This window comes from Arvicola amphibius, chromosome 1, assembly GCF_903992535.2.
Source record: "Arvicola amphibius chromosome 1, mArvAmp1.2, whole genome shotgun sequence".
Taxonomy (NCBI): Eukaryota; Metazoa; Chordata; class Mammalia; order Rodentia; family Cricetidae; genus Arvicola; species Arvicola amphibius.
In genome coordinates this window covers 143355401-143636011 of record NC_052047.1, presented here as the reverse complement: position 1 = coordinate 143636011, position 280611 = coordinate 143355401, and the positions used below count along the sequence as shown (strand labels likewise).

The 280611-nt window shown below is 49.3% G+C and overlaps 13 protein-coding genes, 1 long non-coding RNA gene, 1 other non-coding gene and 1 pseudogene across 33 annotated transcripts in view; 8 read left to right on the top strand and 8 right to left on the bottom strand.

Annotated features, from left to right (window-relative positions):
• The first annotated feature begins 27118 nt into the window (after positions 1 to 27118).
• On the top strand, positions 27119 to 55711 carry Muc6 (mucin 6, oligomeric mucus/gel-forming). The gene is given in 39 exon segments (XM_042054393.1): positions 27119 to 27179; positions 30919 to 30972; positions 31127 to 31367; positions 31437 to 31563; positions 31744 to 31789; positions 31792 to 31923; positions 32002 to 32111; positions 32271 to 32478; positions 32599 to 32721; positions 33058 to 33178; positions 33282 to 33420; positions 33501 to 33605; positions 33715 to 33787; positions 33883 to 34020; positions 34266 to 34427; positions 34515 to 34609; positions 34691 to 34823; positions 35033 to 35282; positions 35369 to 35421; positions 35521 to 35630; positions 36141 to 36292; positions 36481 to 36622; positions 36706 to 36816; positions 37321 to 37506; positions 37609 to 37848; positions 38957 to 39113; positions 39298 to 39441; positions 40219 to 40281; positions 40706 to 40741; positions 41131 to 41310; positions 41858 to 42076; positions 42313 to 42320; positions 42831 to 43240; positions 43721 to 43851; positions 44065 to 52107; positions 52738 to 53271; positions 53539 to 53784; positions 54536 to 54737; positions 55534 to 55711. Coding segments are annotated over 39 exon segments (13863 nt in total).
• Positions 55712 to 58178: 2467 nt separating this feature from the next.
• On the bottom strand, positions 58179 to 124047 carry Ap2a2 (adaptor related protein complex 2 subunit alpha 2). Of its 2 annotated transcripts, none has more exons than XM_038327206.2 (22): positions 123852 to 124047; positions 98453 to 98521; positions 91012 to 91154; positions 89675 to 89868; positions 86010 to 86139; positions 83258 to 83359; positions 79217 to 79325; positions 77356 to 77506; positions 75966 to 76134; positions 74525 to 74662; positions 72556 to 72738; positions 72005 to 72102; positions 71532 to 71763; positions 71265 to 71438; positions 68625 to 68788; positions 64332 to 64414; positions 62328 to 62417; positions 60903 to 61026; positions 59713 to 59829; positions 59537 to 59606; positions 59323 to 59457; positions 58179 to 58595 (listed from the first exon to the last, which is right to left on the bottom strand). In XM_038327206.2, the coding sequence occupies exons 1-22, from the start codon at positions 123916 to 123918 to the stop codon at positions 58518 to 58520; spliced, it is 2820 nt and encodes a 939-aa protein (XP_038183134.1). In that variant the 5' UTR covers positions 123919 to 124047; the 3' UTR covers positions 58179 to 58517. The 2 variants fall into 2 exon arrangements, with proteins under 2 accessions (XP_038183134.1, XP_038183141.1); XM_038327213.2 differs by having other exon boundaries at positions 77356 to 77503.
• Positions 124048 to 150070: 26023 nt separating this feature from the next.
• Positions 150071 to 188423, top strand: Chid1 (chitinase domain containing 1). The gene is made up of 13 exons (XM_038337292.2): positions 150071 to 150210; positions 157553 to 157706; positions 159223 to 159372; positions 160200 to 160332; positions 161528 to 161572; positions 162396 to 162502; positions 163828 to 163889; positions 167696 to 167788; positions 174162 to 174263; positions 175420 to 175575; positions 187738 to 187818; positions 188002 to 188044; positions 188246 to 188423. The coding sequence occupies exons 2-13, from the start codon at positions 157587 to 157589 to the stop codon at positions 188342 to 188344; spliced, it is 1191 nt and encodes a 396-aa protein (XP_038193220.1). The 5' UTR covers positions 150071 to 150210; positions 157553 to 157586; the 3' UTR covers positions 188345 to 188423.
• A 2653-nt stretch (positions 188424 to 191076) lies between these two features.
• Tspan4 (tetraspanin 4) lies at positions 191077 to 211085 on the bottom strand. 3 transcript variants are annotated; one of them, XM_038337311.1, is made up of 8 exons: positions 210848 to 211085; positions 201720 to 201799; positions 194558 to 194749; positions 193387 to 193461; positions 192626 to 192727; positions 192395 to 192526; positions 192237 to 192320; positions 191077 to 191608 (listed from the first exon to the last, which is right to left on the bottom strand). In XM_038337311.1, the coding sequence occupies exons 2-8, from the start codon at positions 201780 to 201782 to the stop codon at positions 191540 to 191542; spliced, it is 717 nt and encodes a 238-aa protein (XP_038193239.1). In that variant the 5' UTR covers positions 201783 to 201799; positions 210848 to 211085; the 3' UTR covers positions 191077 to 191539. The 3 variants fall into 3 exon arrangements, with proteins under 3 accessions (XP_038193239.1, XP_038193245.1, XP_038193231.1); XM_038337317.1 differs by lacking the exon at positions 210848 to 211085 and adding an exon at positions 209854 to 209961; XM_038337303.1 differs by lacking the exon at positions 210848 to 211085 and having other exon boundaries at positions 201720 to 202070.
• Polr2l (RNA polymerase II, I and III subunit L) lies at positions 209863 to 213263 on the top strand. Its single transcript, XM_038337330.2, has 3 exons — positions 209863 to 210654; positions 210793 to 211316; positions 212995 to 213263. Exons 2-3 carry the CDS (start codon positions 211222 to 211224, stop codon positions 213101 to 213103), a joined length of 204 nt encoding a protein of 67 aa, XP_038193258.1. The 5' UTR covers positions 209863 to 210654; positions 210793 to 211221; the 3' UTR covers positions 213104 to 213263.
• Positions 213264 to 214787: 1524 nt separating this feature from the next.
• On the bottom strand, positions 214788 to 219224 carry Cd151 (CD151 molecule (Raph blood group)). 6 transcript variants are annotated; one of them, XM_038333162.1, is made up of 9 exons: positions 219112 to 219224; positions 218081 to 218155; positions 217162 to 217252; positions 216848 to 217039; positions 216451 to 216525; positions 216124 to 216228; positions 215861 to 216019; positions 215649 to 215735; positions 214788 to 215564 (listed from the first exon to the last, which is right to left on the bottom strand). In XM_038333162.1, the coding sequence occupies exons 3-9, from the start codon at positions 217243 to 217245 to the stop codon at positions 215505 to 215507; spliced, it is 762 nt and encodes a 253-aa protein (XP_038189090.1). In that variant the 5' UTR covers positions 217246 to 217252; positions 218081 to 218155; positions 219112 to 219224; the 3' UTR covers positions 214788 to 215504. The 6 variants fall into 6 exon arrangements, with proteins under 6 accessions (XP_038189090.1, XP_038189063.1, XP_038189101.1 ...); XM_038333135.1 differs by having other exon boundaries at positions 218023 to 218155; positions 219112 to 219216; XM_038333173.1 differs by lacking the exon at positions 219112 to 219224 and adding an exon at positions 218789 to 219091.
• Positions 219225 to 219974: 750 nt separating this feature from the next.
• Cracr2b (calcium release activated channel regulator 2B) lies at positions 219975 to 225594 on the bottom strand. 3 transcript variants are annotated; one of them, XM_038332673.1, is made up of 11 exons: positions 225515 to 225594; positions 224632 to 225310; positions 222723 to 222911; positions 222534 to 222645; positions 222016 to 222175; positions 221509 to 221655; positions 221316 to 221406; positions 220988 to 221080; positions 220656 to 220822; positions 220506 to 220577; positions 219975 to 220299 (listed from the first exon to the last, which is right to left on the bottom strand). In XM_038332673.1, the coding sequence occupies exons 3-11, from the start codon at positions 222882 to 222884 to the stop codon at positions 220122 to 220124; spliced, it is 1182 nt and encodes a 393-aa protein (XP_038188601.1). In that variant the 5' UTR covers positions 222885 to 222911; positions 224632 to 225310; positions 225515 to 225594; the 3' UTR covers positions 219975 to 220121. The 3 variants fall into 3 exon arrangements, with proteins under 3 accessions (XP_038188601.1, XP_038188593.1, XP_038188584.1); XM_038332665.1 differs by having other exon boundaries at positions 224793 to 225310; XM_038332656.1 differs by lacking the exons at positions 224632 to 225310; positions 225515 to 225594 and having other exon boundaries at positions 222723 to 223597.
• Positions 225595 to 226605: 1011 nt separating this feature from the next.
• Positions 226606 to 231689, bottom strand: Pnpla2 (patatin like phospholipase domain containing 2). The gene is made up of 9 exons (XM_038332513.2): positions 231408 to 231689; positions 229366 to 229598; positions 229218 to 229283; positions 228479 to 228688; positions 228218 to 228278; positions 227952 to 228119; positions 227713 to 227845; positions 227409 to 227531; positions 226606 to 227310 (listed from the first exon to the last, which is right to left on the bottom strand). Exons 1-9 carry the CDS (start codon positions 231592 to 231594, stop codon positions 227031 to 227033), a joined length of 1461 nt encoding a protein of 486 aa, XP_038188441.1. The 5' UTR covers positions 231595 to 231689; the 3' UTR covers positions 226606 to 227030.
• A 4427-nt stretch (positions 231690 to 236116) lies between these two features.
• Positions 236117 to 239192, bottom strand: Rplp2 (ribosomal protein lateral stalk subunit P2). The gene is made up of 5 exons (XM_038330269.1): positions 239037 to 239192; positions 238716 to 238839; positions 237850 to 237898; positions 236369 to 236467; positions 236117 to 236235 (listed from the first exon to the last, which is right to left on the bottom strand). Exons 2-5 carry the CDS (start codon positions 238836 to 238838, stop codon positions 236159 to 236161), a joined length of 348 nt encoding a protein of 115 aa, XP_038186197.1. The 5' UTR covers position 238839; positions 239037 to 239192; the 3' UTR covers positions 236117 to 236158.
• On the top strand, positions 236623 to 236879 carry LOC119814486 (annotated as a pseudogene).
• LOC119806098 lies at positions 237691 to 237820 on the bottom strand. Its single transcript, XR_005284130.1, has one exon. It is a non-coding gene; the product is annotated as a small nucleolar RNA SNORA52 (small nucleolar RNA).
• Positions 239193 to 244039: 4847 nt separating the features above from the next.
• Positions 244040 to 249601, bottom strand: LOC119802110. The gene is made up of 3 exons (XR_005283358.1): positions 249345 to 249601; positions 248363 to 249038; positions 244040 to 244322 (listed from the first exon to the last, which is right to left on the bottom strand). It is a non-coding gene; the product is annotated as an uncharacterized LOC119802110 (long non-coding RNA).
• Pidd1 (p53-induced death domain protein 1) lies at positions 245064 to 254357 on the top strand. Of its 5 annotated transcripts, none has more exons than XM_038313001.1 (16): positions 245064 to 245126; positions 245721 to 246106; positions 246539 to 246952; positions 247248 to 247457; positions 247540 to 247594; positions 248239 to 248440; positions 248509 to 248634; positions 248745 to 248924; positions 249003 to 249150; positions 249244 to 249379; positions 249457 to 249607; positions 249699 to 249774; positions 249899 to 250017; positions 250460 to 250573; positions 250676 to 250875; positions 253707 to 254357. In XM_038313001.1, the coding sequence occupies exons 2-16, from the start codon at positions 245797 to 245799 to the stop codon at positions 253969 to 253971; spliced, it is 2706 nt and encodes a 901-aa protein (XP_038168929.1). In that variant the 5' UTR covers positions 245064 to 245126; positions 245721 to 245796; the 3' UTR covers positions 253972 to 254357. The 5 variants fall into 5 exon arrangements, with proteins under 5 accessions (XP_038168929.1, XP_038168914.1, XP_038168937.1 ...); XM_038312986.1 differs by having other exon boundaries at positions 249699 to 249822; XM_038312993.1 differs by lacking the exon at positions 245064 to 245126 and adding an exon at positions 245196 to 245220 and having other exon boundaries at positions 249699 to 249822.
• Positions 254358 to 254929: 572 nt separating this feature from the next.
• On the top strand, positions 254930 to 262895 carry Slc25a22 (solute carrier family 25 member 22). Of its 3 annotated transcripts, none has more exons than XM_038347834.1 (10): positions 254930 to 255066; positions 258325 to 258507; positions 258633 to 258758; positions 259011 to 259066; positions 259881 to 259971; positions 260493 to 260611; positions 260719 to 260893; positions 260976 to 261130; positions 261231 to 261306; positions 261387 to 262895. In XM_038347834.1, exons 2-10 carry the CDS (start codon positions 258488 to 258490, stop codon positions 261538 to 261540), a joined length of 972 nt encoding a protein of 323 aa, XP_038203762.1. In that variant the 5' UTR covers positions 254930 to 255066; positions 258325 to 258487; the 3' UTR covers positions 261541 to 262895. The 3 variants fall into 3 exon arrangements, with proteins under 3 accessions (XP_038203762.1, XP_038203777.1, XP_038203768.1); XM_038347849.1 differs by lacking the exon at positions 254930 to 255066 and adding an exon at positions 255087 to 255202; XM_038347840.1 differs by lacking the exon at positions 254930 to 255066 and adding an exon at positions 255568 to 257332.
• A 1894-nt stretch (positions 262896 to 264789) lies between these two features.
• Positions 264790 to 265281, top strand: Cend1 (cell cycle exit and neuronal differentiation 1). Its single transcript, XM_038318589.1, has one exon. It carries the CDS (start codon positions 264832 to 264834, stop codon positions 265279 to 265281), a length of 450 nt encoding a protein of 149 aa, XP_038174517.1. The 5' UTR covers positions 264790 to 264831.
• A 14777-nt stretch (positions 265282 to 280058) lies between these two features.
• Positions 280059 to 280611, top strand: part of Gatd1 (glutamine amidotransferase class 1 domain containing 1) — a 10682-nt gene continuing 10129 nt past the window's right edge. For all 3 annotated transcript variants that reach the window (XM_038327067.1, XM_038327078.1, XM_038327087.1), the window contains exon 1: positions 280059 to 280167. In XM_038327067.1, the coding sequence (XP_038182995.1) occupies positions 280104 to 280167 (64 nt within the window). In that variant the 5' untranslated portion in view covers positions 280059 to 280103. The remainder of the gene's footprint in view (positions 280168 to 280611) is intronic.

Here is a 280611-nt window from a genome sequence, read left to right as displayed (position 1 = left end):
TTAACACTTCATCTGGCATCCAACTTTTGGAGCACAAATCCACAAAATAGCCACTTGCCCACGGCTTTGCAACCACCAGCACCAGACAGAGCTGCATGCAGGAGCCGCACCTGCTAGAATCATGATGCTGCTGGCTCCCCCAGCCCCTTCCCCGCCCCCAGTCCTCTGAGCAAGCCAGGGATTTTCCTATTGCAGCCTCTCCACAGCAATCTCCACAAGCCCCAAACCCCACAGGTTCCTGCACTCCAAATGCCCCCAGAGCTCACCACCAGCCAGCTCTGCCTTCAGGCCGCTCTATGCTTTCACTTCCTGCCAGTCATGCATGCTTCTTGCGTACATTCAGATTGGCTCTTTGGCTCCTTTTCCCATGAGCCGTGGGCTCTCCCTGGACCCCCTTCTTGGGCTGCTGACATGCAATCAGCAGCAGCTGTCCTCAGCCAAGCTGTGCACCATCTGTGCTCTCCGCCCAGACATGCTGCACAGCGACAGCCAGCCTCACGCTTCACCATCGTCATCAGCAGATCTGGGGAGACAGCTTGGAATTCTTAAAGGGGAGACTTAGTTTTCAGAAAAGGAGAGAGTTTTTCCCCACGTTAAAAAATGGAAAACACTGTTATGATGGAAGGAATTGGGTCTTTGTGTGACTCCACAGTGATGGTTTAAAAATGGAACAATTAAATGAGGGGGTAATTAACTTAGCTGGGATTTACATAATGTCAACTATAAGCTATCAGTTTGGTAATTCTTGTTTTATCCCTAAAAAAGTTGGTTGCTATGAGTGCCAAGATACAGGCCTTAGGAAGTGTTACTAAAGAAAATAATGCCATTTTCCTGATAGTTACAAGTCTTAGAAAAACTTACTAAAACAGATAATAGAGATACTGGGACAAAGAGGAATTTAAAGAGAATCAAGCTCACCATTATATTATAAATTTAGAGAGGAACAGCCCAAATTTATAAAAAAAAAAAAAAAACCAACCTTAATTTACCCAGTTACCATACAGGACCAACTGCCAAATGACAGGCACATAAGAGCTGACTGGATTCCTGTGGAAATGTTAGATTTCAGGAGACTTAAGGAAATGAAAGTCTCATATGGTATGCATTCACCTTTTGTGAGGCAGATGTGAAATTCATGGTAAACTGGTAATAGAATTGTCCCATAAGACTGGAAGAACCTAGTTTCAGCAGTATTGGAGCCTGGTCCTTTGTTACATTGGAGGACCTGGTAGAAAGATGGGCTAAGACCATCGGACAGTGAACCAGGGCTAGAGGTATTGAAATTTCCCAACATCGGTTTCTTGGAGAGGGTGATTGCGCTAATGCACAAAGACAGTCTCTATATGGTGAACACACCTTGACTCTATGCCATGCAGAAGCTTTGGATGCTTGTATAGTCTAGATGGACATAAAAAAATAATGGTCCTTTAACCTCTTCAAGATCTGCTGCATATAACATTTAAAATTCTTAAGTCTTCTGCAGAGAACTATGGCCATACCTAACAGTGACCTTTAAAGTCTCCATAAGGATAATGGGGCCCTACAATGACAATTCCACTGGGACTATGCTAATGCCACTGAGCTGACAAACACCACCCAAAGATCAACTTTGGATTACAAACTGCTCAGGGCAGTTTCAAGATGGCTGACTGAGGTGATTCAGCCTCACAGACTACTCTAGCCAGGACTTGAAACAAGCCCTGTATTTTCCCATTACACCGAGATTAGACAACAAATGATAAGTTAGCTCTCCCAGGTCTTGACAGTTATCCCAATTCTTTTCAGGGTTCACTAAAGATGCTATCACCCCCCAGATAGCATAAGAACATGATGCCCACAATCCCAAGAGGTGGGGTGGGTGGGTTTTGGTCCCTCAGTGGGTTACGGATATTTGCCATCATTTGGAGGGTTGGTTACAAGTTATTGGTATGGTCAGTAAAAACACTGAACAAAGGATATTAGCTTCTTCTGAAAAGGGAGGAATATAGAAAAGATAGAATAAAAGGGTAGATTATTAATCTATTTTTAAACCAAAAAAGCAATGACTAGTCTTAAATATTTTACAATGGTATGGATTTTTGTATATTGATACAAATTTGAGATTATTTTGGTTATACTGTATATGTGTTTCTACTCTTGTTTAAGATATTTTTGTATATTGATACAAATTTAAGGTTGTTTTGGTTAGAACATACTGTACATACGTTTCTACTCTTAATCAAAGTACTGTTCTATACAGCTCATGTAACAATGTAATGTAAATTTCTAGTCCTTGAAAGTTATTATTACAAATGATTTAGGATAATAAAAAATGCAAGTCAGTAGTTAGTCACCTATTACAATCAAATTTGTAGTCATGTAAGGTATGTTTTCAAGGTCAAACAGATATATATTTTAGATAGGTAGTCTTCAAACACTTCAGAGGTCTGCGGAATATGGCATTTAAGATGCTTTATTAACATAAGGTTCTTTTTTATGACAATGAGACATGTCTGCTCATGGCAGCAACAATCTACTTCAGAGAAGATGATAGGAATCAAAGAAACTCAGCATAAAGTTTATTTTCTTTGTGGCAAAAGTAAGCCACTGGGCAAGAAAGTGTCCTTGCCTCAACTGCTGACAGTATGCTGTCCAGACACAAAAGAAAGTGAGTGCCAAACATTGTCAAGACAAAGCAGGACAGTTCTTCAAAAATCTTGCTTCACAGACAAGTCTATCAGATACTCTAGGCCTGTAAGCCAAAGACTGGAGCTCAACATTACAGAGGAACCTTGAGTTACTATTCAGGCAGTCAACTGTTTCTGTAATTTATTAATTTTGGAGTTGTTTGTTCTGCACTTCAGTTTACTCAGGTAATTTTATATCCTTATCATGTCTTTAATGAAGTTGAAGACTAGATAGTTACAGTTTTTCTTGTTACCAAATTCAAGGAAAAAAAACTAATAAAAGAGGTGTAAAATGTACAGGTTGAGGGACATAAAAAGATAGTTTGGGGTTGGAAATAGAAGTCAGAATAGAAAGTAAATAAGGGGGTTGAAGAGATGGCTTAGAGGTCAAGAGCACTGGCTGCTCTTCTAGAGGTCCTGAGTTCAGTTCCCAGCAACTACAAGGTGGCTCACAATCATCTAGAATGAGATCTGGGCTCCTCTTCTGGCCTGCAGGCAGAACACTGTATACAAAATAAAAAAAAAAAAAGAAAAGTGAATTAGTACAACACTTTGGACTCAGAAAGATAGAATAGATAATGGAGTATCTTCTCTGAATTTGTCAGATGCGAATGGACTAGAGACACTGTTAATGTACTTCTTGCCTGTATATATTTGTATATAGTTATTTTACTTCTTGTATATAATTTTACTATGTTAGTTCAAACCTTTACTTTTTATTTAGACAAAAAGGGGAATTGTGTTCTGACAAATAAAGCTTGCTTGGAGTGGAAGGGCAGAGCTAGCCACTAGTTGACCATAGAGGTTTGGAGGACTGCAGAGAGAGGAGACAGGAAGCAGAAAGGTGGGACTGAGAGAGGATCTTTACCCTTTTGGACAAAGGAATGGATGAGGTAGGAAGCAACCGGCAGCTGCTTCCCGTTCTCTGATCTTTCAGGTTTTTACCACATATTTGACTGCTGATTTTTTAATGATAAAGATTAATTAGATTAATGTTTCATGTACCAAATAGCTTTTGCTTCTGGATTGGAGCAAGGGGTATAAAGTGTGGATGGGTGGACTGGCGTATGAAGAGATGAATGATTGGTGGGTGGATGGTGGGTAGATGGCTGAATTAATGAGTTAAATAGTAGATGGATAGATGAATGAGTAGGATGGATGGATAGATAGATAGATAGATAGACAGACAGACAGACAGACGGGATGGAATGGGATGGATGGGTTGTATAGATGAGTGGATGGGCCTTTTATGTTTTAAATTGAAAGGGATTTTAATTGAGATTACACGGAACACATAGATCAGTTTGGAAGAAACTGAGACTTCTAGCCTATAACTATGCATGGGTTTCTGTTTAGGTCTTGGGTTCTCTCAGCAATACTTTGTGATTCTCAATGTGCTTGTCTTACACCTTGTCAGATTTTTCCCTCGGTATTTTATATTTTTGATAATTTTTGTGATGCATAATTTTTTATTCCAGTATCAAATTGCTTGGTGATAATCTATAGAGACAGTCAATTTTTATCGACATAGAAAACACGTAACCTAACATTTCCCATCTTCACAGCTCAGCGGTATTGAATATCCTTACCATGCTGTGGGCTGTCACCACCACGCACCTTGAGAACTCTTTCTGTCTTGAGAAAAACTGAATTCTACTCTGGAGAAACAGCTCAGCAGTAAGAGCATGCGCTGTTTTTGCTTAGGATCTGAGTTGGGTTCCCAGACCCACAGCAGGTGACTCACAACCACCCACAATTCCAGTTCTAGGAGATGGGACTCTCTCTCTGGCCTCTCTGGGCACTCACATATGAACACACCCTAACAGATACACACACACACACACATAAACAAAAATAAAAGTAAAATATCTTGCTGGGAGGTGGTGGCGCACGCCTTTAATCCCAGCACTCAGAAGCCAGAGACAGACAGATGTTTGTGTTTGAGGCCAGCCTGGTCTACAGAGTGATTCCAGAATATTCAGGGCTATTTGGAGAAACTCTATAGTTAGACTTTCGTTTACGCTGTCAACTCACAAATAACAACACGGAGACTTATTATTAATTATGAATGCTTGGCCTTAGCTTAGGCTTGTTTCTAACTAGCTTTTATAACTTTTATAACCCATAACTTTTTTTTGTTTTTTGGGGTTTTTTTTGTTTGTTTTTTGTTTTTCGAGACAGGGTTTCTCTGTAGCTTTGGAGCCTGTCCTGGAACTAGCTCTTGTAGACCAGGCTGGTCTCGAACTCACAGAGATCCGCCTGCTTCTGCCTCATAACCCATAACTTTAATTACATTCTTTCACGTGGCTCTGATACCATTACTCTGTTCTGTCCATCCTTCTTCCTCCATGTCTGGCTGGTGACTTTGCCTTTCTTCATCTCCAAGTCCTCTCTGCCCCCAGAAGTCCTGCCTAACCTCCTCCTGCCTAGTTATTAGCCATCCGGCTCTTTACTAACCCAGTCACAGTGACACGTCTTCCCAAGGGCTAGTACTAAAGTGTGTATCACCACTGCTTGGAAGTTTCCATTTATTAACATTTTCGCCAACGCTTGCTGCTTTTCAGTGGGTTTGCTTGCTTGTTTTTATCTCTGTGTGCCCATGTGTCTCTGTGTGTATATGTCAGAGGCCAGAAAAGGGTGTTAGATTCCCTGTCACTGGAGACATCTGTGGTTATGAGCCATCATGTGGGTGCTGGGAACTGAACCTGGATCCTCAGTAGGATCAGCCAGTGCTCTTAATGGCTGAGCCATCTCCCCAGTCCCTGATTTATTTATTTATTTATTTAGTTTTAGTTTTTTTTTTTCTTTTTTCTTTTTTTGGTTTTTCGAGACAGGGTTTCTCTGCAGCTTTTTTAGAGCCTGTCCTGGAACTAGCTCTTGTAGACCAGGCTGGCCTCAAACTCACAGAGATCCGCCTGCCTCTGCCTCCCGAGTGCTGGGATTAAAGGCGTGCGCCACCACCGCCCGGCTTTTAGTTTTTTTTTTTTTTATTTGCATCTGGCATAGCAGATGGCACAGGGACTATTTATTTCCTGCACTTCTTGGCCTGGACATTTACTCTTCACACACTTCTCAGACAATTCATTGTGGAAATGTCTATTCAAGTTCTTTGCCCATCTTCAAGAATCAGTGTTTCTGTATTGATCTGAGGAGTCCTACAACCATGGTGACGTCACCTATTCATTGTATTGGCTTTTTCCAAACTTCAATTGTCCGAGACAGATGATCATGTCATCTGTGACTGTGATGACTTCGGATCCTTTCCAATCAGTTACTTGTATTTATTTCCCTCCGTGGATGCACTGGCTGTGATTTCCTGCACAGTGTTGGTGAGAGGCGAGGAAAGACAATATCCCGGCCTTGCCCTCGATTTCAGAGAAACCACTCAGTCTTCTAATGTGACAGCAGCGCTGGCCTTGCTGATAGCCCTTCCCCGAATAAGGAAGTTCTCTCCTATTTTTAGCTCACGCATTCTTTTTTTACCAGGAACATGCATTGGGTTTCTTCAAGAATGCCTTTCTGTCTTTACTGAGATGGTTGTGTAGCTCTGGCCTGCCATTTGTGGAATCACACTGGTTTTGAGCATTAAGCCACTCTGCCTTCCTGAATAAACTATATCTGATTACATTTTTAAATTTATTTAATTAATTGAACTTGCTTTTAGACCATTTCATACCTGTGCAGTACGTACTGACTGCTCTCTCCCTCCCCTTTCATATTTTTGACAAACTGGATTTGTCAACATTTACAATTTTTGCCTCTGTGCTCATGTGGGAAGATTGGTCCAGCTTTTTCACCTTAATTCTTTTACATTTTATTTACTTTTATATGTGTGTGTGCCCCTTTGTCTGTATGTGCATTATGTGCTTGCAGTACCCATGAAGGCCAGAAGAGAGTTCAGATCCCTTGGAACTAGAGTTACAAGCAGTTGGGAGCTGCCTTATGTGGGTACTAGGAACAGAACTCTGGTCCTCTGCAAGGGCACAAAGCGCTCTCTATCTTTGAGCCATCTCTCATTCAACTCCATTTCTTCTTTCTCTTCTCCTTATTGTTTGAGACAGGGTTTTTCTGTGTGGCCCTGGCTATCCTGAAACTCACTCTGTAGACCAGGCTGGCCTCAAACTCAGAGATCTGCCTGCCTCTGCCTCCCTGGTGCTAGGATTAAAGGCACACACCACCACCTGGCTCATTTTTTTCTTTTTATAACATGTTTGTGTGTTACTTGAATTGGGGTAATACTGGCTTCAGAAAAAGAACTGGAAGGGTTTCTTCCTTTTCAAGTTTTTGACTTTTGTTTGGTGTCTTCCCCAAGTAGAATTTCTCAATGGCACCATCTGAGCCAGGAGTTCTCCTTGTGAGAGAGGTTTTGGTTGTTTTATTTTGCTTTGCTTTGCTTTGCTTTAACCACAGCTGGATTCCTTTGGACTTTAGCTTTATTCTGGTTCATTAATATATTGTGCACACTTGGATACACTGTGTCTTCCCAGAACTCTTCCCTGCCATCTAAGCTGCTAAATTCATTGCCATGTTATTCCTTTAGGGTCTTTCCATGACTGTAGTCTGTAGTGATATCACCATGTCTGTCTTCCCCTTCTCCTAGTGGTCTGACAAGAGGCTTATCAGTTTTGTTAACCTGTCTAAGGAATTTGATTTGGGTTTCACAGATGTTTTTTTCTGTTTTGTTTTGTCAGTTTATCAAGGATTTACCCTTCTCTGCTACTTTGGAGTAGTTTGATACTGTTTTTCTTTACTGGTTTTTAAGGTGGACAGCCACAGGCTGGAGACCTCCTCCTGTTCTAAGGCCACAATTAGTACTGCAGGTTTCCCCTAAATGCTGTGTCACTGGAATTCCACAAGCCACACACAAATGTGTGCACACACTGAGTTTCTCTCTCCTCATCTGTTCTCTGGCATCTCTAACATTGGTACCTTGGCCCAACCCTGAGAACCCACCTGGAGCCCAGTGCTTTCCAGTCAATGAAAGAAAATGTCACCAAAGGGAGCCAATGAATAAAATGACTGCCCAAGTACGTGGCAAGATGAGCAGAAGGAAGCAGCTTCTACTCTCAGGGAAACAAAATGAAAGCCGTGGGGCTGCTGAGACTTAGTAACAAAAGGTGAGGAGGGGCCTCTGCAGGGTTTAACAGGACCGATTCAGGTAGTTTCAAAAAGAAACTTCCTCTCATAGCTAGAGGGACTGCAAAAGAAGTCAAAATACAAGTAAAATTCCTCTCTTCCCATCCCTCAACACTGCTTCTAGGATGCCACACGGCAGGGAGGCTGGCACTTTGTAAAGTCCTAGTCATGTACATCAGTCAGCAACAACTGCAAAACAGAGTTCTCTAAAACCAAAGTTTCAAGCATTTAGAAGTAAATGCTTGAAAAATAGATGGCCAGATGATAGAAGTGTGAGTGTGTGCATGCACACATGCTATGTGCACAAATATATGTGTACATGTGTTTTCTAGTTTCTAGCCATCTCTTGGAGCCAGACTGTCGGTCTAGAAGAGGAACCAGAGCTCTTTAGAGAAGCAGTTGTGTCTCTGGGAAAGAAAAACAACTCTGGAGCATTTCATGGTGCCAGACCATGAAATAATCACACAGAAACTATATTATTTAAATCACTGCTTGGCCAATCACTGAAGCCTTGCTAGCTAGCTGTTATACCTTTGGTTAACCCATTTCTATTAATCTATGTATGGCCACGTGACTGTGGCTTACTGGTAAGGTTCCATGGTCTCTTTCTCTGGCAGTGGCTATATGACTTCTCTTGACTCCGCCCTCTTTCTCACAGCATTCAGTTTAGTTTTCCCCCTCTCCCCGCAACGAGCTCTGCTCTACCCTACCACAGGCCCAAAACAGCTTCTTTATTAACCAACAATAGTCACAGCATACAGAGGGGAATCCACATCAGCCAAGGCTGTTACTGAATTTACAAGAAGCCTGTAAAGCATCTGTGTGGGCTACCAAGTAAGGCCTTACCATCCTGGCTACCCAGGGGAACCAGATGGCTGCACCAAACAATAGAAAGAATGCTGGAGGGATCCAGCTAGGCCCAGAACTAGACCAAATGGGCTGCAAACCCCAAGCAATAAGAGACACATTTTGCAGATTTTCTTTTTTTAAATGTATTTATTTATTTTTAACAGTCTTTTCTCATTTTACATAGCAATCCCAGTTCCCTCTCCCTCCCCTCCTCCCGCTCCCTCCACCATTCTCCCCACCCCATCCCCCATCCTCTCCTCAGAAAGGGTGAGGCTTCCTTCCCATGTGGAGTCAACAAAAGCAGACTTCCTTTTTAAACAGAATCTTTTATTTCCTCTTTGACAATTCCATACATATAAACAATGTATTTCTATCATATACACCCCCACTCCCCTCCCATTTGCTCAGGCACCCCAGCAGAGAGATGCAGAGAGCAAAGTTGTCAGTAGACTAGCCCCATAGCTCTAGACTGTAAGGAAGGAATCTATAGTCCATTTTCAGGGTGAGATGCACTTAGGGCTTACCAGAGAAGCACAGGTGAGCAGGAGGCACTAGGTCCCCATCCCCCCTGATGAAGCTGGAGCCTGCATGTCTAGACATTCTCAGTTCATCCTAGGGTTGAAAAGCCAGCCAGCCGGGTGTGGTGGCACACACCTTTAATCATATAGATCTGGTCTACATTATGATTTCCAGGACAGCCAGAGCTACACAGTCAGACCCTCTCAAAAAAGAAAGGGAGAGGAGGAAAGGGAAGGAGAGGGAAGAGGAGAGGAAAGGGGAGGGAAGAGGAGGGGAGGGAAAGGGAAGGAAGGAAGAAAGTGAGGGGAAGGGAAGGGAAGGAAGGGGAAGAAAAGAAAAATCACAGACAGTCTGCTATGGGATTAAGTCCACAGATCAAAAAGGGGGCTCTTGAGCCCCAGGACTCATCATTATCATTAGATAAGGGGAGGAAACAAAGCTAGATACTAGGAAGACTGTACCTCCCTGAAGGATTCAGCCAGTGAGAAATTCAGGGCCTAGAGAAGTGCAATAGGAATTTTAAAGCTTCTGGCTTGTGCCAGCCCCAGTGTGCACGCCATTTCCGCCTTTAAAAAAAAAAAAAAAAACAGATGTGCAACTCTACAAAGTAGAAAAAAATAAAAAGTTCCACTCTCACTCTCTGAGTCCCCAGGATGTTTATTGTGAAGTGAGGTCCCTGTATCTCACAAGGTAACTCAGAGTCAGGCAGAGGGGAAGCTAGGGGCCCTTCAAGGAAGGAGCCCAGAATGCCACTGAAAATACTGTTATTTTTTTCTCAGGTCTTCCCCAATATGCTAGGATAACTGCGTGTGTTGTCAAAGTTCTTGAAGGCCAGGCCTGGCTCTGGACACCTCACACTGTTGCAGCCCAGGGAACAAGGCATCAGATGGAGCTCAGGGCAGGTTCACATGGCAGTGGCCCATCCCTGGATGTCACCTCTCTCTGCAGAGCAGCCTGGAAGGAGACAATGCATACACAGTCTCCCTAGCTCTTACAATGGCCAGTGGCACTTACCCGAAAAACTAAAGTACATCCCCAAGTTTACAAGACTTGATCAAGAAAATACAAAGCCAAATAAGAGCCTAAGTTTGCCCCTCAATTTTCTGTGGCTTTTTTTTTAAGATGGGAATATCTTACCCTGTAGATTAAGCTAGCTTTAACTCACTGTATGGCCCAGGTTGGTCTCAAACTCATGATAATTCTGCTTCAGACTCCCAAGTGCTGGGCTCACAGGCATGTGTCGTCATGCCTAGATGCAATGATTTAAAGAAGGGGGTTTCCTGAGTGTTCCCATGGGGTAGAAGGAAGCATGGTCTCTGGCACATGACTGTGGAATGGGGGTATGTCCAGTGTCTCTCTAAGGATGTCACACTAGGAAGTGAGCAACCAGAAGTGGCCTCAAGCCTTTTTAATCTGTCGCTGCCCAGCTGTCCAGCCATCTAGCCAAAGGCCCTGGATGAATGAAGGGCCATGCAGCTGTGCCATGGACTATTCCAGAGCCATTAAAATCATGTTTCCAGTGCGTTTACCACTGGGAGGAAAAGGCTATAAAGCAATCTAAAGCAATAATCAGCATGGCTTCCACACTAACGGAGAAAAGATTCACAAAGCCGGATGGTGGTGGTGCACGCCTTTAATCCCAGCACTCGGGAGGCAGAGGCAGGCGAATCTCTTGTCAGTTTGAGGCCAGCCTGGTCTACAAGCGCTAGCTCCAGGACAGGCTCCAAAGCTACAGAAAAACCCTGTCTTGAAAAACCAAAAAAAAAAAGAAAAAAGAAAAAAAAAAGAAAACGAAAAAAAGAAAAGATTCACAAACACAAGTCATTTCTGCCACCAGAGCAGGGGTACCCATCATTAGCCACTACACAGGACAACTGTGCTTCTCCGGGACAAAGCCACATTGCCCAGTTGGTCTGCATGCAGCACCACTAGAACCCAATCCCACTGGACCAGAACAGCATCACCAACACTAGAACCCAGTCCCCTGGACCAGAACAGCATCACCACCAGAGGGGACTCCAGGCTGCTGACTTCAGTGCAGGAGATGCAGCAACCTTCTTAACACTTTGCTGCGCCCCATGCATGGCTCTGATGCATCTGCGATCCTGTAGACTCAGAACGTGATCTTACATATAAAGAGAATCAGGGTGCAGAGCAATCCCTACATTAGCAGAGAAGGCAGCTTCCTTCTTCCACCTGTGCCCTGCGTTGTCCAGCTCCTACAGTGAGTAGCCGTAGCGCTCTCTGGAGCATAGTGCTTTGTCTCTATGTACTCCCGTTCTATGGGTTAACAGCCCCCAAGCACCGCAGCTGTGGACAGGGCACCACAGGCATCGCTCACAAAGGAAGATGGAAAGGTCCAGCCATAAACTCCTAAATCTCACACCTTGGTCCTACTTAATAAAATTAAATAGTACCATAAAGGAAGAAGGCCATAAAGATGGTAAATGCCTGCCTAAAGGCCGGGCATGGCTGGCACATCCCGGCCAGCCCAAAGGCACAGGGTCCGGAAGTCCTGCTTCCTGGGTCCTGGATCCAGCATGAGCTTGAAATGGGAATGAAATAGTGAGACCTCAGCCTGCATTCGTGCCAGAGCACCAGGTTGCATCTAGGACTTGACTCAGAGAGACAGGGCCCAGAGAACCCCTGAGCCCTGGAGAGCTCACAGCAGGCTTTGAGTATCCTCCCAAAGACAAAACAGCAGGTCCCCATGCCTCAGACATGACAGCATCCAGGGACACAGCTCCCTACCAGAATAAAATGGGTGACAAGTGGGTGCAGAAACCTGAGGTGCAGGCCTCCAACTGAGAGAGCAATTGAGGCCTCACTGCATAACCCCTTTGGGGTCCAGGGCATCTAGGCCAAGCCCCAGGGACCCTCCAAGGGTGAACTCCAAGCTAGAAGGCCACAGGTCACACTCTATAATACCAGCCATTAGGGAAAGACCACCTTAAACACCTCTTTGGTCATCAAGGAACCCCGTGACCAGCTCTCAACCTGGGAGCCGTCGCATGATATTCCAAACGTTAACACCACCCACATATTGATTGCTCACAGTTCTCTCCTTAGAAGAGTCTTCAGACTAGGAAGCCACCCTCATGCGGAATTCAGATTTTCTCTAAAAAGCATGCATTTATCGTAGCCGCTAAGGCCATCACTTGTCTTCACTTGGTCCACTGTGAGAAAGATTTCTGCTGAGAAGCTGGGTATGCGCATTCTCCCTACTACAGCAAGAAGCTCTTCCAGCCAGCCCAGTCCCATGAACACCAGGCCACCGCATGCGGTGCTCACACTCCAGGACCCAAAGGAGAATGCAAAATTACTCAATGACATGAGCTGCCAAGACCATCCCACCTTCGTCTGTTCTGTCCCTATAACCATGGGAGGTCAAGGAGTCTGTTCTACGGGGACACACAGGGTCAGTGCAGGTACCAGGCCAGTGGTGTCTCATCTTACTTTGAAAATAATTGGGCTCTCAAGACCTCCCTGAAGACTAATAGACTCTCACAGAGAGCTGCGAGGGTAGTGTATCACTGCGGGGGGGAGGGGGGAATAATTAGTGTCACCAGATGAATGTCTGTCCTCAGGTGGGGATTCAGCCCAGTTGCAGCCAGGAGGGAGCCAGAAAAAAAAATACTGTCATTTCCCCACATTGGCCGCCCCCTTTCAAAACTGAAGCCAATAAGAGTGGCCCTGGGGGGGCCACCCTGTACTTCATCTAAGTTAAGTTAGCCATAAGAGAGACATGCCCAAGATGAGCCACTGGCCCCTGGTCCCACCTTAGAGAGCTGCCCTTTTTGATCTCTGCCCTGTGTGGACTTCAGCCTTCCTGCCCAGTCCCTGGCAGCCTCTCCAGGTCGGTACCCACGTCTAGAAAGAAAAGCAGGCGCAGCCCCTAGCTTTATGAAGAAGCTTGAGGACTGGCATGCAAGAGTACCTGTGCCTTCACGGAACAAACAAGGCCGACAGCTGCAGGCTAGGCCGGGAGGAAAGTCCACCAGGAGGGTCAGTTCTCCACACCAGGGCTTCGCCCCACCCAGCTTTATGGCCAGGTCCTGTTGCGGGCACAGGTCCAGCACCACCACCCTTCCTCTTGTTGGCATCTTCCAGGAAGCACAGGGCATAAGGCACCATGACTTAAGAGCTAGGCCTGGCAGGAAAGGGAATTTATTTCTTGACAGACCTAAGAGCTGGGGCAATGTAGAAGAAAGTGGGACTATAAATTAACCCCCTAGCACGTGCCCCCCCCATGCCAGGATGCTTGGGTGTCTTCTGGACGGGGCAGATGTACCAGGAATGATGAAAGTGGGATGGGACCCACTAATGGCTGTCCACCAGTCCTGAACGTGTAGTCTGCTGTCCTCTCTCCAGCAAGAGAAGGGGAGGATGGAGGTGTGGGAGGATAAGTCTGGGGATTGCCAGGAGACTTTTTTTGAGACAGGGTCTCTCTATTATGTAGCTCTGGCTGTTCTAGAACTCAGTATGTAGACCAGACTGGCCTCTAACTCACAGAGATCCACTGCCTGTGCCTTCCGAGTGCTGGGATTAAAGGTGTGCGCCACCATACCTGGCTTACCAGAGGACTTTAGGCAGGGAAGTAAGGACAAGGTTGTAGGTCAAGGGTCAGGGCCTAAAGTACAGGGTAGACCTTAGGACTAAAATGTGGGGGTCAAGAAGTTCAGGTAGGATGTGTTTTTAAGGCCAGGAGTTGGACTGATCTGTGAGAGTAAGGACTTGGGCTCAGGAATCTAGGGAGATGCTGGAGGCTCAGACACTGAAGATGCAGGACACAGGCCCTGAAGCACAGAGAGAGAACTGGGCAACTGGGTACCCATTCTACACCTGCAGGGCTGTGCCATACCACCGTAAGAAATCTGCCTGTTATCTCCCAGGTCTGAAGGGCAGTGGGCTCAGCCCTTAGTCCTTCTCCCTGGACAGGAGCCACTAGCTGCACCCAGCTGTCCACTCGCTTCACTGGGGGCTACAGGGTCACCAATGGAGACCAGCTACCCTGAAAACACAGCCTGAGCAGGTATTAGGTGTCTGGGTAGTCTCTCTGGCCCTGCCCAGGGGACACCCAATAGGCACTGAAAGCCCTATTAAGACATTACTGCTGAATCTGCCTCTGCCTAGGTAAGGGTACCTGGGAAAGCCTGCATGTCAGCTGCATGAGGGGTGCAGTTTTCACACCCACCACTACCCACAACGCCTCTGTGACTGGACGGGGAAGGGAGTAGACCTGCTGGTGGCTTAGAGCCAACAGGGTCTCAGTGACCCTTCAAGGATCTCTCACCCTCAGCATGCTCTGATCACCTGGCTCCAATGGGCTTGCCCAGAATGCTGACCTAAGGTGAGGGCAGAGGTAACCTGCCCAGGGCACCTCACCTGCCACTCTGATACCCCCTAGATACACCATGGTGTTTGAAAAGTACCCCAGTCTTGAATGGGATACCTGGGAATCTGCATATCTGGCTAGAACCCCAGCCTCTCAGAAACTTCAATGCCCCTGCAGTAGGCCTGAGGGCCCAGCAGGAGTACAGCAGTGTTTCCATACCCTTAATGGAGTAGGTAAATGGCTAATGTGGGGCGTATGGACACAGTTGATAGTTTGAACATTACCGCAAGGGTTGCGATCTGGTCTGAGCCGGGAGATAAGACAGGAAGAGAGCAAACAGACTTGGGTGGAGACTCTGTGTTGGGATGTGGGTAGCAACAACCATGATGTCTTGTGAAGTCCCAGCGATGCTTTGGTCTCCAGGGTGAGCAGGACCACACACTTGGCAAAACCTAAAGCTGTGGAGGGCAGGAACTGTGCACCAGCTTCCTGATGGAGTTTCCAGAGTCAAGGGTCTATGGCCACTTCTGGAATTGACCAGCAGAGACCACTTGGAGAACCTGCCTGGGTCAGATCAGCTGGACTCCCTTTTCCTATGGAGCCCCCAGAAGACCCAGGAGATGATCCTGCCTAGCTCTAAGAAGGCAGGAAGAGCCAGGTTATGGGGTCCTAGGCTTGACAGACTCCTACCCCTGTTTCCTCCCTGTCTAATTCAGGTTTTCCTCTCTGAATCCATTGTTTCCTTGCCCTACCCAAGCCAGCTCCAGACAACCCTGAGGCTGCCTGTATATGAACCATGGAAGATTCCACCGAGTGCCATACCAAGATGACTTCAGCTGCCAGCAGGTGGCACCTGATGTCCACACAATGTCTCAGAGGAAGGCTGGGCCATCAGTGCGGACCAAAGGAGAAATTCTGTCTTATGAGTCTCAGTCACCTCAGGACACACATTCTAGAACAGGCCAAACTAGTTAGGATGAGAGAAATCTGAAGTGTGAGGCTGGCGAGGCATAGCTGGACAGGCAAGGGGGACACAGGTGTGTGAGCATATGCAAATTAACAGAGCTGCATGGGTAAGAGCCATGCTATCCGATTTAAACACATTATACCTTGGATTAGTTTACTTTTTTAAAAAAATCATGGTGACAAAGTACCTGAGACAAACAATTTACAGGAAGAACGATTTGTTTTAGTTCATGACTTCAGAGGACTCAGTTCACAGTCACTTGTCCCACATCATGGTGACAGCACTGTGTGGTAGACAAAGCTCTAACCTGTAGAAGTTAACATGGAACAGAAACAAGAAGTCCAAGCTCAGCTGTGCTGCCAGGGAACCACACACACACACAGAGTGCACCTGGGTCGCTTCCCCCAGCTCTCCTCTGCTTCCCCCAGCTCTCCCCTGCTTCCCCCAGCTCTCCCCTGCTTCCCCCAGCTCTCCCCTGCTTCCCCCAGCACTCCCAAGATTCCCCCAGCTCTCCCAAGATTCCCCCAGCTCTCCCCTGCTTTCCTCAGCTCTCCCAAGCTTCCCCCAGCTCTCCCATGCTTCCCCCAGCTCTCCCCTGCTTCCCCAGCTCTCCCATGCTTCCCCCAGCTCTCCCATGCTTCCCCCAGCTCTCCCCTGCTTCCCCCAGCTCTCCCGGGCTTTCCCCAACTCTCCCAGACTTTCCCCAACTCCCTCCCCAACTCCCCCATGCTTCCTACAGCTATGTCCTATTTCCTGGAGTTTTCTAGCACCTTTCAAATGGCTCTATGAGCCTTTTCAGAAGACACTTTATATTTAAACCATAACAACTTGATAACCAAAAGAAACATGCATGTGTGTATGCATGTACATGAATGTATGTGTGCCCACTATGAGAGGAGCCTATGTGGCCCATGTGTGTAAGGTGCATGAGCATGTGAGTACATGTTCTCATAACCATGAGAACAGCTGCAACTGTCACTACTGTCCTCTCTGAGGTCCTCTTGCCGTGGGAACATGCGCAACAGGCCCCTCAGGCGCTAACCCTGTCCTACTTTGCTTTCTACTGCGGTGATAAACAAATCACCAAAAGCAAGCTGAGGAGGAAAGGGTTTGTTCTGGCTTAGGGGCTACACGCCATCATCAGGAAAGCCAGGGCAGGAGCTCAAGGCAAGAACCTGGAGGTAGGAACTGAAGCAGACAGAGGCCACGAAGCAACATGCAGCCTGGTTTGTTCTCATTGGTTTACTTGTTCCAGTGTTGGTCCTACCCACAGTGGGCTGGACTTCCTCACATCGGTCATCACACGGGCCAATCGGATGGAGGTATTTTCTCTGTTAAGGTTTTCTCATCCCTGGTGACCATAACTTGTGTCAAGTTGTAAAAAACAAAAACCTCTAACCCGCATAACCCCCATCATTCATAACTCCTCTGGGGTCCACCTTGCTGCCGGCCCTCTGGAAACCAGATGTGCAGTTTCATGTTGTCTGGAACCACAAAGGTCAGAGGTCATCTGCTCTTCCATCCCATCTTTGTCTTTCTGACCCTCAGACCCAGACTCCAGATGATTATGATCTGACACAGTCACCAGGACAACAGGGTCTATATCAGCCAATAGAGGCAGAGGACACACAGGATGAGGCCCATGGCCTTGGCTCCTCCACATCCTCCCTTGATGGCCCTGGAAAATCCTCAAAGGCAATGCAGGTATTTTTGGTACATTCCACTGTGACTCTGAACATCACTGGAGTATGAAGCAAAGACCTGTAAGCATAAAGAAAGGATACAGGGCCCACCAAGGGCCAGAAGCACCTAAATGAGGTCCCGTGTAAAAATATGTAAAAGTCCCCTCTTATTTTTTTTTCTTGATCCTGAGGCATGCTAGCTGAATGTTCTGCCACTGAGCCATATCCCTAACCCTTCCATCTGTCACTTTTTTTTATTTTTTAAAAAGGATTTTATTTATTTATTTATTTATTTCTGGTTTTGTAAGAAAGAGTCTCACTATGTAGTATTGGTTGGCATCGAACTTGCTATGGAGACCAGGCTGGTCTCAAACTCACAGAGATCTGCCTGCCTCTCCTCCCAAGAGTTGGGATATGAGTTTAAGATATGCATCACCACATCTGGCCTGTTTTTTATTTTTAATTATGCATGTGTTATGTGTGTCCGTGTATGAGTATGCACTCCTGAGTTGGGATACCCTCAGGGGTCAGAAGAGGGTACTGATCTCCTGGAACTTGAGTCAGCCACAAACAATTGTGAGCCCCCTGAGGTGGTGCTAGGACCTGAACTCCAATCCTCTGCAAGAATCACAAGCCATCCTTCAAGACCCTGTCACTCTTACTCATTTTTGTATATGAGCATCTCACCTGCATGCATGTGTTTATACCCTGTACATGCCCGGCACCCCTGGAAGTCAGAGTGGGCATTGGATGCCCTAGAACTAGAGTTATAGATTGCTGTGAGCTTCCATGTTGGTGCTGGAAGCTAAAACCAGGTCCTCTGGAAGAACAACCAATGCTCTTAACCACAGAGCCATTGCTCCAGCCAGCTCCCTCGCCCCCATCACTTTTCTGTTTTAATTATTTTTCAAATTTATTTTTGCAGTGCTAGGGATCAAACCCAGGGTGTTGTGAGTGCCTGGCAAGCACTATAACTTTTGAGCTACATCTTCAGTTGAAAAAAAAAAAACCTAATTAGGCCAATAACAGTTACAGAAATCTACATAACAAAATGACACAAAATATGGGTGGAAAGAAAAGACCCTGTCAGAGCTTACACCATCTCTGGAAGACAGACTGTGGTGGGAGACATGTGCCGGACCCCTAAGGTTTAGGGACTAGACTTTAGGCAACAGATAAAATAACAACAAAGAATGATAAACTAGATGAGGTGCTGCACATCTGTATTCCCAGCACTGCACACACCTGTACTCCTAGCACCATGCGCACCTGTATTCCCAGCACCGCGCACACCTGTACTCCTAGCACCACGCACACCTGTATTCCCAGCACCGCACACACCTGTACTCCCAGTACCATGCACATCTGTACTCCCAGCACCGTGCACATCTATATTCCCAGCACCATGCACACCTATACTCTCAGCATGGTGCACATATGTATTCCCAGCACCACGCACACCTGTACTCTCAGCATGGTGCACATATGTATTCCCAGCACCACGCACACCTGTACTCTCAGCATGGTGCACACCTGTACTCCCAGCACCGCGCACACCTGTACTCCAGGCACTGGAGACAGAGACTAGAGGTTTGACTCTAGAGCATGTCTGAGGCCACCCTGAGCTATATGAGACACCACCTTTAAAAAGATGCAAGCAAGCCAAGCAGTGGTGGCACAAGCCTTTAATCACAGCACTCCAGAGGCAGAGACAGGAAGATCTCTGAGTTTGAGGCCAGCCTGGTCCACAGAGTGAGTTCCAGGTCAGCCAGGGACACACGGAGGAATCCTGTTTCAAATAAATAAATAAATAATAAAGTGGCATTACAAAAGAGAAAAAAGGTACTTGCCCGTTCTCCCTCCTATTTTTGCTCAGTACCACAGTGGAGGAAAGAAGGAACAGATGGGAAATGAACAGCAGGTGGCAGACTTTGCCCCAGACACATCAATAACACACCAGTCAAAACATGCACGGCTTGTCAGATAGGATCAAAAGGCAGAATTATCCTGTAAGGCATCTAAACTCACTATAGCAGCTAATCACAGTAATGGAGGTCTGGGATCCCAGTACTGTGGAGGCTGAGACAGAAGTTCAAGGCCAGGCTAAGCTATAGAGCAACACCCTGTCTCTAAAAAGAAAAAAAAATTCATTATAAGGAACAAATAAAGTATTTAAAGGATAGAAAAGGATCTACCATGCTAATGGGAGGGCCAGAGTTCAAGGTTATCCCAGACTCAACCAGCTCCTGCCCACCAGGGCTACTTGAGACCCTGCCTCAAATCCATTGTTTTAACAGTGAACCCTCTTTCTTCTAGAAGGCTTGCCAACATTCACATCAGACAGAATAGGTTTTTGAGCAAAAATATTACCAGGTACAAGACTACTAGATAATGAAAAGACCGTCAAAGATGTGTGACCTCCGAAGAGTTCTGGGCTCCAATAATGAAAGCATGATGTTAAAGAAACACTGGCAAATCAGATTCTTTCAAAGGGAAGAACGCCTGCTCTGGGAAAGATATGAGAAACATAACAAAGAGGCCACAACCTTGATAAACTTGCAGATAAAAAAGGACTTGAAAGATGGGGACAAAGCTCAGGTAGTAGAGTGCTTGTCTTGCATGCATGAAGGTTGGGTTCAATCCCCAGCTTGCACACGTGCGTGTACAACACACACAAACACACACACACACACAACTGCAGGACTTCCAAGTGAACCATAGTTAAACAAATAATCCAATCTGAATATGGACCAGGGATTTTAAGTACTTCATTGAAGAAACAGATTAAAAAAATAGTAAATAGGGGAATCCCACTGAAAGCTGCCCTTCCACAGCACTGCACAGTGGGCACCATGGAATGCCATTCTGTAGCACTATGCACAGTGGGCACTATGGACTGTCATTCTGTAGCACTGAGCACAGTGGGCACTGTGGACTGCCATTCTGTAGCACTGAGCACAGTGGGCACTGTGGATGGCCATTCTGTAGCACTGCACACAGTGGGCACTGTGGACTGCCACATAGCATCACTGACCGCATACCTAGAGAGATATGAAGGGCCTAGAAGTTTCTTTTCCCCAATGGGACACAGTTCAAAGACACCAGCTATGTGTCTATGGAAAACCTGATCGTGGCAAAGTGTGAACACCTGAGCCTCTACTCACATATTCCCAACAGCCCACCTGAGGGTAACTCAAGCTGGAAACAAGCCAAGTAACCAACAAAGGACGTGAGCATGTTCCAGGCTCCAAGGGTTTGGACACAAGCACACAGACATTACAGTTATTTTCTTTTTCTTTGTTTTATATTTACACTTTTATTTATTATTGGATAGGAGGGCAAGCAAGGCAGAGCATGTATGTGGAGGTCAGAATACATCTTCTGGGAATCTGTACGCTTCTTCCACCATGCAGTCCAGGACCCAGATCCGGACTGTCAGACTTGCACAAGCACTTTTCCCTGCTGAGTCATTCTGCTGCCCCTGGACATTACAGTTATTTCCTTGGTGCTGAGACACATGCAGTACCACTTAGCTATACTCCCAGCCCTACGCATTTCATTTCTAAGGCCAGTCTCAGCCTTGCTTAATCTGACACTGGGCAGGAGAGGCTAGAGCCCAATTCCCCAGAACCCCAGAAATCCACCTGCTCCCATAGTCTCTGCTTCACCCAACCCTCTCAAGCTACAAACAATGGTCAATGCTACAGCCCTTCTGTGCCCAGACCTTCCCTCTCACCTGCTGCCTGTCTATACTACACCCACCTTCCCCTTCCCACTGCCTGGGATGGTCTTAGAGTTTCTGAGGATTGCACTGTTCTGACTGTGGCCCCGGTGTTTCTCATGGGAGAAGCCACGGCTTTCTAGAAATTCCCTGCAGGATCTGTGGCCTCAGGACTGTGGCCTCTGTGCATGTCTATTTATCATGCTGCTGGCAGAGTCAACACATTGTCCTCAGACTCCACTGAGACACCTTACCCAGACCCCATGTAAGCGCACACCACCCTACTTATTCCCACGGCTAGTTCAAAGCCCCCTCACTGCCATCAGCCCTTAGGTTCAGTTTACCCATTTCTCCCAGCTGACTCTAGGTCCAGAACGCTCTGGAGTACCTACTGCTAGCCAGGCCTGGCCTCCAGTCTGCCCCAGATGGTATGGCAGCCTCCTGTAACTTTGGCTGTTGCTGACCTGATCTGAAATGCACCTGGCTTCAGTGGCCATCTGACTGGTGTTTCTGGGACCCTGATGAATCCCCAACATGATCCATCTGTGATAAAAACTTAAGATGTCTGGGGAGGAATGGCCTTGTGCCCCTCCAGCTCAGCACCTGACCTCTAACTTCCAAAGTCATGCACAGTGTCTAGGACCTTCCTGTACTTCTCAAATCCCCCTCTGCAGCTCCCAAAAGTGGGCAAGTCTTCACTGACGACATACGCTGCAAGCACTTGCAGGATAAATGGCAGCCCAGGAAACCACAGCCTGACAGGTATTGGTCCACAATGTCACCTGGGGCAGCCAGGGGGTTGAGTCCTGTGTCCAAGCCAACGCTATCTGTTTTTCACTCAACATCCGCTGATCGGCACTGCAGGGGGCAGGGCAGCTTGTATGGGGCTCTCTGGCAATCAATCCTGTGCTGTTTCCTGCTTGCCAGGCTGAGGGCACCCTTACATGAGGCCTGGAAGCTGGAACTGTGCTAACATTGGCCAGGGTTGGATGCAGTCCATCCTTCAGGATCCTGACGTCTTCCCAGGGCTAGGCTTGGTAGTGCCTGTGTGATTTTGGAGTGCCTGTTGTGAGCATGACTGAAAGAAGGCTTGTGAGGCATCTAAGCAGTGGGGAAAGTCACATCAGGGGCTTCTGTCTGATGGTCGGTGAGGTCCAGGGCTCACCTCCCTCCTGGAATTAAGGGTATGAGGAAGTCCAGCATGGGACTCAAAGGTGCAGGGTCTCCTCTGACCCAATGGACAGCTGAATCAGAAGACTTCCTGTCAAAAGATGGGTATTTCAGACTGGGGGTGTAGCTCCGTTGGTAAAACATTCACCAACATAGACATAGCCTTGAATTTGATCCTCAGCACCTCCTACATCAAGTCTGGTGGTGGACACTAGTAATCTCAGCTCCTGGGAGGTGGAGGGTGGAGGGGCAGAAGTTCAGGTTATCCTTAGCTACATAGCAAGTCAACACCAGTCTGGGCTACATCAGACCAGATCTCAAGAGGAAAAAAGAAGAAGGTGTGTGCCAGCTACAGCCACCCTCACCTCAGGCTAAGACCTATTGGCTCCCTGGGAGTTCAGGCCCACCGAGCATCCCTTTCTGATGCCATCCCTATTATCTGCACTCCTTCTCTAAGTACCAACACAAGACATCCATGAACAAAAGGAACTACAGGGCTCCAGCTCAAGGAGTATGATAGTGAGCTCTCCATCCATTTCAGAGTACAGTTCCATCCCACCCAGGTAGAACCTACCTTAGGTAGTCACTTCTCTGCCAAGGCCAGAAGTCAGGGCCCTTATCCAGAGGGAGGGGCTGATCACAACCAAATCCAGGCCAAGAGTCAAAGCCAAAGCAAGTGGTGGAGTCTAGGCACTCTGCTAGGTAGAAGCTGAGGGAGGCACAGTCACCGAAGGGGCACATACACCCTCTAGCTGTGGGCAAGATTTGCTAGCTTCCTTGTTACCTTCATCAGAATTGACTTCAGCAGCTCAGGGTAAATTCTACAAAAGCCAGAGAAACAAGAGTTGACTAGAGTAGGGGACCAGAGGCCAGGAGTTAGATAGGATCTTGAAAATTCTGCAGAAGTAGGGAATAGCACGGCATGGCTCCAGGTAGGCATACTAGCCAGTAGGATCCTAGGGCAAGAGTTGCAGGTCCCTGGAGGAAGTGGACCAGGACTACTTTATCTCCTGTGTACTCCCAAGACAACCAGGAGGCCAGGGCATATGAGAATTGGGGGGGAGGCAGACCACTGATACTTGGGACAGAGTGGGAGGATGGCACAGTCCTTTCTGAGACACCTAACGAAGCTCAGGTCCCATTGAGCCACAGAGTACAAGGCTCACAGCCACCTACTACACACAGGACCCAGCAGCATGACTCCCACTCCAAGGCTTGAAATCCCTCAGCCACTTGTGTCCAGGGTCACCAGTTCTCACCTTCTCCCTAAGAGCAGGTGCCTATAGCCAGCCCTGAAGCTCACTGACCACCAAGGTGCAAACGGCCCACCCCCAAGAAACATCAGGCCCATGGCCCACACTCTATACCCAGTTCTTGGGAATTCTGAGCGTCAGCCTCCACCCAGAGTCCATACTGGCTGATCTGTCCTGGCTCACCCTCCTAAAGCAGGGCTCAGCCACAGAGGAGAATTCCTACTTCTGGTGTGGACATCTTTCACAAACACCCCTTAAAGTCTTTCCATCTGATGGTGTATGGCCGCCAAGCCAAAGGAATTAGGAAAACACTGGCTCTTCCCCAAGAGAATGTCACCCCTAACCCAGATGAGCTCAGAAGCCAGGGACAGGTGGTCTGGATGGGCTGACCAATGTGTTAACTCTTGTACCTCTATGAAAGAGACAGAGCAAACCCAGAGTTTGGGGCTTCTTCTCTGTGGCAGGGGTGAGGACCCAAACATAACGGAGGATGCTGGAAGCACCTGCTAGGGACAAGAGCCCTCAACCCCACACGGAGGCCTGCTTTTAGCTGGGCATGATCCTGGGCCACCGCTCTCTAGACCAGTGGTTCTCAATTTGTGGGACATGACCCCTTTGGGGGGGTCTTTTCAAAAGGTTGCCTAAGACCATCAGAAAACATAGATATTTACATTACAATTCATAACAGTAGCAAAATTAAAGTTATGAAGTAGCAATGAAATAATTTTATGGTTAGGGTCACCACAACATGAGGAGCTGTATTAAAGGGCTTCAGTCTTAGAAAGGTTGAGAACCACTGCTCTAGACGCTGGCTTCTAGGACCAAGGCTGGCTTAGGCCATACTTCAAAGCCACGCCTAGGCCCTGGGAGGTCACTGTCCAGGGCCCGAACACACTGATGGATGTGGAAAGCAAGGGTCTGAGCTGGATGCGAGAATGGACAATCATACACTTGTCCTGCTGTAGGTTCCGCTTTCCTAGCCCGCCAGCGGGATCTGGGGCTTATCGCTGTGCTAGCTGAGGGAACAATGGTGCACACACACTTATCTCTCTGTCAGAGCTACCTCAGCCGTCAGAGCTGTTTGCTCAGTGCGTTCGCTCTCCCAAGTCAAAGGACAAAAACCCTATTGAGGCGTGATTTTCCACCAATTAAGTGTGTTGCAGAAGGTGGGCCCTGATGCCCTCCTGGGGCCCCTCCTTGCCAGGATGGAGCCATCGACCCGGGAAAGGCCATGCCGCTCCCTAGAGCTACCTTCTTGCCACAGGTGTATGCAGCCCAAAACAGCCCAGAAGATCCTGGAAAGCACAGCTCTGAGCCACTCATACAAACTCACATGCACACGCCCCTGCAGACTGTTAGACAGGCACATCCAGCCAGCCAAGCAGACACAGGGCTCCTAGCCACACAGGGTCATAAGCCCGTTCTACATGACTGCCCTGTGTCCGGGTCCACCCTGAGTCCCTCCTCACCTGCCCAAGCCCAGCTGCAAGGTTGCATCACTTTGGGTGAAAATGTCACTCTGTTTCCAGTTTCTCACCTGAGTGGGTGCTGCTGAGTGCTAAGAAGCCACCAAGAGGGCAGGAGACACGGCTCTGTGGTTAAGATCACAGCCCAACACTGCCTACAGCTGGGACTCCTCCAGCCTTGCTGGCATCTGCACTCACATGCCCATACACACGTAAGTACCACATACATATAAATCAAAATATGAAAACTAAAAGGGAGAGAAATTGCTAAGAGAAGGTGGAGAAAGAGTTCAGCCATCAGGAGCCCTTGTTGCCATTACTGGACTGTTATCTCAGTGGTTAAGAGCACTGGTTGCTCTTCCAGAGAAACAGGGTTCAAGTCCTGGTACCAATATGGTATCCCACAACCATATATAACTCCAGTCCCAGAAAAGCTGATGCCTTCTGGCCTCTATAGGTACCACTCACACAATTAGTGCACAGACATACATGTAGGCAAAACATTCACACACATTAAATAAAATTAAATAAACCTTTTTAAAAAAAAAAAGAAAAGCACCTATTGCTTTTATCAATAATCCAGGTTTAGTTTCCAGTATCCACACAGCAGCCCATAACTGCCTGTAATGCACTCAGGTTCCAACCCTTTCTGGCCTCTGCAGGCACCTACATGCACATGGTGCACATATACACACTATGACGTTCACACACATGTGCGCATGCATACACACACACACACACACACACACACACACACGCACGACAAATCTATTAGATAAAAAGAAAGATGGGAGGAAGGAAAGAAGAAAGTATAAGAGCAATAACAGGCCACCCAGAAGCGCACACAGCAGTAAGTGAGCACTCCACCCACCGAGGCTGACCTCAGAGTTTCTGTAAAGATCATGTTATTTCTCTGATTCGGTGGAGAGTTGTTGGTTTTTTTGAGGGGTGGTGCTAAGGTCAAAATGAGGGCCTGAAATGTGCTAGACACACACTGTATCATAGTGCCACACCTAAAGGTCAGAACATCCTGATAAAGCTGAGGTTTTATTTACAGCAAACAACATCCGCTGCTTTGTCACAGGATCTGCAGGGTTTGCTCTGAGCCAAGGGAGAACAGAGTCTGAGAGCTACCAGTGTAGAGACGGGTGACCAGAGGAGACAACCTGGGTCCAGGCTATGGGGCTTGTCTTAGCTTGGCTATGAGATACAGGCTCATTTGAGAATCCAGACTCAGTAGGGCTAGAGCCAATACCAAGCCTGCAATGGACACAGCTAAGGGCTGGTCCTCAGTTCCTTCAGGGGTGCAAGTGGCACCCCTCAGTATTTGCTGGAGTGACCAAGACCACCACCAGGAGATCTAAGTTCCATGCCCCTGGCTCCCAATGGGACTGGACAAATTCAGTGGTTTGTTGGACCCCACCTCACATTCTGGCTGACAGATAGTCTCAAGGAAGAACCTGCCCTTTCCTCACCCCAATCTTACCCCCGATTCTGGCCTGCAGCCTAACTTTTGTCCTAACCCTAGCATTAGCTCCTTAAGGGCCTGGCATGCACCCCACCTTTGGCTCCCACCTCTCATATTCCTAGGAGTCCATCTTCCCAGTAGGTTTGGCCAGCTGTCTAAGGGGACCCTACAGCTCACTCAACCCATGGAGATGCTGCAAAGGTAACTTCACCTACCAAGCAAGAACACAGATCACAGCAACCAGTGCTGGGGAACCCCCCAAGTACAGGCAGCAGGACCCCTCCCCAGGTGGTCTTTCTCCTGGAGGGAAAACTCACAATGAATGGAGTAAACCTGGCAAACAAATGTCTCTTGAGGTTCCAGGATCCAGGGTGGAGGCTGGATTACCTGGCAGGATCAGCAGGAGGCCCAGGCTCTCTGATACCCCCCTGGACCAGGCCCATCCCAGGCACCCAGGTGTGTGACTGATGGTGTCCATGGTGATCTGGCAGTTAGGACGGATTGTGACAGGACCCACCATGGCCCCAAGGACAGCCGGATGCAAGAGGTGTTTGTGGGCCCCTGGAGTGCACGTGTAAGGCCCCCCACTGGGAGTAGAAAGATAATGGGGCCACAGCCACTGCAGAATTTTCCAACTAAGTCTTGAGCCCTGATAAAACAGAACCCCATATCCTGTTTGGCCACTGCTGTGCCCAGCAGGCGGTGGCGATCACAGGCATGGAGTATGGGGCACAAGTGGGTGCGGCAGGGGAAGGGCACACCATCCCTATATAAGCTTCGGAGAGCCAGACACTCAAGTCGCAGCAGAGGCAGCAGCAAGACTGCCTAAGCGCCCAGCAGTAGAAGACCGGGGCTGGTGGCCGCCTTCTGCTCCAGGAGTGCCACCATGTTCAGGGGTCAGCAGCTGCTGCTGTTGCTGTTCTTCAGGGGATCCCTAATCAATGCTGGTGAGTGGGTATCTGCCAGGTTATGCCCGGGGGGGCAGGTACCCGATGCCCTCCACAGGACCCTGTGCATGGGGGAGTCTTCAGGTCTTCACGCCTTGTTGACTCTGCCTAAGACGGGCTAGCCACACAGACACTGATGGACAGGAGGCGGAAGGGGCCCGACAAACTACTCAAACCTGTCTACCTCCTGTGAGCTGGGTTTGGTGGTCAGGAAAGGAACACGCTCACCTGAAATAGGGGTGGGGCTCCCTCTTGTACAGTCTCAGCAGTTCTGGTGACAGCAGCACACAATGGTAGCAGCAGGGCAAACCTAACATTCTTCCCCTCTCTCCCGTGGCTCTGGCCCTGAGAGATATTTGAGGAGCCTGGGGTATGTAGGGACAGGGGCATGTGTCACCCTAACAGAGTTGCTTCTTTTGGTGTCCAAGTTTCCAGTCTCCATTACTCCTGACCTCACCCACTAACAGAACTGTATGGTGGGCTCCAGGTCTCAACTTCCCCTTCTGTTAATGTGGGGAGACATCTTGTGCCACTCCAACCCACAGTTCTGCATGCCAACCACCAGCTGTCAGAGACTTCCCCTGAGGGGAAATCATATAGCGCCCAACCTCAAAATACACCCAGCCTGGGGGTAAAGGTGCTAGGAGGGTCTCAGACTTGAAATAACGTGATGCCCCTCCCACCAGGCTGCTCTGCTTCTCTCCAGCAATGGTCTTCCCACTAAATACCAGTTGTCCACAACAGAGGTAGCGCGGAACACCATAAAGCAATGCCTATAGGCCCTACCAGATACCTGGGACCCTGTCTTGCCTCTTACCCAGCATTCCCAGCAGAAAGAGAATGACATGCTGACTAGAACCAGGTCCCTTGGGTCCAGAGCCAGGGATAGAGGATTAAGTCCCAGGAAGACCTGAGGGGGGTTGGGAGGCTAAAGGGACAGAGCTGCTCCAATAGCAGGTTGAGTGCCACCTCTGTGCAGCCTAGAGGGCAGGCAGAGATGGGAGAATATGAGGTTAGACAGGCCAGATGGGACCTGAGGCTATAGAAGCAGGGAAGGAGACACCTGAGGCAGTGGGATTAACCCAAGACAGGTAAGGTCACCAAACAGACTAAAGGAAAATCGTATGAACAAGCCCCCTTGGGCCATGGCAGAGGAGTCAGCGAACACAAGGTGTGGATGGTCTAGTAGAAGGGGCAGCGATGCTGGTAATCCATGAACATCTTCCAAAGGGCCTGCAGCTCAAAGAAAATCCGGGAAGCCAGATTCAAGCTGGGGCCCAGGAAAGGGAAACTTGTCAGGGGAGGGAGCTACCTACATGGGACAGGAGCCCCTTGGGAGCACAATAGACAAAACAGTGAGGCAATGGAGCCGAACCCAGGTCTGGGACCAAGAACGACCAAGACCTGGCCTTTTGCTACTCACACCTCCTAGAATGAGGTGGCCTCCAGCGTTCCCATCATGCCTGAAAGACAGTGAAATCTGAGCTACTGAGGGTGTTGCCCAGGGAACCTAGCCCATTCTCCACACCCTTAAGAATCACTGGACGGGGCAGGTACCGACTTCCTAGCCATTACTTTAAATCTCCCTTTCCCATTGCCTGCTGGATTCTGAGGGGGATCCAGTGATGGGTGGCCATGAACCAGGCTGAGACTGTGTGAGTCCCACTCCTGCCAGACCCCCACGGTATTGCCAGAGAGAGCCGAAGTCCCAAGAAGCACCCAGAAATGCCATGGAAGTTCTTCCTCATTAGCACAAGTTATACAAGACCTCAGCTGGTCCACTCTGCTCTTGGTGTCACTCAGAAGTGCACATATTCTGGAAGGGACTGGCAGTAGTGACAGAGAGAGCATCTTGCCCAGAGCTCCTGAGATAACGTGAGGGCTATCTGGCTGCGAAATCTGTCACATTAATGGAGAAGCTGATTCTTGGATGATCTGGCTAGCTAAGCAAGCATCTCCTTCCTCTCTCATTGCTCCAAGTTCAGACTGCTCCTGAAGTTATTACTTGGTTCAGGAGGATGCCCTTCCTCAATACAGGGGACTGTTCCTTGATCAAGAGTGTGTATATGAGCAGCTGTGCTCCCCAGCTAGAAACAAACGCCCCCAAACACCTCAGGAGAGCTTGGGGTAGGACCCAAAGGATGGAGTGTGGGGGCCAGCTGGTCAGCAGGGAGGAAAGTGTGTCAGATAAGGTCTTACAGCCCATGGGAGCCCCAGAAGAGCCCTCCTTCACATAGTCATCTTGTGGTTGCCTGTCCCTGACTGGCGGTCACCGTGACCAATGTCATTTGGCAATGGTTACCACATTCCAAGGGCCCACTACAGCTGTTATAGAGGCTGCCAAGGAGGACAAAGGGAAGAGAACTAAGCACAGGGCCCCAGATGGGAGAGTAGGTAGCTTCTGGGTAGTTTACAGGATATACCCACAGGGAGATCAGACAGCCAGAGCAGGGACACACTGGGTGTGGCCTGGCAGAGGAGACAGCCAAAATCTGTCTCAGCCCTCTGTCCTCTCCTACGTAGCCACCTCTCAGCACACCCCAGGCCACCCTCTTGTATCTTTCCTTACCAGAGTTTCACGGAGATGAGTCCTGTGCAAAGGAGGTCCCCTCTGAGCCTAGTCCTACATTTAGAGTCTCTGTCTGCAGGGCTCTGCAGCCTGGCTCAATTGAACAGTGAATGGGGAGTGATCCTGGCAGACAGGCATCCATGCCCAGGATATCCCTACCTGACATGGCACTTGCTCCCCAGGGATGTCCTGCTAGCTCTACTCCAGCCACAGGATAGTGCATCTCTCCAGCATGCCCCAGAGTGGCGAGTACCCTAGGCCCTGTTCTCATGTTACGTCCTTAGCGAGGCTGCCCTCCCGTTCCAGAATGCACAGCGGCAGCTGACTACTCTCCCTTGCTTTGTGTGCCCATCCCTCCAAGTCACTTAAGCAGCACGTGTGTGCTGTATGAGTGGGTGCCACCTTCCGGGGACCCTGCAGGAACAAGCCGTGTGCTGTAGACCTATAGCACCTGGCATGGTGACAGGCACCAAACAGGAGCTTCATGCAGCCCAGGCTAAGCCAAAGGTGGAGTATTTGAATGAGTGAACAGGAAGTAATGAGAGCAGGAAAGATGTTACAGCTGGGGAAAACTGAGCTGGGATGCCAGGGCTCGGGCTGGACTCCACCCTCTGTCCTCCCTCAGAGCCTGCTACCTACTCAGTTAAGCATACTGCGGACAACTTGTGCCGTTCACAACAGGCTGCTGCTACAAACGACAGGCAAATGGGGGTATGCACTTGGCCAGACCTGGGTCACAACACTAACTATGGGTCCTGCCTATGCAGGTCTGGACACCACCTCCTTTGCCAGCCTAGGTCCCTGGAAACTAAAGGACTCTCCACAGACAGGTGAGAACCAACAGCATCCACATGGCTGTTGACCAGAGTACCAGAGGTCCAATGGCCCAGTGTGCAGAAAGGAGGGGCCCACACTTCAACACACACACAAACACACACACACACACACACACACACGCACGCACACACGCACGCACGCACGCACTCATGCTTGACTGACCACACCCAAGTACAGCATGCAGGTCTTGGGGTACTGAGGTTTGGGGTTTTCTCAAGAAGGATCCAGCAATGAAAGTCACAGTTCAGGCTCCAGTCAAGAGTTCTCATCAAAGGCACTGTGACTTCTGTGCCTACCCCTGGGGACACTGAGTTGTAGCTTCCTGCCTTACAGGTGCCTGGACTGGAGATGCCACCGATTCCAACACTGAGGATAGCCTGCAAACCTGTAAGGCCTAGATAGAAGGCAGACCCTGGGCTAGAGCTGGGTGGGCATGTGGGATTGGGGCTATGGTGGGCTCTCCAGAGTCCCAGCTTCTGGGTCAGGCTGTCCCTGACTGGTCACTGGACTCAGCACTGGGAGTGTGCCATTTTCTTTGCAGCCTCAGAAAAGGGCTGGTGCTCCACATGGGGAGCTGATCACTTTTCCACCTTTGACCATCATGAGTATGAGTTCAAAGGGATGTGCAATTATATTTTTACGGCCACGTGTGGGGATGCCTTGCCTACCTTCAGCATCCAGTTGCGGAGAGATAGGGATGGGAACATCTCCCGGATCATCATGGAACTGGGGGCCTCTGTGGTCACCGTGAACAAAGCAATCATCTCTGTCAGGGACATTGGGTAAGCTACAGGGCAGGGCAACCAGGGGCAGGGGTAGAAGGGACAGCTGCTAACTTGTCCTACCCACAGGGTTGTTAGCCTGCCCTACACCAGCAATGGCCTCCAGATCACACCATACGGCCAGAGCGTGCAATTGGTGGCCAAGCAGCTGGAGCTGGAGTTAGTTGTCATGTGGGGACCAGATGCCCATCTTATGGTGAGAGCCATGAGCTAACAAACAGCATTCAGGAAGGGCCCTCCTCAGAGTGAGTCCCAGGAGCCCAGACTGGCAGAACAGCACTCACTGTAGGCCAGCAACCCAAGACAACCTGAGCAGCTCAGTTTCCCCATTTGAAAAGGAGGAGGAGTCAGCCGGGAAAGAAACCCCACACCCCAGAAAGGGCAGGGTGGGCAGGTGGGAACACCTGAAATCTGGGTGGGGAACCCCTATACATTCCCACAGGGACCAACAGTGTCACCCCGCAGGTCCTGGTAGAGAAGAAGTACATGGGCAAGCTGTGTGGACTGTGTGGGAACTTCGACGGGAAGACAGATAATGAATTTCAAAGCGAGGACGGTAAGCTGGGTTGGGGCTGAGTGGCTGAGGCCCCTCAGTGGTCTGTTCCTCATGCTGATCTCTGTCCTATGCCCCCAGGCAAACTTCTGAAACCTTACAAGTATGCTGAACTCCAGAAGCTAGATGATCCCAATGAGATCTGTGCCCATGAGGCCATTCCCAGGCCTACCACCCTGAAGACCAGATACGTATGTGAGGTGTCCCAGAACCCAGGGTCAGAATGTGGCTGGCACAGGGGGGCCGTGTAAGGGTCTCTGTTATCCCCACTTTCAGCTTCCCAAGCTCTGGGTATATATGATACAAAAGGTTGACCTCACCCATATGACTTTGAGCGGCTCTCTATTCAGGCCCAGATCTGCACCCAGCTACTGACCCTGGTATCCCCTGGGTGTGATGTGCCTAAGGAGTCACTGGTGCTGAGCTGCCAGGCAGACATGGCTGAGTGTGCCCAGCCAGGTCAGCAGAATTGCAGCTGCGCCACACTGTCTGAGTACTCCCGTCGCTGCAGCATGGCTGGCCAGCCTGTCCGCAACTGGAGGACCCCTGGACTCTGCCGTGAGTCCTAGTCAGGGTCAAAGGGAAAGCAGCCTGGGTGGGGAAAGAGCTAAGCGAAAATGAAGTGGGAACTGTGGATGGTGGGCAGAAATCTTACCAGACCATGCCTGCTGCCCACAGCCGTGGGCCAGTGCCCAGCCAACCAGGTGTACCAGGAGTGCGGTGAGGTCTGCGTCAAGACTTGCTCCAACCCACAGCACAGCTGCTCCAGCTTCTGCAACTTTGGCTGCTTCTGCCCCCATGGTGAGGACATATACCAGCACCCACTTTCTCCCAAACTCACTTGCACACTGGTCCAGCTTGGCTTAGACATTCTGTATCTCAGCCCTGGGTCCAGGCCTTATCCACCCACCCCCAAACTTCCAGTCAACCCAGGACTCCCTGCAGAGTGAGCAGGAGGAAGGAGGACATCAGGGTACTGAGGAGAGGTTGGGCTTGGAGTCATCCAAGGCAACTCCCTAGGGCTGGCAGGGATGGGGAAGGGGCAGAGGTGGGACTGACTGACCAGCCAGCTGGGGAGAAGGCCTCAGTGATAGGCCGCCTAAGGAACATCCATCCAACCTGAGCCCGTGCCCTTAGGTACACTGCTTGACGACATATCCAGAAACCACTCCTGTGTGCCAGTCAGCCAGTGCCCCTGTATGCTCAATGGTGTGATTTACGGCCCTGGGGAGATCACGAGAACAGCCTGCCAAACCTGGTGAGTACAGAGAACAAGTTCTACTGGCATGGAACCTGAGAAGGGGCACTATTTACCTTGGGCCTCACAATCCACCGGGGACTATTCCAATGTCCACCTGTAGCCAGTGTACCATGGGCCGCTGGACGTGCACAGAGCAGCCATGTCCTGGGCACTGCTCCCTAGAAGGTGGTTCCTTTGTCACCACATTCGACGCCAGATCCTACCGCTTCCATGGCACCTGCACCTACACGCTTCTCCAGGTAGGAGGAGCCCCAGGGCTGGGGGGAAGGGAACAGTGTGCCCACTGACTCACCCCTCCCCTACTCACTCACCTCCCCAGAGCCCGCTGCTACCCAACAATGGCACCCTCCTGGCTGTGTATGACAAGTCAGGTTACTCCCATTCAGAGACCTCCCTAGTGTCTGTCATCTACCTGTCCAAGAAGGTAAGGCTACCTGCCCTGAATCAAGAACATGCTGGGGACAATGGCCTGCAGACACAGCATCTGGCTCCTGCTTCTCTTACTCCCTACTCGCATTCCTCTGTCCCTCCAGGACAAAATTGTGATCTCAAAGGATGAAGTGATCACCAACAATGGAGACACCAAGGTGCTGCCATACAAGACACGTAAGTCCTTCTGGGTCTGGCACTGAGAATTTTGTGTTGCTGTGCCTTTGGGGGTTGGCAGCAGGGACAGCCTACTTAGCCCTGAAATCTTGCAGACAACATCACCATCTTCAGGCAGACATCTACCCACCTCCAGATGGCTACAACCTTTGGCCTGGAAGTCGTGGTCCAGCTACAGCCCGTCTTCCAGGCGTACATCACAGTCGGGCCCCAGTTCAAAGGCCAGACCAGAGGTGAGTCACTCACTGTCCCACTGGTTACTCCCAGAGTCAGCCTGGCTGTCTTCTGCTGCAGCTAGATGCAGAGGGGAGCCAGGAGTGCCTTGCACTGACTCCACATCCAGGAAACCCACAGACACAGCCTCCTGAGGACAGTGATGACTAATGAGAGGGGCATAGCTGGATAGAGGAGATAGGGTATACGGAGGAACTGGGTGGGAGGGCCAGGACTCAGTTGCTCTCACATCCTGCCCCTTTAGGGCTCTGCGGCAATTTCAACGGAGACACAACGGATGACTTCACGACCAGCATGGGCCTTGATGAAGGCACCGCCTCACTCTTTGTGGACTCATGGCGCGCAGGGAACTGTCCAGCTGCCCTGGAGCGGGAGACTGACCCCTGTTCCATGAGCCAGCTCAACAGTGAGTCCCCTGCACCCCCACCCTCAGCCACCTAAGCCTGTTGGTGGGAGGGAACAGGATACCCACGGCTGTACCTGTTGTCTCCAGAGGTGTGTGCAGAGACCCACTGCTCCATGCTGCTGAAAAAGGGCAGTGTCTTTGAGAAATGCCACACTGCGGTGAACCCCCAGCCCTTCTACAAGGTGGGTCCAGTGGGCACTGGAGATGGGGAAGTGATAGCAGCATTTGTAGTCCTTAACACCTGGGTTCTGCCCTCCCCATAGAGGTGTGTGTACCAGGCCTGCAACTACGAGGAGACCTTCCCTCACATCTGTTCTGCACTGGGGGCCTATGCCCATGCCTGCTCCTCCCGAGGCGTCCTGCTCTTGGGCTGGAGGAGCAGCGTGGACAATTGCAGTGAGTGCTGGCTGTGGTGAGAGGGTGGAGAGGAGTCAGGAGCAGGGCTGTGGACACAGGACAAATGGGAACCTGGACCCCAACAGAGCCCCTGTGCGCATGCTGAGGAATTAGAGGGCCTTAACCTCTGCTCAGCCATTTCTCATCCCCAAGCCCCAGACCCTCTCCCTACAACTCTGCCCAAGAACCTGACCTCTAGTTCCCCACAGCTGTGCCTTGCACTGGCAACCGCACGTTCAGCTACAATAGCAAGGCCTGCGACCGCACCTGCCTGTCTCTGTCGGACCGTGAGACAGAGTGCCATGCGAGTGCTGTGCCGGTGGATGGCTGCAACTGTCCTGAGGGCACCTACTTGAACCACAAGGCAGAATGCGTGCATAAGGCCCAGTGCCCCTGCCTGCTGGATAGCTCCAAGTTCGTCCAGGCTGATCAGTCAACCATGATCAATGGGGTCATATGGTATGGAGGGCATGGCTGGGCAATGCCTGGTTTGTGAGGGGCCCTGCACACCTGTAAGTTCATGGGTCCCTGCCCCTTTCTTATAGTTACTGCATCAATGGCCGCCTGAGCTGCCCACGGCAGGCAGAGATGTTCTTGGGTAAGTGTATACTAGGAGCTGGCCATGAGGCCATCCCATAGGACCCTACACCACCTGCTGTCCCCCAGTCCACCTGACCCGTGTTCCTCTTCCCTGCAGCAACCTGCCCAGAGCCCAAGACCTTCCAGTCCTGCAGCCAGTCATCAGAGGACAAGTTCGGGGCTGCATGTGCCCCCACATGCCAGATGCTGGCCACAGGCATTGACTGTGTAGGTAGTGAGGAGGGTTTCCACAAATCTTCAGGAGCCCAATGCAGGGCAGGGCCATGCTGCACCTACATCTCTCTAGTCATACCTACAACTCCATAGCCAGTGCTGGTATTGAGTCAGGAGCTGATTGGCAGCAAGGTAGCTGGAGGACAGGGTCTTTGTCTATACAATTATGTGAGGCATGGACTGGCTGCAGCTTGGAAACTATGGCCAACTGTTCCTGTGCATGTGGCAGCCCATTCTGATACACACACACACACACACACACACACACACACACGCAGAGAGAGAGAGAGAGAGAGAGAGAGAGAGAGAGAGAGAGAGAGAGAGAGAGAGAGAGAGAGAGAGAGAGAGAGAGAGAGAATGTTACTGGAAGGGTGGCTTCTCTAGAAGCAAAACTCAGCTGTCCACAGAAGGCTGGACAAAAGGAAAAGACATGGGGAAGAGTCTCAGAAGCTGGGGCTGGCGTAGCAGAGTGCTGAGAAACTAAGAACCCTGCCTCCCCACCAGGTACCCACCAAATGTGAATCTGGCTGTATTTGTCCTAAGGGGCTCTATGAGAACAGCGATGGGCAGTGTGTGCCTGCAGAGGAATGCCCATGTGACTTTGCAGGGGTGTCCTATCCTGGTGGTTCTGAGCTTCATACTGACTGTAAGACCTGGTAGGTCATGCTTAGTCTGAATACACAGAGCCTAAGGGCCATCTGGGCAGGCAAGGACTCCCAAAAGAAAGTTGTTCCAGGTGGGGCTCTCAGAGGTGGGGTATCCTAGGGTCATGGCCCAGGTCTCCAGCCCACCTCCTCGTGTAGAAGGACTGTCTCTAACTACTCCTCCCCCTTCTTCTCCCCAGTACTTGTTCACAGGGAAGGTGGACCTGCCAGCTTAGCACGCAATGCCCATCCACCTGTGTCCTCTATGGCGAAGGCCACGTCATAACTTTTGATGGACAACGCTTTGTGTTTGATGGCAACTGCGAGTACACTCTGGCCACGGTAACCACTGGGCCCAGTGCCAAAGGCTGCAAGAAGCCAGGGTGGGGACCATGAGGGCTTTTCCTCAATACCCTTTCCTGCAGGATGACTGTGGTACCAACAGCTCACAGCCTACCTTCAAGGTCGTGACAGAGAACGTCATCTGTGGGAAGTCAGGGGTCACCTGCTCCCGAGCCATCAAGATCTCCCTGGGCGTAAGTACTGGGCCCCACGGGGTGGGAGTTCCCAGGTCTCACAGCCTCCACCTTCATTGCACAGCCCTTCCGCCATCTCTCATTTGTATCACAGGAAGGGGTGACCGGAGAATGGTGACCGACTGGGCAGTTACATACTCAGAACTAGCGACCACATGGTCTCCACCAGTTTTCCAGGGATGTATAGCATTTGGGGGACAAAAAGTAAAGGTGCTCTCCAGGAAGCTAAGCCTGAACCTTCTATCCGGAACTGGCTCCCAGCAGACACTCCTACACGTTGTTTTATTGTTCTTGTTCTTGTTTTCAGACAGGGTCTCATGTAGCCTAGGTTAGCCTCAAGTTTATCATGCGGTTTAGGCTGGCTTTGAAATCTTGATCTTCACAAAGATGGAAATTTATTATGTTGGATTACACCTCTACCTTCCAGACACTCAAATCACAGACTGCCTGGGTACTGGGGTAGGCAGGAAAAGAAAGCAAATGGTGACAGCCCTCCCCACACAGGGGCTATCCATCACAATGGCAGACAGAAACTACACAGTCAGCGGGGAAGAACCCTTGGTGCACCTTCAGGTGAAGCCCAGCCCCCTGAATCTGGTCCTGGACATAGACATCCCTGGAAGGCTCAACCTGACGCTCCTGTGGAACAAGCACATGAGTGTCTCTATCAAGATCAGCCGCGCCACCCAGGTACGCACCGCATGTCTGCCAGCGAACCACGGGTCCCAGCTGGTCTCAGGGTGAGGGATTCCCCACGAAACCTACATGGTTCCCCATCAACTGCTCCCACAGGATGCCCTCTGTGGCTTGTGTGGCAACTCCAATGGGAACATGAAGGATGACTTTGAGACACGCAGCAAGTACGTGGCATCCAGTGAACTGGAATTTGTGAACTCATGGAAGGAGAATCCACTATGTGGGGATGCAAGTTACGTGGTGGATCCCTGTAGCCTAAATACCTTCCGGCGCTCCTGGGCTGAGCGCAAATGCAACATTATCAACAGCCAGACCTTTGCTGCCTGCCACAGCAAGGTAGGCCCTGTCCTCCAAGATGGAGGCATCAGACATAGTTCTCCTACCACGGGACTCCAGTTTGGCTGGAGGGTATCAGGTGTGGAGAAGGGAATACCCATCACCAGAGGCCAGTGCCATCCACAAGCTAAAGAGATGGATAAAGTGCCCAGACCTCTGTCCACTAGAGGACCATAGCAGACAACAGTGAGTCAAGTGTCACCTCAGGCAGACAGCTGTGTTGTGATGGGAGTGGCAGGCTGCTTCCTGCCACTCAGCTAGCTTTACCCAAAATAATTATACGGAAACTGTATTCTTTTAAACACTGCTTGGCCCATTAGTTTCAGCCTCTTATTGGCTAATTCTCACATCTTGCTTTAACCCATATTTAGTAATCTGTGTAGCACCACGAGGTGGTGGCTTACCAGGAGAGAACTTAACCTGTGTCTGACTCAGAGAGGAGAAGCATGGCGACTGACTATGGCAACTGCTTGAGGCGCCTGCCTCACTCTGCTTTCTTTCTCCCACAATTCTGTTGTCTACTCCGCCTACCTAATTTTCTGTCCTATTAAAGGGCCAAGGCAGTTTCTTTACTAACCAATGAAAGTAACACATAGACAGATGACCCTCCTCCATCAAAGCTGGCTGCTCTGGGATGCATGGTTCAGAGAAGAGATATTCAGTCATAAGGGACCAGCCATGGCCAGGGGTGAGTTTTCATAGACTCAAGAGTTTTTAGTACACCCCCTAATCCTTGGTGCTCAGAAAGAATGACAGGGGGCTACCCCAGGCAGTGCAAAAGCCCTGTATCCAGGAGCCATCTGTATTCAAGAAGGTAAAGAAGGAAGTAGAGAGGATCAGGTATGCATGCAAGAGACACACTGCCTTGGTTTGCCACACCCTGGTCACAATGGGAGTTGTCTCTCACAGACACCACCAGGCAGGGTTGACTGAGCACCAATAGCACCCACTTCTAGAAGGTGGCAGCTACTGACAACAGCAGCTGACACTAGAAGGTGCTTTCTCAGAGTGCCAGGGCATTCCCCAATACCTATAACCCCAAGGCTGCAAAGTCTAACTCCAGCCTGCCACCACTGTAATGCCAACAGGAGACCGCTCCCCTCCACAGGTATACCACCTGCCCTACTATGAGGCCTGCGTGCGTGATACCTGTGGGTGTGACATGGGCGGAGACTGTGAATGTCTGTGCGATGCAGTGGCTGCCTATGCCAAGGCCTGTCTGGACAAGGGTGTCTGTGTGGACTGGAGGGCCCCAGACTTCTGCCGTGAGTGTCTCACCCCATGTCCAAACCTGCTCCACCCAGGGGCCTACTCTCTTCAGGCTGGTACAGGATGCCCTGCAGGGCAACCCTGGGTCACCAGCCGTTCCCCAGGCTCTCCCACAGAACCCGAGCCCTTCACACCAGCACTCGGGCCTTGATGCCAGCTGATGTACATCCTTCCTTTCAGCCGTCTACTGTGACTTCTACAACATTCACACACTGGTGGGTAAGAATGAATACCAGTATGCTCAGGAAGCCAACTGCACGTGGCACTACCAGCCCTGTCTCTGCCCTGGCAGCTTGGGGACCTTTCCGGACACAAACATTGAAGGTATCAGGCATGGGAATGCACATGCCGTGCATGTGGCTTTTGTTCGTGCATGTATTCACATAGGTCTATCTGTTTATTCTCTCATGCAGATATATTCACAGTGCATCCATTCGTTCACACACAGATCACTCTCGTGCATGCATTCACCCACACATTACTTGGCACACATCTGCCCTACAAGTTCACTCATTCACCCACACAATCGTTCACGCACACTCAGCAAGTGTGTCCTGAATTCCAGGCCTTGCTCTTGACTAGGTACATGGCCTCACATTAACTAGCCCTGCTCTCTGGCCTGGGGAAGATCCTTAAAAACCAAAATAAGGAATGAAGCTGCCCAACAACACGCCCCACAGTGGGGTTAAGACAGGCGCACAGATGGCTGCTGCTCTGAGTCTCGGGCAGAGCGGAGGAGAGGAGAGGCCAGGAGCTGGGACAGACAGGAGTCTCCACAGCAAAACAGAGCAACTGGGGAGGGAGGCAGAGGCAGGCAGATCTCCAAGTTCAAAACCATTCTGAGCCACACGGTGAGTTCCAAATCAGCTAGAGCTATACAGCGAGATGTCTCAAAATCAGAAGCATAAAAAGGCAGTTAAGACACAGGCACCAAGAACCCAAACAAGGACACACAGGGCAGAGTTCTGGAGTCCGGAAGGGGGTTTTAGAGCTGGTGTGACGGGAGAGGAAGGAGGTGGTGGCAGGAGCGTGGAGAAGGGAGCAGAGAACAGCAGTGGGTGAGAAAAGGAGGCTGAGTCTGACCTTTTTGTTTTGTCCCAGGCTGCTACAACTGTTCCCAAAATGAGTACTTCGACCACACAGAAGGGACCTGTGTACCCTGTGGTAAGTCTAGCAGGTGTCCTTGCCACCAGGCAGTACAGCCCTTGTGTGGGTCAAATCCATCAAGCCTGTCCAGCCCAGTGACTCCTTCCTAGAGCCTCTCCCTCAGGACACTGACGCACAGGCTCGAACAGTGTCACAGGACACAGCAGAAACAAAACTGCAGCACTGGTCCCCTTGGCCTCAGTGCTATTCCCCATCTCAGCCATTACTTAGCCACAATCTTAGGACAGAGTACTCCAAGCCAGCAAGGTAACTTGGGTACGTGATGGGAATTTTCCTATGAACCCAGCTTCTACACTACCCTGCCATGGCACCCTGGTTGGTCTCACACTCTCCCTGCCAGGCTGACGAGGGAGGGAGGAAGGAGGCAGGAGAGGAATGCGACAGTCAGGCAGCAATTCCTGATGACTCCCTTCTCTTGCAGCACCACCCGCTACCACACTACCGCCAGCCACCACAGGTGATTGCTTACCCACTTGGTACCACAGGATGAAGGCTTCCCGCCTAGGGCTTACCCTAGCTCCAGTGGACAGCCCTCTCTACCCCACCAGCCCAGTCTCTGCATCTGCCGGGTCCTGGGAGGGTGGGTAATGTACCTTGCAGTCCCAGGTCAGAAGGGAAATAGCAAATAGCATAGAAAACTTAGCCCCTGGCCACCTGACTGACTTTATGATGAAGTAGGAAGCAGGGCCTCAACAGATAAGTCTGTCAGGAGCCCATGTTGCCTTCATAGGTCTATGAGCCACTCTGAGCCTTTTGCCTAGCATTCAGTCAGCAGATCAGTCTCTTCCCAAAGAGGCACCAGAGCCAGGTCCTGCCCATTCATGAGAGTACATATGCCCCACACAGGTTCACAGCCTACCACAGCAACCCCCTCCAGCACTGAGTTCCGCAGTTCCAGCTCTGCAGCTACACCTATGGGCCCCTCCGACTTCCCAGGGCTTCCGACCCCACCACCTTCAGCCCCATCCTCCACTGAGGAAGTAACAGAATGGACCACCCCCAAGAAATCTACAGTCTCCTCAGGAGGTAAAAAGGAGGGGACTCAGTAGAAGCTCAGGGTATGGAGTAGGCATTACCACCTTCCCACTGAGATATGCCTGCAGGCAATGTCTCAGCAGAGTTCCCTGGGCATGAAAGGCCGGGTGAAAATTTTTCTGAAGACCTAGCTTACAACTCAAGCTAGCTGGTCACTCTGAGTGGACACTCAAGGTCATCTGAAACTCCCACTAGAATATATGAGGGAACTGCTGGGCCACCATCCTGAAGCCTGCCCCACACACACAGGGCAATCCCAGATTCTGCTGGGGACACCAAGGAGAAAGGAACATCTGTCCAAAAAGCAGAAGTGTAGGATGATCAGTGGCCCATGAAGGCCTGTGGTCACTGGCCTTGAGTTGAGCCCATTCCAGCTAGGTGAGGTTGCAGGCTGGGAAAGAAACAAGACTAGTGTTCATCAAACTATGAAGAGATAATAATAAGTATCCTGAAGGCAGGAGCAAAGAGGAAAGGACTCAAATATGCATCTGGAAAAAGCAGGTGGGAAGAGAGATATTGCCATGACTTTCCTCTACAGAATACTCTCCGACCACTGTGGGTACGACACCACTGACATCACGTTTGCCTCCTACATCCATACCGAAGTCAACACCTACAAGGCTCCCAGTGACACAGGCTACAACTAAGCCCACGGCATCTTCCTCCGGCTCATCCACAATGACCACAGCTCAGTTCACAGAGAGTACCACAGTGACACCACTAAGCTCAGCAAAACCTGGGACGTCCACCAGCCAAGGTGAGTCAAAGCCCATGGGAAGTGAGGGCACCTGAGTCAAATGTTCACCTCTGACCCTCAGTATTGCACATCCAACTCAGAGAGAGGATCTGTACTGCTCAAGGGGTGAGGGAGAAGGGGAGTCAATGGGCAAAAAAGCAGCAGAAGGAAATGGACACAACATGACTCCCAGTCACATCTAAGGCCACTGGACAGTCAAGTACAGGAGAAAGGGCTACATCAGGATACATGTGCAGAAGGGAAAGTAAAACAGCAGAACATTCTCCAAAGAAAGCGAAGTGCCTCACTAAGCAAGGAAACTGGCCTAGAAAACAGAAAGTTAGAACACAGAAAGTCCCAGTCCAGGGACACAGCACAGCATGTATGGAGGACCATGAACACAAACTGAACATGTTCACTGCTGTGATCCACAGTGACATCAGCCCAACAGGAAAGTCACCGTCCAGCAACAATAAGCCGAGCAACTGAGACCACAGAACCACCTCTCTCGGGAAAGACCACCCTGACCACACACCAAACAGGGCAAAGCAATACCCGATCACCACCTACTACAAGCACTGGGACCCAAAACACATTATCACAAGGCAAGCCGACACTTGTGCCCTGGACCACACACTCTCAACCAACCGCGTCTTTCCACAGCACAGAACAGTCCACAAAGGCTCCATCAGAAACACCTATCCAGAAAACAACCACCATTTCACAGACACAGAACTCAGTGTCCTCTGTAAATCCAACACTTTCTACATCACAGGTGACACCAACATCTCAGGCTCTCATGACACCAACTGCATCACATGTACCGCCATCACCATCCACAATAAACCCATCTACCACAATATTTCAAACCACCACAGTCAAGGAAGCAGACACAACTCACACAGTAGCCTCAGGCACATACACAACCAAATACGTGACACAAACTCCAAACTCATTCTCCACAGAAACCACCTCAGCATCATTAACACACCCTTCCAAAACAACACAGCAGCTGTCCATATCAATTCATCCCACTACCGTATGGAAAACGTCCACGATGGGTGTAAATACTAGCCCTGAGGTCCACACGACCTCAGGAACACCAAGTCGTCCCAATACTCCACATACCACACACCGTTCACCCACTGTTCCTGTCTCCGGGACAATACACACGACAGGGCCCCCATTGAGAACATCTCTGCAGACAACTATCACGTTCTCAACCCCTTCAACTCGTCAAACTGCATCCACACGACTGCCAATATCTTCAACTTCCTCTGAGACACCAAATCCAATGACAATTAGCAGCCACACGAGCCAACACACATTATCATTACCCTTAACATCCATGACACCAGAAACTGCTCTTCCAACCACAATGGAAGACACCACAAGACCACGACAAACAACAACACGGTTGTCCAGTGCCACAAGCCAAACGACATACAGGACATCTACTTCCCACATTCCACAAACTTCCACGTTGACCACTTCTCAATCAACATCAGCTCCAGTCTCTTCTATCTTGACCACATCCACTCTGGGTGTAACTAGCACCCCTGTGGTACACACCACCTCAGGTACACATAGCAGCACCAAGACTCCATATACCCCACACTCTGCAACCATAGCTGCTACCTCTACTACAACACACACCTCAAGTACCTCAGGAATTTCCCAACAGACTACTATCACCTTCCCAACACCATCACCTCCTCAGACCTCTTTGACCACACCACAGCCATCACTGTCAACCTCCTCTGTCACAACTTCTGAGGCACTCAACACCCCTACAAGCCAACAGACGACATCATCAGCTCCCACATCAGGGCCACACAGCACCCCTCTACAAACCACAGTGGAGACCACAGGGACCCCACATACACCAACAGCTGTCATTCACGCAACCATTGCCACCACACAGGCTCACAGCTCATTCTCCACAGAAAGGACATCTACTTCCCACAATCCACAAACTTCCACGTTGACCACTTCTCAATCAACATCAGCTCCAGTCTCTTCCATCTTAACCACATCCACTCTGGGTGTAACTAGCGCCCCAGTGGTACACACCACCTCAGGTACACATAGCAGCACCAAGACTCCATATACCCCACACTCTGCACCCATAGCTGCTACCTCTACTACAACACACACCTCAAGTACCTCAGGAATTTCCCAACAGACCACCATCACCTTCCCAACACCATCACCTCCTCAGACCTCTTTGACCACACCACAGCCATCACTGCCAACCTCCTCTGTCACAACTTCTGAGGCACTCAACACCCCTACAAGCCAACAGACGACATCATCAGCTCCCACATCAGGGCCACACAGCACCCCTCTACAAACCACAGTGGAGACCACAGGGACCCCACATACACCAACAGCTGTCATTCACACAACCATTGCCACCACAGAAGCTCAAAGCACATTCTCCACAGCCAGAACCTCTACTTCCCACCTTTCACCCACTTCTTCCTTGACTGCCCATCAGTCCACATCATTTCCCGCTACAACCCTATCAACTGGGACTACCATGGCTGAAACTAGCACTCCCGTGTCCCAAACCACCTCAGTGACACCTAGCAATCCTCAAACGCCACACACCACACACCCTTCGTCCACTGCTGTTTTCTCCAGCACAATACACACCACAGGTCTCCCCTCAGAGACGTCCATACAGACCACCTCCAACATCCCACCCTCATCAGGTCCTCAGACCTCGTTGTCCACACAGCTGCCACCATTATCGACCTCCTCTGCGACACCAACTACCGAGATATTTAAAACCCCAACCAGCCCTCACTCGGCATCACTGGCCTCCACTTCCATGCCACTGAGGACTGTTCTCCCAACCACCCTGGAAGGCACAAGGCCATTGCATACATCAATACCTGTCACTTATACAACCAGTGCCACCACCCCACCCAAAAGCACACTTTCAACAGACAGGACCTCAACTGCCCTCCTCTCACAATCTTCCTCCATCACACCTACTCAGTCGTCATCAATTCTAGCAACTACCAACTCGATGAAGCCCACCATGGGTGTAACTAGCACTGCTGTGTTCACAACCACGTCAGGCATGCCGAGCAGTGCAAACACTGCATACACCACACACTCTCAAACGACAGCGGCTGTCTTCAGCACAACACACGCCACCTCTCACCACTCTGCATCACCTGAGCAGTCCACAACAACCTTCCCAACACCATCAGGGCCTCAGAACTCTGGGGCCACATCACTGCCACCATTATCAACCTCCTCTGTGGCAACTTCTGAGGCACTCAACATACCTACAGGTCAACAGACGACATCATCAGCTCCCACATCCGGGCCACACAGCACCCCTCTACACACCACAGTGGAGACCACAGGGACCCCACATACACCAACAGCTGTCATTCACACAACCATTGCAACCACACAGGCTCACAGCTCATTCTCCACAGAAAGGACTTCTACTTCCCATAATCCACAAACTTCCACGTTGACCACTTCTCAATCAACATCAGCTCCAGTCTCTTCCATCTTGACCACATCCAATCTGGGTGTAACCAGCGCCCCTGTGGTACACACCACCTCAGGTACACATAGCAGCACCAAGACCCCACAAATCACACACTCGGTTCCCACAGCTGCTACCTCTACTACAACACACACCTCAAGTACCTCAGGAATTTCCCAACAGACCACCATCACCTTCCCAACACCATCACCTCCTCAGACCTCTTTGACCACACCACAGCCATCATTGTCAACCTCCTCTGTCACAACTTCTGAGGCACTCAACACCCCTACAAGCCAACAGACGACATCATCAGCTCCCACATCAGGGCCACACAGCACCCCTCTACAAACCACATTGGAGACCACTGGGACCCCACATACACCAACAGCTGTCATTCACACAACCATTGCCACCACACAGGCTCACAGCTCATTCTCCACAGAAAGGACATCTACTTCCCACAATCCACAAACTTCCACGTTGACCACTTCTCAATCAACATCAGCTCCAGTCTCTTCCATCTTGACCACATCCAATCTGGGTATAACTAGCACCCCTGTGGTACACACCACCTCAGGTACACATAGCAGCACCAAGACCCCACAAATCACACACTCGGTTCCCACAGCTGCAACCTCTAATAAAACACACACCTCAAGTACCTCAGGAATTTCCCAACAGACCACCATCACCTTCCCAACACCATCACCTCCTCAGACCTCTTTGACCACACCACAGCCATCACTGCCAACCTCCTCTGTCACAACTTCTGAGGCACTCAACACCCCTACAAGCCAACAGACGACATCATCAGCTCCCACATCAGGGCCACACAGCACCCCTCTACAAACCACAGTGGAGACCACAGGGACCCCACATACACCAACAGCTGTCATTCACACAACCATTGCCACCACACAGGCTCACAGCTCATTCTCCACAGAAAGGACATCTACTTCCCACAATCCACAAACTTCCACGTTGACCACTTCTCAATCAACATCAGCTCCAGTCTCTTCCATCTTGACCACATCCAATCTGGGTGTAACCAGCACCCCTGTGGTACACACCAACTCAGGTACACATAGCAGCACCAAGACCCCACAAATCACACACTCGGTTCCCACAGCTGCTACCTCTACTACAACACACACCTCAAGTACCTCAGGAATTTCCCAACAGACCACCATCACCTTCCCAACACCATCACCTCCTCAGACCTCTTTGACCACACCACAGCCATCATTGTCAACCTCCTCTGTCACAACTTCTGAGGCACTCAACACCCCTACAAGCCAACAGACGACATCATCAGCTCCCACATCAGGGCCACACAGCACCGCTCTACAAACCACATTGGAGACCACAGGGACCCCACATACACCAACAGCTGTCATTCACACAACCATTGCCACCACACAGGATCACAGCTCATTCTCCACAGAAAGGACATCTACTTCCAACAATCCACAAACTTCCACGTTGACCACTTCTCAATCAACATCAGCTCCAGTCTCTTCCATCTTGACCACATCCAATCTGGGTGTAACCAGCGCCCCTGTGGTACACACCACCTCAGGTACACATAGCAGCACCAAGACCACACAAATCACACACTCGGTTCCCACAGCTGCTACCTCTAATACAACACACACCTCAAGTACCTCAGGAATTTCCCAACAGACCACCATCACCTTCCCAACACCATCACCTCCTCAGACCTCTTTGACCACACCACAGCCATCACTGTCAACCTCCTCTGTCACAACTTCTGAGGCACTCAACACCCCTACAAGCCAACAGACGACATCATCAGCTCCCACATCAGGGCCACACAGCACCCCTCTACAAACCACATTGGAGACCACTGGGACCCCACATACACCAACAGCTGTCATTCACACAACCATTGCCACCACACAGGCTCACAGCTCATTCTCCACAGAAAGGACATCTACTTCCCACAATCCACAAACTTCCACGTTGACCACTTCTCAATCAACATCAGCTCCAGTCTCTTCCATCTTGACCACATCCAATCTGGGTATAACTAGCACCCCTGTGGTACACACCACCTCAGGTACACATAGCAGCACCAAGACCCCACAAATCACACACTCGGTTCCCACAGCTGCAACCTCTAATACAACACACACCTCAAGTACCTCAGGAATTTCCCAACAGACCACCATCACCTTCCCAACACCATCACCTCCTCAGACCTCTTTGACCACACCACAGCCATCACTGCCAACCTCCTCTGTCACAACTTCTGAGGCACTCAACACCCCTACAAGCCAACAGACGACATCATCAGCTCCCACATCAGGGCCACACAGCACCCCTCTACAAACCACAGTGGAGACCACAGGGACCCCACATACACCAACAGCTGTCATTCACACAACCATTGCCACCACACAGGCTCACAGCTCATTCTCCACAGAAAGGACATCTACTTCCCACAATCCACAAACTTCCACGTTGACCACTTCTCAATCAACATCAGCTCCAGTCTCTTCCATCTTGACCACATCCAATCTGGGTGTAACCAGCACCCCTGTGGTACACACCACCTCAGGTACACATAGCAGCACCAAGACCCCACAAATCACACACTCGGTTCCCACAGCTGCTACCTCTACTACAACACACACCTCAAGTACCTCAGGAATTTCCCAACAGACCACCATCACCTTCCCAACACCATCACCTCCTCAGACCTCTTTGACCACACCACAGCCATCATTGTCAACCTCCTCTGTCACAACTTCTGAGGCACTCAACACCCCTACAAGCCAACAGACGACATCATCAGCTCCCACATCAGGGCCACACAGCACCCCTCTACAAACCACATTGGAGACCACCGGGACCCCACATACACCAACAGCTGTCATTTACACAACCATTGCCACCACACAGGCTCACAGCTCATTCTCCACAGAAAGGACATCTACTTCCCACAATCCACAAACATCCACGTTGACCACTTCTCAATCAACATCAGCTCCAGTCTCTTCCATCTTGACCACATCCAATCTGGGTATAACTAGCACCCCTGTGGTACACACCACCTCAGGTACACATAGCAGCACCAAGACCCCACAAATCACACACTCGGTTCCCACAGCTGCAACCTCTAATACAACACACACCTCAAGTACCTCAGGAATTTCCCAACAGACCACCATCACCTTCCCAACACCATCACCTCCTCAGACCTCTTTGACCACACCACAGCCATCACTGCCAACCTCCTCTGTCACAACTTCTGAGGCACTCAACACCCCTACAAGCCAACAGACGACATCATCAGCTCCCACATCAGGGCCACACAGCACCCCTCTACAAACCACAGTGGAGACCACAGGGACCCCACATACACCAACAGCTGTCATTCACACAACCATTGCCACCACACAGGCTCACAGCTCATTCTCCACAGAAAGGACATCTACTTCCCACAATCCACAAACTTCCACGTTGACCACTTCTCAATCAACATCAGCTCCAGTCTCTTCCATCTTGACCACATCCAATCTGGGTGTAACCAGCACCCCTGTGGTACACACCACCTCAGGTACACATAGCAGCACCAAGACCCCACAAATCACACACTCGGTTCCCACAGCTGCTACCTCTACTACAACACACACCTCAAGTACCTCAGGAATTTCCCAACAGACCACCATCACCTTCCCAACACCATCACCTCCTCAGACCTCTTTGACCACACCACAGCCATCATTGTCAACCTCCTCTGTCACAACTTCTGAGGCACTCAACACCCCTACAAGCCAACAGACGACATCATCAGCTCCCACATCAGGGCCACACAGCACCCCTCTACAAACCACATTGGAGACCACCGGGACCCCACATACACCAACAGCTGTCATTCACACAACCATTGCCACCACACAGGCTCACAGCTCATTCTCCACAGAAAGGACATCTACTTCCCACAATCCACAAACATCCACGTTGACCACTTCTCAATCAACATCAGCTCCAGTCTCTTCCATCTTGACCACATCCAATCTGGGTATAACTAGCACCCCTGTGGTACACACAACCTCAGGTACACATAGCAGCACCAAGACCCCACAAATCACACACTCGGTTCCCACAGCTGCAACCTCTAATACAACACACACCTCAAGTACCTCAGGAATTTCCCAACAGACCACCATCACCTTCCCAACACCATCACCTCCTCAGACCTCTTTGACCACACCACAGCCATCACTGCCAACCTCCTCTGTCACAACTTCTGAGGCACTCAACACCCCTACAAGCCAACAGACGACATCATCAGCTCCCACATCCGGGCCACACAGCACCCCTCTACAAACCACAGTGGAGACCACAGGGACCCCACATACACCAACAGCTGTCATTCACACAACCATTGCCACCACACAGGCTCACAGCTCATTCTCCACAGAAAGGACATCTACTTCCCACAATCCACAAACTTCCACGTTGACCACTTCTCAATCAACATCAGCTCCAGTCTTTTCCATCTTGACCACATCCAATCTGGGTATAACTAGCACCCCTGTGGTACACACCACCTCAGGTACACATAGCAGCACCAAGACCCCACAAATCACACACTCGGTTCCCACAGCTGCAACCTCTAATACAACACACACCTCAAGTACCTCAGGAATTTCCCAACAGACCACCATCACCTTCCCAACACCATCACCTCCTCAGACCTCTTTGACCACACCACAGCCATCACTGCCAACCTCCTCTGTCACAACTTCTGAGGCACTCAACACCCCTACAAGCCAACAGGCGACATCATCAGCTCCCACATCAGGGCCACACAGCACCCCTCTACAAACCACATTGGAGACCACAGGGACCCCACATACACCAACAGCTGTCATTCACACAACCATTGCCACCACACAGGCTCACAGCTCATTCTCCACAGAAAGGACATCTACTTCCCACAATCCACAAACTTCCACGTTGACCACTTCTCAATCAACATCAGCTCCAGTCTCTTCCATCTTGACCACATCCAATCTGGGTGTAACCAGCACCCCTGTGGTACACACCACCTCAGGTACACATAGCAGCACCAAGACCCCACAAATCACACACTCGGTTCCCACAGCTGCTACCTCTACTACAACACACACCTCAAGTACCTCAGGAATTTCCCAACAGACCACCATCACCTTCCCAACACCATCACCTCCTCAGACCTCTTTGACCACACCACAGCCATCACTGCCAACCTCCTCTGTCACAACTTCTGAGGCACTCAACACCCCTACAAGCCAACAGACGACATCATCAGCTCCCACATCAGGGCCACACAGCACCCCTCTACAAACCACAGTGGAGACCACAGGGACCCCACATACACCAACAGCTGTCATTCACACAACCATTGCCACCACACAGGCTCACAGCTCATTCTCCACAGAAAGGACATCTACTTCCCACAATCCACAAACTTCCACGTTGACCACTTCTCAATCAACATCAGCTCCAGTCTCTTCCATCTTGACCACATCCAATCTGGGTATAACTAGCACCCCTGTGGTACACACCACCTCAGGTACACATAGCAGCACCAAGACCCCACAAATCACACACTCGGTTCCCACAGCTGCTACCTCTAATACAATACACACCTCAAGTACCTCAGGAATTTCCCAACAGACCACCATCACCTTCCCAACACCATCACCTCCTCAGACCTCTTTGACCACACCACAGCCATCATTGTCAACCTCCTCTGTCACAACTTCTGAGGCACTCAACACCCCTACAAGCCAACAGACGACATCATCAGCTCCCACATCAGGGCCACACAGCACCCCTCTACAAACCACAGTGGAGACCACAGGGACCCCACATACACCAACAGCTGTCATTCACACAACCATTGCCACCACACAGGCTCACAGCTCATTCTCCACAGAAAGGACATCTACTTCCCACAATCCACAAACTTCCACGTTGACCACTTCTCAATCAACATCAGCTCCAGTCTCTTCCATCTTGACCACATCCAATCTGGGTGTAACCAGCACCCCTGTGGTACACACCACCTCAGGTACACATAGCAGCACCAAGACCCCACAAATCACACACTCGGTTCCCACAGCTGCTACCTCTAGTACAATACACACCTTAAGTACCTCAGGAATTTCCCAACAGACCACCATCACCTTCCCAACACCATCACCTCCTCAGACCTCTTTGACCACACCACAGCCATCATTGTCAACCTCCTCTGTCACAACTTCTGAGGCACTCAACACCCCTACAAGCCAACAGACGACATCATCAGCTCCCACATCAGGGCCACACAGCACCCCTCTACAAACCACATTGGAGACCACTGGGACCCCACATACACCAACAGCTGTCATTCACACAACCATTGCCACCACAGAAGCTCAAAGCACATTCTCCACGGCCAGAACCTCTACTTCCCACCTTTTACCCACTTCTTCCTTGACTGCCCATCAGTCCACATCAGCTTCCGCTACAACCCTATCAACCGGGACTACCATGGCTGAAACTAGCACTCCCGTGTCCCAAACCACCTCAGTGACACCTAGCAATCCTCAAACGCCACACACCACACACCCTTCGTCCACTGCTGTTTTCTCCAGCACAATACACACCACAGGTCTCCCCTCAGAGACATCCATACAGACCACCTCCAACATCCCATCTTCATCAGGTCCTCAGACCTCATCCACACCACAGTCTTTTTTTTCGACGTCCTCTCTGTCTCCCACTCCCAAGACTCCCAACACCCCAACTCTCCAACACACAGTATCAGTTTCTACCTCTATGCTACTGAGTACAATTTTTCCATCCAACCCTATGACAGTTACACACTCTCCCACCACAGAACCACCTGTCTCTTCTAGTACAGCTGCTACTACCCTAGTTAATTCTGCATTTACAACAGCAAGAACTTCTCCCTCGGAGCTGAGCCCATCCTCAGTTCCCCACAGTTCTGTTTCCCCTTCCACTTCTCTTCTCCCAACCAGCTTCTCATCCACTGTGGTTTCTCTCAGTAGTGTCCCACATTCTCCCTCTGTTCCAGCCCCCACCTCTCTCCTGTCCACATCTTTTCACTCTTCGGCATCCTCCCCATCTTCTTCCATGACGTTCCCTCTCACACCTACTCCCAGCTCAGCGTCACATTCGCCATTGTTCACTATCCCCACCATGGTGTCTCATCCTTCATCTGTTTCTTCCTTTGAGTCCCCAACTGCTGCCTCTACTCCTGTTAATTCCTCTGTTTTCCCTCTTGTCACCTCGTCTATTCCTTCCTCTGCTCTCCCCACCCTCCACACAACTCCCACCCCATCCAGTAGGCCAACAGCCAGCGTTAGCCTTCTATCCACTGCCAAGACTACATCTCAAGTCTCCACCTTTTCTCCGTTCTCCTCAAAGTCCACTACCTCCCAGTTTACCTCCCTCACTACCCAAGCCTCTACATCCGGGCTACTGTCTTCCACCATGGGCATGACAGTCTTCCCAAGTTCCCCAGACACCAACCACACCGCTAGCCCTCCTGGTACCAGCCCACTGCCTACGACTGCGTTTCTGAGCAGCCCTGCTACTACCAGTGGAAGCTCCTCGCCTTCTATGCTAGTGTCACCCTCCAAACCGGACTCTTCGATCTCTCCATCCTCCCAACCTGGTAAGTGGTGCCATTGGGTGACTCCTTGGTCCCAGCCTACTTATGTTCCAACTGTTTACTCCACAGAATTCTTCACAAGAGTAGTCTGCTGTACAGTGTGTTTTTTCCTCCCATTGTCCCTTGGTGCTTCCATGAAGGCCTGATCCTGAAGCTTCTTTTGGGTATTTCTGGACCTAACTGCAAGTTCCTTTCTCTTTGCCTCTCAGGAACACTATTCTGTATTTCCCCCATCTGACTGAATTAAGGACTTGATCCCATACATTTCAGGCCCATTTGACTTCTCTAGCCATCTGTTTCCTGCAAGGAACTCAGCAGTGGCCCACGTGCCTCCCTTGTTCCTAACGTCTCTAAGCAGCGCTCCACACCTGTCCTTTGGGAAGCTAGCATGTGAGATCTGGTTGGGCTCTGAGTTTAGAAATGCAGTCTACCTCAGTGCTAAAGAAAATGATAGCCTAGTCCTGGCACAGCTCATCCGAGGGGACATGCAGGAGGCAAAGGTGGGATGGAGGCCAGGTAAGGCCTGGAAACTAGTGTGTACATTTCTCATTGTCGTGGTTTCCACTGGCTCTCTACCCAACGACAACCAGGGTCTCCACAGGGCAGTGATCCCTACAGGGTCAGCCTGCACAGGAACATGAGTTCAACATTTGAGTGTTCCTCTCAAGACACCCACCTTGGGACCAGGCTCTCCACACATGCTCTAGGCCTGCAGGAAGTCCTCACAGAGCCAGCAATCAGTTCCTGTCTTAGGGTTACAGACTGTCACTTTAAGTTTAGGCTCTTTCCCTAGAAAATGGCCTCGGGAAGTGAGGAGAGTGTCATTTGAACAGAAGAGCACCAGACCCTCTTAAGACAATCAGAGCAGGGAAAAGTGAGCACAGGAGAGAGACAATAAATATATGGAGTATATCTGTCACCCACAAATCATTTTAACTAAACCGTGTTGTGTGGAAACTTGCAGGAGCCAGTTCTCTCATCATGTGACTCTAGGGACCTGTTGGACCATCTTACCAGCCCCCAACTTTTTGTTTCGTTTTTCAAGAAAGGGTTTCTCTGGCTGTCATAGAACTCTCTCTGTAAACCAGGCTGGCCTCGAGATCCACCCACCTCTGCCTCCCAAGGGCTGGGATTAAAGGCATGTGCCACCACCACCCGACCCCAATTTTTAACTTTGTAACCCAAGTACCACTGGGCAGTACCTAACCTGGGCTCTTCTTGAACTCACTGACTTCCTACCTATGCCTCCTGAATGCTGATTCTACAGGTGTCTACCCCCAGACACTGCCCACACTGGCAGTTCCTATGGTCAAGAGAGCTGCCTGCCTGCTGAGACATCACCACCACCATTTGTCACTGGATGTCATAGCCTCTGAAACCCTTCCAGAAGTCCTGAGCAAAAGGCTTTCTCTGCTGTGTCCCTTAACCCAGGTGGCACAATGCTATTCTCAGATACTGCATGTTCTTTTGTGAGGGACCCTCCTTTGGTCCTTAGTATGTCCTACATCCAACAGACCTCAGACACTTTTACTGGGGATTGTGGATGACTGACTCAGATCTACCTGGGCCTGGTTCAATGTCAGATTCTTTAAGGAAGCCCTGAGTACTGAAGGGAAAGCTGCTAAAGAAGAGAGTCGGGTTGGGACCAGGATGTAACTGAGACCTGCTCTTGGGCCTCCATCTCCAGAGACCTGTAGCTTGCAGGAAGAGGAACGAGAGATTACCTACCAAGGCTGCACAGCAAATGTGACTCTAACTCGTTGCCAGGGTTTGTGTGCCTCCTCTGTCAGGTGAGTTTTTGGCAAACAACCTCCTTTTTGCTGGGACCCAAATCCAACCAGGAACTGGGCTCTCAATGTTTCCCACACCTACTCTGACAAACAAGAGTTGTGAGTGGTTCTCAACCTATGGGTCGTGACCCTTGGGAGGGGGGGTCAAATGACCCTTTCACAGTCACCTAAGACAATCAGAAAACACAAATATTTACTTATGATTAATAACTGCAGCAAAATTAGTTATAAAGTAACAATAAAAATAATTTTTATAGTTGAGTATCGCCATAATATAAGGAACTATATTAAAGGGTCACAGCATTAGGAAAGTTGAGAAACACTGCTCTGGGCAGTTCACTCTGGCCACACTTTCCTTGCCCAGGAGCAAGTGCTGACTCCAGAGGGCCTACAAATCAGAGTATCCATTCTACTTTGGGACTGGCCTACAGGGAGGGGGCCAATCCTGACCATGGTGTTCTCTGCTTCTTGGCAGTTTCAATACCGACACCCTGCAGTTGGAGACCCACTGTGGCTGCTGCCAGCCCCTCAATACCTATGAGAAGCAAGTCTCCCTGCCCTGTCCGGATCCCAATGCACCAGGTCAGCAGCTCACACTCACCCTCCAAGTGTTCAGCAGTTGTGCATGTAGCCCCCTGCAATGCAAGGACTAAATAACAACTGGTTTCTTGGGCACAAGGGGATCAAAAACAGACAGACAGACATACACACAAAAGCCATTTCTGATACTTCCCCAACACTGTAACAAGCAATCATCTTACTGGCCAGCGGCATGGCCTCAAAGAGACCTTGGACATGGCTCACCCTGCGGCAGCAGAGAAACAGAGCAACAGCTGTCATGCAAAGCCTCCTACCATCCACCTCCTGCAGACCTTGACCAAGCAAAACAGACCTTCATTGGAAGTGAGCTACTCACATCCCTCAACCTTTGATGCCTTGGGAATTTCCTGTCCACCTATATACACCTTCCAGCTTCTGGCTATAAAGACCAAGAGATCAGAGCACCAAAGAAGGTGCTGGGAAGACTGGGCAGGGTACCTGGGGAGACATTGGGAATAACAGGAGGAAGATGCAGGGGTATGAACCTTGGGTAGGGGCAGGCAGCAAGATAAGCACCAGAGAGGCACAAGGAAAGAAGGTCTCCCTAGAGTCAGGGAGAAGTAAAAGGCATTGGCACCCACTGGACAGGAGGCCATCACCCAACAATGAGCAGATTCCAAATAAACTGGTTCTTTTCAAGGCAGAACCTGGTGTGTGCATGCTGCTGTCTTCTTCCAGGATCCTGAGCAAGATGTCACAAATATCTGCACAGACCAGGTCATCAGGACCTGGGACTGTGCTCGGTGGGGCTAAGACAGAAATGCCCTGGTCTTGGGCTACTTCCATCCAGGATTTTGCTAATTCTGTGATGGAACCCACTATCTTCCAGGCTTCCCAGGCAAGGACCATTTCTCATGTGCAGCCCCAGAGTGGGGCAGGGGAGAGAAGTCCTGAGTGCATGGGTCCTATGTGCTTAGACCAAATCTTCCAGGCACAGACTTCAGTGAACTGTAGCCACAGACTTATGGTAGTGTATGGACCCATGCTAGGCTCAACACACCCAGCACCACACAGACAGAGCTAGGGCAATCACTTCCTGAGGTACCCCTGAATTGAGAGGCAAGTAGCACTTCAGAGTCCTTGGTTCTGAATTGTACTCAATTCCACAGGGCAAGGACTGAGGCTAGTACCGGACATTCCCCATAAAGATCACACACATGTTCCAGTTTCCTGTCCTAGCATTTATTTTTTTTTCCTCTGAGAACAAGCACACTGTACTGACAGAGGCCCAGAAGTCACAAAGAGTGGGCCTGTGCCCCAGCAGCTTCCATGTGCAGGGACATTACTGAGCTAGACACCATCACTGGATAGCACATGGTACATAAGACACAGCCACACAGACTGAGCTCTCCACATGGTCCTTGCAGCAGTGCATGGATTGCATGTAATGGAGAGCCATGATGTCCAGCTACTGGAGCAACAGAACTCCAGAGGCTCACTGTGGCCACAGCTAAATCATCCTCCTGCAACACAAGCCTGTGCCGTGGCAGATATGGATCACAACATATGACAGCCAGACTAAGGGCTTCATGGAACACAAGGGTCAGCATAGCAGGTGTTGGTTGTTCTGAACTAACTGCCCGGGCTGTATGGAGTGGGGCTGCAGGAGCTTAAGTGGGACAGGAACCTTGCCAGTATCCTCAGACCATGGCAGGCTGGCAGCCTGGGGGTGGGGGGGAACCCTCATGCATATGTGACCACACCTAGTGCTCTAAGTGAGCAAGGGGCATCAACACTGCTGTGTAAGTACAGATAAGCCTGTACAGTTGCATCCACAGCAATCCCGGGCATTATCTCAAGACCGAGTGCAGGGTTCCAGCCTGATATCCCAAAGCTTCTGACATGGTCTATGCTCTTCCCCTGATGGGCCGCACATACAGTCCAATGCCCCCAGAAGGGTAACTAACAATTGAGCCGCTAGTACTCAAGCTAGGAAGTTCAGTGCATTCTTAGCACAGCACCTGCCTGGGCTGCCATTTTCACCCCTGCCTCTCACTTCATTATTGCAATTAGACCTCCCTTTTCCACCCAACCACAAGGGCTTCACAGAAGTGAGAGTGCAACACTGGGGCACCAACTAAGACCCTCTGGAGAGAAGCACGCTTTATGAATTATTACTTCACCACCTGACCCATTAACCTTCAAGTCCCCAGAATGTACCACAGGAACAGCACATTCATTTAAAACAAAAGATGGGTGATGTCCATGTTCCCCAAAGTCAATAGGAACCCCTCTCTCTACCCACCATGCTGCAAACCTAAGGTCTCAAATAAGTAGTAAAATGTTTAAACTGTCCCTTTAAGAACACTGGAATGCTAGGCACAGGATCCTGCCATGAATGGGGCATGGAGTTTGCCGATAGTCATAAACACAAGCACTTCGGCACCATCAGGTAGTGCTATAGCAAACCCCAAGAGCTCTGCTCAGCCCATGTGGTCACGCACCTCCAGGCCACTGCTGTTACCATCCAGCATGGCCACACAGCCCTGTGTTAACCTTATAAGCACATGGCGCTATTTCTGGATTCTGAGAATGAGTCAGTGGCATTTTAATAAAATTTGAACAAAATTTCCACTTTCGTTCAAACTTCTAATTTCCCTTTAATTTGTAGTTGAACCACGGGGCTGCCCTGATTTTCCAGGTCCAGGCACCCTTTTCTGATGGAGCAGGCCTGCTGCAGCCCTTCTCAAACTGTCCTGCACCCCTCCACACCCACGGGGCTGGCTGTAGGAGGACGACTGGAGGTGCCTTGAGTGGCAGCTTTTCAGACAAGGGGTGTTTATCTGCAGTGCGGTACAAAGACAAACGGTAGAGACAAGAGGACGCACAAACAAAAAGCCTGCTCTTCTGGCCTGTGGATTAGAACTGTTCCGACAGCAATTCACATAGTCTTTGAGAGACGGTGTCTTTGCTGGTACGCAGCGTGAGTCGGTACATCTGAAATAGAGAGCAGCAGGGTGAGCAGGCACTGAGCTCCAGGCTCTTAGCAGGTATTTTTGTGGCATAGGCCTCATCATTCACAGAAGCCCCTCCCGAACCATCAGTTTTACCAATAAAAATAGAAAAGTCTAATAATAGCAAGTGTTTGCAGCAAAGGGGGATGAATGTTAGTGAGGTGGGAGTCAGCCTTTTGTATTTTGAGACACAGTCTTACTGTGTAGCCCAGGCTGGCAAGCTGTTATGCCTCCTGCCTTTTCATCCTAAGTATTAAGATTATAGGGATGTACCACAATACACAACAAGCTTGAGAGAGTCTCATCAAGTTAACTATTCCCCACCCTTAGAGATGACCATTACACTCCCAAAACCACCCAAGTGTTGTGAAACAAGTTCTCATAATCAATAGAATACATAGACTGGAGTCTCTAGAACACTGCTGAAGCAAGCAGCAATGTATACCACATTCAGGGAGGGAGGAAGAACAAGATAGCACCAGGAAAGCTGGGCAGACACAACTCAGAGCTAGGCTGCTACATGGGCAACGTGGTGGCATGCCAGGCCTTCTGAAGGAGAGGGAAATCTATGTACTCTGATAGCCAGTTGCTGTCTAAGTGTCTGCACTGTCATATGACCAAGACTTAGAATCTGAGTGTCTCCATGAATAAACCTCATCAAAATAAAAAACAATACAATCATATTCATTCTCCTGTTGTGAAGGCCTCACCTGAGCTTGCAGATTTGGCTCCAGGCGCAGCAAGCAGCCGATCTGGGTGGTTTTGGTATGGATTATGCCAGCACCCACAAAATTTGCAGGGTTAGGATCAACTTCCTCAAGGAGTGCAGAACCAAATCCAATAATCTATACAGAATGAAGAGGCAGGTCAGGATGCACTGGTCACAATTCCTGCCTCAGCAACATCGCTTTACCACCCTTTTACCTTTGCTTTAGTGATCTCTGTGTCCATCGGATGCTTTGCTTTGAAGATATTCTGTACTTCTTGCTGTGGACTACAAAAAGCAGCATGTTAGTACTAAAAGCCATGCAGAGACCCATAGATCATCCTGTCCGAGGACAGCCCCACTCCCCTCTCCACCCATAGTACAGCCCTCTCACTTGCTCAACTGCTTCCAACGTTGAAAGAAATCCTGAGAAGCCATTTCTGTGGGCTGGAAAAATTTGTTGAGTGTAATGGGCAGCTTAACAGACACATTCTGGAAGGTACCACCATACCTATAACAACAGAGTCATGTTATGGAGAACAAATACCTGGTCAAAATGTTCCAGTTCATGGGTCTTCAGAACTTAGAGAATGGCCATGTGGCCACCCATCCCAGTAACAGCCACTAAGACTGCATACAAACAGTATTCTTGGAGGAGCTAAGCCACATCTTCCACCCATTACAGTCCATGTCTCTGCCATTCACAGGTGAGCCAGGGACCAAAGTCACTGCTTTGTGCCAAGTGTCAAAGGATCAGTTCCTCTCAGTCCTACTCCTTTGGCAAATTAAGACCCAGGACAGGCCCAAGCAGACTATCAAATCAATTAGCCTTGTAGCACCGCAAACAAGGAACCACTGTGATGACTAAAAGTAAGACTACATGCCATGACCCAGCAGTCTAACTCCACACCAGCTACCATAATTGTCCCTCAAGCTGTCCTTTCAAGCCAGCCTCAGCAGACAGCACTGCTATAGGCTAATGCTACTGTACACTGTAAAGATTTGTCACTCGTATTGGTTTAATAAAATGCTGATTGGCCAGTAGCTAGGCAGGATATATAGGCAGGGCAACTAGACTAGGAGAATTCTGGGAAGAGGAAAGGCAGAGCTGCAGTCACAAGAGACATAGGGGAAGCAAGATGAAAATGCCTACTAAGAAAAGGTTCTAAGCCATGTGGCTAAACATAGATAAGAATTATGAGTTAATTTAAGTTGTAAGAGCTGGTTAATAATAAGTCTGAGCTAATAAGCCAAGCAGTTTATAATTAATATAAACCCCTGTGTGTATTTGGGACTGAATGGCTGCAGGACCAGGCGGGACAGAAACTTCTGTCTACACAGCAAGAGAGCCTGGCTCTCTGCCTCCCGGGAAACAGGCCTTTCCATGTCTCACCACAAAATCACCTGGGTCAGAAATAGCCCAGCCCACAGACCACACAGGAGACTCAAACCCCATGGGTGCCATGTCATGGTCACAGAAGCCTGCTCCCTCTCCACTTGCTCCAGGCCTGGCAGTACTTTGCATACATGCACAGTGGCACAGAAGTAACTAATTAACGACATTGAGAAGCACACACCCCTCACCTGAACTGGATGTTGAGGACAGGTGCCTCTGTGAAATCAGATATACACTCAATGTTGACCACCTGTTGCACCTGTGCGCCCCCATCCACTGTTGGGTCCACAGGCTTGGTCTGCAGGTTCAGATGTGAGCACATTAAGGAGTCCAGGCAGGCAGGGAAAGTGGGGCTAGCATAGCCAGCCCACAACAGAAAGCAGCAGGGGCCCCCTACAAACCACTCTGCCAGCATCATAAATCGAGGCCCAGAACTGTTGCCAGCCTGTCCTTCCACCATTCAACAGGTCCCACTGGCCCAGACCACCCACAGTCATCATGTATCTGACTAGTCCCTTTCTCTAAGAGACCTTGGATGTTGTACACTAGCTGCATACTGGTCTTGGCATTGCAGAAGTGAGCTCTGGAACTCTGTGATGACTCCTGCTGTGCTCAACAGAAGCTATGAGTTAGTAGAAGCTATGCCTGTTAACTCAAAAGGCTTTACAGATCAGTCAGTGTAGCTCTGCACTTCTGCAAGCCAGAGGTTGCAACATGTGAACTGAAGCCTCTAGGCTCACTGGAACACCTTTGTATCCAGGATCCACACAATCATAACAAGACTTGGGCAGTTCCTGCTTCCCTCTGCATTCCGCATAGCAACCTGTGCCCATAGCTCATGATCCTTTGAAGCCCAAGAAAAAGAGACACATAGACAGTAGTTCTATATGCATCAGTCCTTTGTGTGTGTAACAGGGGAATGCTGGAGATAGAACTAGGATTTTGTTTATACTATGTAAGTGTGGCTTCCACCACTGAGCCACATCCCTAAACAGCACCCCAGTGTTTTTTACTTAATTCCAAATAGTTGTATATTTAAATATATCATCTCCAAATGAACACAGATCTGCTACAAAGATGATTCCCACTGTTCTACATACTATGAGTTGAGCCCAAGGTTCGCATCCCTGGCCGTTGTGGATCCTGGTCTGCACACTGCAGCAGACCCCAGCTGTCTATCTCTCATAGCCCCTCACCTGAAGCCATCCAACATTCCTGACCATTCCTGATGGCTACATGGAGTCATCCTCTACGTGAGCAAAGGATGTGCCAAATAACACCTAAGCCCAGCAAGCACAAGACGCTCCATACCGGCTAGTTACCACAGAATCACTCTGCCTTCGGCCATAGCACCTATAGGGGGACTTCACAGAGTAAAGGGCAAATGATATCCACAGGAGAGCAAAACAAGCAGAGAGTGACTCACACAAGATGAAAGGCACAGCTGTGTGGGTGGTGTCAGATGCACCACCAGGACAACTCAAAGGGAAGGCCGTGGTTTGACTGGGATATGGAAAACACTGCCATTTGAACAAAAGCAGCCCACCCTCAAAGCTTCCTCTAACCCTAATTGCTGTCTGTCTGTCCGAGACCCTAGAAATAAACAAGGATATTAGCTTGAAGGTCATCAGCACAGATTAGTGTTGGAGTGAAGTTCAGGAACTGCGTGGAGGTCTTGTTACCATAAAATATGAACATTCGGCCTAGGAAGAAACAGAGATAGTTTGTTTTATAACACATTATGTCACACTTATCATGAATCGTCAGTCAAAAGCGGCCCCAACAATTCCCAGTTAGATATATTATTGTAAGCTAGGACTACTGTTAAAATATAAAAACAACTTTGTGTGTGTGTGTGTGTGTGTGTGTGTGTGTGTGTGTGTGTGTGTGTGTGTAACCAAACAGTTGTTTGGTCTCACTATATAGCTGCCTCTAGCCTAGAACTCTCATTTTATTCCTGGCTGGCCCTGAACTCATGACAACCCTTCTGCCTCAGCCTCCCAAATGCTAGGATTTTGCTAGTATAGGCCATTATACTAAGTTTCTAGTTTAAAAGTAGCATAGCAGGCAGGCAAAGTAGCATTTGCCTGTCATCCCAGTGCTCGAGAAGCAGGAAGATCAGGGGTTCAAGGCCAACTTCATTTACATAGAACATTTGAGGACAGCCTGGGCTACATAAACTGGGCAATGGTAGTTCTTGCCTTTAATCCCAGCAGAGGCAGGCAGATTTCTGTGAATTCAAGGCCACTCTAATCTACAGAGCAAGTTCCAGGACAGCCTCCAAAGCTGTAGGGAAACCCTGCTTTGAAAAAACCAAAAAGAAAAAAAGAAAAAAAGAAAAGAAAAAAGAACCTGTTTCAAACACAAAACAAAAGCCAAATAAAAAAAACAGCATGGCAGATTGGCAGAATTAGAAAAGGGAAATAGGGATGGGAGGGTATCTTCTCTTCTGCCACTCACACCTGCCCTTGGTCCTCCTTCTTATGTAGTTACTCAAGGGTAAAAGTCACATTTCTGTAAATTAGAACCACAACCACAGACACCAGGTCAGGAGGGTCAGCAGCCCAAGCAGGACACCAGAGCCTTCTGAGGAACAGCCTGCCCTGTGTTGAAGGCACCTGGACCCACCCATATATCTTCCACTTTTGTCTACCAGCTGACCCACTCGCCGATACTAACAGCCAGGACTGTCCTTCTAACATGCCATGCCCCTACAGTGACCAACCAGGACATGCTCCCTGTACCAAATGGCCAGATCCTGTTGACACTTACACCCTTGGAGTTCAGAAAGGAAACCAAACACTAAAAGTGCTGAAAAAACAGTTTAGCTTCCCTCCTCTAACAAACCTGGTGAAATCACCATGACAAGGGGCAAAGCTTTGGTCGTACCAGACACAGGGGAGCAGTCTCATCAGTCTGGCATCTCTCAGAGAAATGCTACTGGTCCCCAGCATCCTGCAGGACTGCGGGGCTGCAGGGCTGCAGGGCAGGTCTACTCCCTTTTCACAGACATCGAATCCACCTTAGTAGTAACTTCAACAGTGTGGTGGGCAAAATGTTTTCTTTTAGAACTCAAAAAAATTCCCTTCCTTTTTAATTGTGGTAAAGTGTATATAAGTTAAGTCATACTAAGCACATAGCTTAGTAATGTATAGCTATCCCCAACACCCAATTTTCCATGTTACTAGTCAGTGCACAGATTATAAACATTTCTCATTATATAATTTCCCCTAATTCTTTTTGGTTTTTTAAAGTTACTTTATTTTAGACAGGATCTTACACTATTTCCAAGGTTGGCCTGGAACAAATGACAATCCCCCTGCCTCAGTCTCCCAAGTACTAGAACTAGAGATGTAAGCAACATACCTGCCCTTAAATTTTTGGGTGTTGTTGTTGTTGTTGTTGCTGCTGCTGCTGCTGCTGCTGCTGCTGCTGAGGGAACTCTTGCTATGTAACCTTGACTCGTCTGGAATATGCTATTTAGCCCAGAGTGCCCTCAAACACGCAATTCTATCTCTGCCTCCAAATGCTGGGATTACATTTGTGTGTCACCATGCTTGGCTATTTCTAATCATTTCTTTTTTCTTAAAGAAACTGTCATTAAGTAAAACACATACCTAAATTCTGCCGAAATTCAGACTTAAGTCCAATTTGAAGCAGCTGGTTCTCAAACAACACACCATTATTTTTGCAAACAAACCTAGGAGAAAAGAATAGTGAAGCATCACTCAGAGCCACCCGCAGCAAGCAGAGTTTGTTTTGGAAAGGGTTTACAGTATTTTGGAGCTAAAATATTTCTGTGGAGACAGGAGAGACAAAGTGAAGAGCTTCAAGGATCGTACTAATCCCAGTCTTTAGAGCTGGAGCTAGAGCCAGTGTCTGGTGGCAAGCTTCCTCAGGTGCCACTCAGAAACAGATGGTGTCACCTGTGACTATCACCCAGGGAGATCTGGGGTAAGGAAGCTAGAAATGGGGAATATGCAGAGAGCGCAGTTGGATTTTCAGTGCCTGAGACAGTGACATGTGGCAGCACATCTTAAGGTCTCAATGCACACTTGAATAGGCTCAGGGACCAAGCTGAGTGACCTCTGCCCTAGGTCATACAGCAATCAGCTCAGCCAACATTTCTACAGTTGAGCTGTCCCCTTGTGCCTGGGCACTCAGGGCAGAGGACCTCTACAGCTCCCACTCTGCACTGTGCCACAGGAACAATGGAAACAGAGTACCCTCTGAACATACCATAGGCCCAAATGCCAAGAGCTCTTCCAAGTCATCCAGCCACAACCCAACACTGTCTGCCCAGTTCTGGCAACAGCACAATGTCCCAAAATAAAACACTGTCTATTCTGTATAAGAGATAATTTTTCCAACACTTCTGAGAACATATAACAGCACACATGAGAATGACTGTTCTCTTGTAGGATGTGGCTAGGCTCCAAACACTAGCATAGGGCCCGCTACCCTAGGCCAGCACTCTACTCAGTACTCAGTACTCAGGCCCAGTTTGGATGTTACTCAAGGAGCCTAAGCAGAGGTTATGGGGCTCACACACTTAGATCTGGGTATCAATCTATCATCCAAATGATAAAGAAGCCCTGCCATCCATGAATGTCCAGCTGGCTATTTCCAAAAGGTCACTTCAATTGCACTTGACCTAAGGGAACTCATAGGTAAACAGTCATGTTAAGCTTATGGAGGATGCAACCTCCCTCATGCATGCTGCACTGCCCAAATCAACAGGTCCTTCTACAATGCACCACACAAACATCATGTGGTAACCCTGTGGGGCCACATCAAAGTCAAGACAGGCAAATCCCTGCACAGTATCCTGAAGTATCCTGAAGAAATGTCCCAGAACCTTAAGAGATGGTATCAAGGATCAGGCCAGTAGGCCAGGATAAAGAAAAGTGCATGACCTACTGGAGCTGGACAGCACAAGCCAGAACCTTACACCAACACAGGAAGACTCAAGTCCGCAAACAACTAACACCCATATTCCCTACCCCCATCTTCACAGGAGACCAAGGAGTAGCTAACCCACAGCCCATGGCTGTCACCGAGCTACAGTAACAAAGCAAAGCTAGGGTACTCCTAGATACAGACCCTGTAAAAACTAGGGTACATAGCTGAACCCCATGTTGCCCCTTCAACAAGGGTCTAGGAAGCTGGGTTTTCCACAGCTGTCAAATACCAAGCTCAGCAATTCTCCAGCCATCAGAGGTCTGCTCACAGCCTGCTCCAAACACGCATTTCCTAACAGGAAGGAAGGGTCAAGTGCAAAATGAATACAAGGAAACGAAAACTCTAAAATCTGGTATCTTCTCCAGGCAGGAAACAAAAGTTAGCCTAAGATGCATTCTAACCTCCCCCAGACAAAATCCATTGCCACTGGAGGGTACAAGTGAGGAGCTTCACATCCGCCATGAACCAGGACACAGTGGAGTAAGGAGCAGCAAGAGAAGCTTGCAAAATCAGCCAACAAGAAGGAAAGCTATTCCAAACCTTTGAAAGTGGAAAACAGAGAAAGTGGGTGGACAAGGGCATGTAAGTGAGCATGTAAGGGGCATGACCTAGGGAGTCAGCAAGTGATGTGGGATGTCCTTCTTGTAGATGTGTTGCTTTTATTGGCTAATGAACAAAGCTGTTTCAGCCAGTAGCTTAGCAGAGTAAAGCCAAGTGGGAAATCTGAACAAAGATATAGAGTAGGCAGAGTCAGGTTTGGGAGAGAGAAGAAAAAGCATAAACAGTGTAAAAAAAAAAAGTAAATAGTTATAAAAAATAAAGTTTTAAAGAAACAGTAAAATATAAAGTACAGACAGTTATAGATTAAAGGAGTAAAGAAAAATAAGCCATATAAAGATGGAAAATACACAAAAAAAGATGGATTATGTGTATTGTGTTTTCTTTTAATTTTTTGACTGTGAATGAGCTAAGTACAGAAAGATATTCCATTGTACAGGCTGCTAAGAAAAACCAACATATATATTTTAATGGCATCTTGACTTCAAAATTTGAGTCAAAGGATATGTTACCTTGGAAAAGAGATTCCACATATGTATATTTCTACTCTTGTTTAAGATATTATGCTTAGGCGGCTCATTTAAAATATAATGTATAATTAAGAAATACAGGTTAATAGATAGTCATCTATAGTAATCAAACTTTTGGTCATGTTACCTAGGTTTTCTAGATATATAGAGATATATTTCAGTTAAATATTCTTCAAACCTTTCAAAGATCTACAGAATACAGCATTTAAAATGTTTTAAGAACTTAAGACTTTTCTTGACAGTGAGACATGTCTGCTGCTGGCAGCACTGACTATTTCAGAGGTTTGTGGACATTGAAGACACTCGTTATAGAATTTGCCTTCAATGTGACAAGGCTAGCCATTTGGTTCTTGCTTGGACTGCTTGATTAGGTATGCTGTATAAACTGGACATGCAGGATCCACAGAAAATGGTCCTTCGGGGTTCTTGCTTCACTTCGCAGAGAAAACTGCCTGACATTCTGCAGGACACAGAAGAAAGCAACTGATGAACATTGCCATTACAGAACATATCTTTAAATTTCTTGGTTCATGCAAAATCTGCTAGATACTATGGGCCTGTGGGCTAAAGATGGATGCACCAACAATACAGAAGAACTTTAGGTGACTGACTGTCTAGGCAGTAAGATGTCTCTGTCAATTCTGGAGTTTTGAAAGTTGCTTACTTACAGTGCATTTCCTGTTTACTTAGGTAATATTATATCCTTCTGGAGTCTTTGAAGAGTTGAAGACAGTTATAGTTTACCTTAGTTATGATAAAGGATCAATTATATATAAAGCTTTAGACTCACAAAGATAGAATAGGTAAGAGTATTTTTTTAATTTGTCAAATGCAAATGAACTAAATATTGTAACTATAATTCTTTTTTTAATATTTATTTATTTATTATGTATACAATATTCTGTCTGTGTGTATGCCTGCAGACCAGAAAAGGGCACCAGACCCCATTACAGATGGTTGTGAGCCACCATGTTGTTGCTGCGGATTGAACTCAGGACCTTTGGAAGAGCAGGCAATGCTCTTAACCTCTGAGCCATTTCTCCAGCCCCCTATAATTCTAAATAACTGTTTTGTCTATGTAATTTTACTATGTTAAAGTTAAAACCTTCTTTTTTATTTAGACAAAAAAGGGGAGAGGATATGGGATGTCCTTCTGTATATATGTTGCTTTTATTGGATAATGAATAAAGCTGTTTCGGCCAATGGCTTAGCAGAGTAAAGCCAGGCGGGAAATCTGAACAGAGACACAGAGAGAGAATGGGTAGAGTCAGGGAGACACCATGTAGCTGCCCAAGATGTAAGTGGTAACAAACCACAAGCCTTGTGGTAAAATACAAAAATAACAGAAATGGGTTAATTTAAGATATAAGAGCTAGCTAGAAAAATAACAGTGTTGTAATTAATATAGTTTCTATGTAGTTGTTTGGGTCTGGGCAGCCAGGAAATGACGAGTAGTCAGGGTTCCTGCTTCAGCAAGAAAGAGCCAGGCAAGTGCCTGAGGCTATGGTGAGAAGGCAGCTATCTATGCACAGCCTGAAGGGGATTTAAAAGGGTATCTGTTAGAGATTAATTTAAAAAAAAAAACTGATAGAGAGAAAAGCACAAGGAACATGGGGGGGGATTGGGGGAGAATAAGTGGGAAGAAACAAGCTCAGAGTATTTATCAAATGTCTCAAAGAAAAGAAACAGCAAAGGTATCATCCGACTCCAAAGCAAAGCACAGGCACTCACATGCTCTCTCTCAACAAGAACACCAGCCCCCTCTCTATAGTACTTTAAGTGTTAGGGACTAAGCACAGAATCACCCATGAGGTATAGCTCCCACCATGCCACCCAGGCAGTACTCAGAAACTGGGCTACCTGGCAAAGTTGTCTTCGGAGCCGGGTGCAAGAGGTGCAACTGCAGAAGCTGAGTCTGAGAACACGTCCACTAGCAGCCCACCGCCAGAAGAGGGAGGGGGCCCCGTGGGAGCAGGGGGAGCAGCTCCCAGACCCAGCAGGTCTGCTGATGGAGAAGGTGTAGACTGGAAGATAAGAAAAGGGAACATCAGCATGGATCCTTGGATGCTCAAGACTCACACAGCCCTGTATCCACTCCCAGGTCAAGTAACGAGGAAGTTGGAGAAGGCGGCAGGGAGCAGTCCAGAAACTACAGACCAGCAAGAGAGAGCTGCTGACCACATACAAAATAAGCATACCCGTGAGTTCAGATGAAGACATTCACCTCATAATACCATCATAATTTCATACAACTAGAAAGTCGTCTGCATTTTTCCCACAAATGCTATTTGAGCAAAACAACAAAGTTCTAAAAATGTTTTGCCACCAAAAACGTTGAAATACAGGGGTTAAGAAATAAGTTCGTGCACATTACTGGCAACTGTTCAAGAACAGTAAGGTTTGCATATGGTGGAAACAGGAGAATAGGGAGTTCAAGGTTATTCAATGCTACATAGCAAGTTCTAGGCCAGTTTAGGCTGCACAGTGAATTCCTGGCTACAATATGAAGGCTTAGTTTCAAACAAACAACAAGAGAAAAGTTTTGGTGTGTGATCTACTGAGTTTAACAAGGGCCATCTATATAAGGTTGTGGAGCTCTGTGTTGGAGCCTAGTGGGCTCAGCAGTGAATGCACAAGTGAAGACAATGATTCTACCTCTCTCAGAATCTATCAACAGCCAAAAGCTCATCAGCAAGGATTAGAGCCCTGTGAATCTTTCTCTCATCCACAAATGACTGTTGACAGGAATGAAATAAAGAAACGTGCAGGAAGGAAAGTGGGTGGAAGAGGTGGGAAGAGAGTAATCAGTATATATTATACACATGTGTGTAATTGTCAAAGAACAAATTTAGTTAATAAAAAAAAAAAGATGCAAAGGTAAGCAAACAGATTGCTAGGATGCATTCTCAGCTCAGCATTAAGTCTGGTTCCATTAGGAAAAGAAGCAGATAAACACGCACATACACTTCTTACAAACCCTTGTTTTTCAGTCCAGGCAAAAGCATAAGAAAAGAGCCCCTGAAGCCAGGCAGTGGTGGCGCATGCATTTAAGCTCAGCACTCAGGAGGCAGAGGCATGGGAATCTCTGAGTTCAAGGCTAGCCTGGTCTATAGAGCAAATTCCAGGACTGCCAAGGTTACACAGAGAAACTGTGTCTTAAAAGGAGAGGAGAAGGAAGAGGAGAACAAGGAGAAGGAGTCCTTGAAATCATTACTACATCACACAGGACAAGGGCATAGCTTGTCACCCCACATTCAATACCTAACATTCACAGACCTGACTTACCCAAAGGTGCCCTGCCACACCACAGCCAATTCACACACCTGTGTGCTGTCCACAGAACTCCCCAGGCCAGTCTATAAATGTGGGGTGCTACTGGAATGAGACCCTGTGTTCAAGAGTTACTTTGAATGACTTTCGAACATCCACTGGTCATTCACGAAGGCAAACATCAGGAAACTAGATCCTGAAGCCATTCTAATAGAGCACATCTTGTGCAGAGCGGGTGCCCAGCGGCTGCAAGTACCCTGCACACAGGTGGCAAAGGTCTGTCCCAGCCACAGAAACTCCTTCAAGTAGGAGCAGAACTCAGAGTGGGCCTCAGCAAAGAATGCTAAGTGCAGAAATATAGTAACAGGGAAGCCAAAATGCTTATTCTTTGAAACAGATGGAATATGCTGTGGTTTTATAAGTTCATGTGTAGGCATGGGACAATGTGTATGAATATTATTTCAAATAAATGAGACACCCAGAGTCTTTGTCATGTAAGGGGCAAGGGTATGAGTGACATCCTTGCCAGACCTCAGGCCAGGCAAAGTCTTAATTGCTGTTACTGGTCAGCATAAAGAAGGAAATAAGGAGGCTGGGGACAGAGTAAGCTCCTGGGTCCCCTCATGTGGCTGCATAACTCTTTCAAAAGGGCTACCAAACATAGCAACACATACTCCCCTCCAAAGGGAACAGGGTCACAGAGAGGCTGGCCAAAGAAGAACTAACATCTGATGAACCACATCTACAGCAACCCAGGGCAAAGGTGGTCACAAGACCACATTTCTAGCCCTGCTTTAGTTAAAAGACAGTAACAAAGCCCTCCAAATGGCGTCTCCCACCAATGACCATCAGATGTTGTGTTCTCCCATCCACAGGAACAGCTCCTGTGTCACATCAAGGGGAAGTTTGTTCTACTTCAGTCACTAAGGGAAACCTCCAAGAGGAAAAAGGCAAACAATTCTAAATTTATGAAGAACACACACCTCTTCTTCTCTAGAAGTGTGTAGTCTTGGGTCTAAAATAAGTCCACCACAGAGAGCCACAGGTGCTCACCTGACCCCAAAAGGCCAAAAACTGGTCTCATAGAATAGGTTGCCCTGACCACATGTCCAGCGCTAGATTCTACTGGACTACCCACAATCTTTCTCACAGACACCTGGACTGTCATTCCCAAGCCTAAGATATGATGAGGCCCTGATGGGCACCAGGTACACAGTGGCAGGGACGCACCGCTGCACTGGTGCTGGCTGGAACAGGTTCAGGACCCCCATTCACATCGATGCTTCGCTCACGCTTGCTCTCCTCCAGATCAGTCACTGTGCTTGGGCCCTTCTTCTTCTTCAGCTTGGCCAAGATGGAGGACTCACGCTCAGGGAAGGGTGGCATCTCCTCCAGGACAGTTGCCTATTGGAAGGAATAGAAGTTGGTGTTGCCATTCTGGCACCCATTACCAGCCCAGTGGCCCCAGCACCAAACAGCCCAGCCAGGAGCCCGCACCAGGATGTCGGTGCTGGCAACAGTACTCAGTCGCAGGTACTCCACAGCCCGCTGCTGCAGCTCCACATCTGCATTCTTCAGTTGGCTGTCGCTTCGCAGCACGTCCTGAATGGTAGCCTTTACCTCTGGAAAGAGGTTCACGAACTTGATGTAGGTGGACAGCAGGAGTGCCCGGGTGGGGACGCTGCACAAGTGGAACTTGGAGTGGAGCAGGTTGAACTGGATCAGAGGGCTTGAGAGAGGCAGAGAGCACAGACGGGGAGTCACACTATCTCATCTGTCCCATGTGCTGCCTTGTGTTCAGCCTGCACCTGCAGTGGGGACCCTATGCTAAAGCAGTGCCTCTTTAAGGAGGGCACACTGCCAGCTCCCAGTGTAAGAGTTTCCTCCTCCCTCAGGATGTCAAAGCAGTATAGACAGGGAGCAGGGCAGTCCAGTGCAGTACATACCCCTGGTTCCCTGGGGTCTTTTACCTGGAACGTGGGTCCCCAGCTATCAAGTTTCCAAACTCCCCTAGGATGTAGCCGCCCACTTTGACCAAGTTCTCGTGACATGCTGGAGCCTGCAATGCCTGTGAAACAGGAATACCAGGAGCTAGGCCACAGAAAAGGCAGCTGACATGAAGTGAAGCCACAGCAGACACACAGGCCCTTCCTTGCAAGGTGTATTTTGAAGTCAGTGAGAGCTTCCCCCTGAAGCCCTGGCAAACCCTGGCTTCCTACAGCTGGCTGCAGTGCCCACAGCAGAGGGCCCAACAGCAAGACCAGTGACTGTCCCTAGAGACTCTTGAGATGATGTCCCTCATGCACAGTAGGTCACTCAACAGCCCCAACAGCCCTAATAGGCTTTTGGAGATTAGGATAAGAGGAAACTGCTGCTTGCTGGGGGACATTAGTTCAAGAAGGGCATAACCACCACTGGGACAAAGAAGGGCGAGAAGCAACATCTCTGAAGCCCACCTCTGTCCCCTCAAGCTTAGACACCATTGCCCCTAGTGAGGGTGGGCACCCCTCCCCCACCATACCTCAAACACTGTCTTGGCAGCATAACCCTGCACATCGTCACGGTTGATGACAATCTGGATGACGCGATACCACACCTCCTCACTCACATAGTCGCCTGCAATGCGGATGAGGTTGAGGATGGTGTCCACATACCAAGTGTAGTCCACTGCATACTTCTCAGCTAGGATGGCCACCTTCAGCACCTGCAGAGAAGACAGGGCCCTCAGAGAGATACTACTGAACACACCAAGAACAGACTGGCACACGGCCTATGCTGGGTTGCAGAAGGACCTATCACAGGGTGGACAGAAAGCTTCCAGCAGATCTTAAGAGGGTCAGAGAGTGGAAAATGACTGACTCAGGTGAGGAAAACTGGTCAACTTCAGCGACACAACAGTGCAACTGTGCACAACAGCTGCACCTAGGACAAGGTGCTAATACTCACGACAATCTACTAAGGTCAGCCATACCCCAACCCTGCATTACCTTACCTCCCTGACTCCATAACACTTCCGAAGTTTGGTAGTTTGAATGAGCCTATACATGGTCCCATAAGCTCTTACATTTGAATGCTTGGTCTCCAGTTAGTGGAACTATTTGGGAAGGTCTTGGAGTGGGCGCAGTCTTGTTGGAGGAGGCTTGTTACTAGGGGTGGGCTTTGAGGTTTTAAAAGTCCATGCCAGGTCCAGTCTGCCTACAACTTACAAGCCATGTGAGCCCTCAGTTAGTGTTCCAGAAGCCATGCCTGTCTACTTGCCACCACACTCCCCATTACGCTCACAAACTAACCCTCTGAAACTAAAGGCAAGCCCCCAATTAAATATTATTTTAAAAGTTGCCTTGGTCATGGTGTCACTTCCCAGCTGACAGCATGGACACTAAACCAAGAATAAATGGGGCCTTGTGAAGCCTAAAAGTTTCTGTATGGCAAGGACACCTCCATTCCAGCAATCTACAGAATGGAAAAGGTCTTTACCAATAACACAGCTGATAGAGTGCATCTAAAATACATGAAAAACAAAAAACGAACATTAAAAAAAACTACTCAACTTAAAAATGGGATACAGAACTAAACAGTTCACAAAAGATGAAATATAAATGGCTAGAAAATATTTGAAGACATGTTCAATATCTTTAGCCATCCAGGAAATGCAAATTAAAATTACTTTGGGATTTCACCTTAACCAAGTCAGAACGTCCAAGATCAATAAAACATATGACAGTGAATGCTGGCAAGGATTCAGGGAAAGGGGAGAACTTGTTCATTGCTGGTGGGAGTGTAAACTTATACTGCTACTAAGGAAATCAGTGTGGCAGTTCCTCAGAACCTCAGGAAACTAGGAATAAATCTACCTCAAGATCCAGCTATAAAACCAGGCGTGGTGGTACAAACCTTTAATCCCAGAACTCGTACAGCACATAGGCAGATCTCTGTGAGTTCAAGGGCAGTCTGGTTTACATAGAATTTCAGGATAGCCGGGATACGTAAAGAAGGAATGTCTCAAAAAAAAAAAAAAAAAAAAAAAAGATCCAGCTATACCATTCTTGGGTATGCATCCAAAGGATTCTATATCCTACTCCTAGAGATACTTGCTCATCCATGGTCATTGCTGCTCTATTCATAACAGTCAGGAATTAGAAACAACCAAGATGCCCATCAACTGATGAATGAATAATGATTTTCTTTCTAGCTCCATCTATTTACCTGTGGATTTCATAATTTTAATTTTCTTAACTGCTTTGGAGAATTTTTCCATCATGAAATCAGCTCACGTTTGCTTGGCACAGATGACTACACCCTGCACTAACAGACATCCACCCAGGAAAGTCAGGGAGACAGGAAGCTGATGCCAAGGAATCTTTTATGTAGTGTCTCATAGACACTCATGTAAGCCTGCTGGACACTGAAAAATCATCCAAAAATTATCCACTGGAACTCATGTCCACAGTAGGGAGCAGCTTGGACAGCTCTCAGGCTGCAGGACTCACAATTTCCTCTCGGATGGAATAGTCAGCCGTCTCTAGGTAGCTCAGCATCTCAGCCACAATCTGCTGGGCGTTGCTGCGGTCACACATGGCATAGAGCAGATCCACTGCCCGCTGCCGTACACTCACGTCTCGTTCCGTCTGGGAAATAAGGCAGAGTCAAAGTCACTCCTACAAAGCACAGGTTGGGGGAGAGTGCCTATCCACTGCTATATGAGAGTCCATAAGGTAGCATCTATTTATTCCATAGGAGCTGTCTTGTGGCACCCTATAGCACTATTCCCATCAGGCTGGGTGCTCCCCTACTCAAAGTCCCTTAATGGGCCCCTTACTATCAATATATGGGACTCAACAACTTAGGCCACTTGGAACCCACAAACAACTCACTGCCAGTCCCCTCAGACTTAATCCAGTCAGGATAAACTCCTCCCTGACCAGCTCCTCTAAGGCTACACTCAGGCCTAATGAGCAGATGACCACTCAGGCCTCTCCATTGTGTGGGCACAGATCAGCACCTTCCATGTTGCCTGGGAGCTGGTTCCGAGGCAGGTTCTTGGGCCCCTCTCCAGGTGGCATGGGAAAGAAACCCTACTGCACACAATGCTTGAGAATCATGATACAAGTATCTGTAGCCCCCTGCAGTGGTCGACAACAGTTGCAGGATGACCCAGGGCAGGACAGATGAACCTAACAAGAGTTAGCGCAGCCTGAGTTGAGAGCTGTCTTTACGACCAAAGGGAATGATGAGAAAAGACATCAATCAGAACTAGGAAGAACACAACTTCAAGTTCAAGACAGGTACCAAATGCCTATTGAGTTACACAAAACACAGATCAGGGCCAGACCTGCTCCCCTACAGCTGAAGACTCACCAAGATGAAGAGTGTGAATCCACAGTTCTCTGATGAACTAGCCTAACAAGCAGGTACAGTGTATAGTGTGAGCCGTGCCAGAGAACTCACACCCAGAAGCAGATATGAGAACAGGTAACCTCAGCTAGGCTCTTTAAATTCTGGAATTCGAATTCTTAAAAAAAAAAAAAACTAAAATCCTTGACAAGGAATTTTGCTTTGTAAAAGGTGAAGCTTCCTGGAGATAAGAACAAAATATTTCCTCTTTCTACCAAAGAAAACTACTTATGTGTACTGAACTATACTATCTTGGACTCCAGACAAGTGTCACATGAATTCATCCCATGGGACAGGACTGTCACAATAGAGACAAACTCAGGTAAATGCTACATCCATGGGAATGGCAGGACTTCACTGCAGGAATATAGACAGATTTCTCACCCAATTGCTGCATCCACCCCATATGTCTGCAAGTGACAGGAGCCAGGTAAACACCCTGGGATCTAAACCAAACAGCTTGAAGGAACTCATCTATGCCTAGAGGAGGCACCTCCCAATTTTCTGGCATCCACACATGACCAACAAGGAGCACACCTTCAAGGCATTGATGACAGTCTCAATATGGGTCTTTACAGCCTCATGGGAGAACTCAGAGCTGGCCAGCGTGCACATGCTCTCCAGAGCCAGGTAGCGCAGGTTTGTCTCACGGTGCTGCAGGAATTGGCCCAGCTGGTTGCAGGCACGGACGAGCAAATTAGGCTCGCTGCAAGGAACAAGGGACATGGTGAGATTCAGGCAGGGAGGGCTGGGAGCTACAAGAAGAAGACACAGGAGAGGAGATGCAGTGAGGAGGGGCACCATAAGGAGGGAGTAAGAAGTGCAGTGAGAAGTGAGAGAGAAGGGGTGCTGTAAGGAAGGAGCACAATGAAGGATTGTTGTAAAAAGGGTTACAATGAGGAAGAGCTGCAGTGAAGAGGGGTGACTTCCCAGTGAGTCTGCAGGATCTCCTCTACTCCAGAGTGGACTCTAGAAAGCTCTGGAAGACCAAGGGCTTCACTTTCTCCAAGTTGCGTCCAGAAAAGTGACTAGGACAGCAGCCAGCCTGGAGCAGGGCTATGCAGGAAACTGGACCAGACTAGGGTGAGTGGTGAAGGCTAATGGGGAACTCAGGATAACATCACAATTCCTCCTTATATAAGTTTCTTTTTTTAAAAAAAAAAAAAAAAAAAAAGATTTATTTATTATATACAACATTTCTTCCACGTATGCTTGCATGCCAGAAGAGGGCACCAGATCTCATTATAGATGGCTGTGAGCCACCATGTGGTTGCTGGGAATTGAACTCAGGACCTCTGGAAGAGCAGTCAGTGCTCTTAACCTCTGAGCCATCTCTCCAGCCCCTTATATAAGTTTCTTAAGGACAAATAAAACTTTCCTCACATTGCAAGATTTGTTTCTAACAGTTCATTCTCAACCCTGCTCCAGTCTGACAGACTGTTTCTGTCACAGTAACATTTATCTAAATGATGTAGCAAAAACAGCTGAGCCCAAGTCTCATGCCTCTGGCATAGACCCAGAGCACAGAGCCACAGGCATACACAAGAGCATACCACCAGGACTGAGCATAAGAAAACCAGAAGCAAGCCTGTTCTGTATAAGACAACCACAGCCTGTGACCCATCCATGGCCCTCTACAGGAGCTGGGAGTCATCACTATCATCGTCCCAGGAGACCCCTGAATACTGGACTGTGCCTTCCTGAGCAGCAAAGCTAATAGCACACAGGTGTCCCTTCCTTTCAGAGAAGCCTCTTCATGACAGGGACACAGCAGTTCTAGGGACGCTGCCACAGCCAAAGTATCTAAAAGGCATGTGAGCTGGAGAAGTGTGAGGAGTCACCTGTCACCATCTGCACAACAATAAACACCAAGTACCAGCCTCCATCTGCTATCTCTGAGAGTGAAGTGTTGCTGATAGTGGCTCACCTGTCATGGTGGATGATCAGGCTGATGGCCTCAAACAGCACAGCATTCTTGGCATTTGAGTGTTGGACCTTCTTAGACTTGGGTGGCTCCTGAGCCTTGTTCAGGATGGTCTCCAAGCACTCAGTCAGACGGCCACGCACCGCAGGGTCTTCTGGGCAAGACACAACTGTCGGCTGGGCTCCTAGGCATTCATCCCACCAGCCCAACCCACACCTTAGCAAAAGGCCTCTGACACACTGTCCTGTGGGTGCCTTTGACGGTTATTCCCAGCTGCAGATATGACAGGGAGCATTTGTAAATTGCCATGGGACAGCTCCCTGTTCCAGTGTCATAAACGTAAGGTGGAGATAGAGCAGCTATGGTAGCCACATCTGCTTCTGATTCAGATGGCAGAAAGTACTTCCGCTCAGACAAGAATATGTTAGTCATAAAACCCAAGGATTATGAACGAAACAGCTAAGAAGCTTCAGGGGCAAGGAGACTAGTTTTTATTATTACCCACAAAAATAGAGAAAATATACAGAAACATAAATAGAAATTTTTAAATTTGGTTCAAAGCAGAAGGAAAAATTGTGCAAAAACTAAAGCCAGCCATGGTGGTACGTACCCATCTCATAGTACTTAGAAGGTAGAGGCAGGAGGATTAGGAGTTTAAGACTACATAGTAAGTTCAAGACCCTATCTCAGTAAGAACAAAACTAGGGTCAGTGAGACTGCCCTGTGAGTAAAGGCGTTTGTCATTAGACCTAATGAGCTCAATCCTCAGAACCCACATGTGGAGAGAGAACCAACCCCCACAAACTGCCCTCTGACCTCCGTATACATGCTGTAGTACATGCACTCCCACTACAGACGCGTACACACAAAGTAAATGTAAAAACTAGTAAAAGAAAAACTTATAAAGAGCAAATTCAAGTCACAGTGGTAAGAGGCTGCTATCCAGCACCTGGGAGGCTGAAGTAGGAAGATTACAGGGAATCCCAGGACAGTCTAGGCTGTGTAATAAAAACCTATTGCAGCTGGGTGGTGGTGCACACTTTAATCCCAGCACTAGAGAGGCAGATGCAAGTAAGTGAGTTCGAGCCAGCCTGGTCTACACAGTAAGTTCCAGGATACCGCCAGAGCTGTTACAGAGAAACCCTGTCTCAAAAAAATCAAAACCAAAACAAACACAAACAAACAAAAACTATTACAAAAAAGAAGAGGAGGAGAAAGAGATCAGCAGAATCAAGGCTCTCAATAAATTTTATGTGTGGTACTCAAGTAGTTGTGTGTGGATATATGCACATGTGGGAGGGGGGTCAGCGTCAGGTTCCATCCACATCACATTTTTGAGATAGGGACACTCACTGGGACATGAGTCTTGCCAGTAGCTTATACTAGATCCTCCTGCCTCTGTCTCCCTGCTACTAGGATTACAAGTATGCACCACTGAGCCTGGCTTTTCAGATTGAACTCAAGTCTTCTGTCTACGTGCCAACACTCCACTAACCTGACCTCGCGCTGAAGCGCCTCCTAATAAACTTTCAAATCTAATAAACAAGATATTTGGCCAGACAGTGGTGGCGCACACCTTTAATCCCACTACTCGGGAAGCAGAGGCAGGCAGATCTGTTTGAGTTCGAGGTCAGCTTGGTCAACAGCTAGGGCTGTTACACAGAGAAACCCTGAATGGGGGTGGGGATTTAGTAAACAAGATTTTGATCAACTGAAGAATTAAATTTTCCCTCATGAAGAATCTGGAGTGGATTGTCATGGAGTAGGGACTGGAGGGAGCACCAAGGAAGGGGTATGGAGAATGCTACTTGGGGGGCAGTGCTGAAAAAAAAAAACCACCTAGAAGGACTGCAGGGAACATTACCTGGGGGTGGGTAGCACTGCAGCAGTCTCAGAAGTTTGACTGACAGCCAAGGAGCTGGGACAAAGTAGTAAGTATAATCCTGAAGATCTGTTGATGCCGACGTCACAATCTGTAAAACAGGTGAGTGGATAAAAGGCACCGTCCTCAGGAGCCTCTGTGGGACCCTAAAAGAGCCACACTGGTTCCCTGGCCCATGCCTTCTGAGAAATTTACAGTGTCAGCTATTTTCAATACCGTTTCCTGTCTCCCCTTAAAGAGAAGATGGCATGGCCAAATCAGTTCACACTGAATGAGATGGTACACCCCTTCTAGAGAACAGCTCCAAATGCTTTCTCCACAAGGGCTGTGGTGCCCCGAGACACAGATGACCAAGGCTGCTTCCAAGCAACAGCCAAGCAGAAACCATCCCTTAGTACTAAACACTGACACCTGAAGAAGAAAATCTGTCTTTTGTAGGCTGGAAAATGAACAAAACTCTAAAAGTGCCTCAGGCTCACTCAGAAGGGACAACCCTAAGCGCTAATGTTCTGACCCCCACCCCACAGCCCCCGGCCTGAGCCAGGCTGTGAGTTTGCAGAGCCAGGCAGCACTTGCTCTACTTACAATCTCCACCTCATAAAGCAATGTGGCCCCTGGCCTAGCTGTGACAACAGCTGTCTCTACAGACAGTTCTGCGTCCTGTCCACTTCTTATACCTTTTATTGTTGACAATGTTTTTGAGACAGGGTTTCTCTGTGCAACAGCCTTGGATGTCCTGGAACTTGGATGTCCTGTAGACCAGGCTGGCCTTGAACTCACAGAGGCCCACCTACCTCTGCTCCCAAATGCTGGGATTAAAGGCATGCACCACCACTGCCAGGCTGTTACCTCTCATTCTAGGGACCCAGAATTGCTCCCTCCCTAAAAGTGCACCTGTGTGACCCTTTAGCCACGTGAGCACATTCTAGAAAGCTCATCCTGATGATACTAGCCTGGAGAGCCAGGAAAGGACTAAACAGGGCAAGAAATCAACAGCAAGCAGCCAAGCCAGGCAAAAACAAGCCCCAAACTACCTCTGGGAAATGCAGAAACAGGCCCAACACAATTTGTCTTCCAACATGTACCTTCCAGCTACAGAATAGTCAGAGAGAAATCTGAAGCTTTAATTGTATTCAATTACAAAAGAAAGGCAAGAATAACATTTATTCTCTTGGACATTTAGGAAGAAATAAAACAACAATAATACAAACAATAACAAAATAGTGTTGGGGAATATTTTCAGGTGTGTGGCTTTTGTGAAGCTTCTGTGAAGCTGTATTACTGTGCCTATCTAACACCTAATGGTCCTAATAAAGAGACGAAGGGCCAATAGTGAGGCAGAAGCAAGGATAGGTGGGGCTGGCAGGCAGAGAAGGAGCAACAAGGAAAAGGCGCAGCAAGAGAACAAGGAAAAGAGGACATCAGGGCCCAGCCACCCAGCTATATAGCAAGCCATGAAGAAAAAAAGTAAAAAAAGGTATACAGAAATAGAGAAAGATATAAGCCCAGAGGCAAAGTTAGTTGGGATAAATTTGGTTAAGAAAAGCAAGCAAGAAACAAGCCAGGCTAAGGCCAGGCATTCATAACTAAGACTAAGCCTCTGTGTGTGCTTTATTTGGGAGCTGGGTGGTGAGCCCCCCAAAAGAGTTCAAAGAGTAAAAAACATCACACAACAAAATAGGAAAACACAATAGAAGATCAAGAAAAAGAAAATGACTACTTTCAGAGGAATTAGTACAGTCAATGGAGCACACCTCAGATATGGTCCATAAAGCTACAATAGAGAGGGGCTAGAGACGTAGCTCGGTGATAGAAAAACTGCATAGATTCAGGCCCTAGGTGCAATCCCAACACTGCCTTCCAGGAGGAAAAAAAGGAACAAAAAACCCAAGATTTGCCACTTCTGCAGATGAGATAAGCACATGGCCAATAAGCACACTATATCTATTTTTTGAGACAGAATCTCACTATGTAGCCCCGGCTGGCCTTGAACTCACAGAGATCGACCTGCACCTGCCTCCCAAGGCAGGTGCTACCAAGCCTGACCCCTCAAAAAAAAAATTTAAGCAGTTGCATAAGATGATGTTATATAATAGTTAAAATACAAATTCAAGATTGGTGATACAGTTCAGCAGTGGAGTGTTTACCTAGCATACACAAGGTACTAGATTCAATCCCCTGAACATAAAAATAAATAAATGAATAAATAAATAAATTAGTAAGTAAGAATATTAGGTAATCACTGAGAAGAGCATTTTAAACATAAAACAGAGCTGTCAATCTACTATAAGGCGGGGGGGGGGGGGGAGTGTAACTGATGATGGAATGGCTGTGGCAACAAGGTCCTGGAACAGCTTCCTCAAAACCTTAAACTAAGGCCAGTAGCAGGTGGGTGTCATAGCAACTGAAACACCATTCCAACTCTGAAGGATCAGACATCCTTCCTATCAGCATACTAACATGGACACCCACCCTCCCCTCAGAACTTCAAAAGGGCAATCTTTCTCTTCCACTTACTGATAAGACCAAGAGCACAATTCCCATTAAGAGGAGGGTGGCTGTGCTGCAAACTAAAACTGTGCTTTACTTCCAGGGTCATTGTCTGTTTTATGTTTTGTTTGTTTTTTATCTTTTTTTTAAATCTCGGGTGAATTCTAAAAGGAAATACTACAATAACCAGAAGGTTAAAAAAAAAAAAGACAACCTTTTAAATTTTGTATTGCATCATAAAAAATTTTAAAAAGCTACAAAGGTTACAGAGACACCTTGTTTGCAAAGGCAAGTGACACCACAGGACTTGGGGGTAGGAACCAGGTACACAGATGATTTGTGAGATCGCAGACTGACTGGGAAAGCTCCAGAGAGCAGTGTAGGCAGAGCAGGAAGTAGAGCTCTCAGAGTAGAAGGTTCTCCAGTATGGTCCAGGATATTGGGTCCCTCACATCTGTACAGTGCCAGCTGTACCACCTAGGTGTGGCCTCACAGCAGATGACGTCACAAGCAGGATTTACCATGCTGACGAGAGGAGGTTCAGCAACTTAAAGTCTCTAACCAGAGGACTGCAGAACGATGACACGGTAATGTATCTGGCCATGAAGGGAGGACATGTTAGTTCAAGGCCAGTCTGGACTACACAATAAGAGCCTATCTCCACGCAACAAGAAACCCAAATAGCATGTCACACCAACTTCTACAAATAGAGCAGAGAAGGCCATATACACCCACTACCTTTGAAGAATAACAAAGGGTAAGTGATGGCAAGTTGTATGTTCCAATTCAATGCAGCCAACGGTGCCAACAAAATCCACATGAATGATTCCCAGCCTCAATGACTAACAGGCCCTATCACAACAAAATACAAGTCCAAGAGGCCAGTGTGAGCAACCTCAGGAGTACCAAAGCAGAGGAGCCAGCCACATTACTGAAGATAACACAGCAAGTACTGCAGAAGCTACTGAACACCCCACAGCCTGGACAATGCCATGGAACTGGGCTGCTCATGGTCAGCCACTAACGATTGTCTCCAAGCAGAAAGTAACAAAAGACTTGAGAGACCAGGGATGACTACACTGCAGTCCACTGAACTGTCACTTCTCTGCAGGATCAGAAAGTAATAACAGCTACTCCAAACATAAGTGAGGGGTTTACACCCAAGGCTTCCAGACAGACACATGTAAAATAAACAAGCCACAGACCCACTGACAAAACCAGAGACACAAAGTCAGAGCCAGTCCTAGCTACAGTGAAGGTGGGTAGGGAGTATACCAGCTAATGGGCTCTCCCCTTTAGGAAAGGAGACAGGAAAATGCTTCTCACTGGCAGCTGCCTCTCAACATGCACAATGGATAGAGCAGGGTACTTCTCAACCAACAGAAAAAGAAACGTCAAGGACTGGAAGAGGCAATTTTCACTCTGAAATTTACAAAGTGGGCCAAATATCCTGCATTCTAAAATGTAAAAATTACTTTAGTCAAGCAAAGAAGATCAAAACCACCCTGCTGTCTGTGCCCACCATGGACTTACTCTGCTCAGTCGAGAGACGGCTAGAGAGACAGAAGTCTTGAACTCCTCGGGATTCTTCTGGGCCAGGGTGGTGATGAGGCTAGTTGCAGCAGTCACTACACCCTGAAAGACAAAGACTCCAATCAGGAGGCCCACAGGAACCACAGGTCACAGGTGACAGGACATATAAAATGCAATCTATAGTACACAGAGTTCCAGGCCCGCCCTAACCAACTCATGAGGTTTGCAAAACTGAGACAGGGAATGCCAGCCTCTTCTGTTTCCACCTTCTCTATGGAAACTGGAAATCTAGTCCAGCTTGGTCAAGATACTTGCAGGTGAAGCAGGGTTGGAGCTGGAAAGTGTGTGAGCCTTATTCTGTCCCCATCTGCTCTAGTTGCTTTCAATTTAAATCACCGTGCCTACTGTAGTGGGAGACAGAACCTTACAGCTCATTTGAATTTTCACAATCCTGTTGTATCTGAACTTGGATGGTCCCAGGCCCAGGGCTCCCTTGCAGAGACTCCACACACTACCTGGGCTCAGATTGGAGCAGCTGAAACCCCAGTGCAGCATGGCAATTACCCATAAGGCCTCAAGTCTACCACTGTACCAGGAAAACAAACAACTGTGTCCAGCACATTATCTCTTGAAAGACTTTGGTTAAGAAATTCCTAGCCAGGCAGTATAGCACACCTGTAATCAAAGTACTTCAGAGGAAGAGGAAGAAATGTTCCTTCAAGGCCAGCCCAAGCTATATAGCAAGACACTAATTCAAAACCAAAAGTAAATTCTGTCAGAAGTCAGGCACTTGTGGGTTCCCAGCATTTGGAATAGGCCAAATCCACATGAAATGTAGCTACTCAAGCTATGTGCAAACACCTGACTATTGGCCACCAACTCAGTCTCTCTCCATGTCATGGTTTGCGCTTGTATGGTCTCACAGTAAGCTAACAACAAGCACACTGCTATTTGGTAACACACGGCCCTCGAATATCCCCTGGCCTCAGGTGACTATAGAGCAACACTGGCCTTTTGCTCCCTTTCCAAATCTCTTCCCCAGATGGCAGGTTCAGAACTCATACCTCTGAGTCATCTGTTCCACCTCGCCACCCCTATGGATCATCAGGGCTGATCCCTGCCTCTCCACCAGTGGATCCCTCTTCTAACGGCCTCTGTGTGTTCCTGATCTCACCTGCAGATCCTTGGCCTTGAGATTATACACTGTTCTCAGAAGAGGCCACCAAGCTCACTATAAGCAGGCATCTGACATCTTAACCAGAGTCCCCGAGCTTGAGGCTAGGACAGCAGTGTCTCGGGCCTTCTCCAGTGGCAAAGCTGGACATGGGTTTGGAGCAGCTGAAAGAACAGCATGCCATGCAGCTGAGGAAGGCTGAGCATATGGATATAATACCCCATCCTTTTTGACTCTGAACTGAGTTCCTACCACTAGCCAAGATGCTAGGGAAATAGTATGCATGCGAAAAACCAAAAGCAACCAAGAAATTAGAGTCAAATAATCAGTATCCAGAGAGGTGATGTCCTGGCACCAAAGAGCCAGCCTTTCTACCTGGAAATGACTGGATGGCCATGGCAACGTGACTGTAGGAAGCAAGAAGTAACTTCTGCCAGAATTCTACAGACAAAACTACCCACAGAAGCTGCTGAACGAGAGCAAATGCTGCTCAATGCTCCTCACAGCTGGCTCACCCGCACACCTCCATGACACGTGGCTTTCACGGCCTCTGAAAACCTGGTTGAAGTTTGAACACTATAGTTTGACAATGAGAATCTTCATCTTTCTGAGCCTTGGTTTCTTCAGCTGTAAAACTGGGAAATCCCTAAATGGTGGTGGTGTACACCTTTAATCCTAACACCCAGGAGGCTGAGGCAGGTGGATCTCTGCGAGTTTGAGGACAGTCTGAAAGAGTTCCAAGACAGCCAAGACTATACAGAGAAACCCTGTCTCCAAAAACAAAAACAAAAACCTGGGAAATTCCCATCGTTTACAATTTACAAAGTCTACTGATGGTGAACTACCATTTCTCTAGCACAGCTGATGGCCTCCAGCAACACCTTCTGACTCCCAAGTGGTCAAACCTGCAAGGGCTCAGCTATGTGCACCAGTGCTCAGGACCAACTCACAAACCAGCATTACTGGATCACCTCCAGGGCCCTCCGCCTTCTCTGCACTCCCTGCAAGATCAACTCCTATCTCAACAAGCACAAGAAGTCACAACACAGGGACAGTGTGAATGGCTGCCATTCCAGAATAAAATGTCCACTGCAAGCCCTATGTACTGTCCTCTGAATGTTCATATAACAATCTCTAACTTCCACAGCAGATTCTCCTGGGGTGGGGAGATAACTAGCAAACACACTTGCCTGACTCCAGGTCATTAGACTCACTTGCTCAGCAGTCCAAGCAGAGGCCATGGCCCACAGCCAGAATCACCATTACAGTCTTCTTCTACAAAATGGGCAGCTTAGTAAGACTTGCACACTGAAGCTTAACCAAGAGGTGGAACACACCCATCACAGCCCCCACACAAGCAGCTTATAAGGACATAGGTGCTGAGTAGGAATCGCCCTGCATAGAGGGAATCCCTGGAGAATGTCTTGCTGCAGGGAGATGGGGGCAGTCTGTGTGCCTGGCTGCAGAGGAGACAGTACATCACCCTCATCCTCCTGAGAACCTCAAAGGGCCACTTTTACAACACTCTCTGAAAAGCTTATTGAGTGGTTAAGAGTGGAATGAAACACAGACACTTACCAAGTGCTGGTCATTGAGGAGGTGTACCACTCGGGATGTCCAGTCACCCATGGGAACTAGGTCAGGTGATGTCCTATATAGACGTAACAAGCACAGGGCTGCACTTTGCTTCACACTATCCATGGTGTCTCTGGAAAACAGATATCATCAGTCAGTCAGGAGAATGGTGGCCTCTCAAGGTACCATAGGTTAAGCCAATCAGAGCAGGGCATGGATCTGCATAGAGAGCACATCAGGTTCACCAGGAGACCAGTGGGTCAAGAAAGCCTGCACAGTTCAACAAGTCAGCCCTGCACAGGTCATTCTTAAGGACAAAGATGAAGCAGCAATCCAGCCCACAGGTAAAAGCCTACATGTTTGCTCTCTGGCCTCCAAAGGCTTCCACTCTCATCCCTTCCAGGGCATTGAATATGCAAGATGGGCTACAGAGGTCAGGCATGTCTATGACACTCCTCTCTGAACCGTAGGACTCTTCCCCCTCTGCACCCAATTTATCACAGCAAGAATAGATTGGAGGCCTGAAATACCAGAGAGGTTTCTACACAATATGTCCTGCCCCACTACTCTGAGGAAGCAGGTTCAAGTTGTCTTGTCCAGGTGAAGAAATGCGGTCTCTTTTTCTTTTGCTTTAGATTTTGTCATTGTTTGATGCAGAGTGTTGTCATGTATCCTACACGCACCTCAAACTTAAGATTTTCTTGTCTCAACCTCCTGAATGCTAAGATTACAAGGATATGTCAATATGCCCTTAAGAGGAAGCATGCTTGTGTCCTGGCGCAGCCTGCAGCCTCACATCAGCACCTGCTGCAGCTGTGTGTCAGCTGTTGTGCTCCCTTCCTCACCTGACACGCACGCAGCTGCTGGCGTCCAGTCACACTGTGCATGAGAGAGCCTGAGGCAAGCAGCCTCTGGGATCAGGGAGTGCTGTCTGTCCCCTCTCCGCTCACTCCAAGGCCAAAAGTTGTAAGTGGGTGCAGACACCAAGCAAGAAGGCAACTGTTTTCTAATCTGTTGAAGACAGGCGCTCTGGGGGCTCCCCTTCACCATACCAGCCCTTGCTAAAAAGTAGGAAAGATGCCAGGTGTAGACCTAGCACTCAGGAGGCAGAGACAGAAGGATCCCTGTGAGTTCCAAGCCAAACAGGACTACATATTGAGACCCTGTCTCAAAAACAGTCAAATAAAGCCAGGTGGTAGTGGTGCATGCCTTTAATGGTGCACTCGGGAGGCAGAGGCAGGTGGATCTCTGTGAGTTCAAGGCTATCCTGGTCTACAAGAGCTAGTTCCAGGACAGCTAGGGCTGTAACACAGAGGAATCCTGTCTCAACACCCCCCCAAAAAAGTCAAACAAACAAACAAGCAGTGGGAAAACAAAACAGATTGGCCAAGTTAGCTGAGGAGCAAGCATCCCCAGAAGAACCAGAACCCGCCAGAGTCCTTAGGGCCGAGACAGGGGCTGTGGCTGTGATGAAAAGGAAAAGATGGGCTGGTTATTGAATTTTTATTTCCAAATAAAACAAAAATCAAGAGGAAAACCTTCTAAAACTCCCCCAGGAGTATTCCAATGAAGAAAATTACTACTCTGAATAACTTTGGCTTATGTGTAGTGCTGGGGATGGAAACCAGGGTTTCACACATATTAGATAAATGCTCTACCACTAAGCTGCAGTCTAGCCTAAAAGTCCTTTTAGATACTCATCCCATGAGGAGAAGATCAGGCCCATGCCTCATTCTGGCTTTCTATCAACCCCATGGGAGCCACTGGCAGGTGCCCTCACTGTAGGCTACAACTGCAGGGTCTGTGCAACAAGAACCATGCTTTGTTTCTACACACTCAATCAGGATGCTGAACCAGGAGACCATCTCCCCTTGTCCCCAGAAACATCAAAAGAAAAGAGCAAGCACCTGCCAGCTCAGAGGTAAGAACACAGAGCACCCTCTTACACCTGCTGAGCCTAGAGCAGCTCCCACCTCTTGTATTCTTTCTGATCCTCTACTGTATCCTAGGGGACCAATGCCACCTCCCACCTCAGCACCACATCCCAATTGCTGCGGAACTACTCCATCATGATGTCATCTACATTCACTGGCCTCCCATCCCCAGGCGCCACACTAATCAGAACTGTGCACAACAGTGCACAAACACTATTCACAGAATCATCTAGTGTTCACTAGGATTCGCCTCTTGCTTACAGGGTATCATGGTAAGCTTTGCCTACAAACTGGCCTTACAGCCCAACATTCTCCAACTGGGAGGTATCACCTGTCTTCTGCTAAAGAACCTTTACTCAGCACTGGGCCTTGGGGTCATCGTGCGTGTGTGCTTGCAGATTTCAGAAAATATGCCTGTTCAATGTTTTTCAGGATTACCCTGTCTGCATACTCTCCATTGGACCAGCCCTGCAGCAATGCCAGAAGGCAGCAATATTAACGGAGACATCCAAGCCAGAAACCCCCATGGAGCACAGCAGGCAACACAGAGGACTCCATGGACTACTAGGGAGGAAGGCCAGGGAGGCCTTACTAGCAGCTCACACTTGCATTCTGCCCAACTTCCTTTCTCTCTGGTCTCAGCTCTAGCCTTTCCTCTACCCCAACACCCACTGTGGTCTCCTACCTCAGGTACCCTGCTGTTCTCTATGATTTATGCTTACAGTCTACAGTAATAAAGCCTTCGAGTTCCCACTGCTGCTCAGCTCTGTAATGCTCCTTGTCATCAATCTCCCATGGTCCACACCTACATTTCCACAGGACAGTTCTTTCCAGCTTGGCTCTTCTACCTACCTGTGCTTCACATCACTCAGAGTTGAGGTGCGAAGGCTAACGTAAAGCTCCTACACCACAGCACAGCAACAGAGGCCTGCATTGTTCTCTATTTTGTGTCTGTGCCACGTGTAGGACATTTAGTAGCATCTTTGGCCTCTGACTACTAGTAACAGAAGTAGGCTCTCCACTATGAAAATGGTAAATGCTGAGTCTTTGTTCAGTGCCAGACCTATCCATTTCCCCAGATAGCTGACTAAGTAGAGAATGTGGGTTAGCTCTGACCTATGGGACCCCCCTACCTCTACTCTAGCTTCATAGGCAGCAGAGGGCTGTGGTGACAGCTCTAAGAGCCTTGACACACCATTCAACTCACTAACAACTATCCTATCCTGTCTCCTAGACTATGAAGAATGTAACCACTATGTCTGCAGACTGGCTGGACAACAGCATAAAGCACATGACCAGGCAGAGGCTAGCCTTGCCTCTGCCAACCCTGAGACCTGACACAGCCCAGGGCTGCTTCAAACTCTTCCAGAGCAGCCCTTTGGCACCACTTGACAGTTCTCCAAATGAACTGAGGGGAGAGATGATGCAGAATTCTCAAGATACAAGGGTTTGGCCTTTGCCCCAATGCTTCTGGGAAGGGATGAGACTCTGAGCTATGCCAAACAACTTTGTTTCTTTCTCCTTTGTGTTCATGCAAGGCTGGAGTTCTTTCTGGGCTGTCAGGCTAAGAAGGGTTTTCTTCTATGATCTGTTCTAAGTGTCAATGATCTCAGGAAGAGAATATGACAGTGCCTCTGGGCTCTATACTAGGGCTTTGTGATGTCTCACACTATACATAGTGGAGCGTATTCAGACGGAGAGCATGCTGTCTGTCAACAGTACACAGATACATACCCTGCCACGAGGATCTTGGGGATCTCTCCAGCGAAGGCCTCCGCCATCTCACGGCTACCCACATTGGCAATGCAGTGCAGGGCCAGGCCCATAAATGTGGGGTTGCGGCTGGCCAGGTCATTCTTGATGGCATTGTTAATTAAGCGGATCAGTTCGCTGTTCGAGTTCACCAATACAGAGATGAAAAGGTAGCCCTGTATTCCCAGAAGGCAGGGACAAAAAGCTTATGACAAGACACCTAATACACAGTGCACAAATAAGCAAACCTGGAAGGTCTCAAGCACCATCCCAATGGGTGCCACAGAGAATTGTCGCTGAAGACAGTCCACATTCAGACAATGTGCCAGTGAACGATATTTTTGCTACCATCCAGCCTGATGCAACATTCCCATTAAAATGTGTGCATAGTCAGAGGCTCAAGGAAATCAGACCACTTAGTCCTTCCCCAAGCCTCACTTCCTTCTCAATAGTTCATGTCTGTGTCCAGAAACCACGGTATCCTCAGGTCAGGATAGGAGGGAGCTGTCACTGCAAGAACCAAACCTGGCACCATTCACTAATAAATATACATATACATGTCTGCCCAGAAACCTAGTTTACTGCTATTCCCTCCTCTCTCAAGTTTATGCCCACTGTTACCTCAATACCTGTTCAAACCCAGTCTCGTATCACCATTCTGTCACAAGATGGGAATGTGGAGCCTGAAAACACAGAAGGCTAATTTTCTTAAAGAAAATCCTAAAATATTGTCTTACTATTTTGATTTCTGTAAGTTAAATTTTTAACAAAAAGAGAAAGCTGTTAATTAAAACACAAACAGCCTTACTACAAAAGAAATCAGAGCTCAAACACCAAGCCTGAGCAAGTCTGAGCAGACTGCATAGCAGGGACCCTCAACTCTAGTGCAGAGGAGGAGAGGACGGGGACAGCACCTGCTATGGCTTTATTTCTTGTCCCTGTGGGTGCAGATCCCATTTCAGACAGTCATGCAAAAGGTCAGGGAGTAAAGTCATGACTGGTACTGTATTCTCTAACAAAGGCCCTTGAAAAGAAGGCAATAAGGCCTGTGGGTAGCAGATACAGGGGTGCAAACACAGAGAATCTACCAGTCTAAGCCAACAGAGCAGTGGGAAGAAGGCCACCCCATCAAAGTCTATCCTTGGCTCCCTAGAAGCAAAGAACTAAGTTGGAATGGACATGACTCCTAGGTACCAGCACCAGGCAGAAATATGGGCCAGCTGCACATGTGGTTAGTATCCAATATGGAACAAAGTAGAAGGAAGAGATTCTACAAACTGCACACAGGGTACAAGGCCCTGCCCCTCAACCATACTCACAATCTGCTTTTCCGTGTATCTGTTTGAGCTCAGAAGATTCACAGCTTCCATGTGTCCAAAGTCAATGTCATGACCAAGGAGAAAGATGAAGAGCAACTTGCAGACATACTTTTTTTTACTGTAGCCATCAAGAGCCTTGTCACCTACAGAAAAGGTGAAGAAAGGTTTATATCCAGTGGGCAAGGTGAGGAAGGCAGAGAACTCTGTAGCAGTAAAGGTCTCAAAGAGGGCACAGACCTCCAGCCAGACATGCAGCTACAGACGCAGGTAAAGCAGCTATCTCACCTGATAATCATGGTGCACACCAAAAACCAGAATACCTTGCAGTTAGTGTTCTGTTATACCCAATAAGACCTGCTAGTGCCTGTCAGTGGAACCTTGACCTCCTTCAACCTGCCTTGGCCCCCAAAAGCCCTGAGGGATCTATCTGCAAGCCCTGTAGAAGTCATCAAGATAATCCTTTAACCAGGCTTACTGCCTTAGGCAGATACACTTACTATAAATTATCTTCCATTTCACAACAATTATGGGGCAAATCACCTAGCCATAAAACCACACAGACACAGTCCAGGAACACGTGGCATGGCTGAACTCCCTCCTAATCGCAGCAATCAGGTTCAACAGGAGACTTACTAGAACACAAAAGCTCCACATGTAACCAAGCGCCATCAGCACTACTGCTCACTTCATCTAAGCACAGGAATATTCCTAAACTGACCTGCAGTAGTAAGGAAGGGATGCTGCCATATGCTCTTCTCACTGGGCTGGGCCTTCCAATGACACTGAGTCAGTATAAAGTACGTATGGTCTAAACTCTGTGAGTTCTAGGCCATACTAACTCCTCATCCAGACTCTTCAAATCTCATTCCTTTTTCGTAGTTGTGAAGAGTGGGAGGCTACAATAAGAAATTCTTTCCAGAATTATGTTTTAATGATTTCACAGTTCCTGTAACTCACCCTCAAGGTTCAACAGCTTTAGACTACTACTGTGAATCCCTGGCTTGCTCATGCACAGATGTGGTTTGCAACATCAAATTTCTACCCGTTAGTGACGGTTTCACATGCGCAACTTTGTGAGGGGTGATGAGTGAGACAAAGCCTCATTCTATAAATCAGGCTGGTCTGGAACTCACTATGTAGCCCAGGCTGGCCTTAAACTTACAACAATTTTCCTGTAGTATAGCACCATGTATCTATAATTCCAGCACTTGGCAAGAGGTGAGAAGATCTAAAGTTCAAAGTCAGCCTTGGATGCACAGCAAGTATGAGACTATCCTAGACTATATGAGCCCATGTCTCATTTTAAAAAAATTAATACTGTATCTGAGAATCACTGTATTGAACCGACCAACACACTGCTGTAACTATTTGTATCTGGGAATCACTGTATTGAACCGACCGACACAATGCTGTAACTATTTGTATCTGGGAATCACTGTATTGAACCGACCGACACAATGCTGTAACTAGTTGTATCTGGGAATCACTGTATTGAACCGACCGACACAATGCTGTAACTAGTTGTATCTGATAATCACTAAATTAAACCGACCGACACACTGCTGTAACTATTTGTATCTGGGAATCACTGTATTGAACCGACCGACACACTGCTGTAACTAGTTGAGGTGGCCGAGTGAGACTAAAAGGGCTGGGAGCGTAGCTCACTGATAGAATGTCAACATGCAGGAAGACCTGGGCTTGATCCCCCCAGATCTGCCCCAGAAACCAGGTAGCAAACACCTATAATCTCAGAACTAGGGTGGTGCAGGTAGGAGAATCAGAAGTTCAAAGTCAACCTTCATGACATCACACTTTCTAGGCCAGCCTGGTCCTTCTAAGTTTCTAAGTCTAAATTAAAGTAGTGCCCTTTTGTATAACTCGGCATCAATCATTCAGTAAGTTTAGACTACCATAAAAATAAAGAGATATAGATTCAACTCTCCAATGTTCACTGCTCACGTTTTATCTGCTTGCTATCAAGGACTTAATGTCTACATAGACTTTAAACTCAGGACATCATTACCACACATAATCACCTTTTAAATTTACCCAACATCCTCTGCTTTATCATTCCTTTCTGTGTAACTGACCTTGTACCTGGAATCATGAATCTGTAAAAGTTCTTCTATTAGAGAGGCCTGCCATTAAGAAATTCTATTTTGTATTTAAGACATTTTTAAGCTTTATTATTATTATTTTAGGGTTTTGGAGGGGTTGGTATTTGGGTTTGTTTTGAAATGAGGTCTCACTATGTGTTATTGGCTGGTCTGGAACTTGCTTCCATGTAGACAAGGCTGGCCTCGAACTCACGAAATTTACCTACCTGCCTATGCATCCCAAGTGCTGGGATTAAAGGTATGTGCCACCATGCCTAGACTTATTATTTGGCTTATTTTGTTTTATGAGTATGGGTATTTTGCCTGCATGTATCATCATGTGCATTCAATCCCAGAAGAGGATACTGGATCCCCTAAAACGGGAGTCACAGATGGTGGTGAACAACCATGTGGGTGCTAGGTATCAAATTAAACCCAGGTCCTCTGGAAGAGCAAGACTCTTCACCTCTGAGCCACCTCTTCAGTCCTTATTTCGTTTTTTTTGACACAAGGTCTCACTATAACAACCACACTGACTGACTCAGCCTCCTGAGTTTTATAAGAGTTTGTATATGTAAGCTTGCACTCACTTGTGTCTTCTCCTTCCCCCTCCCTTCCTCCCTCTCCTTCCCACCCCTTTTCCTTTCCTCTTCCTCCCCTACTTACCACTGTTTTAATTCTCTTTTCCTTCAGCTTTGGTTTTGTTTTTTAATAAGACACTTTTCCCAGAGTCACCCCTAGAATGGACTTTCTCAATGTCTGGACTTGGCATCCTTCTTGCTCCTCCTGCTGTTCCTGCTCAAAAGCTGCCAGCCTTGAACAGCTGCTATGGAGACAGGACTCTGCCCCTCACTGCTCAGAGCATCTGTCTTTGAACTCATACATTGTATACTAACATATTCAGTGGAGATTTCCTTTCATTTATTCTGTTTGTTTCAGAGATGCTGAGTTTTCTAAAGCCCATCAGATCTGGCCACCCCAACCCCGTTTCTCTAAGACGCCAAGTAATGTTCCAGCATCAATTCTAGTCTGTACCTCCCACCATCCGTCCACTACCTTTTCCTCCCTCTGACTAACCTTCCAGAACACCAAGGTTTTCTTACATCACCCCTGACACCAGAGCCATCCACTGTATCTTCATTTAAGTTACTGTAACTGGTCTTATTTCAAAGTCTGCCCTCACTTCTGACACTTTCTAAGTTTCCTACCTTCTGTCTTTTAAACCTTTAAAATGCTGTAAACCTAGTTCACTGTAACACAAACCTGACTGTAAAATCTTCATGATTCCATCTCCTGGGCCTCTGTAGGCCCCAGTTCACAGGATCTTGTTTCTCTGAGCACCCTTGTTCTCTCTGACTCACTAAAGTGTATTTAAACCAAATGCATTCAAGGTCAGGGAGATAACACTTTCCTAACAAAGGGACTGGTACTCCTCACCTCAACCCATGGCTAAGTGTAAGGCTGTATGCAGTGCCACGTGCCCAGCTGCAGTCTGAGAGAGGCCAGTGGACCCAGTTCCCAGAGCTCTGGGTGATTTTGGTTTGATGTAGAAGAGGGTCTCCAATCTGGTGGGCTCCAGACTTTGGATTTTATCCCTCTACACAGGGAATTCTGAAAGGATTATGAGTGTCCAAAGCATCTAGCCTCTGCAACCTGGATATCAGCCATATCCTACCCCTAGCTGACAACCAAAAATGCATTTCTTGGAAGAAAGACAAGATCATTCCAACCAATGGTCAGGGCTCTGAAGTTCTTAAGGCCACCAAAACAGCTCTGTCTGGACTCCCTTTCTCAGGTTAGTAAGGACAAAGGCACAAAAAGTGCTAGTCCTAGACTCACAAGCCACAGCCACTTCCTGGGTGACCTGGGAATGTTTCTTTTTTCACTTCACTCTGATGCTCTCAGGAGGTCTCAGAACACTGTCTGCTTGCTATCCAGCTGACTTACAACGGCAAGACAGGTCTCCTGTGGTACTCAGTAGAGGAGGCATGTGCCACCTAGGCTGCCAGACACCTGGAGATGCAGCAGGTCCAAATGGAGATCAGTTCCAAATGTGAAAGAAACACAAGAGGTGTCAAAGAATTACATGAAAAAAAAGAGTACACCTCTGAACCTCTGCTACCAATAACATGTTGCAGCAATATTTTAGAAGCCTGAGCTACACAGAGTACACTATCAAAACTAGCTTCATCTATGTCTATTTACTTCTTTCTGTGAGCCATTTGGTGCCAGGTGTGGTAGCACATACCTTTAATTCCAGCACTTGGGAGGCAAGGACAGGCAGACATCTGAGTACAAGGCAGCCTGGTCTATACTGTGAGTGAGTTCTAGGACAGCCAGGGCTACATAGAGAGACCCTATTTAAAAGAAAAAAAAAAAAATCAAGACAAAAAGGAAGGAAACTTGGACTCAGGAGGTACCATCTACTTCAGTCTTTCAAGTAATGCAGACCTAAGTCAGCTGGACTACTCTAACCAGAGGACACCTGAGCCACAGGCTCACCAAGGACAGATAACAGACTTTCTGTCTGGCCAGTGCTCAGGAAGGCCTTCCTTCCTGCACAAAACAGCTCACTTTCCCAAGACTTCCTGGTTCCACAACACTCAGACAATGTTTGTAGAATGGATAATTTAACACCGCTCCTTGATTTTTTTTCTTGGGGGTGGGGAGTGTCTGGAAATCAAATGTAGGGCTTTGTACGTGTCAGGGGACTACTTTACCAGTACACTATAGTCCCAGCCAAAGTCCTTAACCTCTTTCTGGGTTGTTTTTTTTTTTAAACACTTGTTAATTTTCGGGGGGGAGGGGTAATGTGTGCAAGTGCATGGGGGAGCACACATGCCAGAGTGCAGATCAGAAACAATTTACAGAACTCAGATCTCTCCCCTGCAGTGTGAATTCTGAGGATGTTGTCAGGATGATGTCATAATCAATGAGCCCTATCTCTCAGGCCCCAAAGTCTTTAATCTTTAGCTTATACATGAACAAATTAGATTATTAATATTAAAACTGACAAAAATATCAACATTTAGGGCCGGAGAGATGGCTCAGTGGTTAAGAGAACTAGCTGCTCTCCCAGAGAGTTCAATTCCCCACATCTCCCTGGCAGTTCACAACTATTTGTAACTCCAGTGTCAGGGGATCTGATGCCCTCTTCTTGCCTCTGTGGGCAGCAGGCACATACATGGTGCACAAACATACCTGCAGGCAAAACACCCATATACACAGGATAAAATAATTTTTCAGCTGGGCAGACATAGAATAAAATAATTTTTCAGCTAGCAGTGGTGGCTCTGCCTTTAATTCCAGAACTTGGGAAGCAGAGGCAGATGGATCTTTGTGAACTCAAGTCCAGCCTGGTCTACAAAGTGAGTTCTAAGACAACCAAAACTGTTACAAAGAGAAACCCTGTCTTGAAAAACAAATAAAATAATATTAATGTTAAATTTTTATTTCAACATTCAAATTTAATCCTTCCTGTTCTGAAAGTCACAAACTCTGTATTAATCATACAGATTAAAAATGTATTAGGTGCTTATCTTTTATCAAATAAGCAAGTAATATGCATTTTCTCATATAACACAGAATAGCAGACACAAGCACTTCACAGTGAGGGCCCAGAGCTGCCAGCATGAGAGCTGGAGGGGTAGTCTGTCCAACTCTGCTCACTTTTGCCTGAGCCTGAGCAGGGGTGACTGAAGGCCCCAGAGGAAGACGACTTCTCAGCTCCCCAGTAGGTTACAGGTGACTATCAGTACCCCTGCCCAGGGCTTCCCTCCACATTATAGTATACTGTGTGTCCTCTGTAAATCTTCAGCATCACAACCCCATCATGGGGTCTGCATTGGCAGAGCCAACCATTAGCATTCCCAATCTGCAGAGAAGCAAATGGGCAGCTCCACCCCTCCCAAAGCAATGAGTGACAGACTCCGAAAAACACAAGACAGTCACTACATGTATAGTATAGGGCTTTCGGATCTGTTTTAAAATACTCACATTTAATACTTTCTGCCAGCTCAAGAGCAAATACTCTGAGAAGTAGTAATTTAAATTCTACTACTTTCACCCTGCCTGACCAACCAGGAAATTCACTTTCCAGGCTCTTGGGGACGCCCATTCTGTGAGTCTAGGAGATCACAAGGTTAACACTGACCCTGCACCTCTTTGGGATACAATCCAAGCTTCTCCTCTACTCATTATTTCTGGGAAATTACAGCTGTTTTCATGGTAAAAGCATACTCGGCTTAAAGGGTTATCTGGGCTTTCCCAAAGGTCTTGCAGACAGGAGTCTAGGCCTGTGCTATGTTGTGTGCAGTGTTTCAAGGTAAGAGTGCTCACTGGAGCACATACCTTTTTAGCAGAAGCAACATGGTAAAGACAGGTTTCTATCTTCAACTGACAGGGCAGATACACTGGGGTTATTCATCACACTTCAGATAAACAATAGCAAGAGCCTTCAGTGTGTTTAACAGACAGAGGCACCCAGGGGTCCCTGGCCTGTCAAGACAGCTCCACCTCGGCATAGTGCTGAGCAGCACTTTCCAGACAAGACACAAGGTCAGTATTATTTCCAACATCCAGAAAAGAACGGGGCCACAGCAATTCAACACATGCTGTTCTCACTACCTGGATCCCTCAATGAATGGATTCAGTGTACTAAGAACCTGATGTGTTTTAGGAGTTTTAAAGAAATGTTAAAAGCTGGGTGGTTGGTGGTGCACACCTTTAACCTCAGCACTCAGGAGGCAAAAGCAAGTGGATCTCTGTGAGTTCGAGGCCAGCCTGGTCTACAGAGCGAGTTCCAGGACAGCTAGAGCTATACAGAGAAACCCTGTCTTGAAAAAAAAATGTTAAAAGATTGTTTCTGTGTTTATTACTCTTCTGATAGTTGTGACAGAAATACCTAAGAAAACAACTTAAGGGAGGGTTTTTTTTTTGATTCATAGTTCAAGGGTATGTCCGACATGATGAAGAAGCAGCTTCAGGAACTTGAGGTGGCTGGTCACACAGCATCCAGTCAGTATGACCAAATAAGATGAATCCACTGACAGGCCTCAGGATCATCCTGTGCATACTTGCTTAGATGAGCAGGTATCACTGGGGCTGAACTGGGAACACTCCTGAGGCTGGAGGGATATAGTCAACTCACATTCTTCTTTTAATTCAGTCTAGAACTCCAACCCATGGTACTACACACATTTAGGGTATCTTCCTTCTTCAGTGACCCTAACCTAGATATCCCTCACGGGCATGCCAAGATGGATCCCGGATCATCAGGTTGACAAAGGACATTAACAATCATCACAAGGCCCTTACTACATTTAGGAAAGGGTAGCACTTACCTTTAAATTTTGATCTAATATTTGCCAGTTCCTTGTTTATCCTCTTTATTTCAGCTTCTTTACTTTTACCTTGGAAAAAAGAATAAAAATACATTTTTTTCACTGCCTCTAAAGAAGCACTCATTCCTTCTAGGACCCACATTGAGAACTGATGCAAGAATCAAGGTTTTCAGTGGTGCTGGGGTAGGGAAGGGCTGTGAGCCACATGGATGTCCAACTACATAGAACATGATCACAGACAAAGCCCTAGGGTCATCATCACTCAGCCTCGTAACTTGAAGACAGGAAGCAAGACCAAGGAACAAAATAAAGGCCAGCAGCAGAACCCAAGACCCTAGTTGACTGGCCTAGCGTGGTGACTGCAAGGCGAGCACCCCGTCAAAACCAGATGAACTAGACTCACAGCCCCTCACAAGGGAGCACCACACCACACCACTGTGTACCCCTGTGCCATAGCTCTGAGGCTAGGAAGCACCCACAACACCCACTGAGAGCTTCCCCAAGTAAGTCATCAGCTATAGCTCATGGAAGCTGACTGCCATGGGCAAAGATGCAATAACAGTTTAATCCCGCAGGTTTCCAACCGTCTTCTCTAGGAAAACCCACAAACCTGTGAAGCCTAGGAAGTCTGCCCCCAAGGCAAAATGAAGAAGAAAAGAAATGGAAGAACAGCTACTTTGAAACAGTCAAACTTCTACTACATGTAATATCCACTACTGGGCATCACCCTTCCTTCCAGGAACACTAGCTTGTTACATGTCTGTCTTTTAACTTTACCAGGACTAATCAAATCACAGTCCAGAGAGTCCAGTGGTAAGGATAACTGTGTGTACAAACAAGTCGCTGTGTGTTTAAATCACTTTTTGAAACAGGAAGAAAATAATTAAAGGGACCAGAAGGCAGCACCGTTGGTAGGACACTTGCTGCTCAAGCCTGGCAGTCTGGGACTGGTCCCCAGAAACCCAGACAAAGGTGGGAGGTGAGACCTGACTCCACAGAGTTGTCCTCTGGCCTCCACATGCACATCATACTCCCCACGCACATGCAATATTAATAAATAAGATTAAAACTTTAAAAATAGCTTTGCCAGGCATGGTGGAGCAAACTTTTAACCCCAGCACTCAGGAAGCAGAGGTAAGGCCAGTCTAATCTATTAGTGAAATCATGTCTTAAAAAAAAAAAAAAAATCACTTCAACAACTGATAGTTGCTCCAAGAGGGAGACAACTCCTTCTTCTGTGCGAGTGTGGGTGTCACTGGCAGATTTCCCAAGCCCCACATCTGTGCAGATGAGCAACATTAATTGAACCTAGTGAGGTATCGGACAGAAACAAAACAGAAGACGACATGAAATTCAGAGAGAGATATGTTGGGGAGGAAATACAGGGGATATTGAAGGAGGGAAATGAGATATGGATATGACAGAAATTTCATTGTGAACATGTATAAAATTCTCAAAAGGATAAAAAAGCAAAAGAAAAATGTAAGTTTCATGCATAAACACATTATAGACAATGCACACACAGTACCACACATGGAACCCAACTAATATTATGATTTTTGTGTTTTTTATGGACAACTTAAAAATAAATTTGAATTTTAGGGTTCTTTTTAAATAAAATTAAAATGGTTTCAAGTAAAAAATAAAACAGATTCAAGGCCAGAGAGAAGGTTACAAGCATTTGCTCCTGCTGCAGAGAGAGGACTCAAGCTGAGCTCCTAGGACCTACCTACGTCATGCAGCTTACAACTCCTCCAAGTTCAGCTCAGAGGGACCTGATGCCCTATTCTGGTCTATGAGAACTGTAAGCACATAATGTGTATACACAGCATACATACAGCAAACACTCATATAAATAAAAGTAAATCTTTTTTTTTTTTGGTTTTTCAAGACAGGGATTCCCTGTAGTTTCTAGAGCCTGTCCTGGAGCTAGCTCTTGTAGACCAGGCTGGCCTCGAACTCAGAGATCCGCCTGCCTCTGCCTCCCGAGTGCTGGGATTAAAGGCGTGCGCCACCACCGCCCGGCCAATAAAAGTAAATCTTAAATTGGAGTTGGGGGGAGACTGGAGAGATGGCTCAGCAGCTACAAGCATTGTCTGCTCTTCCAGAGGACCAAGATTTGACTCCCAGCATCCACATGGCATCTCACAACTGCCTGTAACTTCAGTCCTAGGGATCTGAAGTCCTCCCGTGCACAGACATACGTGCTGGCAGAACACCTGTACACATGAAATAAATCTAAGTTTTAAAGAAAAAGTTAAAGAAGCCTCCCCATGACAGTGAGAAATGCAAGTGCTGGGGTTGAGGAGGGTGGATATGACTGAGATACACTGCATTTGTGTACAAAGTTAAAATAAAAGATATAAACGAAAGATAAAAATAAGCCAGGTGTGGAGGTGGACATCTTTAGTCCCAGCATTCAGGAGGCAAAGGCAGGTGGATCTCTGGGAGTTCCAGGACAACCAGCGCTACACAGAGAAACCCTGTCTCAAAAAATTAAAAAACAACAACAAAAGATTTAAAAAAAAAAATTAAGGACCCTCTCAGGTTCATCCTGATTTTACGGTTGATCTTCCAGAAGGAACAACCCATCTGTAACACCAAACCACAATATAGGCCAACCCAGACCCAAGGTTGTCAGAGCCCCAACACTGACTTAGCCACATAAAACCTTGCAGGGACTGGCTTCACACTGCTGCTGTCCAGCTTATCTGCTTCCCAACAAGGCAGACCCACGTATCACTTATCTCCTGCGCATACTTGCCCATGAACAGAGCTCACTGTGGCTGAACTGAGAGCATGTCTGAGTCCAGCTCTGCCCTAGCAAGCTCAAGATGCACAGGTGAACAGGACAGGCAAACAGGATTCTATGCAGCTGGGGCACAGAGCAGCAAAGCCTGGAGCCCAACATCCCCTCCTCACTGTCACCAGCATTGATGGAGCAGGCCTTAGGACCCGGGCTCCCATGAACGGCTGAAGGCTCCATCAGGGTGGGCACAGGCTTAGCACCGGTGCTTCATAAATTGCGAGGGGCAAGGTAAGAAGAAGTCTTTTTATCTAAAGTTTTTATTAATACTGTCTTTAACCAGGTATAGTTCAAATTTATAATCCCAGTATTGAGGAGACTGAGGAGTTGGAGGCTAACCTGGGCTAATAGTATAAAGAAAAAAAAAGCCGGGCGGTGGTGGCGCACGCCTTTAATCCCAGCACTCGGGAGGCAGAGGCGAGGCCAGCCTGGTCTACAAGAGCTAGCTCCAGGACAGGCTCTAGAAACTACAGGGAAACCCTGTCTCGAAAAACCAAAAAAAAAAAAAAAAAAAAAGAAAAGAAAAAAAAAGAAAGTAAAAGTTAAGAATAAAAAGCCAGGCTTGGTGGGACACACCCACCCTACCCTAGCATAGGCCTCATCATCTCCACATCACCTTTGAGCATCAGGCCCCACCACATCCTGCTCTAAAGAGATATCGGGGTATCCCCTGCAAGAGGCCTAGCCTTAGAAGAAAGGCTCTTGGAGCACACGGTTGTCACCTGAGGTCCCAAAAACACTTGGACTGTAGCTGTACAGTTCCTCTGGTGACACAGGACCACCTGCGTAGAAAGGCCTCTCCTCCTTCCAGAACTGTGGCTATGAACTGGATCACAGACAACATTTACAGAGAAAACAGGGCTGTAGAGTTTCATTTCAGCAAAGAAATGTTTGAAGTAAAAAGGGCAACTCATTTTTGAAGCTACTTGTTATCCAGAGCAGTTTGCCTGTGATAGTGAAGAAAGGGTTGTAGGGGCTTCAGTCATTCTAGAGAGAACTAAGATTTAGGCCATGAATAAGAAATGAAAAAAAATCTTAAAAATGAAAGGATTCGCCTACATTGTTTTGTGTTTAACATAAACTATAACAGCTTTAACTTGTAAAATATTTCATAATCTTTTTTTTGCCCTCCCCCTACACTTTGAAAGAGGGTCTAACAAAGAATGTGGTGGCCTCAACTAGCCTGGAACTCACGGCAAGCCTTTCCACCTTGGCATCAGTCACCACACCTGGATCTCGTTTTCTTATAATAAAGGAAAGGGGACCTCTAGTAGGAAACATATAAACTCTGATATTATCTGTAAGCGATCACTCCATGAAAATCTGCTTTGCGGAGATGTAATACAAACACCCTTTAAAGCCGGGTGGTGGTGCACACACCTTTAATCCCAGCACTCAGGAGGCAGAGGCAGGCGGATCTCTGTGAGTTCGAGGCCAGCCTGGTCTACAAAAGCTAATTCCAGGACAGGCTTCAAAGCTACAGAGAAACCTTGTCTCGAAAAAAAAATAAATAAATAAATAAAAGAAAAAATCATAAACAAACACCCTTTAAATTAGGTATATAATTACAGATTCTAAATACAGTATTTAAATTAAAAAAGACACTCTTACAGAAAAAAACTTAAAAACGGAAGATATTGGCTACCAAGAAGATGGTAAGAAACAATCTTCTGAAAAAGAATGCAACTGAAGAGGTATAGACGCCTGCCTGGCGTGACAAGGCTCAGGCTCAATTCCAAGCACCACACACATTTTTAAAAAGTAGAACAGTATGGCTGCCATGTGTTCAAAGGCGGCTGGAGGAGAGCGAGGCTTTCAAACAGGCTGCTGAGACAGTGGCGAGTAGAGACGTCTACCACACACGGAAGACCTAAATCCAACCCCGCACGCTGTCCCAGCACCTCCACCAGCACAGCGACACTTCACCCCATGTATACAAAATAAAGCTTCAGATAAAAGTCTACTGCACATGGCAGCTTCTGTTTTGTGTGTGGGTGTTGTATGTGTAAGTTGTTTGTTCTTTAGTTTCTTTAGGCTGGATTTCATGTAATGAAAGCAGGGGAAATGCCTCAAAAATAAAAAAAAGCTACCTATGGTAACTTTCTGTGAGTTCAAGAATAGCCTGGTCTACATAGCAAGTCCCTAACCTGGTCTATACAGCAAGTTCCAGGACCATGCCTCAAAAATTAATAAATAAATAAATAAGGGACTGAATGGTCAATAGCTAGGCAGGAAGAGGTTAGACCGGACTTCTGGGGACAAAAAGAACTCAGAAAGGAAGAAGTGGGGGGAGGGGATCATCAGCTGGGTGCAGAGGCGACAGGACATATCGGAAGAAAGGTAAAAGTCACAAGCCATGTGGCAGCATGTTGACTAGTAGAAATGAACTAATTTAAGTTAGAGCTAGTTAAAACTAAGGCCAAGCTTTCATAATTAATAAAAAGTCTCTCTGTGTCATTCTGTGGGAATTGGCTAGCAGTACAGAAAAAAACTCGTAACACTAGACCACCCTGCTCTCCAAATTCTTTGTGGGCCATGGACTTCAGACATCCAGAGTCATGTGAAGAACCACAAAAAATATCAGCGTATGCATATGACTGTGTGAGGAGCATGAGTTGGGGGTGAGTGCAAGAGTGGACATAGGTATTTGGGGGACAGTCTAAATGTACAGGATGGGTGAGTGTGCAAGGGGAGGGCATACATGAGTGTGCAAAGGGAAGTAAGTACAGAACCATTATGTCCAGGCAATGAAAAAAATGGGCAACTGTCACACACACCTCCCACGGGAACACAGCGGGACAAGGAGGTGGCAGTAGCTCAGCCTTCACCCAGGTAGCAGTACCTACCTGGAGGAGAGTCATCACTCAGAAAACTTAAGTTTCCCCACTCAGTGGTCCCCAGTGAGAAGGAAGACCTGTCCACCCGCAACCCAGAAGCAGCGCCGTCCTGAAAGCTCGGTCAGTCCTGGCTCTCTCCAAGTGGAGATCCCAGGTTCACTCTTAGTAGCCCTGGCCTTTCCAGTGTTTCTGACCTACCCTGTCTCTGCTCCTGGGTCCTTCAATCCATCTGACCATGGTTTCCCCTACAGAAAACTCAAGTCTTCCAAGAACAAAGAATGACCCTATTCCTTTAAAGAACTTCCATTTGCCACCAGCACAGTCCTAAGCCATCTCACCTTCTCCTGAATTGATGCCCTCAGTCCTTCTCCTGGACCAGAGCCCTGTGTCTGCTACCTCCCAGCACTGCAGACTGAGGAACAGCAGGGGATAGAAAGGAGAGCAGGTCAAAACCTTCTCCGTGAAGAATAACCATGAGCTGAGCATGTAACACACAGACTCTGGTACTGCTGCCCAAGATGGGCAAACGTTTCCCAGCTCTGTCATGGCTCTAGGCCTGCTCCGATACGGAAGACAGCATCACAGAACCGGATGTTACTGTGAGGATTAGGTAGCATGAGTGACACAGGTCATAAACACGGCCCTCTTCAAGGTGTTACTTTCACTCAGTTGAGCACAGTGGTCACCAAATGTTGAACTCTGGAAATGTCATAGATATGCAGGATCTAGAGAACAAGGGATACTAGCAGACCTCCCTCATACGCCCAGATGTTTTGCAGGACACATCTACATTACATGTATGCCTTGTGTCACACTTCTAACCCTCAGGCAGAGGGCCTCATCTTGCTAAAAACAGATCTAGGGAGGGGAAAAAACCCACACTTTGTGGCAAAGCATTAGCTTGGGGTCACATGAAGTGGTGTATGCCTTTAATCCCAGTATTCAGAATCACTGAGTATTGTGATCTTTGGGGTCAGCCTGGTCTACATAGAGAGTTCTAAGCCAGTCAGGGTTATAAAGTGACATTACAAAGTGTCCAAAAAATAAATAAAAATAAATTAAAATTGGATATAAGCAAGGACAGGGGTTACTGACTTATTCTGACTTTAGAAATCAATTTTGAAAGGGTAACACCAGTCTGAGTAACTAACAGGCCTGTGTCAACAAGCCTGCCAGACAATCTGAGCTGTGAGATTCTGGTCTTAGCCACCTTGACTCTCTGAAATGCAGCAGCAATTTCAGCATGGACTTCGGAGCACCCCTGGCTAATAAGTGACCCAGACTAGCTGCAGACATTGGCCAGGAGCAAGCTGTAATTTGCCTCAGTGAGTCTCAAAGAATGCACAGAATGGGGACAGGCTGGGATTGAGCACCTAGGAGAAAGCTCATTCCTCAGCAACAAGCTAGTTAATCATTTCTTCTCCACAGACCAAACTCATCCCTGATGATACTGGGAATGGCCTATATTACAAAATACCTGCCTAGGCTGAGCATGTTGGCAGACACCTCTAATCCTAGTATTCAAGAGGCTAAAGCAAGAGGATCACAAGTTTGCGGCCAGCCTGGACAGAGCAGTAAGATCTTACAGAAAGAGAGACAAACAGAGAGATATCAAAACTGTGAGCTTTGACATGTACAATAAAACTCTGTCTAAGACAAAGTAAAGAGTTTCAGTCAATTGTATGCACAGGCTGAAACTCTTCATTCTAGACTGTCCACATTAATGAAGAGAAGCACTGAAGATGGTCACCACAGTAGCCACTCACAACCCAGCCACAAGCTGCAAGACCCAGGCTGCTGGACTTTACCACCTCAGATCTTCTACTGACAAGACTACCATCAATCAGCATGCTCTGAAGAACACAACTTCAGATAATGGGCAGAAGACAGTGAGTGGCCATGGGTTTGACATAGTTATAGTTAGGGATGCCTCTGTGGTCTGTGTTAATGTGGAGGGGGAAGGGGGTGTGATCAAAATCCACACAAACAAACACAAGTGAAGGAGTGCACAGACAGCCTGGTGGTGCATGCCTGTGATCCTGAGCATGTGAGCCTAAAGCAAGGTTGACAGCAGGGATACGGAATGAGGAAGGGAAGGAGGAAGGAAAGGGGGAAGGAGGAAGGAAAGAAGAAGGGAGGAAGGGAAAACTAATTCATGGAACATTAAAAAACATTCTGTTGATAAACCCCAGAAGATAACCCCATGTGGCTTTAACACACTAGCTGGCCCATCTTTTTGGGATATGATTCCCAAACCACACGGTTCACTCACATAAAGCATGTACGTCATTGGCTTCCCACATACTCAGCTCTGTCTGTCCTCTAGTTCCCCAAAGGAAACTAGCAGTCACTCACCAACCAGCCTGGGCCCCAGTCCTGGCAACCTCATTAGCTCTTAATAGGCTTGCCTCTTCTCAGCCCTTCATCCAAGTGGGAAAGCACAGGCTGCTTTCCCTCAGCATAATGCTGTCGAGCAGCAGTTAATTTTATTAGTGATGTGCCTCTGTGCTCCATACTTTGTTACCTAGTAGGTTCTGGGGTTCTTTCTACTTTTAGGCTATCAAGAATAACATCCTGGGGACTGGAAAGATGGCTGAGTGGTAAATAGCACTTGTTCTTGCAGAGGACCTAAATTCAGTTCCCACACTCACAGGGCAGTTCACAGCCATTCACTAACACCAGCTCTAAGGTAACGAACACCCTCTCCTGACCTCCATGGGCACCAAGCATGCACAGGGTGCAGATATATGCATGCAGGCTAAACAGTCATAGACATAAAATTAATAAACAAATCTTTAAAAAACTTATGCTAGAGGAATGGCTCAGCAGTTAAGAGCATTTATTCTTGCAGAGGACCTAGGTTCCATTCCCAGCATCCACATGGTGGTTCACGACTGTCTGTAACTCCAGTTTTGGGAAATCCAACGCCCTTTTCTGGACTCCTTAGGCATAGTGCATATGAGATACACAGAAACACACAGGCAAAACGCCCATACACATAAAATAAAAATAAATAATATTAAAAAAAACTTGCCAGGCAATGGTAGCACATGCCCTTAATCTCAGTACTTGGGAGACAAAGGCAGGTAGATCTCTGTGAGTTCAAGGCCAGCGCCTGATCTACAGAGCTGAGTTCCAAGACAACAAGGACTACACAAAAAAAACTCTGCCTTGAGAAACCTTAATAAATTACCATCCCACAGGGTCAGCCAAAGCTACAATAAGACCCTGTCTCAAAAAAAGAAGAGGAGGAGGAGGAGGAGGAGGAGGAGGAGGAGGAGGAGGAGGAGGAGGAGGAGGAAGAAGAAGAAGAAGAAGAAGAAGAAGAAGAAGAAGAAGAAGAAGAAGAAGAAGAAGAAGAAGAAGAAGATCAAGATCATCACTAGGAATATTTACATGCAGGTTATTGTACACACATTTCCTTATTCTTAAACCATGCCTCCCAGAGGAATTCCTTCCTGCTCTATGGTAACATATTTTACACGGAGCCACCAACCCCACTGTATTTGCCCACCCTAGACTAGCAGCCAGTCAAGGAGGGGACTTAAGCTCTCCCATGGGAACCACACTCAGCACATAGTTTGCAAGTAAAAAAGAGAATTTACCCCAGATCCGTTTCAGACACCAGAAAAATCTGAAACCCACTCAAGTAAGTTGTGAGCCACAGTGACTAGGGTTCATTCCTTCCTTCTTTCTCTTTCATGTGTACGTATGTACACATATGTCTGTGGATGAACCTGCCTGTGTGTGCGCAAGTAGAAGCCAGAGATAACTCAGATATCATTCCTCAGGTACCATCTATACCTGGGATTGTTTTGTTTTTTTGTTAGTTGGTTTAGGTTTTTCAGGACAAGGTTTCTCTGTGTAGCCCTGGAACTCAAACCTATAGACCAGGCCAGCCCTGAACTTAGAGGTCCACCTGCCTCTGCTGGGATTAAAGGCCACCACCACCTGGTTGGTCCACTTTGGCTTTTTTGTTTGTTTTGTTTTGTAGGGTTTGTTTTGCCATTGAACCTAGAATTCACCAAGTAGGTTAGACTGGCTGGTCAGCCAGCCCCAGAAATTCCCTGTCTTCTCCTTCCCAGTGTTGTTTTAAAAATGTATACCATGGTCAGGCATGGTGGTGCATGCCCTTTAATCCCAGGCCTCAGAGAGCAGGGGTAGGCAGATTTCTGTGAGTCTGAGGCAACGCTAACCTGGTCTACACATTGACACCTTGCCTGGCCCCCAAAAGGACAACGCCACATGCAATTTTTTATTTGGTAGGTTGGGGAGAGGTGTTGAGACAGTCTCCCTATGCAGCTGTAGTATAGACTAAACTGGCCTCAAACTCAGATTTGCCTACCTTTGCTTCTCCAGTGTTGGGATTAAAGGCCGATGCCACCTATACCACGCCTACACAGTTTTTTACTCAGGTTCTAGGGGTTGAACTAAGACTTTCACACTTACATGACAAGAACTTTAATAAGTGAGCTATCTCAAGCCCCAATGGTGCTTGGGTGTGCCATGGTTTTAAGTGAACCTGTCATGAAGTAACAGAAGCCACACACCCACTGCCTCACCACCCATCCTCACTGTTCACACAGCAAAACTTTTGGAAGAGTTAAGCCAGCTATGATTGTCCCTTGAGCCACTCCACCAGACTTTTCTAAATTTTCTTCCTTACTGGTCTATGATGCTCTCCACTCCAATACACCTAGGACATCCTCAAAAGAAGGTTTGCACTGTAGTCTGTAGTATCCATAGCCTGAATCTGGGCCCCAGCACTCAGCAGCAGCAGTAATCACAGCAGCTGCCTCACTTGCTCAGCCAGAGTAGGGAAATGCACAAAACCTGCAGTCAGCTATAAACTAGGGTGGCCAGAGTGATGATTCCATTTCTCCTCCTGGGCTTGTACCTTTCTGCCCTCACCCAGTACACCCTCCACTCCAGCTCTAAATGTAACAGTACCCTGTATTTCTACCTCTAGCCCGAATCTCTTCTCTAAACTCCATGTTCTTTCATAACAAGTCTCCCTACTCTCCTAAAGATCTAAGACACCCAAGAGCCAGGCAGTGGTAGTGCACGCCTGTAATCCCAGCACTCAGGAAGCAGAGACAGGCAGATCTCTGAGTTCTAGCCAAGCTGGTCTACAGAATGAGTTCCAGGAATGCCAGGGCTACAAAGAAACCCCCGTCTCAAGAAACAAATAAACAAACAAAATAAAAAAGCCAAAGCTAAGCTTTGGCTCCAGCCTCCTCCTGCCAAAGAGAGGGGATCCAGGCCTGCTGTCTCACTTAAGCAGGAGAGGGACTCTGTGGGAAGTGACTTGACAAGCACTGACCTGGTTAAAAGGAAACCACTCAGAGAGCCCAATGTGGCCAGCTTCTGGAGAAAGACCCTGCCTTATTAAACGAGGGAATGAGAGCCAGGTATTGTGGTTCACACCTGTAATTCCAGTACTCAGTAAGTGGAGACAGGAAAACCATGAGTTCAAGTCCAGTGTCCACTACACAATAAGTACACAGTAAGATGGAGGTCAACAAGCCTACAAGACTCTGAGAGAGAGAGACAGACAGAGAGAGACGAGTGAAATTAGCCCTGGGCCTAAGGCCACTCTGGTCCTTCCTTGACAGATTCAAACTGTCTCCAAATGACAGGGCTTCAGGCCAGAACAAAGCTCTGTAGTACTTATAGACAAGAGGATGATTCAAAACCAAGGTGGGACTCACATTGTCTAAATCCTAGAAAAATGTCACCTGTGGGCAACAAAAAAAAAAAAAAAAAAAAAAAAGGAAGCAACATAAAAGGAACAAGAAGCCAACTAACAGGCAGAGGCTGTGAATGGCAGAAGGGTAGAACCGGTGGGGCAGCACAGGGCATTCAGAAGAGATGAGTGAGGCACGTGGTGTCCAGCATGTCAACCAGACCTAACACTGCGGGTCAGCAGCCAGGAGGGCAGCCCAAGGACTTAAGGAAGTGGAGCAAAAAGAAAGACTACTGGTGAGGGCTGACAAGCAACTGAAGTGCGGGCCAGAGTGCAGACGGGTTTCGAAACTGCCGAGAACTACAGCTGACATTCCAGAACCTGGAATGTCCCCCAAAGTCAATGTGTTAAAGGCTTGTTCCCCAGCTTGAACATGACCTCCCAGAACTGGCCATGGGTGGAAGCAACCTATAAGAAGTGGGACACAGCACTTAACCCTAGGTACCAGCAGTATCACAGCTACCCCTGTGCTCAGACTGGAGTCTACAGGATGGCTCAAGCTCTTTGCACAAGGCCACCAGGGGAGCCATACCAGCTCTCCAAGTGTGACCAGCTCATTGGAGCTAATAGGTTTACTTTGGTGGTGTTTTTTAAAAAAAAGGAAGAAAATATATTTTTGTGAAGAAAGGCCTGCCTATCCCAGCCTTTCCCTGGGCAGGAACCTATTGCTGTTTTAATTAAAAAACAAACAAACAAAAAAAAGAAGTGGGACACTGGGCAGGTCTTTTGAGTCATGGGGGCTTTGCTCTCCTAAGGCGCTGTGGGCCCCACCCTCTTCTACCCTTCACTTCCTGATGCTTAGTTAAGTGACTTTGCTCCATGTGTTCCTTCCAAGAAGTCCTGCCACAGGCCCACAAACAATAGGACCAATCACTCAAGAACTGAAAACACCAAAGCTGTGAGACAAAAATCAACTTTTTCTCTGTTTAAGTAGATTATCTCATCTATCTTTCAAACTTCGAAACTATAAACTCACTGGCCTAAAATAAACTCAAATCCCAAGGATAAGAAACATTAACTAACATCAGCCAAGCAATGGCGGCACACTAACTATGAGTTCTAGGAACTGAACTCTGGTCCTCTGCAAGAGCAGAAAATGTTTATATCCACTGATCAATCTCTTCAGTACCTATTTCAAACAATTTTAAAATCTGGGGCACTCAGGCCAAGAAATCAGGCAGTTGACAAGGGCCTCCTTCCAGACGATCCATTCAGGATGGAAGGTGACAGGGTAGAACAACATCACGGTAGATCTAAGCCAGGTACAGGGCTCAAGCCTTTAATCAAAGTACTAAGAAGGTAAAGCAAGCTACCTCTGTGTAAGTCTAACCTAGTCTACATAGAATTCCAGGCCAGTAGGGGCTACATAGTGCAACCTGTGTCAAAATATTAATTTCAGATGGGTGTGGTGGCACATGCCTTTAATCCTAGCCCTCAGGAGGCAGAGACAAGCAGATCTGTGTTTGAGGCCAGTCTGATCTATACAGCATAATCCAGAACATCCAGAGATATGTAAAAAAAAACTCTCAAAATCCAAAATAATAATAATAATTTTATGTATTTATTTAGTGAAGTGGTATTATAAGTGTGTGTCACCATCCCTGACCAGTTAATTTAAAAAAATGTGCTCCAGTGCCCATGCATACACACAAGCTAGAAAAAAATAAAGGAAATTTGAAATATACAACCTCAGAATAGCCTTCAAGAATGGTGCTGCATCAAAATCATAGCAAAAATCCTTATCCCAGCACTCAGCAGAGAGAAGCAGGTGATCTCTGAGTTCAAGACCAACCTGGTCTACACAGTGAGACCTTGTCTAAAAACAAAACAAACAAACAAGCAAACAAAAACCCGTAGCAACACAAGTGTGATAGCACCTGGAATCCCAGCACCAGAAAGGCTGGGGGTTGGGGGGGGGGGGGATATCAAAGATCAAGGCCAAAGTGAGACCTTGGTTAGAAAGAAAAATCACCTGCAATTTACTATATAGTACAGAGAGCACGTGCCTAGGGATCCCACAGCCCCAGCTTCTACCCCTAGCAAGGCTAAAAGAAAATAAGAATAAAAGTATAGCAAAGGAACAAGAACATAACACAAAGATCTGTGGTTTTTCTTTTTTGTCTCTCTAGTCTCACCTCAAACCCACTATCCTCCTGCCTCGGCCTCCAAAGTGTGTCGATTCTAACGGTGCACCTTCACATCCAGCTTGTTTTCTAGGTTACATGTTTAAAAAAAGACAAAGAAGCACATTTAAATTAGGTCTGCTGCAGCAAATGTCACAGAGGATATCAAGGATACAGCACTTCACAGAACTGGATCCACACCCTCCCACCAAAAGGAAAACAATGACAAGAATGTCAGCTTCAAAAGGCAGGGATGGTGGTGCACGCCTTTAATTCCAGAGGATCCCAGGCCAGCCTGGTCTAAGAAGTGAGTTCCAAAACAACCAGAGCTACCTAGTAAGACCTGATCTAAAAACAAACAAACAAACAAAGAATGCCAGCTGAACCAGTCCCAGCAGTAGAAGGACATGCCTTACTCTTACTTCCTAGGAGAGTGATTTGCTACTCTATGAAGGGACAGTTCAGTTAAATACAGCAACAAAGGTTTAACAGGGAGAATTGACTGAATGCAGCCAAATGAGTGCACACCAGTCTTCCCAGCTACTCCTGAAGCTGAGGCAGGAAAATGACTGAACCCAGGAGATGGAGGCCAGCCTAAGTGATGTAGCCATCACCACAGTGTGTGTGTGTGTGTGTGTGTGTGTGTGTGTGTGTGTGTGCGTGCTAATAGTGGTGAGGAAAGAGAACATACTTTAAATTCCTTGTAAATAGACTCACAACAGCCCACAATACCAATAAGCTTAGAACTGGTCAAAGATTTTCTAATTTCTATAGGCACAATGGGGTTAAAAACAAGGCTTTGATCTGTTGGTAATGTGACCAGCAATAACCACCTCCACCAAAAATGAAAAAAGCCAATGATCTGGTTTTTGTTGTTTGTGGGTGGTTTGGTGTTTTGGTTATGGTTCGGTTTGGTGTCTTTCAGAAAGGTTCAAGTCGTCTAAGGCTAGCCTCAAACTTGCTATGTAGTCAAAGGTAGCCTGATCCTCCTGCCTGCCTCTGCTTCCCAAGTGCTGGAGTTCCAGGCACGCACAGGCTGGGCTTCGGTCAGAAGGGCTTCTGTAGGAGGAGCCACAGGATACAAAGCTGGGCTGCTTGCTTGCTTGTTTTTTGGTTTGGTTTTTGTTTGTTTGTTGTTGTTTGTTTGTTTGAGATAGGATAGCTCTGGCTGTCCTGGACTGTGTAAACCAGACTGAACTCAGACTCACAGAGATTCACCTCTCTCTGCTCCCAAGTGCAAGGATTAAAGACATGAGCAACACCCAGCCTCAGAACTATATTTTGAAGTATAAAAAACACAGAGAACTTTTCCAAAATACTCAACTTGTATTTCCATCATTTAAAAAGATTTCACCATAATCTAGTGCTTTTGAAACTGCAACTAGAACACAGACTTCCTCTCCACCACCTCACAGAAGGAGGCATAGCCTGCCCTCAGGCAGCTGTCTGGGAACCCAGGGAGCCAGCAGCCTAGGCCCCAGGGCAACCTGAGGTTTCACCACACCTACCTTACCACCAACACACTTGACCTTCATCAGAAGACAATCCAATGTGAATCTGGCCTTCTGTCTTTCAGCTATCCTCGAGGCCAGTGCCAACCAAGGAAGGTAAACGGGAGAGGGGTAAATGCCAAGCCACCGTGGTTCTCATAGGTTGAAGTTTCAGGCTCCAGATATGCACAGGGCAGAGGAACCAGACTGACACGAAACCCTGGCTACAGGTTTTTCCACATGAGCACACATGTAGGAAGAGAGGCACTGGCTCAAAGCTTTGGTGGCCATGTGAACTGCACACTACAACACCTGACAACAGAGAATTTGGCCTCCACAGCAGGACCCCTCTTCTACTGGGGCACAGGCAGATGTGGACACATCCCTGACCACCCCCCTCTGAAAATCCCACTACCACCAGCCCAACTTTGTACCCTGTGGCTCCTCCCACAGAAGCCCTTCTTCATTCCTACCTCTAATCCCCAACCCTTCTTCTCTAACAATACTGAAGAGAAATGGGTGAGGTTGGTGATGGAATTCTTGGCTGCAGGGGCCACAGGGTGGCCAGAAGTAACACCCTTTTCCACCCAGTTCCCTGGAGGGTTATGGAAACACTGACTTTGTAACCTCAGGCTCCACACTCTAGGTCTTTAGCAGTTCTGTGTACAGGATACTATTTCCCAGTGAAGCCTCTGTCTACTCACAAGCTATCTATTTTATACATCTTGGCCAAGCCTAGCAACGCCACATCCACCCCAGGGCTGCTTATGAAACACTGCCATCCATGGCCCTCATCTCAGCACAGCGGCACCCAGGTAACCCTAGACACCCGAAACTCTCCCAGAGTAAAACTGCACATGTGGCACTGTGTTTTCAGGACCCCAGTGTCACCCTTGTTGACCTTCACACGGAAGTCAGGAAAGTATAAAAAGCAAACCCTTATTATATATTTTTGCAATCTGAGTGTAAGGCAGAATACAACTTAGTAAAAACCACCCGTTTTTGATCTCTGGTTTGGGTTTGTTTGGGTTTTTTTTTCTTTTTTGTTTTTTTGAGACAGGGTTTCTCTGCGTAGCCCTGGATGTTCTGGAACTCACTCTGTAGACCAGACCTTGAACTCACAGATCCGCCTGCCTCTGCCTCCCAAGTGCTGGGATTAAAGGTGTGCGCCACCACCACCACCCCATCTGGAGTTTGTTATTGCAGTTTTCAAACAGGGTCTTCCTCTGAAGCCCAGAATGATCTGGAATTCATGATCCTACTGCTTCACTCAGCCTCAGCAGTGCTGGGATTACAAGCATGCAGAACACCTAGCTTATTCATTTTGGTTTTAAGTGAATGCTATTCAATCTGCATTTCTGTCTAACTAGGGAGATTTTTATTTAGTGTCTACATACATAAGTTGAAAGACGCCATCCAACTTTGTACCTCCCATAGCTTCCATATCAGGCCACATCGGGCCACATGCCATTCACTGTGGACCAGATGGGAGGGTGGAAGCGGAACATTCCAGTATTTTATTAACCTGCAGTCAGGTGGGGACCACACCACACACTTCCATTCCACCTGAAAAGAATGCTTGCTAGGCAAGGCCGCACCCAAGCACACAATCCTCCAAAGTTACCCTGCAATTGCAGATTTGTAGTATCCAAATTCCTTATATAGCTCTATTATTTCTCTATGGCCCCTGTAGGATCACCCGCCTCCAATCAGAGAAGTCCATCAAGAAAGGTGTCCATCCCACTCCACGTCCAGATCTGAGCAATCTATCGGGCAAGAGCCCTCCATGTCCATCCTAATGGCAGTGCTGCTTCACTGCTTTTTTTTTTAAGTTTTCTGATTTAAGAGTTTTTTTTCTTTGTGATGGCAGTTCACTGAGAAACCCAGGCTGACATCAAATGTAGTCTTGCCTCTGGAATTAAAGGTTTACACTACCATGCATAGCTTCAGCATAGTTTTTTGGTTTTTTATTTCTTTTTAAATTACATTTACTTATTTGTATATATGTGAACATGCACATGTGCCATCGTACACATGTGTGTTGAAGTCAAAGACAACTTGAGGAAGTCAGTTCTTTCCTTCCATCATGTGGGTCCTACGGATCAAACTCTGGTTGTCAGTCTTAACCCTCTGAGCTATCTTGGCAATCTAGGCCAACCAACACTTTTGGCAAATTTATTACAGATTAACAAAAATACTTTCGTTTTTGGAACCTTATAAATCCTAAAGTTTGAGCTCAGGGGTTGGCCTCATGCTCAAGAATCTGCCACAGATGAGATCCACCAGCACTCAACCCTTCTGCTCAAGAGTTCACACTATATATTTCAACTCTTTTCATACTATGTAAACTCTCTTCAAAATACTATTTTCGGGGATGGGAAGATGGTTAAGTGGCTAAGAGCACTTGTTTTCTTGCAAAGGCTGAGGGCACGTTTCCCAGCACCCACACAGCATGCACATCCATCCAGAACTCCAGTTGCAGGGAATCCAACACCTTCGGACCTCAGGCACCAGGCATGCATTCAGTACTCATACATGCAAACAAAACTCATACACATAAAATCAAACTGATTTTTTTTTAAAAAAAATAACCATTTTCTACAGCAGATGCTCATCTGCCCTTCTAGTCTGACTCATTTGTTTTTTAAAGAGCCAAGGAAATGCCATTTAATCCCACAGAGACAGCCTTTCTAAGAACCCTGCTGCAAGCAGTTGCCAAAGCAGCAGAGAGAATCACTCTAAGAGAAAAGAGGTACCAAGTGTGGTGCCACACCCTGCAATCCTAGCACTAAAAAGGCTAACCTGGACTACACGTGAATTCAAGGCTGGGAGCAGAAAGGGCCATGTGATCGCTGCTAAGTTCTGACATGGAAGATGCTATGGGATATGCAATGGACAGCCAACTTGTCATAAAAGAAACAAGTGACACCACCCTTCAGTGAAGAGGGAGAGAAATTGCTATGAAGATGGCACTATGGTGCTATGAAGTGGGCATTGCCTGTAAGCCCTGACCAAACTACAGTGCAGCACAGGAGCCCTTCCTGTAGCAGAGACTTCCTTCCTCATCCCTCTTCATACTGTCACAAGCTTACAAAATGGGTTTCTAAGGAATATGAATTATGCAGAAGATTGCAAAAGAAAATGTGCAAGACAAACATTCTTCTCAAAAAGTCAGCACTTTCAATGGGACAGTCAGGAAAGAAGACAAAGTGAACTGCATAGACTTTAATTTTGAAGGTTCTTTTTAAAATTCAACAAAAAGTTAGGCATGGTGATACATGACTATAATCTCAGCACTGCAGAGGCAGCCTGGACTACCTAAGAAGACCTTATTTCCAAATTAATTAATTAGTCAATTAATAAATATGACAAGTGTGATAGCTCACACGGTGCTCAGAGGGCTAAGACAATGGAACTACACAGTTAGTTCCAGGTCAGCCTGGACTACGGTATGAGGCCCTGTCTCACAAAAGTAAAAATTTGTTTAAACTAAAACAAAGGCTGGAGAGATGGCTCAGCAGTTAAGAGAGTTTGCTGCCCTTACAGTGGACCTGAGTCCAGTCCCAGCACCCACATCAGGCGGCTCACAATCACCTTCAGCTCCAGCTCTGGAGTATCTGATGCCCCACAGGCACCTGTACTCATGTGCACATAACCACATAAAATACAATTAAAAACAAAGCAAGTCAGTCGGGCACTGGTGGCACACGCCTTTAATGCCAGCATCAAGAGGCAGAGACAGAGGCAGGTGGATCTATGTGAGTTCAAGTTTGAGGCCAGCCTGGTCTACAGAGTAAGCTCCAGGAAAGGCTCCAAAGCTACACAGAGAAACCCTGTTTCAAAAAAAAATAATAATAAAAATTTAAAAAATAAAGTAAAATAGAGCAAGTCAAACAAAGAAAACAAAAATTTAAAAAGGGAAACCCTGTCCCAAAGAAAACCAGCCAGGGGTCTGGAGAGATGGCTCAGAGGATAAGAGCACTGGCTGCTATTCCAGAGGTCCTGAGTTTAATTCCCAGCAACCACATGGTAGGTCATAACCATCTGTAATGAGATCTGGTACTCTCTTCTGGCCCAGAGGGATACATGCACACAGAATATTGTATATATAATAAATAAAAAAATTAAAAAAAAACAGCAAGGCAATGGTGATGCATGCCTTTAATCTCAGCACTCAAGAGGCAGAGATGGGCAGATCTCTGTGAGTTCGAGGCCAGCCTGGTCTACAAGAGCTAATTCCAGGACAGCCAGGGCTATTACACAAAGAAACCCTATCTTGGAAACCAAAAAAAATAAATGAATGAATGAACAAATAAATAAATAAAAATATTCAACAGACCAAGTTTAATTTCTTTACCATTATGCAGGAAAACTAAGTAACAACTTTATATTTAATGTTAATATGGAACTTAAGCAGAATTTGAATTGTTATGCTCCATTTCTCCATGTCCAACTTATAGCTAATAACTGAGGTTCTATGAATAAATAAATATTTGAGACTTTAGTAATGCTAAAGTACAATTCAAAGGGGCATCCACAACAGCAGACCCTGACAGCTACGCACAACAAACTACATTCTTCTCTTAGGAACATTCAAGAGATTGGCCACCCTTGTCTTCCTTCACTTGAGCCCTAAGGAGTCACCTAACCTACATTGTCTCCAAGCCCCAGTCCCAGCCCCAGCCCCCACACAGGGATAAATGGTAATTTTTGCAATTTCCTGCCCATGGCAACATGACTGCTCTCACAAAGACCTTCTGTCTTTTCGTTGTAGTCCTGCCTGTTCTGCATTAATTCTCAGAATATGCCGTGTTTAGCATGGTCATAGAAAGATGCTCTTCAACTTGTGATGAAGTTGTGCCCCAGTAATCCACAGTAAGGTGAAAATAGTGCAGCAGAAAAGGCACTGAACACACTTAGCCCAGAGCCGCAAGCTCAGCAGCACACTGCTGAACCATACTATACTAGTGGCCCGAGACTGAGGGGATGGGGATACGGCACTCACTGCCACTGCTCCGTGTCATGAAAGGATCATGCCACAAGCAGCCCAGGAGAAGATACAAACTCAAAGCCAGATTTTCATGGACTGTGCATTGCTTTCATGCACATTAACAAGAACAAAAACCCCATTGGGGCCAAAGCACCTTAGTTGGGGATCACTGCTGTTCCCAATCATACTGGATTGTTGGTATGTCAACAGAAGTAGACAAGTTCCATTTGACTGCGCTGTGGCCCAGTGACAGTCCTCTCACCTAACATGAGTCAGGCCGGGGTTCCATCCTCAGCACTGCAAAAGCTAAAGAGGAAGGGATGCTTATTTAAGTGATATATGGTTCTGCCTGATGGACATACATCACTCATGGAAAAGCAAGTGAAATTCCAAACCCCTAATGTCAGAAGGGTTGTAGTTTCCTTGGAACACTATCAATACAACAGGCTATATAGGTGTCAGGGACCATGCTGAGTGAAAAAGCCAACCTCCAAAGGTCACACGCTGTACAATTCCATTTATGTGACATCTTGAGATCACAAAATTACAGAGCTGGTGAGCAGATTAGCGGTTGCCATAGTGGGAGGCGGTAGGTGTGGTTATGAGAGCTGATGCCACTGAGCTTCATGGTAACAGAGCAGAGCAGTCTCTCACAGAGGTGGAAGTCACACAAAGCTACTCAAACTAAAACCACACAGAACCACACAGCACCACACACACACACACACACACGCTCAGATACATGTTAAGTACAGGTAAAACTACTGACATCTAGGGGCAGAAATACTCAAGGCCTCAATTCAAAATCTAGCACCAAAATAAATAAATAAATAAATAAATAAACAAACAAACAAAGAAAATAATGAAATCTATATAGCTCAGTGGTTTGTACTGTTTTCCAGTGTTGAAAATATCCTATTTACAAAAGATGTCCACATCAGGAAAGGTGGGGTAAAGGATGCCAAGGACTTTCCTGTCAATTTCTTCACAACTTCTGTATTGGCTGGTTTTGTGTGTCAACTAGACACAAACTAAAGTCATCAAAGAGGAAGGAGCCGCAGTTGAGGAAATGCCTGAGACCCAACTGTAAGGCATTTTCTCATTTAGTGATCAATGGGGGAAGGTCCAGCCCATGCTCAGTGGTGCCATCCCTGATGCTGCTGGTCCTGGGATCTATAAGAAGATGGGCTGAACAAGTCACACGAAGCAAGCCACTAAGCAGCTCCCCTCCATGGCCTCTGCATCAGCTCTGCATCAGCTCTGCATCAGCTCCTGCCCTATTTGAGCTCCTGTCCTAACTTCCTTCAGTGACGAACAGCAATACTGAAGTGTAAGCCCAATAAACCCTTTCCTCCCCAACTTACTTTTTAGTCATGGTGTTTCATCACAGCAACAGAAACCCTAACTAAGACAACTTCCTATGAATCTATAAATATTTCAAAATAAATTATAGCTGGGCAGTGGTGTCACATGCCTTTAATCCCAGCACTTGGGAGACACAGCAGGCGGATCTCTGTGAGTTCGAGGCCAGCATGGTTTGCAGAGCTAGTTCCAGGACAGTCAGGGCTACACAAAGAAACTCTGTCCTGAAAAGCCAAAAGATTAAAAAGAGAAGAAGAAATTATTTTAAAACTTGGACTTTAAAAAAAAAAAAACAACTAGAATTTTACTTTAAAAAAAAAACTTTATTTAACTTTATTTCATGCACATTGGTATAATGATGTCAGATTCTCTTGAATTGGAGCTACAGACAGCTGTAAGCTGCTATGTGGGTGCTGGGAATTGAACCCGGGTCCTCTGGAGGAGCAGTCAGTGCTCTTAACCACTGAGCCATCTCACCAGCCCCTAGAATTTTACTTTTTTAACATCTGGTAGGGCAAATGTGCCAAAGCAAACACGCCACGGTGTGCATGGAGATGCTAAAGAACACTGCTGGGAGTCAGTTCTCTCCTTCTACCACAGGGGTCCAGGGATCGAGCTATGGTCATGGGCTTGGCAGCTAGTGCCCTTACCAGTTGATCTATCTTACCAGCTCAAAATTTTTCTTCATGACAGCTTAAGAGAGAAACAGCAATGGCTCCACAGTTAAGAACACTGGGTATGCCAGGCATGGTGACACACACATTTAATCCCAGCACTCGGGAGGCAGAGGCAGGGGTGTCTCTGTGAGTTTGAGCCTGGTCTACAGAGCGAGTTCCAGAAAAGTCAAGACTACACAGAGAATCCCTGTCTCGAGGGAGGAAGGGAGGGAGGGAGGGAGGGAGGGAGGGAAGAAGGAAGGAAGGAAGGAAAAAAAGAAAAGAATACCGGCTGTTCTTGCAAATACTGGTTCAATTCCTAACCTTCATATGGCTGCTATCAACTACCTATAACTACAGTTCCAAAGGGTCTGATATCCTCTTCTGACCTCCACAGGCAATAGGCACACATGTGGCATACATACATACAGTCAGACATGCAGGCAAAATATTCATTTTATATATGTACATAAAATGTATATGTGCATATATATACATATATATATAATACTAGATGCATACATATATTGTATGTGTACGTTGTTAAAAGAAGTAAAAATCAAGCTGAGGTGGCCCAGCAGTAAAGAATACGTGCTGCTCTTGCAAAGGACACAGGTTCAGTTCCTAGCACCCACCAACCACATGGGTAGATCACAACCACCTGTAACTCCTGTTCCAGCGAATCCAACAGCTGGCCTCTTCTGGAACCTGCAGGCACATGATACACATATAAACAAGCAGGCACACACATATACATAAATAAAAATAAATAAAGGCAAGAGAAACAGAAGCAATTTACACGACTCTGACACACTGAAATAACATTACTGAATTTATAGCCCTGGCTGAAGTAAATCAGGAAAGAGCAAGTTAGTCTTATGAGACAGAATTTGTCTGTTACCTGAGCTGCAAAGCTACAGGTCTAAGTGACATGGGGGCAGGGTGGTAGCCGCCTATGCTAAGAGGGTAAACTAGTAACCCAAGTGCAAACATATGTAGAAACTCCCCACTCACATCCCTTTTTCCCCCTTGATCCTTCCCTTTCTCTCAATGTTCAACACAGGCCTTCAAAGAGAGAAGCATCAGGTTAAAAAGCTGCTGAAACAGACTCCGACGACACTGCGGCCTACAGGTAACTCTTGAGAACCAAGGCTCACTGGCAGGTGGCTTCCAGTTACAGGGCTGGTTGCAGAGCCAGGGGATCCAGCATTGTGCCTTGGGGGCTGACCTGGGAGCGCCTCTCCACAGAGTCACCACTCACTCTCAGCATGAGTAAACAACAGTGGCCCCTTCCCCATGGCCTAGGGATCAAGTTCGCACCAACTCTGGTCCCTGCTCCCTCGTGAGAGCTTCTGTGTCTTACTTGTAGCTGACTCACTGACAGAGGACATATTGTGTGCCAGACACTGAGGGGCACGGAAGGGGTGAAGTAAAGAGCGAGGACAGAGGGCCCTTACTTTGGTGCTTCCTGTACAGCAGGACACAGACTCCACTGGAAAAGACAACATCACAACAGAGGACACAGCTCCTTAGAGGAGGGCCATAGTGTCGATGGAGGACAGACAGTAGGAAAGCCAGACAGAGACCTTGATCCCAGATAGGCCCAGGTACTCCCTCTTTCTATGGTTCCTCTGGGAATGATCTTGTACGCTTCCTACACTTTTGAGGAACAATTTACCACTATTACAACTGAGGCACCTGGTTATGCCAAACATACTCCAAGACACAGAATGCCCCCCCACAACAAATGCCAATCATTCCCAAAGATCAGCTGCTCCAACACAGGGAAGGCTTGCTCTACAGTCAGCCAATAAGTCATTTACCAAGTTCTCACTATGTGCCACCTCTGATCAAACACTTGGGTGAGAAACTGGCTTTCACTTTCAATGTCCTGATCAGCTGAACTCTCCTCAGAGAACACAAGGACAGGACTGGGAAGATGGCAGGGGCGGCAGGCCAGGCTGCCATGCCATACCTGAAGACCCACATGATGGAAGAAGAAAAGGGATTTCTCAGAGAGATGTCCTCTGACCACCACCTCACGGGCACCGTGGCTTGTAGATAAATACACCTACACACACGCACCTATAAATGTAGTTTTTTAACAAAAATTTTAGAAAAAAATGCATCATGACTATGAATGCTATTGTCTACAATTTTGGTAAGCCCTAGTCCAAGGATGCTTGTATCTTTGCAGAGGACAGCAATCTACTCCTCCAGAATCCTGCAGACGCAGGCAAGGTGGGGTCCTGCACCCAGTCTTAGGGAATACAGTATTAAAGTTAGTATGATGACAGCACTGGACAAAGTTCCTCAGGACACACATTAATCTCTAAAGTAACAAAAGTCATGGAGTCAGCTATTTGCTGGATACGGGGGTGGGGAGAATTTTAATAACCAACTGACAGGAAAATAGCTTTTCTTCTCTTCAATAAGGGGCCGTCTGATAACCCTCCGAAGTTTCTGTAAGCCAAAGTCCTGGCACCCGCCCTACCTGACCTTTAACCTTCCGACCCATTTCACTTTGGGCGGATTTTTTTTTCTACCCAGGGGACACGGTCTACAGAACTGCAGCTTCCAGCATCCACACCCGGCTGCTGCCGGTTCCCTGGGGGAATGAGTCACTTTAATCGCAGTGGGTGAGATCTAATCATCGCCCAACACTCCGCCTGAATCAGGTCCGAGACGTACGGTGTCCAGATCCCCGCCCAAAGAGAAAATCCACGCTGTTTTGGAAAAGGCTGGGTTAAAAGCTCCATTACTAGAAAGACCAAGATGACATCATGCTGGGGAGGGGCGTCTTGGGCCGGAAGCCCCTCGACGGTGCCACAAAACCCCACAGACACCCCACCCCGCCCCACATTCCCATCGCTACCCCTAGATCTCAAAACACCTAAACCCCGCATCTCAGTCTGAACACCCACAGGCAATCCCCAGCCGTCCAAACCGATACACGCACCCACTCCACCCGGGGTCCGCACCCCCTAATCTCTGCCTAGGACCTCTGCTTCTTACCCCCACCACACTGCCAGATTAGCACGTCCAGGACCCAGCCCCGCACGCTGGCCTGAACCTCCACTCCACACCCCCACTGTCTGTCCAGCACCAGGGAAACAACCACCCCCGCCCCAGCCTGGGTCCCCGCAGCAGGCAACCAACTCCCGCCAGATGTGCATCCAGGACGCGCGCTCTGTACCCTAAGTGCCCGCGCGGGACCCCCGCCCCAACGCGCGATCTGCACCCCGCAGCCCTCATTCCCAGGCCTCCGCCGACCCGCGCGCCCGCTCACATAGCCCTCCCTATCGGGGCCGCACCCCCAGGCCCGGGGCCGCACCTGCGGACCCCCCAGCCGCGCCCCCACTCAGGCCCTCCCGGTGCCTAGCACTCACAGTTGCGGATGTCGGAGATGAAGACCGCTAGGCCCCGCATCCCGTCCCCCTTGGATACGGCCGGCATCTTCGCGCCCCGGGAGCGGCCTCGGCGGCGGGCTGGAACAGCGCGGGCGCGGCCGTCACGCCGAGGAGCCCTGGAGCGCGGAGCCGCCTAGCCACAGCCGACTCGGGCCCCCGAGCGCCGCTCGCTGGGCCGCGCGCGCGAGCACGCACGACGCACGCGCCAACGCGCACGCTGAGCCCTCGCGCCCGGCGATGGGCGGTACGAGAGGGCGTGCGCGTTCCCGCGGTGCAGGGCTCGGGGGCGGGGATAAGGGGGCGTGGCGCTGGATGGGGCCGAGTCGCGGCCCGGAGAAGCCGAGCTGTGCGGAGCGCGCAGGCGCCGCGCCTCCTGTTTTCTCCGCCAGGCAAAGAAAGGATCCCTTCTAATGTAAACTTGACTAGCCCCCGGATCTCGTTGTCATGAGTGCGCCCGGCTTCACGTAGACAAGGACACCGACACCAGGGCCGACCAACCCTGTGTCACGCAGAAGACGAGGGAGGGGAGGAAGTGCGGTGCTGTGCTGTTACACTAGCACCTGCAGCGGTCAACCTTCGCCTGTCAAACCCGCCTCAGCATAGCTCTCTCGCAGTGGGACTGACCTCTTTCCCCTACCACCTGTTTGGAGCCGGAGCCGGAGGCGCTTGCGAGCCTCTAAACTGGGACAAAAGGAAGCGCTGCTCCAGGACCCCACTTCCTTTACAAAAGGGGAAACGGAGGCCTGAAGATATACTGACCACCCTTGCCGAGGTGACTGTTGTTTGGAGTAGAACCTCTCAGGACCCATTCAGGCCCCTTTGCTTCTTACTTCTGCTCCCCTGTTCCACCTCTAGCCAAGTGGACTCAATGAATCCTTCCTGTGATCCCATTTTGCAGAGGACCTGGCTGGGCCCCACACTTCGGGCAATGGAAAGTATGATGGCCTTCCCCAGCTCTTTTCTGTGAAACCAGGTGGTTTTGAAGAGGAAACTCCCCACCTCATCCACCAGGCAGACTTTTGTCCCTTCCCATGCCTTTTTGCAGAGTCCATGTGGAGTCTAGCCAGGAGATGGAAGAGACAGGAGGGCCCTCACAGGAATCAGCCACCCCACTAAGGCCCCTGGCAACTCTCTGCCAACTCTCTGGCAAGGCTGCTGAGTTAGTGCTTAAGTTTGTTTTTGTTTTGTCTTGGATTTTTTTGTTTTTGTTTTGTTTTTTTGTTTGTTTTTGTTTTTTTGTTTCCATGACAGGGTTTCTCTGTAGCGTTTGGAGCCTGTCCTGGAACTAGCTCTTATAGACCAGGCTGGCCTCGAACTCACGGAGATCTACCTTCCTCTGCCTCCCGAGCACTGGGGTTAAAGGCGTGGGCCACCACCGCCCAGCTGCCTAAGTTTTCTAAGGCAAAGAGCCAGCACCAGAGAATAAACTTCCCACAGTCACCTCTTGGCAGAGGTATTGACTCTTCAGCTTGTCCTCCCCATCAAAAGGATGCTTCTGGACCATATGAGGAGTGCTAGGCAGGGAGCAATATGAACCCCCAATGCCTACGCCCAGAGAGGGACGCAGCTGAAGGAGGGGCTCAGACTCCTCCATTGCACTGACTCTGAGAGTCACCACAACTGTCTGTGATGGTTAATAGTTAAATAAAATTTTATCATAATTTATTCATTGAGGGGTTATGCAATGTGGAGACCAGAAGACACCTCATGAGAGTTGGTTCTCTCTTTCCATCTTGTGAGTCCCAGGAAGCACCCTTACCTGTTGAGCCATCTCAAAAGATGGTTAATCTTGATTGTCAGTTTGAGGGATTTATAATCACCATGAGAACAAACATCTGGGCAAGCCTGTGAGGAAGTTTCTAGATTAGTTAAATTGAGTTGGGAAGACCCACCATAAATATAGGCAGCGCGGGTCCTGTGCTGACTAAAAAGAACGAATGATGTAGGAGGTTCTTCTGTCTTTGTGTTGCTTTCATTGGGTAATAAAGAAACTTCTTTGGGTCCTTGATAGGGCAAAACTTAGGTAGGCAAAAAAGACAAAACTAAATTCTAAAAAAAAAAAATAAATATAAATATAAATAAAAAACTGCCATAGAGTCGCCAGAGTCAGACATGCTAAATCTTTCCCAGTAAGCAACTTTTCACGTGGCAATACACAAATTAATAAAAAATGGGTTAAATCAAAATATGAGAGTTAGCCAATAAGAGACTAGAGCTAATGGACCAAACAGTAATGCCTTGGCCTAGTTGATAGGGCAAAATTTAGGTAGGCAAAAAAACCAAAACTAGCTGGGTGGTGGTGGCGCACACCTTTAATCCCAGCATTCAGGAGGCAGAGACAGGCAGATCTCTGTGAGTCCGAGGCCAGTCTGGTCTACAAGAGCTAGTTCCAGGACAGGCTCCAAAGCTACAGAGAAACCCTGTCTCGGAAAACCAAAAAAAAAAAAAAAGTAGAAAAAAAGCCATAAATCCTCCACCTGAGACAGATGCTGGTTAAAATCTTTCCCAATGAGCCACTGCCACGTGACAATACACAAATTAATAGAGATGGGTTAAACTGAGATGGAAGAGTTAGCCAATACAAAGTTAGAGCTAATGGGCCACACAGTGTTTCAATTAATACAGTTTCTGTGTGTTATTTCGGGTGTAAGCTAGCCTGGCGGCCTCGACAAACAAGCAGGCCCTCACTCTACGACAGAACAGGAACGGAATTCATCTCTGTTTCCTGACTGTGGTCAGAATGTGAGCAGCCACCATGGCGTCCCCTCTGTGATGGACTATATCCCCCAACCGTGCGCTTCAACAAGGCCTCCTTTTCTTAACTTGCTTTTATCAAAAAAAAAAAAAAAAGTAAACAAGTACCCAGATCACATTCACCACCCAAGCCTGGAAGCTGAGTACATGGTCCTTCAAGGCCGCTCCTCATTAGAAGAGAGGCTGCTGATATGCAATCCTGAGGAATGAGAGCCCACCTTTCACCAGAACCACTAGGCAGTAAGGGCTCTGCAGGCTCCAGCTGGGGTTGTTCAGAGAAACTAGCAAAGCATCCCAAACGGACAGCTTCTGCAGCACCGCCTGGCCTTGTCTCGGTTCCTGTGCTCACCTGGGTCTGCTCACACCTTCTGTCGGTTTTATAAATGGCCCAGTTTTCCTATAATTTCTTCATTAGGTTACAGATAATGAACCTTGTGGAATGCTTGGGGGGGGGCGGTTCTCTGTCTAGCACAGGTGTGCCTAGATCCTGAGCTTATTGAAGAATAGAGATGTAGAAGTCCTCAGACCCAGTGGCTATCTCTGGGATTAGATGACCTGTGGTCATCAGAAGTAACAAAAAGCCAGGGAAGGCCGGGCAGCGGTGGCGCACGCCTTTAATCCCAGCACTCGGGAGGCAGAGGCAGGCGGATCTCTGTGAGTTCGAGACCAGCTTGGTCTACAAGAGCTAGTTCCAGGACAGGCTCCAAAGCTACAGAGAAACCCTGTCTCGAAAGCAGAGTAACCCATACCCAAAAACAATGTGTACATATGGAAGGATTAAAAAATTCTGAAGTGGTTGTGGGTGTGGCTCAGTGGGGGAACATTTTCTTGAATGTATGAGAACATGCCTGAGGTCTCCAGGACCATAGAAAAATAAAAACAAATGTCATTGAGCATGGTAGTCCATAGTTTGTAATCCCAGCTGATTCAGATGCTAAGGAAAGAGAATTGGAGGTATAAGATCAGATAGGCAAGCTAATGAGACACTGTCTTAAAACTAATTTTTGTTTAGACAGGGTCTCATGTGGCTCAGGCTGGCCTCAAGCTTGTTCTGTAGCTGATACTAGTCTTCAAATAATCTGTTCAAAGGCTAGTGATGTAGCTTAGTGGCCAAAGGCTAACCTAGTGTAGAGATCAGGCTGTACCCTGCTCTAAGTTACTACATTTTATGTGAAACCACAGCTTTCAGGCTGTGCCTTGCCTTGGGTGACTCCATTTTACGAGCAGCGTTTGACTGTATTCTGAGTGCAGAAGTAGAGGCAGGGCAACTCTGTATCTCATTCAAGCACATAGGCACCACCACCGTTCCAGCACCACCCATGAGGCACAGACTGATAATTGACATTACTAAGAAATTGCAAAGTTACCACCTACGAGCTTATCAAAGTATATTGGAACACAGGGACACATGGGTGCATATGGTCTCAGAAAAGCCAGGCCTTTCTGGGTAGTGGTGGTGCACACCTTTGATCCCAGCCCTTCCAAGACAGAGGCAGGCGGTTGTTTGAGTTCAAGGCCAGCCTGGTCCAGGGCTACACAGAGAAACCCTGTCTCTAAAAAGAAAAAAAGAAATTGAATGTATTGAATACACCAGACACTTAAAAGGAGAGACAACTAACACTCCTGTGGCAGCAGTGGTGGCAGAGATAGTCCCATAAAGGGACATCTGACCATCACATGCAGGATGTGCCTCGAGGGTTGTATAGACAGAAAAAAAAAAAAAAAGCTCCTTATTGTTTTCTGGGGCAGGATGTCTGACTACTTGTCACTGTCCACTCAAATTTCAGTCTGTCTACTTTTCCATCGGGACGCAGTCCTGCCATGGCCCTACTCCTGCACGTCTCCAACAGCTCTCCCTTGTCATTAGTTAATTAATATCTAACCACATGCATATAAGCTCTCTGCCTCTGTCCTCAGTGAAACCTCTCTGAATTCAGAGGCCTCTTTACCTCTGTCTTTGTTAGCGTTACTATTGCTGTGATGAAACACCATGACCAAAAACAGCAATTTAAGGAAGAAAAGGTTTGTTTGGTTTACACTTCTGAAGTCACAATCTGTTAAGGGAAGCCAAGGCAGGAAACTTAAACCCAGCTTGCTCATCATAGCTTGTTTAAGACTATCTGTCTGTCTGTCTGTCTATCTATCTATCTATCTATCTATCTATCTATCTACCTATCTACCTACCTATCTCCCACCCTCCCTCCTCCCCCCCACTTCAGTTTTTCAAGACAGGGTTTCTCTATGCAGCCCTGGCTGTCCTGGAACTCTCTCTGTAAATTAGGCTGGCCTCTTGTTTTCTGAGTGCTGGAATTAAATGCAAGCAACACTAAATTCAAGTCAACCTGCTTTCTTGTAGAATCTATGACTACCAGCTGAGAGGTGTCCTCCACCCACAATGTGCTGTGCCTTCCCTTATCAATCACTAATTAAGGAAATGTCATACAGGCCTGCTTACAACCCAATCTTACAGAGGCATTTTCTCCAGTGATGTCCCCTCCTTTCTGATGACTCTGGCTTTTATCAATTTGGCATAAAATTAGCCGGCTCAACCTTTTCATTGTTATTGTTTCTTTTTAAAAAAGATTTACTTTTAGTTTATGGGTATAAGTGCTTACCTACATGTATGTACATGTATGTATATGCACTATATGGGTGCCTGGTGCCTGCAGATGACTGAAAGTGACATGGGATCCCCTGGAAATGGAGTTACAGACGGGAACTGATCTTCGGTCCTCTGCAAAAGAAGCCAGTTCTCATCACTGAGCCAAATCTCTAGCTTCTTTGTTTTATGTACACTTGCTTTTGCGTGTTTTGGGTTTGGGGATTTGGGGAATGTTTGTTGTTGTTGGGGTTTTGTTGTTTTTTGTTTTGTTTTGTTTTGTTTTTGTTTTGAGACAGAGGCTCCTGTAGTCCAGGCAGATCTCAAACTCACTATGGAACCAAAAATGAACTTCAACTCTGTTTTTCTACCTTCACTTCCCAAATGCTACCTACCCATCCCTTTAACTCTTTACTAGCCATTCTGTAACCAACATTCTGATGCTGTGGAAAGACATACACATATATGTTTCTCTCTCTCTCTCTCTCTCTCTCTCTCTCTCCTCTCTCCTCTCCTCTCTCCTCTCTCTCTCTCTCTCTGTGTGTGTGTGTGTGTGTGTGTGTATGTGACATATAATGTGTGATCTGTGAGTTAATATTAGTAATTAATACTAAAACAAAAAAAAACAAACAACAAAAGACTGGGGATAAAGCTCAGTTGGTAGAGTATTTGCCTAACATGCACAAAACCCTGGGTTTAATGATTAGCAGGACATAAAACATGGTGTGATGGTGCATGCCTATAAGTCCAGCACTGGAAAAATGGAGGCGAGAAGATCAGGAAGTGCAGAGTCATATTCTGCTCCTTAGCAAGTTCAAGGACAGCCTAGGCTATGTAATATCCTGTTTCCATAAATAAAAGATTCATATAGAAGAACCTGTGGGGCCTGGACAGATGGTTCAGTAGTTAACATCATTGACTGTTCTTGCAGAGGACCTGGGTTTGGTTCCCAGCACCTACATGGTGGCTCACAACCATCCATAACTCCTGTTCCAGGGGACCTGATTGCTCTTCTTACTTCCAAGAGCACCAGGCACATATGTGATATACATACATACATGAAACCAAACAGAGAGATAAATAAATCCTTTTTTAAGTGGGGAAAAAAACAAAAAAAAACTGTACTTGCTAATTACTCTCAAGAGAAACAAGAACTGCTTAGTAAATTACAGGCAGCAAAACTGATGTGACTTGTGAATTTACTGTTACTCAATAAAGGCTAACGCAGTGGGAAAACTGTCCAGTTTGGGCAGTCCCTCATCCCTACCATTTTTGCTGTTGTCAAATACAATTAAGATTCCAGAAATTCCTAGAATTAATGCATAAAAAGGAATTCACAGATGTCAGTGCTTGAACCTGCCTGGCCCCTCCTTTGACTTTGGAACTGTATAAGCCACAGAAAGTCGGCATCTTCTCAGGCTCTTGGAGATTACCCCCTTAGATTGGCAGAAATGGTGGCAAACGTGAGCTCCTTGCTTTAAAAAGCAGTTGGTCAAGATGATCATGGCCCAAAGAACAGAATATCCTGATGGCTACAGAGTCTATGACATCATTGAATGATCTGCTTAGCAATGGCACTGGAGGGGGCCTGCACAATGGACCCTTTAATCAACAAATTATCAACTCTCTAGCCCCTGCCTAGTCATGAAAATTCCAGATTTGGTGAATCATGACTAATATAAGTCATTAACTCCTCCCTGATATCCAAAGACAGGCCAGAATCCAGACCCGAGAGCATCCCAGAAGAGGAGATAGGTGCTGCTGAGAAGAAGCAAAGCCTACAGTAACATCTCAACTCTGCCCTCCCTTCCTGGTGGACGATCAACAAAACAGGGGAAAGAGACACCTGAGGGTCAGAGTTAGCAGACAAAGCATTGGACTCTACGGTAGAAACTCTCCTTTGGCCTTCTGGCTGAGAGAGTAAAAAATGACCACTGGGTAGGACTAGGGTAGGATAGCTGGGTGAAGACCTTCAGAGGGAACACCCCTACTGCTCACTGATGCCAGGCCCACTTTCAGAAGTTCTGATGAAATGGCCTAGTGAACTAAATATGTAGCTAGGGATAATCTTGAACTCTTGATCCCCCTTCCTCCATTTCCAAAGTACTAGGATTATAGTTGTAGGAAGGCGTTTCTGTTTTGTGTGTGTGTGTGTGTGTTATAGGGGGCTGAACCTCACACATACCAAACAAGTGCTCTACAACTCAGCTATATTCCCAGCTCTATAGTGCTGGAAGTTTTTCAAATATTCTCAGTACCAGACTGAGACTGGAGTGTGGTCTGTAGCAGTTAACTGCTCTACCCAGCCGCTTAAAGGAGTAAGATTCAGGAAGTATTCTGGATTGTCAGGTATATAGCTGCAATGGTGATGGTATCTCAGTTTTATTATTCACAGCATCTAAAAGAAAAACTAGTCAACTTGTAAATACACAGACCCTGTCTCAAAAAAAAAAAAAAAAAACAGCCAGGCGGTGATGGCACACACCTTTAATCCCAGCACTTGGGAAGAAGAGGCAGGCGGATCTCTGTGAGTTCGAGGCCAACCTGGTCTACAAGAGCTAGTTCCAGGACAGGCACCAAAGCTACAAAGAAAGCTTGTCTGGGGGGCAGGGAGAAGCTAGCTAAGCAGGAGGCTGTGAGCAAGCCAGAGAGTGAGCCAACAGCTTTCTTTTATGGTTTCTGCCTCCAGGTTTGTGCCTTGAGTTCCTGCCATACCTTCCCTTGGTGATGGACATGACCTGGACATGTAAGCCAAATAAACCCTGACCTCTTCATGTTAAAGTTATTGTTTTATCAGAGCAACAGAATGAAAATAGAACACTGACTAACATGTATGAGGCCTTGGGTTCAATTTTCAACACTGGTGAGAAAAACAGTCAGCATTTACCATGCATGGTGTCAACATCTATATTCCCAGCACTTGGGAGATGAAGGTAGGACATTCAGGGTTTTAGTGTCAAACTTAGTTAAGTAGTAAGTTCAAGGCCAGACTGAGTTACCTCAAACCCTGTCTCAGAAAACATACAAGGTTGGAAATGTTTGCTGTGCAAGCATCTAAGTTTCAAACCCTAGAAACCAGGTGAAAAAGCAGGTCATGGTGACATCCTGAATCCCAGTACTAAATGGCTTGTCTTAGTTTCTATTGCTGTGATGACATACTGTAACCAAATCCAACTTGTGGAGGAGAGGCTTACACTTCCATATCAGTTCATCACAGAAGGGAGTCAAGACAAGAACTCAAGCAGGACAAAAAACTGGAGTCAGGAGCTGATGCAGAGGCCATAGAGGAGTGCTGCTTGCTCCTCATGCTGCTTGCTCCTCATGGTTTGCTCAACCTGCTTTCTTATAGAACCTGGAGATGACCCCACCCACAATGGGCTGGGCCTTTCTACATTAATCACTGCTTAAGAAAATACCCAATAAGCTTGCCTTCAGCCAAATCTTATAGAGCCACTTTCTCAGTTGAAGTTCCTTCCTCTTAGATCACTCTTGCTCATGTCAACTTGACATAAAACAAGCCAGGAGAAGCTGGAAGGTGCTGGTGCACGCCTTTAATCCCAGCACTTGGGAGGCAGAGGCAGATGGATCTCTGTGAGTTCGTGGTCAACCTGATCTACAGAGTGGGTTCTAGGACAGTCAAAGCTACACAGAGACCCTGTCTCAAAACACAAAACAAAACAAACTAACTAACCAGGAGAATGGATGACCCTTTGGGGTCACTGGAGAACAAGTCTAGCCTAGTTAGTGAGCTGTGAGCTGATGGGACCCTTCCTTAAAGAAAGTGGCTTGAGTTTCTGAGGGTGACACTCAAGGTTGTCACCTGACCTCTACACACACACACACACACACACACACACACACACACACACGGAAAATATACAAAATACAAATAAATAAAAACTGAGAGACCAAAACTTGGAAGGACATGGGATTGATTGCAAGTTGGTCAAACCTGAACTAGAAAACAATAAAATCCATCTTAATTTCTCTCCACTTCTCCTGTGGTACTCATAAATTTTTAATTATGTATGTGTGTATGCCTGGTGTCTGCCTGCCTGTCTGTCTGTCTGTGTGCATGTGAAGGCCTAAGGAAAACCTTGGGTATCATCCTCAGGAATTCCATCCACCTTCTTTAAGACAGAGTCTGGCAATGGCCCAGAGCTCATTAATTATTCTAGACAACCAGGCTACTTAGCACAGGCCATCCTCCTGTCTCTACTTCCTCAGTGCTGATTTTACAGGCATGCCTTTATACAGGAACCTGTATCATTCATGTCTTCAAGACAAGCCCTTTGCTGGCTGAGCTATAGCCCCAGAACCTCAGTCTTACAGTTTACAGAACAGATGAAACCACAGAGATGAGTAAATCCAGCCATGAGACCAATCAGTGCCCTTTCCAGGCAAAGGCAGCTCCTCCTGTGCTTGTGCCCAGGCTATCCCACTCTCAACAGGGCCTTAGATCACTGTTAGATTCTTTCTGGGAAGACAGAGGCAGGCAGATCTCTGAGTTTGAGGCCAGCTTGGTCTACAAGGCTAGTTCCAGGAGAGTCAAGAAACCCTGTCTCAAAAAGAAAAAAAAAATTCTTTCTGGTTCAGCATTAACTTCCTTGCTGAGGATTCCAAGGGAAATATTTTCTCCTCCTTATGCAACAAATCCCGTCAGCTCAGGCCCACACCCATAGCTATTGACCTGGCTAAAAGCTCTTTGTTTTCTCAAATGCATGAGGACAGAGGCCAAGCTGATTAGAACTTCAGATATAGTGACTTAAAGAAGAAGAATGTTATTGTTCCTTTATGGAATATCTATGGGTCCACACTGCAGGGCTGGCAGAGGGCTCTGTGTTCCCCAGCACACATCATTTGTCTTTGGCTTCTGAATTATTGTTTTGCCTGTCATTCTCATGTAGTAGAAAAGGAAAGGGTAGAGCCAGGGGTTCCATATAGTGCCGGGGGCTCTGAGTTTATCCTTAGCACTATATACACAAAGCAGGGCCTGGTGGTTTAAGTCTGCAATCCCAGCAGTTGAGAAGTTAAGGCAGGAAGACTGTCACAAATTCAGAGCTAGTCTGTAGTGATATTTTGTTTATGTTTTAACAAATAAAGCTTTCCTGAAGATCAGAGTGCAGAGCTAAGCCACTAGGGGCCGGAGAGTGGTGGCACACACCTTTAATACCAAGACTGGGGAGACAGAGGCAGAGGGATCTCTGTGAGTTCAAGACTACCCTAGCCCAGGCAAAATTGGATCTGTCTAAAAGAGAAACAAAGATGATCCCAGCACTAGAGGATTGGGGATAAATAATATGGTTGGGCGGAGAGAAGAATATAAGGTGGAAGGAGACAGGAGCTCAGTGCAGTCTGAGGATGCGGTCTGAGAAGAGAGTCTAAGGACAGGATTGCCCCTTCAGTCTGAGCAATGGTATGGTAAAAAAGGAATTAAAGGCGTGCACCACCATCACCACCTGGCAATAAACTGTTTTGGGACAGGGTTTCTCTTCATAGCCCTGACTGTCCTGGAACTTGCTCTGTAGACCAGGCTGGCTTCGAACTCAAAGATATAACGGCCCCTGCCTCTCAAGTTATGGGATTAAAGATGTGAGCGACCACCACCGGCTAAAATAAATATTTTTTCTTGAAAAGAAAAGTCCCCAGAGAGCCACAAAAGAACTCCTCCTGAGGTCTCTCTGTAGAGTTGAGCTTCTAAGATCTTTGTTCGTTGCGTCATCCCACGACTATTACACAAAGAGGACCTGCTGAGCAGGAAGTAGCGGTGGGGAGACTTGCGTGCCAATGGTGGAGATTCCAGCTGATTCCTCACACTAAATCTTCCTCCTTTTACACTCAGTGAACTCCTGAGCCTAACCCTAAATAGACATGTGTCCACCCAGAATAAAGACTATATTCCCCAGTCTTCTCGGCATCTAGACATTGCCAGGTGATAACAGAACATGAAGGCGAATATTAATTCCTTGCACCTTCCATAACCAGCACCACAGTAGGGCTAGATTGGATATAGCAAGCACATGCTCTCACACAGTCCTGGAGTTCTTTAAACCATTAAAATTCCAAGATCATCGCTGAGGTAGAAGGTCCCAGCCAGAGACCTCTGGGGAATCTGGTGCAAATCAGCGACCTCCAAGGGAGCAGACCTGAGCCAGCAACCTCTGCCAGAGCAGGCCCAAGGCAGCAACCTCAGTGGGAGCAGCCCCAAGCAAGCAACCTCTGTAGGAGCAGGCACAAACGACCTCAAGGATTGCAGAGCCACCCCTAGGAGTGCTGAGTGACCTCCAGGAATGCCCAGTGGCCTCAAGGGTGACTGGAACTGTGGTCCTGTTTGCCCCACAATGAGCAACGATCTGAGCCTTGAATCCACTGGCACTTGGAAAATTGATCACCAGATACATATCCCCAAATACACCAATCATAGGAAAAGATGGGTAGACAAGTAAGAACAGACTCAACACCACAAAGAGCAACATGATACCAACAAAAACTAATGACCCTACAACAGCAAGACTTGAACACCCAAATATAGATGAAGCAGAAGAAAATGACCTAAAAAATAACTTTAGGAGAATCTTTGAGGCCCTTAAAGAGGAAATGAAAAATTCCCTCAAAGAAATAGAGGAAAAGACAAACAAAAAAAAGAGAATTACAGACCAATCTCACTCATGAATATTGATGCAAAAATACTCAATAAAATACTGGCAAACCAAATCCATGAAAACAACAACAAAAAAAATCATTCATCATGATTAAGTCAGCTTCACCCCAGAGATGCAGGGATGGTTCAACATACAAAAATCTGTCAATGTAATCCACCTCATAAACAAACTGAAAAAAAAAAACCATGATCATCATATTAGATGCTGAAAATACCTTTGACAAAATACAACATCCCTTCATGATAAAGGTCTTGGAGAGATCAGGGATACACAGAACATACCTAAACATAATAAAGGTAATATACAGCAAGCAAACAGCCAACATCAAACTAAATGGAGAGAAACTCAAAGCGATACCACTGAAATCAGGAACAAGATAAGGTTGTCCTCTCTCTCCATATCTATACAATATAGTTCTTGAGGTTCTAGCTAGAGCAATAAGAAACCAAAGGGAGATCGAGGGGATACAAATTGGAAAAGAAGAAGTCAAACTCTCACTGTTTGCTGATAATATGATAATTTACATAAACGATCTCAAAAATTCTACCAAGGAACTTCTACAACTCATAAACATTTTCAGCAATGTAGCAAAATACAAGATTAACTCGAAAAAAAATCAGTAGCCCTCCTTTACACAGATGATAAATGGGCTGAGAAAGAAATCAGAGAAATATCACTCTTCGCAAAAGCCACAAGTAGTATAAAATATCTTGGAGTAACTCTAACCAAACAAGTGGAAGACCTGTATGATAAGAACTTTAAATCTGGGGCTGGAGTGATGGCTCAGAGGTTAAGAGCACTGATTATTCTTCCAGAGGTCCTGAGTTCAATTCCCAGCAACCACATGGTGGCTCACAACCATCTGTAATGAAATCTGGTGCCCTCTTCTGGCCTGCAGGCATACATGCAAACAGAACACTGTATACAAAATAAATAAATCTTTAAAAATAAAAGAACTTTAAATCTTTGAAGAAAGAACTTGAAGAAGACACAAGAAAATGGAAAGATCTCCATCTCAAGGTAGAATTAACATAGTAAAAATGGCAATTTTACCAAAAGCAACCTACAGATTCAATGCAATGCCCAGCAAAACCCAACAAAATTCTTCACAGACATCGGAAAAAAAATACTCAACTTATTGGAGAAGAAAAAAAACCCAGGTTAGCCAAAACAATCCTGTACAATAAAGGAATCTCTGGAGGCATCGCAGTCCCTGACTTCAAACTCTACTACAGAGCTACAGTACTAAAAGCAGCCTGGTATTGGCATAAAAACAGACAGGCATACCAAAAAGATCTGAAACCAATGACCCAGATATCAGTCCACACACCTACATACACCTGATATTGACAAAGAAGCAAAAAATATAAAATGAAAAAAAAGCATATTCAACAAATGGTACTGGAATAACTGGATATCAATATGTAGAAGAATGAAAATAGATCTATATCTATCACAATGCACAAAACACAAGTCCAAATGGATCAAATAAAACCAACCACACTGAACATCATAGAAGAGAACACATTGGCACAGGAGACCATTTCCTACATATAACCCCAGTAGCACAGACATTGAGAGAAACAATTAATAAATGGGACCTCTTAGAACTGGGAAGCTTCTGTAAAGCAAAGGACACGGTCAACAAAACAAAACGTCAGCCTACAGAATGGGAAAAGATCTTCACTAACCCCACATCTCCAAAATATATAAAGAACTCAAGAAACTGGTCATCAGAGCTTGGGGGAATAGGATGGTTGGGATATATGAAGGGTGGATATGGGAACAAGGAATTATATATCTTAGTTAAGGGAGCCATTCTAGGGTTGGCAGAGACTTGACTCTAGAGGGGTTCCCAGGTGTCCAGGAAGACGCCCCCAGCTAGGTCCTTGGGCAGCTGAGGAGAGGGTGCCAGAAATGTCCAGATTCTATTGCCATACTCATGAATATCTTGCATATCACCATAGAAACTTCACCTAGCATTGGATGGAGAAAATGACAGAGCCCCACATAGGAGCACCGGACTGAGCTCCCAAGGTCCTGATGAGGAGCAAAAGGAGGGAGATCATGAGCAAGGAAGTCAGGACCGTGAGGAGTGCGTTTACCCATAGAGACGGTGGGACAGATCTAACGGGAGACCACCAAGTCCAGTTGGAATGGGACTGATGGAACAGGGGACCAAACCGGACTCTCTGAATGTGGCTGACGGTGGAGGAGGACTGAGAAACCAAGGACAACGGCGATGAGCATGAACTCTACAGCATGGACGGGCTCACTGTGAGCCTTGTCAGTTTGGTTGCTCACCTTCCTGGACTTAGGGGGAGCTGGGAGGACCTTGGACTTAACATAGTGAAGGGAACCCTGATGGCTCTTTGTCTTGGAGAGGGGCGGAGTGGGGGTATGGGTGAAAGGGAGGGGAGGAAAGGGGGAGGAGGACGGGAGGAGATGGAAATTTTTAATAAAAAAATGAGAAAAAAAAAGAAACTGGTCATCAAAAGAACAAATAATCCAATAAAAAATGGGGTACAGACCTAAACAGAGAACTCTTAGCAAGTAATCTAAAACGGCTGAAAAACACTTAAAGAAATGTTCAAGCCGGGCGGTGGTGGCGCGCGCCTTTAATCCCAGCACTCGGGAGGCAGAGGCAGGCGGATCTCTGTGAGTTCGAGACCAGCCTGGTCTACAAGAGCTAGTTCCAGGACAGGCTCCAAAGCCACAGAGAAACCCTGTCTCGAAAAACCAAAAAAAAAAAAAAAAAAAAAAAAAAAAAAAAAAAAAAAGAAATGTTCAACATCCTTGGTCATCAGAGAAATGTAAATCAAAACAGCTCTGAGATTCCATCTTACACCTGTGAGAATGCCCAAGATCGGGCAGGAGAGATGGCTCAGTGGTTAAGAACACTGACTGCTCCTCCAGAGGTCCTGAGCTCAATTCTCAGCAACCACATGGTGGCTCACAACCATCTGCAATGAGATCTAGTGCCCTCTTCTGTCCTATAGGCATACGTGCAGACATAACACTGTATACTTAACAAATAAATAAATAAATCATTTAAAAAAAAGAATGGCCAAGATCAAAAACACTGATGACAACTTATGTTGGAGAGGTTGTTGGGTAAAGGAAACACGCCTGCATTGCTGGTAGGAGTGCAAACTGGTACAGCTGCTTTGGAAATCACTATGGTGATTTCTCAGAAAACTAGGAAACAACCTACCTCAAAGCCCAGCAATACCACTTTTGGGTATATACCGCAATTATACCACAAGGACATGTGCTCAGCTATGTTCATAGCAGCATTGTTTGTCATAGCCAGAACCTGGAAACCACCTAAATGCTCCTCAACCAAAGAATGGATAAGGAAAATGTGATACATTTACACAATGGAGCACTACACAACAGAAAAAAATAATGATATCTTGAAATTTGCGGGCAAATGGATGGATCTGGAAAACATCATATTGAGTAAGGTAACCCATATCCAGAAAGACAAATATCATATGTACTCACTCAGAAGTGGCTTTTAGACATAAAGCAAAGAAAAACCAGCCTACAATTCACAATCCCAGAGAACCTAGACAACAAAGAGGACCCTAAGAAAAACATACATGGATCTAATCTACATGGAAAATAGAAAAGGACAAGATCTCATGAGTAAATTGGGAGCATGGAGACCATGGGAAAGGGGAGGGGGGGAGAGGAAGGCAGGTGAGTGGAGAAAAATATATAGCACAATAAAAACAATAAAAAATTAAGTATAAAGAAGTAATAAAATATAACTGCCCCTTCCCAAGGCCTCTCTCCTTGGCTTGTCAGTAGCATCCTCTCCAGGTGTCCTCACATGATGGTGCTTGGTTTGTTTGTGTTCCATTCCCTCTTCTTATCAGAATTCTACCAGGACTGGTGAGATGGCTCAGTGCTTAAGAGCATATGATGCTCTTGCCAAGGACCAGGATTTAGTTCCCAACACCCACATAACAGCTCACACCTCCAACTCCAGTTTTATGAGATCTGACACCCTCTTCTGGCCTCCACAGGTACCAAGCATGCATGTGAAGCACATACATACACATAGGAAGTACTCACCTACATAAAAATAAGTAAATCTTAATTCTACCATATATGATTAGGAGCCATCTTCCCTCGTCACTTCATCTGAAATAATCACACCTGCCCTTAGCCTCTCTATTCATTCTGAAGTACTAAGTCGGGACTTCACCACATGAACTGTAAAAGATACAATTCAGGTCATAATAGAGGTTTTGTGTGCACATTTGCAGACACGGTTTGTGTTCCTATCCTCTCTCCTAGTCCTGGAAACCTGGTGTTTTAAAGTTTACTTATTTGTTTTTAACATTTAATTAACTAATTCATTATTTCGTGTGGTTGGACATGTTTGTGTGAGGTGTGGGGATGCCACAACACATGTGTGGAGGTCAGTGGACGACTTTCAGGAGTCTCTCCTTCTACCGTGTGGTGTTGGGGATTAAACAAGGTCCTTAGGCTTGGCAACAAGTGCCCTTACCTATAAAATCATCTAACCTAATCTCCTTCACTTTTAATAAAATATATTATTTATTTTTATTTATGTGTGTGGGTGTTTTGTCTGCATGTATGTCTATGCACCATGTCCATGCAGTGCCCTGGGAGGTCGAAGAGAGCAGCAGATCCCTGTTTACTCTGGAAGGGTAGGCAGTCACTCATCTTGACCATTGAGCCAGACCTCCAGCCCCCAGGTTGGTTGGGTTTTTGAAACAAGGTCTTTTTTTGTATCCCAGATTTCCCTAGAACTCACTATGTAGATCAGGCTGACCTCAAATTTATGGTAATCTCCTGTCTGGGGTAGACTGAACTTGAACTCCTGATCCTTCTGTCTCTACCTCCACCAAAGTGCTGGGTGTATGTGAGATAGTTAAGACCTTTCTTTTTTCCTTGCATGTTTGTTTGTTTGTTTTCAAGACAAAGTTTCTCAGTAGCTTTGGAGCCTGTCCTGGAACTCACTCTGTAGACCAGGCTGGCCTCAGACTCACAGAGATCTGCCTGCCTCTGCCTCCCAGGTACTGGGATTAAAAGCATGCACCACCACAACCCAGAAAAAAAACTTTTTCTTAATGGACTCCCACTTTGTTGAAAGAGAGAGAGACGACAGAGACAGAAACAGAGATACTGAGACATGACAGAGACAGAGATGAGACAGAGACAAAATGAGACAAGACAGAGAGACCCATCAGGCCTCCTCGTTTCCAAAGACTAAAGACTTGGGCCTCCAGGATCCCAGAGAAATCTGTCTAGAAATATTCCCCTTGACCTGAAAGGCAGGTCCCTATGTCTAGAACTCGTTCTGTAGACCAAGCTGGCCTCAAACTTACAAAGGCCCATCTGCTTCTGCCTCCCAAGTACTAGAATTAAAGCCACCATGCCAGACTTAGTTAAGGTTTTTTTTTTCTATTGCTGTGATAAAAACACCATGTCCAAAGCAACTTAGGGAGTAAAGGGTATATTTCATCTTACAATTTATAGGTAACCATGGAAGGAAGTCAGGGCAGGAACTCAAAGCAGGAATCTGGAGGCAAATACTGAAGCAAAGGACATGGAAGAATGCTGCTTATTGGCTTGCTTTCTATGGCTTACTCAGTCAGCTTTCTTATAAACCCCAGAACCACCTGCCCAGGGAAGGAGTGGCATCACCCACAATGGGCTGGACCCTCTCACATCAGTCACTAATTAATTAAGAAAACGCCCTACAGGTCAGAGGTATTTTCTTAATTGTGGTTCCTTCTCAGATAATTCTAACTTGTGTCAAATTTACACATTTAAAAATTGCAATCATAACAACAACAGAAACCCAGGACACTGGGAATAGTGCTTTGGACCACTCAACATTACTGAATGATTTTCTTGAAGCTCTTGAGATATTGTCATCAAATTGGATGTGTAGTGGTTTGAATGAGAATGCCCGCATAGGCTTATATGTTTGACTACTTGGTCCGCAGCTGATGGAACCCTTTGGGAAGGATTAAGAGGTGTGGTGTTATTGAAGGAAGTGTGTCACTGGGAGTGAGCTTTGAAGTTTAAAAAGACTTGTGGGACTGGGCAGTGGTGGCACACGCCTTTAATCCCAGCACTTGGGAGGTAGAAGTGAGAGGATCTCTGTGAGTTCGAGGCCAGCTCTGGTCTACAGAGTGAATTCCAGGATATCCAAGGCTACACTGAAAAACCCTGTCTCAAAAAAACCAGAAAAAAGAAAAAAGAAAGGAAGGGAGAGGGGAAGGAAAGAAAGACTTGTGGATTCCCAATGCTTTCTCTCTGCCTTGTGGCTGTGAACCAAGACATGAACTCATAGCTGTTTCTTCACTCCACCATCATGGACTCTCACCCTCTGAAACTGTAAGCCAAATCAAAAACTTTCTTCTATAAACTGCTTTGTCATGGTATTTTATCACAACAGTAGAAAAGTAGCTAGACAGAGGTTAGTACTAGGAGTGGGGTATTGCTGTGACAGACACGACCCTGTGGGTTTTGCTGTTGTTACTGTTTGTTTTGTTTTTTTAAGTTTTTTTTTTTTTTTGATTAATTTGGAAGACTTTTGGACTTTGGATTAGAAAAGCAGCTGAATACTGTAAAATCACTGTTTGTTTGTTTTTTCAAGACAGGGTTTCTCTATATAGGCCTGGCTGTCTTGGAACTCACTCTGTATATCAGGCTGACTTCGAACTCAGAGATCTACCTGCCTCTGCCTCCTGAGTGCTGAGATTAAAGGTGTGCACCCGCCACTGCCTGACTTTGTATGCAGATCCATTTTTGATGGTGGTGGTGGGGTGAGACAGGGTTTCTGTTGACAGAAGTTTCTGTCCCACCCAGTACCACAGCAGTTAAGTCCCAAATAAACACACAGAGGTCTACATTAATTATAAACTGGTTGACCTATTAGCTGAGGCTTCTTATTAACTAATTCTTACATCCTACATCTTAACCCATTACTCTTGTCTGTATTAGCCATGTGGCTTGGTACCTTTCATCAGTGAGGCATTATCATCTTGCTTCCTCTCTGTCTGGGTGATGACTGCAGACTGAGCTTTCCTCTTCCTCGAATTCTCCTTTTCTTGTTGCCTCACCTCTATTTCCTCCCTGGTCACTCCACCTCTACTTCCTGCCTGGCTACTGGCCAAGCAGCATTTTATTAAAAAATAGTACAAGTGACAGGATAAAAGTCCATTGTCCCACAACACTTCTCCCCACTTCTTTAAAAAAAAAAAAAGAACTCTGACTCTAATATTCTTTGTTTAGCTTTTTGTCCAGATCATTATCCATATCATCTTGTAACCAACACTCTAAACAAAGATAGATGACCCATTTTTGGAGAATGTGGGCATAGTTTTCCAGGCTACTTCCTATTGATTGGGGGCCTAAAGAAAATCTTATGGGGGCCTAAAGAAAATTTAGAATTATGGTCAAGTCCTGGCTGGAATATTCTGTGAGGCTTGATCATCTCAGCCAGCAGTCTTGAGGCTGTTCTGGATATAGAACTCAGACAACTAGGCCATCTGTTCTTATCAGAGATTTCTCAGGGGGTCTTCCTTGATCAAACCTTATTTTTCTTTTTTTCTTTTTGGTTTTTCAAGACAGGGTTTCCCTGTAGTTTCTAGAGCCTGTCCTGGAACTAGCTCTTGTAGTCCAGGCTGGCCTCGAACTCAGAGATCCGCCTGCCTCTGCCTCCCGAGTGCTGGGATTAAAGGCATGCCTGGCTAAACCTTATTTTTCTTAGCCCAGAATGAATCCACAGCCTCTCATTTCCTGTGGAAACAAAAGTAAAACCTCTTCTCCAAAGTAACATACTTTTTGACTTAAATTTTGAAGTCAAGGCATTTTCAAGATACATATGTTAGATTAATCCAGCAACATTTATAATCAAATGTCTTTTAGCAGCTGTTGCTCCTTCCTCAGCAATCATACAATTCAAAAACAACACAATAATATACAGTATCCAGGCTCTCTGTGTATTTTCCATCTTTATCTGGCTTTATTTTAAACTCTTTTTCTTTTATTTTTAATTTTTGGCTTTTTGAGACAGGATTTCTCTGTGTATCTTTGGCTGTCCTGGAACTCACTCTGTAGACCAAGCTGTCCTTGAACTCACAGAGATCTGCCTGCCTCTGCCTCCCAAGTGCTGGGATTAAAGGCCTGCACAACCCACCACCTAGTTTTTATAAGTAGATCTTACTGGGCTATCCTATTAGGCTTGAAAGACAACAGTGCTAAGAGTTAATATGAACTATGGAGGCCCAGCTGGAGGGGTTTCAGAGAACAGTATTAGCAATGGGTCAGGAGAAATTCTTGTGATATTTTGACCCAAAATGTGGCTGCCTTTTTCCATTGTCCTAATAATTTTTCTGAAGCTAAATTAGAAAGTAATGGGCTAATTTCTTTGGAGGAGATTTTGAAACAATGTAGTATTATTGACTCTGTTGTATAGTTACTAGTAATCCCCCTTATGTAGTTCTACCATAAAAAAGAGCAAGTGGGGTAAAAAGGAATACAAAATGTACAATTTAAAGAGAAAAATAGCACCAGGAAATTTAATGTTGAAACCAAGGTTTGTGATGAAAGAGATTAAGAGATCAAAGAGTGGCCTGACCCATAATGGAATAGAGGGAGTGGTGTTCTCAGGACAAGACCCCACCCAGATAGTCCTGCAACTTGAGAAAGGAAAAAGACATAAATTTATGTCCCTAAAAATCAAAAACAAATCAAAGCTGTTGCAAATGTGGTTCAAGGGGTCCCGAGTTCACTCCAAGGTGGTCATCAAACTTGGCAGTGTCTTCTAAGTGGTTCAGGCTTCAGAGTCATGAAGAATACATGAGTAAAGGGGTTGTGGAATCCTCCTTCATAGTTAAGCAGAACCACTGAGGCCAGGTGGATGGCAGGGTAGGCCTGCATGGAGGCCCTAGAAGGCCATTGTGTGAAGCTCTAAAAGTGAAGCCTAGATTGTGTTGTAAATCCAGTGTGTTAAAAGTTGCCAGAGCCATAGAATATCTGCAATTAGAGCTACACACAGGGAGTAGAACCAGCTGGAAAGAGAAATATATCTTGCACAGACCAAAGCTAGAAAGGCAGAGCTATCCAAGCCTTTGACATTGAACATGGAGCTACGGTTACAGTAATAGATTTTGCCTTGCTATGTTCAGTCTTACTTAGGTCCAGAATTATCTCATTAGGCCTCAGTTTCTTCCTTTTAGAATAGTAATGTATAGTCTGTGCCATTGTAGGTTGGAAGTACATAATTTGCATTTAGGTTTTACATAGGGTTACAATTAAAAGATTTCTTTCTATGTCAAAAGAGACTTGGATTTTGAACATTAATATGGTATTGAGACTGTGAAGGAATTTGGGGACAGGATGTGGACTGTGGTGGTTTGAATGAGAATGCTCCTCTTAGGCATATATGTTTAGATACTTGGTCCCCAGTTGGTAGAACTGTTATGGGATAATCTTTTTGTACATTGTAGAGGTGTGTCTCTGCCTAAGGTGCTTTCTGATTGGTTCAATAAAGAGCTGGATGGCCAGTAGCTAGGCAGGAGAGAATAGGTGGGACTTCTGGGGAGAGAGAGGATTCTGGGAAGAAGAGAGGTGGAGATGCCAATAAAATATGGAGGGAGTAGGACATACAGAATTAAGGAGAGGTAAAAAGCCATATAACAGAATGTAGATTAATAGAAACAGGTTCATTTAAGTTATAAGGGCTAGTGGGGCAAGTTTAAGCTAAAGGTCAAGCTTTCATAATTAATAATAAGTCTCAGTGTCATCATTTGTGAGTTAGTGGGCCAAGGAAAGTCTGAGTACATAGAAGTGGTTGGGAAGGATTAGAAGGTGTAGTCTTGTTGGAGGAGGTATGTCACTGGGGGAGGCCTTTGAGGTTTCAGAAACCTTATGTGAGTCCCAGTGCTCACTCTTTGCCTCACTGGTAGGGATCAACATGTGAGCTCTCAGCTGTTCCTTCACTCTGCTATTATGGACTCTAACCCTCTGAAATTGTAATCCAAATTAAACAAGCACTTTATAATTTGTATTGGTCACAGTGTTTTATCACAGCAACAAAAAAGTAACTAAGATAGGATGCTTACAAAAACAGGAGTTTATTTCTTCACAGTTCTAGAGGACAGAAGTCAAAAATAAAGGTAGCATGTGGACGGGGTTCTTCTGGAAGCCTTGAGGCAGCTGCAGGTAGCTGTGGGCATTCCTGGCTTCAGAGCTGAGTTTCTCCCTTCTGTCCTCACCCTCTCGTGGCTTTCCTACCTGTGTCTGTCTCAAATCTCTCTCTCATCCTCTTAAGGACACCCTCTCCTCACATCACTGGATTTAGTATCTACCCTAATCCTTAATCTAAGATTCTTAATTTAATTATATGTACATAGTTATTATTGACAAATAAGGTCACATTGAAAAGTAGTAGAAGTTAGGACTTGCACAGTGCTTTGAGGAGGGGGCACCATTCAACATAATCATCCAATAAAAAGTAGTGCCCTTTGACTATCATTGCCACCTACCCAGTCACTTCCCTTTAGTTTTGGGTTTTAGGTTAGTTTCAGAATACTAAGAAGCATTAAAAAAAAATCCCCTGCAGACACCTTGAGGCATTGGGTCTTTTCGAAGTTCAAATGCTATAGCTATAGGGCCACATGCCATCACAGATGTTTGCCCAGCTGCTGACCAGACATCTATACACAGCAATCATCACGGCCAAGGTCAGCCAGGCCAGCCTTGTGGAACACAAACAATTTGCTGTGCTGGTCCGGGAGCTCTTTCCAGAAACTTCCTCCTTCCTTCTTTCCTGGAATTTCTTATTCCAGCACTGAGAGAGGATGTCTCTATCCACAATGGGGGAAGGATCTGCAGCAGGGACTGCTGGGATGCATCCGTCCTTCTGGACTTGTACCCTTTGCACTCAGGTGTCTCTAATTTAGGAGTGGCATGAAACAGACAACTCCAGACGACCCAGGCCAAAGCTTTGGTTAAAACAGAGTAGAGACATGGGTCTTTACTGTCAGGCAGGGCCTTGTTGGTGCTGACTTGGCAAATGAGGCCTGGCACAGAGCTGCCTTCAAGACTCTACTTTCACCCCACCTAGGGGCATTGTTGAGGTGATGATCACATGCTGGGCTGCTTTCAGTAACTCAGGGACACCTCTTAGGTTGTCCCCATAAGATAGCCTTAGGCTGAAGATCCTTAACTGACCATGTGCATGAGGGTAGTGTGTTCCCAGAACAAAAGCAAGGATCCCATTGGCAGCAGAAAGGCCACTGGATAAACAGTAACTGCCCTGCTCTTGTCTACTTTCCAGTGCCAACTGCAGATGGTGGTACAAGCTGAAGAGTCTCCGAACACCAGCCGGGGGCCCACAGCTCAGAGGTGGAACGTGAACCTTGGCTGGGACATTCCAACATTGCTGTGGTAGCAAAGGTCGAGAAACTGACTGAGGTCTGCCTTAGTGCTCTGGCCAGGGGAGTTATACTCAGCTTCACACTAAAGTTAAATAATTAGGATTTAGTGTTTTCTCATTTAGCCCAGGCTGCCTTTGAACTCACCGAATATCAGATTTCAGTTATGAGCCACTGTGCCTGCCTTTTTACAGTCACTGATTAGATGCCTTTGCATCATACTTTGTTCCACTTCAAACACAGTTAAATATAAAAAAACATTTTCAACATTTTAAATTGAATATATATGTATGCATATAGATATAGGTATAGATATAGATATAGATATAGATATATAACCCAGGCTTTCCTTGTACTTGTGGCTCTCCTTCTGTATCTGCTTCCTAAGTGCTGATATTATAGAGGTGGTTAACACCATATCTGGTCTAAATTTCAAAAATAAACATTTTTTTTTCTTGTTCTTTGGGGGTTTTTTTTGTACTTTGTTTAAATGAGCAACAAGATCTCAGGAATCTCAAGAACTTGAATTTTAAAAAAAAGTTAATTCCTTGGGCCAAGGAGCTGGTTTAGGGTAAAGGCACTTGATTAGATACCGGCTAGCCTGAGCTTGATCCCCAGAAACCACATGGGGGAAGGAGTCAGTTCCCAAAAGTCCTTTGACCTCCTCACACCTCCTGCTGTTGCATGCTGTGTGTGTGTGCACGCGCGCAAGCACGAGAGCGCGCACACACACACACACACACACACAAACCCCAAATAAATAAATGTAAATGGAAGGCATCTTTTCCAAATAGAAAAGTAAATGCAGTAAATCTGAAGTTACCTTAAATATTCCAGAAACGTTAAAAATGGGATGGATTCATTATGACAGCAGTGCTGATGCTTTGGTTCTGATTCTCTTAGACTTTTCTATCCACCTTTTTGTATTTTCTGTGTGACTAAAAAGCTACTTGAAATCAAGTTGGAGCTGGGGATGTAGCTCAGTGATTGAGCGCTTACCTAGTAGGTGTTTGGCCCTGGGTTCAATCCCAGCATGGAGGGGGGAAAGCCAGTGTTCACCCACACACACCAGGGATCTTGCACCTTGGTCCAGCTGTGTAGCGGGGCTGGGGGTGGAAGGGGTGGGGGGCATATTTTTTTTGTGCTAGCTTCTCAACAGGCTCCTGAGCATCTATCCAATGGAGCCCTGCAGAGGGGCTGGTCTTGGGCTCTTTGCTTTCTGTTCTTATCAACACAGATCAGGAATTGAATCCTTAGTGGACTTTGCAAGTTTTTAGCTCAGAGACCTCTGACCTCAATTGGGTGGCCAAAACGTCTTTGCTGGCTTAAGACAATGTTGGTCTCAGTCGGGCAGTGGTGATGCACACCTTTAATCCCAGCACTCAGGAGGCAGAGGCAGACAGATCTCCAAGAGTTTGAGGCCAGTCTGGTGTTAGTTCCAGGACAGCCAGGGCTACCCAGAGAAACCCTGTCTCAAAAAACAAACAAACCAAAAAAAAAAAAAAAAAAAAAAAAAAAAAAAAAAAAAAAAAAAAAAAGAGCGTTGGGCTTATTAGTATTTCTAGGACCGCACAATTCTCAGGACATCCAATGTAGCTCTGCCGCACTTGGGAGTTACCATTTTGGGCAGCAGGGTGCTGAGCTGGATGCCAGGAAAGCAGATGGTGATGCACAGCATGCCTTAGCACACACACCCAGCCCCGCTGGCAAGAATATGGGGAAGAGAAAGGAGGAAACGTGATTAGGAAGGAAGAACACCAAGCTCAGCTCAGTAAGAAACCTCTGCAGCAGCAGGAATGGGGAAACAGCCGCACTGCGAATTCTGCAACAGGCCCTGGTGGATCGGGCAGAGGGTTTAACTGGGTGTGTACAGGCCAAATATGGTTTTCTGCAGGAAACTGCTGGGAACAGCGAGGGATGGGGGTGGGGACCAGTCAGCTTGATGAAAAAATAAAAAATGCTGGTCACGTGTGCATTCAACCCACACTCGTAGAATTGTCTGGCCTTCCCCTTGCTAAGGCTGAAATGTGGGTGGAGAGAGAGTTGTCTGCTTCCGTGGGTTCTGGCTCCTACAATTTGCAAGACCAAAACGAAGACAGAGACAGCGCTGGGATGCAGACAGGCAGAATGTTCGCTGTGCGAGGCCATCCGTGGAAGGATGTTACATCTCCTGACGTAGTGTCCCTGCTGGAGACCGTGCAATGGGCACTGCAGACCTGTGGATGGTGACAGAAATGTGGCAGCAGGGGTAATGCAGAGAGAGGGCCAAGGAAGGCCTAGCGCACAGAGTGCATGAAACAGGGTCGGTCCTGACACACCTGGGAGACCATGGAATTGACCACGCGCGTAGGCGCCAGTGCTACCCAGGCTTGGCAGGGATAGGTTCCCAAGACCCTCAGGCTGGACGCCTAGATGGTCTCAAATGTGGACGTGACGTAGACTTCAGCGCGGGCACTAAGCCAGACAGCTAGCAAGCCCGCAGCCGGCGACGCTCAGCAACACCAGCAGGAGCTCCGCGAGGATCTCAGGATCTGACTGCGCGATTCTACTGCAGGCCAGGCCCTAAGCAAGCAGGAGACTGGCTGCACGAGCGGAAACAGATCCACGGCCACGCAGTACCCAGTCCGCGCTCGCGGCACTGTCCCCACCCAACTGCCGAGTCCCGGCCCACCCTCCGCCCTTCTCCGCCTACCGGCTTCTATGAGGCTCCACCTCTAACCCCGCCCTCCAGCCATCTTGGCCCCGCCTCATCCCAGCGTGCCGTGCGCATGGCATATAGGAAGCTGGCGTGGCGCAGCGATAGCGCGCGGCGACCTGTGGGCGGGACTTCCGGCGCGATGAATCGTCTTCCGGCCGTGCTTGATGGGTCTGGCCGGTCTTCTGACATGAAGGTGAGCCCGGCAGCGGCAGCGAGGCCTGCTCCTTCTTGGACTGCCTCTGCGTCCGCGTCACGATGCGGGAACGCCGGGCAGCGAGGCTCTCTCCGGACAGAACGGGCAGAGTGTGAGCGGGAAGGAGAGCGCGTGGATGAGAGCGAATGAGGGAGCTGAGAGTGTGAGGGTGAGGGAGTGTGTGAGAATGAGCGGTGTGAGGGTGAGAACGATGTGTCAGTGTGAGAATGAGCTGGTGTGAGGAGGATAAACAGATGTGAGTGTGAGCCAGTGTGAGAATGAGCAGGTGTGAGAATGAGCAGGTGTGCGGGTGAGTGTGAGCTGGTGTGAGAATGAGCAGGTGTGAGCTAGTGTGAGAATGAGCAGGTGTGAGGGTGAGTGTGAACTAGTGTGAGAATGAGCGGTGTGAGGGTGAATGTGAACTAGTGTGAGAATGACCAGATGTGAGCTAGTGTGAGAATGAGCGGTGTGAGGGTGAATGTGAACTAGTGTGAGAATGACCAGATGTGAGCTAGTGTGAGAATGAGTGGTGTGAGGGTGAGTGTGAACTAGTGTGAGAATGAGTGGTGTGAGGGTGAGTGTGAACTAGTGTGAGAATGACCAGATGTGAGCTAGTGTGAGAATGAGCAGGTGTGAGGGTGAGTGTGAACTAGTGTGAGAATGAGCGGTGTGAGGGTGAGTGTGAGCTAGTGTGAGAATGAGCAGGTGTGAGGGTGAGTGTGAGCTAGTGTGAGAATGAGTAGATGTGACAGAAAACAAGTGTGTCAGTGTGTGAGAAAGTGAGCTGATAACGGGGGTGAGCGGCAGTGTGAGGGCCCGAATGTGTATGTGTGAGGTGAGAACAGGTGTGAAGATGAATGGATTTGCTAGGGTGAGAATGAGTGTGAGGGCAGGAGCAACTGTGTTAGTTAGTGGGAACAAGGGTGAAAGAGTAAGTGTCAGGATGAGAGAAAGTCTGGAAGAGAATGTAACCTTGTCCTTGTGTAGGAGTGCCAGGACAAGCGTGTTAACGTGAGGGTGCTTTCGAGCAAACAGTAATATGAGACCATGAGCTTGCACAAGTCATTATATAGACAGGAGAGAACCGGAAGCGAAGGCACAGGACTTTAATCCTAGCACGTGGGAGGCAAAGGCAGGCAGGTGGATCTCTGTGAGTTCTAAGCCAGCCTGGTCTACACAGTGAGTTCAGGACAGCGAGCTACATAATGAGACCTTGTCTAGGAAAAAAGGGGAACAGGGTAGGAGGAGAAGTGGCAGGAAGTGCGTGTGTGCACGTCGGTAGTAATGAGTGTGAGCATGTGCCAGTGTGGCTGCGTGTGGAGAAGCACGGGTCAGAGGTTGTCAGTTGTGTGAGTTAGTGTACATAACTTGTGGAGTCACGAGTGTGCAAACAAGCTAGTGGGGCCATAGTGGAGGCATGAGCTCAGTGTGGCAGAGTAGCTGGCAAGCCCAGCCTGAGGTAGGAGGGTATACAGCAAGTCGTGTGGGTTCCTTCAGGTTTGCTGGGTGCATGAGGCCGCGTCTTACCCTCAGCACACCCTCAAACCTTGAAGACTATCCTGGAACATTTCCAAAGGACTTTCCACAGGTCTCTAGACTGGAGCCCAGGGAGGCCAAGAGACAGTGTGCTCTTGACGGAGCTGGAACTTGAGCCATCTTTTAGCGGTCATGTTTGCATTGCCTTGTGCACGTGGTCATGGTGTGGTAGCCACAGCACCGAGGCTTAGTGAGCTGCCCCCTGCATTGCTCTCCTCGTCTGTGAATGGGAACAACACTGATACCTGGGTCCTGAGCTGTGGAGAACGTGTGGGTAACTCACCAGGTTTGGCATGCAGCATATGGTCAATAAATATCACCTGGGGCTGTGATCATCCTGTTTCTTATGTCACCTTCATTTCCAGCCATGCACTCACCTACCTTTCATATGAACAGTTTGCTCCTAAATTTGTCCTCAAAAGTAAAAATGTAGGGTGACTGTCATATTTGCTGTAAGAGCAGGGAGTCTATTACAAGAACTCAGAGGGATGAAAATGTGGCCCAGTGCTTGCTTAGTATGTGGGGAGCCATGAACTTGATTCCTGGCACTAAGACACTAATGGGTGGTAGTTAACAGTCAGGCACATCAGTCAGCATCCCTCAAAAGCCTTTCAACACCAAAGCAGGAGGTCAGTCTGAGGGCCAAAGGCCATCTTTTTGTTGTTATTGATATAGGATCTCTTAGCCCAGCCTGGCCTTGAACTCAACTGTGTAGGTACAGCTGACCTTGTACTCTTGTTTTGTTTTTTAAGACCTTATACTCTAATTTTCTGCTTCCATCTTCCTAATGGTGGCATCACAGATATGACCCACTATGCCCAATCTAAAGCTAGTTATTTCCTTTTTTACTTTTAAAAACTGGTTTATTTATCTTTATTTAATGTGTACTAGTGTTTTTGCTGGTATGTATGTCTGTGTGAAAGTGTCAGAGCCCCTGGAATTTGAGTTACACACAGTTGTGAGCTGCCATGTGGGTGCTGGGAATTGAACCCAGATCCTCTGGAAAAGTAGCCAATGCTCTTAACTGCTGAGCCGTCTCTCCAGCCTACCCCACTTTTAGTGTTCTCACCAACTTTATTTTTATATGCTTGTGAGTTTTGCCTGCATGTTTGTCTGTGCTCCGTATGTTTGCAGTGCCTGAAGAGGCCAGAAGAGGTCATTAGATCCCCTGAGACTGGAGTTTAGGCAGCTGTGAGCTGGCATGTAGATGCCGGGAATCAAGCCCAGGTCCTCTGGAAAAGCAACCACTGCTCTTAACTGCTGAGCCATCTCTCCAGCCCCTGAAAGCTAGTTCTTAAAAGAACTGAAGTTGACTCTGATTAACTTCTCTAATTCTGCACACACACAGCAGATATATACATACAAATTTGCACACATTAATGCATTTCTTTGTAGGAAGCACCTGACATCTTGAGGAAGATTTGAAAGCTTCTGCTGTAACTCTTTGTCAGCCTCACTAAGACAGTCCTTCCAGTGCTATGGGATCTGTAGCCCCAGAGTTTCTGGGCCTGTAGCATGTTCTCCATTGTTAGCTTGGTATAAAGCAGGAGCCAAAACTCAAGTAGGCCAAATTCATAACATTCCACACTACATGCAGAATATTTTGCCCAAAGGATGGTTATTAATGCTTGGGGACAAAACACATTTTGATGTGAGAATACTGAAAGACCCTAGGAGTCTGCTATATAAAGATCATGATGGAGAGTTTGCCCTAGTGATGATCAGAGACGATAATTGGGCATTGGGAGCCACGGCAGGTGCAGTAGCTTGGGCACCCTTCACATCCTAGCACATGCCTCACCCATCCACACCCTGGTAGTCTAGAAAGTTGGAGACCAATGTTTATGAGCAGTTAGGTACATGGTGGTAGTATTGTAGTGATTCTAGTTCTGCCTTGCTGCCAGACACAAGCTAATGGACCTGTTTTCTTTTTCTATGTGTCCAGATAGACCCCTGTCTTTTAAAAAAAAAATTTTTTTAAGATTTATTATGTGTAGAGTGTTCTGCTGGTAGGTATGCTTGCGTACCAGAAGAGGGCACCAGATCTCGTTATACGTGGTTGTAAGCCACCATGTGGATGCTGAGACTTGAACTCAGGTTCTTTGAAAGGGCAGCTGGTGCTCTTAACCACTGAGCCATCTCTCCAGCCCTTAAAAAGTTGTTTGGTTTTTTTTATAAGTACACATAGATGTTTGTGTCTGTGTGTGAGCATGTGAGTGCAGATGTTTGCAGAAATCAGAGAGGGGTGTCATCCCCTGGAGCTGGGGTTACAGGTGATTGTGAGCATCTGCTGTGAATGCTGGGAATCTAACTCAGGTCTTCTGCAGGCACAGAGCATCCTTTGAGTTGCTGAGCCATCTCTTCAGCGCATCCCATCTCCCTTATTTTTTGGCAAGTGGGCATTTGGAGTTGAATGCAAGGCCTCGTGCATTCTAGAAAAGTGCCAAATTACCCAGCTACATCCTCAGCCTTTCCTCCTCATTTTGAGAAAGGTCTTGATGAGTGATCTAAACTGGCTTAGAAGTCTGTGGTACAGACAGGTCTTAAACTTTAGATCCTTGTACTTCAAGTCCCAAGTAGTGGGGTTCTAGGCCTGGGCCCCCAGGCTAGGCTTCTTTCACCCTTTCTTCCTATAGGTATAAGGTCTCAGGCCAGGGGATAAGGAGGTGGTAGGCCAAGGGCCTTTTGACAAGGTGAACAGAGGCTCAGCTGCAGGTCTAGTTAACAGATATTAGTAGAGACTCGAGATCACAGGGAACCTGGACGTACGCTCAGCCCTGGACTACTTACCCCTGGTTTCTTATTACTTTCCTTCTGTGACCCAGTTCTTCACCCAGGGGAGAGAAGCCTTGCTTATGTAGGTGCAGAGGCTAAAGACATCCTTGGGAACTAGGGTAGTCACAGGCTCAAACTGGCCAAGCAAGCTGTATGTTTTTCTGGGCCACTGGTGCCAAGCCTATATTATGGTCAGGATTTCCCATTCCCTGGGGCTATGGACCTGGGAGTTGAAGCTTCACAATTGTGAAGACAGGGTGGCGAGCTGGGTAACGTGAGATACAGAATTATCTCCTCTTAATTCTCATTTTGTCCTGGAGGAAAAACTGATGGGATGGGAGACCAGGGTGAGAGAGTCATAGAGTTTACCCCTCTAAACAGCCAGTTTTTAGAGCAAACAGTGCCTTTGCTGGAGGCTTCAAGCATCCGGTATTATTTTATATACTCTCCAGTTTTTTCCTAAGTCCTCAGAGCCTGTGGTCTAGATTTTCTGCTGGACTTTTAGTCATGAAATCTTCCTGGTTTGCCTTACTCAAAGACCACTTGTTAGTCATAGATCACACAAGTGTGTTGGTTGGTGTCAAGCTTGGAGGCTTAAGGCCACAATCTTAGCTTTCCACAGGTCACTCCAGGAGCAGTCTCAGGGAAGTGACAGCAACAGGAAGTAGAAGGGAAACAAGCAGCCAGCCCAGGAGGTCTTGGGAATGGGTGGGCAGGCATTAGAGTGGGCCTGCCTCTAAGGTACTGTTAATGGCTCATACTCTGCCTGGCTGCTTTATCTGGAGCCTTTCAGCCTAGGATTCTGGCATCTTTAGGTGCTCTTGACCACAGAGGAAAACTGTATGCTCACCTGTTGGGCTGCTTCAGTCTCCACAGAACCCTCCTGGGGTTATATGAGTCTCTTTAGCTTGCTCTAGTAAACTGTGTTGCCAGAGGCATACAACTAGATTGATACACTTCTGCACACCTTGTCTTGAAGTCCCATGAAGGACTGATAACCCAGATGTTTATCCAGAATCTCCTAGAACCTAAAAGTGAATTATACAACTAATGAAAATTTGGTGCAGAAGATAGAGGTCAAAGGAAATGACCCATAGATTCCTATCAGCTTCTACTTTTGCTCCTTATATACTTTCTTAGGTGAGCACTATGCACATAAAAACAAGACAGCTGGGCTGGGATAAAGGTGTATGCCTGTAGTCCTGTCACTGGGAGGCTGAAGCAGGAGGATCTTGAGTTGGAGACCAGCTGGGATGTTCCTAATAAGATCCTGCCTCTATCAAGTGACAACAGACTGTGCTGCATAAATGCAGTTTGTGGTGTTTTTGCATTGATCATCATCATAGGCACCGCCTTGCTCGTTTGTGTTCTTGGTTCCTGTGCTGGGGACATCTTTGAAGTGGAACTTGTGAAAGGAAGGTGGGCAGTGTAATGTTTATGGCCACGTTGTCATTCCTGCGGAGCCCAAGAATGGGTTGTTTTCCTAGGAAGCATTCTTCGTAACCCTTCACATACGGAGTGGAGGGTTTCATCTTATGTTTCATCTGTGTTTTGTTTCTTAAAAGTATTTGAAACCTCTTCTTGTATTTGTAGTGGGACGCTGTTTACTGGAATGTCTTTTAGGTTCATTTGTTTGCTTGTTTATTTTTGAGACAGAGTTTCATGTAACAGACTGGCTTTCATATCCATACCTGACCTTGGAACTCCTGATCCTGCTGCCTCTACCTCTCCAAGTTCTGGGTTACAGGCACGTGCTACCACACCAGGATTTTTTTTATTTGTAAAATTTCCTCGGCTGGTGTTTGATCCCAGCACTCGGAAGGCAGAGGCAGGTAGATCTCTAGTTCAAAGCCAGCCTAGTCTACAGAATGAGTTCCAGGCCAATCAGGGTTACTACACAGAGAAACCCTGTCTGGAAAAACCAAAAAAATTACTGATAGTTATGGGTAGAAATTTGTCAAATGTGTCCCAAATAAGTTTTTCTGACTAACTTGTCTTTAAATTTGCTTTTTATTTTCTAAATGAAAGTTTTACTTATCTTTTTTAAAAATCTGAGGCAGGGTCTTGCTGTGTTGCCCACACGAGCCATGAACTCCTTGGGCTCAAGCAAGCTTTTTGTTTCAGCCTCCCCAGTAGCTGAAACTATAGGCACTTGACACAGTGCCCAGCTTTGAAAGTTAGACATTTTAAAAACTTTATTTTTATTTCACGTGCATTGGTGGTTTTGCCAGCATGTATGTCTGTGTAAGGGTCTCAGATCCCCTGGAAATTGTGAGCTGCCATGTAAATGCTAAGAATTGAACCTGGGTCCTTTGGATAAGAAGTCAGTGCTCTTAACTGCTGAGCCATCTCTCCAGCCCTGAAAGTTATACATTTTTAAATATTGAACTCTGGTGATTCTTCTTCTTCTTCTTCTTCTTCTTCTTCTTCTTCTTCTTCTTCTTCTTCTTCTTCTTCTCCTCCTCCTCCTCCTCCTTCTCCTCTTCCTCCTCCTCTTCTTCTTTCTTCTTCTTCTTCTTTCTTCTTTGGCTGGAGAGACAGCCATGGGTTCTGGGAACCGAACTCTTATATTTTTGGTTGTGAGCATAGCCCTTAATGGCTGAGCCATCTCTCCAGCCCTCTTTTGTATTCTTTCTCCTTATTGATATACTTGAAAATGGCTTCTCTGCCCTGGGATTATATAAGTAGTTGTCCATAGTTTGTTCTAGCACCGTCTATGACTTCGTTATTTCATACTTCAGCCTCATTGCTGCTGAAATCTCTTTAGATTTGTGGGGAATATGGGAGTCAGTTTTCCTAGTTGGCTGGCTGGTTTGTGTTGGGAAGACATCTTTGGACAGCTTGTAATTGTCTGAGGGGACCTGGTGATCTAGGCAGGGAAATCTAGAAGTTCTAGAGGCTTAACTATAGTAGGAAGGGCTGGCCTAAGGGCCCCGAGGACTTAAGCCCTATTAGAATCAATACACTTGTCTAGTTCATGCTGTATTTCTGTTCTGGTCATCTGCCTTCATGTACTCCTTTCTTTCTGCAGCCCCCTGGACCTAGAAATTGGTTCCTTCTGTGACATGCCCACCATGTGGCCACTTCTTCATGTCCTCTGGCTTGCTCTGGCCTGTGGCTCTGTTCACACCACCCTGTCAAAGTCAGATGCCAAAAAAGCTGCCTCAAAGATGCTGCTGGAAAAGGTAGGGAACTTGAGGTGACCACAGTGGCTAAGAGCTAACACATCCTACCTGGCTGGGACCTTTGTGAATCAGGAGTGTCTTGGCTCCTAGCTCCTTACACGGCCTTCTGACAAGCTAGTAGTGTGCCAGGAGGCAGCCTGTGTGACTCTGGGAATGACTCTAGCTGAGGCTGTGAGTTTACAGCCTCTGGAACTGGAGGCAACAGGCCCTTTGGTATCATTATCCTCCTTGCTCAGACTCTGTATGCTGTGACATTTTCTGTCTTCTGTCTGCTGTCACTATTCCATGGTTGTTGAATTCTCTCATCTTTACAGTCCCAAACTGTATTTCTGTCATGACCCTTGTGCTGTTCTTTTGGGATATTTCTTGGGATTGCAAACCTAAACGTCATCCCCCATCCAGATCACTGCTTAACCCCAATAGTCCCCATGCTGCTGACCAGGCTGCTGACATAGGACCATACCTATGACCCAGGCCTGGACTGATAGATGCTCTGTATTTTGGGGCAGAGAACCCATACAGTGGGCATCTCTATCTGTGCTGGATGGTTTTATGTCAACTTGATACAAGCTAAAGTCATCTGAGAGGAGGGAACCTCAATTAAGAGATTGCCTCCATAAGATTGGATTGTAAGCAAACCTGTAAGGCATTTTCTTAATTAGTGATCGATGGAGGAGGGCCCAGCCTATTGTGGTACCATTCCTGGGCTGGTGGTCCTGGGTTCTATAAAAAAGCAGACTACACACAAGCCATGATGAGCAACCCAGTTAGCAGCACCCATTCATGGCCTTTGCATCAGTTCCTGCCTCCTACCTTCAGGTTCCTGCCCTATTTGAGTTTCTGTTCTGACTTCATTCAGGGATGAACAGTGATATGGAAGTGTGAAACAATAAAATCCTTCCTCCCCAATTTTCTCAATTCATGGTGTTTCATCACAGCAATAGAAACTCTGTCTCTCACAGGAAGACCAGGGAGTCAAACACTGGGAAATCAGGGAAGACTGCAATGGACCCCCAAAGTGTGGCAGAACTGGCTAGCTGAGAACCTGATGGAAGACTTCTAGGAGCAGCGGTGGGGTAGAGGCAGGCATATTAGCATCCTGGTTGGGAGATTCAGGGAGGGCTTGGCCAGTGGGATAGCATATGTTTGACACATCCTCGGTGTATGGACCTATGATGCCTAGATGCCCAGTGATCTTAAGTAAATGTCAATCTTCATATATAGAAGGAGCCCCTGAAGCCTCCTGCCAGATCTCCAGCTAAGATTAAGGGTTGAATAGCCCCTGGCAAATGCTGCTTTGCTCACTGAGTGCTAGAGCCCTTCCGAATAGGTCATCTACTGTGGCATTAGTCCTCTACCTCATAAGGTCTTTAGATGAGCAGTACCGTGTTAATCCAGAGACATGGTCTGCGGCTGAACAGAAAGAACAGACTTGCTGCTGCTCCGCTGCTTCTAATGCCACATTTCATGGTGAGAACAGATACCAGACAGCTTTCTTCTCTCCCTTTTGTTTCAGACTCAGTTTTCAGATAAACCTGTCCAAGATCGGGGTCTGGTGGTGACAGACATCAAAGCTGAGGATGTGGTTCTTGAACATCGTAGCTACTGCTCAGCAAGGGCTCGGGAGAGAAACTTTGCCGGAGAGGTCCTAGGCTATGTCACTCCGGTAAGTCAGAGTTCTGTGGTGCTGAACCGGGCTGTCCTCCTGGCTGGTGTTTTCTCCCTGGCTGCTGCTCCTGTGAGACTGTAGGAGAGATGCTAGCATAGAGATGTTAGAGGGAAGGGTACCATGCTCTTCTTTGGGCTTGCTCCTTGTGGCTTCAGGTGACCCCCCCACCCCCAGCAATTCCTCCTGAGTGTAGAGAGGACTCTAGGGCTGTCTAGTCAGAGTGGGGGCTTGTAGAGCCCCAGTGAAGGGACATCAGCCTAGATCCCAGGCAGTGAGTTACAATCCCAGGAGTTTTGTAAAGGGAGAGAAGGAAGCCCAGGCAGGGAACTGATGGCAGCTCAAGTCCTGCACTGTTGATAATGATGTCTTCATTATCAACAGTAGGAGGCCACTTGTTTGTTTTCGACTGCTCAGCCCCGAAATAGTCACACAAGAACCCAGATTATATGCAGTACTGTTTGGCCAATAGCTTAAGTGTATTTCTGGCTAACTCATATCTTAAATTAACCCATCTCCATTAATCTGTGTATTGCCTCGAGGCTGTGAGTTACAAGGTAAAGTTCCAGTGTCTGTCTCCAGTGAGGCTACATGTCTTCTCCTGACTCTGCCTTCTTTCTCCCAGAATTCAATTTAGTTTTCCCTGCCTAGCTAAGTTCTGCCTTGCTACAGGCTAAAGCAGTTTCTTTATTCATTAACCAATAAAAGCAATACATAGACAGAAGGCCCTCCCACACCACTGATGGCTGCCCTAGGCATGTCCAAAGCATCAAGTGACAGCAGCATGGCAACACTGTTCTTTTTCTCCCCTCTCTTTCCTCTACCAGTGGAATAGCCATGGCTATGATGTTGCCAAAGTCTTTGGGAGCAAGTTCACACAGATCTCACCAGTCTGGCTGCAGCTGAAGAGACGTGGTCGTGAGATGTTTGAAATCACAGGCCTCCATGATGTGGACCAAGGTTTTCCCACTTCTTTTTATCTGTGCTTGCCCTGAGGGCTAAGAAGAGTATGGTAGTGTGCACATGTGTCTGTGTGAGTATAAAAGTGTATTATGTGTGGGAGTGGATGTGTTTGTGTGTATCTGAGAGTATGTGACTGGTTATGTACTTGTTTTGTTTTGTTTTGTTTTGTTTTTGAGACAGAGTCTCACTATGTAGCCCTGGCTAGCCTTAAAATCACAAAGATCCACCTGTCTCTTCCTCCCAAGTGCTACCACACCCAGCTAGGTATCATGACTAGCGAGTATTAGTGTGACTATGTATTGATATATTGATTGTGACTCTGCTGTTATAGGCCTGTAATCCCTGCTACTCAGGAAGTTGAAGCAGGAGAATTACAAGTTCAAGGCCTATCTGGGTATGACTCTGGATGTGATTGTAGAAGTGTGACCATGAGAGATGTCAAGTGTGACTAGGTATGTACCTGGGTGTGAGTGTGAGAGACATGTAGTTTGCCGTCTCACACCGCATGGCTGGGCCATTGTGTGAGGCACGGTCTTCCAGGTAAAGATAGTCACTGAGATGGTCACCACTGTAAGGTCCTCTGTGTGGTCAACTGTAGGAGGTGAGAGACTGTCCAGTAGATGACAGACTGAAGAGCACTGGGAATTTGTGCCCCTTTCCTTTCCTTTCCTTTCCTTTCCTTTCCTTTCCTTTCCTTTCCTTTCCTTTCCTTTCCGACTCTAATCCCAGGAGCTGTTTGTTGTTCCTTCTCATGAATGTCAGGGCTGCATGTGAGCGTAAGGAAGGCAAGTTGTACAGCTAAGCAGTGAAGTGATTGGCTCCCCCTTGTCGGTGACTTCCTTAGTGCTCTGTCTTTGGTGTCCAAAGAGGAGCGTAGGCTAGAGGAGGACAGCTCACTGCTGACACATGCTCTTGAGGGGCCTGATCCACACAGCTGAACCACGGAATTGATAGGAGAGGGCTGGCTGGTTTTGGAGTTCTGAGACCAAGAATGGCTTTCTCCAATGCAGTGAAGACCTGGGAAGGATGATGGGAGGAAGGGACTGGGTGCAGGAAGAGGGAGTGGTGTAAAGGAGATAGAGGATAGGAGTAACTGTAAGGCTGCCCCTGGTCTGGGACAGGAGTGGGTAGTGGTCTGGATCTTTGGACTGGACATATACTGTATACTGACTGTCCCTTTCATCTCTAACAGGGTGGATGCGAGCTGTCAAGAAGCATGCCAAAGGTTTGCGCATAGGTGAGTCCAGCAGGCCTGGGCTTGGTCAGGAGAGCAGCCTCAGCCATGCTCTGTAGATGGCACAACCTTCCAAGGGTCGACCCAGGGCCCTTTCACATTCCTTCCCATCTAGGCTATGCCACTTGAGGGTAAATCTCTCTCCCCTGAATGCTCTGAGCAGTCAGCTGAGCTTGACCACCAAGTCAAGCACCTCCTTCTTTGGCTGGTGATTTTCCTGCATAGTTCTTTTTTCCTTCTTTCTTCCTGTCCAGCAAGCGTTACTGAGTTTCCTGGAGCCAGACCCTAGGCTGGGCCTGCCTGAGGGTGACTTTGTCCCTACCTTTCCTATGCCTCTGAAGCTTACAGCTGGTATGGGGAGGAAAATTTTCCCAAAGAAAAGCATGAACCTGAGGACAGCAGAGGAAGCCTGTGGGGCTCAGGCTTAGGGGAAACTACTGGAGGCTCAGAAGCAAACAGGAAAGGGCCTGGCATTCCCCTCCTGTGGTACAGGAGTGGAAGCTACCAGGTCAGATTGAGGTAGACAGGATAGCAGCAGCAAGGATCTAGATGAACTGGGGTCTGGCCCAGCCAGTTTCTTGAAAGGTGGAGCCCTAGGAGTATTTGATATGTTAGCATCTCCTTGTCCCCCTCCTTCCTCCTGCTAGGCTGTGTGTGTATAGGATATCTGCACTGGATAGATCCATAATTGCCTTGGATAGCCTCCCTGCTTATCACTGGTCTGGGAGCCAAGGGGGTACTTTTTTGCACACAAGTAGCAGAAGGTAATAAGGTAATTCAGTGTTTCATAGCCACAATCTTTCTGGGTGTTCTCTCCTGCTACCAGTGCCCCGGCTTCTCTTTGAAGACTGGACTTACGATGATTTCCAGAATGTCTTAGACAGTGAGGATGAAATAGAAGAACTCGGCAAGACCGTGGTACAGGTGGCAAAGGTGAGACCTGTGCACTCCTCAGGACCTGCAAGCTCCCTTAAAGCTTGGAGCCCAGCCACCAGGCCCCACTTCTCCAACAGGCTGTACCTCCCACTCCCCACTCTCCTACTTATTTGCTTCCCTCTCTGACTGAGGCTCCCAAAGGGCCCACACCTGGCGCCTCTTTTTTTTTTTTCTTTTTTCTTTTTTTTTTGGGGTTTTTCAAGACAGAGTTTCCCTGTAGCTTTAGAGTCTGTTCTAGAACTCTCTGTAGACCAGGCTGGCCTTGAACTCAGAGAGATCTACCTGTCTCTGTCTCCCGAGTGCTAGGATTAAATATGTAAACTGCTACCGTCCGGCTTTTTGGTTTTTTTGACAGGGTTTCTCCATGTAACAGCCCTAGCTAGCCTGGAACTCCCTCTGTAGACAGGTTGACCTCAAATTTACAGAGATCCACCTGCCTCTGCTTCCCAAGTGGTGGGATTAAAGACCTGCGCCACCATGCCCAGTGCCTCTTTTAGAAGAAGAGGAGGAGGAGGAGGAGGAGGAGAAGGAGAAGAACATAATTATTTATTTTTGTGTGCACATGTATAGAGGGTAAATGGCACAATTTATTTGTAGAGGGCAGAGAGACAACTTGCTGAGTTATTCTTTCCCGCCTTGTGAATTCCAGACATCAAACTCAGGTTTTCAGGCCTGGCAGAAAGCATCCTTACCTGCTAAACAATCTTAGTGGCCTTTTTTTATTTAAATTTTTTGGGACAGTATCTCACATAGCCCAAACTGACCTTTGAATTCACTATGTAGAGCTGAGGCTGGCTTTGAACTTCTGATCCACCAGTCTCTACGTCCAGGACTGAGATTACAGGTGATATGATTTGTCTCCTCTTGCCTGACTTTTTTCATGGATATCTTCTTTGAAACCTGTGTCATCCAGGGTGGATAACATAAGCCCCACTCAGACTCTACCCCCTTGTGCTCATAGCCTCGGGAGTCCCAAAGGTGGGATAGTTTTTGTCTCTAGGCCCAGAAAGCTTCCTTTGGCTAAAACCCCATAACTCTCCCTGGGGTGGGGCCATCCCTGCTGGCCATCAGTATGCCTGGGCTACAGCAAGAGTGGAGAAGTGTGGGCAACTGAGCACCTTTGCCTTTCTGGCTGTTGTGTGGTACCTTCTCCCCGTGCTGCTTGCTTCAGAGGATTTAATGAATGTGTAATGCAGACTTAGGTCTTGCCTTGTGAATAAGTGACTGGGCTACTTTGCCAGGTGGGCAGAGCCAGTGGCTTCTTCCTGTCTTCCCTTATCCTCCTAGCTTCCCATTTCTCCTCACCTGCCCCTTTCTTTCAGAACCAGCATTTTGATGGTTTTGTGGTGGAGGTCTGGAGCCAGTTGCTGAGCCAGAAGCATGTGTGAGTGGGAATATGGGCCCCTATGTTTGGAGGAGCCTAGGGGAAGACCAAGGGAGAGGGAATAGGCCTGGGAGGGCCTTCCTTCCTCAGCTTCTGGGCTCTGGGTTGGGGATGAGACCCTGCAAAAGGTGGAGGCCTACTCAGAAGCCAGGAATAGCCATGAAGCAGGCAGATTGTCCTGACCACATCACTGTGCTAGTCTGGAGGCCCCTCCTGAATGGCTAAAGGAAATGGGGGACCATCACCCAAGAGGACTCAGTGAGAGAGGTCTATGCTACAAATGTCCAGCTGAACCCAAGTAGAGATTTCCTCACTGAGCACAAAGGAGACTCCCAGGAACATTGAAAAGAGGCTGATTGTGGCCAAGACCTGGGGTGTGATGATCGGTGTCTACTGGGGAAAGAATGTCCAAGCTTGGGAGTTGTCTGCTGGGAAGAGGCTACAGACGGCCTCATGTCTCCTTGCTCCCATGGTACCCGCCAGCAGACAGTGCATCTGAAACTCACTTTGCCAGTGAGACCAGGAAAGGAGGGAATCGTGGAAAGTGCCCGCAGCTCCAGTATAGCTTGAGACTGACCATAGCACTGAGGAAAGGCCCTCCTTGATCCTTAGCTCAGGCTCTTTGGCTAACCTAAAACAGATACCTTTTCTAGCTCTGCCAAGTTGGGAGTTCTGCCCTATAGAAGATGACATAAGAACATTTGCCCTGTTTAGGGCTGGTGCTGTCCGGGAACACCCTCAGTAGAGGTTTGTGCAGCCCGTAGCTGCAGAGCCCAGGTGTTTGGGCAGTAGAGGAGTCAGCTCCACTTCTCTTCTGTGTAAGGGAGTCCACTTAAGCTTCCTAAGCCATAGCTTGTCCTTTACTGTCTCACAAGGTTCTGGGCTCCCTCCCTTGTGTTACTCTTAGAGGCTTTGCTGTATACAAAAGACTGTAAGTCTCAACTCTGCCCACTTGGAGGCAGCATCCCCACACGATTCTCCTGTGGTCTGAAAGGGAAGCACTGTAGGGGCGGGGATGATGAAGGGATGTCCAGGCCCTCCATTCTGAGAGTCCCGAGGAAGGTATTCCTAAAGCTAGGTGTGCCTGGCCCTTGCCCTTGATGAAAGACCCCAACCAGGGAATACCACAGGAGGAGAAGTGTGTTCCTGAGTTAGTGGGGAACTTTCTGCCTGCAGTGCCCCTAAAGGACCCCAGTTCTGACCTGAGGGTTAGGTGCCCCAGACTTTCAGCCATGTGACATCTCCAGGCCCAGCTTTGTGTCTTTGCTGGGCATAGAGCCCCATGAGTGCTGACTCTGCTGCCAACCATCCCTTCTTTTAATTCTGGAGACCACAGGTCTATTAATCAGAGATAGCGATAATTCATTTGTGTTTCAGCACATTAAGTAGGCAGCGAGTCACAGCTGCACTGTGTCTGGGCTCCCAATGGATCATTAATATTAGATAGGGAGGTCTAGGGGTGGGAGTCTCAGCATCCACAGTAGGAGGGGTGGAGGTAGGAGCAGCCTGCGTGGGCTCAGAACAATGGATAGCTGTTTGCAGGGCAGTCATGGGGCTGAGGCATAGGTAGTGGCCAGGGTCCTGAGCAGCAAAAGCCATCTGGTTTGTGATTCCTTTGGACACTGTCCCAGGATGGACATGGCTGTGGTAAGACACCGTGGGAATGGTTAGGGGGACTACTACTCTGACTGCCATTTCCTGGCTTTCACTATGACAGGCATCTGGTTCAGATTTGAAGAGCTAAGTCAGCCTGTTTGGTACATATGTGCCTGCCCTTCATCCAAGGTGATGGTAGGGCCCATGACTCTTTGTCTCAGGAGACAGCCCAACTTTCCCAGAGCATAGTGGATATGTCAGGGAACTGTGTGACTCATCTCTGGGGTCTTTCCTTCAGATTGCCATCTGTCACAGTCATCTGCTCTTAGGCAGACGCTGTAGGCGTGGCAGGAGTGGCTAGAAGCCCTTCAGGAAACCTAATTTCAGATTTCAGGTACCTATGAGAGCAGGTCCTGCTAGGTTCCTGTCCTGCTTAGGTTCCCCACCAAAGACTCTTCAGGGAAGGAACCAAACCCCCGAGCCCCATGAAGTATCAGTTTGCCCCTGAAGTAGGTAATGTTATGGGCAGCAGTCTGACGTTAGCCAGCCCTAATCAGGAATTAATTCCACTTACAGGGCTCATCTCAGTAAACACCACGGGTCTTATAGTAGTGACCTCCCCCAAAATGTGGATGGCAACAGTGGCAGGGGAAGTGATGGCTATTGAAGGCAGCAGTAGGTTTTTGGGTTTGTGAGCTCTGTGGTAACCTTGTCTCTGGAAGATGCTGGTCCCTTGGTAAGGTTGGAGAGAAACTGCTAACCAAGTGCCCCTCAACTGGTTTCATCCCAGTGTACCAGCCCAAAAGCTGGGCTCAGTGGCTTCTGATCACATGCATTGGCTACTACTAGGCACAGGCTCAGAGCCAGGCTGCCCCCAGGATCTGTTGACTGGGTCTTTTATGGGGACACTACTACTTCCAGGCCCACTAGAACTCTGTGGGGTACGCTTATAGAGTCCCTGCATCCAGAATGGCTGTAGTGTGGGCCCTTGAGAGGGATGAGGTAGGCTCATACTTGTCTTCTGCAAACCCTTGGAGCAGTCTTAGCCCCTCTTAGTCCTTAGTCCTTGAAAAAGATCATCCTGCTGTTTGTCCTACAGTTAGGCAGAAGGGTCCTCTTTGGTGGGGTTGACTTTCCATATTCCTGGGTTTCTGACAGCATGGACAGCATTCACCTGGCCCACCTGCATAAGTGGTGTGCAGGAAGTGTGAGGATGGGCTGCCCCAAAACTCTGTGTCATACTTATATTGTCACCTGCAACCTGCAAAATCTATACCAGACCAAAGAAGGACAGACAACTAGGACTTGAGTGCCCTTAGCCCGTCGTGGCTAGATTTGTCACACTAGAATCACTGATACGTTGAGAACTTACAGCTCAATTTAGGCCACATCAGAGAGACTGAAGCCATTGCTGTCCAGTAGTTGGCCACAGAGAGGACTCCAGACTGTTTGCAGAGATGTACTAGGGGCAGGTCTCACGGCCAGTAGGGCACTTCAGCTTTGACCCTGCAAATGTAGAACTTGTCAACCTGTATGCCATTGGAGCTGTTCCTGAGGGTACAGCTGTACAAGAGGGAGGGAAGACCTCCTTCACATAGGAACAGTAGAACCTTCTGAGTTGCATTGGGCCAACTCCTGTAAGATGGCCACCTTGAGGGAAGCAGCTGGTGTTGAGCATGTCACGGGCCGTCCATTAGAGGCGTAAGGAGTGGGTTCCCAGAACATGCACGGAGAGAAGCTGACATTTGTCCTTGAGGTCCACCACCAGCTGCCTCCTCCACCTTCTCGTCTGGGTCCCCCCATCTCTTGCCTCCTGTTTTTCTGTGTCTAGTCCAAGGATTCTACCCCATCTTCCTTCCCAGGGCCCCTACCTGGTATGTTGCTCAAAGTATTTTGTGCTGTTTCTCAGCCTGAAGGTAACTAGGATTCCTCTGGGTCAGTGTTCTAGGCCCTTAAGTGACCCCCAAACACCCCTTCTCTTGGGATACCCAAGTATGAGGAAAGGCTAGCTCAACTGGAGTATGGTCTCTTTTTCGTCAGTCCACTTGAGGGGTTCCCACTGAAGGGTGCTATGGGGGGAACCCTGTGAAGGGACTTGGAGTTCTTCATTAGAGCCTAAGGCTAGGATTTTATCTGTTATGTTCTTGAAGCAGTGGGTGCCAGGGAGCCCCACAGTACTCTGGGCTAATCTTGATTCTCGGTTCTTGCAGAGGCCTCATCCACATGCTTACTCACTTGGCTGAGGCGCTGCACCAGGCCAGGCTGTTGGTCATTCTGGTCATCCCACCTGCTGTCACCCCTGGGTAAGTGTACTCTAGTGGAAAACAGTTGGTCAAGGGTCCACCTCTCATCAGCATGAGCTCCCCTCTCAAAAAAAAAAAAAAAAAATCTCTGGATGCTAATTACCTTCTGCTTGGGTTGTGGGGTGGGATGAACCGACTTTCAGTTCTAACCTGTTTTGTCCCTCAATATAGGCATACTATTGAGAAACTCATCAACATGAGAATCTACATGTTTAGATTCATTATCTGTCTCTGGGACTATGCTTATAGCATAGTACACTATAGCTGGGCAAGCTGCTGCCAGCTGGGGCTACTGAATGGACCTGGGTGGGCCTTTGTTCCCAGCCCTCTGAGACAGCTCCTTTGGAACCTTTGGGACAAGATGTAGTGAGTGACCTGGGTACTTAGAGTGGAGCCAAGGCAGCTGGATTCCCATGTCCACCCTGCCTAGAACATCTCAGAGACGTCACCAGTATTTGGCTTAAAAATAACAAGACTGGGAAATAGGAGACTCAGAATTACCTGGGGGTAGACCTCGGGCACAGCAGGCAGAAGCAGGAATGGAACAGAGAAAAGAGGTAGAACTATTGTGTGGGAGTCCTGGGAATCTCTGTGGTATCCACTAGCTTCTGGCAGCCCTATCTATTTGGCCCTTAACCCCTGAGATGGAAGCTGAGCTCCCTGACCTACACATTGAAAGAAAACACCCTTCTCTCTTTGAGCCTTCAGCTGTCTGAAGTACAGTAGCTGGATGTGGTTGGATATGCCTCCAGGGCCTGTGTTCTGTCATTGGCAGGCTGATGGATGCTGCTTGTAAAAGAAATGACTTGTGCCTTGCATGTTGGCAGGTCCCTTTATTCCAAGTACTTGGGAGTTGGAAGCAGGCAGAGCTCTGAGAGTTCAGAGGCCAGCCTGGTCTACACAATGAGATGTCTAAAAAAAGACTTGAGTTAATGTAGCATCTGCAAGATGCTTGGGCAGCTGATACAGACACTAGTTGCTGGAAACCTACCCTGTGTCACCTAGTGCCACCCATTAACTACAGATGATACTACTCAAGCAGACCCACCAGCCCAGGGTGGTTTCCCCATCCCAGCCTTGAGGGTGCCAAGGCCCTTTGTATGGCATGGATTTTTGCCTCTTGTCTGACTTTTCTCCCTAAACCTTTCTCGGCTCTCAGCCCATTAAGGGGGGACAGTTGAACACAGCTGCAGTCTCTCCACATTGGTTCCAGGCTCATCCCAGAAGTGCTGGTGCAGAGTGCAGTGGGCTCTGGTGCCTCTAGGTGGGAACCTGGGAAGTGGAAAGCATGAGGGCTGTCTACCACTGTGCCCAGGAGTGGGTGCTCATAGCGTTGGGTCAGCTGCCTAAACATGGTGCGGGTGCTGCATTAGCTCATCACTGTGTAGCCCTGGCTGGCCTGGAACTCACCATGTAGACAAGGCTGTGTCTTTTTGTGTGGGACATGTTTGTGTGGTGGGGCTCTGATTTTTTTTCATCCTTTTTTGAGCCTGGGACTCAGCTCTGAGGATCCCTCCCTACTAACACCTCCCTTTACTGTATCTGCTGAGCTGACCACGAGATGCTAAGTGAGGAGGTATCCATCTCTGCCTTGGTGGATCCCAGGTCAGGTCTGCACCTGTAGCTCAGTGATCCCATCCTTGCCAGTGTGAGGAACGCAAGTCAGGGGTTTGTCCAGGGACTGGAGCCAGAGTTACTCTCCTAGCTGCATCTTTGTGTGGAGCACTTAGACTGTCTGACACCCTGATCCTTGAGCTTGCCTAGAACTGGTAAAGATGGAGCAGAGTGGACATTTTCTTCCTCAACTGAACAAGCAGTCTTTCAGACCTAGGGGAGAAGAGGCAGCCTCCCAGCAGGGTCTCCAGAACTGTGGTCTCTCTGCCAGGTGCCATTTTTTGGACCTCTTGATGTAATGTTGGCTGGGATGCCATAACTGGGTGGAAACTTGGAGTGGACAGCTCAGCAGCCTGGGCAGTTATGAGGCTCTGGAAGCTGCCCTCAGATTCTGGTCAGGGTTAGGGTGTCAGATTTTGAGGAGGATCTCTCAACTCAAGCATCTTCACCCAAGCTCCCTTTGCTGGAAGTGGGTCCTGTCCTGGAAGCCGAGGCTGACTCCACCACTCACTTTGCAGTGACTGAGGCACATAGTTCACCCCATGTAGCCATGGGGAGAGGGATTCTGGAGGGCTCCCAGAGGGAGGGGGACATCTGTAGCAGCTGGAAGAAGGACCAAGAGGCGGTAAGAATCTGAGGGGAAGCAGGGCCCTGGACTGATTGAGGCCCTGTGGGTTTGGGGATCAACCCTTCTGCCTTGAGTGTAGTGGGATCCTAGAACCCTCCGTTTCTGTGGAGGCTCTGCTGATACTACTACTCCAGGGCATGGGAGTGCTTCTGTTCTTCCCCCACCCCTTGCTAGAGAGCCACCTCTGCAGGGGAGCCCAGTCAGCAACTGTGCCCTGCATCTTCAGCAGGACACGGTCATGTTATAATTCAACTCACAAAGGCTAAAACACAGCTTTTGGGGGTGGGGGGGAGGGCAGAGAATTGCTTCTCGACATCAAATGAAAATTCACTTATATCCTTTGTCACCAAAGGCAGGTTAGGTCAGAGCTGCTAGGGCTGGCCTCCAGCTGTGCTACCACAGCACTGAAGAGTCATGGAACTTGCCCTAGAATTAGATAGCTCTGTAGCCATGCTGACCTTGAACATTTCTTCCAAGGTCATCTGGGTGCTGTTAGCAATATAGAAACCAGGGCAGAGTGGCAGCCTTGAAGACCTGGTTTAATTAGATCCTCAAACCTGCAGGGGCCAGCAACACACCATCCTTGGGACATAGGAAATATCAAGTCTGCTTCTAGCCAGCTTCTGGGGTTTCTCAGGGACCAGTAACATACTATCCAGAGCGGTGGTGAGGGGTATGACAAAGTAAATGCCAGGTCAATCTCCAACATTTCCTTGGCTTCTTTACCTACCGGGGCTTTTTAGGTTGATTACAGAAACCATAGGAACAACAAGGCCAGGCAATATGGGCAACAGGGACTGGTGACTGTAGGGTAAACCTGCGCTAAACCCATGTAGTTGTCCTAGAAGTTGGACGGAGTTGATTCACCACCCAGGGGCATGGAGACAGGAGTCAGAGGTGGCTAGGGTCCCGGGGGTAAGGGCAGGAGGGTTCAGAGGAAAGTTGTGGGACAGCTCCGGGAGGGGTTGTCCTTAAGTCTGTGTGGCTCCAATGTGGAGCTGCCAATATAGATGGTATTAATGGGCCACTGAAAGAGGAAGGAGCACACCCTGTGGGCTGAGGGACAGCAGACAGAGGTTTGTATGTTGGGCTCTCCAGAGTAGGAAAGGGTGCCACATTGCTAAGATAAAGTGGCCTTGGGGAATGATTAAGAGTTGACAGCCCCTGACTCCCCTGAGGTTGCAGGTGGTCATGAGTGAGGCCGTGGGTTCATAGCTGCATGCCTAACTCTCACAGTGTTCATGAGTACCTTATTTTTTTTATTTTTTTGAGACAGGGTTTCTTTGTGTAGTTCTGGCTGTCCTAGAACTAGCTCTGTAGACCAGACTGGCCTTAATCTTACAGAGATCCACCTGCCTCTACCTCCCAAGTGCAGAGATTAAAGGTGTGTCCCCTACAGCTGACTTATCATGAGTAACTTCTGCAGGCTGCAGCTGCACTGTGTGCCGCAGCACCATTTGGGCTTTTTCCCTAGAGTGTCTGGATAAAGGACCACATGGCTGGAGAGGCCTAGCTCAGTGTCATTACAATCCTGCTCTCTGGAGAAGAGAGGCACTCATTACTGGAAAGAAAAGGTAGCTTGGGTATTACCCCCATCTTAAGCCCTTGGTGGGCACTTAAAAGTGTCTCTCTGCTAGGGCTGAATTCCTTCTTTGTTATCCCCTGCATAGGGCTGACAGTGATGTGTTTTGTTATATTGTTTTCCTCCCTTAGAAATTAATTCAGAACATGAGGTTTTAAGCAAGAGTAGTAATTTCTGTTTATTGGAAGTCATGCTGTGTGGCTTCTTGACAGGCTATTCTAAACATGTATGTCCCCCTTTTGTCCTGGTGTTGTGGATCAAAGAGAAACAGCTCAGTGGCCAGGCTTCCCAGGGTTCTGGGACAGGAACAGGACAGGCTGGGGAGGGTTGGCTCTAGTAACAGCCTCTGCATAGCCTTTCTTCCTCAAAGGCGGAAGGGAGTGATGCATTCCTAGAGAGCACCCAATGACATAGCTGGAAGGGTGGGAGAGGGACGGTAGGAAGAAGAAGCCTAGTGGCATCTCTTCTTTCCTGTTGATGGCCACCACCCTGGGGTTGTCCATTTCAGGTCAGTGTTGGCTGTGTTCCTGTTTGTCTTGTCTTGTCATGACTACTTAAGAACATGGCCATTCTGACATGCAGGTGGTCCTTGTTGCCCCAGCCTATGGAGTAGGGCAATAATGTGTGTCCCAGGAAAGTAGTCCCCACAGGGTCCCATGGTCTTTGCAGCATCCCCACCCACTCCTGTCCCCTGTGTTCTATCTCGCCTTGCAGCTGGGTTTGCCTGCCCACCCCTGTTCTTCAGGTGCTCCTCATGCCCCTGCTCTCAGCCATCCTTGCCTTCCCATCCATTCCTGCCCTGCTCAGTGAGTGTCCCAGTGACACAATGAGGGCAGATGCTGTGGCAGCCCTGCCTGGGGAAGCTAAAGGTGACCACTGGGTCTGTTCCTAGAGACAGTGAACCCAAAGGTCAGATGACCGCAAGCTACACTGCACTGGAACCATCTGTGCCTGGGCAGAGCGTGTGGTGATCAGACCTTTGTAATCTACCTTGAACGAGCAGAGTGCCCTCTGGCCTGGCCTTCACCTCTGGGTGAGGTCTGACTTAGGTCAGCTGCTCCAAGAAGCACAACCAGTAGTGGGTACCATTCTAGGTCTCAGGAGCCCAGACAGTGGGCAGGGCTGTTACCTAGTAGATGTTTGACTAGTCCTTGTCTACAGTTCCTTCTGAGCTTCTGACCTGGGGTCCGAGAATACTTGCAGCCTGACCAGTGTGATTTAGCAGGGGACGAGGTTCTTGTTGCTTCAGACTGGATCCGTGTCCCCCTCCCTGTATAAGGAATAAATGTCTATGCAGATCTATCCTCCCATTGATAGAGGCCTGCTTTTCTTCATGGTGACTGGTGGGACTGCTGTAAGACTTCAGGGATAAGTGTTCTTTCCCAGCATTCAGTGAGGCTACAGATCCGTGTGTGGGACTTTGCCAGGTGTGGCTACTCTGCTTTGAACCTTATAGGCCCCAACAGCCTCTCGCTCAAAGGCTTCAACCACACCCATCTGAGCCTTCCTTGTCTCAAGATAGGACTAGGGAAGGCTGCTCCTCCGCCAGCCTCTAGCTACAGCCACTCAGATCTAGAAACAGCAGAGCCTGACATACTAGGAGCCTGGAAACATTGGAGGGTTCTTGGATGAGGGTCCCACATAGAAGAAGGCAAGCTTTTTCCATGCTGAAGACTGTCTTAGTTACTATTGTATTGCTCTGAAGAGAGCATGACCAAGGCAACTCTCATAAAAGAAAGTATTTAATTGGTGCCTTGGTTACAGTTTTAGGCTAGTCTATAATCATCATGGCAGGAAGCTGATAGGTATGGAACTGGAACAGTAGCTGAGGTCTTTACGTCCTGAACCTGAACTGCAGGCAGAGAGAGAGAGAGAAAAAGAGAGAGAGAACCTAGCCAGGCTTTTGAAACCTCAAAGTTCCCCTCTCAGTGACACACCTCCTCCAGCAAGACCACACTTCCTAATTTTTCTAAACAGTTCAAATAACTGATGACTAAATATTCAAATATATGAAGGAGCCCTTCTCATTCTAATCATTACAGAGCCCTTAACATGTTTCTGGATTGAATGTTTGGGCCCCATTTGGTTGGGAGCAGAAGTAAGAGCAACTGTTTTACTACAAGGCTAAGATAATGTGTTTGCAGAGGCCCAGGCCTGGGGGCATGGGGAAATTGCTTATCCATGTCTGAGCAACAGAGACCTCCATGAGTCTGTGCTGTCCCATATGTTCCCACTATGGATTGGTTCTGGCACAGGGCTGAGTTCCAGATATGTTGTGCAGCTCTTGCCTCTTTTTCCCTCAGAACTTTCTAGGGGCAAGGAAAGAGGGATATCTCTGTTTGACTTCAGCCCTTATCCTAGCACCTGGAGTATGGATGGCTCCGGCCAAATAGCACTTTGCCCCCATCCCTGAGGGAAAGTAGTCGAAGGTCCTCGTAGAGGGAAGAGAATGTGTTCAGGCTGGAATCCCAGACAGCGTGTTTGATCTGACTCTGACTGGGCAAGGCCATACCTAGTAACCCGAGGTGGGTATGCTTGTCTTGTCACAGGACCGACCAGCTGGGAATGTTTACACACAAGGAGTTTGAAAAACTGGCCCCTGTACTAGATGGCTTCAGCCTCATGACATACGACTACTCCACATCACAACAGTGAGTATGCACTGGTAGGGTTCTGTAGGTACAAGGAGTCTTCAGGAAGACACAGACCTGCACCTTGGTCTCTCAAGCAGACATCTGCCTATGGACTCTGTGGCTCTGGACAGTCACTTTCTCTGCACCTGAATGCTGCCAGATGGAAGCAGATGGTGTTGGGCCTCATTCTCAGGAGAGGTGATTCTTTGGGCAGTCTCTCCCTAGGAGGTGCTTCCTTACCAGTAACATAGGCATAGTATGTCTGCTGCTTCTGTTTTCCTTGGGCCTTGGCCCCATCTGCATGTCTACTGACCCTTCCTTGCCCAGTATTCCAGACCTGTTCCTACTGCTCTGGGGATGGGGAGGTTATACATTAGTACTCTGTCCCATTCAAGGCCCCTGTGGGTCCCATCAAAAAGTGCTGGGGCCACTTTGCCTGTGGTACTTCAATGATATGTTTATGGTTTAAAAAATTTGTAACGTGCCGGGCGGTGGTGGCGCACACCTTTAATCCCAGCACTCGGGAGGCAGAGGCAGGTGGATCTCTGTGAGTTCGAGACCAGCCTGGTCTACAAGAGCTAGTTCCAGGACAGGCTCCAAAGCTACAGAGAAACCCTGTCTCGAAAAAAAAAAATTGTAACGTGTTCAGAGTCTCATTTTTCTAAGATTTATTTTGTTATTTTTAATTATACATATGTGTGTGTGTGTTTGGGGGTATAAGCATGTGTGTGGGTTCTCAAGGAGGCCAGAGGTGTCAGATCCCCTGGAGCTGGAGTTACAGGCACTTATGAGCCTCTGGATGTGGGTGCTGGAAACTGAACTCAGATTCTCTGCAAGAGCAGTGTAAACTCTTAACTGCTGAGCTAGCTCTCCAGCCCTGTTTTTTGTTTTTTGTTTTTTAAAGACAGGGTTTCTCTGTGTAGCGCTGGCTGTCCTGGAGCTCACCATGTAGACCAGGCTGGCCTTGATCTCACAGAGATTGCCTGCTTCTGCCTCTTAAATGCTGGGGTTAGAGGTGTGCACCACTATCCCTGGCATCCCCATTCTAGAGAGGCATTTGCTATAACACAGAAGGAAATGGGCCCAAGTGGATAACCTAGAGGACTGACTCTAGTCAGACACAGGGCTTCTTGCGGGCTGCTAAGAATGGCCCCATTCTCCCTTTAACTTGCAGGCCTGGCCCTAATGCTCCATTGTCATGGATTCGAGCCTGTGTCCAAGTCCTAGACCCCAAGTCACAGTGGCGAAGCAAGATCCTCCTGGGGCTGAACTTCTACGGCATGGATTATGCAGCCTCCAAGGATGCCCGTGAGCCTGTCATTGGGGCCAGGTGAGCCCAGGGCCCTCTGGGTCACATTCCAGGTGTGGTTAGTCATAGAGGTGTGGGTTTCAATCCCTGGGAAAAGGGAGAAAAGTTGAGACACCCCAGGCCTGTGAGGGCAGCAGCTTCCCCAGTGCTGGTGTCGTCGCCAAGGTCTGCATCTGCGGTGCAGTGGTCCTGCCATTGGGAACAAGGTTGGATGTGACATGGCTTTGTGCGTGGTTCGTCTGGGCTGCGCCTGTGTCATGGGGCATGGCCAAGACTAGCTCCTTTCTCGTCCCATCATTTATTCCAGCTAGGGTCTCTTCCAACGTCTTGGCTCTGTAGTTCTAATAGTGTGACCCCAGGCATCTGTGTTTTAAAAGATTGCTTCCACTTTTTTCCTGTGCTTTTCCTGTGTGCTCATCTCCCCACTGCTCCAAGCTGCTGTTGGGTCTCAGCAGTCTGGTCAGCTCCATCTGTGTCACCTGTGCTCAGTGTCCGTTGAGCTCTCTGTGGACTGTGCACACATGCTTTTTATTCTTTTTCGAGACAGGGTTTCTCTGTGTAGCCCTGGCTACCCTGGAACTTGATTTGTAGACCAGGCTGGCCTTAAATTCAAGAGATCCGCCTGCCTCTGCCTCCTGAGTGCTGGATTAAAGGTGTGCGCCAGCACCGCCCGGCCACACTCAAGCTTTTTACCAGGTTTGGAAAGCATTTGTTAATTTCCTCTACTTTTCCTCCCTCTGCTCCCTCAGACAAGATTGTGTGTGGTACATGCTAGCCTGATTAGCTTGCCCTTTGGCTCCTGAGGTGTGTTAGACTTCTAATGGTTTTATTTTAATTTTGGTTGCTTTCTATTGCTGTCTCTGAAGCTGATTTTTTTTTCTTTAAAATATTTATTTAGTATGATACTGTGTTCTGCCTGCAGATCAGAAGAAGGCACCAGATCTCATTACAGGTAGTTGTGAGCCACCTTGTGGTTACTGAACTCAGGACCTCTGGGAGAACAGCCAGTGCTCTTAACCTCTGAGCCATCTCTCCAGCCCCTGAAGCTGGTTTCTTTTGCCATTCCCTCTGCTGTTAACTCTACCCCAGTCCTTTTTGTCTCACATCCGTGATGTTTCCTAGTTCTTTTTTGTTTGGTTTGGTTTTGGTTTTGGTTTTGGTTTTGGTTTTTTGAGACAGGGTTTCTCTGTAGCTTTGGAGCCTGTCCTGGAACTAGCTCTTGTAGATCAGGCTGGCCCTGACCTCACAGAGATCCGCTTGCCTCTGCCTCCTGACTGCTGGGATTAAAGGCATGCACCACCACTGCCCAGCTTCTAATTTTTATTTTACATCTGTGTGGATTCATTTGTGATAATGCTTAAAGGTCACTTTCTGAGAATTTCTTTTTAAGACTGTTTCTCTGTAGCTTTGGAGCCTGTCCTGTAACTAGCTCTTGTAGACCAAACTGGCCTCGAATTTACAGAGATCCGCCTGCCTCTGCCTCCCGAGTGCTGGGATTAAAGGTGTGTGCCGCCACCACCCAGCTACCTTTTGAGAATTCTGACTTCTGGGTCAGAATTGGCCTCCACTGGTGACTTCTCTCCCAATGGAGGGGGGTGGTGAAGGGGTGGAGACTGTTGTGTAGCCCCCTCTGAGGTGTCAGATATGCTGAATTTTACTACTGAATGATAGATATTTTAGCATTCTTACTAATCTGGGGCCTTTGTTCAGGGTTCAGCTAGTTGCTTCGAAACCTAACTAGCCTTGATGGTGCACACCTTTAATTCCAGTACTTAGAAGGCTGAGACAGGTAGATTTCTGTGAGTTTTGGGACAGTCTGATCTATGTAGCAAGTTCCAGGCCAGCCAGGGATAAGTACTGAGACCCTATTTCAAACAAAAATAAGCCATTTAAACTACCCACTTTCCGCCGGGCAGTGGGTGGCACACACTTTTAATCCCAGCACTCAGAGGCAGAGGCAGGCAGATCTCTGTAAATTCAAGGCCAGCCTGGTCTACAAGAGCTAGTTCCAGGAAAGGCTCCAAAGCTACACAGAGAAACCCTGTCCCAAGAAACCAAAAATAAAATTTAAAAGTTAATAATAAATAAACTACCTACTTTCCTAGTGATTTTCCATAGAGAATGCTGTCCAGAAACTGAGATTTGGTTGTCGTTGCCCCCTGGGTGCAGCTTTCCTGGCGGTTTCTGTGGGGGGTGCAGTGCACATCACCAAGGACAAGTGAGCAGAAGTCAGGCTACCTGCCTTGTGCTGAGTGCTGATACTCTATTCAGTCTCTGCTCCAAGGTTTCTCTCCATCTTAGCTCCAGGACAAAGACAGAGGTGAATTCAGAGGTGACTTGGTTGGCCTTTGACTGAGCTGGCAGTAGTGGAAAAGTTGGAACACTTCTCTGCAGCCCCTGGTTGTCTGTATTTTGTGGAAGTACACTCATCAAAACTAAGACCGTCTCTCATCCAACCACTCTTCCATTGGTCTCTCCATGGTGGAGTATTAGGGTGAGCAGCGCTTCAAAGCCATGGGTGGGAGTCCTGTCTTCCCTACACATCTGTGCTCCTCTATACCCACACAAGTGTTCCCGGCAACAGCAGTTCATCACAGACTTGAGTTCTCCTGGCCTTGCTGTATCATGAGCTGAGGTCTAATAGCAGACAAGGTAGGGCAGAGTTGCTGTCTGAGAAGGGCCTTGCACATGGGGCAGTCAGGGTGGGAAGTTGGTCCAGGCCTTGGTGGCTGGCCACCTGCTGTTTTTCAGTAGCCTCGCAGCTATGTCCTGTGCCTGAAGATGTGTGTGACAGGAACTAGATATGAGTTGCCACACAGGTGACGACTTCTCCTGCTCTCCTTGGGAACACACATATCTACACACACTGTTCTTAGCCTCCTGATCTACCAGGATTTGCTCAGCTGGGGAAGGAAGGTACTACCTCTCATTCCTCATCTCGCTAATGGCTCCTGTGAGGCAGGATGATTGTCCAACCTGGACATGGGCCTTCCCAAGGGAAACAATTAGGCAAAGAAAGTGGTTCCCCTGAGCTAGGCCTGGCCAGCTGATTGCTTTTGCCAACCCGCTTGTGGAGAAAGATGCTGCCTGCCTAGCCTCACCTTGTCAGTGCTGCAGTATAGATGCCCACTCCGCAGGGCCACTTCCCCCAAGGCTGGAATAAATAGCCAGCCAGACTTACACAGACATCCTCATGGCTGCAGAACCAGCCAGAGCACTGACCCTGCTCAGCTAACTTCTGCCTCAAGGGTACTTATCAGGAAACATGTGCCCCTCACCTTGGTTCTGGTCTATGGGGCTGACCTGCAGGGAGAGAGACCTAGGAAGACACAGCAAGAATGCCCCATAGGCCCTGCTGCCTGCAGGTAGTTTTATGCTTGGTGTCTGCTAGATCCTTTTCTTGGGAGATCTCTGGCTCAGGACTGCTGATGTTCCCTGAGTGGGAACTCAGTTGTTGCCAGGCTTTCAAATCCACAGAATACCCTTCCTGATGTCACCTCGCCCCCAGTGACATCTGACCCTTCCTACAGACAAGCTTCCCATGTTTACTCCTTTTTTTTTTTTCTTTTTGAGACAGGGTTTCTCTGTAGCTTTGGAGCCTGTCCTGGAACTAGCTCTTGTAGACCAGGCTGGCCTCGAACTCACAAAGATCCACCTGCCTCTGCCTCCTGAGTGCTGGGATTAAAGGCGTGCGCCACCACCACCCGGCCCCATGCTTACTCCTTATAGCACCCCTTAGAACCTGTCCCTTTACACTCCATGGTCATGCCTCAGCTGTGTGGTGTCCACTCTTGACTCGGAATTCAGCTTCTAAGAGCACAAGGTGAGATAGGCTTCCTTTTTGGGGGTGCCCTGTGGGGTCTTCTCCTTCCAGTGCCTGAACTGGGGTTACTCATTCTTATTTCCGGAAATGCTGTGCTTTCAGCTCAGAGCCTTCACTCACCCTCTGCCCTCACCTTCTGCTGTTGGCACCAACTTTTTTTCTTTCTGATGTCACTGTCAACTGCAGTTGGACCTGTGCCTTGGGTAAAGCAAATTGCTGCCCATTCACACTTGTGTACTTATGCCCAGTGCCATTGTTCACAGGGTCCCCTCCCAGGCCATGTTGTTCCAGAGTGAAGAGCTCTCATCCTTTCATCCTGTGTCTCTTCTGCTGAGATGTGTGCAAGGCAAGGTGGCAAGACAGGATGAATCCAGTACTGTGACTCTTCTGTGTCCCTGCTGTCACAGAAGCTATGTGTTCTCTTCCTTATCTCATTCTCTTTGTTCTTGTTTCCTTTTGTTTTGGAGATAATCGTGCTCTGTAGCCCAGGCTGTCCCAGAACTTACTCTGTAGCTCAGGCTAACTTAAGTCTAAGGACAGTCCTCATGTTTCAAACCTTTGAGCTAGCTCCAGTTCCCAGATCTTATTTTCTATTTAGTTTGTTCTCCCAAATTCCAAGCATTATCTAACAACCAGTGCTGGGGTGAAGGATTCCTTCCCCTTGAGATCCCCAGGCTGTGATGTAGGCACCCTGGCTTTAAGTGGCTTTCACTGACCAGGTTTAGGCCTCAGACATGAGCTCCTCTGCCAAGACAGGCCACTCAGCAGTTCTTGTCTCCATAGAAGAGACAGTGCTCATGGTGGGGTGGGGGGCATTCCACAGACATGAGGAACCCCCAGAGGGGACTGTGTATCTGCTGAGAAGCCAGTGGAGATTCGCCTTGAAACGTGAAACCTTTAAACCTATGAAGCCATGAATGTCTGACTCAAAGTTTTGCTGTCACAGGGAAGGTTTGGGGGTGGCTCTGCCATCAGCTGCCATCTCCTCCCGAGAGATGTGGGTGCTGGGAAGGGGAGAGTCTCACCAGTGCCCTTCCTGTGGCAGCAGCCCTTTGACACTGAGTGTCAACCTCATTCTTCTTTCTGTCTAGGGCCCAACCCTGGCTGCTGCTCACCTACCAAATTCTCAGATTTGTGTGTGAGGTCAAGGGGCCTGTCATAGACAGGGCCTCTACAAGGGTTTTCATTGACTTTTCTTCCCAAAGCAGAATTTCTTTCAGATTGATGGCCCAAGGGATCTTGGGGCCATAGATCACAGTCTCTTCCCTTTTGTGGCCCAACCCCTGTGGTGGAGCTGAATCCAGATGAGCGAGGTAGCCGAGAGGCAAACAGACCTGTGTTGTTCCCACCCCCCCAAGGCCCAGCTGCAATCCCCTAGGCCCCCAGGCCAGGGACAGTGCCTAGGCCCTAGATTCTGGGGGAAGGTGTTGGGGACAGACTGACTGGGGTCTAGCTGCTCCTCAAGAACACAGCTTAGCAGGATGCACCCTTTCATGTCAGTCACCTGGATTACCTCTACTAATGCCCCCATTAGGGCAGATAATGACAGGGTGAGATGCAGGTGAGCTTCTTCAGTTCTTTGGGATTCAGTTGCTCTTTTTGTGAGAATCCAAGCAGGGTCTCAGGACGATCTGCCAGCCTACTTTAGCCTCCATCACAGAGCCCTAGTCCTCTCCAAGGGAGATATGGTTCAGCCTCCTACCATCTGCTCAGCTGTAGATGGAGCCAAGGCTCTGAGATGGGGTGATTAGTCACCTCTCTCAAGCCAGTGCCTGTGGTATGTTTGTCTCTACCAACCAGGCAGACATCTGTGCCCGATGGTGGGATCTACAGAGTAGTGTCCCTTTTCTATATGACCAGGACTCCTAAGGAAGCTCTGGGATGGCCTGCTCATAGCCTGTCTCTAGAGTTATGGCACCCCTCACAGTCACAGTAGCAGAAACTGAGGTTTAGGGTCCCTATCCTGGTCCCCACACTTGGCTAACTCAGCATTAAGTAAGCTGGCTAAGCATTACAGCCACTGCACATACACTTATTGGACAGCTTTCTTCTCCCTTCTACCCCATGTAAGCTGAACTCTCTTGGACTGTGTTCCTCCCTGGCTCCACCCTGCCTCCAGGCCATAGAATCATCAGAGTGACAGCCATAGTTTACTGACTGATGAATCAAGGCCAGCTGGCCAGGAAGTATGTGGGCTCCTCCCAGCATGGGCTGTGGATGCTCCTAACATGGTGATGCTGTAATTATCCGGTGATACGTTTGGAAGCCATCATGGTCCAGGCAGCCTGTCAAATGGAGAACCAGCCTTGGTGCTAATGATTATCTCTACCCTGTGATGCCAAGGCGAGTTCCATTGTCAACATATCTGATAACGTTATGTCCTGTGGTGAGAAGACCTAACTATGGCAAAGCTAGAAGCCAGATGAAGATGAGGCCTGGCAGCATGGTCCTCATTCCTACCCACCCTGCACATGCATCTCTCACACTAGATGACCCAAGAGAGATCCTGGGCCATCTCTCTGAGTTCCTCCTTGCTCGGCCCCAGCTGACTTTTGCATATCAATGTGTCCAGAACATTCTGGCCAAACCCGCTTATACAGCCCTGCTTTTTGTTGTGTTTATGAAATTATTTTGGGGATGGGAAAGCACACATAGGGTCATCTGGCTTGGTGGCAAGTACCTTTACCCGTGAGCCATCTCACTGGCCCTGTTTTTTTCTTTTTGGGGGGAGATTAGGGGGTGTCGAGACAGGGTTTCTCTGTGTAACAGTACTGACTGCTGGAACTTGCTTTTGTAGACAGGCTGGCCTCAAACTCACAGAGAACCACCTAGCTCTGCCTCCCAAGTGCTGGGATTAAAGACGTGTGCCACTGTCTCCTGGCCCTGATTTTTTCTGAAATTAATTTTATTTATCTTTTTATTTTATGTGCATTGATGTTTTGCCAGCATGTCTGTGTGAGAGTGTCACTTTTTGGAATTACAGACAGTTGAAAGCTGCCATGTGGGTGCTGGGATTGAAACCAGGTCCTCTAGAACAGCAGTTAGTGCTCTTAACCACTGAGCCATCTCTCCACCACCCCTTAAATTAATGTTTGATTTGCTCTTATTTTTGATTATGTATATTGTGGTGGGGGTGTATGAAAATAAGTGTCAGAGGTATCAGATGTCCCTGGAGCTGTGGTTAGGGGTGGGTGCGTGGGTTTTGGAAACTGAATTTGGGTTCTTAATTGCCGAGCCACCATTCCAGCCTCTATCTTTTGTTTGTTTGTTTCTGTTTTTTGAGACAGGGTTTCTCTGTGCAGCCCTGGCTGCCCTGAAACTCACTCTGTAGACCACATTGGCTTCAAACTCAGAGACCCACTTGCCTCTATATCCTGAGTACTGGGGTTAAAGGAGTGTGCCACTACTGCCTGCTTTCCAGTCCCTGTTTTTTTCTTTTTTAAGTGAATTTTAAAAAGTTTTCTTAAATGTATATATTGTATGTTGAGCGTTTTCCACTTCTTGTCCTTATTCTCCTTTTCCTCACCCCTTCTACCTGTTTTTAGTCTCTCCTACCCGCTAGACAGTTGGACTTGAGCTTTTGTGTGTGTGTGATTTTATATAGCTACATAAAATTTAGGGATCACAAATAAGAGAAAACAATACTTCTCTGAGAGTGACTTAATTCACTAACATGATTATCTCTGATTGCATTCATTTTCCTGTAAATAATGTGGTTTCATTTTCTGTTTGACGGTCCTGGTTTTTAGACCTCTTGAGCAGACCCAAGAAAAAGGCTTTTGTCACCTGCTAACTCTGCATGGTCAGCCATGACACTGGCCTCGCTCAAGGCTTTTCTGCAGTTGGCCCTCAGCTCAGGTGCCATATGAGGGATACCCTAGGGAAATGATAGGTCTCCCTCTGGACTGAGCCTGTAGGACTGGGCCCTGGGCAGGTCAGTGGGGTGGAAATGCCAGACCTACTGTCCTGTGACTACATCCTAGCTTTAAAAAATTTACTTTTGGGTTAAGAGTACTCACTGTTCTTCCAGAGGACCCTGGTTCAATTCCCAGCACCCACATGGCAGCTCACAACTGTCTGGGCTCTGACACCCTTACATGGATATACATGCAGGCAAAACACCAATGAACATAAAATTAAAAAATAAAAATAAATAAATCATAAGTAAAAGTAGGGCAGTCAGCAGGTAGATCCCTGTGAGTTTGAAGCTAGTCTAGTCTACAGAGCTAGTCCCAGACAGCCAAGGCTACACAGAGAAACCGATCTTGAAAAAACAAAACAAAGATTGACTTATTTATATATTTTTAAAAATTACTTTATGTGTATGGGTGTATGTATGCATGTATGCCTGGGCACCACATGCATTCCTGGTGCCCATGGAGGCCAGAAGAGAGTACTGGATCTCCTGTAACTGGAGTTACAGACAGTTGTGAGTTGACATGTGGGTACTAGGATTTGAATCCTGGTTGGTCCTCTGGAAAAACAGCCAGTGCTCATAACTGCTCAGCCATCTCTCCAGGCCCTGTTTATTTATCCATATGTATATGAGTGTTCTGTCTGCATGTGTGTATGTGTACTGTGTTCATGTCTAATGTTCACAGACATAAGAAAAGAAATCCAAAACGAACTAGAATTATGGACAGCTGTGAGCTACTATGTGGGTACCAGGAACCAATCTTGGGTCCTCTGCAAGAGCAGTAATGTTGACAGAGGTTTCTATCCCGCCCAGACCCGCAGCTGTTCAGTCTCAAAGAAGACACACAGAGGCTTACATTAATCATAAACTGGTTGGCCTATTAGCTCAGGCTTCTTATTAACTCTTATAACTTACATTAACCCATAATTCTTATCTGTTAGCCATGTGGCTTGGTACCTTTTATCAGTGAGGCATTCTCATCTTACTTCCTCTATGGCTGAGTGACAACTACAGACTCAGCCTTTCCTTTTCCCAGAATTCTACTGTTCTCGTCACCCCACCTATAATTCCTGCCTGGCTACTGGCCAATCAGCGTTTTATTAAAGCAATACAATATAAGTGACAGGGTACAAGACCATTGTCCCACAACACAGTAAGTGCTCTTAACTGCTGAACCCTCTCTAGCCTGCTCCAACATAGCTTTTGTTGGTACTGACCTGGCAGCGTGTCTAGCTGTAGTCAGTTCTTCATGGAGCTATCAGAGATCCATGTACAGAAAAGACCAGTGTCACAGTATGAGTTGCGTGTGGTTGAACCTTGTTCTGAGTTATCACTCTAGGCCGTACCATGGAGTCTGAGGGTCCCACTGTCAATTTGGTCTGAGACTGGGAGCTCCTTCCCGGTCTCGGAGCAGTCTTGTCCTCTGGCCCTGTGCACTCATTAGGCTCTGGGCCAGGAAGACCTGAGAACGTTTTCTACTGGAAACATCCTGTGTCCCTGTGCTCTGAGCTCCTCTGGGAAGTGTCTAGGTAGATTTTCACACGTGCTTCCATCAGCATGCTGACCCTTTCATCTGAGGCCTTGTGTCATATATTATACCCCCATTTCAGAGTATGCAGATAATATATTCATAAAAGTGTATGACTCAATCCAATTCCAGAACATTTCATTACCCCCCAAAGAAGCCTTTTACCCCTTACTAGTCATGCCTCAATCTCCTCAGTTCCTGTTGACCTCTACCCTGGGTCATGTCCCTGAAGATTTGCCTGTCGTGTTACATGAAAATGGAATCATTCACTATGTAGTTGAGGCTTTTCTTAGCCTATTGAAATGCCTAGTCCTTAATTCTCCTTCCTTGAAGTGGCTGTTGTGTCTCTGAGCTGGTTCCAACCCTTAGGCTCAGGTGTAATCTTCCTGACTACAGGCATTCTAGCTTCTTCTGTCTTCAATATTTACTGTACCTCCTGTAGACTTCAGGCGGTGCCCATGACCAGCACTCCATGCCATCCTCTGTTTACCTTTTCCATATCTCTCTTCTCACAGCATGCTTCCTGTCATCCTGCTTGCTTCTTTCTGCTTGAGTTCAGAGAGGTGTGTGTGATCCTTGCTGTTGTGCCTACAAACCTGGCCCCCAGATGAGTCTCATAAGCCCTACAGGTCTTTGTTTCTGCTGTACTTGGGAATTGGAGTAAAATTCTGAGTGTCCTGCACCCACCCCCAGCATCTCTGTCCATCCTGCAGACATCTGTAGACTGACTGCTGTTACAAGGTTATCATGGGTGGTCTAGAAAGCAGGCATGCACAGGAGGCCATTGGATATTGCTTTTGTCCTTGACAAATTGTCGGCTACACCTGGTTCCCAGAGCAGTCGCACTTCTTACACCTTCACCTGACTCTGAATTCTTTGTCCTCAGAGCCTGCTTAGAGAAGCAGTTCCTGGGGTTCATGCTGAAGGGTCCTTCGGTTCTGATCACATCTGCTCCTATAGGGCCAGCATACACACATATACTAGCTGAGAAGGAAGGGCCCAGTTCTCGAAAGTATATTGACAGAGACTCAGGAGGCTGCAGGTCTTATGAGGGTGACCACAAAAGCAGGAGTTGCAGTGTATGTGGCCACAGGCTCTAAAACCCCAGCCCTATGACCTCTGCTGCAAGCTCTGCACAACTCTGGCTCTTCTAGAGAATATCTCAGCTTAGCTTGGGTGGAAAGCCACAAACTATGTTATTAATTTCATTGGCATTTGAGTCAGGTGGCCAAGTAGTATTTGGTCCTCTTCAGGGAGCTGACCTCCACAAACCCCTTAATATTTCCTGAGTGATATCCCTCCTGAATAAGCACCTGCCTTTAAATTTTTAGGAGGGACCAGTGAAGACCAGAAAGGCATATTGAACAAGCTAAGCAGAATGTGTCCACAAAGCCTGCATGGAAACACAGGCCTGTGATCTTAGCACTCAGCAGGTGGATTGTGAGCTTGAGTCCAGCCTGGACTACATAATGAGACTGTCTCCAAAACTAAGTGCCCACAGAATCATAGTGCAAGGTGGTTCTTGCCACACTGTGTAGGGAAGACTGCAGCTACTCAGGTTACCAGGTTGCTGCCGTGGACATTGAAGAGGGCACCTCAGTGTCCTGCATCCATTCCCTGAGCGGTGGCTACACCTTTCCCAGTACTGCCTCTGCCTTCATTTGCTGCGGTCTGCATGCCACTGAGGGACCAGTTCATATCAGAGTTGGGGTGTTGTCTCAGGAGCAGAGAGGACAACAGTGCTTTCCCAAGCCTGGGGAGGTGGAACTGTGACCACAAGCTCGCTACAAGAGTTTAGCTTGGGTTGAGGTGGCTGTGAGCCAGGCTGTTTAGAGCTATTTGTTCCTTACTCACCTTGGTCCCTGTGTCTTACTTGGTGTCTAGGAGACCCTAATACCTGCACGGTAGCTCCCATTCCATGTGCCATGAAGCCAAGGCCATTCTCCAGGGACAGCCTCTGGAGCACAGCTGGATAAGATGACAGCTGTTCAAGTCTCCAAGATGCCTTGGTGCTGCTGGGGCTCTACCCTGACCAGCACAATAGCCTGCTTTTGTCAGAAGCCTAAGACAACCATAGCTCAGATCTAGAAGGCAACTCCTCTGCTACTCTTATTCCCCTAACCCCCACATACTAGAGGCTTCCATGCCTAACAGATCAGCCTAGAGTCTCTGCTACCCACTGTGCTTCTGTCAGAATGCAGGCTAATAGCCCCAAAGAACCCCTCCCACCTCAGGCTACAACAGGCACGTACACTGTGACCACGCTCCTCGTTGATTGTGCCTGCTGGACCAGGGAGAACTCCCAGCTGTAGAGAGGAGACTCTCCAAGGCCATCTATTAACATGCTTGTGGCCAAGGCCTATAGCTGGTAGGGATGCTGCTCTGGTCTCAGATGTACAGCATGTGATGGACAAACCATGTGCCCTGGGTCCTCCTTGCTTTGGTCCTCCTGACCCTAGCAGTTGAGAACAAACCTTTCTTCAGGAGGGGCTGCACAATTTCAGCTCTGGAAATGAAGCAGTCCCTGCCCCCACAACCATGGGAAGTGAAAGCCTGGGAGACGTAGCCTGTAAAAGCCAATGTTTCTGCCCACTGTCCAGGAGAAAAGCCCTGTCCTTTAATCCTTAGCTCACACCGGTGGAGCAGTTGAAATCCAGACACTGGGTAGCTTGTTATCTGGACTCACAAACAGTGCTGTTTTGTGGTGCAAGACTTGTGTGCAGTGGGACCTTGAGGTTTGACCACCCGAGCTTACTGGCTGAAAATAAAGCTGAGTGCTGTTGGCTATCTGTGGACCTTTAGGGACAATGTATCCCTGACCCTTTCTGTGACAGCCACAGCCACATAGAAGCTGGGGTTTAGGAATGGGCTAGGGTTATATGACCAGCTCTCACACCCATAACCCGATCTCTCCAGGTACATACAGACGCTGAAGGACCACAGGCCCCGAGTGGTATGGGACAACCAGGCTGCGGAGCACTTCTTTGAGTACAAGAAGTGAGTGACTTGTGGCCAGCCATTTGTAGGCAGGAAGCCTTGTGGGAAGGACACTGATGAGGGAGCAGTGGGGGATGGGGAACATTAAGGGGCCAGGACTGGTGACCCTAACCCTGGTGGTAGGAGACTGTAGCCCTCTGGTTTAGCCAGAAGGCAGGGTATATGGTCCTATTTCTCCTGCAGGAATCGCGGCGGCAGGCATGTTGTCTTCTACCCAACTCTGAAGGTATGTGCCATGTGCTTTGGCTGTCAACCATAATGCTGTGGTGGGGGGTGACAGTTTTGGCCAGATGACATTAATGGTACCAGTACTTGCCATCTGCTTTGGAGGTCTGTCCTGTGGTCTTGTTGAGGATGATTCTGGGTACATTGTGGGGCTAGTGAGAAAGTGGGTGGAGCAGGTGCCTACACCTCTGTCTCCCCACAGTCTCTGCAGGTGCGGCTGGAGCTAGCCAGGGAGCTGGGCGTCGGGGTCTCCATCTGGGAGCTGGGCCAAGGCCTGGATTACTTCTATGACCTGCTGTAGGCTGGACAGCAACACCCAAGAGACTACGGACTTTTCTAAGCCATGGAGTGACTGGTGAAATACAGGCCTCTTCTCTGTTTCCCGTGAGCCATCTGTCCTCAGCAGGGCCCACGTGAGTGAGTGATTCTTGGCCTGGGCTAAGAATTGGGGCTCCTCCTACTCGCTACTCATCGCTGCTTCCTGTGGGCCAGCTGAAAACAGTTCCCATCCCCGGGGACAGTCTGGCTCAGGACTCAGGCCTCCTGAGTGCTTTGCAAGGCCTGTGTTGGATGTGGGTTTAGAAGATGCAAACAATCAGACTCTTCTAGTCCTGGCAAAAACAGCCATTCCTAACACACCCTAAAGCCTGAAAAGGGCGGTGCAGAGGGCCCTGCCCTCACACTACAGTCACCTGCCTGCCACAGACAGGTATGTGTCCCCACTGAGCTTGGTGTGACCAGCTTGTGGGGCCATATTGGAAACTGGCCCATAACCCATAATCCACCAGATGGCACAGGGAAAGGGCATGCCTAGGGGTCAGCAGTAGGACTTGTGGGCTGAATGGGACCAGAGGGGTCTGTCTACTCTAGTGAACTGAGCCAATGCTGGGGAAATGTCTAAGAATCCTGAGGCACCAACAGGTGAAGAGTAGCTGACCCTTATCACCTCACCCCTTTATCCCTTTATTCCAAGTTCCTTTGTCCATCACTTGTGTCTGTGCCCCCTCCCATCCCTGCTGGGTATGATCTTCAGGTACTGATCCCTGGTCCTACAGGCCCTTGGGGGAAGCCTTCTAATCCACTAGCCAAGGCCCAAGTCATGGAGGCCAGAAACGCTGACCAGAACTCTGCCCTGTGAATTTCTGATATGTAGCTCGGGATCCTGAGGGTTAGGAATGAAGAAGACACTAAGGCAACAGGTCTAGGCCTAACTCATAAGAAATATGACCAGCCCTGTGCCTCTTGGTGTTGTTTTGGAGTGGGTAAAATCCTACCTGGCCATCAGTTGGGCTACCTACTGTATCCTGCCAGAGTAGGAGTGGTCAGGTCAGGTCAGGTCAGGTCAGTGTAGCCAGGACTGAGAACCTGGGGTGCTGGATCAGGGGATCATAAGGCGGACAGACTCTGCCAGCTGATGCTTACAGAGGCCTTGGGGGCTGCCCTAACCCCCCTGGCTCTGAGAAAGAAACCTAGCCAGACCAGGACAAGGTCAGTGTGAGGGGACAGAGGCATCTTGGCCTCCCATTCTATAAGAAGTGGTCATCAGTGTGCTCATGTGCTATGTTGTGTTACAGGTGTGGTAGGAGTTGGGACTGGCTGGCCCGTGCCTGGCTGGCCCGTGCCTGGCTGGCCCTGGGTCTCTCCAGCCTTGACTCAGGGTTTAGTAGATGGGAATATCTGAATATAAGGAGTGAGTGACAGCCGGGCATGGTGGCACACACCTTTAATCCCAGTAGTCTGGAAGCAGATGCAGGCGGATCTCTGTGAGTTTGAGGCCACCCTAGTCTACAAAAACAAAGTGAGTGGCATGGAGCTTACCTGGTAGCTGGCAGACACTGGAGAAGTAACAACAGCAGGCTGGGGCATAGCCTGCTGTGAGCAGATGGAGTGACCAAGGTGGTATAGGGACAAGGCAGTAGAGGTCAGAGTGCCACAGGCAAGGGTCCTGATTGGAATGGGGTGACGATATCAAATGACGGGAGTAGATAGAAACTTAGGTGAGTTCTCTAGGGCTACAGAAAAGTGGGCAGCCCAGTTCATGTCTCGATTTCTTTTTCCTCATTGGTGCTGAAGATTGACCCCAGAGCCATTCGGGGCAACCCCACTAAGCAGTGAACTTCAGGTTCTGGGTTTGGGTCAGCAAAGTTGGGGTGTACAGAGGTGTTGTTCAAGAACTGACCGACTGGTGGATAGAAATTCAGTCAGTAAGGGGCAAAGCACTGTGGGCTGTTAGTGGCTATGGTGGTCTGGTGACCATGAGCCATCTCTGAGAGCTGCTTAGCTTGGGGATGGGAAGGGCATCCTGGGACCTGAGTGAAGCTCAAGAGGGCCAAGGCTTTGAGCAGAGTCAGCACACCATGTATTCTGAATGCAGCTTTCTCTGTTTAGCAACCTTTAAGTAAAAGAGCCTTTTGCTAATTTAGCAGCTTGTCTGGAGCAGCTGACTCCATAGTAATTCTCAGATTCTTCAGGTCCTATGGCTTCCACTAGAGAGAGGACAGTGGGAAGCAAGGATTCAGCCCAGAGCCAGAGAATGGGAAGGGTAGCAGCAACTCCACAGATATCTGGTCAGATTCTCTCCAGTGCATGTCACTCTCAGGTGTGGGAGTCACAAGGATGACCCTAATGAGAACTGTGTCGCAGAGTAGGTCTCTCAGACAGCAGGATGTAGGGACTGGGAGTCAGGTGCCTTTCCTAGGACGAGCTCACCTAAACACCAAGGGTACTAGCCCTATAGCCAGAGGCCCTCACCTAAGGTTCTTCTTTATCCCCTGGTTAAGAAGACACAACTTTGATGCTTTAACTCTGGCCAGTAGCAAGGGCTCGTCTCCTAGAGTTGCTGTTTGCAGTCTATCTGCACAATCCAAGGGCAGAGCTCCTAGGACATAGATACAATAGTGTCTGTGACATCCCAGGAGAGACAGGAATGGACAGAGGCCATCTCTTCCCCCAACCTGCAATGGGTCAGCAGTGCTCCCGACTCTGCTGACCCTTGGCTAATGAAAGAACTTCCTCAGTTGGAGGCTGTGGATGTACAATTTTTGTGTGTCCAGCTAGACACAGGGGCTGCTCATACTTTATTAAGATGCACCTGGTCCCGCGCCACCATCATGGAATGTGAATCAATGGAACCTGGCCCTGCCTGGAGCACCAGGACCATCGTGGGCCTTGAGCAGACTGGGCCTGCCCCCAACCTGGCATCCATGCGAGGCTGGGGACCCTATCCTGTGCGAATACTGGAAGATATGTGGGTATAAAAAATGTCAGAGTTCCCTGGGCTCTTAGCCCTGGGTGCCAGGCTTGGCACCAACCCTATAATCTGGTGACTCTGCAGCCACCCAAGCAGAGGCCCCTTGGGTGCAGGGGTAGATCCTGGGTGCTTTGGCCTCAAGCTCTTCCCCCTGCATTCAGCAGAGCACCGAGTCCTGCATGGGAAGCGGGTTTGGACATCTCCCCACAGGCGGGGTCCTTTGGCAGAGAGCGGAGGCTGTGAGACCTATGCGCAGTAGGTGTCCGCCTTTACCACCTGGCAGTACATGGTCATGGCGAAGGTGAGGCCCAGAATCTGTGGAGACAAGAGGTCACAGGCCTTTGCGCATAGGCAGAAGGGCCTGGGCTTCCGGGGTAGCCTGGTATCACCCCCTCCCGCAGCTCATCCCCGGGGAAAGTTGTGTTTTGCACTTTAGGTCACACTCCTCTCCAACCTGGCCTGAGCCAGGCCATCTGCCTTACTGTGCCCCTTGTTCCAGCTGGAGCCAACTGGTATCTGTTTGCCAGATGAATTATGGCTGCCCTGTAAGTCGGTCCCACTTAGCCTGGAGCGTCCCACTGCCAACTCTCAGCACTTCCATGGATAGCTGTGAACCCAGGAGGAGAGCAGGGCCTGGAAGCAGTAGGGTCTCAAGTGCCACCCTCATTCTGCATTGGGAAGTCCTGTCACTACCAACCAGTATGGCTGCCTGGCTGTGTTGACCCACTAGGTGACCATAGACTCTGCACAGTCAGGGAGCACTGGGCAGCACTTAGTCCTTGAGAAACTAAAGGTCACCTCCCCTAGTGAACTTGCTCTGAGGCACCAGCTTCTTACAGTATGCACTGTTACCTCCCTGCCCAGGTCACAGGCTCCTGAGGGCAAACCCTCTGCCATTGTGCTCCCTGGTCAAGATTCCCAGGCCCTGCCCTGCCCTGCTCACCTGCACCAGCGCCGTGCACAGTCCAAAGATGCCCACAGCTAGCAGGTTCTCCTGGAGCCAGGCCTTCACTGTCTCATAACAGGGCTGCAGGAGAGCCAGGATCAGCTGGGGAAACACCACCTCTGCAGCCACCCAAAAGAGGAGGGAAAAGCCCTTACCGATTTCCACCAGGTACCAGGTGCATGTAACCCACAACTGTCACTGAACTCCAGACAGCAGGAGTCAGGCACACGAGTGGCGTTGTATACCTCAAACCAATCAGTGTAATTGGAGACTCCACAGCAACGGAACTAGGAGCAGGAGGAAGCAAAGGACTGGTGGAGAGGCAGCCACAACACCCACCCCTGCTAGCCTGTCCCGCCATACCAAGAAGGCTGCCCAAGCCTCACATCAGTCTGGATGATGCTCCAGGCGTTGGTGAGGCCCACGTTGCCCTGTGTGCCATACAGATGCAGGCCCTTCTTCAGGTCTTGCTGGGCATAACTGTCGATCTGTTAACAGGCCACCAGTGAATACCCTCCACTTCAGTCCAAGACAGACACCATCCCTCAGCAATACCACATGCCCCTCCCACTTGAACCTCTTACCTGTTTCCTGGGACTACCCACTACCCTACCACCCGATCACACCCAGGTTCGTGTCCTCCCAGAACTGCAAGAATCCTGGTGCAGGCCTTTGTCCTCTCATCTCTGTAGGTTTCCTCTTGTTGGCTAGGGGAGGACTACTGTCTACTTGCTCTACCGCTGACGGGATGGGCATCATTCCTAGATCTCCAGTAAAGGAACTAGGGCACTGAAGAAGGCAGCTCCCAGCCTGTACATGGAGCTTCCTGTAGTCCTTTACAGAAAGTCAGGGACACAGGAGCTTGGAACATAGCGCTAGCTATAACTCAAGATCCCAGATTTTCAGTAAACCCATCCAACTGTGTGACCAGACAGATAGGTAAGGGAAACAACACATGGCACACAGTAAGTTGCAGTTGCAGGTTGGGGTGGCTGGGACAGTGTACACTTAGCAGCCTGCACTTACTAGAGGAATTAAGAGTGCTGTTGTGCCACCCATACAACCAGAGCCACAGACAGATCCCTGGGTACTGTGTCTACACTGACTCTCCCAGCACCCCGTGTGCTGTCCATTCACAGCAACATACCTTGTCACTGTAGGCAAAGAAGAGCACAGCAATGGTGGCTTCCAGGAGGAACACCAGCAGCAGCAGCACAAAGAACTGTAGAGAGGATGTCCTTAGTCACATCCTGCTCCTGGAGAGCCCCATGCATGATCTAAACATCCCCATGTGGGTATATGTCCCTATTTCCTGGCCTGACACCTCTGTCTGGGTCTCCCTCTACACGCTCCTCTTCCCAGGATATGTTAGGCAAGTACTCTACTGTTGAGCTCCATTCCCAGTGGTGGCACACGTCTTTAATCCCAGCACTCGAGAGGCAGAAGCAGGTGGATCTCCGTGAGTTCAAGCCCAGCCTGGTCTACAGGAGCTAGTTCCAGGACAGCTAGGGCTGTAACACAGAGAAACCCTGTCTCGAAAAACCAAAAAATAAAAATAAAAGAGATCCCAAGCATCGCCTATTAGTGGCCTGTAAACATTCTGCAGTACCCCCTTTAGGGGCGGAAGAGGGAATAGATTGCCTCTACAAGAGACTGAGGCCCTGAGCAAAACCCACAGGTAGAGGAAAGGAACCATTTAAAGCCTCTTGATATGGAGCTTCAGTCCACTGCCCTGCCGCTTGAGGCCTGTCAGGAACATTAATTTATAAGAGCCTCCAGGAGCCCTTTCCTAATTACCTGTGATTAACTTTGTAAACTGTGGAGGAGGAAATAGCTTCCTTGCCATAAATATATTGCCAAGGCCAAATGGTGCTGTGAGATTTCCACAGAGGTTAGGGCCAGGGGCAAGTTGGGGCCACAAGGATGAGTCTCAGTCCGGTAAAGGCCACATGTGGGCACACCTAAGTTCTTGGATCTGTGCCTTGTCCCTCCAAGCTGTGGTACACTTTTATGTATGTGTGGTGCTAGGACTCAAACCTAGAACCTCATGCATATCATGCAAGCATTCTTCTAGACTAGTGCCCTCCCCCTTTAAACTTTATTTAAGACAGGGTCTTACTCTGGACCTCAGACTAGCCTGGACCTCATGATTGCCCAGCCTCAGCCCCCAACCCCAGCTATAATGTATTCTCTTGAGCGACCCCTCCAGCCCCAGCTGGCCTGGAAGACCCCACAGAGCCCCCTGGTGCTGGACAGGCCCCAGAAGTGAAGCTGATGGCACCGAGAGCCAGCCACAAAGAGGGGCCCAACACACTCACAGTGAGCAGTAGGCACTTGTTCTCCTTGAGGGCCCCAATGCAGCCCACGAAGCCGATGGCCATGACGAAGGTACCAGTGACGATGAGTAGATTGGCAGCCGACAAGGATGGGAATGAGGATGATAGGGTGGCAAAGTTTCCCTGTGTGGCAGCCAACCAGATGCCAACGCCTAGGACACCACAGCCACCCAGCTAGGACCGCGGCAATGCAGAGAGAGAGAGAGAGAGAGAGAGAGAGAGAAAGGGTGAGGTGACTGGCAGGGCTCCTGACCCCAGGGCAGGGCTCCATTGTCAACATTGTCAGCTCAGGACAACATTGTCAGCCTGGGAACCACTAGAAACATCTTAATTCCTGTGGCAGGGTACCATGCCTCAAGTCCCTTCCGTTCCCTTCCCTTCCCCGCAATGACAGTGACCTGTGACAGAGTACACCTCCTCACACAACCCCAGTGAGACTGTGCCTTCAGATTCCCTGCAGGATGCATCCACCAACCCAATGCCTACCCGGAAGGGACTGAATCTCCTTGGGCCCTCTGATCCTGCAACCTTCCTTCCCTACACCCTATAGAGGCCATGGCAGTTGAGCAACCCACCCAGCCATGTGGCCCCCTTGCCCTGGGCTACTCATAACCCTGAGCAGGGAAAGCCCTGGCTCGGCACACTTCACCAGAGCACCTGCTGCTGCCCAGTCCTCCACCCCCTCCGAGCCTCCCGGGGCTTCATCACTCTTTTTCAGTTTTATTTTGGCACAGGATTTCTCTGTGCAATCCCAACTGTCCTGGAACTCAGAGATCCACATGCTTCTGCCTCCCAAGTGCTGGGATTAAAGGTGCATTCCACCCACCGGACTCTCATCATTCATTTTTATAAAAATCCAAATAAGAGAAAGCAGGAAAGAAAGGCATATGGTAGCTGACTCTACAGAGGGCTGGCTCATCATGGCATGATGACAGGGACATCTAGTCTGTCTCGGTATGGGGCTGCCATGGTGGTAGGGGAGCTACAGCTCCACCTCACCTGAGGCCTTGGACTCTGTATCATTTGGAGAGGAGAGAAGATGTATTCCTGGAGGCTAGGGATGGACCACCAGCTGACGGGCTCTGGGAAAAGGCCTCACAACCCAACAAAGAACTGGACAGGGCATGGCACAGGAGCCCATGATGTGGGCTCTGACCCAAGGTTCTCAGTTCCAGGTAGCTCCTGGAGACACTGCTATGGAGTCAGCAGGAAGCAAAGGGGCCTGGGAAAGCTGGCCATATGGGAAGCTCTGCATCCAGGAGAAGGATCAGGAAACCTGCCTGGTGGGGGAAGAGGGTGTACATATGCCTTGGGTGACTTCTTAAGAGATACATGCTCACAGCCACAAGGAAGCTCTGGCAAGCCAGTCTACAGAGATGCCCCCTTTATGGTTGGGACCTCTGCAGGACTGCCAGTGGTTGAGAGGTGGTGTTGTCTACGGTGTTGATCAAGTAAAGCAGCTGGATGGGCCAGGCTTCCCCAATTCAACATGTGAGAAGTGTCCCTAATGGAGATCTTGCCATGTTATGGTCACTGCAGGCACAATATCATTCCACAAACACACAAAGCTGCTAGATCTGGAAGGCTTCTCCAGGGCCATAGCAAACAAGGTCTCTCCTGTCTCCATGGCTTTATCCCATGACCTTCAGAAGGTCCCAAGCATCACGAGGTCTTCCAGGACCCAGTAGTGTGTCTTACGGGTTATGGAGGGACCTCCAGGGCCCCACACTGCTAAGCAGAAGTTAATACCCTACCTGCTGCCTTGGACTGGATCAGAATTACCAAGGCTATGAAGTTGTAAGAGCAGGACAGCCCTCGGTCACTCTACATTGTACCTGCCCTAGAAGAGCTACAAGTCAAAAGTAGCAAGAGGCCTCAAGAGACACCAATCCATAGGGCTGACCTCAAGCATAACACTGCCCCCGAGGAGCCATGACCCCTCATGAGTCACATCTGGGAGGGCCACATCGAGGCTGAGCACTCATGACGGCAGGTCCTTGAGCAGAGGGGAGGGGAGATGCTGGTAAAACACAAGTGTCATTAAGACCCAAGCTGTCTGCACCATCCGCCTCTGCCTTCCAAAGACAGCAGACGGCGTGTGTCAGCAGGAAAGTGAGCTGTTGGAGTGGCCCTGCCCCAGGGGACCGAGAAGGGCATAGGAAGGACACCGCTGTGCAAAGCAACTGGCACCACTGGGGGTGGGCGAGATGCCCCATTCCAGGAGGCCAGGAGGGGGCAATCTCCAAGAGTGGAATGGCAAGAACCCCGAACCCCACACCCAGAAGAGAACCATTCTCCTTCACTGACACGGTGCGACATGGTCCCCTCCACCCAGAGACAGCAGGAAAAATATCCATTAACTACTACATAGCCTGTCACCCTCGCTGAGAAAAAGACAAACACCAGCCCAGATGCTCCTCACTGCCACCCAGAGGTGTCACATGCATTGTCACACATGAGCAGCACACGCAGAGCCACCACCATTTCATGGGGCCACCCCTTTCACAGCCGGAGCCAATGCCACATGCATGGGTGCACTAATGAAAACGTGCATGTGCTAAGAGTACTGACCTGTAGTTTAAAAATGCTTTAGTGCACGCAGATTTTAAAACATTTTGGCAGGAAAATTACAGCTTCAAAGATCAAAAGAAAAAGGGCCTGTGAGACTCTCAGAAGATAAGAAAAGCAGGACTTAGGGCTGAGCCCTGGGGCTCTGGAGCAAGGTCTCTGCTGAATCAAAACTGGGGATGGAGCTAAAACCCCTACCCCAAATCTATAATGCCCCCCCCCCAGCTTCCTGTGCCCCACTTCTAAGGCAGACGACCTCCTATTGCTGGCTCACTCCTCTGCAGCTGTACCTCCAGGCTATAGAGGAGCCCTGGTGGGAGGCAAAGCCCACCCCCCACAACAATCTAGGGAAGCTAGGGTCCTGAAGGGATAGTAGCTGGGAACATCACCCAGGGGCAGGACCTCCTGCCACCACGGTCCTGCATCCTAACCTCCTGGCTCATCGTCATGCAGCGTGCCTGGCCCCAAGTACAACATATCTCAGCCACCTGCTAGGCACTCTGCTATGATGCCTGTGGCAGTCCGAGAGGTGTAGTGAGCTGGTACCACCCAAACCTGTGCACAGCAGTTACCTGTGCCTCCAGCACCTTGGACCAGCTTCAGGCTGAGTGCCACATGGCACTGGGTGCCCACCAAATGTGCCTGTCCAGATCCAGAGAGGTGAGTGCTAACAAGTCTCTGCCCACCACCCCTCCAGCCATACAACTCAATGTGGCAGATGGCCGGGCAGCTAGCCATATCTTTGGTGGAGGTGGAAGGGCCGGGCCCCCTGTATAAACCAAGGCTATGTCCAAAAGCCCCTCTCCTGCAGTCTGGCAGGAACCTTCCCCATCTTGGCTAGGACGAGTGAGTTGGCTAGGAGTCAGTGGGGTGAGTTTGTGCACTTAAAATTGAAGGCACGCCTAGGGATGTACCTGAGTTAGTAGTTTTTGCCAAGTGTGCGCTGGGTTAGACACCCAGTACCACATAAACCATGTGTATGTAGTAGCGCACACCAGTATTCCTGGCACTTTAAAGGTAGAAGCAGCAAGGTCAGGAGTTCCGTGTAATCATAAGTAAGGAAAGATTGGGCTAAGTGAGACTGTCTCAAAATACTTTAAAAACATAACTTTGTTTCTTCCAACTCAGGACATTGCTGGAGCCACCAACATCCCAAAGAACAGACTAGTCTGTGACTTTCTGTATGGGCAGTTCCCTGCCACCCCCATCACAAATATAGGCCGTTACAGGAAGCAGAGAGGTCCTCCAGTCCCTGGTCCCAGTCCTGACCCCCTCACCAGCCAGACTAAAAGTGTCAGCGGCCAACAACAGGACCACTGTCCATCAGATGCCACCTCAGCTCGTCATGGCAACAGACGACCAAGGGCCTAGCAAGGCATGTGCCCTGCAACTTGCTGCCAGATCCCTGTGCCTGGCAGGACCTTCCCTGGGGACTGCATAAGGCAGGTACTGAGGCTGAAATGGTGATAGCTCAGGCAGAGCAGGGCCACGGTAGGGCTCCAGTACCCTCCCTTAAAGAGAGGAAAGTGGAGATTGACTCCTATGCCTCCTCCAGCTCAGGTCATTACAGGCCACCTGGGTGGGAGCCGAAGGACCCTGATCCACACACCTTTGGGTCACTTTGCATGATCAAGATGGAGAATCTGAAATGCCAAGAATACAGGATTTTCGCCAGGCGGTGGTGGCGCACGCCTTTAATCCCAGCACTTGGGAGGCAGAGGCAGGCGGATCTCTGTGAGTTCGAGGCCAGCCTGGTCCACAAAGCGAGTTCCAAGACAGCTAGGGCTGTTACACAGAGAAACCCTGTCTCAAAAAAGCAAACAAACAAATACAGGATCTTCTCGGGTCACAGAGTGTCTGGGTAACAGGCATGACTCTAACCTCCATCTTGTCCGCCCAAATAGACACTGACCATACCATGCAGGGGACAGCTGTACCTTGTGCTAGACTAAGGACTGGGGAGGGTCACCTGCCTGGAAGCACTACAGGAAGGGCCTCCGACTGGTCAGCGCATTATGGGAGGAACCAACCGCAGCCAAGGCCTGGCCAGCAGCGACTCTGGCACCTAGATACAGAAGAGCCATGGAAACGCTCTGGCCTTGCTGAGGAGCTCAGCCCCATTCAGACTAGCCCTTACACCACAGTAGCTGCCCAGGAAGGTGGATGGGTCCCTGCGCCCAGGGCAGGGGAGGGGAGGGCAAAGGAGAAAGGAGACAGGAAGAACCAGGCTTCACTGACTCCCTTCAATCCCAGGGGACCTCAACTTCCATTACAGGAAGAGCTTTGCTGGCAGAGGCCCAGCTAACAGTGCAGCCTCAGAGGCTTGAGATGGGGGTCCCAGGGGCTGCTCAGCCCCCACTCCCTTACCGCCAGTGACCAGCACCCAACACCACCTACCCACTCAACTGTTCAAGGGCCGTGTACTCAGCCCACTTCCCTGAGGCACCCCCAACCCTAACCAGCTAGTCCTTACCCTGTGCGCACCTCAAAAGCAGGTTAGCCAAGTAGAGTTGAGCATCACTGCCCAGCGAGAGCCTATCTGCTGAAGGAGGGAATGGGCGTCTCAGGTCCCCACACAGGTTTAGGGGTCAGTGCCGCTCTGACTCTGGTTGCCTGGTTAACTCTAATGGAGAAACTGAGGCAGGACACACAGCAGAGGCTGGGTTCCTGTCTGCTGGTCATACATTTTAGGTGGCAAGTGGGAGTCAAAGCCTGTCTTGCAAGAGTCATCAGGAGCTCAGATAGGGAGTGTCCTGGCCCTCCCACCCACAGCCTGTCACCAGCAGGAGGGGGATTGAGTTCACAGATACCAGGGACAATGTGGACTGACATCATACTGACCAGGCCAGATGGACGGACTCTCACACTTGCTAGCCCAGATGGACTCTGCCAAGCCCAGCACAGGTACATCCAGGCAAAGCCATGCTGTTCATAGCATCTTCAGTGGCTGCCTCTAACCCCTCACTGGAGGGGAAGCAAGCTGGAGGGAAAAGCCATGATGGTGTTGAGACATGCATGCCTGTCTGCAAGGCTGAAGGTACATGTGGGGAAGAGGACGGAACTGGGTTTCTCAGCACAGGAATTGTGCCGGGAAGGGTTCTGATTGTTCCTTTCGCTGGTGTAGAGGATATTATCCACTGGTCAGTAGAATGTGCCTGCTCAGTAGCAACCTCCCCAAACCCAGCCCCACACTCCTGCTTCCTAACCCTCCTGCCACCTCCACTGCCTACTGCCATCATAGTGAGTGACTACAGCTGTCAGGTCTAGTCACAGTGCTACACCCATCCACTTGTCACGTTGTCATTTGCAGTTCTCGAGCCTTGTCCACCTGTCATACTGTTGCCTATAGTCACCCCCTCCCCATTGTCACAGTCTCAGAGACACCCTGGTGCCCACTGAGGTCCCTCAAACAGAAGCATTGCCCTTACACAGGCTGCTTACAGCTTCAGCCCACACCTACTGCTCATACCCACCTGCTACGTGAGCACTCCCAGACCTGGCCCATCCCTTGGGAGCCTCTGGCAGAGACCTCTTGGTGGGGGTGGGGGAAGATGGGATAGGTGGGGCAGCAGCCTCCCTGGGCTATTGCCCAGAGGCAGCCCAGAGTCCCAGCAAATCCCAGCTCTATAAGAAAAGGGAGGTCAGGAAGGTGGACCTAGGTTTCTGCACATATGACTTGAATTGGACTGCATGCAAATGAACAGCAAGTGGGGATCCCAGTGATGCCCCTTACCCTCCCACTCCCACACTCCCTCGCTCCCAACCACACCCCTCAACCTCAGTCACACCCACTCTCAGAAAGTTGGCTCAGGAACCAAGGTAGAGAGTATGGAATGACCTTGGGTACCATTCTCCAAGCTTCCTAGCTAGTAAATGAAGCACCAGGCTATGCTCAGGTAATAAAGGGTCACCTCTAATCAAATCCAGCATCCTCTGCTCAGGCTCCAGGCTCCGCCAAGCCCCAACACCAGGTGGTAATCAGATGTGACACTTACTGTGGAGTAAGGGGTGAGGGTGTGCAAACTGTCCTCTATCCAGACTGGAGGGGGCCATCTCCTGCTCTACCATAATGCAAGCCCCAACTGAACGTTACCCAGTGTCTGAGCAACCTCAACATACCCCAGCAAAAGTTGGAGTCTCTGCTGAGGTGGCAGGGAGCCAGATGTCACCCATGTCCGTGAAGAGTCCGTGGCCAGTGTCTGTGATACATTCCTAGGCCCTAATCAGTCGGGCAGTACACATACCCTTGATCTTCTGGATCCAGGGGGACCAGCTGGGGACCAGGACCTGGTGGGTCAATCTCCCAGAGGGGCAGTGTGTGAAAGGGGCGAGGGAAGGACGTAGGCTAAAGAGAAAAGACCAGGAAGAGACTGAGGAAGGCACCCATGGCTCAGTGGCTCAGAAACGGTGATCAGTTCTATGCCTGGAGGCCAGGAGAGGCAAGGCTGGGTACCAACCGGTCCTGTAAGCACGTGCGCACACACCCTGTCTCCACAGCAGAGGAAAAGAGAGGAGAGGGCTTCTGGCAGCCACTGGTATAACAGCGAACCCCGGTCCTTCAGACCCCCACACTCACCCAGAAGAGTAGGTTGAAGGCGAACATGAGGTACTTGACGCCCTGGAGGCAGCCGCGCGCCATGCTGCAGCGCTTCAGCTCTAGAAGGAAGATGAAGGAGAGGTCTAGGTAGAAGACCACATACTTGTTGCCCTTGGGAGTCGTATAGCGCGCCTGGGCCGCCTTAGGGCCGGGGTTCGTGTGCAGGCCGAAGAAGCCGCCGCCCGCATCCCCGGCGTCCCCGGCGGCGCCCGCGCGCCCGTACAAGCTGCTGCAGCGCCGAAAGGGGCCGCCGCGCGCGAAGCCCGGCTCCTTGCTCTCCGGAGAAGGGCTGCGCCGGTATGTGGACTCATCAGTGCTGGAGCGGCGCATCGCACTGGGGAGGCTGGGCCCCCGCCGCCAGGCTCACTGGCTGCGGCCGTTGTCAGCGATCCGCGCCCGCTGCCCCCGGACACCCCATCCGCACCACACCGGCGGGCTCCCACCCCTCCCGGGTCCGCGGCAGCAGCGGGCGCGCAGCTCGGCTCCCACCCCTCGGCCAGACACCTGCGGGCCGGCCCGCTGCGCCCCGAGCGCGCCCGGCCAATCCAGCACGGCCCCGCCCCTCGAGGACCCCGCCCCACCGGCCAATCGCAGCGACCCCGAGCTCCCGCCTCCTTGTCACCCTCCCGGGGTCTCCGAGGAAGATGCAGCTGAAGGACAGGGGGAGTGTTTGAGGAGGCAGGGCCGGGATGAGATCGTAGCAGTTCTCGGCCCCGAACCTACACCCCAGACCACCCCCAACAGGCACCCCAACTGCCCATTCTGCAGCAGTTCTCCAACCATAAGAAGGATGTGCAAAGCCCCGAGCAAATGAAGAGGTGACCCAATTCTTGTTGGTGGCATTTGGGCGGCTCTAGCTTTCAAGCGCCTTAGGGAGCTCGTGGTGCCTGGGAGGGTGCGGTGTCCATGAGATTTCCTAACTTAAAAAGAGAATTCAAGAACCAAAGTAGCAGAGGAGAGACGCCAAAGAACCCCAGGCGGCCCCCTGCTGGCCCAGAGTGCTCACTGAATCAGCTAAGCCTCTGGTCCAGCCCATCCTCCTAGGGGCAGTGGGAGCAAAGCCAGATTCCATTGGAGCCATGTGCCATTCTGAGAGTCCCACTGGTGCCGTTCTATAACTGCATAACCAGGGGCCTGGAGTTTCACTCTGACCAGCTCAGGGAGAATCAGCCTATGACGAATTAACACCATCCCAGGCAGACAAGCACATGGTAACTGGCACCAATGCCCCTTGCAAGTATGCCCAGATACACACTAGCCCATCAAAGATGGAGAGATAATGGCCCCTTGCTGGGTCCCATCCTCCAATCTCTGAGCTCCAACCCAATCAAAAGATGCAGATCATAAGAGCCCCCTAGTGTGGGCCAGGTACTAAACATGGGGCCAAGGTTTCCCATCTCATCTGCAGCCCAGAGGACATGAGGGAAGGCAAAACAAGGAAACCTTTTCGTTGAAGGTCTCTGAGTGAGGAGGCAGAAGAGGGAGCGGGAAGAATGAGGAAAAGAGAAAAACAAAGGATGTCCATAGGCAGCTCTTAAAGGGGCTGCGTCTTAGTGGAAACCCCAGGTGCCTAAATGAGGTCTGCAGCTCCCAGCCCAGCACCTAGGCTCACTGCACCAGCCTACTGCTGCCCCCAAGAGGTCACAATGGAGAACTGCGACCCCGGCCCGCAAGGCTGCATGTTCAGGGTCCCAGTTCTTGGGATTTGAGTCTATGGGAGCCCCCAGAGTGCCAGATGCGTGCCTGGAAGTGCCTACTCAACCTGGGGTTTACCTCAGCCCTCTACCTTTCAATTCCTCTTAAGTTTTCTTTGATGTCTGAACCCCGGGAAAGGGACAGAGCTGGGTGGGACCACATCCACAGACCACCAGAGACCACACACAGCCTGCAGGCTCTGCCTAGAGAGCAGGAGGCTGCTGGTGACTCCTAAAAACCCTTGTGCCCTGTGGCTCCTGGCCCTCTTCCCTTGGCTTCTTGATTCAGTCAGATATACACCAGTCGGGGCTGGGGGGTGCCTATATAATGGTATATTGTGCATGTAGGAGGCCATGCACACACACGCATACACACACACACACACACACACACAAGTATCTAGACACCAGTGGAGAGTGGTGGAGCCACAGGGCCCAGGAAAGATCCAAAAATGACCAGAAAAAGCTATACCCTCACCTCTGACCAACCATCACCCATCCTGACATCACCCAAATGGGATTAGCGACCAGACCACTCCTCTGGAGGAGAGCCTGAAGCCCTGGATCAGAAACACAGCTGAGCTCCCAGCAGTCTATAAATAAGCTGACTGTCTGTCTACTTGGTCATCTTTATCCCCTGGATCTGGGGCTGGCGTTGCAATTCCCCATGGTACAACATGGGAGCATCAGCTAGGGCCGTGAGGAGAGCAGGAGGCAGAATTGCAGCCTGAGGGATATATGCAAGAGAATCCAGGTGCGTCATCCTGGACCCCAATTCTCTTCCCCCAGGGGTAGCTGTGCTGTTAGTTGTTTTTTTTTTTTTTTTTTTTTTTTTTTTTTTTTTTTTTTTTTTTTTTTTTTTTTTTTTTTTTTGTCAACTTGACACAAGCTAAAGTTACCTGAGAAGAGGGAACCTCCACTGAGAAAATGCCTCCATCAGATTGGGCTTTAAACTGGGTATGGTGGCTCATGCCTTTAATCCCAACACTCAGGAAGCAGAGGCAGGGGGATCTTGGTAAATTCAAGGCCAATCTGGTCTACGCAGCAAGCTCCAGGACAGCTAGGGACACAGAGAGACCTTACTTATTTCAAAACTAAAAAAACTGGGTGGTGGCGGCACACGCCTTTAATCCCAACACTTGGGAGGCAGAGGCTGGCGAATCTCTTGAGTTCGCGGCCAGCCTGGTCTACAAGAGCTAGTTCCAGACAAAGACCTCTAAAGAACGGTACTCAACTTCGGGTGGCGGTGGCGCACGCCTTTAATCCCAGCACTCGGGAGGCAGAGGCAGGCGGATCTCTGTGAGTTCGAGGCCAGCCTGGTCTACAAGAGCTAGTTCCAGGACAGGCTCTAGAAACTACAGGGAAACCCTGTCTCGAAAAACCAAAAAAAAAAAAAAAAAAACAGGATAGCCAAAACAATCCTGTACAATAAAAGAAATTCTGGAGGCATCACAATCCGTGACTTCAAACTCTACTACAAAGCTACTGTACTGAAAACAGCCTGGTATTGGCATAAGAACAGACAGGAGGACCAATGGAACCGAATAGAAAATCCGGGTATCAATCCACACATCTTCGAACACCTGATCTTTGATAAAGAAGCAAAAAATATCAAATGGAAAAAAGAAAGCACATTTAACAAGTGGTGCTGGCATAACTGGATATCAACATGTAGAAGAATGAAAATAGACCCGTATCTATCACCATGCACGAAACTCAAGTCCAAATGCATCGAAGACCTCAACATAAAGCCAGCCACACTGAACCTTATAGAAGAAAAAGTGGGAAGTACACTTAAACGCATTGGCACAGGGAACCACTTCCTAAATATAACCCCAGCAGCACAGACACTGAAAGAAACAATTAATAAATGGGACCTCCTGAAACTGAAAAGCTTCTGTAAAGCAAAGGACACGGTCAACAAGACAAAACGACAGCCTACAGAATGGGAAAAGATCTTCACTAACCCCATATCAGACAGAAGTCTGATCTCCAAAATATACAAAGAACTCAAGGAATTGGACACCAAAAGATCACATACTCCAATAAGAAAAAAAATGGAGTACAGACCTAAACAGAGAACTCTTAGCAGAGGAATCTAAAATGGCTGAAAGACACTTAAGGAAATGTTCAACATCCTTAGTCATCAGAGAAATGCAAATCAAAACAACTCTGAGATTCCATCTTACACCTGAAAGAATGGCCAAGATTAAAAACACTAATGACAACTCATGCTGGAGAGGTGGTGGGGTAAAGGAAACACTTCTGCACTGCTGGTGGGACTGCAAGCTGGTACAACCCCTTTGGATGTCAGTGTGGTGATTTCTCAGAAAATTAGGAAATAACCTACCTCAAGACCCAGTAATACCACTTTTGAGTATATATCCAAAGGATGCTCAATTGTGCCACAAGGACATGTACTCAACTATGTTCATAGCAGCTTTGTTTATCATAGCCAGAACCTGGAAACAACCTAAATGCCCCTCGACCAAAGAATGGATAAGAGAAATATGGTACGGCCAGGTGGTGGTGGCGCACACCTTTAATCCCAGCACTCGGGAGGCAGAGGCAGGTGGATCTCTCTGTGAGTTCGAGACCAGCCTGGTCTACAAGAGCTAGACCCAGGGAAGGCTCCGAAGCTACAGAGAAACCCTCTCTCTATATATTTATATGAGAGATTTACACAATGGTACATTTACACAATGGAGTACTACACAGCAGAAAAAAATAACAGCTTGAATTTTGCAGGAAAATGGATGGAACTAGAAAACATTTTTTTTTTTTTTTTTTTTTTTTTTTTTTTTTTTTGGTTTTTCGAGACAGGGTTTCTCTGTGGCTTTGGAGCCTGTCCTGGAACTAGCTCTTGTAGACCAGGCTGGTCTCGAACTCACAGAGATCCGCCTGCCTCTGCCTCCCGAGTGCTGGGATTAAAGGCGTGCGCCACCACCGCCCGGCTTAGAAAACATTATTTTGAGTGAGATAACCCAGACACAGAAAGACAATTTATCACATGTACTCACTCATAGGTGGTTTTTAAACTTAAAACAAAGAAAGCCAGCCTACAAACCACAATCCCAGAGAACTTAGACAACAATGAGGACACTAAGAGAGACTTACATAGATCTATCTAATCTACACGGGAAGTAGAAAGTAGAAAAAGATAAGATCTCCAGAGTAAATTGGGAGCATGGGGACCTTGGGGGAGGATTGAAGCGGGGAGGGGAGAGGCAGGGAGGGGAGCAGAGAAAAATGTAGAGCTCAATAAATATCAATTTAAAAAAAGAGCTAGTTCCAGGACAGCCAGTGCTGTTAGTTAAACAGGGAAACCCTGTCTCGAACAAAACAAAACAAACACTAGCTCTTAATTGAGAACCTAGGTTCGATTCCAAACACCCTCACAGCAGCTTACAATCCTCTACAACTCCAATTCCAGGGGATCTGATACCCTCTTCTGGCCCCTGTGGGCACCAGGCACTCACGTGGTGTACGGGTATACATGCAGACACACACCTATATACATAAAATCTTCTGTAGGGCATTTTCTTGATTAATAATGAATGTGAAAGGCCCCAGTCCCCTTGTGGGTGGTGTTACCCTAAGCAGATGGTTCTGGGGTGTATAAGAAAGCAAACTGTGAGTTTGAGGCCAGCCTGGTCTACAGAGCAAGTTCTGGGGCTATTACACAGAGAAACTCCGTCTCAAAAAAAACAAAACAACAAAAACAAACAAAGAAAACAACAAGCTAAGTGAGCCATGAAGAGCAAGTCAATAACCATCATTCCTCCTTGGTCTCTCTCTCCCAGCACTCGGGAGGCAGAGGCAGGTGGATCTCTGTGAGTTTGAGGCTAGTCTGGTCTACAGAGTGAGTTCCAGAACAACGAGGGCTACATAGAGTAACGCTGTCTCGAGAAATCAAAAAAGAAGAAAGTAACTAACACAGCCAAAACTGGAACGGGATAAGAAGGGCTCCCCTAGAGGTGCCAAAAGTTCTTGGGACAAAGGAGAGCCATTTTGGTTTTTGCACTGAGCTCAGCATTTGCACGCTGTCCTCTGAACCATGTGCCATTCTCCTGTTTAGAAGGTTCTGTCTATAAAACCCACATGAGCAGGGTTCATGAAGTCTAGCAGACTTCAGGACAGTCACATGAGGTCCATTTCTGCTGCCAAGTACAAAATTCCCAGGGCATGGTGTGCAGTCTGATCAATAACAACAAAGGGCCAAAGCAAGGCCACCCCATCTGAACCAGGAGGGGGTGCCTTCCTCAACACTCTGGCCTAATGCCCAACCACCCTGATCTGGACATAGGGGCCACCTGCCAGCAAGGCTCCCAGCTAAGGTCCCTCTCAGTCATGAGCAGGTACAGATGGGAAACCTGGGGGGTAGGCCAAGGAAACCACGGACTCCCACATAACCAGACCAGGTTCCCACTCAGAAAGAGACCTGCCCAAATTCTAGACAAAGTTTGACCATTGTCGCCTGGGGCCAGTAGTTGTCAGCAAGCAAAGCAAACCACCTTTGACCTCTCAGGAGGTTAGCGGCATGAAATGACTCAGAAGCTTGTTTGGACCCCTGAGTAAGCAACCACTCCAAGCCCAGCTAGCTCAGGAAGGAGAGCAGAGCGCCCCCCCCCCACCCCCACTCCCACCCCCACTCCCTTCCCTGCCCTAGGCTGAGAGGCTCTACAGCTTCTTTGAGGAGGCAGGGAGAGTTGTGCCAATCCAAACAGGCTGTGGTGTCTGCCTTCCTGCTGTGGCTTCAGCCCCTGCAGGGCCTCCGTGCCTGCCCTAGACCCCCACCCTGGGCAGGAGCACCACGAATTCCTGGTCCAGTAGGCTGACAACTCCCACCATGATGCAAGGACTGAGGGCCACACACAGCCTAACAAGAGCTCCCAGACACCTCGAGCCTCCCACCTCTTCAGGGACAGAGCCAGGGCTGGGGGGTGCAGGTCTCTCTGGTGCAGCCAGCAAAAGGGTCCAGTCTTCCTCCCTGGGCTCTCTGGCCACCACAAAAAGCACCGTTCCTGAACTTTCTGCCTTCCCCCCTCAGATATTTCTGTTAGAGCTCCTGTGGCAGTGGAAATAGAAGGGACCTAATTGAGACCCGGGGGATGCTTACGGTGCGACAAAGCATACCTGCCCCCAAATGCTGGGAACCACCAAGCATTGAGATGGCTCAGGTGTGGGTCCCATGTACCCCAGCCTCGACAGCCCAAAAGAATCTTAGGTTACTCACTTCAGTTTCGAGCCACAGGCTCCAAGAGCTATTTAGACAGCACGTGCAGGACACATTTAGTGTGTGTGCCGCAGCTATGGCCTGGGAGTGAGGTATAAGAGGATGTGTGTTCACCATGGGTGACAGAGAAGAGCAAGCCAGAGGGCATACGGCTGGAGTTCCTGGGGAGAAGTCCCTTCCACCCACTTCCCCTAGTTCATGGTCACCCTTAAGTGGAGGAACTGAGACCTTCCCTGTGTGTGCTTCTGGTCCCACCAGAACTTCACAAATGGAGAAACTGAGGTTGTGATCTAGGTCCGGGCAATAAGGCAGCTGAAAGCCAGCTCTGTGCTCCAGACCACACAGTATGGCACCCTCTTTTGGCTGGCTGTTTGCAGGGCAACACCCAGGGTGGGAGGGGCTGGGCAGCCAAAACTTCAATCATGGGTTTCCTCCTTGTCCCCTGCCCTGAAGTGACCCCTCCTCTGGCAGGAACTGTGGCAGATGGGTTAGAAACTGCTTGTGAGCGAGACATCTAGCTCGATGCGCCCTCTCCCGCTACAGAAGAAGGCACCTATTCTCACGCAGCTACTGCCAGTCCAAAGACCAGTCAGTCGGTTTGTATTGGCGAACACTAGCCCAGCTGGCAGGTACAAGTGACCCCCATCTGTCTCCCAGCACAGTATCAGATGGGAACTCCACAACGCTCAGGAAAAGGTAGCGGTAGAAGCTGAGCCTGGGATCCTGGCCAGGGCTCTGGAGAGACGTGACCCACAGCATCCCCCCACTCCTTACTGTCCCCCCCACACCCCTCAGGGGTAATAAGCAAAGGCTGGGCAGATAAAGCAACAGCCTGGAGTTCTCTAGCCTGGGTAATTTCTGGGAATCCAGGGAGCTGGAACGGGAACTAGGGAAGGAGAGGATGCCACCACCCACAACAGGCACTGGAAGCTAGTGGGCTTTACACACACACACACACACACACACACACACACACACACACACACACACACACACACACACACGAGGAATTCTAGGAATGTCAGCTTGGCACAGGCTTCCCTCTCCAACTCTCCCTAAGTAAACAAGTCTTCCAGGGGCAGGACCGAACTGGGCCCCTCCTTCAAGAAGTCTTTGGCCTCCACCCCATCCTTAGGGTCCACCCTACAGACCATCTCTTACCCCACTCCCCTGCCACCCTCACCTCTGGCCGCGGGCAGTCTTCAGTCCTGATCCTGAGCCTGATCCCCGTGACTCACAGGCCCCCACTGCCCCTCTGGCCAGGGCAGGATGTTGGGGGAGGGGACTGGACCGGACCGGGAAGTCGCCTAGCTCGTGGCTCTGCACGTGGCTTCATGGGGGATGTCAAACGTTGCTAGAGGGACTGTCTAGGGTGACAGTGGAGGCATAGCCACCAAGTTGGGCAGTGGCTCTGACCAGCCACACTCAAGACCCAGGAGACCCTTCTTGACCTCCCCTGCAACGAAGGGGAGTACAGCTTTTGTTCCCTCAGGAGACTAGAGGCGTCTCTCTAACCAGACCCCAAACTTCCCAAGCTCTACGGACCTTTCCAGCTTCTCACTACATGCCGCCTCGTCCTCCCAAGGGCAGCCCCCGGCACAACAAGAAGGCGCTGCGGTCAGGGTGATACAGTCCCCAAGACACCAGCAGTCGTCCATTCCCTTAAGTCCTTACTTAGGTCAACTCCAGGTGAGGCAGACCTGTGGCCCCTAGCGGTCCCGCGGGCAATCTCCGCGTCCGAGCCAAGTTTCCCGGGAGAAAGATGTTAGAAAGCCTGCTCATAGGGTGCCTCCTACACGACGCCTTCCCGGACCACCACCCTGATCCTCTCCGCGGGAAAAGCCTTTTCTATTCCCTTCTCAGAGAAGAAGTGGACTGCTGAGCGCGGGAGGACGCCGTCGGGACCCGGGGCACCGTACGGCCGACGGTTCTGCAGCGGCAGAAGAGAGGGGACGCCCCAAACTCCACGGCTCGGACTCCTCGGGTAAGGCTGGCACCTCGGGTAAGGGCTCCAGACCGAGACCCCTCAGAGTCCGGGCCAGGAGGCGGGAAGACCGCCTTGAACGCACTCTCGGCAGTCCGCGTCCTGGCCGCGCCACCACCACTTGTTGCCATCTCTTAGCTCAAGTCTGGATGCTATCCAGCCGACGGGACCCCAGCCCGCGGACCCGCCGTACCTGCGCGCGCCGCCGCTCAGCGAAGCAGCTGTCTGTCAAGCAGACACGAGAAACGCGAACCGCCGGCGCCGCGAACCTTTCGGCCTCGCTCGGACACCGTAGCTCCGGGACGTACCACCACGGCGGGAGGGGGCTCCCGGGATGCTGCCACGGGCACGCAGGCTCTAGGAGTCCCGGGTGGGCGCGGGCAGAGAACACCGCCGCTGCAGGGTGATCGCGGGAGCGGGGCGGGGCCCTGGCAGGATTCAAGGAGATGCGAGGCGGGGCTCAGGATCGCGCGGGGCGGAGCTCGGGCGCAATGGGCCCCGCACTATAGACGCGCCTGGGCGGGCCTTGAAATACCGCTGCCGGCAGCCTGCGCGCCAGACGCCGCCATGATCATCCCGGTGCGCTGCTTCACCTGCGGGAAGATCGTCGGCAACAAATGGGAAGCCTATCTGGGTCTGCTGCAGGCCGAGTACACCGAGGGGTGAGGCGGCGGGCCTGCGGGGGAGGAGGCGGGAAGGTAGGGGTGAGAGTTCTGCGGCGGATCCGCAGATAAGGCTGAGATATCCTGGGCCAGGGATAGATGAAACTTTGGGGTAGAGAATTGACTGGAATCCAGTCTGCAGAAGCAAGCCAGGGGTCGGGTGAGGAGGGCCTGCGGCAGCGAGAGTAGAGAACTCTGCGTTGGGAATTTCAAACCCTTGTTATCCTCCAGCCCAGTCCTGTGATGTATTCCCGGAAGAATGAGTCTCCCTTTAGTTTGTTTTCCAGGCAGGAACTCACTGTGTTGCCCTGGCTGGCCTGGAACTCTGTATGTAAATCAGGCTGGTCTTGAACTCCCAGAGATCCTCCTGTCTCCTGGGATTGAAGGCGTGTGCTACCACGCCCAGCCTCTCTGAAGTTGGGAAGGTGGATTCAAACTGCTGTCCTGGGAACTTCTGAGCATCCTTCCCATGGGTGACAGGCACCTCTTTATCCACAACAGAGCACTCAGGCCTCTTCCCTGTCCACCTACTCCCTGACCTGTGTCTGCTTTCAGGCCTCCTTCTACGTACTTAGAACCCCATGGACCCTTTAAAATGCAGGACAAAGCCAGGCCGTGGTGGCGCACGCCTTTAATCCCAGCACCCAGGAGGCAGAGGCAAGCAGATCTCTGAGTTCGAGGTCAGCCTGGTCTACAGAGTGAATTCTGGGACAGTCAGGGCTGTTAACACAGAGGAACCTTGTCTCAAAAAACCAAAATAATAATAATAATAATAATAATATATTTTTTAAATGCAAGACAAACTCTGATATTCCAGCCTTGTGGGCATCTGCTCGTGCTGTCCCTTCCCCCTGCAGTCACTACCATGACTGTTCCCATAGTAGTTGACCTCCATGGCAATACCAAGGGGTTCCCTCTCACAGGCTATAAGTCAGTAGGGCTGAATGGTCAGCTACAATGAGCAGTGTGGGTGAGTAGCTGAGACCCTCTTTACCTGGGCAGGAACTTCTCAAGCTGACTGGGTTCCAGAGAAATTAAACCTAGCTGGTTTGCAAACTCTCCTGGATTTGGGGGTACAAGCCAAGGAGGGAGACAACAGCCAGTTCACATTGTTCGCTCAGCGTCCACTCGTGGGGCCTGGAATTCAGCTCCATGACGAGGGGGTATTGGCCTCCTAAGATACCCCAAATAATTTTAGAAGCCCATAAAGCTACCTCAACCCCGGATAAAAGAGCCAGAAGCAGAAGTAGGGGGCTAGAGAGATGGATCCGCTGTTAAGAGCACTAACTGTTTTCCTAGAGGGCCCAGATTCAATTCATAGAATCCTCGTGGTGGCTCAATGTCTATAACTCGTTTGGGCTTCGGCAGGCACCAGGCATACATGTACAAAACACCCATGACACATAAGGGTATAGGACACTGAAGATTGGCCTGTGGGCATGTAAATGGGATAGGTGTAACCTGGGGAATCAAAGGGACTCGCCAGCATCCGGGTGCTTATTTCAGAAATGTCTAGGTCATCTCCCTGTGGTCTGCTGTCAGGGTTTGGTCCCCATTTATGTAGATGTGTCTGGTAACCCCTGTCCACAGTAGTGCACAGAGGCAAGTTGGAGGTGGGGGCCGCAGACCTATGCGAGCTGTAGGGACCGCATCCAGCCTCACTCCTCTCTCCTTACAGGGATGCCCTGGACGCTCTGGGCCTGAAGCGCTACTGCTGCCGCCGCATGCTGCTAGCACACGTGGACCTGATTGAAAAACTGCTAAACTACGCTCCGCTGGAGAAATGACTGCCAGAGCTCACCCTCCTCCTCTCCTGGCCCTGGGCAGTCTGTCATGCTGAATTCAAACTGAGGTGCCTGGCCGTGGCCCTGTGGCTAGGTCCCCTCACCCTCGAAGGAAGGGGTCAATAAAGATCTTTGCAGACCCACCAGCAGGTCTGTCTAACTTGTAAGACTGTCAACATCATGTCTGTGCTGTCTTTGAGGTTGCCTGGCCTGGCTCCAGTCTTTCCCCCGGGACTGGTCTCTTTCCCCTCACCTGACTTGGGAGTGTCCAGTCTTGTGGGGAATCCCTTGCTTGTTTCTCTGGTCCCAGACCACTACCAGGTGGTCAAAACAAAGACTAGACCTTGACCTTTTGATCCACTAGGTGGCTCTAGGGCCTCTCCTTTTCCTTCCAGTGTTCAGGGTGGGCAGGGAGGTGTGGCCACACCATCCACAAGGCAGGGCCCATGCTGGGATGATATGCCTTTGGAATGGTGAGTGCTTAGAGGCCTGCCCATATGTTCTACCACTGTGCTATAGGGATTCTTTTTATTTGGTGTTTTGTCTGTTTGTGTGTCTTTGTACCACTTGTGTACCCACAGAGGCCTAAAGTTACAGATGGTATGAGCTGCTCTGTATTCTTTTTTCTTTTTGGTATTTAAGACAAGGTTTCTGTGTGTAGCCCTGACTGTCCTGGAACTCAGTTTGTAGACCAGGCTGCCTCTGCCTCCTCAGTGTTGGGATTAAAGGCATGTGCCACTAATCATACTGCCAAACCCAGATATTCTAGAAGAGTAGCCAGTACTGTTAATCTCAGCCATTTCCAACAAGGCCACAGATTTATGTCCTGTCTTCTAGAATCCAAAGAACCAAGTTGCCTGGATCTAAAAGAACATTAGCTGTGAGCCCATCTGCTACTCATGTCTGAGGATCTTGTTCCCAAAATCTTCCCAGACCCAGCAGCTAGGCGTGTCTTGCCCTTTAACCCAATCCCCACAGGAGTGGAAAAGTACCCAGCCCTAAGAAACCTCCCAAAGGCTGTCCATTTAAGGCTCTGGCTCCTAGGTAGGTGCATTAAATGTGCCAGGGTTCTTTTTAGCACATTGATCCCTCTGAAACTTTGTTGTTTTGGGTTTTGTTTGAAGTAGAGTCTCACTATGTAGCCTTGGCTGGTCTGAAACTGACATCACCTCTCTTTTTTTTTTTTTTTTTTTGTTTTTGTTTTTGTTTTTTTTTTTTTCGAGACAGGGTTTCTCTGCAGCTTTAGAGCCTGTCCTGGAGCTAGCTCTTGTAGACCAGGCTGGTCTCGAACTCACAGAGATCCGCCTGCCTCTGCCTCCCGAGTGCTGGGATTAAAGGCATGCGCCACCACTGCCCGGCACAGCAACTCTCTTGAGCACTGGGATTAGGTGGGTGGGGCATATACACACATACACACTAGTTTTTAAAGAGGAGAAAACTTTGCCTTGGGCTGGACTCCAGAGGGCTGCTAGGACCCTGCTCCTCCAGCTGGCACAGAACAGCATAGGAATCGACTCTATTCTCTAATTCATATACTCTCATTCCCGTGCCGTTATGTATGGGCAATCCTTTACCTGGCTCTCAATCCAGGCCACGGTGAGCTGGCGTCTCCAGCTAGCAGAGGTCAGCCTAACCGCCCCTGCCACTGGGCTTCCCCATCCTTGCCTCATCCCGTCAGCAAGCTGACTCGACTGTTATACATTTTATTGAGCACCTGTTACATAGCAGGAGCATGTGTGGGCATGTGGGATACAGCAGTGGATGAAAAACAGCCATGCTCGTGTAGAGATGTTCCAAAAGGAGACAGTGTACAGGAACATGGGACATTTGTATGATGTTCTCAGAAGTGGGGAAAAGCCAGGGCCAAGTGTTGGGAGCAAGAGAGGCCTGGGTGGAGAGGACAGGGCATATACAGTGGGGTTGGATGGAGTTCCCCTCAACTTGCCCCATTGGTTTGGGGTAAGCACATCTAAGGGTTCCCAGCAGCAGACATGAAAGGTACCTAGCTTACCCAGAAAGGCCCCTTCCCATCCGCTTCTAATCCCCTTGCAGGTGGTATACCTAAGTTCTCCCCAAACTTACTGTAAATCACAGCTACCCGCAGGAAAGTAGCCTGTGGGCAAGAGGCACTTCTGTCAAATAATCTAAAACCTATTCCACCAGCGAGGCCTAGCCCAACACTGGCATACCTGCCCTCTTACGCTGGGGCAAGTCTACGGCCTCAAGCCTTGGGACTTTAGTATGCAGTGAAAGGCACTTGAAGCCACCCCTAAGGTGGGGTCACCAGGGGTCGCAGTGATGGCATGAGGACAGCTACCTCTCTGGCGGTCAGCGGTCTAACTCAGTAGTACTTCGTAGTGGGGTAGGACATAGGGCAAGGCTGGCAGCCTGCCTGGCACCGTGGTCAGTAGTGCTCCAGCTTGAGGCTTCTGTACAAGCAGCAGGTGAAGATCATACCAAAGACCTGCAGAGGGCCAGGCTGGTGTGAACAGGGCTGCGGACCACCAGCCACCCCAGCGTTCCCACCTCTTCATCCGTGTTTCCTCACCTGCACACAGGCAATGCCAATGCCCACAGCCCCGATGACGCGCAGGTGCTCCTGGATAAAGGTCTCCAGCTTACTGATACAGCCACCCTAGCGGGGGAAGAGAGCGGTGGTGGACCTTGTTAGCTCTCACATACAGCCCTTGTGGGCCAGGCTACCCTAAGATGTAGCCAGCCACCCACATCAGTCTAGCCCCTTGCTGAGTGCCCACCTACCTCTACTTTATAGATGTTGGAGGCGTGGTCCCGCCTACCACATTCGGGTACCACAGTCTTACAGCAGCTATCAGGAACCACACGGTTGTTAGCCTTCTCAGAGCGGATCCACTCACTGTCTCGCCAGTCTTGAGAATTGTTGCTGCCACAACAGTGGAACTGCAAGCGACATGTGGCTGAGCCCTGCAGCCTGCCAGCACAAGGCACCATGCTGGGAAACTGGAGAGTTACGGGGGGGGGGGGGGGGGGGGAGAAAGACCCACCTCCTGCTGCAGCTTGTCTACAGCATTGGTCACACCCTCGTGGCCTGGCTGTTGGTATTTCTTGATCATGGTGTCCTTCAGATTCTCCTTGAGCTCTGTGTTCAGCTGTGGGTAGGATCAAAGTCTAAGACCCCAAAGGGCAAAGCTGGAGGCAGGACCCCCACCCCCACCCCAGTGGGACAGACAGAACTAGAAGAGTCACCAGGCAGGCAAGCGCAAGGCGAGCCTGGAATGAATGACACTCTACACCCTATGTATACCTTGGGACCCACCTGCCCATGTGCACACCTGTTTTGGATATACCCTATGGCCAGTGCAGGCCCTTACCTGCTGGTAATAGACATAGGCCAGGATGCCAGCAATGATCTCCAGCAGGAAGATGATGAGGAGCAGGATGAAGTACTAGGAAGCAGGGACCCAGTAAATTGGGGTTCCGTAGTGCCAGAGCACCACAAAGTAAGTCCCAACCCAAGAGACCAAGCAGGAGGAATCCAATTAGCTACAGGCTGGGGCCACCTGGATTCTGATACTCCTCTGGACCTGGTGTATGTCCTCAGCTGGTCCAGCTAGGCGATGCCCCAGTGAGTTCAATAGGGACAGCCTGCAGTAACATACTTAACCAGAATCAAGTCCCAGAACAGTACCATGGGCCCCTGCGAAACCCATGCCAGACATCCCCAGTCCCACCGCTCCCACCATGTGCCTGCCACCAGGCCCTGCTGACCAAGCGTAACAGGTTCCGTCGCTCCTTGAAAGTGGCACAGCAGCCCAGGACTCCAGTCACCATGACAACAACACCGGCCACCACTAAGATGTAGGCTGTGGCTAGGTAGGTGTTTGAAGCCAGCAGACTAATGTAGTCGCTCTTGAGGGCCAGTGTCCAAATGCCCACTGCCATGACAGCCAGGCCGGCCAGCTGTAGGAAATGTGTACAGGTCACCACATTTGGCCTGGGTCTGGCAGCTGGGACCAAGCCCCTAGGCCAGGACTCCAGGAGGAGGAAGAACAGGGATGCAGGGAGAATATAGCACATCTCACCCAGAAGCAGCAGTTGTAGGTGAACAGCAGATACTTGAGGCAGACCGTGCCGCATGTTGCCTTCTTCTCATTGAATTCACCCATCCTGGGCCTGCAGAAATGTGGAGGTCAGACGGCCGGAAGCACCAGGCATCCAATTAGGAAGAAAGCTCGAAACCAATGGGACAGGAGGGGATGCAGCCATCCCTAGATACTTCCAGAGTTTGGAGCTCAGCCAGCTATCTGCCTTGAGAGGAGCCTTCCCCGGAAACATATGAGTCACTTCCTGGACAACTGGTCCAGTCTAACACTCCTCCTCACAGCCAGATACCCATACTGAATTGTCATGGAAGACCCTCAAATATCTGGTGACTCAGTCCTGCAATCCTGCTGGCAACGGGGGGGGGGGGCAGCACAGGACGGGGACCCAGCAGACCATCATTCCTGTGGATGCATTCCTGTGGACTGCCACCCCCACAGCATTCCCTGAGCCCCACATCAGGATTATTGTTTAGCACTAATACCCCAGATGTGGCAGAGAAGCAGAGAGCACAGACGGACCTCAGGTAGACAGTGAGGCCTCAAGGAGCAACCTCTCTACTCTCAGCCAGGGCAGGGACAATAGAGGTGCCGGTAGGTGGAGCCTACACAGTCAGCTCCCCTCCAGACAGTAGGAAGGGGCCCTCAGTTCCATAGATGTGGATGTGCCATTCCCCAAAAGGTCCCCTAGGCACATCCTGCCCTAGACATAGCAGTTTCTACACTGGGGACCATATGCAGTACAGACCTCAGCTGAGCACCCCAGGCCAGGTTTCTGGACAGGTACTATGCAGGACTTTTCCCCTGCTACCTGCAGGCACTGCTCAAGCACTCAGCACCCACCTGTGTAAGTCAGAAAGACCAACCGGTACAGGTCAAAAGTCAGTGGTCTGCCCTTCACCTGGCAGGTGGAATCGTGCCACTCCTCCTCTGGCGGCTGACGCAGTGGTCAGAATGAGTTCCAGCGCCACCGGATCTGAAAGCAGGCATAACAGTCAGGCCTACTATTTTCTTCTGGACCAGGGTGGGGCAGAGGATATTGCTGGCCAGCCTGATCTAGGGAGGAACCAAATGCCTTCTCCAGGTGCTCCACCCTCCAGATCCATCCACCACTGTCCCTCCCCCACCAAACAGCACCGACTGCAGACTGGAGGGGGCGGGGGGGGGGGGATCAACTGTCCACCACTGGGGATGGGAGAGATTACAGACCTTCATTTGGAAATGGGACCCAAATACACGCTGTCTCACTGAAGGAAGGGCATGAGACAAAGAATCCTGACCACAATACATGCCCCCGGGGTTAGTCTCTAAAAGCTCAGAATCTACGGGGTGCTGCTTCTGAACACACCCAGCAACCTAAGGCACAGTCAGCAGACTGAATGTTAATTTCCTGAGAAAGGGCCGGCGTGGGAGCCGCGATCAGCCAGAAATAGCTCCTGGGCCTGGACACAACCGCCCTACACTCAGCTCCTGAACTTCTCCTGTGCCCTCCATGGCACTCAGCACCCGCCTCACCAAGGGACTGAAGGCGGCTAGGCGAGGAATCCCCGCGTCACCGAAATGAAGTCACCACCGCCCCTCCCCGTCTCCCCACTCCCCCACCCCATACCAATGGGCGGATCTGCGGTCTCAGGGGGAGGGAACCGGTGTCCAGGGACAATGAATCGGGTGCTCAGATTTTGACTCTCTGGGTTTCTTCATGAAAGGGACCGCCAGGCCTGTCCAAGAAGCCTGGAGGCCCTTTCCCTTCCCCCTCCGCTTCTACTCTCCCGCCCCGGCGTCGATCTTCCGGAAAGGAGCCTGCAGCGCTTCCTACCGGCGCTGCCTCCTGGGCGTCCCTGAGGCCAGCGGTGAGGACTAGAGACAGCGGTGCGCGAGGCACTCGGGACGCTGATCCCCACACCCTACGACCTGGCTCCGTGGAGCACTCACCAACCACACTTCGGAGTATCGGCGGCTGTAGGAGTGTTCGCTAGGAGTGCTCAGAATGCTCAGCCCGGGGCCTGCGAGGACACGCCCCGCGAGCGACCCCGCCCCGGGCGCAGCCCCGCCTACGGTCGGCCTGGGTTGGGCAAGTCCCAACCAGTTTGGTGCAACGGCGCGCGGGAGACCTCACAGCACGGCGAGACCTGGAACCTGCCCCGTCTGTGCGGCCGGAAAGTTAACTTGAGAGCGCCGGTGGTCACCAAGACCCCCTACTCATTCAGAGACAGAAGAGCTAGGCGGGAGGCAGAACCCGGATGGGGAGTGGAGCGATGGAGAAGGTAGCACTTAGACCACCAGTGCCCAGAACTGAGACCAAATCCTCCTCCAGCCAAAGCCAGGGAACCACTCTGAGGCTGCAGGTTCTAGCGGCTGAGGAAATGCCAGAGGGGAAGCTCCAGGTACAGTGTGGTGATGAGTGCCGGGAAACCCACGGACTCGTAAGGGCCCTGCAAGAAGTACCAAGTAAGGAGGGCATATGGCCTGTCTAGGGCCAGAGTATATATGGGCCTGGACCAGAGTAGCTGACCACGGAAGTGAGGGGCAAGACTCCCTTTCCACATAAGGACTATCATGGGAGTGGACGCTTGTTGAAACCTGAGTCCTTGGAGCCTCAGCAGAGATGGATGGTGAGGAAGAGCTTAGCAAATGAGCAGACTCACAGAACATACACAAGCACACAGGAACCCACAGCCACGGGAATGGCAGGTTAGTGTGAACCTGTGAATCTCTCCATGTCCCCTTGTGCAACAGATGCCAAGCATGAACCACAAATGTGCTGTGCTTTCAAGACACACAAAAGGCAAGAAGCGCACAGTGGTCAGTGGCCTTTATTGGTCCGCTAAACAGAGATGAAGACAGGATGGAGACGGAAGGCCTTGACCACTCAGAGGTTAGCTCCTTCAGGCAGGTGATGCCTTCTGGTCAAAAGAAAGTCCCAGTGAGTCATTTGGGGCTGGTCATCGCGCACTGGGAAGATGGCCAGAACCTCTTCTGGGGGGCCGAGCCCAGCCACAGCAGCAGCAGCAGTAGGTGGGCCCAGGCTTGTGGGCAATAGCTAGAGCCTTCCTGTGACTGCTGCCCAGCAGCTTAGTCTCACTGGCATCTCTCTCATCCCGAAGCCGCACGTTCAGCTCCCTAGAGAAGAAGAGTTTGAGACGGAGGGGGTTAAGACCTAGAGGAGGCAGCGGGTGGGAAACGTGGGTTGGTCCCCCTGAGTCCAGAGAACTGCAGCATGAAGCCTATAGGGCAGACATAAAGACTTCTAGCAAGATGGGTAGGTGGCAAGAATATTTGAGAACTTGAAACCACTTCTGCACACAGCCTAGGTAGGCCTGACCCACCTCAGCAGCTCCAGCTGTCTTAGGAGGCTGAGTTTCTCCTTCTGCATGTTCCTGGAGACAGCAACCACATCTCTGTGGGTAGAAGGTGGTGATCTAGATGAGAGGCGGGAGAAGGGACCCTCTACCCTCACCAAAGGCACCTCATCGCACCTTTGGGTTTGCTCCTGACGACCCTGCGCTTCGCCCTCCAGTCGGCTGAGCTGCTCTTGCGCCTGATCCAGCTGTGCTCGCACGGCCTCATAGGCCCTACGCAGCTGGGTGTGCTGGGCCTGTGCCTCTAGCTGCTCCGCAGTCCGAGCCTGAAGCTGCTGTTCCAGCTGGGGAATGGTGGAAGGCTGCTGGAGACCCACGCTCCTCCAAGCCCCCAATGCCAAGCTGTCCTTTTGCCCCTGAGGCTCCTTAGCCGAGGATCCCGAGGCACAAGGAACCCCCCCAAGAAGTTGAGTCTGTGCGAGGATGCAGGCGTGAATTGACTACGGTACCTCCCGCTGCCGCAGGCCTGCGCGCTCCAGCTCCTGCTCGCGGGTCTGCAGCTCCAGTTCCAGGTGGCCCCTCTGTTCCTCCTGGGCTAGTTTCTGGGATGTACAGCCGCACTAGAGCCTCTGCTCCCGGCTCAGAGGAGGCAGGCGGAGAGGCAAGGGTGGGGAGCGAAGGGGTGGAGAGCGCGGGAGGGGGCACTTGCGGAGGCAGAGTTCCCCGGACTTGGGGCAGCTTGGACTCCCGGGAGGTGAGTCCTCCGAGGAGGGACCAGTTCGGGGAAGGCGGAGCCAGAGAAGCCAGCGAGGCTGGGCGTGGCATACGCGGGCCCACCTGGCTCCGGCCGCGGTGTCGCTGCTCCCCGAGCTGCTGCTCCAGCTCTTCGTAGAGTCCGCGCACCTCCCTCTCGTGCTCACTCTCCCGCCTTCGAGGAACCGGGATATCACAGGCATGATCAGATCATTTGCCAGCTTCGTCTCTGTCCCCTCGTGAGACCCCCCCCAAACCTCGCCAGGCCAGCCCTCACCGCCGCAGCGCCTGCTCCAAACCGTCGCGCTCCCGGGCCGCCGCCTCCAGGCAGGCCGACGCTCGCATCAGAACTTCCTCCAGGGAGCCCAGCAGCTCGGGTCGCTCGCGCTGCAGCCCGACCCAGAGTGTCCTCACCGCCCATTGCCTAGAGGGCGTGAACGGAGACTGGAGCTGGCAAGTGCTGGGGGAGAGTGTCCCCTTTGCGGATGGTGAACCCCATGGAGAACCCAGCGGCCCAGAACTGGCAACACTTAGCCTGCAAGGTGGCCTGTGTACCGAGAGCTATGCCAGTGGGTTACTAGGTGTCTGGTGGCGCTATAGCCTCCTGAAATGCAAATCCTGAGGAAAATCACGCCAGGCCACTCTCCCAGACAGCCACACCTAACAAAGGATGGACTAGCCCGGCCTAGGGGTTCCGTGGCAACAGACAGGCAGGCAAGATGGACAGAACATGCTGAGGATAAGGAACAAGCGAGAAAAGGGAGTGGGCCCTTCGTCAACTCACTCGCCCAGAACCCGGGCCACTCCCAGCTTCTCTAAAGAAGTGCAGAATGTCTCAACATCGTCGTCCTCTTCCAGAGAGCCCCCTGTGCTTGACTCAAAGGTTTCCTCAGGCGTCCTCAAGGAGGACCCACTTTGGGCCCACTCCACCCCCACAAACTTCCCTGCAGACATGGGGGGAAAGATGACCAGGACTGTGTGTTAACACCCAGGACCTCCCCAACTCCCCCGGTCACACACAACACATCCTGCTCTCTCTCAAGGCCCAGTTTCCTGTTTTTCTTCCTTGTTCTGGTTCTATTGGCCTGGGAATGGGAAATGACAGCCAGCTCCCCCGCCCCACCTGGGTTGGCAGAGAAGAGATTGGGGGAGGGCAAACCATATACACGGCAGAGTAGCTGGGGGTGGTGCAGCTCACAAGGTGACTGTAGACAGGAATGCTTGGGGAATTGTGAAAGGCACAGGCTAGGTAGAATCTCACAGGGCCTCAGTACGGTTTCCAGGTGGCTGGGACCTGCTCACCCAGGCCTAGGCAGAACTCCCGGGCTGTGAGGAAGCCAGTGTGGGCCTGGTCCAGACTTTCAAACACAGCCTCCAACTGCTCAGGCGTAAGGGGCAGATCACTCTGTAGGCCCTAGCCAGGCAAGAAAGACCGGGGTGAGCAGCCAAGGTCAGCCTTGGGCATGGCAGCCTCTGGGAGCTGTGGCTCACCTGTAAGTCCCGCCTAGTGATGAAGCCCTTAGCGTCCTTGTCACACAGCAGGAAGAGCTCCTGGGCCTGCCGCAGCACCTCTGCACGATGCCCTGCTGAGACTCCCTCTGTCTCCTCTTCCTGCTGGCCCTCCCCAGGCGCAGGCTGCCCGGGGCTGGCCATAGGAGCAAATCTTGGCTCTAGTGGGTGCTGTGAAGCCAAGGGAAGGTTAGAAGACATGGCGGGGGGGGGGGGGCGATGAAGGTGTGGCAGAGGGTACAGACAGAGCGAGGGCTTGGGACCTGCCTGCTCCAGGTAGGAAAATGAACAGAAGGCAAAGTATTGTGACGGGGTGCTCTGTGTCACTGGGATGGGCTGAAGCAGACTTGGTACCAGAGCTGCTGCCCAGGACCCGCCATCTCACGAAGTTGAGATTTGGGGGGAAGGCTGAATCCCAGGACAGAGCCGGTTTGAGAAAGTGAGGGTGAGTCTGCTATGGTGGCATATACTTTGTTTGTTTTTGGTTTAGGAGACGGGGTTTGTCTGTGGCATAGGGGTGCCATACACTTTTATTTTATTATTTTATTTTATTTTCAGAGACAGGGTGTCTCTGTGTAGCTTTGGAGCCTGTCCGGGAACTCACTCTGTAGACCAGACTGACCTTGAACTCAGAGAGATCCATCTGCCTCTGCCTCCCAAGTGCTGGGATTAAAACTGCCTGCCAGCACCATCCAGCAGCACGCACTCTGAATCCCAGCACTCTGGAGGCAAAATTAGGTAGAGTTCAAGGTCAGGCTGCTCTACACAGCAATTTCCAAGACGTCCAAAGCTATGTAGTGTGATCCTATCTCAAAAAGAAAGAAAGAAAAAAAGAAAGAAAGAAAGAAAGAAAGAAAGACAGACAGACAGACAGACAGACAGATACATAGATAGATAGATAGATAGAAAGAAGGGGGGAATGAGAAACCAAGAATAATGGCACAAGCCTGTAGCCCCAGCACTCAGGAGGCAGAGGAAGACAGATCTCTGTGACTTCGAGGCCAGCCTGATCTACCAAGTGAGTTTCAGGACAGCCAGGACTGTTACACAAAGAAGCCTTGTCTCCAAGAATCAAAAAAGGAGGAAGAGGAGAAAAGTGAGAGGGTGGAGTTGCTACAGAAGAGTTGTAGAAACAGGTGGCCAGCTCTTGGCAGCCAGGAGAGAGATTTTGCAGTGACAGAGGGCCAGAGGGTGAAGATCAGACACAGCCTGGCCTCGGGAGAGCCCAATCTGGGGCTGCCTAAGGAAGAGGACCGAATCACTCCTGACCAAGTCCTTAGCCTCAGGCCCGTGCCTCTGATACCCTGGCCTCCTGACAGCTGGCAAGCAGAGAGTAAACTCCATTAGCCACTCCCACCTGCCAATGAGGCCTTAAGGGTGCAGGTGCAAGGTCCCAGCCCCAGGCACTGGACAGCTTTCCTAAGAAACACCCCCACATCTTGGTTTAAGACAGCCTCAGATCCCTTTCTCTTCCCCTGGGGCCTCCCTCTTACCTCCTGGAACGAACATCCCATCTCTAATCAGGACCACCTGTGTGTCCCACAGTGCCCTAACCTCAGATTTCCCAAAGCTACAGCCCAGTGACACCAACTCAGACCGACTATCTCACTTCTCAGTCCCCCTACCCATATTCCAGGAGGAGAGGGGTGATAATCCAATAAGCAAACACGAGGAAGCAGCAGGAAAGGACAATCTGGAGTCATTGCCCCTTGACGGCTACTCTCACTTCAACCAGATACGGTCAGCAACCGCTCCAGGACTCCACAGGACCGGAGGTCCATCCCAGCCGGAAGCTGAGCTGCAGCCATGCTCCGGGGAGTCCAGAGGAAAGGCAGCGGGTGGGCTCACAGGCAAACCTCATCCACATACGTCTAGGCTAGCTGTGGTGTACCTCGGGAACACAGCCGTCCCAGACAGACGCGTGCGGTCGCCACTCCACACAACAGCCCGAAGGTGCGACCACCGGGGCGGAGATCCCGGGGTTGGGGTTAGGGAAGCCCGGCAGGTGCGGCGCTGGAACCCCAGCCGCGGGACCTGCGAACCAATACCTACCTGCGAGCCGCACCGCCGCACCTGCCGCAGACGGGCCGCTCCTCCCGGAAACGCAACGCGCGGCGCGCCCCGCCCCTGCCCGAACCCCGACAGCCTGCGAGGGGCCCGGACCCACAGCGACCTTGCGGCCTTACAGGCGGGGAGACCCCGGGATAGTACGTCCGGGTGAATCCACCGGAGCGCTGCTGTTGCTTTGTCCCGCCTCTCCTATCTAGATGGCCCGACCCAGGGTGGCTAACTCTCCCGGGAGAGCCACAGGGGGCAGCAATGTTGACGTCGTGTCCTTCACCCCCACCCCAAGACCCTTCCAGGACAAGATACCAGCGGAGATACGCGAAGGTGCAGATACCAGCCCCCACTCGGCCCGGAATATCCAGACTTAGGGTGCCAAGAAGTGTGTGTAGGAAAATGCCGAGCAGGAAATAGACCAAATACTTTCAGTGGCTGTATCCAGGGCTGGGGAGACTAGACTTTTCGTCTCTATACTTTTTCAGTTTGGAGTCTTCTAAGTTTGAATGCTAGTGAAAGACACGAGCGTTAGCGGCACTCCCGTGTGAGTGAAGTAAGGGTGAATCTGCTCCCAGCGCTCCTTTTGGGGCACAGTCCTGATTAGGGTCCCCCTAGGCCTAGGAGAACTCTAGGAGATGGTGCCAAAGTTCTACTTCGGAGGAAATCCATCCACTTCCAAGGGTATGCTCCCCCCATCAAGCTCCCAAACTGACCTGAAAAGCTGGCCTGGGTGTCACAGGCTGCAGAGGCGCTGGGGGGCCCTGTGCTTCTCAAGTAGAACCACAACAGGCTGGCCCTATAGGACAGGACCTGGAGACAAGAGGAGGGGCGGCCCCTGGCACCTAGGCCAGGGACCTGCCTGGCCGGCTCGCCCAGTCCTGCTGTCCCAGGTCCCATAACCAGACCAACCGTTATTGTTGGCTAGGGGCTGCAACCGCAGTCTCTGTGCACCTTTTGGGAGGGGCCAAACGGGTGCTGAGCACGGAGGACTAAGCCAAGTCCTGCAGATTGACAGCTAAACTCACCCCTCCCAGTTCTCCTTCCTCAGAGACTGCACACCACCACACACATCCCAGCAGGGGATACTTTCAGGAAACCATGGTGAGCTGCTCCCTTGAGTTAGGACCTCACTACCTTGCTTCGGTACTCCAGACCACTCCCAAGGTTCTGGGAGGAAACAGGTATGGTCACAGGACAAAAAAAGGCACATGCACACACGCACCTGGCAATGAGGAGTGTGACAACCGAGAAAGAAGAGCCAAACACCAAGTTCTGAGCAAGGCACCCAGTCTGGGCCAGGGACTGAGCTTCCCTGGTCCCCAGGCCTCGGTTCCACAAGCTTCACCCTTCACGGGGACCCAGCCCTGAAGTCAGCCCTGATCCACACCCTCACTGTGTCACTGCGTGGAGCGGATGTGCGGGTGACACCTTTTGTAAACATCTTCCCCCTAGTGCTTGAGATGGAATCCGGCCTGGTGCCTGCTGGACAAGGGCTCGACCACTGAGTTACTCCAACCCAACATTTTAGTTTTTATTATACTGAGGTTCTCAGTCCTAAACATATCAGCGGGCACTTGACGCACTGCCCAAGAGACAGTCAGGAGGCCTCCGGGGAAAACAGAGCGGCATCCATGAGTCCTTGCCAGAGGGCTGACCCTAGGAGAGGGTCGCCAGCTGCCAGGTCTCAAAGCAACTCTGTGAGGCCCAACTGTTAGCTATGAGACACTGGTCATCGGGAGAGATGGCTCTGTCCGCCGACCTCAGTCAGAGGCCAGAGTAACATGTGGAGGTGAGGACGACATAAGCTGAGCTATGGTTTTTATTATATCTACTTTGGCAAAAATAAATAATTCTTGACACACTTTGCAAGGAAACTTGAAGAACGGGGAGCAGCAGCAGCAGCTGTGGAGTTCTCAAGACTGACCCTGCACTGAGAAGGTGGTGGTGGGCAGGGGAGAGGAAGGCACAGGTGAGAGGGAAGGGCTCTGTGGGCTCCCAGAGAGGATGCGCCTCAGCCCTCCCCACCAGGAGCAGCATGGTGAGTGGCTGGTAAAATGTTTCACATCAAACCCCCCCTTTTGCAGCTGTGCAGGGTCCTGTGTCCTCATTCCACAGCATGTAAGGGAGAGAGCCAAGGGACAGGGGCTTGGTCTACCCCAGGGCTCCTCAAAGTGAGGCAGGGCGACTCAGAGCTTGGCTGGTAGCAGAGGAAACTGGGAATGATGGTTCTCAGCAAGGTGGGAGGCCAGGTGGATGCTGTGGGGTGGCAGGGTCTGTGGAGGCAGGGCTGGCCGGTGTGCGCATTCGCAAGGCATCCGGAGGGAAGGCCACATTGGTGCAGAAGAGACCCAGCAGCAGCTGACGCTGGCATTCCTCCCACTTGGCCAGCGCGTCCCCCAGTGAGAGGTTGTTTCGTACCCAGTTGGGCAGTGCCTCGCTGTAGGTGGCGCAAGACAGTGGCACAGAGGGCAGAGACTGGGCTCGACGCAGTTCCACCTGCTCAGACAGCCTGCAGGGTGGGAGGGGCATGAAGGAAAAGAAGACTTTAGTGGGGGTCCGAGGTCACAGGCCCAGGCTCCAGGTGGATAGGCAGCCACAGCAGCTCACCTGGAAGGTAGGTGGTCACCCAGTTTCCTCTTGGCCCTCATCACCAGGTACTGGCAGATGCTGCCTGTCTGTTCTTTCATCCACCGGATATCCTCAGGAACATCGGGCAGCCACTCCAACAAGCTAGCAAGGGAGCACCAAGTATGACCTCAGAAACCGCACTCTGATGGCCACCCGCCAGATACTGACATCTACCCTCCCCACATCTCCCAAGCAGCTTATGGCTCATGGATGATTCTAGACTTCTGTCTCTTATGTATGATATGTTGACGTGGTCTCCCCAGACTCCCCTTCCCACCCTCACCGGATGGTGAAGGACACCGCACTCTCCAGTGGCAGAGTATAGGGCACCATCATGGCAGTGGCCAGGCGCACTGGCAGCATGTTGGAAAGGGTGGTCATCAGGTCCTTAGGCTCCACACAGGCCTCCAGAAGGGCTGCAGGTGGGAAGGTGGTAGCCAGTTAGGGCAGTGGAAGCCTCCCAGACCTCCTGGCCAAGCTTCTCCAAAGGACCCCGTTCCAACCTCCCTCCCCATGGCACACCCTCATTGAGTCTGGCAGGCAGGTGCTCTAGAATTCGATCTTGTCTATGGAGCTGCAATTGGTCCTCTTCCCCAGTCCTCTCCTCAGACACAGCAGCTTCCTCTGCATCCTTTTCCTGGGGGGCAACTGGGGGCAGCGCCAGCAAGGGGTTGGGCTGGTTCAATAGGCCTGGGTTGGGGGTGGAGTGACAGAGATGCCATCAGAGTTTATGGTCAGCAGGGGGCATTGCAGAGCCAGCTTCTCCCAACCCAGGGCTGCCCACAAACCATTCCTCCTAAGAAATCGAAGTCCGTCTCTGTAGCCCTGCTTGCACATCTCCCGGAGGACCTGTGAGAGGAATGGATACATCAGTCCAGACCGGCGCAGTTGCACCCTGCCGTAACAGGTAAGTCCCTGACACAGCCACTTCCACCGACAACCTGGCCTGGCTTAGAAAAGCATACAAGAGTCCCAGAGCTGTCCCAGCGCTGAGAAGGCGCCAGAGGCTCTCTCCCCTGGCACAGTCAGGACTAGCTGTGCTGGCTCACCATGGGCTCGGGTGGGAAGAGAGCCTTTGAGAGGCGGTAGAGATTGCGTAGGTTGAACTGGATGCTGGTGTTGGTGACGCGAAGCTCATGGATATTGGTCGAGCTGTCCTGTGGGCAGATGTCACTCTCTCCTGAGAACGGGGACACTGTAATGGTATTCTTCAGCTCATAGAGTGGCAAGTTGTCTGAAATGCCGCCATCCACGTAGCGCTTTGCAAAAACACACATTCATAGCCACATGGTTAGGGGCCCACTGGGTGTTCTGGAAGGTCTATCTGGTAGCTATTCCATTTGAGCCTTTTTCCCACTGGGCATTGGCCCCTAGGGACTCAGCAAATGGGCAAACAGATGGAACTGGGATGGGCACCAGCCACAGGAAGTGTGCATCTCCCCAGGGCTGCCCTGCATCTTGAGTCATGGGAAGTGAGGCAACAGGCAGTGAGGGACTGGAGAGGAGCTAGGTGCCCTGCTGGCCTTTCTCCTCCACCCCCCTTTTTTTTTTCTTTTTTTTGGTTTTTCGAGACAGGGTTTCCCTGTAGTTTCTAGAGCCTGTCCTGGAGCTAGCTCTTGTAGACCAGGCTGGCCTCGAACTCAGAGATCCGCCTGCCTTTGCCTCCCGAGTGCTGGGATTAAAGGCGTGCGCCACCACCGCCCAGCCTCTCCTCCACCCCTTTATCCTACGGCCCAGACAGTAGATGATGCTTGTCATTCCAGGGCAGGGCTAAGCAGGGATACTTACCACTCCTTGGAGGGTAGGCGGGATGAGGCCACAGTATACTGGGATAAAAGTGCTGCAGACATTGGCCTGAAGGACAAGATACAGGACAGGAGTAGCACCGGCCTTGAGTTAATCCCATACGCCCCAGCACCATTTCTTCAGGGCCTACCTGGATGAGCTCATCTTTGGAGCTAAAGTGGGATATAATGACATTCTCTCCATCTGAAACACGAGTCAGGGAGATGCCCAGGCGTCCACTGGCACGTTCATGGCAATCAGCAGGCAGGGTCTTCAGTAGACAGCCACGGATGGTCTTCACCAGGTTGAAGGAAGGGTGCAAAGGGCCCAGAAACCGCTTCCGCGCCTCCTTGGACACCTCAATAATGTTGGCACCTGCTTCACCTGGGACAGCAGGACCAGGATTAGGGATGACTCTCCCAGCTTAGTAACCATGTTTCCCCCAGGACTCCACACCCACGAGGTACTCAGATGTGCGACAGTCTGTTGATCTTTAAGACGCCCATGTCCACACTGGGGACTGGCTCACAGTTGGGACTTTGCCACCACCCTGGGGATGGCAAGCTGGGATTGGAACCTGCCCTATGCCTGGTATTTCCCAACTGTCTGTCCCCATGAGTCACTGTGCCTAACATGGTATGGCACGTGGCCCAGAGAGTGGGGAAGATAGGGTCAACTCTGACCTGCTTCAGCCTTTACCTATTTGACCAGATATGGTGGGTGGGCAGTTCCACAAAGCCCAGTTCAGCCCAGGAGGTACAACCTTGAGAATATCAAGCTAAAATGGTGATCCCACCTCTTGGGAGGATACGATGGCCAATAGCAAGCACTCCAACACTCTTAGGAGCCCATGGGTGCTGGCCCAGAAGTAGAGTCACCACAGAGAGAAAAGTATAGTGCTTTTCCCTGGCCATCTATGCCCTCCTCTAAGACTCCCTCACAGCAGACATGGAATATGCATAGACCAAGGGCTCACAGCTGCCACCTGCCACAGTGTCATGGTTCTAGCTGCTCAGGATCACCTGTGAGATGTATTGGCAGTAAGTAGTTCTGTGAGACTGGTATCCCTAATTCATTTCCAACTCAGGTGGAGTCTTGATGTATGTCTGAGATGAGCTGGCCACTATACCCACTCTTCTGAAGGCCTCCATGAGAGCCAGTGGGCAAGATCACAGAGTGAACCCCCAAGGTACCAGGAACTTCTCCTTTTCCCTCCTTAGGGCAAAGGTGATGGGAGAAAGACAGCAGAGAACCCTAGAGAGGCCCCAGCTGAGCTGGACTCCCTGGTCACCTTGGCTGACCTATGGGACGGGGGATGGGCAGCAGTTCCCAGGACTCTTAAGGAGGAAGAACGTTGTGTGCTGTAAACAACAACCCACGTGGTGGTAGCCGGAAGTACCATGGCAGTAGCTGGAGACCCAGCCCCCCCTTTCCATTCCTGTACTCTTGAAACCCGTCAGAGCACAGAAGTATGGCCACCCCCTCCCTCCGAAGTGGGTCAGCTGGTCACAGCTGGGGAGTCAGGCTGTCAACACACCATGGTCAGCAGAAGCACTTATGCCCAGCCCTGACTCCAGCTGGACTTTGCCTTCAGGGGTCCCTTTAAGGACTGTACCACAGTGTCCAGGTGCCCATTCCAGGTACCCTTGTACTAGGCCTCAGAAGCACAGCAGTTTGCAGCAGCAGAGCCTCAGGACGCAGTGACCGCTGGCAGCCTGTTCGGGTAAAGTATGCCCCCACTCTCTCTCTCTCTCTCTCTCTCTCTCTCTCTCTCTCTCTCTCTCTCTCTCTCTCTCTCTCTCTCTCTCTCTCTCTCTCTCTGTCCCGCCCACTATTTACTTTCTCTTTCCAATAACACAGTCTGGCAGCACCTGCCTGTCCCCAGCTTTTGTGCCCCTTGAGGTGGGTTACACGGGCACCGGAGAGAATGCCACCAGCCAGGGCCATGCTCCAACCCAACCCCCTAGACACTCTTTGTACAAAACAAACCAGAACCCGCCCCGACCAGGACTCAGAACTGGACCTTCAGTAGTAGTTCCGGGATACAGGCAGAGACGCCCCCTCCACCGCGTCTACTGTACTAGCTGCTGGATCAGCTTCCCTACGCGGGTTGGGCGTGGGACGCTAGAGCATCTACCCGGGCCCGCGCGGTACCCACCACACCCTGCCCAACTTCCGCGCAACCCGGCTCACCCAGGCAGGCCCCAGTGACCAGCGCCGTGGCGGTGAGCGCCCCTGCCGAGGCGCCGTAGATGTGCGTGGCGTTGGCCACCAGGAAGGGCGCGTGCTCTCGGAGGCAGGAGGCCACGCCAATGTGGTAGACGCCGAGGAAGCCACAGCCAGCGAATGAGATATTCCACTTGGTCTCCCTCGGGAACATCGTGGCTGAGTGTCCTGCGGGCTGTGGGTCCCGCAGTCGCGGTAGCTTGGGGTCCCCGCCGGCGGAGGCGGAGACGCTGTGCCGGCAGGCGGAGGAGGAGGTGTTTTAGTGCGGGACGAGGGCGGAGCCCGGTCGGCAGGGGGCAGGACCTGGGCGCGCGACCCAACTGGATCGCGCCGGGAACGGCCGCGCCCCCCGAGGCCCCGCCCCCTCCATGACACCTGCTGAGCCAAGCTGGCTGAGGGATCCGGAGGGCCTCCTAACTCCTTGGCCTCCTTCCTTCGACCCCACAGCTTGGGCAGCCGCTGGGCTTGGTGTGACTTGAGAAAGTAGAGAGGTGAGAGTTCCACACAGATTTGGGTACTGGGGCTAAGAAGAGCTCTGGTTTGCGAACAGGCGCCTCCCCCCTCTCCAGGGACACCCACCCAGACACAAAAGTACTGGGACCTGGGTGAAAACACAGAGACCTGAAAACCTGAGCCATTCAGACTTCAGCTCCCAAGACCCATGGGCCCAACAGCAGACTCGCACTGGCCCAACAAACAAACGCTGCCACAGACAATTCCCGCTCACCCTAAGGAGGTCCCTAGATACCCTGGCTCTTGGGCCTATAGCTATCTGATCCTGACTCCTAATTTATGAGGTCTACCTGGTCTCAGACTGAGGCCTCACCCTAACTAGTTGTCCCAGGAGGCGGTGAACTCCTGGATATTGTCACCCTCCCGCCCTTTTTCCATTGTTCCCTCAGCTGTGGGACAGGCTAGGCTAGCTTAGACCCAGGAACAGCTCTCATCGTGCCCTACAACAAGGAGTACGCCCAGGTTGAGGTGATGGGTGACAGTGTCTTTGTGCCCAGAAATTCTCACTCCCAGAAGCTCAGCTTTAGGCCTGTCACAACAGCAGAAGTACAAATGAGTTACCAACAACTCAACCAGAAGATCTCTGAGCCACAGTGACTCTTACTCAGGTGACCCAGGTCCTTGACATGCACCACAAAGAATTCCAAAACCTGTACGAATGGAGTTAGTTTATTAAGCATACAAATGAGAGGCAGGCACTCAAGAGCCAAGCACCGGCCATAGTAACGTGCCTACCTGCTTGAGCAATAGCTATGTGTGCAACTTGGAGGGATTTTGAAGCTGTTTAATCTACAAAGAAACTAATTTTAGATATAAGCTAAAGGATGTGCTGATACACTTTTTTTCCCTTATCTATGGACTTCAGTCCTTGAAGTCTTGCACCTGCCTCCACCTCTCAAGTGCTGGGATTAGAGCCTTTAAAAGGTACATTACACAGGCTTGCAGCTGGAGAAGGAAGTGTATAGGGAGTAAACACTCAAAGGGATCCTACACATGTCACGAGGAGGATGGGATTGAGGCACTTGAGTTTGTTAGTCACTTTGTTTGTGAGGTTTTCCCAGAAAAGGGAGTACAGTTCTTTGGCAGGTGGTCTGGTCAATAATGTTGAAAACCCCTGGATGTCAGCCATCAAGAGAAGGAAATGTGCACCAGCAGAGGGCTGGGTGAATGGGTGCCAGGGCTGGTTTTAAAAATCCCTCTGGTGGTCTCCAGGGCATGAAGCCAGGAGACACGGTGGTAGATGGTGGGAAAGAAGTGAAGACAGAGAGGGATCCCAGCATCTGGAATGGAGAGCTGTGTGGCTGCAGGGCACAGGAGACATTTCTCTGTTCATCCTGATTGTGATGGAGCCATTTCACACTCAGCACAACTAGTGCAGGCATGGGTATAGGAACAGGCTAACAAGGTGAGGTCAACAGTGCCCCAGCACACTGTGGAGTCAAAATGGGTGAGGTATCCTGGGATTACTGAGTCAAGCTCTGGCAAACAATCAGATAAACAGATGTAATAGAACTTTTGGTTTTGTTATTTTTGAGACAGGGTTTCTCTGTGTAACAACTCTAGCTCTTGTAGACCAGGCTGCCTTGAACTCACAGAGATCCGCCTGCCTCTGCTTCCTGAGTGCTGGGATTTAAGGCGTGTGTTGCCCCCCCCTGATTTTTTTTTTTTTTTTTTTTTTTTTTTTTTTTTTGGTTTTTCAAGACAGGGTTTCTCTGCAGCTTTTTTTTTAGAGCCTGTCCTGGACCTAGCTCTTGTAGACCAAGCTGGCCTCGAACTCACAGAGATCCGCCTGCCTCTGCCTCCCGAGTGCTGGGATTAAAGGCGTGCGCCACCTGAATTTTTTTTTTTTAATAAGATATATACATTGGGGCTGGAGAGATGGCTCAGAGGTTAAGAGCATTGCCTGCTCTTCCAAAGGTCCTGAGTTCAATTCCCAGCAACCACATGGTGGCTCACAACCATCTGTAATCCGGTCTGGTGCCCTCTTCTGGCCTGCAGGCATACACACAGACAGAATATTGTATACATAATAAATATTTTTAAAAAGATATATACATTGGTGTGAAGGTATGAGATTCCCTGGAACTGGAGTTAGAGACAGTTATGAGCTGTCATGTGGGTGCTGGGAACTGAACCCTGGTCTTCTGGGAAAGTAGCCAGTGCTCCTAACCACTGAGCCATCTCTCCAACCCCTTATTTTGTTTTTGAGTGTTTGCAACCCTGGTTGTCCTGGCTTTCTTGGAACTCATATATACTCATTTCTACCTCTCAAGTGCACCTCGACACACGGCTTATGTTTACTTTTTGAATTATGCATATGTAGAAGGGGTATGTGCACCTGAGTTCAGGTGTCCAGAGTCTGGAGAAGTCAGGTCCCTTTGAACTACAGTTGTGATTACCAAACCACCCAGTGTGGATACTGGGAACAGAACTCAGGTTGTTAGAACAGTGCTGTTAGCAGGGCGGTGGTGGGGGACACCTTTAATCCCAGCACTCAAGGAGGCAGAGGCAGGAGAATCTCTAAGTTCAAGGCCAGCCAGAGATCAGAGATACAGAGAAACACTGTGTGTGTGGGGGTGCTTTTAACCACTATGCCATCTCTTTAGTCCCTTATTTTTAAAAATTTATGTGTGTAGATAACCAGAGGTCAAAGGGTTACATGTAAAGCTCTGGATTTGGAGTTACAGATTATTCGTCAGCCACCTGAGTGCTGCCATCTTAACTTCAGTCCTGTTAGAGCACTCAATATCCTTACAACATTTTAGTAGAGATTCTGGAGTCTAAACCCAGGGGGTCCTGGGTGTTAGGCAAGTACTCTGCCACTATACTACCCCTTGGCCCAGAACTTTTGAGACAGGGTTTCTCTGTGTAACCACCCTGGCCAGCCTCGACTTGAACTCCACTGGGATTAAAGGCATGCACCACCACCACCTGGCTCACTTGACTTTTAAAGATCCTTCACACGAGGCAAATCTGTCCCATACTGCCTGGGCCACATAGTGAATTTGAGATCAAATGCTCTCAAGGTGGGAGTATATGGGTATGTCCTAATTAATATGAGAGGCATGATACAGTATAGGAACAAGTCCTCAGAGTCAGCAAGCCTAGGGCTTACCACCATGGTGGTCACAAGATTTAAGATCCTCCCTACATTTATTTTTTCCAGTAACAGGCCCAAGGGACAGTGCCTCCCCAGCTCAGTAGGACCTCTGCTCTTATTTCCACAGTGCATCAGGCTGTTTGGGTCTGCATGCTTTCAGGCCCCTGGGAGATGCTGGTGCCAAGAACATGGTTAGCCTTTCTCAGAATGCTGAAACCGGGTAACTCCCACTACCAGTCTTATGAGGACAGGCCCCTTTGTTCAGGATATAGACCCTCTTGTCCCTAGACACAGCTTTACCTGCTTGCTCCCTTGTAGCTAGCTCACTCCAGTTATGAAGCTATGGCTTCTGACCTTTTCTATACCCATCTTTCCTGGCTTCATGCTGTCCCTATTTTTGTTTTTCAAGACAAGAGTTTCTCTGTGTAACAGCCCTAATGGTCCAGAAACTAGCTATGGTAGACCAGACTGCCTCTGCATCCCAAGTGCTGGGATTAAAGGCATGTGTCTTGACAGCCTGGCTGCCACAGGAGTGGGACCAGAGTGACTGCCTCCAGCCCATCAAATGTCCCCTAAAAGTAAAACAGACCATTTACATTACGATTTGGCATAGCAAACCCTTGTTGATCAGCTTGTGGAGGGAGTGTCATCGAGTCAAAAGGCCTGGGCTTCATATTCCAGAGCAGCCTGTGAGACAGACTCGGTCCACCCCAGGATTAAGTTTATAGCCAGCACAAAACCCTTTACCCACATTTCCACATATGCCCAATTTAGATGGGTCACTAGCTAGAACACAATGAAAAGCTTAATGAAGCCATCTACCTCACACCACAATCCTTACAAGGAAACTGGTGGTTCATTTTCAGCCTCAAGCTTGAGTTAAGTGAAATCTTTATCTATTCGCTCACAGGGCTTGCTTGACAGTTCTTCCAAGTCATGGCCCTACTAAGATAAGTAAAGGACACATAGGAGGTTTAGTTCCTCCCTATCCAGCTCTCTGGGTGGATCCTGGCTTAAGGACACAGCATCGATGCCACATGTTGATAATACACGTAAAGGCCACTCAAGATACATAAAAAGGTTTTATTTGCAGGGGAGCACAGATTTAATCAAACAAGCCAAATCCCATGTCATCATCCGACTCTTCGGACTCCTCCTTCTTCTCTTCTTTCTTCTCCTCTGCTGTAGAGGAACACCATAGTAAGTAAGCACTGCTCCAAGAAGTCATTCAGGCTGCTCTGCCCTGGGAGCCCCACCAAGCCTTATGTACCAATCCCTTTTTATCACCACCCACCCATCAGACCTCTATACTTACCTGCAGCGGGGGCAGAACCAGCAGCAGGAGCTGCAGAGCCAGGGGCAGCAGAAACAGCCACAGCTCCACCAGCAGGTACACTGGCAAGTTTCCCAACACCTACATAAACAACATGAGAACAGAACAGCGCGGTCCAGCCAAGAAAGCTCTTCCACAAAGGTAGAGACCAACCAAGGCACCCACATGGCAGCTCACGACTGTCTCAAACTCCAGCTCTAGGGAATCTGACAACTTCATACCGGCGGTGACGACTTCCCTATGAGAACATGCCTCTTGCAAAGGATTTCCTTCATCCCTCTCCCGAGGAGGAAAATAGGAAAGACAAGAAAAAGCGCCTGGTGCAGAGCCCCAATTCCTACTTCATGGATGTGAAGTGCCCAGGATGCCATAAACACCAGTCTTTAGTCATGCACAGACTGTAGTCTTGTGTGTCGGCTGCTCCACTGTCCTGTCAGCCTACGGGAAAGCAAGACTGACAGAAGGATGCTCCTTCAGGAGGAAGCAGCACTGAAAAGCAACTGATTCGAAATGAGTGGGAACCATCCCAATAAACACTTTGGATAAAAAACAAAAACCAAAAAAAAAAAGGCTTTAACCACAGCAAAATCTTAAGTTCAAGACCAGCTGCAGCTATATAGAGAAACTTTGTCTTAAAAAAAAAAAAAAAAAGTCGCCAGGAGGCGGCAGCATAAGCTTTCAATCCCAGCACAAGGGAGGCAGGTGGATCTCTCAGAGTTCGAGGCCAGCCTGGTCTAGGTCTACAAGAGCTAGTTCCAGGACAGGCTCCAAAAGTTATAGAGAAATGCTGTCACGAAAAACAAAAAAACAAACAAAAAAAGACCAGGGCTTTTATACAGAGAAGCCTTAGCTCAAAACAAAAACCACCGTAAACAAACACAAACAAGCTAGGAGTGAGAAAGATGCCCAGGACTCAAGAGCACTTACTGCTCTTCTGGAGGACCCAGGTACAATTCATCGCACTTAATGGCAGTTCATCAAATTCCAGTTTCAAGGGATCTGACATTCTCACCAATGAACATAAGAACAAATTTCACAGACAGTGATACATTATAAACCCGTAGTCAGGTGGATCTGAGCCTAGCCTACACAGGGAGTCCCAGGACAGCAGGGCTACTCAGAACTTAAAAAATTTTAAGACTGGCCGGGCGGTGGTGGTGCACGCCTTTAATCCCAGCACTCGGGAGGCAAAGAGGCAAGCCTATACACCTGTACCAATGTTTAGGGTCCCCAGCCCCTGCTCACAGAAAAGGCTTTTGACGTCCTGGAAAGAGTAGAAGAGTGTTCCCACTGCTAGCTCCTGAATGTGTTCAGAAGTGCCACTGGCACAAGCCTAAAAAGGCCTCGCTTAACTGGCAGGGCTTCTAGGATGCTCTGGTCCACAAGCGAAGCCTGGCAGATCACTGACTGATCAGCAGGGATTAGGATGGACCATAAACATATATACATATACGTGAACTCACCCTGGGCGATGACATCCTCAATGTTTTTCCCATTCAGCTCACTGATGACCTGTGGTAGAAACCACACCTAATGGTCAGTATCAACACATCCCTAGCCACAACTGGTGGTACAACATAAGGGCAAGTGTTCTGAAGGTTCTAGACCTGCACTATTGTCACAGCAGCTGGCCAAGAGCCACAGGACTGAATCCTCTGAACAATAATGCTGGCAGTGGTTAAGTTTCAGGTGCTAGCATTCAAAGGCTCATGACGGAGTTTGGGTTCCATCCCTGCAGCCTAAAGAGGGTAAAATACTTCTCTAGAACATTTTTAGGGGCAAAGAGTAGCTCTACTGATAACACCATGTACTACAGTTTTGTTTTTGTCTTTTCTTTCCAGACAGGATCTCACTCTGTGGCTTGGGTGGCTACACTTCCATCTGTCAGATAACCTTAATCCCAGCTCCAGAGAAATCTAGATACCCCTGACCTCTGAAGCAACTACACTCATGTGCATGTACCATCTACTGCACACCGTAATTAATAAGAACCATTAATAAAGTTACTTGGTCTATGTAGCGAGTTCCGGGTTAGAACTACACAGTAAGACATTGTCTCCAAAATTAGAACTACACAAATAAGTCGTATTAAACTTCCACAAAGGCAGGATAACCAGGCTTTTGTCTTACACTCATTTCTTGGTCCGAACAAGACCCTTAAAAGAAAAGAGTATTTAAAAAGAAACCACCACGAAGTCCGGCTTAGGCCTCCTCCCGCCCTCCATTTCCAACAAGTCATTCACATTTTAGCTAAGACCCTGATCTAATAAGATGAGGGCCGCCATTTGTACCCGCACCAATGAGTCCAGGGAAGCAAGCAGCCAGCTACCTTGTTGAGCCGGTCATCGTCCGCCTCGATGCCCACGCTGTCTAGTATCTTCTTAATGTCTTTGGCGCTAGGAGAGGAGTTGCCCCCAAGGGCGGCAAGCAAATAGGAGGCGACGTAGCGCATGCTGAACGGGACAGAGAGGAAACAGCGGCGGCGTTACCAGAGAGGCCTACTGCTTACCCCTCCATTTTAGCCAACAAGTGAGGCCACGTGCGGCCCGAAACTTCCAACCATGGGAGGCCGCGCACCTCTAGAATCCCCGCCGCCACCCACCCTTCAGTCTGAACCCCTGCTGGCGGCCCGACAGGCAAGCCTACTCACTCGGCTGCTGCGGACCGGCCTCACGCGTGCGACCTCGGCGGCGTCAGGCAGCGAAAGGAAGACGCTGACGCAGTGGGCGGGGGTAAACCGCTACCCAGAAGCCCCCGGGACGCGCACGGCGCCGCACGGGGGCGCCTCCCAGTGACGAAATGGGCGACCGGAAGGAAGCCATTGCCCTGACTGAAGTCAGGTGTTCATCCCAGCAAGGACAACAGGTTGTTCGGGGGCCAGGTGCTCACGTAATGTGGGCGAGAGTCCCCCGAGACCCATGAGCGCACGGAGGAAGGACCTCCAGGAGTTTTCAAACCCCTTTAACGCCTTGCGTTCCCAGCATGCCACGCGGCGCTACAGCTCCCAACATGCAGTGCTGAGGCCCCACCCGAGCCGAAACTTTCAAGGCGAACTGCAAGTCCCATGATGCATCATTGCCAGGGTGGAGCTAGCCACCGGAAGTGCGCCCCCTTTGGCCTTCTCTTGTTGCACGTGGGCTAGATGTAGGGCTGGAGGTTCAAATTGTGACCTTAGGCACCAGAGGTCCGAAGTCTGACAGGGATTAATGGATCCAATGTTCAGCTGGCCTGGTGGTGATGGTGGGCTATCTGTCTGGGGGGTTAGTGTCTGCAGCCATATCTGGTGACATCTTCCCCCCCCCCAGACAGGATTTCTCCATATAATCCTTACTGTCCTGGGCATCTCTACGTAAACTAGGCTGGCCTCGAACTCACTGAGATCCGTCTGCCTTCTACCCTAGTGTGCGGGCCATAGTGGAGCACATCTTTAATCTCAGCCCTTGGGAGGCAGAGGCAGGTGGATCACTGTGAGCTCCAGGACAGCCAGGACAAAGAATGTCTCGAAAAAAACAAAAAACAAAACAAAAAAGGTTGCCTCTCTGGGCGACGGTGGTGCATGCCTTTAATCTCAGCATTTGTGATGCAGAGGCAGAAGATCTCTGAGTTTGAGGCCTGCCTGGTCTACAGAGCAAGTTCCAGGAGAGTGAGGGTTACACAGAGAAACCCTGTCTAGAAAAACAACAACAAAACTGTCTCTACATTTGCCTCTGAGAGCCTACCTTTCTTCCCGGCTAGGCCAGAAGAGTCTGGCCCTAGAGACCAGTGCTTCAATGCTGTTGGAACAGGTACCCATGCCCGTGAGTAATGATGAAGCCTGAGTTAGCAGTCTTATTTTGCCCCTATTTTCCCAGGACAGACCAGCAAGACAGTTTAGCGTGTAAAAGGTACATGCGACCAAGCATGACAGTCTGAGCTCCATCCCAGGATTCACATGATGGAAAGAAGTTATTCCCACAAGTTGTCCTCCAACCCACAGGCATGAATACATAAATAAATGCAGAAACAAGAAAGAAAAAAGTCTTTGTTTTAGCTGGATGGTGGTGGCACACGCCTTTAATCCCAGCACTCCTGAGGCAGAGGCAGATGGATCTCTGTAAGTTAGAGACCAGCCTGGTCTACAAGAGCTAGTTCCAGGACAGGCTCCAAAGCTGCAAGAGAAACTGTTTTGAAAAACCAAACCAAACAAACAAACAAACAAAAAAAAACCCACAAAAATTGTCTTATAAGACCAGTAAATCTTCACAAGTAGTAACTTTGAGCTGAGAAATGAGAAGCCTGCTCTAACCCTGCCAAGACTACAGTACAAGTTGGCCGGAAATAGGTTATGCTGGCAGAAGCCAACTGTGGGGGACAACCTCCAGGACAGTGTCACCTTACTTTGTGTGTAGTGCCTCGCATTACTAGAATGAGTCCAGACTAGGTATTGCTGTTGGAAGAATTATTTATGGATGAGTGCTGTCTTCCTCCATGTCTGCATGACAGAAGACATCAGATCCCATTAAAGACAGTCCTGAGCCGCCATGTGACTCAGGTCCTCTGAAAGAACAACTAGTGCTCTTAAACACGGAGCCATTTCTCTAGCCCCTGGTTGATTTTTCTTTTAATGGGAATGTGTTTATGTCTGCTTGTTTGTATGTGCACCATGTGTGTGCAGTGCCTTCATAAGCCAGAACTTGGCATCAGTTCCCCGGAACTGGACATACAGGGAGTTGTAAGATGCCTGATATGAGCCGGGCAGTGGTGGCACACGCCTATAATCCCAGCACTCAGGAGGCAGAGGTAGGCGGATCTCTGTGAGTTTGAGGCCAGCCTGGTCTACAAGAGCTAGTTCCAGGACAGGTTCCAAAGGTACAGAGAAACTCTGTCTCAAAAAAAAAAAAAAAAAAAAAAAAAAAAAAAAAAAAAAAAAAGGCAACAAAAAGATGCCTGAAGAGGATGCTGAGGCCTTTCTCCAGACTTCTATTTTATTTTATGAGACAGTGACTTATGTAACTCTGGCTTGCCTGGAACTCACAGAGATCCACTTGCTTCTACTTTCAGAGCGCTGGGATTAAACACATGCACACCATACCTGGCATGATTTTTTTTATGTTGTGATTTAAAAAAACAAAACAAAACAAAACTCTAATACATAACAGGGCTGGCGAGATTGCTCTGTGGTGAAGAACACTTTTGCACCTTATATTCCATGTACCACCATACCAAGCTCAGTAGTATAAAGTTACATAGCAGTCCTACAATTATTGCTTTTGAGACAGGTCTTGCTGTACAATCCTCCCATCTTAGGGAGGTACTAGGCTTGCAGGTGAGCACAATTATACTAAACTTCTGGGACTGGTATTTAATTAATTAATCCATTTATTTATTTACTTTTGTTTTCTTGAGATAGGGTTTCTCTATGTAACAATCCTAGCTGTCCTGGAACTTGCTTTGTAGACCAGGATGGTCTCAAACTCACAAGAGATCTGCCTGCCTCTGCCTTCCGAGTGCTGGAATTAAAGGTGTGTGCCATCACTGTCCGGCTGGGACTGGTTTGGTTTTTTCTTTTCTTTTCTTTAATTGATTTTAATTGAGCTCTACATTTTTCTCTACTCCCCTCCTGCCTCTCCTCTCCCCACATTAGCCCTCCCCCCAAGGTTCCCATGCTCCCAATTTACTCAGGAGAGCTTGTCTTTTTCTACTTTCTACTTCCCATGTAGATTAGATCTATGTAAATCTCTCTTAGGGTCCTCATTGTTGTCTAAGTTCTCTGGGATTGTGGTTTGTAGGCTGGTTTTCTTTGCTTTATGTTAAAAACCACCTATGAGTGAGTGCATGTGATAATTGTCTTTCTGTGTCTGGGTTATCTCATTCAAAATAATGTTTTCTAGCTCCATCCATTTGTCTGCAAAATTCAAGATGTCGTTATTTTTTCTGCTGTGTAGTACTCCATTGTGTAAATGTACCACATTTTCCTTATCCATTCTTTGGTCGAGGGGCATTTAGGTTGTTTCCAGGTTCTGGCTATGACAAACAAAGCTGCTATGAACATAGTTGAGCACATGTCCTTGTGGCACGATTGAGCATCCTTTGGATATATACCCAAAAGTGGTATTATTGGGTCTTGAGGAAAGTTGTTTCCTAATTTTCTGACAAATCGTCACACTGACCTCCAAAGGGGTTGTACCAGCTTACACTCCCACCAGCAATGCAGAAGTGTTCCCTTTTCCCCACAACCTCTCCAGCATAAGTTGTCATCAGTGATTTTGATCTTGGCCATTCTTACAGGTGTAAGATGGAATATCAGAGTTGTTTTGATTTGCATTTCTCTGATGACTAAGGATGTTGAACATTTCCTTAAGTGTCTTTCAGCCATTTTAGATTCCTCTGTTGAGAGTTCTCTGTTTAGGTCTGTATTCCATTTTTTAAAATTGGATTTTTGTATTCTTTTGGTGTCCAATTTCTTGAGTTCTTTGTATATTTTGGAGATCAGATCTCTGTCTGATGTGGGGTTAGTGAAGATTTTCCTATTCTGTAGGCTGTCGTTTTGTCTTGTTGACCATGTCCTTTGCTTTATAGAAGCTTTTCAGTTTCAGGAGGTCCTGTTTATTAATTGTTTCTCTCAGTGTCTGTGATGCTGGGTTATATTTAGGAAGTGGTTCCCTGTGCCAATACGTTTAAGTGTACTTCCCACTTTTTCTTCTATAAGGTTCAATGTGGCTGGCTTTATGTTGAGGTCTTTGATCCATTTGGATCTGAGTTTTGTGCATGGTGATAGATATGGGTGTTAGGAATATTTCTTTCTTTTTTTTTTTTTAAAGATTTATTTATTATGTATATAACATTCTGTCTCCATGTATGCCCACACGCCAGAAGAGGGCACCAGATCTCATTATAGATGGTTGTGAGCCACCCTGTGGTTGCTGGGAATTGAATTCAGGACCTCTGGAAGAGCAGTCAGTGCTCTTAACCACTGAGCCATCTCTCTAGCCCAGGAATATTTCTTAATATTAGCTCCCTGCCAACGCAAAAATTCCCAATCAAGCCAAATTAAGAAATATCCAGGTTTAATGGGAGATCTGTGCTCTCAGGTGGCCCCGAGGGAGAAACCTAGAAGCCATGGGAACGCGACACCCAGGAGGAAGAAAGAGAGACCACATATTCCTCTTTCGGGGGATCACTTAAATACCCTGGGGAGGGCTAGAGAGATGGCTCAGAGGTTAAGAGCATTGCCTGCTCCTCCAAAGGTCCTGCGTTCAATTCCTAGCAACCACATGGTGGCTCACAACCATATGTAATGGGGTCTGGTGCCCTCTTCTGGCCTGCAGGAATACACACAGACAGAATATTGTATACTAAATAAATAAATATTTAAAAAAATACTCTGGGTAGTGGTCCTGACCCCACCCCCAGCTGGGATTTGGAGTCCAGCTAGCCAGCTGGGATTTGGAGTCCAGACCAGGCCTGGGGGCTGGGATAGATGCGAGGGACTGGGGCCTATGCTCCCAACTTGACAATCTGTCTATTTTCATTCTTCTACATGTTGATATCCAGTTATGCCAGTACCACTTGTTAAATATGCTTTCTTTTTTTCATTTGATATTTTTTTGCTTCTTTGTCAAAAATCAGGTGTTCAATGATGTGTGGATTGATATCTAGGTCTTCTATTCAGTTCCATTGGTCCTCCTGTCTGTTCTTGTGCCAATACCAGGCTGTTTTCAGTACTGTAGCTCTGTAGGAGAGTTTGAAGTCAGGGGTTGTGATGCCTCCAGAAGTTCTCGTGTGGTACAATGGGACTGGCTTTTGTAAGGATCCTTCTGGCAGCTTTGTGGAAACAGTGAAAAAGAAACAGGTACTAGGAAGAATGGAAGCTGGGAGGCCACAGGAAGCTTGCCCGTTGCATAGAGGCACGGGCTGTAGATTGATGGTCCTCTTGTTCATTTCCAGTTCACCAGCTCTGTTGAGAATGTGGAGTGTTAACTTTGCTATTCATCAGTTAAAGGGCTTGGACAAGATATCATATCTCAACTTTTTTGTGTTTTTTATGTTTTTGATTTTTCTTGTGAGATCCACGGGATTCAAAGAGGCATAGCCAGGAAGACCATTCTCAGGGCAGCTGGTCCTGACGTTCAGTGAGGACATCCAGGCTCCAACAAGCTGGAGTTCACTGTAGAGCCTGAGAAGGAGGCCCTAGACTCAGTGGTTCTCAACCTTCCTAATGCCGCCACCCTTTAATACAGTTCACGTTTTAAGTGACCTCCTAACCATAAGATTATTTTTATTGCTACTTCATAATTGTACTTTTACTAGTGTTATAAATCAAAATGTAAATATTTTTGAAGAAAGAGGTTTCGCGAAGGGGTTACGACGACTCATAAGTCGAGAACTGCTGTCCTACAGGGTTCCCACAGGAAGCCCTTGGTGCTAGCTGCACATTGGGCATTCAGAGTTTGAGCTTCTAACAAGGAGTGCGACAATACCCTAAAGTTCTACCCGAAATTTCTGCGTCAGAATGCACTTGGTGCCCAGACTATGCAGTGCCACAGCAGGTCTGCGGTTGTGGAAGGCTGAAAGTGTGAGTTTCCATGCGCGACGCCTGCCTCCCCAGGGCGGGCAACCAAACAGGAGGTGGGAGTCAGCGTCCCAGGAGCTCCTAGTGGCTAACGGGGAAGGGCGGAGCCCAAACGCCCGCCCGGAAGCGCGCCGGCGGGAAGCCGGCGTGGAGCGCGCCTATACTGGCTGGGGGGGATCGTCGCTGCAGGTACTCAGTGGGTGGTGGGAAGTTTGCTGCAGAGGCGGTACCAAAGCGACTCCACGCCAACGGAACCCCTCTATACATTTTCCATATGACGGAGGTGTGAATTGGGTTTTGTGGCTCGAGAGCCTCTCCAAGGGTCCGTGATGTGAGATTCAAGCCCTGGAAACCCAAAGTCCTCTTGGCTCCCTTTTGCACTGTTTGCTGACCCTTTCTTGCAGAGACGCCTGTAGTGGAAGAGGGTCCTGGGTCCTCCCCAAGCTGATGAGTGTGAAGGTTAGGGGTGGGCCCTTTTACAAGAGTCCTGTATGTGGGGTCTGGGTCACGTGGCCAGATTACCCTTGTCCTTGATCTAGCAGAGTTCCCCTGACTTGGTTCACAAAGTCTCCCTGCCGGGTGGCCCTCAGGACGAGAGGATCTAGTTCTCATTAGCAGCACAGACGTAGGTCCTTGGGCTGCAGTGACCACTCGGTACCCCTCAGGCCTTGAATTCTTGGACCAGTGGTTTCAAGCACTCCCTCTTCCAGACCGAGCTATTGTTACTCTGATCGGGAGGAGGAACTGGCCCCCTAAAGCTCACTCCTCCCCCTGCTTCTGCAGCTTTCCTCAGCCTTGCCTGAGCAGGCTTGCTTGGCAAGCTGGGACATGTCTGGTCCCCGAGGACCTTCCATGGGTGATGGCTGCAGTGTTGGAGGGGCTGGAGCCGAAGGAAACTGCAGCTGCTGCGGAGGATGCTGCAAGATCCGCCGTGGAGGCTGTGGAATCCAGGCCCGGGGCACCTTTTCTCCTGGCTGGGAACCAGCTGAACTTAGACGTGCACCCAGGGGGCTGCCATCGGCTGCAGTACCTGTGTTCCCAGCAGCCCCCAGAGCTGCTGCAGGTGGAGTTCTTGCGACTCAGTACCCACGAGGACCCTCGACTGCTAGATGACACCCTAGCCCAGGTTCCGTGGAGTCTGTTGCGCCTTCGCTCCCTGGTCCTCAAAGGTGAGTACCCTTATTCTGACCCTGACCCTGTCGTGCTTTGCCTCGGCTTCTTGGTCCACAAAGGCCATCTTATCCCAACCCTAGCTCCAGATCTCTCTTCTCCCTGCACCTAGGTGTGAACACCTACCCCACCGCTTGCTTTCCCTGTGCTCAGCCCTATCACCTTCCTCCTCACAGTGAGGCTGGCTGGGCTCTGTCTCCTGAGCGAGGATGCTCAAGGTGCCCAGTTGGGTGTCTGCAGATGCCAGTTGTTGTTAGGTGATGCTGTCATCTGATAGGCACTGGTGGTCTTCTCTGTCTGCTTTTCTGTCTTTCTCTATCCCAATGGCCGGCTTCACAGGGAAGCTTCTTCCTCCCTACTATTTCCTCTGGCAGTCAGGGCTGAACCAAGACTCCAACTCTGAAGGCCACAGCTGTCTCCCCCACTTCCAGGCGGCCAGAGCCGGGGCGCCCTGGGTGCCTGCCTCCATGGTACCCTGACCACTCTGCCTGCTGGCCTGAGTGACTTGGCCTGCTTGGCCCACCTGGACCTGAGCTTCAACAGACTGGAGACACTGCCGCCCTGCATCCTGGAGCTGCGCAGCTTGGATGCGCTGCTGCTTTCTCACAACCGCCTCTCGGAGCTGCCCGAGGTCCTGGGGGCCCTGCCTACCCTCACCTTCCTCTCTGTGAGGCACAACTGCCTAGAAAGGCTACCCGCAACCCTGGGGTCTCTGTCCGCTCTTCAGCGTCTTGATCTCTCTGAGAATCTTCTAGACACCATACCCTCTGAGATTGGAAACCTGAGCAGCCTCAGTGAGCTCAATCTGGCCTCCAACCGACTGCAGAATCTCCCAGCCTCCCTTGGTGAGTAACCATGGTACCCGCTTCATTTCACCAGCTAATACAGCGTGCCCCTCCCCCCCAGCCAGTGCCCATACCTCCACTGCCCTGTGGGCCCCTGCAACCCTAAAGTCTTGGGACTGCCTTGGCATGTGAACCCTCACTGCTCCCAGGTGGCCCCTTGACTTTGCTTCTGCCTCCTTGGCTGCTCGTAGTTCACATCCATCTTTGTCCCACCACACGATAGAGCCTGAAGCCTTTAGTGTGAGTATCTTGTCAAGGTGCCCAGAGCCAACCCTAAGCCAGCACTTGCCTGCAGTGGGGCTACGGTCCCTGCGGCTCCTTGTTCTGCACAGCAACCTCCTGACCTCAGTGCCCACTGGCCTGGCCCACCTGCCACTGATCACTCGGCTTGACTTAAGGGACAACCAGCTCCGGGACCTGCCTGCTGAGCTCCTAGACGCTCCCTTTGTGCGCGTGCAGGGGAACCCTCTGGGTGAGGCCTCTCCAGCACCCCCAAGTCCCCCAGGTAGGTTTGGCATGGGCATGGTCAGGCTATAAGAGGACAAAGGCATGTCATCATTGTAACCACATGCCTGTCCCTTGTGCAGACATATCCCAGATTCCGGAAATGCCCAGGCTCTTCCTAACCTCGGATTTGGACAGGTATCAGTGGGAAGGTGGCTTGAGACATCTGTCTACCCTGTCTCCCTGGGCACATGGGGCACCTTGTCTGTCCGCCCTGTCTCCCTGGGCACACGGGACACCTTGTCTGTCTGCCCTGTGTCCCTGGGCACGCGGGGCACCTTGTCTGTCTGCCCTGTCTCCCTGGACACGCGGGGCACCTTGTCTGTCTGCCCTGTCTCCCTGGGCACGCGGGGCACCTTGTCTGTCTGCCCTGTCTCCCTGGGCACGCGGGGCACCTTGTCTGTCTGCCCTGTCTCCCTGGGCATGCGGGGCACCTTGTCTGTCTGCCCTGTCTCCCTGGACACGCGGGGCACCTTGTCTGTCTGCCCTGTCTCCCTGGGCACGCGGGGCACCTTGTCTGTCTGCCCTGTCTCCCTGGGCACGCGGGGCACCTTGTCTGTCTGCCCTGTCTCCCTGGACACGCGGGGCACCTTGTCTGTCTGCCCTGTCTCCCTGGGCACGCGGGGCACCTTGTCTGTCTGCCCTGTCTCCCTGGGCACGCGGGGCACCTTGTCTGTCTGCCCTGTCTCCCTGGGCACGCGGGGCACCTTGTCTGTCTGCCCTGTCTCCCTGGGCACGCGGGGCACCTTGTCTGTCTGCCCTCATATGCTTTCCTCACTCAGCTTCCTCGTGACTCCCCGTGGCTGTTCTGTGACCCTGGCCTGTGGTGCCCGCCTACAGTTCCCAGCAGGAGCCACCACCACGCCCATCACCATCCACTATCGACTGTGGCTGCCGGAGCCTCACCTGGTCTCCCTGGGACCTCACGACTTCTTGCTAAGTGGTGTTCTGGAGTTGCAGCCCCATGGGGTGGCTTTCCAGCAGGTGTGTCAAGGATGGGTAGGGGGCAAGTGTAGGCTGGCCTTCTCTCACACACCACCATTGCCTGACAGGATGTGAGCTTATGGCTGCTGTTCGTCCCCCCACAAGTCCAACGCTGCCGTGAGGTAGTTGTAAGGACGCGGAGTGACGACAGCTGGACTGACCTAGAGACCCACCTGGAGGAAGAGGCACCCAAGGTGACAGCTGCCTAGGCCCTTGGGAGTTAGGGGACAGGAGCAGCCTGCCCCGACACCACCCACCCTTGCCCATTGTCTCTGCCCTGACCCTTTCCTCCCATGTGTTCCAGAGGCTCTGGGCTCGATGCCAGGTGCCCCACTTCTCCTGGTTTCTTGTCGTTTTACGCCCAGTATCCAACACTTGCCTGTTGCCACCAGAGGGAGCACTTCTGTGCTCCTCAGGTCATCCTGGGGTCAAAGTCACCTTTCCCTCTGGGGCTACAGAAGAACCTCGCCAAGTCTCCATGCAGGTATAGTTGTCAGGCCTGTGCCAAGGGTGGCAGGAGGTGCCTCAGCATACAGGAAGACACTCATGGTTCTCTGTCCAGGTAGTGCATATGGCTGGTCTAGAGCTGAGAGCTCTCCTGGAAGAATCAGAGGCATCAGTGAGCCCCTTGCTGTGCCTCTCACAGAGCGGGCCCCCCAGCTTCCTACAGCCAGTCACTGTGCAGTTGCCCTTGCCCCCTGGCGTTACAGGTGAGGCTTGCTTGCTTCAGGACCAGAGCTGGGTGCTTAGAGGGGAGAGCTGCATTTGGAGAGGGCTTCAGCCGTTTGCTATTTCCTGTCCAGGGTTCAGTCTGGACCGCTCCCACCTACACCTGCTCTACCGAACACCCTCGACAACCACCTGGGATGACATCACCACTCAGGTGGCGCTGGAACTCACCCACCTGTATGCACGTTTCCAGGTCACACACTTCTCCTGGTCAGTGTCCCCTAGCTTCCTCAGCACCCCTTCTGCCCTTCATGGGTATGGCCACACCTTAACTCCGGCACTTCCAGGTACTGGCTCTGGTATACCACCAAAACCTGTGTAGGGGGCCTGGCACGGAAGGCCTGGGAACGGCTGCGGCTGCACCGCGTGAACCTCATTGCACTGCAGAGGCGCCGGGACCCTGAGCAGGTCCTGCTGCAGTGCCTACCTCGCAACAAGGTGGGGCAGCGGGAAGGTGGGGATGGGGGGCTGACCTGAAGGCTAGGGTGGCTACAGAGTTTTGACCTCTAATCCCTGTGGTGCTCCACAGGTCGATGCCACCCTGTGTCGGCTGATGGATCGATACCATGGCCCTGAACCCTCTGACACCGTGGAGATGTTTGAGGGTGAGAAGTTCTTTGCAGCCTTTGAGCGGGGCATTGATGTAGATGCTGGTAGGTCTCTTCTCCAGGGGGCGCTGGGGTGTAATCCCTTGACCCCTCCTACTGAATTCGCCCCCCCCCTCCACAGACCGTCCAGACTGCGTGGATGGCAGAATCTGCTTTGTTTTCTATTCACACCTGAAGAATGTAAAGGAGGTGTACATCACCACAGCCTTGGACCGGGAAGCTCAGGCTGTCCGAGGCCAGGTGGGCTGATGTGTCAGGACCCCCAAGGTACCTGGACTGACGCTACAGTTCTGAACCCCATCTGTAGACAGAGGTTTCCTATCATGCAGCCACTCCCAAATAATCACTCAGAGGCTTAGTATAAATTACAAATGCCTGGCCAAAGCTCAGACTTATTACTAACTAGTTCTTACATTTTAAGCTAACCCATATTCCTTATTTGTGCTCTGCCACATGGTGGTACCTGTATTAGCATGGCACATTCATCTCCTGCTTCCTCTGCTTCTGACTGATGACCCCCGGTTCTGCCCTTCTTCCCAGCATTCTCCTAGTTTGGCCCTCCTGCCCAATCTCTTTCTTTCCAGCTATTGGCCAGTCAGCTTCTTTATTAAACCAATCACAGCGACATATACTCATACAGCATAAAGGGATATTCCTCAGCACCCACCTGATCCTTCCCCAGGTGTCCTTTTATCGGGGTTCACTTCCCGTGGAGGTGCCTCAGGAAGCTGAGGCTGCCCGGCAGAGGAAGGGCACTGATGCACTGTGGATGGCCACCTTACCCATCAAGCTGCCGGTGAGACTGGAAAGGTGTGAGCTGACAGGAGGAAACAGAGTCCCCGGGTGAGCAAAAACAAGAGGATGGGTTCAAGCTTACTGTATCCTTGCCTCCTGACAGAGACTCCGGGGGCCCCAGGGACATGGGCAGGGGACAGACTTCTCCCTGATGCCTCTGAACCTGGGTGATGCAGAAACTGGTTTCCTGACTCAGAGCAACTTGTTGAGTGTGGCCTCACGCCTAGGTCCTGACTGGCCAACCGTAGCCCTGCACCTAGGTATGCCCTACCGTGAGCTACAGCGTATCCGGCATGAATTCAGGTGAGCTTCTGACTCCCATCAGCTTCACAACTCACGCACACACACACACACACACACACAAACACACACACACACACACACACACAGAGAATAGCTGAAAGCTTTCAAAGATGGAAGCGGAGCAAACACCAGCCTGGATATGGAGGGTCTGGTCATCAGCCCAAGGAGCAAGAAACTCCTTTTTGAAACATTGAGCCTTTGTATGTGGTGTGTGGTCCTGTGTAGAAGGAGCTGTGGGCTGCGTTCCTCCCGCCCGGCTCCTGGCCGCCTGGCTAGCTTATACCCCGAAATAACAACATACAAATTGTATTCATTTAAACATCAAAGACTCCAGAAGGATATAATATTACCTAAGTAAACAAGAAATAAACAACTTTCAAAACTCTAGAAATGACAGAGACATCTCGCTGCCTGGACAGTCACCCAAAGTTCCTCTGAACCGTTGAGGCATCCATCTTCGGCCTACAGGCCCATAGTATCCAGCAGACATTTCCATGAAGCAGGAAATTCCAAAAACAGTTCAGTCACTTTCTGCTGTGTCCTGCAGGATGTCTTGCAGACTCTTTCATGAATCAGGAACCCCGAAAGACCATCTCACCTTTAGGCAAGTTCAGCAGTCCTGTCTCTGCGGGTTCTTTGTGTCCAGTTTATGCAACAGTCTAGGCAAGAGCAGTTTCTTGCCCAAATGGCTAACTAACTCCATAAGGAGCCTCTTCGATGCCCATCTTCCTCTTGAAGTAGATTGGTGCTGCCAGGAGCAGACATGTCTCATTTTCATGAAAAGCCCTAAATTATTAAAACATTTAAAATGCCATATTCTGTAGTCTTTGAAAGATATGAAGAATGCCTATCTAACTGAAATATCTCTATATATCTAGAAAATCTAACTAACATGACTACAAGCTTGACTATTATCGATGATTATCCATTAACAACCTATATTTCCTAATTATACATTACATTTTTAAATGAACTACACAATCACAATACCTTAATCAATATCAGAAATACATATACATATAACAAAATTGACCTTAAAATACATACCAATGCAAATTATTTATATCTATATCATATCCCCCTTTAAATGTAAAAGAATATTTATAAACAATATTTGGGAACATGGGCACAGTTTTTTCTCTCCAAACTGCTTCCTGCTGTATGGGGGCGCTGTTAATCAGGTCTTTTATGGTGTAACCTGTATGCCAGGTTCATCTCAGTCGGCAGTTGGGCGAAGTAATTTTCTGAAGGTGTTCACTGTGACCTTTCAGGAGGGCGTGGTCTATCATACCATATTGGGATAGAAGCAATCCACAGGGTCTCACCCTCTGTGAAAACAAAAGAACTTTTCCAAAACATCATAACCTTAGATCCAAATTTTGTAGTCAAGGTATTTTCAAATATTTATGTTGGATTAGTTCAGCAGCATTTACAAACAAATATCTTTTAGCAACTGTTGCTCCTTCCTCAGCATTCAAACAATTCAAAGAGAGCATAATAGCATACAGTATCAAGATTCTCTGTGTATTTTCCATCTTTGTGGGGCTTTATTTTAACCTCTATTTCATTTATTTTTACTTTTATTTTTTGAGACAGGTTCTCTGCATATCTTTGTCCTGGAATAACTCTGTAGACTAGGCTGTCCTTGAACTCTCAATGTCTGTCTCTGCCTCCCAGGCATTGGGATTAAAGGTGTGTGCTACAACACCTTGAACTCACAGAGATCTGTCTGTCTCTGCCTTTTAGGCATTGGGATTAAAGGTGTGTGCTGCCACTTTGAAGTCACAGAGCTCAATCTACCTCTGCCCCTTGAAGTCACAGAGGTCAATCTACCCCTGCCCCTTGAAGTCACAGAGGTCAATCTACCTCTGCCCCTTGAAGTCACAGAGGTCAATCTACCTCTGCCCCTTGAAGTCACAGAGGTCAATCTACCTCTGCCCCTTGAAGTCACAGAGGTCAATCTACCTCTGCCCCTTGAAGTCACAGAGGTCAATCTACCTCTGACTCCTTTTTTCTTTTTTACTTTTAAGAACTTTAACCTTTAGCCTGCATATATTTTTAACACGCAGTAAACCATTTAGAGGTTTTCTTTGACTTTGAATCTTTCCTTTACTGTATAGCTCTCTTTTTGTGACCACATGAGTCTTTAATTTACCAAACAATATCAGTAGGACTAAAGCCGTGGCTTTGGCGGCTGGATCCAGCTCATTCCTTAGTTTTCCAGCCTCACGGCAGTGGTACTAGCTATAGCCATTTTTATTGCCACAACTCTATGGCGTTTCAAGGTCCCTGCCAGCAAGCAAGCTGCAGCATTCTGCTCACAGACCACACTCAGTTGGACTGCCTGCCTGAAAGAGTCAGAGTTTGCCCTGGCAGGACAGCCCAGAAAGCCGGCATTTTAAAACGGCACAGTTTTTTTTTTCCTGCTGCAGCTGAAAACCGAAAAGCATGCGTTCTGCTTCTCATCAACACCATTTAAGTGTTTCATGGCAGGACCTCTTAAAAGAGCTGCAGGGTTTTGCAGCTAAGGCTGAGTCAGGAAGCCTCTCTTAGATGAGAGCCCTTACTTGCCTCTAGCAAGCAGAGCAGACCCGAGAAATTGTTGCTACCAAGAAAAATGCTTTACTCTATTCTTTCCCAAGCTTTCTCAGGCTTTCTGTGGATGCAGTTATCCACGTTGGGCACCATTCTGTAGAAGGAGCTGAGGGCTGCATTCCTGCCACTTGGCTCCTGGCCGCCTGGCTACCTTATGCCCTGAAATAACAACACACAAACTATTCATTTAAAGTCCTGGGCAGAATACCTTCACCACCGCTCTTTTCCCCTCCCAGGGATGACCTGGATGGACAGATCCGTCACATGCTCTTCTCCTGGGCTGAGCGCCAGGCTGGACAGCCTGGGGCTGTGGGACACTTGGTACAGGCCCTGGAGCAGAGTGACCGGCAGGATGTGGCTGAAGAAGTGCGTGCCATCCTGGAGCTTGGCCGTCATAAGTATCAGGACAGCATCAGGCGCACAGGACTGGCCCCTGAGGACGAGGACTCCCGTCTGCCTGGCACCTCAGCTTCACAGACCTCAGAGTCTGCCCAGGCCTAGGCTCAGACTTAAGCTGGCCCTTGACTTATCTTGACCAGTGGGCAGAGCCCTCCCCTCCTACCTCACCTGTGTGGCACAGTGCCCCAGTATACAGAAACTCCTCATGGCTTGGTCTATTTACGTGTTGAGATAGGTCTTACTGTCTAGCCCAAGCTAGCCTCCAACTCTCTGTGTATCTCCAAGATTGATTACTTATAGGGTAGACGGGAGGGGTGCCTAAGTGATCAGAGGAAGCCTAGTCCTCCCGTTAAGATGAGGGCAGAAAAGGCCTGGAGAGATGACTCAGCAGTTAACAGCACTGGCTGCTCTTCCAAAGGACTCAGTTTCAATTCCCAGTACCTACACGGTAACTCAAGTTCCAGAGGATCAGACACCCTCTTCTGGCCTCCACAGCATCAGGCACGCATGTGGTGCACAGATATGCATGCGGGCAAAACATCCATATACATAAAATAAAACCTATTTATTGTGTGTGTGTGTGTGTATCCTATTTAGTGTGTGTGTGTGTGTGTGTGTGTGTATCAGAGAAAAGCTTTGCAATGGTTGTTCTTCCGTTTCTCCCCTTCCATGTTCTCCCTGGGTATGAATTCCGGCATCACCAGGCTTAGTTGCAAACACCATTACCCAGTGAGTCATTTCTAGGCCCTCGTGTGTCTTCCTCAGGGATGGGGAGGAGCCACTCTACATAGTAACCCTGCAGCAGGTGTGGATACAAAGTCATCTGTAACAGACTGGTGCATCAGCCCCGCCCACCAGCATCTTGTGGGCGGTGTCTAAGGAGCATCTATCTTAGTGCTCTGAGACCAAACCTCCCCCGGGCCACCCCATCCACACGTTGCCTGCCCCCGGTACTTCGAGTCTATCCGGGTTTGAGGTGGGAAGACCAAAGAGAGGACTTCGGGATACGCCAGAAAGCCCTCTTTAAAGGTGGCCTGAGGCTGTGGCTGGTGGCAGTGGCCACGCCGGCCGGGAGGAGGAGCCGACAGCAGCAAGTTTAGGGCGGAGCGGGCGCGCCTCCGAGAGACGCGCCTCCCAGCTTAGGTGCAGGCCCCGCGCGCGGCACAGCGGGGAGGCAATTCCGGCGGCGGCCGTGTGGTGAGTGCTAGCCGGCCAGTTTCTGTGGCGCCCACCCAGATCTGGCTGGGTTGCGGGGAGAAAAAGGGTGGCATTGGTGGCTGGGAAAGGCGACATCTGTTCAGACACCACGTCTCCGGCAGAGCCTGGACCAACGGTAACCTCGACCGGCTGTCTCGGGTGTGGAAGGCCGTGCTCGGTCTCGGCGCTGCCGGGCGCGCTCCCCGCGCACACGTGTCCCAGCAGTGTGGAAGCCCCAGAGCTGGACCTGGGTTGTCTTTTGGTTTTTTAGTCTTTTTTTTTCCTGGGGAGTGCGGGCGCCGCACACGTGGGAACCTGCGGGATGTGCGTGGGCACGTTCATAGTTAGAATCCGCGTCGTCCGGATGGAGATAGCGAGGCCAGCTCAGCCCCGACCGTGAGGTAAAGGGTATGATCTGCCCTGGAGCAGAGGATGTACCCCCATCCCTGTTTTTTCTTTGTAGGACAGCTGGGGTATCTCGCAGTGGGAGACCTCTTTAGGACCCTTCTAGCTAGCAAGGCGAAGCTAACCTCCCTAAGAGGAAGGGCTTGAGGGGGCTGGATTGGGAGGAGGGGCACGCTGGTGGCGGGGCTCAGCCCCAGCCCAGTCACTTTTCTTTTTCTTTTCTTTCTTTCTATTCTCCTTCCCCGCTCCCAAGTCGGGATCTCTATGTGGCATTGACTGTCCTGGAACTCTCTGTAGACCAGGCTGGCTTTGAACTCACAGAGATCCACCTGCCTCTGCCTCCCGAGTGCTGGGTTTAAAAGTGAGCCCCACCACTGCCTGGCTGCTTTTCTTTTAGGCAGGAAATGGGTAGCTTCATTCATGGAAATGCAGAAGAAGCTGTTAGCCTCTGTATGCTGAACTGATCTTTCTCAGTTGGCCTGACTGGGGAAGGCTGGGGCAGCTAGGTAGAAAGCTCTGGATTCTCAGCGGCTAGACTGGGCAATCAGGTTTCTATGGTAACATAGAGGGTGCTGAGGGAGCCCTGACAGCTGTCTCAAACTAATGAGAGTCAACAACAAAAAGCCCTTTAATCCCAGCACCCAAGGTAGAGGCAGGAAGACCTCAGATTGAGGCCAGCCTGGTCTACAGAGAGAGTTTCAGGGCAGCCAGGGCTACACAGAAAAATCTTGTCTCAAAAAACAAAAAACCCTGGGGCTGGGAGAGGGAGCCAACAGCCCAGAGGGTTTCCCTTGTCTGCTGTTTCAGAAACCCCTCACTCTCGGCTCAGCAACTGTTCTCCCTGGTGTTAACCTGTTTTGTTTAGTTCTGGTTCTGGTGCAGGGTCAACTCAGCTCATGGGATCTCAGTGCCTGCTTGGCTCTTCCCTACTGGCTTCAGATAGTCTGATTTCCAGGACACAAACAACACCCAGGTGCCCAGATCCCAGATGTGAGGGGAGATAGCAGCTGAGGGACAGCAGGCTCACTATTCCCAAGGGCAGAGGCATAGGGAAGGATGGGCTTCCTCTGGAGAAGGGGCAGCAGGAGAGCTGCTGTGGTAATCAGACTGCAGTTCAGAGTTCAGGCCTTCGGCACATACCAGGCTTAGGAGGGACAGGTACTCCTCCGCTGAGGCCCCTGGTGTGCAGAGCTGGGGCAGAGGGCAGAGGGCGCCTGGGGCAGAGGGCGCCTGGAGTGCCGCCCCCGTGTCCTGTGGACCTGCCAGGTGAGCAGGTTTGTCAGTGGCCTTTGAAAGTTAAGCATCCTTTCCTTGACCTTCCCAGAGAACAGGCATACCCTCTTGTGCCCAAGCCTAAGGTTCCCTGATGGGTACACCCAGGTCTCGCAGCACAGTGGGTGTTGACCCTTTTCTCAAGGGCACATGTTGACAGATCCGAACAGGGTGACCCATTCCCTGGGGTTCCAGGGCTATAGACAGCTGTGCTCATCCCATAGGCTGCTGACAGAAACCTACTGAGTGGCCTGAAAACGTGGTGGCTGGGGCTGGGGTCCTTGTGGGTAGGCAACGTGGCTCTCATGATTAGTCTGACCCTTCTTTAGCTCCCTCCCAGGCTGGGCCCAGACCCAGACCCCCAGAAGTCTTACTCCTCTCCGTCTTTTCCCAAAACTGCGGAGATTATCACCTAGCCCAAAGTGAAAGAGAAAGTCCTCCCCCCCAACCGAGGTCCGCCCCGCCCCGCGGCCAATCCCCGTAGCCCTTTGCCTCCTCCCTCCCCTGCCGGCCTCTTTATCTCTTCGGCAAGCGTGTTAGCTCTAGAGCCCCGGAGCAGGAGTTGTGCACACTCTGGGGTGCGCTCAGGGTGAGCAGAACCCGGCCGGCGGCTTGTATGGGGAGAGGTGGGCAACAGGTCCAGGGGCTCTTTAGTGTGAGACAGCCGTGTGAGCCCTCGTGGCAGCACTGAGGGTACTGGCCTGTGTGTGACAGGTGACCTCTGAGGGCTCAGGGAAATACACAGGGGAGGACCCAGGACTCCTGGAACCCACCCCAGCTCAGCTTTGATGATTGTGTCCCTCAGGGGATAAAGAGGCTGGCTCCCGCATCCCCATCCTTGCAGCTGATAGGAGAGGCCTTTCTCCCTCCCTAAGGGAATGGGGTGTACCAATCACGGGTGCCTTGGGAGACAGACATCCCTCTGCTTCCCTCCTCGTACCATTTATTTCTGTCCTGTCTTCCCCGTGTTCTTAACCCTCGATTCCTGCATGTGTCGGGAGTGAAACACTTCCCTTAGGAAGTGGACAGGAAGGTGGGCAACCAGCTTGGGGTGGGTGGGAATCTTGCTTTTCTGTGGTAAGGGGCTCTGTGGCCCAGGGTGAGCTGCTATGGAACTGAGTCTGCTCTGCCCAGGAGCTCCACAAAGGAGTAACCACTGCCCCATCCCGCTGACAGTGGCAGATGCTAGCTGCCTCTGCTCAAGGTTGGGAGCTGGTTGCTGCAGCTCAAGTCCAGGGTCCCGAGTACCACTGCACTAAAAGGCACCTGGCCCTTTAAAAGCTGGAGCTTGCTTTCTGTGCGTGAGTGAGCGCCTGAGCGTGAGTCCCTGGCTGCCTGGGAGGACGCCACGGGGAGGGCATTGAAGGAAAGCCAGGTGGCCCCAGGGATGGGTGGCCTCCCTTGCTTCCTTCCCTCACCTCCCCCCAGTGTATCCCCAGGGCACCTTAATGACTGCAGCCTGCAGCACGGGGTCTGGGGAGTGAGGGGCTTCGTGCCCTTTTGAGATGGTCAGTGGGTGGGGAGGCGGCTTTCTCTGATAGGCCACCATCTGTCACTCATTCTGTCCCTTCTTTCTTTCAGGTGGCAGAAGTCTTGAAATTGGTCTGAAGGTGAGGACATCCCCTCCCCCACCATCAGCCACCACCGCCAGCCACCCTCATTGTCCTCGGCAGCCCCTCCCCACCAGTGCCTCCACTTAACACACCGCCTGGTCTGAGTCAGCCTCCTGCTTCACTTGGTGTAAATGGCTGATAAGCAGATCAGGTCAGAAGAACCCCCAACCCCTGGGCTTCCGTCTTGGCTTTCACCCCCTCCCCAGCATGACCTCCCCATCCCCCCCATCCTGTGGTGGAGTATGGTAGTCCTGACACTTGACCCTGCATACACAGCCTGCCGGCCAAGCTCATCAATGGTGGCATCGCTGGGCTGATCGGGGTCACCTGTGTGTTCCCCATCGACCTGGCTAAGACACGGCTGCAGAACCAGCAGAATGGCCAGCGCATGTATGCCAGCATGTGAGTGAGAAGAGCATAGGAGGGACGAGGGCACAGCTTCCACCTCTGATCTCTGCTTCCGCACCCCTGGGTTTGATGGAAGGGAAACGGTAGGGTGCGCCTGAGGGAGAGCCTAGCCCTGGCAGGCAGAGTATTTGGCTTCTCTGTGGGCCCTGGATGATCATACTGGGCAGAGAAGGCGTTGGCTGCCCTTGCCTGACTCAGGGCCAGGGTCCAGCTGGCCACAGCTTATTGCCATCCTCTTGGCTACAGGTCTGACTGCCTCATCAAGACAATCCGCTCCGAGGGCTACTTCGGCATGTACAGGGGTGAGGCTTGGCAGGGGCGACAGGCGGGTCTGACTGGGAGGAGGGTCAGAGGTGCATGCCTGGGCTTGGTCTGTAAGTATGGACACACGTTATGTGTTGCTGGTAGCATCTGGGCACGATAGGGACCTCTGCCAACCCTTACTGCTGGGGGAATTGGATGTCTGAGGAGATTTCTTCTGCAGGGTAGGAGGTCTCCACCCTCACGTGAACAGTCTCCTATCCATCCCCTACTCTAAGAGCAGGACAAGGTGTGTTTCTTTCTCTCTCTCTCAGTGGCTCAGATCTCCTCCATTACTTTATGTGATGAGCAGGACCATAAAGAGAGTAGGGCAGGGGGCATTATGCAAAGCAGCTTAGAAAACAATCCCTGAGGGTGGATTTGCCCAGATGCTTGGCCATTCACAGCCTTCCCTGAGCCTAAACCCACACTCTGCTCTGGCCAGTGGGAACACCTGTACCCAGGAAGGAGGCCCACTGCAGTTTCTGGGGGCCTGCTCCTCACTGCCTTTAAGGAGAAGTCTGTTCTGCCAAAATCAGAGACAGATGGAGGTGGAATTCTGGGGAGGGCAAAAAGAGGGGAGGGAGGACACAGCGCCATCCCATCTTGCCTGGTTCCTGCCTGCCTGGCACAAAACAAGCCCATATGTGGGTGAGAGGGCAGGAGGCTGCAGCCAAGGAGTGCCAGGCAGGGCTTTGCCAGTGTGGAGCAAAGTGTTATCCTAAAGCCTCCCTAACCCAAACTACCCAGCAAGTCTATCCCCACCTGACCTGCCTGTGTCCCCCAAACCTCAGCTGACCCTCATCTGCCCCACAGGAGCAGCAGTTAACCTGACCCTGGTCACCCCCGAGAAGGCCATCAAGCTGGCAGCTAATGACTTCTTCAGACATCAGCTCTCTAAGGATGGGTGAGAGGCTCGGCCACTGTGGCTGCTGGGGCCCAGGTCCTAAGGAAGGGTGTGTTGCTAATCCCACCCCTGCCCCAGCAGTCCCCTAAGCTGGTATCAGACCCCCAGAGGCTCTTCCACCTCAGTCCCTTTGCTCAACATCCCTGACCTTGTGAGGGCAGGCACTTCCCTGCTACCCACGTGAGGAGGTACAAAGCTGCTGCTGAGTCAGTGGCTGTTGGCCCCTAGCCACTGTCTGCTGCCAGAATTTGGGGGCACTAAGCAGCCATCCCATCACTAGGGTATAGGGCTACAAGGTTGGTCCCTTCCACACCCCTTTTCTCTTTATGAGCCCTTGCATATGAGATCATCTGTCCTCTGGGCTGGATGCCTATTGCTGAAGGGTCTGAAGCCCAGGGCTGTGCTCCTATGGGACCTCCACAGCTCCCATCCCCCTTTACACCTCTGAAGCAGACAGTCACTGCCCCATGTAGGGAGCTGTTTCTCACCACCTCGCTCACAGCCCTGCCCCTGCCCTATAGACAGAAGCTGACTCTGCCTAAGGAGATGTTGGCAGGCTGCGGAGCTGGCACCTGCCAGGTGATTGTGACCACCCCCATGGAGATGCTGAAGATCCAGTTGCAAGATGCAGGCCGCATTGGTAAGGTGCAGGGAGGGGACAGAACCCGGGTGGGGACAACAGTTAGACCCTGTCCCCTGCCCCTTCCCCAAGCCAGGAGGAAGAGACCAGAGATCCTTTCTCACCAGCTGCTCAGAGGAAGATTCTGGCTGCTCAGGCTCAGCTCTCGGCCCAGGGAGGTACCCAGCCCTCAGTAGAGGCTCCAGCTGCTCCTCGACCCACTGCCACCCAGCTGACCCGTGACCTGCTGCGGAACCATGGCATCGCTGGCCTCTACAAGGGATTGGGGGCCACACTGCTCAGGTGGAAAGATGGGCATATGGGAGAAAGGGGGCTGCGGGCTGGTCCCTACCACCAGTACCACCGCCTCCCTCCTTCCTCACAGGGATGTCCCCTTCTCCATTGTCTACTTCCCTCTGTTTGCCAACCTGAACCAGCTGGGCCGCCCATCTTCTGAGGAGAAGTCACCTTTCTATGTGTCCTTCCTGGCAGGCTGTGTGGCTGGGAGTGCAGCCGCCGTGGCGGTCAACCCCTGTGATGGTCAGTGCTTGGATCTGGGCCCCAGTTGGGCAGCGGCGGGGGTGGTGGTGGCAGGGGGGGGGGGGCTAGGTTCCCCTAATGACTCATATGTCCCTTGTAGTGGTGAAGACTCGGCTTCAGTCACTTGAGCGAGGCGTCAATGAGGACACTTACTCGGGGTTTCTGGACTGTGCCAGGTGCGCCACGTCCCGTGAGCTGGGGCAGGGCAGGGCAGGGCTGGGCTGGGCATCAGTTCTGACCTTCTCCTCCTATACAGGAAGATCTGGAGACATGAAGGCCCCTCAGCCTTCCTGAAAGGTGCATACTGCCGGGCACTGGTCATCGCCCCACTGTTTGGCATCGCCCAGGTGGTCTACTTCCTGGGCATTGCTGAGTCCCTGCTGGGGCTGCTGCAAGAACCCCAGGCCTGAGCCCGTGGCTGCTTCTCCCCAGCCTATGGGCTGGGGCCAGAACAGGGTGACCAGCACAAGCCTGAGGAGGACTGGTCTCTCCCCGGTCCTCCCCGTCAAACAAGAAGGCAGGGGGATGGTGCAGGGTCCACATGGGTGGTGCACACATAGGCCCCCATGGGGTCCTGAGGGACAAAAAATTGGGATCAAGGTTTTATTTATGTAGAAAATGCAGAAATCTGTACATTCCTTAAGCCAGTCCCGTTGAGCCAGTCCTGTCCCATCCCTGTACCCTAACCCAGTCTTACCTGGCCTGAACACCCCTTAAGACAGAGCTGGTCTCTGGGCTGGGGCCCCCAGGCCTGGTCTGGGCAGGCAGACCCTACCCTGTAGTCCACTGGCTCTGGTCTCCGAGGCTCTCCTGTCTACGAAGGGGACCCACACACACACACACACACACAAAGTTATTTATTGAATTTGCTGTGCCCACGTGGCTCTGCCTGTCCTCCGTCCATCAGTCTGTTTGCCCCTGCTGCTCTTTCTGCCTCAACCAGGACCCCACTCTGCCTACCTTGCCAGCCTTATAGGAGTAAGTTCTATCCTCATGTTAAGCTAGGATTCCTAGGCTGGGTGTGCTGCCACATTCAATCCTGATCCCAGGCACCCCACACATACTCTTCCTGGTGAGCCTTTGGGCCCCCACCCTGTGTGGGACCTGGATTGCTTGAGGTCTCTGTGTGCCTGTGATGGGGCAGGTTGCCCCCCACCCCCTAGCAAGTCGGCTGGCCAGTCTGCATGGGAATGGGCCCTCAAGGGCACAGCTGCCTTTCCCAATGGAGTCAGGCACCCCGTGCTTGTGTGCTGTGTGTGCCTCAGGTCTTCTGCTGACCCGTCCGTAATTTAGTTCTCCAGCCTGGAAACTTCTGGTAGAGCCCTACTCCTGGACAGAGATTGCTTGTGGGGGAAGGGGAGCATGAAGGCCAGTATGGAGCCTGGGCCATCCACCTCTCTGGGCCTCTGGCCATATTTGAGAAGCCACACCCTTCCAGCCCTGGATCCTCTGTTCTGAATCAAAGCAGTCCTCAACCCCTGCCCTGGCCATGTGATTGTGTTTGGTGATTGACTGAAGTGCTGGTGCTGTGTCCCTCGAGCCCAACCCCCTCCATGGAGGCCCCTTCCCAGTGACACTACCAGGGCCCCAGTCCGGGCCATCCCTCCTTCACGGTTGCTCCTGGGAGCCTCCCCTCCTATCATGTCTGTACCTTGAAAGCTGTTGCTGCTGCTTACAGAATTATATTTTTTTCTTTTGAAGAGTTTAAGAAGTTGTAATTTTTGTGTCTTGTCATGTAAAAGATAAATAAATATTCTAAATAAAATGCTTGCTTTCAGAGTCTGTGCTTGGGTGGGACAGTGAGTGCATGGGTGGCTAGCCTGTTAGCCGGGCTCTCTCCTGCAGACCCGCATTGCCCACGCCTCCACCTTTGTAGATCCACCACCCTTGTAGTTCCAACCGCCTCCTTCCTACCGCACAGTCTAGATAGGGTGCAGGTAGGCAACCTTGCCCAGTCTTCCCGTTCAATCTCCTTAGAGTGAGAAATGGAGCTAGGCATAGGGACACCCTACTACCCCGCCCCCAGGTTCCCAGGGTGGAGCAGGCAGGCGTGGCCCCGCTGACGCAGCCGCTGCTGTCACTGCTATCCGCCCCTCCCCTTGCCTGGGTCCTTGGTCCTTGGGTCCTGCGCTCAGAGTGGTGCATTGTGGGAAACTCCTGAGCACTCCTCAGTATCTGCAGCCGCCGCCCGCTGTCGTCCCTCCCGCGAAGAGAGTGCGCAGCGAGTGCGCAGCGAGAAGCTGGAGGCCCGAAGGAAGACGTAAGGCGAAAGGCCCTTCCAAGGGCGGGACGGGACGGGGAAGTAGGGTGAAACTGGGGGCGCTGGGTCTGGTGGCCAAGCAGTAGAGCTTTGGCCCTGAAGGTCACTGGGGTTGTGGCGTGAGCACCTTGGTCTCCCGGGCTCAGCAGCCCTGGGGAGGCAGAGGAAGCAATTGGAAGAAAGGGATGTAAGTGCAAGTCAAAAATAACCAGGGGCAGATCTGCTCTGTGCCAACTTGATGCCCAATAGCTAAGGTCTCTCCAGAACTGTGGCATGGAGGGGACGCCAGGGTTTCTTGGGAGGTGGGCAGCATCTGGGTTTCTACACTGGTCATCTCCGCATGATGTGACCTTCAGATGACCTTCGGTGTGTTCATTTTGCCTGGTGGGGAGGGGGGCTTGGGGCTTGAGATCTGGCTTCTCGCAATGACTCCCCCCTCCCTGTACATGGGCCCAATTGTCCTCCCAGGATGGAGGGAGACAGGTGGTCCTGAGTCTTTCAGACAGGAGCCCCTATGGGACAGGGTAGCCAGGCCCCAGTCTCCCCAGCTAGGACACAGAGAATCAAGGTTAGGCCTTTCTATAAGCTGGGGACCATACTCTGTGTCACCCCCATTCTATGCTACTGCCAGGGACCCTCTGCGCTACCATAGCACAGCACGGAGTGCTTGCCCTTGAGCTGGATGAGGCGGAGGCCTGTGTTGAGGAAAGGGCACTAGGTCTAAGCTGGGTGGGGCGCATGGCTGACCAGAAGCATAGGCTAGCAGATTCCCAAATGGTTTTTCTGCCTCTATTTGATCTCTTTCTTGTTCTGATAGTCCTGGTGACCTGGATCCACTCTCCCCCCTTACAGAATCTGAGAACCCAGATTCTGGGCTCCTTGCCTGGCCTTCCCTTCCTCTCAGACTCTGGTCAGGCTGAGATCAAGGCCCCAGAGCATCTCGTTCTGTGAAACATCAACACCCTCCCAAGATAGCAGGCAGCACTCAGCTCTGCTGGAGCTCACCATGACGCCTTCCTGCCTCCCTTGAGCAAATACTCTCTCTTCCAGTTTCCAGGCTTAGATCCATGTCTGCAACAGTGTGGGGTAGACAGTGTATGTGAAACAAAACTAGGTTATAGGTGAGAAAACTGAGGCCTCTGGTTCTTCCCCTTGCCAACTTTTCAGCAGTTGTAGGAGCTTCTCCAAGAATGCTCAGAAGCAAACAGAGGCGAGGCCTAGGAAGAGGAAGGACTGGGTTTCCAGGAGATTGAGAAGGGTATCTCCAAGGGGCAGAGGCAGGGCCAGGAGAGCTATACAGAAGGTGCCTCGTCCCTGTTACCACCTCATTGTGTCTCCCTCCAGACCCATATAATGCCCAGAGGTGAGCTGTCCTGAGACATTGTGATCCAGCCGCCTGCCAGTCCCGCAAGCCCCAAGCCAGCTGCCAGCACAAATCATCATGGAATCCCGAGGAAAGTCAGCCAGCAGCCCCAAGCCAGACTCCAAGATGCCTCAGGCCACAGCTGAGGCCAAGGCCACTCCAGCTGCTGATGGGAAAGCCCCCTCGACCAAGGCTGTGAAGAAGGACACCCAAACAGAGAAGCAGGAGCAACCAGCAGCCCCTGGGCCAGCAGCTGCCAAGAAGACAGCGGGCAAGGCAGACCCTGTTCTTCTCAACAATCACAGCAATCTGAAGCCAACCCCTACAGTGCCTGCAGCCCCCAGCAGTCCTGACGCAACCTCAGAGCCGAAGGGTCCTGGGGATGGGGCAGAGGAGGATGAGTCCAACACTGGAGCTCGAGGTCCCTGGCCTTGTGAGAACTTGACCCCTTTGTTAGTGGCTGGGGGTGTGGCCGTGGCCACGATGGCCCTAATTCTTGGTGTAGTCTTCCTAGCCCGGAAAAAATGATGCCTGGTGTCCAGGTGGAGGCACAGAGCCACTTTCTGTACAGACCTGAATATATCGTGCATGCAAGGTCCTAGATACTTATCTATACACACACACACACACACACACACACACACACACACACACACACACATATGTATGCTACATACATCCATGCAGCAGGAGAGAGACCGACAGTGAACCCACCTCCACTGACCCCAGCACACTCTCTCCCAAGTCCTGGGACAAGAGCCCAGCTCTGCAGTTTGCAGGAAGCACTAGCATGGGGCAGAAGGGATAGCCTGGACTAGGAACAGTCGCTGGGTGGGGCCCTGAAAGAGAAGTGGTGGAGTAGAGTGGCCCTGTGGGGACATTAAGGGCATGGCTGTTTTACTCTCTCCACTTCTATTTTGTGCGTTTGGGGGCTGTCTGTCTGGGCCTGATGCAGGGGAACCAACCTGCGGTGGGAATTCAAATCTGCAGAGCTACCTCCACCCACTGTCCCTGTCCTGGCTGAGTGAAAACGCCAAGCTTAACAGCTAAATTTGGGGTGGGATTTCCCCCTTCCCTTTTTCAGTATGTGCCGCAGGAGAGCTCCTGAGGCTAGGACCACCTTACTCTATGCCCAGAGCAGCAATTTGGTTGTTTTTTTTTTTTTTTTTTTTTTTTTTTTGCGGGGGCGGGGGGTGGTGGCTGAAAGCCTGGCGTGGAGATAGGAAATATGGAGGATCTACATTACAGCTGTGCCAGCCCAATACCCCCCAAAAGACTGCCCTGCCTGCCTGCACCCAACATCCCCTTGAGTCTAACAGCGTATAAATGCAATAACACAGGTAGAGTAGAACTGCCCAGTGGGTGACAATCACCCACTGCCTGCAGGAAGACCTGCTGTGCAGCCCCTCATAGTGCATCTGGCCCCAGTTTGCCCCTTGGTGTGGTGACAGTGGGCAGGTTTCCAGAAGGCTACAGTGGGCTCTAAGGAAACATTGCTCTCACCTGGCCAGTGGCTTAGGGACCTTGGGCCTGAGTGGAGGCTGAGTGTGAAATAAACTGTTACAATATAAAGGCTGGGCTGGTGTCCTCACCTGCATGGGGCTGGGAGGGACAGAGACTTCCTACTTGAGTTTGTGTGGGTCACAGATTCATCCTATGGGCTTTCCAGGAAGTCCTAGGTCCTCCTTCATGCCTTGATCCTTCTGGGCTATGTGCACCCACAGTCCCATCCCCTTTCCCAGGTCTTTGTGGGAGCCTGAACCCAGATGGATGGACATCCAGGGACTTCACAATGGCAACCCACCTCAACCTGGGCTGCTGCCCACAGTGCACTGGGATTGTTCCTCAGTTAGAAACTGCCCGCAAGGCGGGAGGTGGTGGCACACACCTTTAATCCCAGCACTTACGAGGCAGAGGCAGGTGAATCTCTGAGTCAGCCTGGTCCACAGAGCGAGTTCTAGGACAGCCAAGGCTACAAAAAGAAACTCTGTCTTAGAAAACCAAAAGGATGGGGGCTGGAGAGATGGCTCAACGGTTAAGAGCACTGGCTGCCTTTCCAGAGGACCCGGGTTCAAACACTTCAAGCACCCACATGGCAGTTCTCAACTGTCTGTAACTTAGTTTGGATCAGGAATCTAACACCGTCACACCAATGTCCTTAAAATTAAATAAATTAAAAAAAAAAAAGAAAACCAAAAGGAAAACCCCTGCCTGCCAGCAAGGAGGGCCTCCTCCATCCATGAGATGCAGAGAGGAGGCAGGTTCCTCCTTTGGTCACTTCTCCCCCACAGCTCTCAGTCCATTCTGACCTGGTTTTCAGCACACGGTAATTATTCATGGCTCCAGCTGTGAGGCTGTAGGGTAGCGGGCTGCAAAGAGCAAGGCTCATTTTGGAATACATCACCCTGGTTCCCCCCCCCCCCCATGCTAGGGGCTACTGAGGCTGACATGCAGGAGCTTGCTGACCACCCCTCCCTCCCGGAGGCTTTCTTTGAACTGGTGTTTTTCTTTCCAATTTCTTGGTGCCCATCCTCCTCAGAGTAGGAGCTCTGTCCACATATAACACATTCCATTCAACTCTGGACAACTCCAACAGGGTGAGGACATCGCAAGCAGACCACTTGTCCTTGCTCAGACCACTCTTCCTGGTTTCTCTTTGACCACTGTCACTACAGAGTGCCTCTTTCAAGCCCAGGCCGACACCTGCCTGAGCCAGGGCTTCCTGAAGACAGGCTGCTGTGGACATGCTGAACACATGGCCACCTCTGACTCTTCTGCACCGCAGGGGCTAAGGCTGCACTGCCTGCCTAGACATTCACTGCCTCATCCAGTACTCACATCTGTCCATGCTTTGCCTTGCTCCTTAAAACACACAAGCACTTCCAGGCATTGTATTGCACCGGGAGGCTGCAGAAGTGACCATGCATTTCTGCTGTGGCGAGCCACCGAGAGCTGGCTCTTCCACGTGGTGTTCTTCTCATGCTCTCGCTCCTTTATAGGTCTCTATTAAAACACCTTGAGATTGTTTTTAAAATACTAGTGCCTGGGGCTGGAGAGATGGCTCAGTTGTAAAGAGCATTAGCTGCTCTTCCAAGATACCTGGGGTTGACTCCCAGCAGCTGTGTGATGGCTAACAATCATTTATAACAGGTTCTGATGGCCTCTTCTGACCGCCACAGGCCATAGGCACACACAAAATACATAGACATGAATACAGGTGGAACACCCACACATGTAAAAATTAATTAAAATATTGGGGGCTGGAGAGATGGCTCAGTAGCTAAGAGTACTGACTGCTCCTCCAGAGGACCTGGGTTTGATTCTCAGTACCTGTATGGTAGCTTACAACCTGTAACTGCAGCCCCAGGGAACTGAGCACACATACATAGGGCATATACACATACAGGCAAAATGCCAATATGCATAAAATAATAAAATTTTAAAAATTAAATCTCAGTAAAAGAAAATACTGGCACCTTAGACAAGGCAGAAATGGAGATCCCTAGTTTGGACCTGGAATGGTCTTTACAGGCACTGCTGCAGTGGGGGCGTGGCTGTCAGCTGCTGTGCTACTGGAAGGCGGTGGGAACATCAGGGTGCAGCCCAGCAAGAAGACTTCTTGTCACCAAGGGGGTTTATCTGTTGTTATTTGCCTATTGTTAATTTTTAGGCCAAGTATGGCTGCATATACTTTTAATGCTAGCACTTGGAAAATAGAGGAAGGTTGATCTTCGTGAGTTCAATACCAGCCTGGTCTACAGAGTGAATTCCAGAATTGTCAGGGCTACAGAGACCCTTTCTCAAAACAAACAAAAATGTTTTGCCTGCATGTATGTATATGCACCGGATGTATATCTAGTGCCTGTGGAGGACAAAGACAGCATCGGATCCCCTGCACTCTAGTTACAAACGGTTGTGAGTGGCCATGTATGCTGACAAGTCCTCTGCAAGAGAAGCAAGTGCTTTTAACCACTGAACTATCTCCCCAGCCTGCGTGCCTGTTTTTTATATACAGGATCTCAATATGTAACCCAGGATGACCTCAAATCTATACCTCCTGCCTCCGCACTGAAATTACAGGCTTGCAACACCATGCCTGGCTAAAACCAGTCTTACAAATGGGAGGCGGGGACCAGAGGTCAACTTGGGTATCAAACCTTAGGCACTGTTTAATTTATCTACCTTGTTTGTTTTTCAATTAAATTTTCTTAAAATTTCTATTTATTTACTCATTCGTTCATTTTGGTTTTTCAAGACAGGGTTTCTCTGTGTAGCAGCATTGACTGACCTGGAACTTGCTCTGTGGAGCAGACTGGCCTGGAGCTCACAGAGATACACCTATCTCTGTCTCCTGAGTGCTGGAATTAAAGGCATGTGCCACCACTGCCTGGCTCAATGTTAAAATTTTATGTGTATGAATGTTTTGCCTGCATGTATGTCTGTGCACCACTTGCATGCCTGATGGTGAGAGGTCTGAAGAGAATGTAGTATCCTTCAGAACTAGAGTTACAGACGTTTGTGACCTGCCTTAGAGGTGCTGGGAATCGAACCCAGGTCCTCTGGAAGAACATTCAGTGCTCTTAACTACTGAGGCGTGTCTCCAGTGCTGATCTGTTCTGTTTTGTTTTGAGACAGCATCTCTCACTGGTCTGGGACTAAGTAAGCTAGACTGGCTGATCATTAACCTTCTGGGATTCCTCTCTCCCCAGTGTTGGGGTTACAATTTTGAGCCACCATGCGTGGTTTTGTCTATTTGTGGTGGTGGTGGTGGTTTTCTTTTTGTTCAGTTTGGTTTTAGTTTTTCGAGATAGGGTTTCTTTGTGTAGTCCTGGCTGTACTGGAACTCGCTCTGTAGACCAGGCTAGCCTTGAACTCACAAAGATCTGCCTGCCTCTGTCTCTGGAGTGCTGGGATCAAAGGCTGTGCACCACCACTGTCTGGCTTATTTAATTGTTTGTTTGTTTGATGTGGTTTCTGGGGATCCAATTCGGGAACTTCCTGATTCAACTAAGATCCTTCTCCCTTACTTTATTATTCATTTTGCATTCTAAGCCTTTAATGCTGCAGTTTATTGCAAATGGTTTCTCAGTTGGTGCACAGAGGCTTGCCAACCGTCACACTGTCCCTTTACCTTCTGGAATCTTCTGGAGACTTTGTCATGTTATCTAGTCCAGCAATCTCAGCATATACTCACTTAATCCTTTTGGGTAGGTACCTAGACTCCCTGTGGGTGATCAGCCAGGGCTCTCAAGGTGTTTCTGTTTCATTGGAGCCAAGATGGCCCCAGCCTCAGAGAGCAGACAGGTCCCTGTTACCCACTTGTGACCCCCATCTCCTTTGCCCTGCTTGTACAGCCTGTGTAAGCTTGCAGTTGCCACCTGGGACTACAGCTTAGGAGATTTTTTTCTTCACTTCCAGAGGGACGTTAGAACTAGGGAGCAAGATAAGCATGGAGGCACATAGATGTAAATTCAGCCTTCGGGAGGCAGGGTCGGAGGGTGGAGACTTTCAGATAGCCTGGGCTACAACATGAACATCTTAGAACAATAACAAAAACAAAAACAGCCAAAGCTGGACCTGCTGGCACAAACTACAGGAAGGCCAAGTCAGAAGGGTAATAAATGAAAGGGTGGCAGGAACTATAAAAGGAAAACTTAGTGAGATCCCCGTGAAAATGAGGGTTGGGCTGGGCTGTGGCGCACACCTTTAATCCTAGCACTGGGAAGTCAGAGGCAGGCGGATTTCTGTGAGTTTGAGGCCAGCCTGGTCTACAGAATGAGTTCAGGACAGCTAGAGCTACGTAGAGAACCCTGTCTCAAAAAACAAAAACAGAAACAAAAGTGAGGGTTGAGATGTAGACTAGCAGTGGAGCACTTGGCTACCATGAGCCAGGCTTGAGATTCGGTTTCCAGCACTGAAAACCACACACCTGACCAGGAGGCAGAGGTCCCAGGGGCCAGGCTCTAATCCTTCGCAGGACCTTAAACTCGAGTACAGTAAGGACCCTTCCAGAAGCAGAAGAAAAGGCCCACAACTCTCAGCAGTCCCAGGTGATTTACTTTTTTCCACAACTTTCATAGTAAAAAAATGTAAATATAGAAAATAGTATATTTTTAAAAACATGCTTACGTATGCTAAATTACACACAGAACCGCAGAAATTTTCTGATAAGCCCTGTCACCTCCATAGGGGTGTCCATGGGCTGGACACTGCTGGAGGGAGCCCTGCTTTGAAGGTGACCCTAGGATGTCACTCCTGTTTGGGGGCAAAAGTTTCAGCTCAAGCATCCCCAGTGGACTGGCTCAGTTGCTTGGACCACTGAAGTGGTAACTGATGACGAAAACAGAGGAGATTCAGTCAGTCATGGTGGGGAGAAGAGGCAATAAAGCGGCCCAGGGACTCTCGAGTCCTTTGGGGATACTGACACAGGCTTTAGGTTTACGTAGAGGAAAAAAACTGGGGAAGGAGCAAGATGTGTGCATAACTAAGCAGTTCTGGTCTAGAGGTAGCCCCTCTACCATTGGCTCATCTCTGGTCCTGCAGAGGGGTTCAAATAAGTCAGTGCATGAGGGGCAGAGCTGTTCTCAGGAGTGCTCACGTCTGCTCCTCGAGCAGCCTGGTCCTCCTGGAGCTGGGGTTTCTTTTTTTTTTTTTTTTACTTTTCGAGACAGGGTTTCTCTGTGGCTTTGGAGCCTGTCCTGGAACTAGCTCTTATAGACCAGGCTGGCCTCGAACTCAGAGATCCGCCTGCCTCTGCCTCCCAAGTGCTGGGATTAAAGGCGTGCGCCACCACCACCCGGCTGGAGCTGGGGTTTCTATCCTGTGAGGTTTGATTTTATTGTGTTAGTGTTTCCTCACTGCTGCGGCAAAAGACCTGACAAAGGCAACTTCAGGGTTTATTCTGGCGTACAGTTCAAGGGCGCAGTCCTTGGCGGGAGAGGCAGGAAGTGTGAGGCCGCTGGTCACGCTGCATCCAGTCAGGAAGCAGAGCAATGGATGCTGCTGCTCAGCTGTCTTTGCCCCTCTCAGAGTCGGGGTTGCCTAGGGAATATGTTCCCCCATTTAGCATTGGTCTTCTCCCATCAGTTAACCCAATCTCTACCCTCTCTTTTTTTTTAAAAAAAATCTATCTATCTATCTATCTATCTATCTATCTATCTATCTATCTATCATCTATCTATCTTAGGTATGAGTGACCTGTCTTGATGCACACCAGAAGAGAGCACCAGATCTCAGTACAGATGGTTGTGAGCCACCATGTGGTTGCTGGGAATTGAACTCAGGACCTCTGGAAGAGTAGTTAGTGCTCATAACCTCTGAGCCATTTTCCTAGCCCCTAAAAACTCTCTTACACATGTCCAGAGGCTTGTTTTCATGGTGATTTTGAAACCTATCAATTAAGACAATAAAAATTAATCATCATGGTTACCTTGTGGGCCCAAGTAGGGGATGCTTTTTAATTAAAAAGGGTTTTTTGTTGTTGTTGTTGTTTTGTTTTGGGTTTTCTGAGAACAGGGTTTCTCTGTGTACTTTTTTTTTAAAAAAGATTTATTTATTATGTATACAGTATTCTCAGTATTCTGTCTGCATGTATGTTTGCTGGCCAGAAGAGGACACCAGATCTCATTACAGATGTTTGTGAGCCACCATGTGGTTGCTGGGAATTGAACTCAGGACCTTTGGAAGAGCAGGCAATGCTCTTAACTGCTGAGCCATCTCTCCAGCCCCTCTCTGTGTACTTTTGGAGCCTATCCTAGAACTCGCTCTGTAGACCCGGCTGGCCTCTAACTCATAGAGATCCACCTGCCTCTGCCTCCCAAGTGCTGGAAATAAAGGCATGTGCCACAACCACCCAGCAGTTAAAAAGTTTTTTAAAAATTATTTCTATTTTGTGTGTGTATGAACAAATGGAGGCCAAGGACAACTTGTGGAAGGGAGTCCATTCTCTTCACCCATCATGTTAGTCCTGGAACTCTGGGTGTCAGGCCTGGGGGCCTTGGCCCACTGAGCCATCTCGCAGCTCAGCGAAAGCAGCATCTGAGAACCTGTTTCTGTGCTATGTCAGGCTCAGACGGCCCAAGAGCTCTGGCCATCGGCATTTGTGTTTTCTGAGCATTGTGGCAGCACAAAGCAGTTCTCCTGTCCCTGTCCTGAGCCACTGACAGGCATGGGGCTCCTGCAGGACAATGGAGACTGTTACTCTCTAGCACCTCTGTGCAGCTCATGTAGGGAGCCACACCCCAGGCTGCTTCCTCAGTTTGACCAGAATCGCCTCTCAGCCTTCCAGTAGATGTAGGCAGGAGAAAGGGAGACAGGAGGAAAGGAAGGCCGACTTTGCTTAGACCTGCAAACTCAAGATCGCAGGAAAAAAAAAAGCCACACCTACATTAAAGATTCTTTCTACAAGGCAGGGCTGAAGACAGGGCTCAGTGGTTAAGAGCACTGGCTGCTCTTCCAGAGGACCAGGATTCAATTCCCAGCACCCACACCGTGACTCACAACTGTCTGTAACTCCAATTCCAGGGGATCTGCTACCTTCACACAGACAAAACACCAATGCACATAAAATAAAAATCACTAAAAAAAGACTCTTCAAGCCGGGCGGTGGTGGCGCACGCCTTTAATCCCAGCACTCGGGAGGCAGAGGCAGGCGGATCTCTGAGTTCGAGGCCAGCCTGGTCTACAAGAGCTAGATCCAGGATAGGCTCTAGAAACTACAGGGAAACCCTGTCTCGAAAAAACCAAAAAAAAAAAAAAAAAAAGACTCTTCAAGGTTTACTGAATGAGTTGAACCTCATGGCTATCTGTGTGCAGAGCTTATCTCTGTGTGTTCCGGATCCGGATTATTTTGGGCTCTCTTTAGTTCCCTTTGTGGTTACTCATTGCCCATCTCTGCATATGACCTAACTTCCTTCTATCAGGAAGAACCTTTGGACTGTACTAACGCTAACTTCTATCAACTCAAAACCTAAGAACGTTATCTGACAGCATCTGAAATCTACAGCAGAGATTTCTCAGTGACCTAACTACCTGATGCCCCCATACCAATATATCTGGCAAATGCCTTGATTGATGACTTTTTGTTTGGTAACTATAGTTCATATAACCACTTCAACACTGGAACCCATTCAGAGCAACTTGACTGGTGTTCCTGGACCAAGATCACTCGTATTTGGTTCAGAATAAACATTTCTTACTCAGTTTGAAGTGAAAGTCCTGTTTTGCAACAGCAGCCTTACTAAACTAATTGTTCCAGACTTGTTTGGTTCAAAGTCTGGCCTGTGACAGTCCTAACAAGCTAGGCTTGGCCACGCATCCCCAACATGCCAGGTAAAGAAGTAGAAGGCGGGCCAGGCGGTGGTGGCGCATACCTTTAATCCCAGTACCCGGAAGGCTGAGGCAGGCAGATCTCTGGGAGTTTGAGGCCAGCCTCGTCTACAAGAGCTAGTTCCGGGACAGGCTCTTAAAAAAGCTACAGAGAAACCCTGTCTCGAAAAACAATACAAAAACAAAAAACAAACAAAGAAGAAGAGGAAGAAGACGAAGAAAGAAAGAAAGAAAGAAAGAAAGAAAGAAAGAAAGAAAGAAAGAAAGAACAAAGTAAAAGGTAAGTAGGCAAGAAAGGAGCTGGGGGAGAGCTCAGTGGACAAGCACTTTCCTTGAAATCATGAGACCCTGAGTGCTACTCCCAGAACCCATATTTAAAAAAAAAAAAACTAAAAACAAGGGCTGGAGAGATGGCTCACTGGCTGCTCAAGAGGACCTGGGTTTAATTCTCTGCACCCACATCCAGCTCACACCTGTCTGTAATTCCAGTTTCAGAGCACCTATCTGCCTGACATCCTCACACAGATATATACAGGAAAAACACCAATGCACATAAAATAAAAATAAAGCTGGGTGGTGGTGGTGTACACCTTTAATTCCAGCACTTGGGAGGCAGAGGCCGGCAGATCTCTGTGAGTTTGAGGCCAGCCTGGGCTACAGAGAAAGTTCCAAGATAGCCAGGACTGTTATATAAAGAAACCTTTCTCAGAAAACCAAATCAGTCAAACAAACAAAACAAAAAACCAAACAGTCCCAGTGTTTAGTTCTTGTAAACACACACACACACACACACACACACACACGAATCTGTAAATTTGAGGTCAGTCTGGTTCCACACAGTGAGACCCTGTCTCAAAACCAAACAAAAAGAAACAGTGAAAACAGAGACTTCTTCAATGTGGATTTAAACAATGGTGTTCAGAGGTCTCCGAGTCTATTTCTGGGGTCCCAGCAAGAGGTTTAGGTTTACAGGGTAGGAGATACACATAACTAAGCAGTCCTGGTCAAGATGTGGCTGCACCCATCTTTGGCTCCAGCCCATCCTGCAAGGTGGTTTGACAATCAGGAGGTTTAAAAGTCCAAGGTTAACAGGGTAGTAGTGGTACACACCTTTAATCTCAGCACTCCGGAGGTAGAACTCTGAGTTTGAGGCCAGCCTAGTCTAACATAATGAGTACCAGGAAAGCCAAATTTACACAGAGAAATCCTGTCTCGAAAACAAAAAAATAATAGCAGCAAAAAAGAGTTCAAGGTTTTATGGTGAGTTCTAGGCCAGCCTCAGAAAAATAGATAAATAACAAATAAGCCTCTGCTTGTTGGCGCTTTCTGTATCCTAGAAATAAGGAAGTGGGCCAGCCGCACATTCAGCCCTCGGGAGTAGCAGGAGAAAAAAGCAGACCAGCTAGGCTTCTGCGGCAGTAGAGGCAAAGTAAGCAGCCATTCGCCTTCAGCTCCTGCCATCTAATTGCTCTCTTTATCTTCAGTAAAGACCCTGCCCTTTAATGCCATGACACTTACAAGCACCGTGACAATGGCTGGAAAAGACTATAAGATGATCAGAGAGAAAGAGCACCCACTTCTTAGAAAATTCTCAAACTTAATACTCAGGCTGGGAAGGAAGGAAGGAAGGAAGGAAGGAAGGAAGGAAGGAAGGGAGAAGAAAGGAAGGAAGGTTCCAGGCGGTGGTGGTGCACGCCTTTAACCCCAGCAGAGGATTAAAGGCAGAGGCAGGCGGATTTCTGTGAGTTCAAGGCCAGCCTGGTCTACAAGAGCTAGTTCCAGAACAGACTCCAAAGCTACACAGAGAAAATCTGTCTTGAAAAACTGAAAGAAATAAAAAAGGGAAGAAAAAAAGAACAGCAGGGTAAGAAGACAGACATCGCTACCTGTGCTTAGGCACGCCCCCCCCCCCCCCAAATCCCCCTGTACTCTACCTGAGCCATAGCGATGACCTCCAGCTGCCACGGCTGAGAAGTCATTTGAGCTCTATTCAGGCTTTCCTTATTCTTTGGCTAAGAACAGAACCTTCTTTGCTGCTTCACAGTGACTGATTTTATTTGTTTGCCTTACATTCCCAAGAGGAAAAAGGACACATGCAGTCAAATCCTCAGAGGGCAGACGAGGTGGGTCTCGTCTCCCTGGATAAACTATTCAACAAGAGAGGGGTACATACCTATGCTGCATCTTCTGCCCTGCTCCCCTAACCCCATGGAACTAGGGGTGTCAGAGTAAAGTTCCCAGACCTGTCCTGCTACCCCTTTCTTGTTACTCACAGGGACACTTTGTGCCTGCTTCTGGGCCACAATGCCATCACCTGGCTTTGTGCCACAATGCCATCACCTGGCCACAGGTTAGACACTTTCTGGCCAGCCAGCTGCTTTAGTATTCTCACCAATATTGCAGAGGACCCACCTCAGGTGATGGAACCTTCACAACTTCATACCTGGCAGCAAGGCTGTCACTAGCTGCATGTTGCTTGCTTTGTATAGCCTTGCATGACCTACCTTGGAGGCTCCAGGCTTCCCCCCATCCACTGAGCCCTAATGGGGAAAGGGTTTCATCTGGGTCTTTTTTTTTTTTTTTTTTTTTTTTTTTTTGAGACAGGGTTTCTCCGTTTAAGAGAAAGGCAGGGTTTCTCTCAGGCTGTCCTGGTACTCACTCTATATACCAGACTGGCCTCAAACTCAGAGATCCTCCTGTCTCTACTTCCCAAGTGCTGGGATTAAAGGCATGCATCACCACCAACCAGCTTCATCTGGGTCTTAAAGGCTACTTGAGGGCAACCTCTCACCTCTAGGCAGCTCCCCACCCCCCCACCCTGAAGAGTGTTTGTAGGGTAAAGACTGTCCCTCAATCCCAAGAGAACTTTATGCCTCTGAATGCTTAGTCCCTTGTATCAAGGTACACTTGATGGTCACCTGAACTAGCAGAATGGCACTCAGGACAACACCTTCTCGCTCATAGTAGATGCCTGCAGCTGGGGCCTAGGCTTTGAAATGGTTGGGAGTCTGACAGAAAGGAGCTCCCAGATGTGCAGAGAGGCCAGGAAAAGGCCCAGCCTGCTCTGAAACAGGAGTCACAGAGGCAGCAGGAGTGACAGGAGGCAGGGCTTGCCCCACAATTCAGCCCAGCGGGGCACACATCTCCTAGGACTTCTCACCTGCCCTTACATTCCAGCAGAAGGTTCTCGATATGAAAAAGAAATGAGTGGCTTTTTTTCCCCCAAGATAAGGTCTCACTATGTAGCTCACCAGACTGGCCTCGGACTCAGAAGAGCCCACTTGTTTCTGCCTCCTGAAGCTGGGTTTAAAGGAGTCACTGTCTCAGTGCCCAACTTGCTGTCAATATCAAGAGTCCTGTGGCCCAGGATCTCTACACACGCGCAGACCCTATATGTCGTCCCCAACCTTTGCCACTTGGGCACTGCTGGCAGATCTGATGTCCTAGCATTCCATGTCCAGGGCTCAGGTGTATAAGCCTCACAACAGGACCTTTGACGTGTCTATGAAGGAGACCAGAGAAGCTCACGGACAGGATGGGGCACTGGGCCTCCCTCACAATGCTGTCATTGGTTTTGCTCAAGGACACTCCTGGAGCCTCCAGTGCTCTGTCTCAAGTGGCAAAACTTGCCCATTGTAGAGCTGATCTTGGTCCATGTGTCCAGGCCCAGATGTCAGTCCTGAAGGATGCTACTGGGTGGAGGGGCAGGGCTAGTCACTGTGGCAGGAGGCCCTGGTACCAGTATACCTGCTAAGCACATAGGATCTAGGATGTGGCTCAGACAACGGCATTTTGGCGGGGTAGCTCCACCTTAGGGCCTGGTCTAGGAATGTCAGCTCCTGACAGAGCACAGTTCCTGGCCAAGTACTGCTTGTCTGTTACATCTGCCTATCTAGGCTTGAATGCGGATTCCATGTGGATCCTGAGCAGTCTCACAGGCTCTTCTGGAAACCAGGCATTCTGCTCACTCACAAGCATGCCTCTCTGGACACGGTCATAGAATTCCTTAGGTATGCTTCCTCCTGGCCATGTTGAATCATCTGTCAGGTACGGCACACAGCACCACCTTGGATACACCGGACACACAACAGCCTTGCTGATCGTGTCAGACATGGAGCCTCGGCTTCCTCCTTCACGTGTTCGAGGAGGCAAGCTGGGGGATGAGATTAGGGATATATCCCTCCCTCCCCGTGAAGTGTCAACTCCATGTATATCGGATTGGCCTGTGGGCATGTCTGTGGGGCATTTCTTTTTTTTTTTTTGTTTGTTTTTTTTTTTTTTTTTTTTTTTTTTTTTTTTTTTTTTTCGAGACAGGGTTTCTCTGGGGCATTTCTTGATTGCTCATCAATGGGGGGAGGGAGCTTAGCCCAATGTGTGAGGTGTCTTTTCAGGCCAGGTGGGCCTGGGTTGCATAAGAAAGGTAGCTTAAAAAGCCAGTAAGCAGTGTTCCTTCATGGTCTCTACTTCAGTTCCTGTCCTGACTTCCCAGGACTGTAACCTGGATAAGTAGTATTAAATATTCTTTTCTATCAAATACTAAAATTTGTGTTTAGAATGGGGAATTCAATTTTCTTTCTTTTTTTTCTTGACAGGGTGTCTCTATTGTAATAAGCCCAGGCTGTTCTGATCCTCCTCACTCAGGGAATCCTTTTCCCCTTCCCCCATTTCTTGTACGTTGGTTCTTTTCAGACCGGTCCATTGAATAATATTGTGAGGTCAGACCCAGCCAACGGGAGGGAAAAGACACAGCCACCACCTGAGTTAGAATAAAAACCAAATGCACTTCCTGTCTTGGTGTGTTCACTCTTTTCCTCGAGTACACTCTCCTGGTCAAGAGTAAAATTTGCCTTGTCCAGACACTTCATTTGGAATGGTGGTGTCTTTACCACCCAAAACTTAGTTCTAACACCTGCGAGTTGAATTAAATCCTTTCCTCCTCAAGACTCAAGCCTATTGCTGGCTCTGCCATTTCTGGTGTCTCAAGATTGCTTTGGGGACAGCACAAGGTGGCTCTGTGTGAGCATGTGGATCGCTGGCCATGATCAATCTGGCCTTTCACCTTGGGGCTTCATGTTAACAGATGGGTTTTTAGGGACTGGGCAATCTACAGATCCAGAAGGCTCTCCTCCTGACTAGGTCCAGCTTGTGGGCTAACTCTGGCCTGTGAATCCCCAAACATCACCACACAGACAGCACAGGGACCCTGGGCTCCAGGCTCCTTTTCCTAGGCCCCCACCAGGAACCCATACTCATGAGGTACAACATAAGGAACAATCGCTTTAGAAACAGTGGGGAGGGGCCTGGAGAGAGGGCTCAGTGGTTAAGAGCACTGGCTGCTCTTTCAGATGTTTCCGGCAAATTCCCAGCACCCGTAAGGCAGCTCACAACTGTAATTCGGTTCCAGGGGGGTCTGCCACCCATGCTAAAAACACCAGTGCATTAAAAAAAAAATAATAGCTCAGGAAGTGACCTTCCATCATTCTCCTCGGGCTCATCCAAAACTCCAGGGACCGAGGCGGTCTTTGGAACCTCCAAAACACGCAAAGGAAGGACCGCGCCTAAAGCGACCCCACCTCCGGGCCACTCATCCAGTCGGCCAGTTGGGCTGACGGGGTCTTCTCCCCGAGACAAGTATAGCATGGCTCAATTGCAGTCAAAGGCTGAAAGCCATGTGGCCAACTCAGACCCTGAGTAACGTTCTGCCCAGCCCGCTGCGCTCAACTGATGTGTGCCTGAGGGTCACAAGCCTTCCCCGGCCTCTGGTAAACACTCAGGGGACCTACAGCGTTTCCTTCCTAGCCACTCGCGTACGCGAATAACCGTTTCCCCAGTCTTCGCGCAAGCGCAGGCCGCAGCCATCTGCAGGCAAGTCCCGCCCCCCAATTCGGTACTTCATGCAGTAGAGCCCCGCCCCTCCGCACACTGCGCACGCGCATTTCACTACCGCGGCTGCGAGTCCCGCCCCCGCCCCGCCCCACCCCTCCCCACCCTGCTCCTCCGCTCTCTTAACCGGGTTTGCAGCCATGGCGTCCGAGCGTCCTGCCCAGCAGGCCTGCCTGTTCCTGGTGGCCAGCGGCGCTTCTGAAGGTGAGGTCGCGCAGGGCAGCTGTGTGGCGCAGTGGCCTGACGTTCTGACCCAGGTCAACGTTTGTGCCTGCAGAGTTGGGATCCTGGGACCCCGCACCTGTCTTCCCCGGGGCGGCCTGTGTTGTCTGCAGCAGGCAGGGGTGGCCAGCGGACTTGCGGAGATGACCCTGCTCCTAGGTTAAGCCGCAGGGGCTCGGTACTCTTCTGCCCACCGTGTCCTGCCTTTCCGTCCCCCTGATCCTGGGCCTATCTTCACGCGGGCCTCCAGGAAGCGATCCTGAAAGGGGTTGCTCGAAGAGGTGCACATAGGGACCCCACACAAGAGATCTGCTGGCTATGGGTTTTCCAGCTGCCCGGTGTGTGTCTAGGAAGCTGGGCAGATGGTTACTTCACGGGTCTTTAGGGAACTGCGGACATGATGGGGGCCCAGAGCTGGCAGCCCAG

What these genes read in the sequence shown, in the direction of transcription:
- Cend1 (XM_038318589.1), top strand. Translation starts at nt 264,832, where the DNA reads ATGGAATCCCGAGGAAAGTCAGCCAGCAGCCCCAAGCCAGACTCCAAG.
- Cd151 (XM_038333162.1), bottom strand. Translation starts at nt 217,245, where the DNA reads ATGGGTGAATTCAATGAGAAGAAGGCAACATGCGGCACGGTCTGCCTC. An exon ending in CCTATGTCTATTACCAGCAG is followed by an intron (nt 216,229 to 216,450) that starts GTAAGGGCCTGC and finishes TCCTACCCACAG; the next exon opens with CTGAACACAGAGCTCAAGGA. An exon ending in TTGGCATTGCCTGTGTGCAG is followed by an intron (nt 215,565 to 215,648) that starts GTGAGGAAACAC and finishes GGCCCTCTGCAG; the next exon opens with GTCTTTGGTATGATCTTCAC.
- Pidd1 (XM_038312986.1), top strand. Translation starts at nt 245,797, where the DNA reads ATGGCTGCAGTGTTGGAGGGGCTGGAGCCGAAGGAAACTGCAGCTGCT. An exon ending in TGGAGGAAGAGGCACCCAAG is followed by an intron (nt 248,635 to 248,744) that starts GTGACAGCTGCC and finishes CATGTGTTCCAG; the next exon opens with AGGCTCTGGGCTCGATGCCA. An exon ending in CCTTACCCATCAAGCTGCCG is followed by an intron (nt 250,574 to 250,675) that starts GTGAGACTGGAA and finishes GCCTCCTGACAG; the next exon opens with AGACTCCGGGGGCCCCAGGG.
- Cracr2b (XM_038332656.1), bottom strand. Translation starts at nt 222,941, where the DNA reads ATGTCTTCTAACCTTCCCTTGGCTTCACAGCACCCACTAGAGCCAAGA. An exon ending in TCACTAGGCGGGACTTACAG is followed by an intron (nt 222,646 to 222,722) that starts GTGAGCCACAGC and finishes TTGCCTGGCTAG; the next exon opens with GGCCTACAGAGTGATCTGCC. An exon ending in GTGGCCCGGGTTCTGGGCGA is followed by an intron (nt 221,656 to 222,015) that starts GTGAGTTGACGA and finishes CACGCCCTCTAG; the next exon opens with GCAATGGGCGGTGAGGACAC.
- Slc25a22 (XM_038347834.1), top strand. Translation starts at nt 258,488, where the DNA reads ATGGCTGATAAGCAGATCAG. An exon ending in ATGGCTGATAAGCAGATCAG is followed by an intron (nt 258,508 to 258,632) that starts GTCAGAAGAACC and finishes CTGCATACACAG; the next exon opens with CCTGCCGGCCAAGCTCATCA. An exon ending in CATCAGCTCTCTAAGGATGG is followed by an intron (nt 259,972 to 260,492) that starts GTGAGAGGCTCG and finishes CCTGCCCTATAG; the next exon opens with ACAGAAGCTGACTCTGCCTA.
- Ap2a2 (XM_038327206.2), bottom strand. Translation starts at nt 123,918, where the DNA reads ATGCCGGCCGTATCCAAGGGGGACGGGATGCGGGGCCTAGCGGTCTTC. An exon ending in CCCAAGATCCTCGTGGCAGG is followed by an intron (nt 86,140 to 89,674) that starts GTATGTATCTGT and finishes TCTGTTTTCCAG; the next exon opens with AGACACCATGGATAGTGTGA. An exon ending in TCCGAAGACAACTTTGCCAG is followed by an intron (nt 64,415 to 68,624) that starts GTAGCCCAGTTT and finishes CTTTTCTCCTAG; the next exon opens with GTTTGTTTGCAAAAATAATG.
- Polr2l (XM_038337330.2), top strand. Translation starts at nt 211,222, where the DNA reads ATGATCATCCCGGTGCGCTGCTTCACCTGCGGGAAGATCGTCGGCAAC. An exon ending in CAGGCCGAGTACACCGAGGG is followed by an intron (nt 211,317 to 212,994) that starts GTGAGGCGGCGG and finishes CTCTCCTTACAG; the next exon opens with GGATGCCCTGGACGCTCTGG.
- Pnpla2 (XM_038332513.2), bottom strand. Translation starts at nt 231,594, where the DNA reads ATGTTCCCGAGGGAGACCAAGTGGAATATCTCATTCGCTGGCTGTGGC. An exon ending in GGTCACTGGGGCCTGCCTGG is followed by an intron (nt 229,599 to 231,407) that starts GTGAGCCGGGTT and finishes CTGCTGTCCCAG; the next exon opens with GTGAAGCAGGTGCCAACATT. An exon ending in GGTGACCACCTACCTTCCAG is followed by an intron (nt 227,311 to 227,408) that starts GTGAGCTGCTGT and finishes CCCACCCTGCAG; the next exon opens with GCTGTCTGAGCAGGTGGAAC.
- Chid1 (XM_038337292.2), top strand. Translation starts at nt 157,587, where the DNA reads ATGCCCACCATGTGGCCACTTCTTCATGTCCTCTGGCTTGCTCTGGCC. An exon ending in GAGCCTGTCATTGGGGCCAG is followed by an intron (nt 175,576 to 187,737) that starts GTGAGCCCAGGG and finishes CGATCTCTCCAG; the next exon opens with GTACATACAGACGCTGAAGG. An exon ending in CACTTCTTTGAGTACAAGAA is followed by an intron (nt 187,819 to 188,001) that starts GTGAGTGACTTG and finishes TTTCTCCTGCAG; the next exon opens with GAATCGCGGCGGCAGGCATG.
- Rplp2 (XM_038330269.1), bottom strand. Translation starts at nt 238,838, where the DNA reads ATGCGCTACGTCGCCTCCTATTTGCTTGCCGCCCTTGGGGGCAACTCC. An exon ending in ACGATGACCGGCTCAACAAG is followed by an intron (nt 237,899 to 238,715) that starts GTAGCTGGCTGC and finishes TTTCTACCACAG; the next exon opens with GTCATCAGTGAGCTGAATGG. An exon ending in TGGTTCTGCCCCCGCTGCAG is followed by an intron (nt 236,236 to 236,368) that starts GTAAGTATAGAG and finishes GTTCCTCTACAG; the next exon opens with CAGAGGAGAAGAAAGAAGAG.
- Tspan4 (XM_038337303.1), bottom strand. Translation starts at nt 202,070, where the DNA reads ATGCGCCGCTCCAGCACTGATGAGTCCACATACCGGCGCAGCCCTTCT. An exon ending in GGAGCATCATCCAGACTGAT is followed by an intron (nt 192,527 to 192,625) that starts GTGAGGCTTGGG and finishes TCCTGCTCCTAG; the next exon opens with TTCCGTTGCTGTGGAGTCTC. An exon ending in TGTGCACGGCGCTGGTGCAG is followed by an intron (nt 191,609 to 192,236) that starts GTGAGCAGGGCA and finishes TTGTCTCCACAG; the next exon opens with ATTCTGGGCCTCACCTTCGC.